Source organism: Kogia breviceps, chromosome 18 (assembly GCF_026419965.1).
Source record: "Kogia breviceps isolate mKogBre1 chromosome 18, mKogBre1 haplotype 1, whole genome shotgun sequence".
Classification (NCBI taxonomy): domain Eukaryota; kingdom Metazoa; phylum Chordata; class Mammalia; order Artiodactyla; family Physeteridae; genus Kogia; species Kogia breviceps.
The window spans coordinates 1130656-1416402 of record NC_081327.1 but is presented as its reverse complement, the minus strand read 5'-3'; the positions used below and the strand labels follow the sequence as shown (position 1 = coordinate 1416402).

Sequence of the window (285747 nt, the reverse complement as noted above, 5' to 3'; positions counted from 1 at the left end):
CTATGGGCAAGGGTATGATCACTGGTCAGGGAACTAAGATCCCTGCAAGCCACATGGTACAGCCAAAAAAAAAAAAGGAAAAAAAAGAGGGAGAGAGAGGGAGCAACAAGAAGGAAATGGCACCAGAAAATTAATTTGTGATAAAGAGGTTGTGGCTAGAATAAAAGTAGTTTGAGATAACTGGACATCATTGATAACTCTTTAAACTTAAGACAAAGGAAACAATCTATAGGACCTGACCTCTACTGCGCCCTCATTATATAAACATGGAAATATCTTCTTGGGTTCTAAACATCTTAATCGGAATTCCCAGCATTATAACTTTTTATCCTTACAATGATTCATTTTATCCCCCTTTAAAAAAGGATTTTAACAAGATGTCTTATTCATTTTCTCTTCCAATACCACCAGAGAACAATGATGTAACAGTAAAATAAATACTATTAGAAGAGTAAAATCACTGAAAAAAGCAAAAACCCTCTAAGTGCCTGTATACTGTAAAACTGTTAAGTTTACCTAATGCATAATGAGTGTGTATGAAAATACAACTATGGGATGGATTAAGACTAAGTATAATCATCTCACTCAAAGAACTAATTTAAAATTAGTAACTTGGAGCTAAACAAGATCAAAAAGTGGGAATGTTCATTTAAATATAATAGTGACTTTAATATACACACTAGACAAGTGCATTCTTTATATACCCCAGAACACATGGCAGATATGACTGCAGTACGAAGTTTATAAATACGAAAGTAGACCAAACAAAAAAGCAAACAAAACACAATAAAGAAAAGCCTTTAAGAGGATCTATAAAAACATTTTCATCACATAGTAATATCTATAGAATACTTCACAGAAAAGAAAATGGATACTCACGAAAAACATGGGTAAGATAACACCATATTGTGCAAATGAATAAAAACACAGAATTCTTACATGATTCAATTCATAAAAAATTTTAAAACAAGTGAGCAAAACTAGAATCATCAAATATTTCCCACATGGTTGGCAAAACTATCAAGAAAAGAAAGAAAATGCTTACTTGAAACATCAGCCAGTACATTCATTTTGGGGGGATGAGGATAATTGTTTTGGAAGAACCCCACAGGCGGCTTCTGGGGGTCCTATTTATGTCGCATTTTTTGACCTAAGCGGTGAACGGATATTAGTTTTAGAGCTTACTGAACTGCACATTGAAGTTCTCTGCAATTTTCTTTTTCCACGCAGGTCATATTTGAAAATTAGGAAAACCAAGGTTTTGGGGAATAACTATAGAACACTGGTAAGAGAACACAGATAAAATAAAACACTGCTGAATGAGAAGAGGTGGGTGAGGGCCCGGATGACGCAGCATTTACCTGAATCCGACACATCTGGGTTGTCGCCGTCGCTAGAGGATTTTGTGGGCGAAAGTGGGGCCCGAGCACGGGCGCCCCTCCCGGCCCCGAGAGAGAGTCAGGCCAGAGAGCAACCACGTCGAGCCTCAGACCAAGCTCAGAGCAGCGGGCACAGCGCCTTCCTGACTCCCTGACCTCGGGCTGGCCCTCCGTTGCGAAGCTCCCCACCTTTGAACACATCCGAGTTTACAAAATGACGACCACGGCAGACGCCAGAAAAGTCACCCAGATGCAGTCCTCTAGCGCAGAAGTGCCTCTTTACTGAGCCTTTATTGGTCCAGGGGCGCCGAGGAACGGGCGCAGTGCCTTCAGGGTAATGTAGTTCACAGGCCTCCAGGACCTGGCAAGGAGGGGTGCTCCCCTCCTCCAGGAAAGGTGTCGCCTCTCCGCCAGGGTTGCTGGGAGTGGGGCTCTGAGGAACGGGGTGAGGTTTCACGCTTCTTAAAAGGGACGCACCAGATTTTCATGTAGTCTTTGCTGATCAGAGAGAGGTACACGGATATAACATATGAGATGTTCCCCAAACCTACAAAACCAAATGGGCACATGATACCAGGTTGTCACTCAGACACAAAGTGCATCCATCCATAGCTGGGGTCTAATTAACACTGTATTATTGCTCTTCCAATGGATGTAGGCTAAAGCTTTAGACTCAATTTATGAGTTTCACTGTGATAGGTCAGGGTCAAGAGAGCAGAAACTCCAGACAGGGCCATGGTGGACAACACAAAGGAGGAATGTGGGGCGGCCAGAAGAAGGGGGACAATTTGTTGTTTCTCTGGTTCTCTCAGAAGAGTAGAGCCAGTGACGTTGTGCACTTATGGACACCACTTTTGAACATGCATCCGTGAAGAAGCATGTAATGAAACACACCTGTACACACCAATTACCTCGCCTTTTCTGTAACTGATTGGCCTTTCCCCACACTTAAGACCACCCTGCCTCTTTATCCTCTAAATATCACAGGCACCTTGCCACCAGGAGGGTGGATCTGAGAATTGTTCTTCTGTGTCCTCACTTGGCTGCCTTGTGAATGAAAATACTCCCCAGCAAACCTTGGCATCTCAGCGTTTGGCTTGCTGTGCCTCTGGTTCAGTAATAACCTCATACACACAGCTTGAAATTGCCCACAAGTGGAGTATTCATACCAGGGAAATAGGCAAACACAACAATGAAGGGTCAGTTGGCTTTTTTATTAAGTGTCTAGGCTTAAAGTAATAGAAGTATCTTAATAATGAGTATACGTGGTAAAAATGTTGTGAGTACAAATACCTATTCCACCCAGCAAAGTCACCGAAAAAAGATCAAATTCCAACACATTTATTAACTTCTCAGTTACTAATAAGAAAACACTTTTTGTCAAAGAAGACATACACTTGGCAAATGAACACAAAAATGTTCAACATCATGAATCATTAGGGAAATGCAATCACACCACGGTGAGATACGTCTCCACGCTTTTAAAACAGGAAATATTCAAACTACTGACCATACCAAGCAAGTACTGGTGAGGAACACGGGAACTGGAGTGTTCCCATACTGTCGATGGGAATGCATTTGGGTACAGTCATTCATTTTAGAATGAAACCATGTGTTCATATAAAGGATTTTACGTACGTTAATAGTAAGCTTATCTGTGAGAGACAAACTGGAAACCACAAAACTCCATCCTTTAACAAATGAATACCAGTGAAATAATGGTATATCCAAACAGTATATTATCATGAAAAAAACGGATTATTCACATTGGCAACTTAGATGATTCTCAAAGTAACTATGCATGCAGATAAAAAAAGACACACAAAAGTAAACATTAAGGCTCCAATGATATTAAAAGTCTAGAAAACACTAACTAATTGAATGGGAGAAAAGTCAGTCAATAGTAGTTGCCTGAAAGTCCTGGGAGAGATGTCAGAAAGTAGATATGGCAGTGACAGATGTTTGTTATGATGATGGTTCCATGGCTTTACAAGTACTAAAACTTACCAAGCTGTGCATTTTAGGTATGTTCTGTTCAGTGCATACCAACTATACAGCTTATTAAATTTCAATAGAAATTGGCTTCACATAAAATCTTAATCTCTTTGCTAAATCTCCTTTTCAGTAGAACTCTGGCAACCTCACATTAACCCCATCACCTCCCCTTGCCCATGGGAAGGAATCTGTAGCAGTAGCAAAGAAGACCGGTGAGCAGTGAAAGTTGTTTCCACTTAAGTTATCCAGGAACTCTGTCTGTCTGGGTACTAAAATTCACATGCCTGGACTACACAATTTCCACTCTCATTCCTCATTGTTTTCACCGTGCAGCAATGGCCTTGAGATAAATTATTTGCAGATGCTGATTCCTAAAACGTTTACATTATTCAGTCTGACACTGACTGGGGGCTCAGGAGAGGAACAGCTCTGGAACTCCTCAGAATTTCTTCAAAAACTTTATCCTAAACAGACACAGTCACTGGAACATTTGTGGATGAATCTTTAGAAAAGGCTCATCCCTTCTTGTTTGCTTGTCTCTCACTCCCTATTAATTCCATGAGTGTTTCTGTACAAAATATGGTTCCCACCTGATGCCTATAATCTAACACTCAGGAACACCAGCCTACCACTTTGGGCACATTATGGCACATGGATCTTTTCCAGCTGGATGTAGAGAATTTCTTCTCCTGAACAGTACTGGGGGCATGATGTGACATCCCATGTGAAAAAGAGAACCATTCATGCTGGTGGTTCTCACAACTGTCCTCATCTCAGGTGACCTCAGGACCCACCAAAAATTCTGACATCCAGAACTCAACATTAGTCCCACAAAGCTGTGCAGTCTACCCTAGGAGGCCTTGGAAAACAGATTGGACTGAAACTGGAGTGAAAACTATTCTCTGCCATGATACTATCCTCATTGAGGTATACGAAGTTTGGAACACTAACAAAACCAGTTCCTCATCATCCTGACAGTCCAATTTGGTTCTCAACACCAGTCTGACAGTGAACAAACCCCAAGATGAAAGGTGGCTTAAATAATAGTCTTCATTGTGGTATAGGACAGAGCAAAGTGAGGCAAATAGTTCCCAAACAGAGTGACTTACACCTTGAAAAACCTATCCTGAGCATGATATGAGACAATGCCACCAAAGAAGTTGAATCTCTGTGAGCCACCAGCAGAACCCAGACTGGATTCCATTAGTCAAAGCTGCTTTGGTCCTGACAGGGCCAAAGAGAATGACAATACCCAAGTGCTTAGGCTATTCATGCATTTCTAAGGGGATAAGAGAGCACAAAGATCTACCTTCCCTGATCACACTGAGGTGACTGGTGCCAAGAATGGGGATCTACCACTTGGGTGAGGTAAGAAACTCACAGTGACATTAAGTAAGAAAGTACAGCATAGTTCCTTAAAAACTTCCTATGAACCTGGTACTCAGAGGCAATCTGCACACTAGGGCTGTGTAGATGTATGGCATTCAACTTCCAGTTGATGACTCCCTCACAGAGCCTATTCAGTACGATGTATTAACTAAGGAGACAGCTCATTCGCTGCTCTCCTCATCTCATTTGAAGGCCTTTCTCCAGTAGGAATTTTCTGGTGACGAATGAAGTTAGACCTTCAGCTGAAAGCTTTCTTACATTCACTGCACTCAGGGTCCATCTGGGCTGTTAAGTTTCTGGTGCTCAGTCAGAGCAGACTTTGACAGAAAAATTTTCCACATTTCCTTTACTGGCGATGCCTTTCTGTAGCATGAACTTTTCGGTGTTGAGTAAGCTGGGAGTTTTGGCTGAAGAAATCTCCACATTTAGTGCACTCGTGGTTTTTCTCCAATGTGAACTCTGGTGCTTAATAAGAGTAGAGCTTTGGCTAAAACGTTTCCCACATTCACTGCACTTATAAGCCTTTGCTCCAGTGTGAATTCTCTGGTGCAAAATGAGAGTAGAGTTTTGGCTAAAATGTTTCCCACATTCACTGCATTCATAAGTGTTTGCTATAGTGTGAATCCTCTGGTGGACTTTAAGGTGGGAGCTTTGCCTAAAGAACTTTCCACATTCACTACACTCATAAGGCCTTTCCCCAGTGTGAATTCTTCTATGTTTAATGAGGCTGGAGATGTACCTAAAGACTTTCCCACATTCACTGCACTCATAAGGCCTCTCTCCAGTGTGGATTCTCTGGTGCTGAACAAGCATGCGTTTACAGCTGAAGGCTCTCCTGCATTCTCCACATTCATAAGGCCTTTCTCCTGTGTGGACTCTCTGGTGCTGAACAAGTTTGCTTTTAGTGGTGAAGGTTTTCCCACATTCACTGCACTCATAAGGCTTGGCTCCGGTGTGAATTCTCTGGTGCACAATAAGTTGAGAGCTTTGGCTAAAGAACTTCCCACATTCTCTACACTCATAAGGCTTTTCCCCAGTGTGAATTCTTCTATGAGTAATGAGGCTGGAGTTGCATCTAAAGACTTTACCACATTCACTGCAATTATAAGGCCTTTCTCCAGTGTGAATTCTCTGGTGCTTAAATAGTATGGGTTTACGGGTGAAGGTTTTTCCACATTCGCAGCACTCATAAGGCCTCTCTCCAGTGTGGACTCTCCGGTGCTGAGCAAGTCTGTATTTGCGGCAGAAGGCTTTCCCACATTCACTGCATTTGTAAGGCCTTTCTCCAGTGTGAATTCGCTGGTGCCGAACAAGTGTGTGTTTGTCGCTAAAAGCTTTCCCACATTCGCTGCACCCATAAGGCTTTTCTCTAGTGTGGACACTCCAGTGCTGAACAAGTATGTATTTACAGCCAAAGGCTTTCCCACATTCATGACATTCATAAGGTCTCTCTCCAGTGTGTACTCTCTGGTGCTGAGCAAGCCTGGACTTCTGGCAGAAGCCTTTCCCACATTCGTGGCATTTATACTGCCTTTGTCCATTGTGAGAGGCCTCCACACACTTGGTGTCCCTTTGTGGAGTGACCTGGTGCTGGAGAAGGCCAGAGGTAACAGGGAAATCCTTCCCAGGCTCCTGGCATGTGAAAGACTTCTTGTATGCACGGACTGTGTGGCTCTTCATAAAGGTCTTACCCACATCTCTTCTAAAGAGTTCCTCTCCACTGTGCTGGTGAAAGTTCACACCTGACCCACACAGTTTCTGACCAGGGTTTGTGCCAAGGTCCTCAGCTAGATGTAAACCACCTTCTAAGTGCAGACAGAACCTCTGCCAGGGATAGGACTTCAGGGTGGACAGGTCTGTCTTTGAAGTATTTATTTGTGGTACTTCTACAGAAACTTTCTGCTCAGAAGGTGTCTCCTCATCCTCTGCTCTATGCCAACACCCTGAAAGCAGAGAAATGTGGGTGAACTTCATGTAGATTTTGGTAGAAGGATGCAGCCCCATTACAAATATGCGTCTGACATAGAAACGAATAAATCCATGGGACTATTTTCATAACAAGAGAGCTGGGGCAGGTTATGAAAGGACTGCTGTGCAGTATTGGGCCTCTACGGGTCACAGAACATGGACGACTCACCAGGTGAAAGACACAGGATGGGGTGGAACATACAGAGGAGCTGTGGTCCACAACTCACTCCTCTGGGAACGGTTTTCACCAGGGCCTTGGCTGCTAGTGCCACATGTGCTGTGTGGAAAGGTGTGTTCAGGCTCAGGAAAATCTGACTGTCACTGAGTAGGTAGTGTTCAAGGACTATTTTAAGGATACGTGGGGAACTCATAACACGTTAATGTAGGCCAATATTGGAGAGCACATCAGAGTGAGGATGGAGAAAACCAATGAAGAGTGGAAGACAGAGAGGTGAGGGATAATCCTGGGTTCGAATTCAGAGTTGAAATGAGAGAAGGAGCAAAGTATCAAGAATGGGTAAGAAAGATAGTAATGAGGTACACAGTCACTGGCCTTGGCCCTAAAACATTGTAGGGCACAGGACATGTTCCTGTTACGATCTGAACCCAGCCATGATATCACTTCCTCCTCCTGATGCCAATCACCAAGGTGGGTCCCACTTTGGGTCTCTCCAGCTGTGCCTGGAGTCATGTCCACTCTGTCATGTACCCAGGGTTCACCTCCCAGCTCCAGCTAGACATAACATGGGACCTAGAAAATGCAAGTTCTAAGGGAAAGACACAACAGGAGAGTGGTCAGTACTGGCCCAGGGGGGGGCAACAAATCCCGAAACAACCTCAGGAAAGAAAAATAATATCACAAAAAAAAATCTTTGAGGAGGGTCTCACAGCAACAGCCAAGTGGACCGCACAAACAGTGACCACATTGAGTCCCAACAATTCCTGAAATAGTGAGGCCCCAGGAAATGTTAGCTAGAGGGCAGAGCCTGGAGCACAGTGGTGTATGGGTCTACAGAGTCAACTTAGCAGGGAGTGGCTGAGACTAATGGAACCCACTGAACTAATTCCAAGTCATTTGACCCAGAAAACCTTCACTGAGAAAACTTCAGAGCATCTGGTATTGGGGATACTTCTGAAAGGAGACTGTATACACACTCACTCAGCCTTGGCACCCACAGCATAGCTGACAAGGAAGCAGTAATAGAGATGTGGTCACCGTCTAGCTGTGCAAAGAACAGAGTTGTCCTTGGAAAAAAGGGGAAAGGCAGAGACCTCTCCAGGATGCTGGGATAGCTGTGAGGGCCTTACCCAATGACGCAACAAGTGCAAAGGTCTCCAGGATCACATCACGGTACAGGATTCTCTGGGCCTCATCAAGAAGCCTCCATTCCTCCTGGGAAAAGTACACAGCCACATCCTCAAAGGTCACAGAGCCCTGTGATGACGGGGACAGATGTGTACATAAGCAGCCTCTCTCCCCAGGACCCCAGAAGTACCCCTAACCCATACTCACTATGGGTTCATCATCCTCCACAGGTCCCTAACTTAAAGGGCAGTGGTACCCAAAAACTCTTCGTACTTCCTTGAGCACCAGATACAACTCTCAACAACAACAGGCAGGTGGACAGATAGATGCCATCTAAGCTGTGGGCCTGGTATTCAGGGCCCCCTCCCTCTCCAGCGAGACAACAGCCTGAGAGTCCCCAGGATCACGTCTCCTGGACACAAACAAACTTGGGCTCATCGTCCTCTCTTAAACTCTTAAAATTAGGGATCTGGGGCAATTTGGTCACTCACCTTCCCCACACGTGTATTACTCACTGGCTAACTCCTCATACATCTGATCCCCATCACCACCACCCGGCCCACAAAATTGGCATGTCTCCTGCTTCCTCACATACCCTTCTGCACACAGCATCATAAAGTTCCTGCCAATGCAACAGGATCCCACCATACCCCAACTCTCCACTGGCAGCTCCCCAGCCCTGTTCTGAAGGCTTCCCCACCAGGCCTTGTTCCTAACTTTAACCTCAGTCAAAACATGCAGATCTATATATGCCTGGTCAGGTTGCACTTTTATATTGCAAGTTATGTCTCTTCAACAGTTACAATCTTTGTCCATATAACACCCATTCAAAATCCACACCCACTTGACACACCTTAGGTAAACTCATCTGACATTGTGACAGAAACTCCCTAAGTTACACTACAAAAGGCTGGTGAGTGCATAGGAGGAGAAATAAGCACCGGCCTGACTTTGCTATCACTTCACCTCCATTACTGCTTTCTCTCTGCATTAATTTCATGGCCACTCCCCCATAAAAACCTGGGCCACCCATTGGACTTTCCCTACCCCCTACCTTCCCGCCGATGTTCACTGCTCTTGTAGTTCTTTGTGACAGCCCAAGTCTCTTCCTTTGTCCCATAAGGGCATCCTGAAGCCTCCCCCAGCACTCTAGTGCTGCATGTTCAGCCGGTTGTCGCCTATACCTGGGAGTCAATGGAACATTTGAGACTCAGCACAGCCAAAACCCAATTCCTAATATTTTCATTAAAAATGACTCGTACCACTGACTTCCCCATCCCAGTTCATGGCACATACCCCCTTCCAGATGCAAAGGGAAAAAAACTTTTGGAGTCATCTGTGAGCCCTCCACATTAGAAAATCTGGTCCACCTCTACTTAAGAAACAAATCCAGAAAACAAGTATTTCCTACCTCCACATCTGTCACTCTCGTCCAGGCACAACAAATGTGCTTCTAGATGATTACAAGAGCGTCCTTGATTATCTCCTTGTCTTCCTCTCCCTGAGTCTGCTGTGCACACCGCAGCCAGAGGTAGCCTCTTAAAATCTAAGTCCCATCACTTCTCCCCTCTGTTCCAAAAATTCCATATCTGCCATCATTCTCAGAACAAAAACCCAACTTCTCAGGCTACCATTCTAGGCCTGACTCTGGCCCCCTTGTTCTCTGTTCTCACCAGACATTAACAGAGACCTACAAGTCCTAAAACACTCCCATCTCAAACTCATCCTCAAACATTTATAAGTACCACCCCCGTACCTAAGACAACCTTTCACATCTCAGTCCATTGGCTGCCAAAAATGGGAATCTGTCCATATAACCTCTAGCCTGGACTTGGAAACCTGGGCTGAGGTTTTCTCTAAGGTATACAGACACCAAGTCTGGGAAGAGTGACAGCAAAATACTTCCAGGACACCTACACTCACCGGTGCAGGGTTCATAAGTGGTTCTGTTGAACGTAGAACCTGTGGGAAGACCAGGGCCATGTAATATTAATTCCCATCAGCAACAGAGACAAAAAAAGAAGATTAATGAGTGAACATTTAATATTTCAGGCAAAGACAAATACTTAAGGGAAAAACAAAGCATGTAAAAGAGGGCAGAAAGTATTTTGGAATTGTGCCATAAAGTCATGAGGATATCTTGAGAAAAGGCTTTCCAGAAGTGGAAAACACAACTGCAAAGATGTCAGAGTCACGTCTGGCGTGTTTAACTACCATCTATGAGGACAGTGTGACTGGAGCCCAATGAGAAAAAAAGAATACAGGATCATGTTTGCAAAAAAAAAATGGTTGTGTCAGGATATAACACTATTATAGCCCTAAGCCACAAATATCAAATTAAGTCTCATTTCATGTACAGCTGTTTCTGACACTTGCATTTGATTCCCTTATTCTGTCTCTCCCTTGCCAATAACACATTTTTCTCTTCTTGTGGCTTGTAGTTGGCCATAACAGCTAACCAGGGGTTTTTATACTTCCTTTTCAAATTTTACTTTGGTTATGTAAAAAATTGTTTTATATAAAGTTCCAACTTACATAATCCATAGATTAAGTTCTGATTTGAAATTATTATAACATTATATAATAGGATTCAAGAACATGTACTTTTTTCATTTATTCCTATTCTTTGATATATCCATTTTTTTCCCACAAATGTTCAGAGATTATTTGTAATTTCCTAAATGCTTTTTTTGCATGTGATAGAGAATGGAACTACCGCTTACTGGCTTCACATCCAAAGTGAATCTGTGATAAAGAGGTTTGTGCCAGAATCAGAGTAAAAGTGCTTGCCCTTCAGCAGTTTGGGATAACTGGTTGTCATTTCTGATACTTTAAACTTAAGAGAGGGGAATTCCCTGGCAAACTAGTGATTAGGACTCCGTGCTTTCACTGCTGAGGACGGGGGTTTGATCCCTGGTCTGGCAAGTAAGATCCCGCAAGCAGCATGGTGGGGAAAAAAGTAAAGTAAAATAAAATAATCTTAAGAGAAAGGAAACAAGCTATAGGACCTGATCTCTATTCCATCCTCTATGGAAATATCTTCTTGCTTTCTAAACGTCTTGAAAGGGATTCGAAGCCTTATTACCCTTACAATGATTCACTTTGTCCCCCTTCAAACAAGTATTTTAACAAGATATTTCTTAATCATTTTCTCTTCCAATACCACCAGAGTAAGAAAACTTAACAGTAAAATAAATATTATTATAAGAGTACAATCACTGAAAAAACACAAACTCTCTAAGTGGACGTACACTGTAAAACTGTAAGTTTACTTAATACATAATAAGTGTGTATCAAAATGTAACGATGGGGGACTTCCCTGCTGGTCCAGTGGGTAAAGCGCTCCCAATGCAGGCGGCCCAGGTTTGATCCCCGGTCGAGGAACTAGATCCCACATGTGTGCTGCAACTAAGAGTTCACATGCCACAACTTAGAATTCTGCATGTCGCAACTAAGGAGTTTACAGGCCACAACTAACAGTCCACATGCCACAAGGAAGAGTCCACATGCCCCAACGAAGATCCCACGTGCCACAACTAAGACCCAGTGCAGCCAAAATAAATAAATAAAATATTCCTTTTTAAAATGTAATTATGGAATAGATTAAGTAGAATCATCTCATTCAAAGACCTAAGTTAAGATTAGTAACATGGAGCAAAACAAGATCAAAAAGTGGAAATGTTCATTTAAATACAATAATAATTTTAACATATACCCTAGACAAATATATGCTTGATATACCCCAGAAGACATGGCAGGTATGACTATAGTAGCAATGTTTATCAATACAGAAAGCACACACCATTGTAAAGCAATTATACTCCAATAAAGATGTTTAAAAAAATACAGGAAGCAGACCAAAAAACAAAGCAAAGCAAAGCAAAAACGAAAAAGCCTTCAACAGCAGAATTTAAAAGGACATTTTACTCATATATTCATACTAAAGAATACTGCACACACACACACACACACACACACACAAATTAACGGACAGCTATGAAAAACATGAGTAAAGTCACACCATGTTTTGCAAATGAAGGAAAGCACATCATAATATTTACTTGATTCCATTCATAAAAAGTTTTAAAACAATTGAGCGAAGGTAAACTACAGTTGTGGAATAATTTCCACGTAGTTGGCGAAAGTATCAAGAATAGCAAGGGCTTCCCTGGTCCGGGAAGATCTCACATGCTGCAGAGCAACTAAGCCCGTATGCATACCACAACTACTGAAGCCTGCGCACCTAGAGCCCGTGCTCCGCAACAAGAGAAGCCACCCAATGAGAAGCCCGCGCACAGCAACAAAAAGTAGGCCCCGCTCACCGCAACTAGAGAAAGTCCGCGTGTAACAACGAAGACCCAACACAGTCAAAAATAAATAAATAAATTAATTTTTTTAAAAAAAGAATAGCAAGAAGGCGTCTTCCCTGGCATTGCAGTGGTTAAGAATCCGCCTGCCAACGCAGGGGACACGGGTTCAAGCCTTGGTCCGAGAAGATCCCACATGCCACAGAGCAACTAAGCCTGTGCGCCACAACTACCGAGACCGCATGCCACAACTACTGAAGCCCACGTGCCTAGAGCCCGTGCTCCACAACGAGAAGCCACCGCAATGAGAAGCCCGCGCACTGCAACGAAGAGCAAGCAGCCCCATCTCTGCAACTAGAGAAAGCCCGCGCGCAGCAACAAAGACCCAATGCAGCCAAAAATAAATAAATAAATAAATATTTAAAAAAGAAAAGCTTACTTAAAACATCAGACAATACCTTAACTTTTGGGGGATGGGGATAATCGTTTTGCAGGACCCCCATGGCGGCTTCTGAAGTCCTATTTATATCGCATTTCTTGACTTGAGCAATGACCGAATATCAATTTTAGAGCTGCTTATTCAACTACACTGGGAAGTTCTCTGCAATTTTTTTCTACACGAGTAATATTTCAATATTCAGAAAGCCAAGGTTTGGCGGGACAAAGAAATATAAATATAGGACACTTGTAAGAGAATATTGCTAAGAACAAAAATACTGCAGAATAAGAAAAGTTGGCTGAGGGCCTGGAAGGCGCAGCATTTACCTGAATCGGATCCATCAGCGCGGCTCCTCCAGCACAGTTTGCGGGCGAAGCAGGGGCCCAGGCCCGGCGGCCCCTATCCCGTCCCCGAGACAGAGTCAAGGCGGATGGCGCCCACACCGAGCCTCAGACCCGCCTCAGAGCAGCCAGCACAGCGCACTCCAAGCTCCCTAACCTCGCGTCGGCCCAGTGTTGCGAAGCTCACCACCGGTGAACAGACCCGAGTTTACAAAATGTCGCCCGCCGTCCACACCGGAAAACCCGCCCAGACGCGGTCCTCTAGGTCGACGCTCAGGAGCAGTGCCTTTCGGGTAATGTAGTTCACAGCGCTCCAGGCCCTAACAAGGGGCGGTGCTCCCCGCCTCCGGAAAACTTCCGTCTCACCCAGAGGGTTGCTGGGAAGGAGTGTCCAGAATCTCTGAGGACCAGGGCGGGGTTTCACGCTTCTTAAAGGGGACGCACCCAGATTTGAGTGGAATATAGTTTGTGCTGATCACAGAGAGGTACAGAGACATAATATTTCAGATGTTCCCCGAACCTACAAAACCAAGTGGGCACATGATACCAGGGTGTTGCTCAGACACAAAGTGCATCCAGCCATAGTTGAGGTCTAATAAACAGTGTCTTATTGCTCTTCCAATACATAAAGGCTGAAGCTTTAGACTCAACTTAAGAGTTTCACTGTGTTCGGTCAGGGTCAAGCGAGCAAAGACTCCAGACACGGCCATGACTGGCAAGACAGAGAAGGGATGTGGGGCGGCCAAAAGCGGGTGGACCATGTGCTGTGTCTCTGGTTCACTCACAAAAAATGTAGAACCAGTGACGGTGTCCCATCCAGTGACCGACACATATTTCTTACTCAACATTTTGATATGTATTCAGTTCTTTTTTATGTATTTATTTATGGCTGTGTTCGGTCTTCGTTGTTGTGCGCGGGCTTTCTCTTGTTGCGGTGAGTGGGGGCTACTCTTCGTTGCGGTGCGCAGGCTTCTCATTGTCGTGGCTTCTCTTGTTGCAGAGCACCGGCTCTAGGCGAGCAGGCTTCAGTAGTTGTGGTGCACGGCCTTGGTTGCTCTAAAGCATGTGGGATCTTCCCAGACCAGGGCTTAAACCCGTGTCCCTTGCATTGGCAGGCAGATTCTTAACACTGCGCCACCAGGGAAGCCCCAGTTCTTTTTTAGAAGCCAAGCCCTACCTGACTGAAAAGAAGAGTGACTTACCACTTGCTGCTTTCTGCCTGGAGTGTGACTCTATGGTCACAGTCATACTTTATTTGAAAAGGGGACATCTGAACCCAGAGATAAAGGACTGGATTACATGATCTACTTTCCTTGCTGGGGAGTCAATATAAATTCACCTGCAATTGCAGTGACAATGCATGGAGACTTGAGATTATCTCAGAAAAATATTTGTGAAATGCTGAAAGTGCTGATATCAACTATAATTTTAGTTATTCAAAAGTGGTTGCTGAAATAGCTCTTGGCCATGTGAACAAGGTTAGGGTCTCAAGTGAACACTGAAGTGAACACTGAAGTCTGAGAAGTGAGGGAATGAAGCAGAGCACGTAATTACACAGGAAACTTGGCTAACCTGTGGAAATGGCTTTCTAAACTGCGATTCATTACATATTTAAATCTTTTTTTTTTTTTTAGTACAGTCTGAGGGGACATGCAAAGACAGCAGATAGCTTTGCCTAAAAACAAACAGGTATCTGTCCCATCATATTTATTCCCTCCTTAACCAACACTCACTAAGTTCCTATCCCATTCCAGGTACTATTTTGGCTGCATGGGACACATCAATATCCGAAATGTCAAAGATGCCTGCCCTAGTGAGTCTGACCTTCCAATCAAAGGAGACGGACAGTAAAAACTAATGAAAACATAGTGAATTACATACGTTTATGTGTTATAAGTGTTAACCAAAATTTCAGAAACAAAGGCCTGAATGAAAGAAAGAAGCATGTATTTGGGGCTTGTTACGACTGCAGCCGGGAGACAGATTTGAGAAGCACTTGAATTGAGTTCCCCTGGACTACAAAATGGAGGAAGGTTATAAAGGCAAAAAACGGAAGGCCACAGTTAGTTCCATAAGTTGTTTGTAAAGAATTACAATTGGAGCAGTCAAGATGTAAGGGTGTTTGTAAAGCAAGCATTGGTTGGAATTGGAAATGGCTTTAGAATTACAGGAGGGAATATTGAAACCACAAAGTTTTGGCTAGCAGATGTTTTAAAAACGTCTAGTATCTGTTATCAAACTGAACTTGGGTCTAATCATCTACTTTCTTCTTTTTAATTTTTATTTTATACTGAAGTATAGTTATTTACAAAGTTATGTTAGTTTCAGGTGTACAGCAAAGTGATTCAGTTATACGTATACATATATATCAATTCTTTTTCAGACTTTTTTCAAATACAGGTTATTGCAAAATATTGAGTACAGTTCCCTGTTATATACAGTAGATCCTTGTTGGTTGTCTGTTTTATATATAGTAGTGTGTATGTGTCAATCTCAAACTCCTAATTTATCCCTCCCCACCATATTTCTCCTTTGGTAACCATAAGTTTGTTTTCTATGTCTGTGAGTCTGTTTCTGTTTTGTAAATAAGTTGATTTGAATCATTTTTTAGATTCCACAAATGTCATATTATATTTGTCTTTTTCTGACTTACTTCATTTAGGATGATAATCTCTAGGTCCATCCATGTTGCTGTAAATAGCATTACTTCATTCTTTTTTTCTATCTGAATAATATTTCATTGTGTATATATACCACACTTCCTTTACCCATTAATCTGTTGATAGACATTTAGATTGCTTCCATGTCTTGACTATTGTAAATAGTGCTGCAATGAACATTGTGGTGCATGTATCATTTCCAATGATTATTTTCTCCGGATTTATGCCCAGGAATGGGATTGCTGGATCATATGGTAGCTCTAGTTTTAGTTTTTTGTGGAACCTCCGCACTCTTCTCCATAGTGGCTGTGAGCCATGTTATATTCCTACCAACAGTGTAGGAGGGTTCCTTTTCCTCCAGGACCCTCCAAACCATATGGAGGCCTCTTGAATAAATCAAGGTTTCTCCTGTTGGAGTTTTCATGGGAAATTGAATCTACCCGGACTATCTAAAATGGTTCCTTCCATGACCTTTATCAAGTCACAGGGATGATGAGGTTATGGGAATGCACACCTGGAATTCCCCCCAGCTCTATATAGAGGCATTTCAGCTCCAGACACACTTTGAGAGCCAGTCTCTGACTTGAGGAGACTGAAGGCAAGAGGGCTCGAAGGGGTAAGTGACAAGCGGGAATGTCTAAAGAGAGTGCTTAGAAATCAGGACAGATGGGCTTCAGAAAGCTTTGGCTTCCTATTCACCTTGCATTAGCTCAGAGACCTTGTGAAAGCAATGGATCTCCCTCAAACCCCACATTAACTGTGGTTGATTGTTGAACTTTTCTGTGACATGAGAAGAATGTTTTCACACACGTTGGTGTGGTGTGGTGTGGTTCATTTTTTCAGCAAGGGTTCTGAACTGCGACCCTATAGACATTTTTGACCAGACAGTTTTTTGTTTTCCTACAAAAGTGGATGTCAGAAGAATAACAGAATGGATTATAGTTCCCGGTATAAATTATTGAAACAGTTGGGGAGTGGTGTCCAGTACTGGGTTGAGGGATATAGGAGAGATGGAAGGGTGGAATAAAGTGAAAGACATCAGGTTCATTCTTTTTGTTTGTTTGTTTTTGTCCCCAGCCTTCTGAACAGTGACTCTATTGCAGAGTAAAAGCAGAGGAAATCCCTTTCCATAGGGGACAACTGGGCACCAGCTTCTAGAAGCGTTTGCTCAGAGTCCTATTAGAAAATTCCTCCATCAATATGGCTGAGGACCAGACATTTTCCCAGGGTCGTGGAAAACTCCCCAAAGGCCCTAGATCAGAGTCACCAGTGTCTGTGCCATGCCAACACACACTTATGGAAAAGCCAGACTGTGACTGGGAAATGTGGCACGTTCGCTCCAGAACATTTAGCAGCTCGGAGGAATCCAACCCCATCCAGGATCTGAGGAGACTCTGTGAGCTCTGTCATCAGTGGCTGAGGCCAGATCTTCACACAAAGAAGCAGATGATGGACAAGCTAGTGCTGGAGCAGTTTATGATCTGCATGCTGCTGGAGTGCCAGGTCTTAGTCAAGGAAAGTGGAGTGCAGAGTTGCAAAGACATGGAAGACATGCTAAGAAATAACCAGAAACTCAAGAAATGGGTGAGTGGGACCCTTATGATTGGTATGGGAAAGGGAGAGGTGGGATGGGATCTGCAAGCTGGGGATTGAACAAGATAGGACCTGAGTGATTGACTGTAAATCAGTGATTCCCAAATGGGTGAGAGTTTGCATTGGGCATCGTTGAGAAATATTGATCTTTTAAACCAAGAAAAAGTACACTTTTGTGGTATGATGTCATCGGATGCCTTGAGAGCTACTTTCCAGGTCTTATAGGAGACTGATCTCAATTTAGTTTTTCCCTCACAGACTACAGTTCGCATACAAGGGGATGAATATCTTGTGCAAAGCTTGGATATTAAGGCGTTTGATGTTAAGTGACACCAACGATGAGAAAGACCTACCCAGGGATGCCCAATCCCTTGTTAGTGAGATACCTCCAAAGAATGGCCAGCAGGTAAGCCAAGAGCTGCAGAATCCGGCAAGAGCCAAGGAACTGTCAAGAGGACGGATGAGTGTGTGATGCGCTGATCCCTAGAGAGAGCCTGGGAGAAGGTAAAAGAGGTTCAGGTGGGCGTGGCTGCTAGAGTAATTGGTAGATTTAGCAAAGGACACAAATGGACCCATTGACTCCATGAATTCCCATGGATGCATTCTGTTCCTAGACATTTTCAAGACAGTGTGAGAATGAAGACTCATCCATCTTTGTCCCTCCGCCATAAAAGCTTGTGGCCGTAAGTGTGAGGAGAAGGAAATCCTGTCTCAATGGGATGGTGCTGGGTCAATTTGCCACGGGTGAATGCTTTGACAGCTGTTTCACCATGGTCCTTTTCCTCAGAGGCACTTCATATTTTGGAATATTGTCAATCCCTTGAGTTGAATGAGGAGTTCCAAATTGGAGTGGTTTTGCGTCTCAGAAGATATTGGAGAATGTCTAGAGACAGTTGATTTGTCCAAATGGGGATGGGGGTGGGGGATGTTATTGTTTTCTAGTGAGTAGAGACCAGGGATTTGCTGCTCATCATCATACCATTCACAGGACAACTCTCATCATAAAGATAAATCTAGGCAATGTATCAAAATGTGCTGAAGTCGGGAGACCTGGACCTAGAGCCCTTTGCTCCAGAGTCAGGGGCAGAGAGAATTTGCGATGACTTGGAGAGACCTATGTGTAGCAAATTCACAGTGCCAACTGTGATGTCTGGACTTGATTGCAAGATGTGGTCAGTATAGATTAAGGACAGACTTGGGAATTAGGAGACAATTATCAATCAGGGTGTTAGGGTGGCCCAGAAGAAGTCAGGGTATATCCCCCAAACAGATATTTAGAAAGTTGGAGTCTTAGACTAGGATATGAGGGGGATGAGGGAAGAGAAGACAGAGCTTTCTATGGGCTAAGATGGATGGGTTATTGACTCTGCTTGGTTGCCCACTGACAGGACCAAAAAGGTCTCCTGTCAGAGATCATTCCTGAAACAGGTGAACTAGAGGGTCTGACACCCAAGGAAAACTTGGAGAAGGACCTGATGGAAGACACGGAAGAGACAAGAACCCGGCATTCTCAAGAGCTTGAACTTCCAAAGCGTCGTGGTGAATATAAAACCTTGGAATCGAGAGGAGTTAGTGACTTGCTTCCAGTGGTGGCACGGAGCTGGGTAACCAGAATTAAAATTCCTTCTGGGGAGCAGGGGGGAGCTGGTTCTCTAATGCCAAACTTCTCCATCATCACCTTTCCAGAGTGTTTCATAATCTAGACTCTTAGGAATTTTGGTTGATGGGAAGTCCTCAGCCAACATCAGTGCTGGGTTCCAGTGAGGTTGGCACCACGGAAAATGCTCCTTGTTAAATGTGTGCTGAATCTCTTCTTTCAGCACATTCTGGGAGGGTAGACGGCGGCAAGAATCCCCAAGAAGGAACTGATATTTCAAATGTGGATGCTGAATGTTTTCCTCTTGTGTTTCAGAGGGAGAACTTTCGACTAAGAGTGGATACAGAAGAGGCTCTCCAAGGGGTCTCAGACATTTCAAAAGGAAACTGGCCAACATTCCCAGTTCCCAAAAAGTGCATCAAGAAGGAGCCACAGGGACTTCCCTGGTGGTGCAGTGGTTAAGAATCTGCCTGCCTGTGCAGTGGACACGGGTTCGAGCCCCGGTCCAGGAAGAACCCACATGCTGCGGAGCAACTAAGCCCATGCACCACAACTACCGAGCCTGCGCTCTAGAGCCTGTGAGCCACAACTACAGAGCTGGTGTGCCGCAACTACTGAAGCCCATGTGCCTAGAGCCCGTGCTACTCAACAAGAGAAGCCACCGCAATGAGAAGCCCACACACCGCAACAAAGAGCAGCCCCCGCTTGCCACAACTAGAGAACACAACTAGAGAAAGCCCGCGCACAGAAACGAAGACCCAACGCAGCCAAAAATAAATAAATTAATTTATAGAAGAAAAAAAAAGGAGCCACATCTTTGTACAAAGGACAGTTCTCAGGACAATTTGAGTCCCATTCTGTTGTTTCACCTAGCACAGTGGGACCAACCAGTCTTCCTGAGGGAAAAGAAGCCCAGGGACAGGCACCCTATTAATGTAGGGTATGCAAGAAGAGATTTCCTTATCAATCTTAGGTTACCCTTCACCAGAGGACACACACAGGAGAGAGACCCTTTCGATGCAATATCTGTGCCGAAGGGTCCATGCAGTCTTCCGACCTGTGAACTCACGAGCAGATCCACATAGGCGAGAAGCAATACTGCTATGACCTCAGCCCCAAGAAGTTAACCCACAACTTCACGCTGCGTGCTCACAAGAGGACCCACACCAAGGAGAAGTCTATGAGCATTGCGACAAAGCCTTCAGCCACAGAGGGAGCCTCAGTGTTCACCGATGCATCCACTCTGGGCTCAAACCGTACGTGTGCCCCGAGTGTCACAGCGCCCTCAGTCGGCTGGGAAGTTTCAAACGCCACCAGAAAACACATTCAAAATGACTCACCCAGGGGCTTCCCTGGTGGCTCAGTGGTTACGAATCCACCTGCCAATGCAGAGGACACAGGTTCGAGCCCTGGTCCGGGAAGATCCCACATGCCGCGGAGCAACTAAGCCTGTGTGCCACAACTATTGTGCCTGCGCTCTAGAGCCCGTGAGCCACAACTACTGAGCCCACGTGCCACAACTACTGAAGCCCGCACGCCTAGAGCCCATGCTCCACAACAAGAGAAGCCATTGCAATGAGAAGCCCACACACTGCAATGAAGAGTAGCCCCCGCTCGCCACAACTAGAGAAAGCCCAGGTGCAGCAACGAAGACCCAACACAGCCAAAAATAAATAAATTAATTAAATTAAAAAAAAAAAAAAAAAGACTCACCCAGGACTCTGCCCTCAGGTCCAAGTCCCTTCTGCTCCAAGAAGGAAATTTAGGATGATTTGTCACCTCTGAGATACAAAGGATGGATGACATGTGAAGAACTTAGGAGGATACTGGAAACCAATTCGGTTCCATCCACATGAATTAAGAGGATCTTTGAGTGATCACTTATTTTCCCTTTGGCTTTTGTTTTCTTCTTTATACAGCCTATTTTCTTATACGTTTTTGCTTTGTGTTGTTCTTTTTCTTCCAATGAATGCATGTCTCATTGGCTTTTAGTACTTCAGCATGAAACTGAGGCTACTGCTGATTGTCTTCATGTTAGGCATGATTTGTAAAACAGGATGTTCCAGGTAGAGCGGCCAGATTAAACATAGGATAACCAGTGAAATTTAAATTTCAAATAAACAAATACATTTCTGTCAAAGAGTGTTCTGCGTATTTCCTTCTCCAAGATCTTCTACATGGAGTAGAAAATAGCTGTGTTTTTGTCTATGTGGCCTTTCTTTCGTTGAGATTTGTACCCTCTATACTTGTTTGTGTACTGCTTCCTTAGGTATTTAGAAAAAGGAAGGTTTCATAAATTGATAGGCATCATTCTTTTTCCCTACTGGTGTACAACCTCTGGTTTTCTAAATGCCTACTTGAAAATAGGTTCTTCTCACACTTTAGTTCATCAGCTGATTTTAGACAAAAAGTCTTTTAAGACTTATTTCATGAAAAAAAGAAAAAAGATTAGGTAACCCAATTCGGTTACAACTATCAACTATTTTTGTGTATGGTCTTAAAGAATGTTCTACTTTAATTTTTTTACATGTAGCTGTCCAGCTTTCCCAGCACTATTTTTTAAAATTTTATTTATTTTTGGCTGCGTTGGGTCTTCATTGCTGCATGGGCCTTCTCTAGTTGCAGCGAGTGGGGGCTACTGTTCGTTGTGGTGCATGGGCTTCTCATTGCAGTGGCTTCTCTTGTTGTGGAGCACGGGTTCTAGAGAAAGTGGGCTTTAGTAGTTGTGGCACATGGGGTCAGTAGTCGTGGCTCACGGTCTCTAGAGCACAGGCTCAGTAGTTGTGGCGCACAGGCTTAGTTGCTCCACAGCATGAGGGATCTTCCTGGACCAGGGATTGAACCTGTGTCCCCTGCATTGGTAAGTGGATTCTTAACCACTGCACCACCAGGGAAGTGCCCTAACACTATTTATTGAAGAGACTGTCTTTCCTCCATTGTATAGTCTTGCCTCGTTTGCCACAAATTAATTGACCATAGGAGCGTGGGTTTGTTTCTGGGCTTTCTATCCTGTTCTATTGGTCTATATTACTGGTTTTGGTGCCATTTCCATACTGTTTTGATGACTATAGCTTTGTAGTATAGTCTGAAGTCAGGGAGCATGATTCCTCCAACTCCGTTTTTCTTTCTCAAGGTTGCTTTGGCTATTCAGGGTCTTTTGTGTCTCCACACAAATTTTAAGATTTTTTTGTTCTAGTTCTGTAAAAAATGCCATTTTAAAATTTAATAGGTATTGCATGGAATCTGTAGATTGCCTTGGGTAGTATAGTCATTTTGACAATGTTGATTCTTTCAATCCAAGAACATGATATATCTTTCAATCTGTGTCATCGTTGATTTCTTTCATCAGCATCTTATAGTTTTCAGAGTACAGGTCTTTTATCTCCTTAGGTAGGTTTATTCCTAGTTATTTTATTCTTTTTGATGCAGTGGTAAATGGAATTATGTCTCGAATTCCTCTTTCTGATCTTTCATTGTTAGTGTATAAAAATGCAACAGATTTCTGTGTATTAATTTTGTAACCTGCAACTTTACCAAATTCATTAATGAGCTCGAGTACTTTTCTGGTAGTGTCTTTAGGATTTTTTGTGTATAGTATCATGTCATCTGCAAACAGTGAGAGTTTAACTTATTTTCCCATTTGGATTCCTTTTATTTCTTTTTCTTCTCTGATTGCCATAGCTAGGACTTCCAAAACTATGTTGAATAAAACTGGCAAGTCACTTGTCTTATTTTGTTCCCAATCTTAGAGGAAATGCTTTTAGCTTTTCACCATTGAGTAGGATGTTAGCTGTAGGTTTTTATGGCCTTTATTAAGTTGAGGTATGTTCCCTCTATGCTATCAGCTATCTTTTTGCTTGTCAAAGACATGTTGACTGAAGTTTTGGAAGATGTTTCATGACCTTCAATATGCAAGAAAAGACAGGGCATATGGGAGAGTTGGAGAGGGATATCATTCTGGCCTTGATAATCATTGATTGCTCTCCGACCTAGCAAGTAAAATTTATTGAGATATTTATTATTCTCTGAGATATTTTCCATTTCTTTAAAAATCTGAAACCTGTCTGTAAAGGAGAGCAAATAATCACATGTCATTTTCTGCCAAGATAGCGGGTGACCTTCAAACCATCGAAGCCCGTGTGCAAAGGGGGCATCTTACCTGGGAAACGAAAGTTTGGCATTCCATGGTCTCATCTCCTTTATGGAAACTGATTTAGCAATTCACCTGAAATTGCAGCAACAGTGAATGCACAGGGAGTTGAAATTACCTCTGAAAATTACTTAAGAAACAGATATTACAAAAAGTTAATAATAATGATTATGTAGTTATGCAACGAAATTGACAAAAATTGTCGAGAAACGTATGTTACAGACGAAAGAAAGTTAAGATCTCAGTGAAGCTGAGTGAGAGATAGAGACGTCTGAAAAAGTCATAGAATGAAATTGAACCTGTGGCTGTGCGAGAACCTTGGCCACACTCAGGGTTTTATCTCCAAACAGTGCTTCCTTTTCACATTTGAAAACGCTGGACTCTAACAACTTGGAGAGATAGGGTCGAGATGACATTTTGAAGAACTTACTGGAAATGTAAAAAAATAGGAGAACCATAATGTCATATGTATTTACTGCTCTAACACATGTTCAATAAAACCCTAGTCAGTTTCAGGAACAGTGGTAGGTTCATGAGACACATCTGCAACAGGGTGGCCAGTTCTGTCTATACAGGGTATTTCCTGTATTTAATGATTTTCGTCCCGGTTCCTATACTGATTTGTCAGGATGCCTTAAGTCTCTTGTAGTCCCCTTTTTGAAATGCTTTGCAAAAGGCTGACACAGTGCAATTGTTCGATCAATATTGGAAATGATGGGCAGTCAACTATAAAACAGCATGTAATAACAGTTAAGCATGAGAGATATGTTTTCCACTACTAACAAAGAAGACGATAAAATAAGATTGTTATTAAGAAGAATGTGGATGAAAAAGATTTTTAAAAATCAAAGGAGAAGTTGTAGTGGTCTTCCACACTGTACAGCATCATCTGTCCTCCAGCTCACAATGCTACTTATAGCCTGTGTCTCCATGAGGAATGTTCACTGGGCAAAGGAATCAAATAAATTGGATGAGACTACCCTGGAAACTATGAAACAAACTAAATGGAATATAGAGGGTAACTACAAGGAACTATATAAACAAATACTACAAAACAAGGAAAAGTTAAGGAGAAGCAAATTACCAGGTAAGTATAAAGAGGTATGAAACTTAGTTATAATTTCCTTCAAAAACACAACAAATGATTTTTATATAAGTAAGTCCCATGCAACATTTTCCTCTTATTTCAATGTATATGTGCATAGGGAGTTAGAAAAATTCAAAATTTACTGGGCCAGATATTGTTTACTAAATCTAGCAAGCCTACTTTTCCACATTATATTACCTAATAACCCTCTCAAGTAATTTCTGCTACTCATCCCCTCAATGGTAAATTCTGCATGTTGGGAGGGCTTTTTCTTTAAGGGAGAAAAATTCCACCAGAAGAATAATATTATAAACCTGAATTAGGATATGAGACAGCCAATTGGTCATTTTGGGCTCCTCATGCCACTTAGGAAAAAAGGGAAATGCTCTACTGCCCAGGTGATGATGATTACTTTTTTACCAAGAGGAAACCGAGTTGCTGCTCTCAATGGAATCCTGGAGCACTATGTCCGGAATCTGGGGGATTCTTCAGGGAATGTGACAGTAAATCCATGTCCAAAAATAAACCTGCAACAACACGATGAAGGCAGGATCCCTTGGAGAGTCGGACCATTCTGGTTTTGAATTAAAAAGCAAAACAAAACAAAGAAACCTCTGCCTAGCTGAAGGTCTGGCAAAGACAAAGGTGTAGGATGGGTGATGGACAATTAGTGAAAATTAAAATAAAGTTCAACATGAGACCAGTTAAGAAAACAAGAAATCTTACTATTGTGGATATCTTCTTTTTTTAGGTAGGAGAGACTGACTATACAAATTGGCAACGGGCACAGCAAATATAAAATAGAACTCAAGACTGCTCTCAGGGACCTAATAAGAGTTGTTGATTTTCAGTATTTTCAGCTTTTTACTTGCTGTTAGGATGGAGTGGTAACTTCCAGCTTCTTACACGCCAGGACAAAAAACAGAAGTCTCTCTATCTGCTCTTATTTTCTTCATTTCTAGGGTAGAAATAGTCAAAGGACTATTTCTTAATAAGAATCTAAAACTCGCATGTCTAAAATTACACAAAAATAGGCACATTTAGATATTTTAAGTATCTTCTCTTAATGCCTCAAATCTCTAAATTTTGACTGTCATGAACTTTATGAAACAGAAAGACTTAAATTCAGATACCATTATCTTAAATTTTTCATTAAGTACATTGTGCACACATTGGGACTTTAAAAATACAACCAGACAGTGGCCTCTGTGATTGTTTCCTAGCTCTCACTCTAAAACTATTCTCTTTTGATTTCCTGATCTGTAATGCCTGCTGACCTTTGTAAATTTTCATTTTCTCAAGAGCCACCTGGTTTGAGGATCACATGATAAAAAGATGACAAGGAACTGTACCAGCAGACTGCCTTTGGTCTTGATGGCAACTCTTCACTGGGTCTCCAGCCTGCTGGCATACCCTGCAGATTTTAGACTTTGCTGGCCATCACAATCACATCAGCTAATTCCTTAAAAAATCTCTCTCCTTTCTCTGTCTCTACACAGAATGCACGCACTCACACACATACACAGATGGTTCTATTTCACTGGAGATCCCAATATATCACAGAACTGAACACTTAAAATTATGAGATGATAAAGTTTATGTTAAGTGAATTTTACCACAAAAAATGATTTTTAAAATTCCCTAAGAACTTTTATGCCACGATATAGCTTAAAGACATGACTAGAAAAAAGAAGCCAAATAAGAGAAAAATCTAGAACAATGTGTCAGTGGAAGCTTGTGTATGATGCAGATGGTTCAAAATTCATTTATAATGAATTCATATGAAACTGAATTTCAGTTTAAATTACTTAGTTTCAACTTCACTTCACACTTTAAACAATTTTTCTCATTGATTGTGGGAAAAAAACACGTTTCTTACAAACAATGCAGCTCTAATACATAACAAAGCCTTCCTTATTTAGTGTCATTCCTTTGCACACACATGAATAACACTAAAAATATATTCATGCACTCATTGAAAACAGTCGTAACAAGGAAACCTGTAGGATTCCCTTTATATGAAATTCTAGAACACAGAAAGTACAATGTCTACCTGGAGATGGCAACTTGGGTAGGCTTGGGAGAGAGAATACAAAGTAGCTAATGGAAACTCCGTTAAGTAATGGACACGTTCATTATTGTGACTTTGGTGATAGTCCCATTGTGCACACAGATGTGAAAATACATTTTACAATTTTAATATAAATGAAATTAAGTATGTCAGTATCTCAATAAAGCTGTTAATAAATATTCCATATAAAATCTGGATCTCCTCTTTCTCTAAATAGCATCATATTAGGAAAACTTGTATTGACCATCAGAACCCTTCCCCAGAATTAGGTCAATTCTGATTCCTTCTCAAAACAGAAGAAAATGCTGACAAATGCTTCAACATGGGGAAATTATATGCTAAGCTAAATAAGCCAGTTGCAAAGAGGTGAAAAATGTATGATTATACTTGTATAAAGCATCCAGAGTAATCAAATTCATCAACTGAGTGTAAAAAAGAGGTTGCCAGGTGAGGTAGGGAGGGAGTAGAAAGATGTTTTTTAAGGGGTATAGACTTTCATTTTTGCAAGATGAAAAAAATTCTGGAGATTAGATGTGAATTTTTAAACACACTACACCCAACAATTTAAAAGGTAGAGGGTAAACTTTGTTACATATATTTTACCACAAAGAAAAAAAATGTTCTCAGGGACAGATTAGAACAGACAATTTGCTGAAGTCTTTCCACATTTGCAATACTCTCTCTGGTGTGAACTTTTTGGTGCTGAATGAGGTGGGAGTTTTGGCTGAACATATGCCCATATTTGCTGCACTTAGACCTTTCTCCATTGTGAAATAGATGTTTAATGGGGTTGGAGTTTCACCAGAAGACTTCCATTCACTGTACTTAGAAGGCCTTTGTCTGGTGTGAACTCGATGTCTAACGAGTGGGACCCCAACTTTCCATGCTCGCTGTACTCAGAAGGCTCACTCCAACATAACTCATGAGGTACTTCTCCAGTGTTAGGAGTTTGTAGTAGTACCTAATTTACCATAACCTCTGCACTCGTAAGGTGTTTTGTTTTTTAATTGAAGTATAGTTGATTTACAATGTTTCAGGTGTACAGCAAAGTGATTTAGTTTATATATATATTATATATATATAATTCTTTTCCAGATTCTTTTCCATTTTAAATTATTACAAGATATTGAATATAGTTCCCTGTGCTATACAGTAGGCCCTTTCATAAGGCCTTTACCACTGTGAATTCTCTGCTTCATGAGGTTGGAGTTGTATCTAAAGAATTCCCCACATTCACAGCACTCATATTGTCTTCAGTGTGGATTTTCTGGTGATGAACAAGGTGGGACTTCCTAATGAAGGCTTTCTGACATCTACTGCACTCATAAGGCCTTTCTCCAGTATGGATTTTCTGATGCTCAACAAGTATATGCTTGTGGCTAAACGCTTTCCCACACTCCCTGCACTCATAAGGCCTCTCTCCTGTGTGATTTCTCCAATGTTTAATGAGGTTGGAGTTGTACCGAAAGAATTTCCCACATTCGCTGCACTTGAAAGGCCTCTCTCCACTGTGAACTCTCTTATGTCTAATGAGTCTGCAGTGGTACCTAAACGCCTTCCCACATTCACTGCACTCGTAAGGCCTTTCTCCAGTGTGATTTTGCCAATGTTTAATGAGTTTGGACTTGTACTTAAAGTATTCCCCACACAAGCTGCACTCATAAGGCCTTTCTACAGTATGAACTCTTTGATGTCTAATGAGGGTGGATGTGTACCTAAAGAATTTCCCACATTCAGTGCACTCATAAGGCCTTTCTCCAGTGTGAACTCTCTGGTGTTTAATGAGTGTGGAATTATACCTAAAGAATTTCCCACATTCATTACACTTGTAAGGCCTTTCTGAAGTATGAACTCTCTGATGTCTAATGAATGTGGAGCTGTACCTGAAAAATTTCCCACATTCGCTGCACTTATAAGGTCGTTCTCCACTGTGAACTCTCCCATGTCTTATCAGTCTATAGTTGTATCTAAAGAATTTTCCACATTCTCTGCACTCATAAGGCCTTTCTCCATTGTGTTTTCTCTGATGTTTCATGAAGTTGGCATTGTACTTGAAGAATTCCCCACATTTGCTGCACTCATAAGGGCTCAATCCAGTGTGAACTCTCTGATGACTAATGAGTGTGGAGTTGTACCTAAAGCATTTCCCACATTCACTGCACTGAAAAGGCCTTTCTCCAGTATGGATTCTCTGGTGCTGAACAAGGTGAAACTTTCTAATGAAGGCCATCCCACATTTGCTGCACTCATAAGGCCTTACACCAGTGTGGATTTTCTGGTGCTCAACAAGGATCTGTTTTTGACGGAAGGCTTTCCCACACTGAGTGCACCTGTAATCACTCTGCCCACTATCAAAAGCTTCCCCACACTCACTGTCCCTCTGTGGCTTCCCCACATTGTGAGGGGTCGGCTGCTGCAGAAGGCCTATGCTGCCTGGGAAGTCCTTTCCGTCTCTGCTGCATGTCAAGGTCCTCTCTGCCAAGTGAATGCTGCTGTTGGTAAGAAATGAAGGCTGCCCCTCATCCCTTCTGGAAAGTTTGTCTCTAATCTGCTCCTTCTGGTGCTGGAAAAGGTTTGTCCCATAAATATATAGCCCTTCATTGGGGTACATTCCGTCATGCTCAGGTAGGTGCAAAAGGTCTTTGGACAGTGGGTCACACATCTCATAGGGCTGGGCCTTCTTGGTGGATGGATCTGGCTTTGGAGTCCCAACCTCTGACATCCCTACAGAAACACTTTGATCAGAAGGTGTCTCCTCATCCTGGGCTCCATGCCAACAACCTGTAAGCAGAGAAATGCTGGTGAAGTGAATGATGATTTTGGTAGGAGGGGCAGCCCCATCAGAAATGACACACCGAAGACTAAAGCCAGAGAGAGGAAGGTCTGCTGTGCAGAGATGGACCTGCATAGCTCCCATGATGAGAGAGCCCTGACAATAGGCAAGGACTGAAGGAAGAGTTACTGTCTCAGTCCATTTGGGATGCTACGACAAAATACCACAGACTGGCTGGCTTATAAAACCAGAAAGATTTATCACACTTCTGGAGACTGGAACCCATAGATCAACCTGCACTCTCCTGGGTTGCAGACTTCTCATAGTGTCCTCACATGGTGGAAGAAGCTAGGAAGCTCTGTGGGGTCCCTTTTATAAGGGCACAAATCTCATTCATGAGGGCTCTGCCCTCATGACCTAATCACGCCAAAGGCCCCATCTCCTAATACTGTCACCTTAGGCATGGGGTTTTCAACATATAGAACATGGGGGAATACATTCACACCAGAGCAGGGAGGAGAGGCACACCTCCAAGTCAACATGGCCATGGCTACTGGTGACAGGTGAGCACCGTGTCGAAGGTTGTGCCCAGACCTAGAAATACCTGATACAAAAGAAATGCTCAAGTTCAAGGACTATTTAAGGATACATGCAGACCTCACAACATCTTACATATAGGTCAAATGTTGAACACAGCAAAGGGAGCAATGAAACAGAACATGTGACAAGTGAGAGTCACAGAAGTATGGTTGGAGTGTGACAGAAGAAATAAGAATGGGGAAGAAATGAGGTGTGGCACTGGTCCGAGCATCAATCAACGGTGAACACAGAACAGGTTCCCAGCTCTGACATCACACCCTTTCCCAGGACCTCACACCAAGCCCGGGTACTTCTAAGTGTCACCTGCCGTTGATGTAGTAATGGCCACACTAGACTAGCAGGTACCCAGAGTCCTCCCCATTGCTGCAGGTGAGCATTGATGTGGCACCTGAAAGAGGTTAGTCTTATGTGAAAGACAGAAAAAGAAGGGGCCAGCACACGTAGACAGAGATCCAACACAGGGCTTTCAGCATTCTAAAATTACAAGAACTTCACAGGGGAGACCGTAGTAATAATCAATGGTTCCCCAAATTAGTAACTAGGTTGGTGCTAAAATTCCTGGCACAGGAGGCACTAAGAAATGTCAGTAAGAGGAAGGGGTAAGGCCTGGCGCAACAAGAGTCCAAGCATCTAGTCTGAGGACCCAACCAAGGACAGGCCAGGTCTGAAGGGGTCTCAGACAAAATCTAGGTTTCTGACTCCTGAGCCCTATCTTGGAAGGACTTGGAGTAGAAGGGATGGGGCTCCCTGGGGAGAAAAATGACACTGTACACACAGTCCAGCCCCAGCACCAACACACATATTCCAGGAAACTAGGAAAGGAAGCAGTACCCGTGGTCTCAGTGTGGGGAGTACAGAGCTACCCCCTGGGAAAAGGGAAAGAACAGAGCACAGCCCAGGGCACTGGGTGAGCGTGTGGATCTTACCTAGGGAGGTCACAAGTGCAAAGTTCTCCGTCATCACAGCATGGTACAAGTGTCTCTGAGCTTCATCAAGGAGGCCCCATTCCTCCTGGGAGAAATACACGGCCACGTCCTCAAAGACCACACGGTCCTGCCAAAATTGGAAAAGCTTGGTTCATGAACAGCTTCTTGTTTTAACTATATTTTTGTGGATTCTGTATTTATCTATTTGCCATCCATTAATTACAGGGCTAAACTAATGGCCAAATTTGTTTACATCTCCCTTGCAATCCAGAGCCCATACTCTCAACCAACTCCTTAACTAACTCTCACGCACCAGGTCAGTATATCCCCTGCCCTAAAGCAGCCCAGGGCCAGGTAACAGACAGCCAGGGACAGTTCCCATACCCCCGGTACACAGAATTATACAAACTGGTCACCCACAAACTTTTCATCCAATCCTCCCTGCATTTCCCTCAAAAGTCTAATAAAGGCTCTGACCTTTGGTGTCCCTTAGCTTGTGCTCATGCCTCCTGACCGAATCTGGTGCTTCTCCAGGTGGCCCTGTTACATAGTGTACCTCCTCCTCTTGGGAAATATAAGTAATAAAACTGTCTTTCAATGTCGTTGGCCTCTCTGTATTACGACTCACTCGCCTCCACAAGTTAAAATCCTGTGGGTGCAATCACTGATGCACTTCCCTTTCCAGGACCCTTCAGCCCTCCCCCTACACATCCGTCCCTGCTCATCCTCCTCCCACACGTCCCACCATGGAAGTTATACCAGGTCCCAGTGGCACCAGTGCCTGCTCTCTCCTCATTACCATTGATCACTGTGTCCAGCACACAGCATAAAACACATGGGGGAGGGAGCAGAAAACCACCAGCTAAGGTGTGGACCTGCATGCAGGGCCCTACCCTTCACCTGCCACACAGTTTCCCTGGGGTCCCCCAGGTGTTGACCCTCAGACAAATTCAGACTCGTCCCTGTCCTCAAGCGCCCAGGGCCAACCATTCACACTCCTCCTTACCTGCATCTCACTCGGTGGACTGCACCTTCCTCATGACTCTGACCCTTCCACAGTGACAGTTCCACAGACAGCCCCAGCCCACACCATAGGCACTTCCCTCACCTCCTTATAGGGCACTCTGCACATGGAATCCAGGCAGTGAATGGAAATGCATCCAGCATTCATCTCAGCCCAGTCCTGCCCCTGAACACCAAAGTCCCCTGGGGCCAGGGCCTGCCCCAAGCCCTGCTTAGAAGGTCTCACCACTTGGCCCTGTTTTTTCCTTCCTCCCCAGCCACCCTTCCTATGTGAGACCTCATGTCCCCTTAGCCCTCTCCCTCTTCCGTGTTGCACGAACTGTCCCATAAGCAGTCAGCACCTTCTCTCCTCACGTGAAGCCCAGGTACACCGACCTCCCCACCCACACTGTCACTGCATCCTAAGTCTAGCGACTCTCCTAGCTGATCCCATTTCCTCCCTCAACATCCATCTCATGTCCACTCTGCCCTCAGAAGACTCTCATGCCTACATCCCGCTGTCATGCACAGACAAGGACACTCTGCTCCCTCATCTGTCTTCGTGATGTGCATCACCACCAGCCAGGTACCCAACCCACAAACTTGGTCCTGAGGCCCTTCATTCTCACTCCTTGTCCTTTAATGGCATCACCACCATAAACTAGAAATGATCCCACCTAAATCTTACCTTCGGCTTTATCGTAGTCCACACACTGGCCCTTATGTTGGGGCCGTCTCCATCCTGAATCCATCCCCTGGACTCCAGCCCTCTGTGTAAAAGTGCTCACTCAACACCTCCCCTTGGGAGTCTCTGGAACATTTGTTACATGGACAAAAACGGACTCTCCTTATTCCACCTGGAAATTCCTCCTAAAGCTGACTTCACCCATTTTAGTTGATGAGGCATCCATCCTTCCTAACAAGTCCAGAAACCTGAAGTCATCCCCAATTCTTCCTATCAGCCCACTTCTTAGTCCCTCACTCCCCATTACATAAAATATGGGCAGTACAACACTGTAAATCATCTATACTTCAATTAAAAATATACTGATACATTTTTAAAAATAAATAAAACACAGGCAGCTCTAGTTCAAAACACATCCAGAAAACAACCACTCCCTACTTCCATAGCCACCACTCGGGTGTAGCCACCACCAACATTTACCTAGATGACTGCAGAATTTCCCCTCAGGTCTCCCTGCCTTCACTCACACCCTTGTCTGTCTTTTATTCTGCAGCCAGAGGGAATCTGTTAAAACATGAGTCATAGCACCTTCCTCCTCTGCTTCAAACCTTCCCTACCTCCCATCAACCTGAGATGAGAGAACCAGGACCTCAGGCTATCATTCAAGGCCTGATACCTGTGAACCCCTATCCCAGCTCCCCATTCCCACCAGATATAACAGAGACCTGCAGTTCCCTGAACATTCCACCTCAGTATCACCTGCAACTGTCTGAACATTCAGAATCCTGAATGTAGTCAGGACTCTCTGCCACATCTTACCACATCAGTTGTCAGAAATGGAACTGTTCTATATAACCTGGGACTAAATATAGGATCCTGGGCCTGGTGAAAGCACAGGGTCTACAGAGGCAAGAGAGAAAAAAGGGATAGAAGTCCTGGGACACTACCATTCCCTGAGGGCATACAGATCAGGGTGATAAAACTATCAGGGTGATAATTGGGATGGGTGAAAGGTGGGACCCCTCCACTCACCTGTACAGGGTCCATAAGCATTTCTGCCACTGCCATGGGACCCTGGGGGAAGAAGGAAGCCATGTGAAATGGGTAACAGTGGCAGGGTCCTACAGCAGAGCTGGACCACCACTTCTGCTCTACCCTGGCATAATAGGATCTCAGCCTGAGAGTCTAAGCTCAGTTCCTCACAAAACAGTATTGTCTCTTACTAGCTGAGTGACATTGGAGAAGGGTTAAACCTCCCTGAGCCTCAGGGAAAAGAAACAGTTTATGAAGATTAAGAATGCTTCCAACACAAAAGACCCCGAATAGCCAAAGCAATCTTGAGAACGAAAAATGGAGCTGGAGGAATCAGGCTCCCTGACTTCAGACTATACTACAAGGCCACAGTAATCAAGACAGTATGGTACTGGCACAAAAACAGAAATATAGATCAATGGAACAGGATAGAAAGCCCAGAGATAAACCCACACACATATGGTCACCTTATCTTTGATAAAGGAGGGAAGGATATACAGTGGAGAAAAGACAGCCTCTTCAATAAGTGGTGCTGGGAAAACTGGACAGCTACCTGTAAAAGTATAAAATTAGAACACTCCCTAACACCACACACAAAAATAAACTCAAAATGGGTTAAAGACCTAAATGTAAGGCCAGACACTATAAAACTCTTAGAGGAAAACATAGGCAGAACACTCTATGACATAAATCACAGCAAGATCCTTTTTGACCCATTTCCTGGAGAAATGGAAATAAAAACAAAAATAAACAAATGGGATCTAATGAAACTTAAAAGCTTTTGCACAGCAAAGGATACCGTAAACAAGACCAAAAGACAACCCTCAGAATGGGAGAAAATATTTGCAAATGAAGCAACTGACACAGGAGTAATATCCAAAATTTATAAGCAACTCATGCAGCTCAATAACAAAAAAACAAACAACCCAATCCAAAAATGGGCAGAAGAACTAAATAGACATTTCTCCAAAGAAGATATACAGATTGCCAACAAACACATGAAAGAATGCTCAACATCATTAATCATTAGAGAAATGCAAATCAAAACTACAATGAGATATCATCTCACACCGGTCAGATTGGCCGTCATCAAAAACTCTAGAAACAATAAATGCTGGAGAGGGTGTGGAGAAAAGGGAACCCTCTTGTACTGCTGGTGGGAATGTAAATTGATACAGCCACTATGGAGAACAGTATGGAGGTTTCTTAAAAAACTACAAATAGAACTACCATACGACCCCGCAATCCCACTACTAGGCTTCTATCCTGATACCAAAATGTTTATTGCAGCTGTATTTACAATAGCCAGGACATGGAAGCAACCTAAGTGTCCATCAACAGATGAATGGATAAAGAAGATGTGGCACATACATACAATGGAATATTACTCAGCTATAAAAAGAAATGAAACTGAGTTATTTGTAATGAGGTGGACAGACCTGGAGTCTGTCATACAGAATGAAGTAAGTCAGAAGGAGAAAAACAAATACTGTATGCTAACACATATATATGGAATCTAAGAAAAAAAATGTCATGAAGAGATTAGTGGTAGGATGGGAATAAAACACAGACCTACTAGAGCATGGACTTGAGGATATGGGGAGGGGAAAGGGTAAGCTGTGACGAAGTGAGAGAGTGTCAGGGACATATACACACTACCAAATGTAAATTAGATGGCTAGTGGGAAGCTGCTGCATAGCACAGGGAGTTCACCTCTGTGCTTTGTGACCACCTAGAGGGGTGGGATAGGGAGGGTGGAAGGGAGAGTGACACAAGAGAGAAGAGATATGGGAACATATGTATATGTATAACTGATTCACTTTGTTGTAAAGGAGAAACTAACACACTATTGTAAAACAGTTATACTCAAATAAAGATGTTAAAAAAAAAAAGAATGCTTCCAACCTCACAGGGGTCATATTGTTATCTAACGTAAGGAGTACATACCATGTGTCAGCTATGACTGACCATAGAAACAACGGTTTTGTATATATTTCCAGTGCAACTGAAGTGATATAGTTTTGAAATCTGGGGTCTTTATTTTTACTGCTTTTTAAGATCTCAGAGGATGTCATATATAAAACTTTGCATTGTAAGAAAATACTTAGAGGTAAATCAATGCCAAGCCAATTACAAAGTGTTTGCATAAATTTAACTGAGTGAACAGGCTCATTTCTAATTGCCTGTGTGTATGTATTTAGAGGAATATTGATTAATTAGTGTTTAAATTAATTTTCATACATTCTTAAGTTAATGAGTTGTAGTGAGGGGCTGAGCAGGCAGGTCAGCTATTAGTTAATTCAGCAACCAAGCCTACCCACTAAATAATCCTCAAAAGGGAGGAGTGGATCATCCCTCTTGCCCTGAGGGGTGGAGGTGAGGTGGCAGTGCCCTCGTCTAGGACCCACTGGCTGCACCACTCTGGCTCACCTTCCCCTTGCTCCATCAGGAGTGGCCCTGAGGGTCAGTAGAGTCTGCAAGTGGAGAATCCACACCAGCACACACTGTAGGCTCCACAGAAGGGAAGCGCCTTACCCCATCCAGGCCTCCCTTCCTACAGACACAGGCCAGAAGCCCTCCTATGTCAAGTCTGCTCTTTTCTGGAGAGAGAATCAGGGATGCCAGCACCCAGCCCTCACGTCCTCCCCTCCAACTCTCAGCCCTCCCTCACCACAGGGCCCATCTCATGTAACAATCTTAAGCCTCTCTCGTGGCGCAGTGGTTGAGAATCCGCCTGCCAATGCAGGAGACACAGCTTTGAGCCCTGGTCCAGGAAGATCCCACATGCCGCGGAGCAACTAAGCCCGTACGCCACTACTGAGCCCATGCTCTAGAGCCCGCGAGCCACAACTACTGAGCCCGCGTGCTGCAACTACTGAAGCCCGCGCACCTAGAGCTCATGCTCCGCAAGAACAGAAGCCACTGCAATTAGAAGCCCACTCACTGCAACAAAGAGTAGCCCCTGCTCGCCGCAACTAGAGAAAACCCACGTGAAGCAACAGGGACTCAATGCAGCCAAAAATAAAATAAAAATAAACAACAACAACAAAAACAATCTTAAGCCTCCCTCCTCAATCTGATCCCCAGGCCATGCCCTGGTCCACTCCACACCCTCCAGTCCTTTGATATCTCCAACCCTGCCTTCTTCCTCTACTTCCAGACTTTATGTTCACCACCACCCCATATGGTATCTCCATTTGGTGACATCTCCATCTTGATACATGTCAGAATCAGCATGTCCAAATATAACTCATGATCTTCCCCCGGAACCTCCTCCTCGCACTGACTTCCCCATCTCCCCACTTTGAGATGTTCAGGCAAAAAAAACTTGGATGGTACTTCATTTCCTACTTTTGCTTACAACCGTATTTTATGCAGCAGGAAATCCCATTTACTCCAAGTTTGAGATTTCTCCAGAATCGCATCCCATCTCCCAATGTCACGCTACCTTCCTGGACCAGCCCCTGCCATAATTTTCCTGGGGTCTATCGCGGTGGTCTCCTCAGCAGTCTCCCTGCCTCCATTCGCATCCCATTCTCCTAATTTTTAACTTCTAACTCTGAACACGGTTCTCCCATCCCCAATCCCTTCACAACCTTCCATGGATTCCACCTGCTCAGGTTGCCGTTTCAGGTGAGACACCTCGTCCCCCTCTGTCCACGACAAAAGCGACCCCAGGTTTCCCTAATGCTGCCGACTCCGTAGCACCTGCAATTCGTACACCGGCGGCCCCCGAGGGTACTCTCTCCCTCACCCCAGTCCACTGGCTGAAAGGGAACCCCTCCCAAGGCCGCGCTCTGTTCTGGACTCTGGGGCTGACCGGCAGGAAACTGAGCGGACCCACCTCCTTCCGGATTTGGGACTCGGAGACGGGAGTCGGGCCGAGTGGGGACCCGGGAGACGCAGCACCCACCTGAGCCGGCCTCATCAGGGCCGCCTCTGTCACCGGCTGGTGGGAAGAACCGAGCCGGGAGAGGCGGAGAGCGGGTCGGGAACTAGGGCACCGCCGTCAGCTGCGGGCGCAGGGGGCCTCACAGCCGTCTCTGAGCAGTGGGGCCAACTTCTCTCCTCCCGCTTTTCGCTCCGTCACCTCGGTGCCCAACAAGCGACGCCGACACCCTGAACCGGTGAACAGCCCGACAACCACCCAAACACTACCAGAGACAGTGCCGGAAGTCCCGCCCCCACGAGATGAGCACGCACGTATGCGCCCCTCCCCTAAGCTTTCATTGGCTCAATCACCGCCGCTTCGCACCGTAGCAACTTCTGGGTAATGTAGTTTCCGCTGCCACCACTTCTGTCTATGATCTGAGCAGAACTCACTCCTTAAGTGGCTGGTAGTGGCTTTGAGACTCTTTCAGGGGCACTGAGAAGCGGAGTTCCCTGGCTCCAATGATGTGCGAGGCGTCCCCTGCTCTTAAAGGGGACGCACCCAGATTTCTGGAGAGCAGTCCAGGAAAACTTACAGAAAGTTTAGTGACCTTTTATTTCAGACTGTGAAACAGAGCAAGTTCCAAAATCTACACATCCAAAGGGACACACCATATTATAATGACACTCTATGTGCACTCATAGCTGTCAGCTATGCTGTGGCTTTTCAACAACTTGAAACCTAACAGGACCCTATGGGACTTTCCTGGAACAGATCCCTCCCCCCCATCCCATGTCCTCTGACTGCCTGTTGTCTGTAGAATAAGTAGCTTCCTAGGCCTCCCGGAGGCAGGAAAGACCTGGACAGGCCCAAGGACAGCCTCCTCATGCATAAGGATTAGGCAGAAGCAAAGCCACCTACTTGTTTTGCACTTAATGCGGCCATGGTGCATGGAGGAATGGCTGGGGGTTTTTTTTGGCGGTGCTGCGCTCTTGTAGGATCTTAGTTCTCCGACCAGAGACTGAACCCCAGCGCACGGCAGTGGAAGCGCCGTGTCCTGACCACTGGACCGCCAGGGAATTCCCTGGAATGGCATCTAAAACAGAAACTTTGCAACATCTCAGCAAGAAACTTGACGGTGAAAACCATGGAGCGAGCGTGTGCTTTGAGGTAGGAGATAGATAGGCTTCGGGGTAACCTGCTGCAACTGGTTTCATGCTGACCCTTTTGATAAACTACTATTGAAACTAGGAGCCCTAATTGGATGAAAGATGAGAGGGTCCACCCCAGCCTCCACATTCTTGTGGTCAAGGAGATTTCCCAGCCCCACACATGTGCAGAGGGTGTTCTCAAGTCGTCCTCTAGTAACTTTGGCTACATTGTAATATCATTATAATATCATTAGAATTGCAATTTTGACACCCACCCCCCATAAGTTTTGCTTAGGTGTTCTTGGGAAAGATTCAAAATGGAGCCTGGTGGAAGCCCAAATAAGGAATTGCAGATGACACTATCGTAGGGAAGGGAAAAGGGGAGTCACCCTGGCCCAAACCCTGGAAGATTAACTCCATACTAACAACCTAAGCTGCCCCTATTGCACGCAGCTCACTCCGTGAGCTAGCCTTGTGCTGTCCCACGTGTACTGTGCTTCTAATGAACTCTGTGCCTGCCTTGCAATCTTAGTCTCTTTGTTGAGTTCTTTCTCCAAAGAAAGCAAAGACCGAGATCCTCTCGTTAGCTAAAATCATTCCCTGAGTTCCAAAGAGTAAATTTAATCAGAGAAGTGAGAAAATCCAGAAGGAAAGTAAAACAGTCAAGCAAGACAAAATAATAATTGTTTACTTGTTAAACAAAGTCAAGGACTTTTAGTTCCTCTTCAAGGGTCATAGATAATAGTCTGAGTCATGACCTTTGAGCTCTTTAACAGATACTGAAACCTGCACCAGGTGGGAGAAATTAACTACATGCTGCCTGCAAGCATATAAACCCCAGAATGGTTGGAACCAGAAGGTTGATGATGTTGACTCCAGATTACCTCACCACCAACCAATCAGAAGAATGTCCATGACCTGATCACACACCCTACAACTCCCCTCCCTCATCCCATCTTTGAAAACCTTTCCCTGGAAGCCTTTGGGGAGTTCGGGTCTTTTAAGCACTAGCTGCCCTGAATTCCTTGCTTGGCACCCTGCAATGAACACTGCACTTTCCTTTACCACAACCCGATGTCAGTAAGATTGACTTTACTTCCTATGGGCAAGCGGACCCAATTTTGCTTCGGTAACAGACTGAAGCTCTGTATTCGGTTTAATGACCTTCAGCATATTTGGTCCAGGACAAGACAGAAAAGACTTCAGATAGACCCATGGTAGGGATAATGGAGGAAGAATGACAGGAAATGCAGAATTGCTTGAAAGGGTGAAACTGTGACTCTGATTCCCAGAAAAACAGCTTTTCTGGCTGTACAGTCAGTGATTCTGTTTGAACCTAGTGAACAACACGTTTCTTCAAACAATATTTATTACTCCATATCTGAGATATTTTCCAATTCTTTTAAGAATCTGAAACCTACCTGAAAAAGAATGGTGATTTATCACATTCCATCTTCTGCTGGGACACTGTGTGATCTTTTAATAGTCAGAGCACATGTACAAGGGGAGCATCTTGCCCCCAAGACAAATGTGTGGGATTCTAGTCTCTCCTCTTCTTGCTAGGAAGTTATTTATCACTTCGCCTCAAATTGCAGCATCAGTGTCTTCAAAGGGAGTTTAAATTATCTGAGAAAAACACTTGTGAAATGAAAATTACAGAAAGGTATTACTGATTATGTGGTTATTAAAATAAAGCAGCAGAATAGTTCTAGAAAAGCATTATTTGTGACATGTAAAAAAAAAAAAAAAAAGTTAAGATCTTAGCCAAGTTTAAGTAAGAGATAGTGAAGTCTGAAAAGCCAGAAAATGAAGCTGAGCCTGTGGCTTTTCTCTCCAAAATGTGCTTCTTTTTCATACTTGAAAACATGGCTCATTAACTGCTTGGTGGGATAGATTGAGACAATCTTTTGAAAGTCTTTCCAGAAACGTGAGAATGAATATGGAAGCTATGTTGTAGTGTATTTACTGTTCTAAGAAATGTTCAATGAGCACCTACTGGGTTTTAGGCACAATTGTAGGTGAATGTGACACATGTGGAATAGGTTTGCCAGCTGCCCTGTGTATGCAGGAATGTTGCATGTTTCCTAAAATTCTGTATTTGTCTATTTAGCATTCATTTATGGCAAGGCCAAACTAATCATTTCTCTCTCTCGCAATTCAGCTTTCACAGGCTCTCAAACATCTTGTATATTTAATATTAATATTATAAACACCCCTAGAACAAACTCTAACATGTGTTTTTTCTTCTTGCTAAATAAGGGATGTGTCCACCTAGGTATTTTGTGCTGCTTTAGCCATAAAGTCATTGTAGAAATTAAGTAACCTCCACTAAGGAAAAGTAAAAATAAGATAAATTCCCTGAGAAAAGGACATAGAAAATGGACCCAGTGTGTCTAACAGGGACCCCAAATAAAATGGAGTCAGGAGGGAGGGGCTTTCCTCCCCACCCCCGCTGGGCAGCTCCACTGTCCGCTTCTTGATTCTAAAATATTTCAAGCGCAATGATGACCCCCTTCTCTCCTTGGCCTAGGGCAGCCCGCCCCCTCCAGAGCAGGGCTGTTGAGCCAAGCAGACAGGGCCAAGGGGCCAATCTGGAAAGGCCAGCAGGGGCCTCTCCCAATACTCTTGGGGACAAAATATATTTAATGGTTAAGGGACTCGTCCCAAGTCTGACAGCTAGAGCAGTAAAAAGGGCCAGAGGCCCTCCCACACAATCTTGAACCTACTCCAGGACTGGGGCCCGAGGGTAGTTGATCTGCACCGTTGACTCAGTATAGTTCAGAACTCTGCCATCGCATAGATATTTTTATTTATTTATTTATTGGCTGCACTGTGTGGCACTCGAGATCTTAATTCCCCGACCAGGGATTGAACCCGTGACCCCTGTAGTGGAAGCACAGAGTCCTAACCACTGGACTGCCAAGGAATTCCCCGGATATATATGTTTTTTAATACATTTATTTATTTTTGGCTGCATTGGGTCTTTACTGCTGCGCACAGGCTTTCTCTAGTTGTGGCGAGCGGGGGAGACTCTGTTGCAGTGCACGGGCTTCTCATTGCAGTGGCTTCTCTTCTTGTGGAGCATGGGCTCTAGGCACATGGGCTTCAGTAGTTGTAGTACACGGGCTCAGTAGTTGTGGCTCACGGGCTCTAGAGTGCAGGCTCAGCAGTTGTGGTGCATGGGCTTAGCTGCTCTGTGGCATGTGGGATCTTCCCAGACCAGGGCTAGAACCCGTGTCCCCTGAAATGACAAGCGGATTCTTAACCACTGCGCCACCAGGGAAGCCCCCCCCTGGATATTTTTAAAGGAAAAAAAAAGTTTTCTTTTCTCCCTCTTCCTGAATATATGGTAAAATTCCAAGTCTTCATCACTGCCTTTCCTTTGGAACCACATCTAAAAGAGAGTAGCTTGTCCTACACTGGTCTGCACTTATGGCTAAATTTCCCTGTATTCCTAATTGTTCTGTATATGCTGCATTTAGACTTACTTATGGCAAAGAAGGCAGTCTTTTAAATGAAAAACTCAAGAAATCATGAAGATATGTAAAAGCTACATATGCCTAAAAATCTCTGAATTCAGGTCCCATTTGCTGTTACATAGGAGTGAACAGAACTCCCACACCCACCCTTTTTTTAATATAATAAAAGGGCCTTAGCATGGTTGCAGCTGTCATCACTATAGTAAGCTGGTTTACAGATGTTTTCCATTGCATATCACAATAAAGAGTACCTTGTGCTATGAAAAAATAAAATAAAATGGAGTCAGGCAGTCATGACAGACCTGGTGTTCAGTCATGTACTCTTCATTCTTAGAAAAACCATGACCAAAAACTGTAAGGACTTCAGATTCTGCTAAGGGTCCTACCTAGAAAAGTCCCTAAGGAGAGGCTCTGATGACACCCAATCATCGAAAACTTGAAGTCAAGCTGCGCATGTTACTGAACCAAACTTGGGTCCACTTGCCCCATGCACAATAATGCCAATCTACTGACAATGGGTTGTGGTGAAGGAAAGTATCAGGTTTATTGCAGGGCGACACGCAAGGAGTACGGGCACCTTATGCTCAAAAGATCTGAACTCCTTGATGGGCTTTCAGGGAAGGGTTTTTAATGACAGGAGAGGGTCACAGGGTGTGTGATCAGCTCATGAACAGTTCCTGATTGGTTGATGGTTAGGTAACAGGGTGGTATTTCAGGAATGTCAATTATCAATTACCTGGCTCCAACCTGTCTGGTGGTAGCAAGCAGTGAACTTCCTCCACCCGGTGGGGGTTTTAGTATCTGCAAAACAACTCAAGGATATGGCTCAAGATATTATCTACAGCCTTTGAGAAGGAACTAGAGTTCCTTGACTTTGTTTCATGGCTAAACTACCATTATTTTGTCTCACTTGAATGCTTTCCTTTGTTTCTGCATTTTTACTTCTCTGATTAAATTTGTTCTTTGGAACTGAAAGAAGGCCTAAAAGGCTAAAGCTTTCCGACAAGTAAGAGGCAGGGGACACAGGGGTGGGGAGTTCTCTTCATGGGAATGCCATGCAGGGTCCTGCTCCATTTCACAAGGGCTTGTGGTCAAGCTGCAAGGACCATCTATTCCCTTTACAAGTCTCCCAATTGTGGCTTTTGTAGGTTTTGCTTTTAAAAATTCCTCACCCCCTTCACCACCCCTCCCAAATGTAGTTTCATTTACAGCTGAAGGCTGTGCATCTCTGGTTTGCAAACCTTGTGAATGATAAGTTGTCCTTTTGTTTTAAGATAAACCTTGGGGCTTCCCTGGTGGTGCAGTGGTTGAGAATCCTCCTGCCAATGCAGAGTACATGGGTTCAAGCCCTGGTCTAGGAAGATCCCACATGCCGTGGAGCAACTAAGCCCGTGCACCACAGCTGCTGAGCCTGTGCTCTAGAATCCACGAGCTACAACTACTGAGCCCGTGTGCCACAACTACTGAGCTCGTGTGCCACAACTACTGAGCTCGTGTGCCACAACTACTGAGCTCGTGTGCCACAACTACTGAAGCCAGTGCGCCTAGAGCCATGCTCCGCAACAGGAGAAGCCACCACAATGAGAAGCCCGCGCACTGCAACTAAAGTAGCCCCCACTTGCCGCAACTGGAGAAAGCCCACGTGCAGCAACGAAGACCCAGCGCAGCCATAAATAAACAAACAAATAAATAAAAGAATGATCTCTGAGAGCTGAGAGAGCCTGTGTACCCCCAAGAGTTACAGTGTTACAAAAAAAAAAAAAAAGATAACCCTTGATTCTTTTCTGGGATTTTTTCTAATTTAGGAGGGTAGTATGAGCCCCACCCTTTAACTCCTGCATGTGACTAGGTTTCATGTGGACATCCGTGGATTGCTGAGACTCTCATTTTTAGGGTGTTGAGAGTTTAGCTAAGCTACTCCATAGTGTTGCTACATTGGCATCCATTTTGTTTGGCCAAGCAGCTTGCAGGGGCCTTAACCTGACACTTCCCCCTCATGGAATCACACGCCCCGTTAGCTATCCCCCAACAATGCTGAGGAATATGGGACATCTTCTTTGGACAAGGGACCCAACTCAGGCTACTGCCAAATGCCCCTCCTCAAGCTGATTCTGGGAGACAAATAATCTTCATATCCAGGGCAAGGAAATTGGCGAAGTCCTTCAGACTTTCCCAGGAGGCCTTGTGCAGAAATGCAAACTGAACCAAATATGGACTGACAGCTATTCTTTATCCTCTTGCTATTCCATCCTGAGTAGCAAATACAAACTAGAGGTCCCCACAAAATCCATTCACTGTTTCATTCTGACAGAGCAGGAATTATCTGTTGTCAATCCACAGCATACAGTAAATAGAACCCCACAGGTAAATGTCCCTTAATCAATAAGAACTTTACCATCACAAACACCAGTGTGAGCTGGATAGTCCTAGGTCAGGTGACTTTGAGGGTGGAAAAATCAACCCAACCATTACAAGTCAATCAACTATACTCACTAAGAAGGGAAATCTCCACAAGCTGCCTGCAGAAGCCAGCTGGAGTCCTCTTGTCCAGAACTGGGTAATATCCCACCCAAAACAATCAGTGGGAAGGGAATGAGATACCCCAAAAGTCAAGAGACTGGTGAGTCCTCCAGATGAAGGGAGGAAGCATAGCTTCCTGCCTGCTGAGCACTGTAAAGATGATTCATACACACTGTGGCACCCTGCCGTGTGGCAGAGGAGGGAAAGCTAACGTAACAGATACTGACAACAACTTATTTCTGGCAAGGACTCCAGGAAGGTCTGGAAGTGCAAGGTGTATCATGAAAGCTTCCAGTATACATGCTACTTAAGAGAATCTCCCTAGGGGACTTCCCTGGTGGTGCATTGCTTAAGAGTCCGCCTGCCAATGCAGGGGATACGGGTTCGAGCACTGGTCCAGGAAGATCCCACATGCCGCAGAGCAACTGGACCCGTGCGCCACAGCTGCTGAGCCCGCGTGCCACAGTTGCTGAGGCCCACGTGCCTAGAGCCCGGGCTCCACAATGAGAGGCCACCACAATGAGAAGCCTGCGAACCACAGCGAGGAGTGGCCCCTGCTTGCCGCAACTAGAGAAAGACTGTGCACAGCAACGAAGACCCAACGCAGCCAAAAAAAAAAAAAGAAGAAAAGGTGCTGGACTTCTTAACCTTGAAAAAGAAAATGTTCTTGGTGACACTTAGGTAGACAAAAGGCAGAATTCTGTGTTACCTAGGGCTTAGAATGAGACATGGGCATCAGGCAGGGCGCACAACGGGCTGTACAGGGACACTGTAAGCAATCTGGAGCTGTAAAAAGCATCCTATGTATAGCAAGAGGTCTGGGGCTAGCTAGGTTTCTGAGGGTCCCCATGGATGACCTGGCTGGAATAATTTCATGGTGTCAGGGGCATAGAGGCTGTCTCCAGTTGCCTGGTATCCTGGCTCTAGGACCTAAGGGATGGTGTATAGCAGTCCAGAGTGTGAGTGCCTGATATAGACAGTGATTGGGTGTGGACTTAATCAGCTGCTCCAAAAGGGAAAATGACTAGCATCAAGCCAGGGACTCAAAACTGGACCAAGACAGTATTTCCATAAAACTATACATCAAAACACTGTGGTAGGGCTTCCCTGACGGCGCAGTGGTTGGGAATCTGCCTGCCAATGCAGGGAACACGGGTTCGAGCCCTGGTCCGGGAAGATCCCACATGCCGCGGAGCAACTAAGCCCGTGAACAACGGCTACTGAGCCTGCGCGTCCGGAGCCCGTGCTCCTCAACAAGAGAGGCCGTGATAGTGACAGGCCCGCGCACCGCGATGAACAGTGGCCCCCGCTCACCGCAACTGGAAAAAGCCCTCGCGCAGCAACGAAGACCCAACACAGCCAAAAATAAATAAATAAATTTAAAAAAAAAACCCACTGTGGTACTGTCATAAAGACAAACATTTAGACCAATGAAACAACAGAGTGCCCAGAACTAGAAGCCAATATATTTGATCAAATAATCGACAAGTGTGCTAAGACAATTCCATGGGAGGAGGAAAGTCTTTTTTTAATATTTTTTTTTAAATTTATTTGCCTGCGCCAGGTCTCAGTTGCATCACGTGGGATCTTCGTTGAGGCATGTGGGATCTTTTAGTAGCAGCGTTTGAACTCTTGGTTGCAGCATGTGGGATCTATTTCCCTGACCAGGAATTGAACCTGGGCCCCCTGCATTGGGAGCGTGGAACCTTAGCCACTGGACCACCAGGGAAGTCCTGGGAGGAGAAAAGTCTTATCAACAAATTGTAGGAAAGTGGATACCTGCATTCAAATGAATGAAATTGGACCCTTACCTTATACCACACCCCAAAATGAGCTCAAAATGGATCAAAGACCTAACAGTAAGATATAAACCCATAAACTCTTAGATGAAGACAAAGGGAAAAGCTTCGTGATCCTGGATTTGGAAATAACTTCTTGGCATTGACACGAAAAGCATAGGAAACAAAAGCAAAACTCGATAAAATTACAAACTTCTGTGCAAAGGACACAATCAACAGAGTGAAAAGACAACCTATTGAATGGAAAAAAAAACATTTGCAAATCATATATTTGATAAGTATCTAGATATACATAAAGAACTGCTACAACTCAACAATCAGAAAATAATCTGATTTTAAAATATAGACATTTTTAAAAAGAATATACAGGACTTCCCTGGTGGCTCAGTGGTTAAGAACACGCCTGCCAATGCAGGGACACGGGTTTGAGCCCTGGTCTGGGCAGATCCCACATGCTGTGGAGCAACTAAGCCCGTGCGCCACAACTACTGAGGCTGCACTCTAGAGCCTGTGAGCCACAACTACTAAGCTTGCATGCCACAACTACTGAAGCCTGTGCCTACATCCTGTGCTCTGCAACAAGAGAAGCCACCGCAATAAGAAGCCCATGCACCGCAACGAAGAGTAGCCCCCACTCGCTGCAACTAGAGAAAGCCCACAAAACAACGAAGACCAAACACAGCCAAAAATAAATAAATAAATAATTTAAACAAAAAAAGAATATACACAAATGGCCGAGAAGTACGTGATCATTAATCATTAGGGAAATGCTAAATAAAATCACAATGAGACACTACACATTCATTAGGATAGCTACTACTAAACATGAAATGGAAAGTAAAATTATATTGAAGAGGATGTGGAGATACTGTAACTCTGTGGACCTTTGATGGGAACATAAAATGGTACAGCCAAGAAAGGAAACAGTTCAAAATATTAAAAATAGAATGACCGGGACTTCCCTGGTGGCACAGTGGTTAACAATCTGCCTGCCAATGCGGGGGACATGGGTTCAAGCCCTGGTCCGGGAAGATCCCACATGCCGTGGAGCAACTAAGCCTGTGTGCCACAACTACTGAGCCTGCGCTCTAGAGCCCGCAAGCCACAACTACTGAGCCCACGTGCTGCAACTACTGAAGCCCACGCGCCTAGAGCCCGTGCTCTGAAACAAGAGAAGCCACCGCAATGAGAAACCCGCGCATCACAACAAAGAGTAGCCCCGCTCGCCGCAACTAGAAAAAGCCCGTGTGCAGCACCGGAGACCCAATTCAACCAAAAATAATAAATAAAATAATTAATTTTTAAAAAATAGAATGATCATATGATCCAGCAATTCCACTTCTGGCTATACACACAAAAGAATTGAAAGCAGAATCTCAAGGAGATATTTGTGCAGTCATTCTCACAGCTGCACTCTTTACAACAGCTGAAATATGGAAACTAGGAAGTGTCCATCAATGGATGAATGCATAAGGATGTGGTATATGCATACAATGGAGTATTATTCAGCCTTAAAAAGGAAGGGAATTCTGAAACATGACACATGATAGATGAATCTTGAGATTATTATAACTGAAGTAAGGTATTGACAAAAAGACACAAACTGGGGACTTCCCGGGTGGCGCAGTGGTTAAGAATCCTCCTGCACCACCAGGGAAGTCCCCCATATTCGCTGTTCTTATAAGGCCTTGTATCAACAGGAACTTGCTGGTGTGTAACAAATCTGGCATTTTACTACAAAAATTTCTCACATTAGCTGCACTAATAAGGCCTTTCTCTAGAGGGATTTGTCCAATGTCTAATGAGTGTGGAGCTGCAACAAAATAATTTCCTACATCAAAACACTCATAAGGCCTTTCTCCAGTATGAATTCTCTGATGTCTAATGAGTGACATGGTACCTTCACACACACATAACCTGACACATATACTTGAGTTGTTTTGCAGAAACTTAGACCCCCACCCAGGTGGAGGATGCTGATCACAACCATTATATTCCAGAAACATCACCCTCTTACCTCAACACCAACCAATCAGAAGAAAGTCCACGAGCTGCACCCCTCAACCCTCTAAATGCCCGTCCCTAAAATCTATCAGGAAGTTTGGGTTTTTTGAGCTACAGCTGCTTGTTCTCCTTGCTTGATACCCTGCAATTAACACTGTACTTTCCTTCACCACAACCCAGTGTTAGTAGATTAGCTTTGCTGCACAGCGGGCGAGTAGACCCAAGTTCAGTTTGACAGCAGACATTAGATATTTTAAAAATATCTGCTACCTACAGCCTTGCGGTCTCAAGAGTCTTCCTTGAGGGCTTCCCTGGTGGCGCAGTGGTTGAGAGTCCGCCTGCCGATGCAGGGGACACGGGTTTGTGCCCCGGTCCGGGAAGATCCCACATGCCGCGGAGCGGCTGGGCCCGTGAGCCATGGCCGCTGAGCCTGTGCGTCCGGAGATATTTGTGCAGTCATTCTCACAGCTGCACTCTTAACAATCTGCCTGCCAATGCGGGGCACATGGGTTCAAGCCCTGGTCCGGGAAGATCCCACATGCTGTGGAGCAACTAAGCCCGTGTGCCACAACTACTGAGCCTGTGCTCTAGAACCCGCGAGCCACAACTACTGAGCCCACGTGCTGCAACTACTGAAGCCCACATGACTAGAGCCTAGAATACAGAGCACAGGCTGTCCTCTCCCTGTGCCTCTGCAACGGGAGAGGCCACAACAGTGAGAGGCCCGCGTACCACAAACAAAACAAAACAAAGAGTCCCCCTTGTAACTACACAGACATTTCCAACTCCAATCAATCCTTGCTTTACAAGCACCCTTACTTCATAGCAGATCCAATTATAATTCTTCACAATTTATGGAACTAACTGTGGCCTTCTGTTTTTTGCCTTTATAACCTTCCTCCATTTTGTAGTCCAGGGGACCACAATTTTAGTGCTTCTCAAAACTGTGTCTCCCAGGCTGCAGTCCTAACAAGCCCCAAATAAATGCATCTTAACTTCAGTCAGGTATTCGTTTCTGAAATTTTGGTTAACACTCATAACACATAAAAGTATTATGTAATAGACTTTGTTGTCATTAATTTTTACTGTCCATCTCCTTTGAACAGAACGTCAGACTCATGAGGGCAGGGATCTTTGTCTCTTTGGATCTTGATGGGTCCCAGGCAGCCAAAATAGTGCTTGGAATGGAGTATGCACTTAATGAGTGCTTGTTAAGGAGGGTATAAATATGATGGCACAGATGCCCTATTTGTTTTTAGCATTCTGGCAAAGATATCTGCTCTCTCTATGTCACCCTTCAAGCTGGCATTGTTTGGTATACTAAAAAATGATTTAAATAAATAATAAATCACAACTTGGAGAGCTATATCCACAGATTAGCCAAGTTTCCTGTGTAACTACGCGCTCAGCTTCATTCCCTCATTCTCAGACTTCAGTGTTCCTTCAGTCTTCACTGAGATCCTAACCTCGTTCACATGGCCAAGAGCTATTGTGGCCACCACTTTTGAATAACTAAATATTGATTGATTTCAGCAATTTCAACATTTCACAAATATTTTCCTGAGATAAGCTCAACTCTCCATGCATTTTCACTGCACTTGCAGGTGAAATTATATTGACTCCCCAGCAAGGAAAGGAGATCATGTAATCCAATCCTTTATCTCTAGGTTCAGATGCCCCCTTTCCAAATAAGCTATGAGTCACTCTCCAGACAGAAAGTTGCATACGGTAAGTCCCTCTTCTTTTCAGATAGGTAGATCTTAGCTTCTAGAGAAGAACTGAATACATATTAAAATGTGGAGTAAGAAATATGTGTCGGTCCCTGAATGGGACAGTGTCACAGGCTTTATGTTTTTTTGTGAGGGAATCAGAGACACAGCGCCTGGTCTACCTGCTTCTGGCCGCCCCACATCCCTCCTCTGTCTTGCCCAGCATGGCCCTGTCTGAAGTCTTCACTTTCTTGACCCTAGCCTAACACAGTGAGGCTCGTAAATTGAGTCTAAAGCTTCAGCCTACATATACTGGAAGATAAACAAGACAATGTTTATTGGACTCCAGCTCAGCATGGATGCACTTTGTGTCTAAGCGACAACCCGGTATCATGTGCCCATTTGGTTTCGCCGGTTTAGGGAACATCTGAAATATTAATGTCACTGTTTCTCTCTGTGATCAGCACATACTACATTTCAAGGAAATCTGGGTGCGTCCCCTTTAAGAAACGTGAAACCCCGCCCCGTGCCCACAGCCTCTGTACTTCCCAGCAACCCTCCGGGTGAGGCGGAACATCGCCCTGGAGGTTGGGGGGGGCACCGCCTCTCGCCGGGGACCGGAGCGTTGTGAATTACATTACCCTGAAAGCACTGCGCCTCGCGTCAGGGGCACTGGACCAATGAAGACTTGGGTAGAGGCACTTCCGTTCTGGAGGACGGCGTTTGGGCGGGCCTTCCGGCGTGGATCGCCAGCGACATTTTGTAAACTCGGATCTGTTCACTGGTGCTAAGGTTGAGGACGCTGGTCCAGCCCGAGATCAGGGAACCAAGAAGCTGCTGTGCCCACTGCTCTGAGGCAGCTCTGAGGCGGGTCTGAGGCTCGGCGTGGGCACCATCCAGCCTGACTCTGTCGCGGGGCCGGGACGGGAGCCGCCGTGCCCGGGCCCCACCTTCGCACACAGACTCCTTTGGCGGCGGCCGCGCTGATGGGTCCGATTCAGGTAAATGCTGCGCCCTCAGGGCCCTCCCCCAACTCTTCTCATTCTGCACACTTTCTGATCTTACCAATTTTTTCTTACGCGTGTCCTATATTTATATTTATTCGTGGCCCCAAACCTTGGTTTTCCGAATTTTAAAATATGACCTGCGTGGAGAAAAATTGCACAGAACTTACACGTGCAGTTGAATAAGCAGCTCTAAAATTAGTATCTGTTAAGCGCTGAGGTCAAAAAATGCGACCCCAGAAGCCGCCAGTGGGGTTCTTCAAAACAATTATACCCATCCCCCCAAAGTTAAGGTATTTGTCTGTTGTTTAAAGTAAGCCTTTCCTTGCTTTTATTGATAGTTTTGCCAACTATATGGAAAATATTCGACGGCTGTAGTTTAGTTTCGGTCGCTTGTTTTAAAACGTAATGAATGGAATCATATAAGTATTATGATGTGTTTTTCTTCATTTGCACAATATGCTGTGACTTTACCCATGTTTTTCATGCAGGGTATCCATTGTCCTTTTTGTGCAGTATTCTGTAGATATGAATACATGAGTAAAATGTCTGTACGTTTTCCTGTTGAAGGCCTTTTTTTGCCTATGGTTTTTTGTTTGGGTTTTTTTGGGGTTTTTTTTTTCGGATTGCTTTCTGTATCTATAAGCACTAGTACTGTAGCCATACTTGCAATGTGTTCTGGAGTATATAAAGCACACATCTGTCTAGTTTATATTTTTAATTTTTTACTGTATTTAAATTAACGTTTCCACTTACTCATCTTGTTTTGCTCCGTTACTAATTTTAACTTAGTTTTTTGAATGAAAATTATACTTAAACTATTTCATAGTTATATTTTGACACACACTTACGCCTTACATAAACTTACTTTTTAACAGTCTGCACACACACAGAGGGTTTTCGTGTTTTAAGAGATTGTGCTCTTCCACTAATATTTATTTTACTGTTAAATCATTTTCCTTTGGTGATCTTGTAAGAGAAAATGATTTAAATATTTTGTTAAAATACTTGTTTTGGGGGGCTGAAAAGAATCATTGTAAGGATAAGTCATAATGCTTCGAAACCCTAGAAGGATATTAAGAGCTCAAGAAGATATTTCCATGTCTCTATAATGAGGATGGAACAGAGGTCAGGTCCTATAGCTTGTTTCCTTTCTCTTAAGTTTAAAGAGTCCAAAATGAGGTCCAGTTATCCCCAACTGCTGGAGGACAAGCACTTTTACTGATTCTAGGAACAACCCCTTTATCAGAGATTCATTTTGAATGCATAGTCAGAAAATGGTGGTTCTGTTCTCTTCCACAGGAGAGAAGAGCATGTAGGAAATTACAGATAATCTGTCTGAATATTTATGGAAAATTTAACACCAAAGAATATGGATAAGTATTAAAAGTACATATTTTAAAATTATACTATAATTTATATTTAAATTTATATTTATATGTTATAGTAATTTCAAATCAGAATTTAATCTATGGATTATGTAAGCTGGAATTTTATATAAAACAATAATTTTGGGCTTCCCTGGTGGCGCAGTGGTTGAGAGTCCACCTGCCGATGCAGGGGACGCGGGTTCGTGCCCCGGTCCGGGAAGATCCCACATGCCACGGAGCGGCTGGGCCCATGAGCCATGGCCGCTGAGCCTGCGCGTCCGGAGTCTGTGCTCCGCGCTCCACAATGGGAGAAGCCACAACAGTGAGAGGCCCGCGTACCGCAAAAAACAAACAAACAAAAAGAAACAATTTTTAATATAACCAGAGTAAAATTTGAAAAGGAAGTAAAAGAACTCCTGGCCACCTGTTAGGGCCAGCTACAAGCTATGGGAAGAGAAAAATCTGTTATTGGCAAGGGAGAAACAGATAGAAAAAGGGAAACAAATGGAAGTATCAGAAACAGACCTGTATATAAAATGAGACTAAAATTTGATATTTGTGGCTCAGGGCTTTAACAGTGCTATATGACCTGCCAACACCACTTTCTCACCAACATGATCCCTTATTCTTCTGGCTCACTGGGCTCCAGTCACACCATCCTCGTGGATGCTGCTCAAACACACCAGGCATGACTGATAGAGAGGATTTTCACCTTTTTGTCCCACTTCTGGAAAGCCTTTTCTCAAGTTATCCATGTGACTTTATGGCACACCTCTATAACATTTTCTGCCCTCTTTTACATGCTTTATTTTTCCTTTGGACATTTATCTTTGACTTCAGTATTAAACGGTTCACTCATTAATCATCTTTTTCGTCTATGTTGCTGATGGGAATTAAAGTTACATGGCCCTGCTCTTCCCACAGGTTCCACACTCAGCAGAACCACTTATGGACACTGCACTGGTGAGTGTCAGGTGTCCTGGAACTCTTTTGTTGCCACCCTTCCTGGCCTTGGTATCTCAAGACCCTAGAGAAACCCTAAGCCCAGGTTTCTAAGTCCAGGCCAGAGGTTATATGGACAGATAACCATTTTTGGCAGCCAGTGGACTGAGATGTGAAAGGTTGTCTTAGGTACAGGGGTTAGTATGTACAAATGCTTGGGGATGAGAGTGAGATGGGAGTGTTCTAGGACTTCTAGGTCTCTGTTAATGTCTGGTGAGGATGGAGAGCAAGGGGGCCGGAGTCAGGCCTAGAGGGTACTTTGAGAAGTTGCACTTAGAATGGTACTCTCAGAAGTCTGTTCTGAGAGTGATAGCAGCCATGGTATATTTGAAACAGAGGAGAAAAGTGATCTTACTTAGGATTTAAAAGGCTACCTCTGGGTGCAGAGTGCAGAACAGACTGGGGGAGAGGAAGACAAGGAGATAATCAAGGAGGCCGTTGGAGTCATCCAGATAAGCATTGGTTGTGGCTGGACACAGGGTGGGTGGATGTGGAGGTAGGAGAAACACTTGGCTTCTGGATTTGCTTTTAAAGTAGGGGCTGACCAGATTTTCTAAGGTGGAGGAATCACAGATGACTCCAGAGTTTTTTACCTTTGCATCTGGAAGTGTGGAAGTACCATCAAACTGAGATGCAGAAGTTCGTGGTAGGGTCCTTTTTAAAAAGTGAGAGTATTAGGATTGGGGTTTTGGCCATGTTGAGTCTCAGCTGTTTCAGTGACTCCCAAGTATAGGAGACAAGTGGACAGCTGAATATGTGGATCTAGAGTGCTGGGGGAGGCTTCAGGATGCATTAGGGGACAAGGGAGGAGAGGTGGGCTGTGGGTGTCACAAAGACATTCAAAGAACAGGACTGATCATCATCAGTGGCACAGAAGGGGGTGGTGAAAGTCCAGCAGGTGGCCCAGGTTTTCATGGGAGAGTGGCTGTGAAATTGATGCAAAGGGAAAGCAGAAATGGAGGTGAAGTGATAGCGAAGTCAGGCTGCTGTTATTTCTCCTCCTATGCACTCACCAGGCTTTTGTGGTGGAACTTGGGGAGTTTCTGTCACAGTGTCAGATGAGTTTACCTTAGGTGTGTCAAGTGGGTGTGGATTTTAAATGGGTGTTATATGGACAAGCTTCTAATTGGTGAAGAGACATAGTGAGAAATATAGAAGTGGAACCATACCAGGGGTATTTAGATCTGCATGTTTTGACTGAGGTTAAAGTCAGGAACAAGGCCTGGTGGGGAAGCCTTCAGAACAGGGCTTGGAAACTGCCAGTGGAGAGTTGGGGTACTGTGGGATCCTGTTGCATTGGTAGGCACTTTCTGATGCTGTGTGCAGAGGGTATGTGAGGAGGCAGGAGACATGCCAATTTTGTGGGCCGGGTGATGGTGATGGGGATCAGATGTATGAGGAATTAGGCAGTGAGTAATATGCATGTGGGGAAGGTGTGTGACCACGTTGCCCCAGGGCCCTCATACCAGGAGTCTGAGAGGACGATGAGCCCAAGTTTGTTTGTGTCTAGGTAATGTGATCCTGGGTACTCTCAGGCTGTTGTCTCGAAGGACAGGGAGGGGGCCCCACATACCAGGCCCACAGCTTAGATGGCATCTATCTGTCCACCTGCCTGTTGCTGCTGAGAGCTGTACCTAGTGCCCAAGCAAGCACGAGAGTTATTCGGTACCAGTGCCCTCTGAGTTAGGGAGCTGGGGAGGATGATGAACCCAGAGTGAGTATGGGTTAGGGGTACTTATGGGGTCCTGGGGAGAGAGGCTGCTTATGGAGATATCTGTCCCTGTCATCACAGGGCTCTGTGACCTTTGAGGACGTGGCTGTGTACTTTTCCCAGGAGGAATGGAGGCTTCTTGATGAGGCCCAGAGATTCCTGTACCGCGATGTCATGCTGGAGACCTTTGCACTTGTTGCATCATTGGGTAAGGCCCTCACAGCTATCCCAGCATCCTGGGCAGGTCTCTGCCTTTCCCCTTTTTTCCAAAGGCAAGTCTGTTTTTTCACAGCTAGACAGTGGGCACATCTCTAGTACTGCTTCCCTGTCATCTGTGCTGTCGGTGCTAAGGCTGAGTGTGTATATGACCTCCTTTCACAAGTAGCCCTAATGCCAAGTGCTCTGAAGTTTTCTCAGTGAAGGTTTTCTGTGTCAAATGACTTGGAATTAGTCCAGCGGGTTTCATTAGTCTCAGCCACTCCCTGCTAAGTTGACTGTAGACCCATGCCACCTCTGTACTCCAGGTTCTGCCCATTTCTGGCTGTCATTTCCTGGGGCCTGACTGTACCAGGAATTGCTCGGACCCGACATGGTCACTGTTTGTGGGGTCCACCTGGCTGTTGCATGATATTCTCCTCAAAGATTAAATATGTGATACTGTTTTTCTTTCCTGAGATTGTTTTGGAATTGATTGCCCTTGTGGGCGAGTACTGACCGCCTACCTGTCCTGTCTTTCCCTTAGGACTTGCATTTTCTAGGTCCCATGTTGTCCAAGTGGAGCTGGGAGGAGAACCCTGGGTACATGACAGAGTGGACATGACTCCAGGCACAACATGAGGGGCTCAAAGTGAGCCTGGGTCTGGTGATTGGCATCAGGGGAAGGATGTGATATTATGGTTGGAGTCCAGTCATATCAGGAACATGTCCTGTGCCCAGCACTGTTTTGGTGCCAAGGACAGTAACTGTGTACCACATTTCTATCTTTCCTACCCATTCTTGACACTTTACTCTTTTGGCCTACACTTAACGTGTCATGAGTTCTGCACCTATCCTCAAAATAGTCCTTGAACACCAGCTACTCAGTGACAATCGGATTTTCCTGGGCCTGGACACAGCTTTCCATACAGCACACATGTGTCACTAGCAACCAAGGCCCTGGTGAAAACCGTTCCTGGAGGAGTGAGTTGTGGACCCCAGCTCCTCCATGTGCTCCACCCCATCCTTGTGTCTTTTGCCTGGTGAGTTCTTCCTGTTCTGTGACGTGGAGAGGCCCAGTCCTGCACAGCTGCCCTTTCCTTACCTGCCCCCAGCTCCCTTGTCCTGAAAACAGTCCCATGGAATATTTCCTTGGTATGTCAGACACATATTTGTTATTTGTGATGGGGCTGCCTCCTTCTACCAAAATCTACATGAAGTTCATCCATATGTCTGTGCTTTCAGGTTGTTGGCATGGAGCAGAGGTCAAGGAGACACCTTCTGAGCAGAATGTTTTTGTAGAAGTACCACGAATAAATACTTTAAAGACAAACCTGTCCACCCTGGAGGCCTATCCCTGGGAGAGGTGTAGCCCGGACTTAGAAGGTGGTTTGCATCTAGCTGAGGACCTCGGAACAAACCCTGGCCAGAAACTGTGTGGGTCAGGTGTGAAATTTCACCAGCACAGTGGAAAGAAACTCTTTAGAAGAGACGTGGGTAAAGCCTTTATGAACAGCCACACAGTCCATACATCCGAGAAGTCTTCCACATGCCAGGAGGCTGGGAAGAATTTCCCTGGTAGCTCTAGCCTTCTCCAGCACCAGGTCACTCCACAAAAGGACGCCGAATGTGTGGAAACCTTTCACAATGAACAAAGGCATTATAAGTGCAGTGAATGTGGTAAAGCCTTCTGCCGCAAGTACAGGCTTGCTCAGCACCAGAGAGTCCACACTGGAGAGAGGCCTTATGAATGCAGTGAATGTGGGAAAACCTTCAGCTATAAACACATACTTATTCAGCACCAGAGAGTCCACACTGGAGAAAGGCCTTATGAGTGCAGGGAATGTGGGAAAGCTTTTAGCAACAAACCCACACTTGTTCGGCACCAGCGAATTCACACTGGAGAAAGGCCTTATGAGTGTAGTGAATGTGGAAAGTTCTTTAGCCAAAGCTCCAGCCTCAGTGAACATCAGAGAATTCACACTGGATCACGGCCTTATAAATGCAACGAATGTGGAAAATTCTTTACATCCAACTCCAACCTAATTAAACACCGGCGAGTTCACACAGGCACAAGGCCTTATGAGTGCAGTGAATGTGGGAAATTCTTTAACCAAAGTCCCAGCCTCATTAAACATCAGAGAATCCACACTGGTGAAAGGCCATATGAATGCAGTGAATGTGGGAAACTTTTTAGCCAAAGCTCTACCCTCATTAAGCACCAGAGAGTTCACACTGGAGCAAGGCCTTATAAATGCATTGAATGTGGGAAACTTTTTAGCCAAAGCTTTGGCCTCACTCAACACCAGAGAACTCACACTGGAGAAAGACCATATGAGTGCACTGAATGTGGAGAATTCTTTAGCCAAAGCATCCAACTTACTCAACACCGAAAAGTTCACAGTACAGAGAGGCCTCTTGAGTGTAGCAAATGTGGAAAAGTCTTTAGTCAAAAGTCTGCTCTGACTGAGCACCAGAAACATCACAGCCCAGACAGACCCTTTGAATGCAGAGAATGTAGGAAAGCTTTCAGCCGAAGGTCTAACCTCATTCGTCACCAGAAAGTTCATACTGGAGAAAGGCCTTCAAATGAGATGAGAGCAGCAAATGAGCTGTCTCCTTAGTTAATACATCATAATAGGCTCTGTGAGGAAGTCATCAACTGGAAGTTGAATGCCATACATCTCAACAGCCCTAGTGTGTAGATTGCCTGTGAGTACCAGGTTCATAGGAAGCTTTTAAGGAGCTACACTCTACTTTCTATCCTGTGCAGGGCCCTTGCCAGACTAACGTCAGTGTGAGTTTCTGTGGTAAAAATCATCTTACCAATACCAAGTGGCGGTCGCCTCAGTGTGATCAGAGTAGGTAGACCTCTGTGCTCTCGCATCCTGTGGAGGGAAGCATGAGTAGCCTGAGCACTTGGGTGGTGTTATCATTCTTTTGTGTCTAACTGACTAGGCCATGGACTTAACCAGCTTTGAACAAGGTGACCCAGTCTGGGTTCTGCTGGTGGCTTACAGAGGATTACCTTTTTCAGTGGCATTATTTTATGTCATACTCCGGATGGATTTTTCTAGCTCTATGTCACCTGTTTGGGAACTTTGTATACCTCAGTGGGGATAGTATCATGGCAGAGAATAGTTTTCATTGCAGTTTGTGTCTAATTTGCATTGTTGTCCAAGGCCTCCTGCAGGGCTTTGTGGGAATAATGTTGTGACCTGGATATCAGAATTTTTGGTGGGTCCTGACATCACCCTGAGATGAGGACAGTTGTGAGAACCACCAGTGTTTTTTGGAGCAGCATGAGTTGTTCTCTTTTTCACATAGGATGTCACATCATACCCCCAATACTGTTCAAGAGAAGTTCTCTAAGTCCAGCTGGAAAAGAGCCATGAGCCATAATGTCCACAACATGGTAGGCTGGTGTTGCTGAGTGTTAGATTACAGGCATTAGGTGGCAACCATGTTTGGTACAGAAACATTCAGGGAAGTAGTAGGGAGTGAGAGACAAGCAAACAAGTAGGGATGAGCCTTTTCTAAAGCTGCATCCAGTAAAGCAAGTGTACTCCGATAAAAAGAAAAATTGCTGTAATTTGGGATCTTTAGGAAAATAAAAAAGTTGCATTCACAAACGTACAGGGATTATGGCCATTTGGGATAAAGTTTTTGCAGAAATCCTTAGGAGGTACAGAGCTGTTTCTCTTCTCCTGAGGTCCAAGTCCGTGTCAGACTGAATACTGTAAAGGTTTTAGGATCCCATAGCATCTCCAAATTGTTTATCTCAAGGCCATTGCTGCACAATGGAAAAAAAAAAAAAATGAGGAAAGGGGGGAAATCGTGTAGTCCTGGCATGTTATTTTTATGATTCAGTAAGAGGTCCTGGATAACTCAAGTAGAAACACCTTCCTTGCTATAAAGACGGGTGTCTTTATTGCTACTGTGAGAGTCCCTCCCATGAGACAAGAAGAGGTGATGGAGTTAACATGTTGGTTTCCAGAGTTCTACTTTTCCAAAAAGGAGATTCAGATTTTTATGTGAAGCCAATTTTTATTAAAACTTAATCGAGCTATATAGTTGGTATGCACTGAACTGAATATACTTAAAATGTACAGCTTGGTAAGTTTTAGTATGTGTAAAATCACAGCCATCATTATAGTAACAACCATCAGTTCCATATCTACCTTCTGACATCTCTCCATGGGCTCCCAGGCAACTACTGTTGACTTTCTTTCACATTCGATTAATGTTTTCTAGAGTTTTAATATCATTGGAATCTTAATGTGTTTACTTTTTTATTTGCCTTTTTCCTTCATGGTGCGTAATTATCTTGAGAATCATCCAAGTTGCTGATGTGAATAGTTGTTTTTTTTTCTTTTTGCCATGCTGCAAGGCTTGTGGGATCTTAGTTTCCTGACTGGGGACTGAACCCAGGCCCTGAGCGATGAAAGCACGGAGTCCTAACCACTGGACCCCTAGGGAATTCCCTAATAGTTTATTGTTTTAATTCCTGAAAAATACAGTTTGGATATACCACCCTTTGATTGTTTATCTATTCATCTGTTAAAGGATGGGGTTTTGTGGTTTGTTTCTGGTTTGGCTATCACAGATAAGCTTATTATGAACATGTACATAAAATCCTTTATATGAATATATGGTTTCATATTCTAAAGTGAATGACTGTACCCTTTTGCTTTGCCATCAATGGTATGGGAGCATTCAAGTTCCCCTATATTCTTCACCTGTACTTGGTTGTTATATTAAATGTATTAAATATTAACCTGTTTTTAAAGTGTGTAGAGTTATCTTACTGTGGTCTGATGGCATTTCCCTAATGGTTCATCATGTTGAACATTTTAAATGTGTTCATTTGTCAGCTGTGTATCTCAAATGTTCACAGTAGTTATTTTCCAACTGGTAGTGAATGTTGGCTGATATTTCCCTTTTTATAATAACTAAGAAGACAATAAAAAATGTGTTAGAACATGACTTTTCTGAAGTTACTTTGCTGGGTGGAATGTTTGTGCTATTCCCAACGTACAGTCCTCATTAACTTATTCTCCATTACTTTTTTTTAAAATTGATTTTTGGCTGGGTTGAGTCTTCGTTGGTGGGCGCGGGCTTTCTCGTTGTGGTGAGTGGGGGCTGCTCTTCGTTGCGGTGCGCAGACTTCTCATTGCGGTGGCTTCTCTCGCTGCGGAGCACAGGTTCTAGGCATGCAGGCTTCAGTAGTTGTGGCTCATGGGCTCTAGAGCACAGGCTCAGTAGTTGTGGCACATGGGCTTAGTTGCTCCGTGGCATGTGGCATCTTCCAGGACCAGAGCTTGAACCCGTGTCCCATGCATTGGCAGGCGGATTCTCAACCACTGCACCACCAGGGAAGCCCCGTTACTTTCTTAAGTCTAGACAAGTAATAAAACAATGAATCGACCCTTGGTTATAGTGTTTGCCAATTTCCCTGGTACAAATACTCCAACTGGCAATTTCAACCTGTGAACATGAGGTTGTTACCAAACCAGGTAGCATTTCCAGAGATGCACAAGCCAAACACTGACACCAAGGTTTGCGGGAGAGAAAAAATTCATTCACAGGGCAGACAAGGGAGGAGACAGGAGAGCAAGCCTGAGATCCACCTCCCTAGAGTTGGGGTCCTTGAGTTACTTATGGGATAAAGACACAGGGTGGTCTTAGGTGTGGGGAAAGGTGGTAGGGTGTGAGAAAAGGTGAGGTGATCGGTGTGTGTGGATGTATCTGCATTACATGCTTCTTCATGGGACGCATGTTCAGAAATAGTCACTTTGCATGATCTGAGGGTGGAGTTTTTGGCCATCTGATGTCCAAAGGGCATTCACTGAACACTTGTGCAGGCCAAATTTTATGGGTTGGTAATTACAATCAGTCTTAGCTAGCTCAAAGTGTGTAAGAGCTGACTCTTAAGTTCCTAAAAAACAACTGGGGGGACTTCCCTGGTGGCACAGTGGTTAAGAATCCGCCTGCCAATGCAGGGAACACGGGTTCAAGCCCTGGTCCAGGAGGATCCCACACGACGTAGAGCAACTAAGCCCGCGCGCCTAGAGTCCGTGCTCTGCAATGAGAAGCCACTGCAATGAGAAGCCGGCACACCACAACGATGAGTAGCCCCCGCTCGCCACAAGTAGAGAAAGCCCGCATGCAGCAACAAAGACCCAACGCAGCCAAAAAATAAAAATAAAAACAACTGGGGCTCCCTTTACTGTAGTGACCCATACATCAGAGGTGTTATTTACAGGGGTCGTTAGGGAGTTGTGTGGTATTACTTAGGCCATGTGAAGCTTGGAGCGTACGCAACTAAAGAGAAAAAAACTAAAACGAGCTTAATCAGTGAAGGCAGTTTATAAGCAGAGGGGTTTTGACAAGCTGTTTCCCTTATCTGTGGTTCTGTAAGACAAACTCAAGGATTTCTGTTACCAGCTTCTGTTAACCCTATGGGGCATGGTTTCAAGGTCACTCACTGTGGTCTTGGGAAGATGTGAAGTAGCACACCATTATAGTCTGTTTCTATTATACAGATACCCATAAATAACATTGAGAACATAGATTAGGGTAAAATGTAAAAGAATTCCGAAGGGACAAGTTTTGAGTATTATCACTTGACCTGTGTAAAGGATGACATCACAGGCCTGAGTTTTCCAGTCTATACATTCCAAAGAAGTGTGGCACTTACTTGCCCAACTCCTGTGAGACAATCTCCAAGCTCTTGATACATTCACTAATAAAAGTGTCCTTATTTACCTGGTCCTTGGGTTGTGCTAGGCAGTTTATGCTAATACTGTGATTTATGGTGGGGGGGCCTTAGGTCTCTGTATCAGTTTGACATTTGGAGAAGCTAGAGAGTAAGGGCAGCCACACAGTTGTCCCTGTGTGTGACAGATACTCCAAAAAAACCTGGACAACACCAAGGCTTGTGTAAGGTTCCCTAGTTAGCAATACTTCATGTGTGCTGTCACACATTGATGCTGTGAGACTTAAGTGAGGGGGCAACTGGAACCTGGCAATGTGGTCCCACTTGGACTCTGTCCTATTGCGCCATCTTCATTTGCTGCTTTTCATCTGTATCCTTTCACTGTAATAAACTGTAGCTACTGAGCTTAACTTTCTTTAACTTCCTTTCACCTGTAACAGATACGTTTCTCTAGAACTTTTTTTTTTTTTTTTTGGCTGAGTTGGGTCTTTGTTGCTACTCGCAGGCTTTCTCTAGTTGCAGCAAGCTACTCTTCGTTGTGGTGCGTGGGCTTCTCATTGCGGTGGCTTCTCTTGGAGCACGGGCTGTAGGCGCGGGCTTCAGTCGTAGAGCCAGTGATGGTGTCTCATCCAGTGACCGACACATATTTCTTACTCCACATTTTGATATGTATTCAGTTCTTCTTATTTATTATATAAATTTATTTATGGCTGTGTTGGGTCTGTTGCTGTGCGCGGGCTTTCTCTAGTTGCGGTGACTGGGGGCTACTCTTCATTGCGGTGCACGGGCTTCTCATTGTCGTGGCTTCTCTTGTTGCAGAGCACCAGCTCTGGGCGCATAGGCTTCAGTAGTTGTGGCACGTGGGCTCAGTAGTTGTGGCTTGCAGGCTCTAGAGCACAGGCTCAGTAGTTATGGCGCACGGGCTTAGTTGCTCTGCAGCATGTGGGATCTTCCCAGACCAGGGCTCAAACGCGTGTTGCCTGCATTGGCAGGCGGATTCTTAACCACTACGCCACCAGGGAAGCCCTCTAGAACTGTTTTTCCCAATTTCATTGAGTAACTACATAATCACTGTTAATAACTTTTTGTAATATTCATTTCAAGTATTTTTCAGAGATAATTTCAACTCCCTGTGCATTCACTGTTGCTGCAATTTCAGGTGACTTGATAAATCAGTTCCCATCAAGGAGATGGGATCATGGACTCCCAAACCTTTGTCTCCTGAGTAGGATGCTCCCTTCGCACCCAGGCTTCGAAAGTTAGAAAGTCACAAGCTATCTTGGCAGGAATTGACATGATAATTTGCTCTCCTTTATGGATAGGTTTCAGTCCTTAAATGTGCCTGTTTCTGAAAGTCTGCCGATTCCTGAATGCCAGACTTCCCAAAAGCTCATATGAGACCTGCTCTGGCTTTTTTTGAGGTGACTGCCTGACAATTTGAACTCTCCCTTACAGGCAGGCAAACAGGAAGTTCCCTTTTTTTGTTGTTGAATCAGATACCAAGTTCAATTCACTGTTAGTTCACAAGTTTGCAAACCTTTCAATGGTTCAACCTGTTAAAACTTAGTTGAGTTTGGACTTGTGACAAACTGATACACATGTGAGATTGAAAAGGCAATATTTTCTATTCTTGCTGAACTTGCTGTTATCTATGTTTTGTATATACTGAATACAAAAATGAAAAATGCAAATGTAAATTTTGTGATGAATTTCCTGAAGAGTGGATATTCACTAAATGTGGTAAAAGTCCTCTCCGTGGTCTTTGTATGATATGCAGTTGTTCATTCAAAATTGAAAATGATGGACAGTTTACTAACAGTTAAGCACAAGAGATGTATGATTTCCTCAACTAGTGTCAAAGCAAGTGAAAAAATATTTTTTAAGACAAATTCAGATTAAGAAGGTAAAATAGTAATAGGAGAAGTTGTAAGGAGCTTCCACACTGAGTATCATCAGTGCTCCAGCTCACACTACTGTTGAGCCTGTGTCTCACTAATCAATGTTCAGTGGACAAAAGGAACAAGATAAACTGGATGTATCCACTGTAGAAGCTATGTTACAACCTATTATGTTTATTGTGGAAGTCCCACTGAGATACTGTCTGCACTGTCTGTCACCGCAGACCCCAGCCTTCCACCAGGTGCAGTACCCACAGATGTCTCTTGTGCCTTGCTGCTCAAGGGCAACTTGAGTCCGTGAAGACATGTTAAGTCAGCAGTAGGTCTAAACTCTGCTCTGTGTTGAGTTTCGTGGCTTTTCGTTCTCAGTTTGACACCTGGATTTTGTTGTTAGTTCCCTGTTGTTTGAGGTACTTGGTGGATCAGGCCATTCCTTTTCATACCTTTTTTGATGTCCTTTGAGTTATGTTTTTTGGTTGTTGTTTTTTTTCCTGGGCTGTCTGGACCACACAGGGAAGTCCCGTGTGCCTGTGTTTCTGAATAGCATAACTATCCTAAGGATGATTTGGGCCTTCAGTGGCCACTCTGGGGGACACTTGATTTGAACAAAAGGGTTAATTTGAAAGACACCTTTGAAAATAAAGGAAATAAGTGTTCTCAGGCCCAATGGATAGTATTTTTTCTTAGTATGCAGAGGACTCCAAATTAAACTCTGAAATAAAAGTTACATCACTAAAAGATTCTTTGGCCAAAACTAATGAGCAAGTTGACAAACTCAGCAGGAACAAAGGAGACTCATTCACCTGTAAATCCACCCTCTCCTTGTCCTGCAGTAGCCTGCCACATCCAGCACTCCCATCTCCTTATCCTTCTGATCTCTCTCCTTAGCATCTCTCCCCCTACTCTTTCCCTTGCTCAGACCCCCTACTGTAACCGAGCAAAAGCCAAACTGACATTGTTTGCAGCAAAGTAAGAGTTTGTTGCAGGGCACCAATCAAGGGAGTGGGAGACAAGTCTGACACTGCAATTGGGTCTTTCAGTTGTGGGGTTTTAGAGGGGAGGAACAAAGAAGCTGGGGTTAATCGTCTTGTGACGTTTCTTAACCATAGTTTCAGGAATAAGGATGCCTATGGTTTACGAGTCTCTGGTCTGGTGGTCCATGACCAGGAAAAATCGATTGTATAGTAATTTAATCATTAAAATGAAAATATTTTTAAACTATACGAGATTTTCAGACAGACTAGAAAAAATTCCTAATTTCAACAGTTGGGAGTCACAGAGGTGCTGATGTTAAGAGCAGCTGTTTCATGTCATTTTACCAATGGTGTTAAACGTGAAGGTTGAGACCTAATTCAAAAATAGAACTTGGAATAATTAGCCCCGGGACATCCCTGGTGGTCCAGTGGTAAAGAATCCTGCCTTACAATGCAGGGGATGTGGGTTCAATCCATGGTCAGGGAACTAAGATCCCACGTGCCACGGGGCAACTGAGCCCACGCGCCAGAACTACTGAGCCCACACGCCTCAATGAAGATCCCGCGCGTGCCACAACTGAAAACCTGACGCAGCCAAAAATAAATAAAATAAATAAATAATAAAAATTTTTAGAAAGAATAATTAGCCCCTTCTGAACTACAAAACCTGGCAGCTCATATTTACAAGACAGGATCTGAAGAAAACGTGTCCCTGCAGATCAGCAGGAGCTACAGGGCCCACGTCCCAACCAACCACCTATTGAAAAGGACACGTGTAAATACTGTAAATAGAAGAGAAACTGGAAAAAAGGGTCTCCAATCTTATGAAGAAAAACCAAGTTATTTCAAATAACTCACAGATTTTCCCCATTTCAACAGTAACACTTGGACCATTGACTGAAAAATCACAAGAATTCCTCCTGCTCTGTGATACCATCCCTGTAAATTTAATAGAAAGAGACTTACTAAACTACACACTGCTAATTATCCTATGGGTAAAAGGAGAAATTACAAGGGAAATTTTAAAAACAAATATTTTGAACTAGATGAAGATAAAAATGCTACATATAAAAATTGATGTGGGAACTTCCCTGGTGGTGCAGTGGTTAAGACTCCACACCCCAAATGCAGGGAGCCCAGGTTCGATCCCTGGTTAGGGAACTAGATCCCACATGCATGCCGCAACAAAGAGTTCACATGCCACAACTAAGGAGCCCGCGAGGTGCAACTAAGGAGCCTGCCTGTCGCAACTAAGACCTGGTGCAACCAAATAAATAAATAAATAAATTTTTAAAAAACCAAAATCTACAAACCCATTATCATTCATCTATATAGATGTAAAATACATTAACAAAATATCAGAAAACCGTCTTGCCAACATACACAAAGGATTATACAACATGATCTGGGGGATTTGTCCCAGGAAATACAAGGTTGGCTTAACATCTGAATATCAATTAATGGAATAAACCATATAATAAAATAAAAGACAATAAGACCTCCCCACAACCACACGATTATTATCTCAATAAATGGAAAAAACTGGAACGGAGAGTATAGAAATAGATCCACACAAATACATTCAAGTGGTCTTTGATAAGGGAACAAAGGAAAAGGAATGGAGAAAGAAGTCTTTTCAACAATGGGCTTTAAAAAGTGATCCAGGGACTTCCCTGGTGGTCCAGTGGTTAAGACTCCACGTTCCCAGGGACTTCCCTGGTGGCACAGTGGCTAAGAATCCGCCTGCCAATGAAGGGGACACGGGGTCGAGCCCTGGTCCGAGAAGATCCCACATGCCACAGTGCAACTAAGCCCATGCGCCATAACTGAGCCTGCACTCTAGAGCCCGTGAGCCATAACTACTGAGCCCATGTGCCACAGCTACGAAGCCGGTGCGCCTAGAGCCTGTGCTCCACAACAAGAATAACCACCACAATGAGAAGCCCTCGCACCACAATGAAGAGTAGCCCGCGCTCGCTGCAACTAGAGAAAGCCTGCATGCAGCAATGAAGACCCAACGCAGACAAAAATATAAGTAAATAAATAAATAAATTTATTTAAAAAAAAAAAAGACTCCATGCTCCCAATGCAGGGGCCCCGGTAGGGGAACTAAGATCCCACATACCACAATTGAGCCTGTGCACTGCAACTAGAGAAGCCTGCACGCCACAGTGAAGACCCAGAGAGCCAAAATAAAATTAAATTTTAAAAAAAAGCATGCTAAGAGATAGTAAAATAGGTAATAAATTATGTATTGTTTATAAAATAAATAAAGAATAAAAAAGTGATCCAGGGAATTCCCTGGTGGTCCAGTGGTTAGGGCTCCGTTTCCACTGCAGGGGGCATGGGTTTGAGACCTGGTAGGGGAACTAAGATCCTGCAAACTGTGCAGCACAGCCAAAAAAAAAGTGATCCAGACACACATCTTATACCTTTTACAAATATTTTCTAAAAACTATAAAACATCTCAAAGATAACACAGGAGACAATGTAAGTTATGTTGGGTTTAGCAATCACTTTTTAGATACAACACCAAAAACACAATCCATGAAAGAAAAACTTAGTAATCTGGACTTGACTAAAATTAAAAATTTCTGCTCTGCAAAAGACACTGTTAAAAGAATATGAGGGGCTTCCCTGGTGGCGCAGTGGTTGAGAGTTCGCCTGCCGATGCAGGACACAGGTTCATGCCCCGGTCTGGGAAGATCCCACATGCTGCGGAGCGGCTGGGCCCATGAGCCATGGTCACTGAGCCTGCGCTCCGCAACGGGAGAGGCCACAACAGTGAGAGGCCCGCGTACCGCAAAAAAAAAAAAAAAAAAAAAAAAAAAAATAGAATATGAAGAGGGACTTCCCTGGTGGTCCAATGATAAAGAATCTGCCTTCCGATGCAGGGGACATGGGTTCGATCCTGGTCAGGGAACTAAGATCCCACATACGCGGGGCAACTAAGCCCACACGCCACAACAACTCAGCTCACACACCTCAACGAGAGAGCCCGTGTGCTGTAAACTACAGAGCCCACACACCCTGGGGCCTGCATGCCACAACTAGAGAGAAGTTCACGCACCACAATGAAGAACCTGCACACCACCACAAAAGATCCCATGTGCTGCAACTAAGACCTGATGCAGCCAAAAAAAAAAAAAAAAAAAAAGCTAGCCATCAAAGGCTTATTTAAAAAACAAAAATACGAAGATATTCATCATATATCATTAGGGAACTGCAAATGAAAGCAACAACAATATAGTATTACTACACACATATGTGAATGGTAAAAATCCAAAACAATGACAACATCAAATGCTGACGAGGATATGGAGCAACAGAACACTCACCCACTGCTGGTGGGAGTGCAGAATGACAGCCACTTTGGAAGAGTTTCTTACAAAACTAAACATACTCTTACTATATGACCCAGTAAATCATGCTCCTTGGCTTGAACCCAAACGAATTGAAAACTTAAACACACACAAAACCTACACACAATGCATAATGCAAGTTTATTGATAAGTGCCAAAACTTGGAAGCAATCAAGATGTCCTTCAGTCAGTGAATGGATAAACAAACTGTGGTATAGCCATACAACAGAATGTTATTTAGTAATACCTTATACACAAATCTTCGTAGGAGCTTTATTTGTAACAGCCAAAAATTGTAAACAACCCAAAATTCCACTAACAGTTGAATAGATAAAAAACAAATGTGATATATCTATACAATGGAATAATTCTCAACAATACAAACGAACAACTGATACATGCAACAAGATGAATTAATCTCAAAACAGTTATAGTTAGTGAAAAATGCCAGAGTCTCACTCCCCAGAAAGTATATACCATATGATTCTGTTTATATGAAATTCTAGAAAGTGCTTGCTATTAGTTGTGAATTGTGAGAAAGGGGGTTAGAAAGGACTGGAAGGAAAGGATTATAAAGGGACACAAGGAATATTTAGGTTGTGTGGGATATCTCCATTATCTTGATTTTGTGGTCTCATCAGATACACACGATGAAACATAACTCGTTTTACACTTTACATATATTCATTTTATTTCATGTCACAATACCTCAATAAAGATGTTAAGAACTAAATGTTCCCCATAAAAATCCATATTTACCATTCCTCTTGGAAAGTCACATCTGGCAACTGTTCTGGTTCTACCATATCTCTCTCCCCACAATTTAGGGGGATAAGCCCTGCCTCAATATCAGCAAAAACTGGAGAGCAATGAAGTCCACATCCACTACTGTCACTAGGAATGTTGGCTGGGTCAGAGAAGCCCGATCCCTGGATCTCCATTTTGTCAGTTCTGGGGTTCCTACCTGTGCCTGTGATGGCCATAACATCAACAGCCGAGGGAGGTACAGAAATCTGCAAACCTTTAGATTATTTACTGTGACAGTGCGTTGGCCACAGGAGACTCAGATGTCTGAAGGTCCTGAGAATTTCTGTACCATTCATGCCATACAGCCAGAATCACATGGACATTTACAGATGCCTCCGTTAGAATAGGCACACATCCTCTCACTAGCCATATTCATCCCTACTCCATTATCTCAGTGTTTCTATACCAACTATGATTCCCATGTTGCCCTGAAAGGCTAAAGCCTTCCAGTCAATGATACTTGCCTATGGGATTCTGGACATCAGGGACTGGCTCCTATACAGGTCCAGGAGACAGAAATCCCTCAAAAGTGCTGGGGAATATGGGACATTCCCTAGGAACAAAGGACCCAATTCATGTTGCTTCCACAAGCACTGGAGATTTCCACACCAACTGTGCCCTCCTCAGAATGAACTCTGGGCTCACAGGAAATCCTGACTTCTAGGCCACAGGATTAGGTGCACAAAGCTCTTCAGTCTTTTCTAGCAAGCCTTGGGCAACAATGAAAACTAGGCCAAACTAGACTGAGAGCTGTTCTCTGCCCTCCTACTGTTCCTTCTGAGGCATATAAAGTTGGTGCCAACAAAAGGTGTTCCTTCCTTCAGGCTGGCGAAACCCAATTTATTCTCAATCCATTAGACACAGTGAACTGACCTCCCAAGAGTAAAAACTGCCACAGCAGGCCTTTATCACTGCACAAACCAGAGTAGCATGGGGCAGGGAGTTGCAAAGTTGGGTGAGTTGAAAGCAGGATAAATAAGTCACAGCTATCATGTTACAGTCAACATTGTCAAGGAAGAAGGGAAATCTTGTTTGGTAATCACCAGCAGATTCCATTTCAGATCCTTTCGGCCAGAGATAGATCATGGTCACTCAGAACCCCGTCATGGGGAAGGAAATGAGGATCGTCATTACACTCAGAACATTCACGATCCCCTCGAGGGATCAGGAGAGACAGCACAGGGATCCACCTTTCCTGAGCATATTGGAGTAAATGACAGACACTGTGGGAACTTAACAGCAATGAGATGGCTTCCACCACAGGCACTGGAAGTGATATAACTGTCAAGAGCCCTGGACAATTGAGGAAGTACAATGCACCTCATGAGAGCTTCTCACCTATGTGGTACTTGTCGGGGATCTCCCCGGGGTGGATGTACGATTGTACAAGGTTGATGTGCTGGCTCCCGCACAAAGGGCACTCACAGAGCTCTTCTCTGGTGTGAGTCCTAATGCCTTGAACAAGGATACAGCACATTTTCTGCATTCATAAGGCCTTTTTCTAGTGTGAACTTTCTGGATGCTAAACAAGTGTAACAGATGCAGCCAAAGAGCCCCCAAATATGTTGCATTCATAAGGCCCTTCACCAGTGTGAACTTTCTGGTGCCGAACAAGATGGGAACTTCTGCTATAGGCTTTCCCACATTCACTGCACGTGTAAGGCTTCTCTCCAGTGTGAACCCTCTGGTGAAGGATGAGGCTAGAGTTGCGGCTAAAGAATTTCCCACATTCACTGCACTCATAAGGCCTCGCTCCAGTGTGGACTTTCTTGTGCTGAACAAGGTGGGAGCTACTAATGTAGGCTTTACCACATTCACTACACACATAAGGCCTTGCTCCACTGTGAACCCTCTGGTGTAGAATGAGGCTGGAGTTGTGGCTAAAGCATTTCCCACATTCACTGCACTCATAAGGCTTCGCTCCAGTGTGCATTCTCTGATGCACAATGAGGTTGTAGCTATGGCTAAAGAATTTTCCACATTCGCCACACTCATAAGGCCTTTCTCCGGTGTGGATTTTCTGGTGCTGTATAAGCGTGTCTTTACGGCTAAAGGCCTTTCCACACTCGCTGCACTCATAAGGCCTTGCTCCAGTGTGAATTATCTGGTGCTGAACAAGTGTGTCTTTGCAGCCAAAAGCCTTCCCACATTTGCCGCACACATAAGACCTTGCTCCTGTGTGGACTCTCCTATGTTTAATGAGGCTGGAGTTATGGCTAAAGAATTTTCCACATTCTATGCACTCGTAAGGCCTTGCCCCAGTGTGAATTCTCCAGTGCTCAATAAGGTGAGAGCTTTGGCTAAAAAACCTCCCACATTCACTGCACTCATAAGGCCTTTCTCCAGTGTGAATTCTCTGGTGCTGCACAAGGTGGGAGCTTCTGCTGTAGGCTTTTCCACATTCACTGCAGTCATAAGACCTTTCTCCAGTGTGAACTCTCTGGTGCTGAACAAGCGTGTTTTTGCGGCTAAAAGCTTTTCCACATTCGCCGCACTCATAAGGCCTTTCTCCAGTGTGAATTCTCTGGTGCTGAACAAGGTGGGAGCTTCTGCTATAAGCTTTTCCACATTCACTGCATGTATACTGTCGTTTTCCAGTGTGAAATTTCTGGTGGGTTTTTAGGTGAGACAGGTGAATGAAGGCCTTTCCACACTCCTTACACACGTGTGAAATTTCTCCACTATGAATTTTATTGTGATGAATAAAAGCCGATTTCTCCTTGGACAAATTTCCACATGGTAGGCACCTAAAAGCTTGCACTTCAGCCTGAGTTATCTGGTTGTCAAGGAGAGTGAAGGTGTTCAGGAAGGCTTTCCCATTGTCACTGCAATTGAGAAGCATCAGTTCATCATGGTCTCCCTGGTGTCGCCCGAGTCTGGAGCTTTGTGGAAAAGGCTCCATGAACTCAGCCCTTCTGCATGGACTCATTCTATTGTGAGTACTTTGGTGCTGGAAGAGGCCAGAGCTATCTGGCAAGTCCATCCCTTCCTCCCTGCAAGTAAAAGGTCTCCCTAACATGTGGACAGCACAGCTCTTCACAAGTGAGGCCCCATCATCATCCCTTCTGATAGGATTCTTCCCACTATATTGCTTCTGATGCTGATAAGAGTTTTCACTGAACAGGAATCCTCGCCCACAGGAGTCACATGTGTACTGTTTCTGTGCAGGGTATGATCCCTGGTGTTCAGCCAGGTGCAAAATGTCTTTCAAGAGTGGGTCACATATCTCACATGGGTGGGCTTTCGGGATAAATGGACATGACTCAGGAGTCCTGACCTCTGACACTCCTATAAAAACGCTCTGCTCAGAAGGGGCCTCCTCATTGTCTGATTCACACCAACAACCTGAAAGCAAAGAAATGCTAGTGAAGGACATGTTGACTTTGTTGGGAAGCAGCAACTCCATCACATATGTATGTGTGACACACCAATGAATGACTCCACTGGCTTTTGGCAGGATGAGAGAGCCAGGATTAGGGTGAGGAAGGGCCCATTGTCAGTCCTGGGCCTCTAAACGTCACAGTAGGGAGGAACTCTAACGCTGGGTTAAGACACAATGATGGTAGACAGCACCAGAAGTAGAGGTGAGGTCTCCAACTCACTCCTCTACAAAAGCGTTTCAGCAGGGCCTCAGCTGCTGGTTTCAGATGAGCTCCATGCAGAAGGCTGTGTCCAAGCTCAGGAAAATCTGACTGCAAGTAAGTAGCTGGTTCTTAAGGACTACATACGGATATGTGCACAACTCATGACACATTACAGTAGCCAATGTTGCAGAGCAATGCGGACGGAGAAGAGGGGAATGAGTGAGAGACACGGAGGCCAGAGAGGTGGGGAAACAGCCAAGGAATGGAAGACAGGAGAGAAACGTCAAGTGCCAAGAATGGGGAAGGAAAGGGAGAAGTGAGGTATTGCTATGTGCCTTGGCAAGAAAACACTGGTGAACACAAAGCAGGCTGACAGTACGATATGAACTCAGCCCTAAGATGGCTCCCTTTCAGCTCCCATGCGACAGGGCCAGGCCCTCTCCGGCCTCTCTCACTGTGGCTGGAGTCAGGGCTCCCTGTCAGGCATCCGGGGCTTCCCGCCCCTCTCCACCTGGGCAACTACATGGGATCCAGATGACGGAAATTGTAAAAAAAAAAAAAAGGGGGGGGGGCGGGAACTAACACAACTTTATGAATCAACTATACTCCAAGAAAAAATAAAACAAAACATAGAGCAGATGAGTGGCCTAGACAGACCCATCCCACACAAAAAAGAAAATGTTAAAAAAAAAAAAAAAAAAAGACAAAAAAAGCCGAAGGAGGATTTGGCGGAACATCCCTGTGCCTTCCACAAGCAGTGACCATGTCAGTACGTACAATTCCTGGCATAGTCATCATGCTCCACGAAATCTCACCCAGAAGATGGGGGCAGAACATGGACGCAGAGGCATTATGGATCTGGAAGTACCCAAGCCAGGCAGAATCTGTGAAGTAGACTGAAAGAGCCCTGAACTCCTAACCCAATCCCGAAAGGCTTTGGGCATAGATGTCGGGACTGCTCAGCAAGGGAGGGGACACCACACACAGCCCAGCCTTGGCACCCACAGCACCTACTCTGGGAACCAAAGAAGGGAAGGAGAAGAGTCACTGATCTGGCTGGACTGAAAGAGCTGCCCCAAGGGAAGCAGGGAAAAAGCAAACCCCAAGGACACTGGAGCGGGCATGAGGGCATGTGGAAGGCAGCCTCTCCGATGTCCCCCAAGAATGCCTACCTCCCAGTATTCCCGCCCCTGTTTAGGCCGCTTCCCTTGATCGTAGGCTGGACTGATTGGCCCATTTCTAAGGAACAGAATAGGGCAAAAATGATGAGATCATTTTCTCCAGGTCAGGTTAGAAAAAGACCAGCCATCATCCTGGACATTCTCTCTTGCGCACTTGTTCAGAGAAGGCATCTTCCACGTTATGAGGTGCACTACAGAAAGGCCACCATGACAAGGAACCGAGGGAGGCCTCTGACCAACAGCCAGTGAGGAACTAACACTCACAGTTCAACAAGCCTCAAGAAACTACATCTTGGAAACACAAAACATGAGTGAGTTTGTAAGTGGATTCTTCCCGAGAATGGCCTTCAGATGAGAACACAGGTTTGGCTGACAGCTTGACTGAAACCTCATGAGAGACCCTTAGCCAAAAGCACCCAGTAAGCTTTGACGAGCGAGGTTCCTGATACACTGAAAGTTACAAAACGCATTTTAATTGTCTTAAGTCACTACCTTTTGGAGTAATTTGCCATGTACCAATAGATAACTGAAACAGGGACTTACCCAGCGAGGCCACAAGTGCAAAGTTCTCCAGCATCACATCACGGTACAGGAGTCTCTGAGATTCCTCAAGGAGCTCCCACTCCTCCTGGGAGAAGTACACAAATACATCCTCGAAGGTCACACAGCCCTGCCACGAAGGGGACAGTTGAGCTCACAGACAACAGGACTCCCCAGTCTACCCATTAACCTACGCACCCCCTGGTCCCTATCCTCCCTAGCTGCCCAATTCAGAGGCGATACTAGGCCTTAACACCACTATTGCCTGCTCTCTCTTGTCCCTCTGATCGCTGTGTGCAGCCCAGAACAGAACCAGGCATCTGAGCAGATATATTAACATATCATGTGAGCTATGGGTCTTGCATGAAGGGCACCAAACACTCTCCTGCTGGCATCCTCCACAACACGCCTCCCAGACACAACTTTGAGGCCATCAGTCCACACTCCTCCCAACATGTACATCCCTCTGAACCAAACCTTCGTCATATTGGAACCACACCCCATTAACACTGACAACCTTCTGATCCACACCATATGTACCTCCAAGGCAACCCCCACTCCTGAAGCCACTCTGCATACAGTATCCAGGAAGTACTCATATGTCTTTGTGATAGGCACCACTGCCACCCAGGTGCCTAAGGACTCCCAACTCAACCTTACCTCCAAGCATTTACACATGCTGTTCCTGGGTCTAATACACCCTTCCAGTCCTCATCCTATTGGCTGCCAGAAGCAGGAACCTCTTCATGTAACTCTCGATCTAGATTTAGGATGCTGGGCTAGAAAGGACCCCTCCTTTAAAGCCCCCAGACTCAAGTGCAGGGGGAGAGACAGGTGAAGAGTCCCAGAATCTCACTATGTCTCATCATAAAATCTCGACCGACTCTAGTTTAAAAACATATACAAAATCCATACACCTCTCTAACCTCCACTGCCACCACTCTGGTCCACCCACCAACAACACTCACCTGGACTATTGCTGTAGACTCCATCCTGGTCTCCCTGCCCACCCTCAGGCTTCCCCAATCTTTCCACTCTGCTACAAGAGGAAGCCTGTTAACACCTATGTCAGATCACCTCCCTTCTCTGTTACAAACCTTCCATGGCTCCCGCCACCATCAGAAAAGAGGCCCAGCTCCTCAGGCTGCCATTCCAGGCCTGATCCCTGACTGCCTGCTCTCTAGTCTCACCAAATGTAACAGAGACCTGCGGTTTCCTAAACACTCCTAATTCATTCTCACCTCCAAGTGTTTGTACCAGTTGGCTCCTGGGCCTTGGAAACCATTTCACGCCTCACCCCATCAACACTGCGAATGGGAACCTCGCCACATATCCACCGTCAAGGACCGCCTTTCACCGCCTTTATATTCAAGAGAAGGGAGCGATGAAGGCGAAGTGCTGAAAGCCCTAGAACACACCATCCCCTACACCTGAAGCGGTGAGGGCTCCAGGGACCCTCCACTCACCTGAGCCCGGTCCATAAGCGCCGCGGCCGCCATGAAATCCTCTGAGCAGAACCGGGTCGAGAAGCTGGCGACTGGAGCGGGCTCTGCGGGAGCAGCCGAACCCCCGCCCCACACTGGGCGGAGTGGCCTCGGGACGACTGTCGCACTCCGAGCCCCAGGCTCCCCCTTGTAAAAAGGCGCTCAGGTTCAGGGTGCCGCCTCCGGAAGCGGACGAGGACGGAGGGCGGGTGCGAAGGCCTCGGAAAGAGCGCAACCCCGGCCGACACTTCCTCGCAACGCGGCCCGTAACACGACGGGGACCATGGATGCTAACAAAGACGCGGAGGGAGATCCTAGCCTTTCTACTGTCCTTCCCTGTTCGCTTCCGAAGAGCCGGGAAGGCGGCCCCTAGCCAAGCCTCCCAGCCAACGTCCACAGCCACTCTAGACAGCCCTGGCGCAAATAGAAGACGTCACGACGACGCCGGAAGTCCCGCCTCTGCCGGCAAGGGCGGCAGGAAACGCCCATCTTCCGGGCTATCATTGGCGCAGCCCGGATGTGCCGGGCACCGACTTCTGGGTAAAGGAGTTTGTGTCCTCATACCAACCAGGAAAGGGGCCCCTTTCCGGCTCTCCCCGATAGCGGTGCGGAGGCAGGTGGAGGGAGAAAGGTCGGGGAGGAATTTGGTCGCGGAGGGCCAGAGCTCCTCCTCTTAAAGGAGACGCGTCCAGATTTCCGTGGTCACTTGTGACAACGCCGCGTCCTCCGCGGTCTCCAGCAGGTGGAGCATTCTTTCACTGTGGGAGAACTGCTTCACCTCTTGAGTTTTGGGGACTGAGATTTAAATTGAACAATGAATATCCCTCTCTCGTGCAGTCTTCGTTTAAAAACATGAAATGTTCCTCTAATTCGTTCATACCCAAATTGGGTCAGAATCACTGTGAACTTACTAAAAATGCAAGTTCTCGGATCCAACCTATACCTTCTGACAGAGAAACCCCCGCGGGTGGGAGCTCTCATTAAAAGTCATGACCACCTCCCTCCCCCAAAGTTCAACTAAAATGGGAAAATACTACAGCCTACCTCATGGGAAGTGAAATGAAAAGTGCTTACCACAAGGCCTGGTGCCAAATACACACAAGCTATTATTGTTATTCATCATCTCCACAAAGTTCTCACACATACAGCTAGCTATAGGAGGATATCAGAGGCTCCTCTTTGCAGAATCACTGATCATGTTTTTTAAAATATAAAATACAATCACTCCCTGAATCAGCAAGTAGCATTACAGGCAATGGTTAATATTTTTGCATAAAGCACACCTGTATACTTTAGTTTCATTTTTTTTTTAACTTTCGCTGCAGGAAGTTTTCATACTACAGGCAACTCTATTGTCAAAGTGATACATTTTTACAGGACATATTATTCAAAACTTAGAACTATCAAGACTAATTGTCCGGGGCTTCCCTGGTGACGCAGTGGTAGGGAATCTGCCTGCCAATGCAGGGGACACGGGTTCGAGTCCTGGTCTGGGACGATCCCACATGCCGCGGAGCAACTAAGCCCGTGAGCCACAACTACTGAGCCTGCACATCTGGAGGCTGCGCTCCGCAACAAGAGAGGCCACGATAGTGAGAGGCCCGCGCACCGCGACGAAGAGTGGCCCCCGCTCGCCACAACTGGAGAAAGCCCTCGCACAGCAACGAAGACCCAACACAGCCAAAAATAAATAAATAAATAAATAAAATACTAATTGTCCTTAGGCTTAAGTGGACAGTGGAATTAATATAGTTTCATATCATGGTTTATTTCATAAGATGACGTCATAATTCATGTCTAATTCACAAGAACAAAGACTCAAACTCCTCCTGCTTTCCTGTTGAACTCTGAGAGCAGGGAAATACAGGTATAAATGCATGATCATGAGATGGCCCAACCTGACATCTAGTGCCTCAGTGTCACCTGGTATGGTCCTCCTCCTCATGAAGACATTATATTCCCATCACCTGGACCTGCAGCTCCCAAAGGAGCAATCAGTAACTCCTGGGGAGGTGTGAAAACTGGAACCAGTGAGGCCCAAAGAGGCAACCCCAAAAAGGAGCATAAATGAGAAGATAAATCAAAGAAATATTTTACACGATCACTCCTGCCCATTTCAATTGGCCAAAATTCATTTGCATGGTCCCAAGTTAAGTAAGGGAAGCTGGGACATGCCTGTCCTCTTCGGTGTCCAGAAGGAGAAAACAGTATTGGTGAACACCTAGTGACTTTCTAGCACAATCCATTGATTTCATCACCAGATGCCCACTTTATTATTCATTCTCTACATTCTACACTCTTTATTTATTTATTTATTTATTTTTGTGTGTGTGTTTGTTGTTTTTACATTCTACACTTTTATACCCTCACTGACATGATATCCAAAACTCTATCCATTCACTGACTGCATTGCAAAGTTAGTATCTCTACGTGATGTCTTCTGCAACATACATATACCTCCACTCACACTCAATATAAAGTTATGTGTCAGGGACACAGTGGAAGGACATAATGAAACCGTTGGAAGAAATAACCGCCATCAGGTTTCTATATGCAACAAATGCATCTTTGAAGAAAGCAAGTAAAATATGACTATTTGAGACCAAAGGTGAGAAATTTAATGAAAAAAAATAACCAACACGAATACTTTAAAAACTATGTTTAAGGTTGGAAGAAAGTGATCCCAGGTGAGTGGTCTGCGATGATAAAAGGAATGAGAATCTGGGAGAGGGGTGCATTTGTGTATTAATACAACCACTCATTATCTGCATAAAACATTAATATTTCCTTTTTGGAGACAGAATGATGGAATTACCTTGCATATCCTCAATAGCACATAAGCTGAGATGAGCAAATTAATGTTTAAATCTCTTATATTTTCCAGAAAAAGATCAAAGATGTGAATAATGCTACACTCCGTGTTAAATAAGTACATTGTCATTTTTCAGCTTAAACAGTAATAAACAGAATCAGAATATATACCCTGCAAATCTGAAGAAGGAAAAATTGAAATGTAAAAAAATATTCAATAGAAACTTTTTAAAAAGAAGTGTATAGATCAACTGAGGCAAAGAAAAGCACACCCAAAGAAGATGTATTTAAACACAACTATATCAGCTATCACATGAAATGAGTATGAAGTAAATGCTTACATTAGCAGTCAGTAATTTTTGATATTAAAAATATCCAACAATAGAATGGATACAAGAGACTCTATAACGTTACAGAACATATATAAAACATGTTTTGGAAAATATACTTGTTATAATTACTTAAAAATTAACATATGAAAACACGTGAAATGTGTGTTTATATCAGAAAAATATTAGTTTTAAGGGAAAAAGCATTACCAAGAAGATACTTTAAACTGTATATTTAATTTAAAAGACTGACACGAATTAACATGAAGCAACAATTTCAGAATAATAAGGATAAAGATATAAATCCATGAATATATGAGGCATTTTTATAGCAGCCATTCAGTAATTAGTAGAAACAGCCAATATAAAATTGTTAAAGTTCTAGTGGATTCACACACCAAGGTTGATAAATCTGGCCTGACAGAGACATCTGCATACAGATACAGCATGTTTATATTTAGTACAAGCTGAACATTTACAGAATTGTCAATAAACTGACCATAAAAAAGAAATTCACTTTGTATAGAATAAGACAAGAATGTAACCAAGATGTCCACCAACAACAGAGGTACATGGGAAATACAAAAATGCGTTCGGAAATTAAGTTATAAAATACTGAAAAAAAATACTGAATAACCCATGCATCACAAATATGAACAAATCAAAAATGTAAACTTCTTTTTGAATAGTGACATCCCCATATATTCTTTAGAGATGTGTTTAATAAAATTCTATAGGGACATTAATAACTTTAAAGATATGTATCACAAATAAATAAAGGATGATAATTAACAAGAGAGAGGGAATTCCCTGGCGTCCAGTGGTTAGGGCTCCCCGCTTCCACTGCAGGGGACACTGGTTCAAGCCATGGTCAGGGAACTAAGACCCCCGCAAGCTGCACGGTGCGGCCAAAAAAACAAAAAACAAACAAAAAAACTGCAGTAGAGAAAACCACAGTAATGGCTCCATTCATATAAATTTCAAAATCAGGCCAAAAAACTATTATTAGCAATACACAAATACATACATAAGGTTTCAAACTTTGAATTAAAAAAGAGAGTGAGTAATCCAAAATTTTAGATAAAGGATTCTTCTGAAGTAGAAGTGATCTGCAATCTGTGAGGTTCATAAAGGAATTCTAATCTTGCTATGCTCTTTTTATCCTGCAGGTGTGCATTGGTATTTATTTATTTTATTTATCTGTATTTTTCCTATATGTGTAATTTCAATAAGATAAAGAGGACAAATCTTAAGTTCAGGGCTTAAATATTTGCATGTCAACACGCATAAAAACCCCACCATACAAAGACACAGAACATTCCAAGAGCCCTGCACAAAGTGACCATTACTCTGCCTTTGTTACCATGTATTAGGTTCATCTGTTTTTTAAATTTTCTACAGAACACTACAGTCTGTGTACTGCTTTGTCTCTGACTTACATCATTGTCACTCTATATGCCTTTTTCTGAGATTCACATGCATTGTTGCATGAAGCAGTTTTAATTACTGTGTTTCCTTCCATTTTGTGACCATATCACATTTTATTTAAGCATGTTCACGTTGGTATTGGGGCGGGTTGTTTCAAGCTCTTGGGTGTTATCAATAAAGTTGTTATAAACCTTCACGTGTATATATTTTGGAGAAAAACAAATGCCCTCATTTCTAATGAGTATATGCTTGGAATTGGATTTGCATGGTTCTAATATATACATATGTTGAAATTTAATACAAATCTTGACACGACTGAGTTAAAGCTGAAATTAATGAAAGCACTGTATTAGAATCAATTGGCTGTGTAGAATTTAGAGTCGAGCCCATTGGATATATTATTATCATTTGTAAAGTGTGCGCTACACATCCATTATATCAGTAAAATTTGTAATCAACTTACATAATCTACATGCAACTTTTTTCTCAAGACCAGATGTTAAACATTTATCATAACATTCCTATGTGTACAGATCTGATTATCTGCATTTAGGAACGCCCGTGTAAATGTGTGTGTATGTGACCGAGTGAACTCTTGTGTGTCTCTCTCTGGATGGCTACACCTATACGTGTATGAGCATTTGTACATCTGCATCTGTCAAAGTGGCTGTACAAAGGTGTCTACCTTTGCATCTGTACATGTGCCCCTCTCTCCATGTACCCATCTCTACTGTCCTTGTGTTCTCCTGTGTAGCCTCTTTGACACAGGAGTTTCATTGTGTGGAAGTCTCCATACTCTTTCTGCATCTGTGCCCCTGTGTCTGCATGTACATGTTTGTGCCAGTGCATGCATCTGTCTGTTGCCCATGCATGTCCCTGTGAGCACTGTTCTTGGAATGTGCAGGACTTCTGTGAATATGTGTCTGGGTGTCTTTCTGTGTCTGTGTCTATTTGTTTTCCTAGGTGTAAGTGTGTGTCTTTAGTCAATATAAATATATCCTCTCTATTCTGTCTGTGTCCCGGTGAGTATCTGTGTGTGCATCTGCATAGGATTTTGTGTCCTATGGATGTGTCCGAGTTGCACACTGCCGATTCATTTTTGTGGAGTCCTATGTGTGATAATGTTGTAGAGTCTACTGCTAGTCTACATATGCCCCGTGGTATGTCTGGGTGTGCCCTGCGTGTACCTGCCTTTGGGTGCCCATGACAAATTTGCCCATGCTGCACCCACATCCCTTGCTCTGCACTAGCCCAGTCACCCTAAGGGAATCTCTGAGTGCCACCCAGGATCCACAAGCAGTTGTGCACTCCTGGAACAGGGTCCCTGCTGGGATATCTGTGCCCTCAGGTTGTCCCAAGTCAGAACTTACCTTCTCTGGGAGGCCTCTATGACCAGCCCCTCAGGTGGGCCACAGTCTCCAGGCCCTGGCCTCAGAGGTCCCTACACTGAACTTTCAATTTCTCAAGTGCTCCAGGATAGATAACTAATAAGAACCTGCTGTATAGCACAGGGAACTCTACTCAGTACTCTGCAATAGCCTATATGGGAAAAGAATATAGAAAAGAGTGGATATATGTATATGTATAACTGATTCACTTTGCTGTACACCTGAAACTAACATAACATTTTCAATCAACTATACTCCAATTTAAAAAAAGGTAGCTCAAGTACCCCAGGATCACTCCCACACCCCCATCTTTGCACAGGATGTTCCCTTTGCCTAGAGGGAGCTATCTGTATTATAGGTTTAAATTGTATACAGTTTTAAATTATGTGGGAGGGCTTGTGATTGGAAGGGGGAAAGCAGAGCTCTGAGGGATCCCAGGGGCCAGGCAGTTGGTCTGGCACTCACCTCTGAACTCCGGGATTATCCTGATGAATACAGTTGAACTAAAACAAATAGACTGCCAGCTATTTCTCCAGGGCTTTTCATTGGCTGAGTCCTTACCAGGAAAGAAGAGGAATCTTTCTTCTTCCTTTTGGGCTCTGCTGTCAGTTGCAGGCATGAGAGCTCTCTCTGCTAGTCTCCCGACTCTATTTCATGGAGGTTTCTGTGTATTCATTTTTCACAGAACACCATCCTCAGTCAAGGCCACCCAGTGACCATGATGAAATGAGACAATGACAAAACCACCCTATCATCATAGCTGAGCACAGACAACCAGAGTCTGTGCAAACAAGCAGATAGCCCCCTCTCCTGGGTAACATGAGTGACAGCTCCATCTTCCACTAGCTGCTGCTTTAATGCCGCTGCCTTCTCCTGCCTTGTAAATAACAAATTTCAGGATATCTGATCATAAAACTAACCTTGTTTCCTGACAGCATCCAGTTCAGACCAAAGCTCCATTTCCTTAAACTCTTCTCCAAATCACTGAACACAACCCCAGAGCCTAGAAAAAGTCCTAACATCTTCATACTGAAGGCCCCACATTTCCCACGGTGTGGTAACCCACACTGCAGCACACCAATAAGCCTCACTGCTCCACCACAGGTGTCAGACACGTTCCTGGTACTGGACTCACTAGCACCACATATCTGCAGACCCGAATGACCCCCGAACTCCAGACTGCACATCCAACTAGATCAACCTTTCCTCTCAGATGTCTGACACGCATCTCAAACTGCACGAGTACAAAACCCAACTCGTCATCTCACCCTGACCTGCTTTCACGGCCCACCCCTCTCCCCTCTACAGCCGCGGTGACTGTCAACTTGTTCCTGCACCAGACAATGCTCTTGTCAGTCTGTCTTGACACCTGCTATTACCTTTGCTGGAGATGTTCTTCTCCGACTCCGACCCTGCCTGGGGGTCCTGCATCATTCAGGGGTCTCCACATCAACCTCTTGCTTCTTTCTAATTTGCTTCCTAAGCTTTAGTTCAATGTCCATCTTCCCATTTTACACACAAGAACACTGAATCCCAAGGATAAGTGTCATGCCCAAGGTCATGTGGTTGGGGATAGGCGTGGTGGAGACAGGCTGCAACCCCAATCAATCCCAACTCCAAACTCTTAGACCCTGAGTCACTCTGCTGCCCCCACATCTACCCTCACACCCCCACATTTCTATTCTTCTTTATCTTGTAGTTCTGGGGTCCCCAGGCACATTTCTGTCAAAGCAACAGTTCCTTTATTGCACCTACTTCAGTTAATGTGTTCTCCATGTGAGAAGAGCTTCCAGGGAAGCTGAGCACGATGGGAAACACCCTGAACAAGAGTTGTACGCGTGTGTGTCAAGTCTTTCCCAACACCAAAAGGAGCTGAGTTGAAAGAAACTCCCCCAATGGGATGAGGGGAGGACTTCATTTGTGAAGAACTGCAGCATTCACGTGGCAGAGAGGACCTTGACATGCAGGGCGGGAGGGAAGGACTTTCTGGAGAGTTCAGGCCTTCTCCAGCACCAAGCCCTTCACACAGGAGTGAAGCCACACAGCGACACGGAGGGCAGGGCGACCTCTGACAGTGGACAGAATGATTACAAGTGCAGTGAATGTGGGAAAACGTTTAGCCACAAACACATACTTGTTAAGTACCAGAAAAACCATTGCAGTGAAAGTGGAAAGACCTTCATCAGAAGGTTCCACCTGGTTCAGCACCAGACAATACATACTGAAATGAAGCTATATGAGCACATTGGATGCGGAAGATTCTTTACACAAAGGTCTGGCCTCATTGAACAGCAGAGAGTTCACACTAGGCCAATACCTTATGAGTGCAGCCAGTGTGGGAAGTGCGTCAAAGACAACTTCACACTCATTGTTCATCAGAGAGTTCACAAGGGAGAAAAGCCTTATAAATGCAGTGAACGTGGGAAATTCTTTAGGTACAGCTTCACACTCAAAAGACATCAGAGGGTTCACATTGGAGAAAGGCCATATGAGTTCAGTGTGGGGGGGAGATTTTTGGTAGACAGCTCCATGCTCATTATTCATCAGAGAGTTCACACTAGGGGAAGGCGTTTTCAATGCACCAAATGTAGAAAATTTTTTAGGTACCACTTCACACTTGAGAAGCATCAGAAAGCTCACACTGGAGAAAGGCCTTATGAGTGTAGTGTATGTGGGAAACTCTTTAGGCACAACTCAAATCACATTAGGCATTAGAGAAGTCACACAGGAGAAAGGCCTATGAGTGCAGTGTATGTGGTAGACTCTTCAGCCAAAACTCCCACCTCATTCGGCACCAAGAAGTTCATGCTAAAAAGTATTGCAAACAGGGAAAGACTTCAAAGAAAAATCTGGTCTGATTTAACACTGGGAAGTACTGCTATGCAGGTGTTTAAAATTTTTTTATAGTGTGGTAAAATACATGTAACAGAATTTACAGTCTTAACCATATTTAAGTGTAAGTTCATCAGTAATAATACATTCACCTTTTGTGCAAGCAAATATTCAGAAGTCTTTTCATCTTGTAAAACTGGAACTAAATACATTAGACAGCAACTCCTCATCCCCCTTCTCTTATCCCCTGACAACAATTATTCTAATTTAAGTCTATAAATTTGTCCACTCTGGGTACCTTATATAAGAGTCATAAAGTTGTTCTCCTTTTGTGGCTGGCCTACTTCACTGAAGACAATGTCCTCAAGGTTCAACCACTTCCTAGCATGTGTCAGAATTTCCTTCCTTTTTGAGTGAATAATACTCCATTTTATGTATATGTTACTTTTTCTGTATCCCATCATCAGTTGGCTCTTGGATTGCTTTCCCTATTTGCCTATTGCACATAATGCTGTTATAAGCATGATTGCACAAGTATTTCTTTGAGGCCCTGCTTTCAGTCCTTTTTACATATATTCCCAGATGAGAATTGTTGCATCATGTGGTAATTCAATATTTAAATTTTTTGAGGAACTGAGGGACTGTTTTCCATAGTAGCTGTACCATTTTACACCAGTGCAGCTTGAAGGTTCCAATTTCTCTGCGCCCTCAGCAACACTTTTTATTTTCTTCTCGTTGTTTTATTTTTTGTAACACTATCCTAAGGGACACGAGGTGATTATTTCACTGTGGTTTTGATTTACATTTAATGATGTTGCACATTTTTTCATCTGCTTGTTGGCTGTTTGTATTTGGCCTTTGGGAAAATGTCTCTTCCGATCCTTTCCCCATTTTTTAATGGGGTTATTATTATTGTTGTTGTTATTTAGATGTTGCAGTTCTTTATATATTCTGTGTAGTAACTCCTTAACAGAGAAATAGTTTGCAAATATTTTCTTCCACTCTGAGGGTTGTCTTTTCACTCTCTCCATTCAGTCCTTTTTTGCACAGAAATTTTAAATTTCAGTGTAGTCAAATTTATTTCCGTTATTGTTGCCTGTGTCTTTGGTATCATGTCCAAGAAATTATTGTCAGTGTCGTGAAGATTTTTCCTGTTTTCTCCTAAGAGTATTACACTTTTAAGTCCTAATATTTGGGTCTTTCATTCATTGTGAGTTCATTTTTATATATCATGTTAGGTAAAGGTGCAACTTCATTCTTTTGCGTGTGGCTATCTAGTTTTTTCAACACCATCTGCTGAAAAAACTCATTTCTCTTTGAATGGTCTCTGTACCCTTTTAAAACATCTGAGCATGTGTGTGAAGGTTTGTTTCTGTGCTCTTTATTTTATTCCTTTTTCCTCTATGTGTGTCTATGTCAATACCACAGTATTTTGATATGTTTAAAGTTTTTAAATACTGGTTTGACTAGTTTTGAAGCCCTAGCAAGTGGACTGTCCGTTCCCCTTCTAGAACAGCTGATGAAACCCACAACCCCAACCACTTTCCTTATCAGGCTCTCATACTCTGGACTACCAGACACCAAGGTGTCAGACAATTATTCAAAATAGCCAGTCCACAGAGAGCTCACGAAACCTAGCTAATCCCATCACTCTTGCCATACATAAACTGCCCACCACAGCTCCAGCTTGCTGTCATCCTGTCCCTGGACACAGCCCTCTGTGTTGCCCTGTCTAACGTCTTTCTCTCATTCTGAGCTGTAAGTAACAAACAGTTCTGTCTTTCATGTATCCCAGTGTCATTCTGCTGTCTGTTTCACCATCAAGAACCTTTTGATCTTACAGAACAACTCCACACCCAGCAGGATATTATATGAGTACGGCAGATGTTGGACAGTCTTCAGCCACTAGTCTGTCTCCATTCAGCACCAGGAAGCTCACACTGGAGAAAGATGTTACACGTGCAGCCACTGTGCTCTTGGCTTTTTAACATAATAACAGATGAAAGCTCTGGAGATTAGCCCCTGTGAGGGAGATATCCCCCAGAAACTGCATCTCGTACATCCAGACGTCCTCACTAGGGAGATTCACAGTAAGGGCCAGGTTTGTGGGAAACTTTGGTGCACTCTGTTGCACTTTCAGACCTGCCTGGGGCCATCACTGGAGTTCTGTCACTGCCCATGTGTATTATAGAAGCTACCCTCCCGCTATTAGCTGGCAGGGAGTATGGTCACTATAGTTAATAATACTGTATTTCCAGTTTGAAACTTGCTAAGACAGTAAATCATAAAAGTTCTCAACATAAAAAACTTTTGTAACTATGAGGACAATGTGAAGTAGACTTATTGTGGTGATCATTTTGCAATATAAACAAATACCGAATCATTATGTTGTACAGCTGAAACTAATAAATATTATATGTTAATTATATGAATTTTGGGAACTCCCTGGCTGTCCAATGGCTGTCCAATGGTTAGGACTCCCCACTTCCACTGCAAGGGGCATGGGTTCGAGGTGGCCAAAAAAAAGAAAAGAAAAATCTCAATTTTGTTAAAAAGCAGGGAGAACAGATTGCTGTGCTCTCTTGCTTTATCTAGAGTATTTGCCAGCCATTTGAGCACTTTGGTGAGAACTCATACCCCACTTGATTTGTTTGGGTGTGGACATCACCCAGCTTGGACAGAGGACTGGATCTGGCCTCGGTTGGCAGTTTTCAGAGCTTTCCCTTGTTCAGGATCATTATTGATTGTCTCCTGATATTCTTGACAGATGTTTTCCAGCCTCCATCTTACTTACCCTAGGAACTCCGGGCTCACCTTGCTGGGTTTTTTGTGTTTTTTTGAATTTTATTTTATTTTTTTATACAGCAGGTTCTTTTTTTCTTTCTTTCTTTTTTTTTTTTTTGCGGTCCGCGGGCCTCTCAATGTTGTGGCCTCCCCCGTTGCGGAGCGCAGGCTCAGTGGCCATGGATCACGGGCCCAGCTGCTCCGCGGCATGTGGGATCTTCCCGGACCGGGGCACGAACCGGCGTCCCCTGCATCGGCAGGCGGACTCTCAACCACTGAGCCACCAGGAAAGCCCCAGCAGGTTCTTATTAGTTATCCATTTTATACCTTGCTGGTTTTTGCAACAAAAGTCTTATTGAGTTTGTTTTTTAAATGAAGTATAGTTGATTTACAATGTTGTGTTAATTACTGCTGTACAGCAAAGTGATTCAGTTATACGTATATATACATTCTTTTTTAAAATATTCTTTTCCATTATGGTTTATCATAAGATACTGAATATAGTTCTCTGTGCTATACAGAGGGTCTTGTTGTTTATCCATTCTGTATATAAAAGCTTTTACATCTGCTAATCCCAACCTCCCATTCCATCCCTCCCCTAAGGCTTATTGTTTAAGCTACTTTTATTCTTGGGATTCTATTTACTGTAGGCTGTGAGGGAGAATAGAATTGGGCTTTGCCAGAATAAAAAGTACAGAGTTCTGGGGCTCTCAACTTTGTGTGCTCCAAAGGAAATAGAAGGAGGACAAACAACAGCTCTCAGGGTAGATTTGGCCTAATTGCATTGCTGCCTGAGGCCTCCTAGGAAAGTCTGAAGGACCCCTGCACCACGATCTCATGCCCTGGATGTGAGGATTATTTGTGGTTCCACAGTCACTTGGGGCAGGTGGTTTGGAAACAACAGTATTTGGCAGTACCATGAATTGAGGCCCTTGAATTTAGTGGATGTCCCATGGCATAATTGACAGATATTTGTCTCCTGAAACCCGCCTAGGAGCTGTGTGTCCTGAGGAAAAAAAATCATGCAGGTATATGCATGTAAGACTCAACAAGGCCCAGGGTGGGTAAAATATTCTGTACAAAACAGTGGTTGGATTAACTGGAACTGGGGGGAGACTGCAGCAAAGTAGAGTGGATAAGCCCCTTTCAAAGGGGTATCTGTAAATGTTCCAGTAACTGGCTAAGTGGTAAGAAAGTGTACATAACTTGGGACCTACAGTACAGTCCACGGAAATCTGGGTACATCCCCTTTAGGAACCTGAAAACCTGACCCCGCCTCGGAGCCTCGGGCTACTCCGCAACTCTCGCGTTGGGCGGGACCTTTCCAGGAGGTGGGGAGCACCGCCCCTTGCCTGGGCCTGCGGCGCTATGAACTACGTTACCCGGAAGGCACTGAGATGCAGGAGAGGCACTTCCGTTCTAGAAGACGGCGTCTGGGCGGGCCTTCCGGCGTGGACCGCGGGAAACGTTTTGTAAACTTGGGGAGTTAACTTGTTAACTTGCGGGGAGTTACGGAACCCTGGGCCGGCCTGAGGTTAGGGAGCCGGGAAGCTGCTGTGTCCGCTGATCTGAGGAGGGTCTCAGGCTCGGCGTGGGCGCCATCTGGCCTGACTCTGTCTCGGGGCCGGGACACGGGCCACCGTGCCCGGGACCCTCATTCGCCCACGCACTCCGCTGGCGGCGGCGGAGCTGATGGGTCCAATCCAGGTAAATCCTGCGCCCTCCAGGCCCTTCCCCAACTCTTATTCTGCAGTATTCTGGTTCTAAAACGAGGTTCTCTCACGAGTGTCCAATGCTTATTTGTCCCCCCAAACCTTGGTTTTCCCAATTTTGAAATATGAACTGCGTGGGGAAAAAAAATTGCAGAGAACTTACACGTGCAGATGAATAAGCCAATTTAAAATTAGTATGTGTTCACCGCTCAGGTCAAAAAATGCGGTATCAACAGGACCCCATAAGGCTCCTGTGTGGTCCTTCCAAAACAATTATCTCCATTTCTCCAAAGTTAAGGTGTTATCTGATGTTTCAAATAAGCATCTTTCTTGATAATTTTGCCAACTATGTGGAAAATATTCGACGACTGTAGTTTAATTTCTCTCGCTTGTTGTAAGACTTTTTATGAATGGAATCATATAAATATTATGATGTGTTTTCCCTCATATGCACAGTATGGTGTGACTTTACCCATGTTTTTCATGACCATTCATTTTCCTTTTTGTGCAGTATTCTATAGATATGAGTATGAGTAAAGTGGTGTATTTATAAATTCTCTATGCGTTCTGGGGTATATAAAGCATGCATTTGTCTAGTGTGTATGTTAAAATTATTATTGTATTTAATTGAACATTTCCACTTTTTTACTTAATGATTGCTTTTATTATTTATTTTTGGCTGCATTGGGTCTTCGTTGATGCGCGTGGGCTTTCTCTAGTTGCGGAGTGCAGGGGCTACTCTTAGTTGTGGTGTGCGGGCTTCTCATTGCGGTGGCTTCTCTTGTTGCGGAGCACGGGCACTAGGCGCGCAGGCTTCAGTAGTTGCAGAACGCGGAGTCAGTAGTTGTGGCGCACGGGCTTAGCTGCTCCGCGGCATATGGGATCTTCCTGGACCAGGATTCAAACCTGTGTCCTCTGCGTTGGCAGGCAGGTTCTTAACCACTACATTACCAGGGAAGTCCCGAACATTTCCACTTTTTGGTCTTGTTTTACTCCGTCTTACTAATTTTAACGTAGTTCTTAAATGTACAGTTTTACAGTATTCACACACTTAGATGTTTTTTTTAAGTGATTTTATTCTTCGAGTAATATTTATTTTACCGGAAAATCATCTTTCTCTGGTGGTGTTGCAAGAGAAAATGCAACTTATCTTTAACAAGTTAAGATAACTTGTTAAAATTTTTGTTTTAAGGGGGACGAAATGAATCATTGTAAGGATAAAAAGTTACAATGCTTCGAATCCCTAGCAAGATGTTAAGAACTCAAGAAGATATTTCCATTTTTTGTATAATGAGGGTGGAATAGAGGTCAAGTCCTAGCTTATCTCCTTTCTCCTAAGTTTGAAGAGTCAGAAGTGAGGTCCAGTTGTCCAGAACTGCTGGAGGCCAAGCACTATTACTCCAACACCCGCTTTGTCAGAGATTCATTTTCAGTGTGAAGCAAGTAAATGGTAGTTCCGTTCTCTATCACAAGAGGAAAACAAACTAGTAGGAAATTACAGAAATCTCTCTGACCGTTTATGGAAAAAAACATGGATATATCAAAGAATATGGATAAATATAAAAAGTACATATCCTGGAATTCTATTGTATATTGTTATGATAATTTCAAATCAGAATTTAATCTATGGATTATGTAAGCTGGAATTTTGTATAAAACAATAATCTTGGGCTTCCCTGGTGGCGCAGTGGTTGAGAGTCCGCCTGCCGATGCAAGGGACACGGGTTCGTGCCCCGGTCCGGGAGGATCCCACATGCCGCAGAGCGGCTGAGCCCGTGAGCCATGGCCGCTGGGCCTGTGCGTCCGGAGCCTGTGCTCCGCAACGGGAGAGGCCCCAACAGTGGGAGGCCCACGTACCATTTAAAAAAAAAAAAAAAAAAACAATAATCTTTAATATAATCAAATTAAAATTTGTAAAGGAAGTATAAGACCTCCTGTTGGCCACTTGTTAGGGCCGCCTACAAGCTATGGGAAGAGAAGACTCTATTATTGCCAGGGGAGAAACAGATAGAAGAAGGGAATCAAATGGAAGTTTCAGAAACAGACCTGTACATAAAATGAGACTTAATTTTTGATATTTGTGACTTAGGACTATAACAGTGCTTTATGACCTGCCACAACCATTTCCTCGCCAACACAATCCCTTATTCTTCTGGCTCAATGGGCTCCAGTCACACTGACCTCGTGGATGCTGCTCAAACACACCAGACATGACTCTCATAGAGAGTCTTTGTACTCATTTTTCCCATTTCAGGAAAGCTTTTTCTTAAGATATCCACATGATTTTATGGCACAACTCTATAACATTTTCTGCCCTGTTTTACATGCTTTACTTTTTCCTTGGGCATTTGTCTTGCCTGAAATAGTAAATGGTTCACTCATTAATATTCTTTTTTGTCTGTATCACAGATGGGAATTAACGTTACATGGCCCTGCTCATCCCACAGACTCCACATTCAGCAGAACCACATATGGACACACTGCACTGGTGAGTGTCAGGTTTCCTGCAACTCTTTTGCTGCCACTCTTCCTGGCCTTGGTGTCTCAAGACCCTAGAGAACCCTACGCTCAGGTTTCTAAGTCCAGGCCAGAGCTTATATGGAGAGATTCCCATTTTTGGCAGCCAGTAGACTGAGATGTGAAAGTTTGTCCTAGGTACAGGGATTAGTATGTACAAATGCTTGGGGATGAAATTGAGTTGGGAATGCTCTGTGACTTATATGTGTTAGTTAATGTCTGGCGAGAACAGAGAGCAGGGGAGCAAGAGTCAGGCCTAGAATGGTACTCTGAGAAGGTAGGTTTCTGTTCTGAGAGTGATGGCAGACATAGAATTTTTGGAACAGGAGGGGAAGTGATCTTACTTAGGTCTTAAGAGGCTATCCTGGGCTGCAGTGTGCAAAAGTTTCTAAAGTAGGGTCTGACCAGATTTTCTAATGTGGAGCGGTCACAGATGCCTCCTAAGTTTTTTCCCTGTGCATCTGGAAGTGTGGAGGTACCATCAACTGAGATGGGGAAGTCAGTGGTAGGAGTCCTTTTCAGTGAGACTATTAGGAATTGGATTGCAGCCAAGTTGAGTCCCAGATGTTCCAGAGGCTCCCAAGTATAGAAGACAAGTGGACAGCTGAACATGCAGATCTAGAGTGCTGGGGGAGGCTTCAGGATGCTATTAGGGGACAAGGGAGGAGAGGGGGGCTGTCACAAAGACAGACAAGGAAAAGTAGTGGTCATCAGCAGGAAGGTAGGGGGAAGGGAAAGTCCAGCATGTGGCCAAGGTTTTCATGGGAGAGTGGCCATGAAATTGATGCAGAGGGAAAGCAGAAATGGAGGTAAAGTGATACCAAAGTCAGGCTGGTGCTTATTTCTCTTCCTTTGCACTCACCAGGCTTTTGTGGTGGAACTTAGGGCTTTTCTGTCAAGGGCTGGGGAGTTACCAGTAGAGAGTTGGGGTATGCTGAGATCCTGTTGCATTGGCAAGCACTTTCTGAGTGCCATGTGAAGAAGGGTATATGAGGAGACAGGAGACATGCCAATTTTATGGACCAGATTGTGGTGATGGGGATCTGATGTATGAGGAGTTATCCACTGAGTTATATGCATGCGGGGAAGGTGTGTGAAGTAATTGCCTGAGGTACTATGAGCTTAAGAGAGAAGGATAGGTCTAAGTGTGTTTGTGTCTGGGAGACATGATCCTGGGGACTCTCAGGCCATTATCTTGCAGGAGAGGGAGGGGGCCCTACCCACCAGGAGCACAGATTTAGATGGCATCTATCTGTCCACCTGCCTCTTGTTGCTGAGGCTGGATCTAGTGATCAAGGAAGCATGAAGAGTTATTGGGTACCACTGCCCTCTAAGTCAGGGAACTGGGGAGGAAGATGAGCCTAGAGTGAATATGAGCTGTGATTAGGTATACTTATGGGGTCCTGGGGAAAGAGGCTGCTTATGGACACATCTGTCCCCATCATCACAGGGCCCTGTGACCTTTGAGGACGTGGCTGTGTACTTTTCCCATGAGGAATGGAGGCTTCTTGGTGAGGCCCAGAGACTTCTGTACCATGATGTGACACTGGAGACCTCTGCACTTGTTGCATCATTGGGTAAGGCCCTCCCACCTATCCCAGCATCCTGGGCAGGTCTCTGCCTTTCCCTTTTTTTCCAAAGGCAAGTCTGTTTTTTCACAGCTAGACAGTGAGCACATCTCTATTACTGCTTCCCTGTCATACATACTGTAGGTGCCAAGGCTGGGTGAGTGTATACTACCTCCTTTCCGAAGTTTCCCCAGTACCAGTGGCTCTGAAGTTTTCTGGGTCATAAGACTTGGAAATAGTTTGGTGGGTTCCATTAGCCTCAGCCACTCCCTGCTAAGTTGACTGTAGACCCACGCACCTCTGTGCTCCAGGTTCTGCCTCCTTCCAGCTGACATTTCCTGGGCCCTGACTGTACCAGGAATTGTTGGGATTCAACGTGGTCACTATTTGTGGAATCCACTTGGCTGTTGCTGTGAGACCCTCCTCAAAGATTCTTTTTGTGATATTATTTTTCTTTCCTGAGGTTGTTTCGGGATTGGTTGTACCCCTGGGCCAGTACTGACCACTAACCTATCCTGTCTTTCCCTTAGGACTTGCATTTTCTAGGTCCCATGTTATGTCCAGCTGGAGCTGGGAGGTGAACCCTGGGTACATGACAGAGTGGACATGACTCCAGCCACAGCATGAGGGGCTCAAAGTGGGCTTGGCTCCAGTGATTGGCATCAGGGGGAGGAAGTGATGATATGGTTGGGTTCAAGTTATATCAGGAACATGTCTGGTGCCCCACAATGTTTTGGTGCCAAAGCCATTGACTGTGTACCTCATTTCTGTGTGCACTGCCCCCATCATTGGGTCTTTTGCTTGGTGAGTCTTCCCTGTTCTGTGACGTGGAGAGGCCCAGTCCTGCACAGAGGCCCTTTCGTAATCAGACCCCAGCTCCCTTGTCCTGAAAACCATCCCAAGGATTTTTTCCTTGGCATGTCAGACACATATTTGTGATGGGGCTGCCCCCTTCTACCAAAATCTGTATGAAGTTCACCCGTATTTCTCTGCTTTCAGGTTGTTGGTATGGAGTAGAGGTCAAGGAGACACCTTCTGAGCAAAATGATCTGTAGAAATGCCACAAATAAATATTTCAAAGACAAACCTGTCCACCCAGAAGGGCTGTCCCTGGGAGATAGGTAGTCTGGAATTAGAAGGTGGTGTGCATTTAGCTGAGGACCTGGGAACAAACTCTAGCCAGAACTTTTGTGGGGCAAGTATGAAATTTCACCAGCACAGTAGAGAGAAACTCTTTAGAAGAGACATGGATGAGGAGTTTATGAAGAGCTGCACAGTCCATGCAACCAAGAAGTCTTTCTCATTCCAGGAGCCTGGGAAGGACTTCCCTGGTAGCTCGGGCTTTCTCCAGCAGCAGGTCACTGCACAAAAGGACACCAAGTGTGTGGAGGTCTTTCACAATGGACAAAGGCACTATAAGTTCAGTGAATGTGGGAAAGCCTTCAGCCACAAAAACTCACTTGTTCAGCACCAGAGAGTCCACACTGGAGAATGGCCTTATGAATGCAGTGAATGTGGGAAAATCTTCAGTTATAAACACAAACTTGTTCAGCACCAGAGACTCCACACTGGAGAAAGGCCATGAGTGCATTGAATGTGGGAAAGCTTTTAGCTACAAACTCACAGTTGTTCAGCACCAGCGAATTCACACTGGAGAAAGGCCTTATGAGTACAGTGTATGTGGGAAATTCTTTACTCAAAACTCCAGCCTTATTGCACACCAAAGAATTCACACTGCCTCACAGCCTTATAAATGCAGTATCGTGGAAAATTCTTTACCTCCAACTACAACCTTATTGCACACCGGCGAGTTCACAGGGGCACAAGGCCTTATGAGTGCAGTGAATGTGGGAAACCTTTCAGCAACAAACCCATACTTGTTCAGCATCAGCGAATTCACACTGGAGAAAGGCCTTATAAGTGCAATGAACATGGCATCAGCGAATTCACACTGGAGAAAGGCCTTATAAGTGCAATGAACATGGCAAGTTGTTTAGCCAGAGCTCCAACCTTATTGTGCACCAGTGAATTCATACTGTAGTGAAGTCTTTTGAGTGCGGTGAATGTGGGTAACGTTTTAGCCAAAGCTCTGCTCTCATTAAGCACCGGAGTTCACACTAGAGAAAAACCACAAGTGCACTAAATGTGGAGAATTCTTTAGCCAAAGCACCCAGCTTAACACCAAAATGTTCACACCACAGAAAGGCCTCACAGGTGCAGCAAATGTGGAAAAGTTTTCTGGCAAAGGTCTGTTCTGACTGAGAACCAGAAACTTCATAGCCAAGATAGGCCATATGAGTACAGCAAATGTAGGAAAGTTTTCAGTCAAAAGTCTAACCTAATTTGTCACCAGAAAGTTCATGCTGGAGAAAAGGCCTTCAAATGAGTTGAGGAGAGTAGTGAATGAGCTGTCTCCTTAGTTATACATCATACTGAATAGGCTCTGTGAGGGAGTCATCAACTGGAAGTTGAATGCCATACATCTGAACAGCCCTTGTGTGCAGATTGCCTATGAGTACCAGGTTCATAGGAAGCTTTTCAGGAGCTATGCTGTACTTCCTAACCTGCCCACGGCCCTTTCCAGACTTAATGTCACTGTGAGTTTCTTACCTCTTCCAAGTGGCAGATCCCCATACTGGGCATCAGTCACCTTACTGTGGTCAGGGTAGGTAGACTTTTGTGCCGTCCTGTCCCCTGGAGTGAAGCATGAATAGCCTGAGCACTTGGGTTTTGTCATTCTCTTCCATCAGCTGGCTAAGACAGGACCTAACCAGCTCTGACCATGGGGATCTAGGCTGGGTTCTGCTGGTGACTCACAGAGGTTTACCTTCTTTGGTGGCATTGTCTCATGGCATGCTCACAATGGATTTTTCTAGCTCCAGGTCACCCTTTTTGGAAACTCAGTTTGCTCTGCTCTGTGCCATAAATAAAGAATATTATTTAAGCTCCCTTTCATCTTGGGGTTTGTTCACTGTTAGACTGATGTTGAGAACCATATTGGACTGTCAGGATGAAAATGAACAAACTTTGTATACCTCAGTGGGGATAGTATCATGGCAGAGAATAGTGTTCACTCCAGTTGTGGTCTAATTTGCATTGTTTTCCAAGGCCTCCTAGGGTAGACTGCAGGGCTCTGTGGGATTGATGTTGAGTCTTGGATGTCAGAATTTTTGACGGGTTCAGAGGTCACCCTGAGATGAGAACAGTCGTGAGAACCACCAGTGATTTTGGAGCTGCATGAGAGTGGAAGTCGTGTAGTACAGGCATGTGATTTTTAGGAACCAGGCAGAGGTCCTGGGTAACTCAAGAGGAAACACCTTTCATTGCTCACCAGTCTTCATTGCTACTGCAATAGAATCCCTCCCAAGGACAAGGAGAGGGGGTGGAGTTAACGTGTGGTTGGCAGAGTTCCACAGAAAAGAGATTCAGATTTTTATGTGAAGCCAATTTCTATTAAAGCTTAATTGAGCTATATAGTTGGTATGTATTAAAATGAACATACCTAAAATGTACAGTTTGGTAAGTTTTCATACTTGTAAAGCCATCATAATAACAAACATCCAACACCAATATCTACCTTCTGACATGTCTCCCAGGACTCCCTGGCAACTACAATTGATTTACTTTTTTCCCCACTCAATTAGTGTTTTCTAGACTGTTAATATCATTGGCATCTTAATATTTACTTTAGTATTTATTTTTTTCTTTCATGATGCATAATTATTTTGAGAATCATCTAACTTGCTGGTGTGAATAGTTCATATTCTTAAAAAGGGGTCTTGTGGTTTGTTTCCAGTTTTGGCCACCACAAATAAGCTTACTATGAACATGTGCATAAAATTCTTCATATGAATGTATGGTTTCATATTCTAAAACGAATGACTGTACCCTTATGCATTCCCATCAACAGTATGGAACCATTCCAGTTCCCCTATAGTCCTCACAAGTACTTGATGGGTATGGTCAGTAGCTAAAATATTGCCTGTTTTAAAGTGTGTAGTATAGTCTGATTGCATTTCCCTAATTCATAATGTTGAACATTTTTATTGTGTTTATTTGCCAGGTGTATGTCTTCTTTGATAAATGTCTGCCTGTTTTATTTATTAACTGAGAAGACAAATGTGTTGTAACTTCACTTTTCTTCAGTGACTTTGCTGGGTGGAATAAGTGTTTCTGCTATTCACAACATTTAGTCCTCATTATTAACTTTCTCAATTACTTTTAAGTTCTAGACAGTTAATTAAACAACCAATTGAGCCTTATTATGTTTGCCAATTTCCTGGTATAAATACTCCAATTTTGAGCAGAGGCAAGGTGCTTCAGATATTTAGGGAATAAAGAGGCATGGTGGTCTTAGGTGTGGGGACAGGCAATCAGAGGAAGAGAAATGGTGAGTTAATGTGTGCAGGTGTATCTGCATTACAGGCTTCATCATGGGATGCATTTTCAGAAGTGGAGGCACTTTACATGATCTGAGGGTGGAGTTTTTGGCCATCTGATGTCAAAAGGTCATTCACTGGACACCTGTGCAGGCCAAGTATTAGGTGTTTGTGGTTCCAATCAGTTTTAACCAGCTCAAACTGTACAAGAGCTGACTCCAAGGTTCCTAAGAAACAACTTGTGCCCCCTTTACTACAGTGACCACTAGGTCAGAGGTGTTACCTACACGGGTGATTAAGGAGTCTTGTGATTATTATCTAGGCCATGTGAAGCTTGGAGCATACACAACTAAAGGGTGTGGGGGGGAACCACCAAAGAGAGCTTAATCACTGAAGGCAGTTTACAAGCAGACGAGTTTTAATAATGCTGTTCCTTTATATATGGTTCTGTAAGACGAGCTCAAGAATTTTAGTTATTGGCTTCTGTTAACCCTGTGGGGCACATTTCAAGGTCATCCAGTGTGGACCTGGGAAGACGTGCAGTAAGCACACCTTTCTACTCTATTTCCATTATACAGATGCCCATAAATAACCTTGAGAACACAGAGAAGAGTAAAATGCAATAAAATAGGAAGAATGTAAGTTTTGACTATTTTCACTTGACCAGTGTAAACAACTACATCACAGGCCTGAGTTATCCAATCTCTACTCATTCTGAAGAAATGTTTGGCACTTACTCGCCCAACTCCTGGGTGATAACCTCTAAACCCATGAAACATTCGGCCTAATAGGAGTGTCTATTTACCTGGGGCTTTGGGCCATGTCAGGCAGTTTATGCTAATACTGTGATTTATGGCTGGGGGGGCAGGGGGTACTTAGGTCTCTCTGTATCAGTTTGACATCTGGAGAAGCTAGACAGTAACTAAGGTCAGCCACACAGGTGCCCCTTGGTCTATGAGACATACTCAAAAAAAACCGGACAATATCAAGGCTTATGTGGGGTTCCTGTTTAGTGTGTTGTCACATATGGATGCTGTGAGACTTTTAAGCGAGGGGGCAACTAACTGGAAATGGCAATGTGGTCTCTCCTTGACTGTCCTATTGCACCATCTTCCTTTGCTGATTTTCACTTGTATCCTTCCACTGTAATAATCTGTAGCGCTTTAATTCAACAGCTTCTGTGAGTTCTTCTATAGAATCTGAGGGTGGTCTTGGGCATGCCTGAACATAATTGTGTTTTTAAAAGGCTTTGTTAAGTATAATTGGCTTGGGCTTCCCTGGTGGCACAGTGGTTAAGAATCTGCCTGCCAATGCAGGGGACATGGGTTCGACCCCTGGCCTGGGAAGATCCCACATGCTGCAGAGCAACTAAGTCCATGCACCACAACTACTGAGCCTGTGTGCCACAACTACTGAATCCCGTGCGCCTAGAGCCTGTGCTCTGTAACAAGCCACAATAAGAAGCCCACGCATCGTAACGAAGAGTAGCCCCCGCTTGCCACAACTAGAGAACACCCACACACAGCAACAAAAACCCAACACAGCCAAAATAAATTTTTTTAAAGTATAATTGGCTTAAAACATTTAAAAAGCACATGGTTTGATAAAGTTTTTGCACATACTTACACTTCTGAAGCCAAAAGTTTTCTCCTGCCATTTAACTCATCCCCACTTTAACCTATAGAATCGATACTAAAAAACACTCTTCCTTCTTGCAATAGGTGTTTTAGGATTTGCCCCATTTCTCAATTTCACCTATACTGGATCTCATACTATTTGACATGGTGACCAATGTTGGGGAGAAAATAAAATCTTCCCAGCCAGAAAATCTCCACAAAGTAGAGAAAGAATATACTTTTACTGTTCCACGAGCACGAAACTAAACTGTGGTGCATGTCACACACAACCCACTAAAGAGATTGTAAAGACAGAAACCTCACCCATTTTTGATACACCAAGCAGACAGAGCCCATTCCATGCAAGCGCTCAAGATGAACGCTCACTTGCCTTCAAGTCTTTATCCAAAGGAATCCTAGAACTTCTCATCCATGTCTGTATGACTGGAAAGGTGGGGAGCCCGACGCCTCCGTTGCACGCGCGAAGACTGAGAGACGGAGGCACCATATGCCATGATGTTTTCTTTCCAAAGAGGTGGCGCCAGACATTAAAAGAAACACTCCTTGGTTGTGGTGGAAAAAATGTCCACCTGTTGAGAAGTGCGAAGCCCTAAAGGGCTGGAAGTGAGGGCTGAACCAATAAATCGACAGCGCCTGCGTTGGGGCCGACCAACGGCTCATCGGGTCCTCCTGCCCCCGTAGCCCCGAGCTCCCCAGCCGTCCTTCTCCCCACGGAGACGCCTCCGCAGACCCGGCCCCGGGACAGCCCGCGGCTGAACCTCTAGCGCCCTCCTCGGGCCTCCCCACCCAGCCCGGTTCCCACCTCCGGACGCGAAGACCCCCTCCAGCTGCCCTCGGCGGCCATAGGGGCCCTGGCGGAGGCTGGTCCAACTGACCGAGCGGCCCCACACCTGGGCCAAGAGCGCGGCTCCAGACTCTTCCCCATGGGTCTGCAGCTACAACCTCTGGAGAAAGCACGAGGCGCGCCCGCCCGGCACAACCGGGACGATCCCGCCAGTCCCACGGGCCCCGCGGACCTCTGCCTTGGGCACCGCGGCTGAATCCCTTCCCCCGCAGAGGTCTCCCGAGCTCGGCAAGGAAGGAATCACACAAGGGGGCGGCTATCTGCAAACCAAGGCCTCCGGGGAACCAGACCTGACAGCATCTTGATCTTGGACTTCTGGTCTCCAGCACTGTGAGAGGATATGTATCTGCTGTTCAGGCCACCAAGTCTGTGGTATTTTATGATGACAATCCTAGCAAACTAATACAATTAACAATTCACTTATGCATGAGCATTTGCAGAATTTTTTTCCCCCTAGCCTATTGGCTTTTATCAGTAAAGCTGGTGTTGCTGTGAACATTAGAGTACAAGCATTTCTGTGGACACAATTTTATTCCTCTTGGAGATAAACCTACAAGTTAGATGGGTGTGTCACATAAGTGCATCTGTAGTTTTACAGATGTCACCAGTTTTCTAAAGTGGGTTTTAACATTTTGCATTCCAACAGTAATGTATGGGAGTTCTGTTTCATAACTTCACTGACTTGGCATTGTTGGTTTGACCATTCAGGTGAGTATGTACTTGTGTCTCATTGTGGTCTTGATTTGTATTTCCCTAGTGATTATGTTGACCATATTTTCACATGCTTATTATTCAAGTGTCTCCTCTGATGAAATAGGTATTCAAAACTTCTACTTTAAAAAAAAAATTTTTCTTATTGTTGTAAAGGTTATTTTAAAATTCTGGACACCAGTTATTAATCAGATGTACTTTGGCTTGTACTTTTTTAAAAATTAATTTATTTTTGGCTGCGTTGGGTCTTTGTTGAGGCAAGCAGGGGGGCTACTCTTCATTCAGGTGCACGGGCTCCTCATTGTGGTGGCTTCTCTTGTTGCAGAGCATGGGCTCCCGGCACGCGGGGTTCAGCAGTTGTGGCTCACAGGCTCTAGAGCGCAGGCTCAGTAGTTGTGATGCATGGGCTTAGTTGCTCCGTGGCATGTGGGATCTTCCCGGACCAGGGTTCGAACCCATGTCCCCAGCATTGGCAGGCAGATTCTTAACCACTGTGTCACCAGGGAAGTCCCCTATAGTAATTCTTAAAATTACATTAAAACCTTTCAAATGTGTTGTCCTTTCCAAAATTTGTTTGGGGTATTTTAGGTCTTTTGAATTTCCGTATGAATTTTAGAATCATTTTGTCAATTTCTACCAAAATCACTGGGAATTTGATAACTGTGTGAACCTACAGAACAATTATGGGAAAATAAATTAAAATATTAAGTCCTTAGATTCAGAAACGTGTGTCTCAGTAATGTTTTGTAAATTTGCTTAATAGTTTTTGAATATATTTTGTTAAATATATTCCTAAATATTTCATATTTTGATGCTAGAGTAAGGGGTATAGTTTTCCAATTTCCAAACATTTACTGTATACTGACCTTGTAGCCTGGCACCTTGACTAATCTATTAGATCTCTTAACTTTTTAAATATATAATTAAGGATGTTCCAAATAGATAAGCATATCATCTGTGAATAATGACCATTTTGGTTCTTCCTTATGTCACTGGCACAGAGTTTCAGTGCAACATTACATAGAAGTTGTGAGAGTGGACATTCCTGCTTATTCCTAATATTAGGGGGAAAGCATTCAGTCTTTCCCCATTAAGTGTAATGTTAGCTTTAGGTTTCTAATGCTGCCGTATATCAGTTTAAGGAAATTGATTCTGACGCCTGTTCTCTGACACCAGCTATCCAGAGTTTGTGTCACTCTAGATATCTGTAAGGGTTCAGTCGTCCACCAGAAAGCCCTCACTTCAGACATGCGCTTCAAGTCGTTGGGTCCAACTGCACTTCTAAACAGTTTGCTATAATTTCAGGGGTTCCCATGATCCCCTCAGGTTCGGTAATTTGCTAGAATGACTCATAGAACTCACTAAAAGTGCTATGCCTACGATTCCAGTTTTGTTATAAAGAATACAGCTCAGGAATAGCCAATGGAAAGAATGCAGAGGGCAAGGTATGGGAGGGTCCCAGGTGTGAAGCTTCCATAACCTCTCTCTCTGGGGAGTCAAGCCATATCACTCTCCTGCCCATCAATGTGTTCACCAACCAGGAAGCCCCACCAAGCCTTGGTGTCCAGTGTTTCAATTGGAATCTCATTACATAGACACAACTGATGAGATCATGGCCACATGCCTGAACATCTAGCCCCTCTGCTCTCCTCACAGGTCTGTCTGGCTCAGTTTCAAAAGTCTAATCATATGATTGGTTTTTCTGGTAACCAGTCCCCATCCGGAAACGTTCTAAGGGCTTACCAAGAGTCACTTCATTAGCACAAGAAAGACTCCTATCACTCCAGGAATTTCAAGATATTTCAAGCTCTGTGCCAGGAACCTGGGACACCTTCTAGTTAATATAGATTAAATTAATATATTTTCAATTGTTAAACCAACCTTATATACATGATAAATCTCACTAGATTATAATTATCAGGAATGTAAAGTTGGCTTTAACAAATGAAAATATACTACACACACAAATTCCCTAAAATTTTGTGAAGGATTTTTTGCATCTATGCTCACACATTGGTCTATAATTTTAATTTCATTACCTAGTTTTGCTCTTAGGGTTAATATTGGCTTCTAAAAATTAGTTGGGAAGTGCCCCATATTTTATTACTTATTTTTTTGGAAGAGTCTGATGGAATCTTAATTATTCATTAAATATTTGGTAGAATTTGTTAGTGAAACCATCTTGTCCTTAAATTTTAAGTGAGAGGGCTTCTTACGTTTAAACGTAGATTACCATTAGTAGTAATTTGGAAATACTAATTAAATGTCTTTAATAAACAAAGGATTTTTAAGATTATCTATTTCTTCTTGAGGGAACCTGGTCAGTTGGTATCTTTCAATGAATTTGTGTCCTCCACATTTCCATTTATTGGGAAAGAGTCATTTAAAATAATCACACAGGGACTTTCCTGGTGGTCCAGGGGTTAAGACTCCATAGTTCCAATGCAGGGGGCACAGGTTCGATCCCCAGTCAGGGAACTAAGATTCTTTATGCTGCGTGGCGCAGCCAAAAAATAAAATAAAATAATCACACATTACCCATTATGTTTCAAAGATATTTAGTGCTATACCTTCTTTCCTTGCTCATATTTGTAAATGTGTGATTTCTCTTTTCCGATGTGGTTTGGGGGTGTTATCAATTCTACTAATTTATTCAAAGTGTCTGCTTTAGGGGGAATTCATGGATTTTCTTGAAAAAAATTTACAACATATATGAAACTGATTCTTAATACACTGGACATGAAGCAAATAACAATGACCTATGAAAGACGGCAAACGATGTGAGCCACGTGGCCATCCCAGCTTACTATGAAAAGAAATTCCCAGGCCCTAATACAAAAATGCTGAGTCCAGTCAGACCGTAAAAGTCACCCTGAGTTGAGACAAAACTTAGAATCTGGGCCTGCTAAGGTGTCTGGAATGCAACAGAGCACAGTACAGGCAAGAGAAAACTTCAGAAACATACAGAGGGTCATCCTCAAGTATGACCTCATGTACATTAGTACATCCTCATGTACTAATCTGTACATGCAGGCAGGAAATAACCAGAGCTGGGTAAAGAAACACCCAAAAGGATTCAATGAAACAATTAATTTCCAAGGCTAATGTAGAGAATGGAATAGCACCTGTTCTAACCAGTTTAAATGGGAATCCTTATGAAGCATGAGGTAGAGAATACAGAATGATTGTGTCTCAGTAGGGGGAGAGAAATTAGCCTTAAAGTGAATGCTGCAGTAATTCAACCTAAAAATGTTTGGAATCAAGATCCCAAAAGATCATATTGCTTCCAAGGAACTTAAACAATACCAAGAATATCTACTGAAATGCAAGTATTTGCAGTACCCCAAAAGGCAAAATTGAGTGTTCAATCAAAACTACACAATGTTAACAGTATCTGACAAAATAGATTTTAGAGCAAAGAATATTACTATAGATAAAGAGCACCCTTTCTCAATGATAAAAGAAGTCTACTCATTAAGTGGACATAACAGTAGGAAATATTTATTCACCTAATAAAAAGAGTTCAAAATACACAAAGCAAAACCTGATAGAATTAAACCTGATAGAGAAATAGGCAAATCCATTTTTATATTCAGAGATGTCAACAACCTTATTCAAATAATTGACAGAACACTACTCCCCACCCACCACCAGTAAGGATACAGAAAACTTAGACACTGTCAACCGTCTTAACCAAGTTGACATTTGTAGAACTCTCCATCAAACAAGAACACAATATACATTCATTTTAAGCTAACATGAAATACAAGATAACCCATATTCTGGGCCATAAAGAAAATATCAATAAATGTAAATAATTCAAGTCATAAAGTATATACTCTGACTGCAATGAATTAAATTAGAAATCAGTTACCAAAAAGATAAGGAAAATCACAAATAACACACTTCTAAAAAGAACCATGTGTCAAAGAAGACATTTAAAAGGAAACCAGAAAATATTTTAAATGTAATTAAAATGAAAATACAACATATCAAGTTTTGTGGGAGGCAACTAAAGCAGTTGTTACAGAGTGACTTTTAGAATTTAGCACCTATGTTACGAAAAAACCCATAAGTTTCAAATGAAGGATCTCAGGTTCTATGTTAAAAAGTAGCAGAAGAACATAAATGAAATACAATAAAAGCAAAAAGCAATGGTAAAAGTCAAAATGGGGGAAAAAAAAGGAACAGGAAAAAACAGAAAAATCAGTGAAATCAAGTGCTGCCAGAAGATCAATAAAGCTGATAAACTACTGATGAAGAAAAAAAGAGAAATATAGACATTACCAGTGTTGGGAATAAGAGAGGTGGCATCACGACAGATTCTACAGGTACTAAAATATAAAAGGATAGCTTGAAAAATTTGACTACTTAAATTAACAAACTCTTTAAGAAAGATACAAACCACCAAAGCTCACTGTAGGGGGAAAAAAAAAAGATAAATTCTATAAACCTATGTTCACCATGGAAATTAAATTTATAGTTAGAAACCTTCCCACAAAATAGACTCTAGGCCCAAATACTTCACCGGTGAATTCCACCAAACAATTAAGAAAGAAATAATGTCAATTCTTCACAAACTCTTCCAGAAAATTGAAGAGCAGGGGACACTTAACCAACTTATTCTGTAAAACCAGCATTACTGATAGCAACCAAACCCATGCTTTTAAAAAATTAGAGACTAACATTCCTCATGAGCATAGATGCAAAAATCTTAAAAAAAAAAAAAAAAAGAAAAGAAAAGAAAAAGAAAACGAGCACATAAAATTCAACAGTGCATAAAAGAGTAGTACATCATGACCAAATGGGGTTTACCTCAGAAATGCAAGGTTGGTTTAACTTTTGAAATCAGTCAATATGATTCCTCATTAAAAGACTAAAAAGGTAAAAAAAAGAAAAACAACTATGATTGTGGTCACCAGTATTCAAGAAACGCTCCCACAAGTCCCTACCGCTTTTTATTCTCACTGTTGTGAAGTAAGTCCCCTTCCACCCTGAACCAGGATTAGTCTATGTTACCCACAGAGTAAGTCAGAAACGATGGCACATCATTTCCAGGTGAAGGTTATGAGCCACAGATACTGTGGCTTCGTTCCTGTGAGTTCTCTCCTGGGTCACTTGCTTTGGAACTGTTTCTCTAAAGTGGAATACTTTAAGCAAAGGTATGGATGAAAAAGAATGAATTACTGATACACAGAACACTGATAAATCACAACATAATTATACAGAGTTTGAAAAGCCATATACATACTAGTACCTTTTAAATTACTCTCCACACACACACACACACACACACACACACACTTAAAATTCTAAGAAATCCAAACAGATTTACAATGACAGAAAACAAGATGAGTGGTTGCCTGGGAATGGGTGAGGGTGAGAGGTATTATAAAAGGAATCAGGAAACTTGGTTACAAAGGTGCAAACATGTATCAAAACTTACCAAATTATACACACTATAAATATGAGCAACTATAGAAAATGTTTAGATTGCTCAGACTATAACTGTAGCCATAAGATTATGAGACACAAATATGAGTCCTAAGAATTTCCATAAACTCTCATACCAAAGTCACAGTGATGGAAACATTTGTGGATATGCCTTTAGAAGAGTTATATAACCTATAGTTGGCTAGTCTCCCAACTTCCTATTTATCAGATGCCCTTTTAGGGGACAGTGACATCTGCCTACCAAATAACAGATTTCAGGGATGCTGGTAGGTCCCAGGGAATCAAACTCTACTAAAAAGGGCTGGGGAATATGAAGCATTCCCTAGGAACAAGGGACCCAATTCATGCTGCTCCCAGGCACATCAGAAGTTGTCATGACAAATGCCCACTGCTCAAGAAGACCTTGGTCACACAAATCATCTTGGCATACAGGACACATGATTAGGCCTGCAAAGATTGGTATTCTTTCCTAGGAGGCCTTGAGTAGCAATGCAAATTAGACTGAAACTAGAATAAGAGCTGTTCTTTCTTCACCATTCTGCAAATACCACTGAGACACAACAGTTGGACCTCTCACACAAGCTGTACATTCTTTCAGGCTGGCAGAGCCCAATTCTGTTCTCAACTCAACCCACAAAGTGAACAGAATTCCCAGGATTAAAGGTAGTTTAAAACTAAGGCATTTGTTGCAAACCCAGAAGAATATGAGGCAGACAATTCCCAAGTTAGGTGACTTGGGGGCTGGACAAATCCATCACGAGTGCCACATGAGACCAATAAAGTCTGAAAAATGGAAATCTCTGCAAGCAGCCAGCAGAACAAAGCTTATGTTCTTCTGGACAAAATTGGGTCACATCCATGCTTAACCAGTAGGGGGGCAGGAAGGAGTGAGGATCTTCAATGGGCTCAGGCTACCGATGATTCCCACCAGGGAAGGGAGGAAGAGCAGAGATCTTGCCCATCAAAGCACGCTGGGGTGACTTATGCACAACGTGGCACCCTGCTGTTGCACAGACATATAGATTCTTTCAGAGACACTGGCAGTGATATGCTTCTGGCAAGTGTGCAGAGGCCTCTCACAGTGAACAAAGGCATGTTACAAAGTGCAATATTGCTCCAGAAACCTTCCCATATAGCTGGCACACAGAAGAATCTCCTCAGGGTTGGAGTTCAAATGTATGAGACTCATCTTCCAGCTGATGGCTACTCACATAGGCTACTCTTAGAGCTTCTCTCTGGTGTCACCCACTATGGCATATTCCCTGCTATCCTAAGGCCTTTCTCCAGCATGAACTTTCCAGTGTCTGATGAGGGAAGCCCTTTGCCTGAAGGCCTTCCCACACTCACTGCACTTATACGGTCTTTCTCCAGTGTGGATTCTATGGTGCTGAACAAGCACATGTTTGTGGCTAAAGGCTTTTCCACACTCACTGCACACATACGGCTTTTCGCCATTGTGAACTCTCTGGTGTGCAATAAGGTCGGAACTTTGGCTGAAGAACTTCCCACATGCAATGCACTCATAAGGCCTTGCCCCAGTATGAACGCTCCAGTGCTTAATGAGTCTGTATTTGTGACCAAAGTATTTCCCACATTCGCTGCACTCATAAGGCCTTTCTCCAGTATGGATACTCTCATGCTGAACAAGTGTGGATTTGTGACTGTAGGCTTTCCCACATTCACTGCATTTGTAAGGCCTTGCTCCAGTATGGACTCTCTGGTGTACAATAAGGTTAGAGCTATGATTAAAAACTTTTCCACATATGCCACACTCGTAAGGCATTTCTCCAGTGTGGATCCTCTGGTGCTGCGCAAGTATGGGTTTGCGGCTGAAAGTTTTCCCACACTCACTGCACTCATAAGGCCTTTCTCCAGTGTGAACTCTCTGGTGCTGAACAAGTGAGTCTTTGCGGCTGAAGGCTTTCCCACATTCATTGCACTTGTAATGCCTTTGTCCACTGTGAAAGGCCTCTGCATACTTGGTATTACTTTGTGGCTTCCACTTACTAAGAAGGGCATGGTGCTGGAACATGCTTGAGCTAGCTGGGAAGTCCTTACAACCCTCCCCTGTGGTAAAGTGCATGTCCAATGACTGGACAGAGCAGCCATTCACAAGAAAGGCCCTACCCTCATCCCTTCTGCAGGGTTTCTCTCCACTGTGCTGCTTCTGGTGGTGAAGGTTTGCACTGAACCAGAGTTGTTTCCCACATGCCACACATATGTATGGTTTTTGCCCAGGGTGTGTTTCCTGGTGCTCAGCCAAGTACAAAACATCTTTCAAGATCGGGCCACATGTCTCACAGGGGTGGGCCTTCTGGGAAGACGGAATCGTCTTAGGAATCATGACCTGTGACACTCCTTTTACAGAAACGCTCTGCTCAAAATGTATCTCCTCCTCCTCCATTCCATGCGAACAACCTGAAAGCAGACAAATGCTGGTGAAGGACACATTGACACTGGTGGCAAGGGGCAGACTCATTACAAATGTGTGTCTATCAGAACTAAGATGAAGGTCTGCTATCAGACAAGAGACCAGAGCTCAAGTTGAGTAAAGGGCTGCTATGCAGTAGTTGGCATCTAAAGGTCACAGGATGGAAGTGGCCTTGATGGGGAGAGGACACAAATGTGGGGAACAGCCTAGGAAGCACAGGGTGTCTAATGAAGTCATCCACAAATGGATTTTAGCAAGGCCTTGGCTGCTAGGGAGATGTGCAGAAGGGTGTGTTCCCTGAATAGCTACAATCAAATAGACTAGGTGGTATTTAAGAATTATTTGAGGTATGTGCACATTTCATGACACATTAAGCATATAAGCCAGTTTTGGAAAGCAGTGGAGAGGAACAGCTGAGATGTGGGCAGAGGTGGGGAACAGTCAAAGGCTAAAAGTCAGAACATAAAAGATAAGTGTGTAAATGGGAAAGTAAAGATAGGAATGAAGTGTGGCCATTGGCCTTGGCACTCAAACAACTGTGGGCACAGAGATGTTGGGGAATTATTAGAACCCAGCCCGACATCACATCTTTCCCCAGCTCCCACTCACCAGGGCCACCCCCACCCTGAGCCTCTCTGGTCATGGCTGGAGTCATGTCGGCCCACTCAGATAGCCAGGGCTCACTGTCCAGCTCCAGTGGGGCAACCCCATGGAACATGGAAGATGCATATCCTAAGGAAAAGACAGGTAAGTGGCCAGCACTGGTCTGGGTGACCCACCCCTCAGAGAAGACAACTAAATACTAAAAAAATAACTCTGAAGTAGTGTCTTGCAGGAATAGCCTAGCGGTCCCAACAAGCAGTGACCATACTGGTCCTTGCAATTCTTGACACAGGCAGGCTACTAGAAATGTCAGCCAGAGGAAGGGGGTAGAACCTGGGGCACAGGGATGGCATGGATCTGGACAGAGGCACCCAGTCAGGGAGAGAACAAACTGGAGATGATCCACTGGGTGACAGCAGGATGCTTCATGCCTGCATCCATCCATGTAAGCCTTCAGGGCAGCAGGTACTAGGACTGCTCAGAAGTCAGAGGTGCTAGTGCACAAAGCTCACACCTGGCAACCACAGCACCCTAGGGAACAGGGGAGGGAGGTAATGCCTACGGCTCTGATAGAAGAAACAGGGAAGGGAGAGAGCCCAGTCCAGGACACTGCAGGGGATGTGAGGGCCTTACCCAATGAGGCCATAAGGGCAAAGTTCTCCAGCATCACTTCGCGGTACAGGAGCCTCTGAGCCTCATCAAGGAGCCCCCACTCCTCCTGGGAGAAGTACACGAACACGTCCTCAAAGTTCACTTTCCCCTGCCACAATGGGGAGAGCCGAGTCTGTGAGTAGTCTCTCTCCTAAGGACCCCCATCTTGCCCCCACAGAGCTCCCTTCAGCATTCCTTCCAACCTAGGTCCTCAACTCATTGGAAATACCAGGGCCAGGTGCCACGTATGTCTGCTCTCTTCTTAAGGTCCGTTTGATCACGGTGTCCACCCACACCAACAACAGGCAGGTGGGCAGAAAGGCACCATCTAAGCTCAGGGGCTGGCATGTGGGGCCGCACCGCATCCCCACCCACATCCTTCCAGCCAGTTCTCCCGGAGTTGCTAAGACCATGCTTACCAGACAAACAAAGTTGGGCTCATCTTTCTCCTGTAAGTCCCCAACACCAGGGACCAAGGGCCATCAGTTCATACTCCTTTTCCACATGCACACCAGTCTTCTGAATCACTCTCAATCTCACAACTCTGGCCCCCCACCCAGTTGGGGCCAGATGGTGATGGCCTCCACCATCACCTTCCTGGCTCATTAACTGCAATGCCGTTGTGACGTGTAGATTCTCCCTTGTAAACCTATATACACACCATCTTCTGCTTTTTGGATGTCTCCATCCTGAGTCCCTCCACAGGACTTCAGCCCTGTGTCCAGCAGCTCACTTGACACCTCCACTCAGTGTTCTCTGGAACATCTCAGACTCTTCACATGGCCACAAATAAACTCCTGATACCCATGCAGAGTTACTTCTGCGACTAACTTGCCCATCTCAGCCCATGGAGCTTCTACCCTTCTGATTGATAAGGCCTAACACCTTGGGGCTCCTCCACACATGAGAAAATATGACCTAGTCACTTTTCCCATCTACACAGCCAGCCCTCTGGACCATCCATTACCGCTCACCTGGAATACTGAAGCAGCCTCCTCCCCAGTCTCCTTGTCTCTATCCTAATTCCCTCTTCCGTCACCAAACACACTCTGTTCTCCACTTGGCATCCAGGGGGAGTCTGTTAAAACCTGGATCAGATTACCTCCCTCCTCTGCTCCACACCCACCATTGCTACACCACCCTCAGAACAGAGGCCTCGCTTGTCAGCTGGTCATTTCAGGCCTGACACCTGCCCATCTGCTCTTGATTGCTACCAGATGTGGTGGAGACCTGTAGTTTCTTGGAAACTCCCATCTCAATCTCTCCTTCAAGTATTTGCACATGCTGGCTCCTATTCCTGGAACAAACTTCCACACCTTATTCCAGTGGTCACCAGAAAACGGGAACCCTTGCATGTAACCCCTGGTCTAGACTCAGAACCCTGGGCTTGGGGTTTCTCCAGGGTCCTCAGACTCAAGAGCTGGGAGAGTACAAGTAAAGTGTTCAGGACTTCCCTGGTGGTGCAGTGGTTAAGCATCCACCTGCCAATGCAGGGGACATGGGTCTGAGCTCTGGTCTGGGAAGATCCCACATGCCGCAGAGCAACTAAGCCCACGCGCCACAACTACTGAGCCTGCGCTCTAGAGCCCGCGCGCCACAACTACTGAGCCCGCGCGCCACAACTACTGAAGCCCGCATGCCTAGAGCCTGTGTTCTGCAACGAGAAGCCACTGCAATGAGAAGCCTGCGCACCGCAACCAAGAGTAACCTCCGCTCGCCGCAACTAGAGAAAGCCCGCGCACAGTAACGAAGACCCAATGCAGCCAAAAATAAATAAATAAATTCGTTTTTTTAAAAAGTAAAGTGTTCTATGACACCACAATCCTGAAGCCCTCATGGGTGGGGGTGGAATCAATGAGAGTCTGGACATCCTCCCCTCACCTGTATAAAGCCCAGAATTACTACTGAGATCAGGGGAACCTGTGGTAAGAGGGAGACTATGAGAGACAAGCAACGACGAAAGAGGCCCAAGGGCTCACGCCTATCTTCTACTCCTGCCCTGCCACAGACCTGGGGCTGTCTGTCCTCTGAGCCTCAGTCCTCACGGCCACGTACCAGCTGTGTTGCCTTAGACTATGTCTCAACCTTTCTGGGGCCCACTGTCCGCACCCTCACCTCATGTCTGTACACACCTGGGCAGTCTACGGAATACTTTTTAAACCATCAGATATTGTCTCTCTGTTCAGAACCTTCCGTAGCTCCCATCACCCTGAGAACTGAGGCACAGCTCAGACTCTTTATCTTTTCAGACACCAAAGGCCCCAGATTTCCCAAATGCTCTGGCTGTGTCGCACCTCCAAGCCTCTGCACATGCTGGCCCCTCGCCTGTAACATCTTTCCACATCCCATCATGCTGGCTGTCAGAAATGGGACCCGACCAAGACAGCCCCCACTGTCTGGACACATGGTCCTGAGCTGCAGGGACCTGAGGCGTCTCTCATTCGAGGCTTCAGGATTCAGAGATGGAGGTCGGGGGAAGGACCCAGGGGTGCAGCACCCACCTGCTCCGGGTCCGTCAGCACGGCGGCCGCCATCGACACCTGCGGACTGGGGAGGGGAGTAGCTGGAGAGCGACAGGTGCGAGGTCCCGGACTCCGGCGGCCGGGTCACCTGAGCGGTGCCACTGCCGATCCTCAGGTCCGTCTCTGTTTAGGGCAGACAACGCCTCTCGCGTTTTCCCTGTCCTGTCACCTCCGGTGTGACGCCGCGTTCCGGAGACTGACTCGGTGAACGAATTCGAAAGCAAACAAAATGTCCGCCCAACAAGGGAAAAGGAAGTCCCGCCCCGGCGTCCTCCGTACGAACGGAAACGCCCCTTTATTGGGCCTTCATTGGCCCAGAGCCGCCAAGGCTCCTAGGTAATGTAGTTCCCACAGCACCAACGATGGAGTGGGACTTCCGCGCCACCTCCAGGTCAAAGGCGGAGCCACAGAGCTAGCGGCGCCTAGAAATTGCATCTTTTCGTTTGAGGATTAGGCGGAGCGTTGCTTCCTCTTAAAGGAGACGCACCCATATTTCCGGTGAGTGTAGTCTGTAACACATCACAAAAATGTTCAGAAACATATTATTTGGGGCTTCTTTACATAGACAATGCTCACCAGAAAAATCAAATGCACACACCATATACTAATGTCGCTCAGACCTCCATAGCTGGAAGCTAATAAATCGTATTTGTTATCAAATATACACAACGTAGTGCGAAACGCTTGGGTTAGTTGTGTGGGCCTCAGCATTTAGAATCAGGAACAAGAGCAGAGACTGCAGACACGGGCACCACATTAAGTGAAATAGGGATGTGGGACACTGATGAACAGGTGGACAATGCTGGTGTCTCTGGTCACCTCAGAAAATATTTCTCCTGCCTTTATTATCAGTGATTGTGTCTAACCCAGTGAGTAATACTTTTTACAAGAAATGTCACCGAGCCCACGCTCGTTCTGCTCGCCTCACGACAGGCCAATAAATTGGGAGACGCGCTGTTGGAGCAAGAAATAAGTTTAATCGGAAAGCGAGCAGACCCAGAATAAGGCAGACTGGTGTCTCAAAAAATCCATCTTTCCTCAGTCCGGATTCCGGCTCCTTTTATAAAAGAGGGGGAGGGGCCCACTGCGGTGCTGACCAATGGCTGAGGGGGGCTGCTATAGCTAGCGCCTGCCCTGCCCCTATTACAGAAATATTTCACTCTGTATACACAGATGTATTCAATTCCTTTTAGGTATCTTACAAAGATCTGAAAAGAAAAGTGACGGAAGAAATGTTCACTTCATAAGATATGGGGAAGTCATTCTGGCTTATATATAATTTAACTTGAACTTCAGGCTAACCAAAACAGCCTGTTTGTGGCCAAATATGCACTGTACATCTGCTTTAATTATTAAAGAAGAAGGCACATTGACCAGAAGTAAGGAATGTCCATTTTAAAGATAAAGATTGGGCTTCCCTGGTGGCGCAGTGGTTGAGAATCCGCCTGCCGATGCAGGGGACACGGGTTCGTGCCCCGGTCCGGGAAGATCCCGCATGCCGTGGAGCGGCTGGGCCCGTGGGCCATGGCCGCTGGGCCTGCTCGTCCGGAGCCTGTGCTCCGCAATGGGAGGGGCCACAACGGTGAGAGGCCCGCCTAGCACCAAAAATAAAATAAAATTAAAAAAAAAAAAAAAGATAAAGATTAAAGGCCTCCCTTCCAGGGATGCCAAAGCTAGTACTCCTTGGATCATAAGACTTTCTTCCCAGGTGGCAAGGCCATACTGAGTTGTGTATGTGCTGATCTGTTTTTGTTTTTTTGAAACGTTGAAGGAGTGTATCCCTGACTTGTTTGATGTTCCTTGTTATAACAAGATATAAAACTGTGCTCAAAACCATGCTTCTCTAGAGCAGTTCCTCAGAGTAATCTGAGAAGCTGTCTCCTGGGCTACAGTCCTCAGTTTGGATCAAAATAACCTCTTTTCTATTCCCATTGTAGATTGTTTATTGATTATTTTCCATCGACAAAGGTAATTTACCAAATGTCATTTGTCAATTAGAAGGACAATAAGAATTGTTTCTGTGCAGAAGAAATAACCACCATACTAAATTTCTATACACAGTAAAAATGCCTTTTAAGAAAGTGTGATGTAAGACTATTTGAGGATAAAAATGACGACTGTAATGGAAAACAAACCCACAGAAAATAAAATTCTAAACAGAATTTTCTAAACTGAAAATAATATTCAAGTACAAAGAAGGCTGATCCAGACGGAAAGTCTGCAATGAGGATTGAGATAAGTGTGCATCTTTTGATTAAAATAACTGCTCGTTATCTGTGTAAAACATGAATATGTCTCCTTATAGAGTTAAAGTGATGGAATTCCATGTATAACCTCAGAACATATACATTGAGAGGAGGCTAGTTGCTTAATGTTCTGAATCCCTTATATTTCTAATCAGGAATAAATGTATTTCTAACCCTATACTCTAATGTATTAAATAAGCTTTTGCAATTTTTAGCTTAAATATAATAAATGCAACCAGAATATACTTTTCAAACTAGAAGAGGAAAAATTTGGATTATAAATGATCAATAGAATGGTAAAAACAATAGTAAAAGAAATGGAACTAGTCCTATGAGGTGGATTTGTCACCTAGGTTAATATGAGGAAACTGAGGCAGAAAAGGGTCTATGACTTACTCTCAGTTATGGCTGTTAAGTAGCACATCTGGGAATGGAGTCCACAGAGCCACAGCTTTAACCACTACCCAACACAGCCTCCAATCCAATGTCATCTATCTGGCCCCTTCTATGTTGGAGAAATGAGGTCATGGAAAATTCAACTGCCCAGGTAACTGACATGAGGACAGGGATAAGTCTTGCCTTTTCTTTGTCCCAGAAATACTAGCCTTCTGCTTTATTTATTCCCTAAACATGTTTTTCCTGGTCATTGACCAAGAAACCAGAACAGGAAAAGCCCTGCCAGCCCACAGATACAGAGTGTTTGAGGGGGGTAACTCTCATTGCCTGAGCCTTGCTCTGTCATCACAACCATCCACATGTCCTGTCACATCTGCTTCCCAACACCTCCAACTCCACCCCCTTGGGCCGGTCTACAAACAGTACATTTCTGGACTACAAAACAGCCTCCACCCCGTATCAGCATTAGTTCTTGCTCTACCTCAGCTCATGCTCCACACATCAGACAGAAGGTGATTTCAAAACAAATCAGGTTATACTTGGCAAATTTGAGTGGACCAAAAGTACACCAGTGTGGGACTTCCCTGGTAGTCTAGTTGTTAAGACTCTGCACTTGCAGTGCAGGGGGCGTGGGTTCCACCCCAGGTTGGGGACCTAAGATCCCACGTGCTGCGCAGTGCGTCCAAAAAAAATTATTATTATTATTTTTTGCGGTACGCGGGCCTCTCACTGTTGTGGCCTCTCCCGTTGCGGAGCACAGGCTCCGGACGCACAGGCTCAGCGGCCATGGCTCACGGGCCCAGCCACTCCGCAGCATGTGGGATCTTCCCGGACTGGGGCACGAACCCGTGTCCCCTGCATCAGCAGGCGGACTCTCAACCACTGCGCCACCAGGGAAGCCCCCCAAAATTATTTTTAAAAAGCACATCGGTGGCCAAAGGGGCAAAGGTCTCAGTCTTCCCTGTTACCTACCCTCCAACATGTAGCTTTGGGGTTAGTAAAACACTTTCCCATCATCAGTTAGCATTGATCATGCACAACCTTGCCCTGTCTGTGGTCGGCCTCATTGTAAATATACGTGGTGACAAAATACAGGAGAGGCATAGCAGCTTCCTGAAGTCCCACACAGCCAACCTGAAGTAGACTCAGACACATAGCCCATGCTCTCTGCTCTAGTGCTCTCCTGCAGGTGAGTGGAGGCCCCTTTCTTCTTTATGGAGTAAACAAAATATCGACATCTTTCAGCAATGGAGTTGTGGATTCCATCCAGAAGGAGTAACAGCTGTGGAGTCCTTCTGATTACTCCTATAGCCCAGAGTCTGGGGAAAGTATTCAAAGTATCCAATCCTAGCCTTACTCGGTGTACCTACTCAGCCTCACCCACTCCTTTCCATGACAACTCCAATAAAGGCTCTGGGACATGCTTTCTCCCTCCCCCTTCTGCCACATGATCCACCTTGGTGCTTCCCCATGTGGCCCTGCATGGCATGTCCTGCCTCCTGTTTCTAGGGGTCTGTGTGTAATATTCTTCCTTCATGAAAATTATTTGTGTCTGTCTCTGTTACCATACCTGATTAAGACAAATCCGAGGTACATTTTCAGACAGTAGATAATCATTTAACCTAAACTAAATGATCAAATAGTCTGTTCTTTCTTCATTAATCAAGTTATTTCAAATTCCATACCCATTTGAAGCTGTTTTAGTCTGTTGAGATCATCCATTTATCAATTCCTGTGACAAAATCAAACTGTTGCAACCTCACACGACACTTTGTGGAGAGAGTCCTCCTCACCTCTGACTAACCATGAGCACCCAGATCTAGCAGAATTCTTCTGCCGAGGTGGAGGCCGCTGTCAGCAGCCTGATCAACCCGCACCTGCAGGCCTTGTCCACCTACCTCTCCCTGAGATTTTACTCTGAAGCTGACGAGGTGGCTCTGGAGGGTGTGGGCTGCTTCTTCCGGGAGTTGGCTGAGGGGAAGCACGAAGGCACCCAGCTTCTCTTGAAGATGTGTAAGCAGTGGGGCAGCCGCACCCTGGTCTAGGACGGGCAGAAGCTGTCCCGGAACGAGCGGAGCGCCAATGTGGACCCATGGAGGCCGCCATAGCCCTGGAGAAGAGCCTGAACCAGGCCCTCTTGGATCTGCATGCCCTGGGTTCTGCGAGCCGCAGACGCCCAGCTCTGTAAGCTCCTGGAGAGCCGCTTACTGGAGGAGGAGCTCCTCAAGAAGATGGGCGACCATCTGACCAACCTGCGCAGGCTGGCTGGCCCCCAGGCCGGGCTGGGCGAGTGTCTCTTCCAAAGGCTCTCCTGCGAGCGCGACTAGGAGCCTCCGGAGCCCAGCGGCCTCTGCGGGACCCCTCTGTCTCCAACCTCCTCGAGATCTCTGCCCGAGCCTCTTCCTTCAGCCAGGAGGCAACTTTTTAACGACCCTGAAACCTTCATCTGAGCCGTGGTGCCAAGTAGAAACAAAGAATGTTCTTTTACAGAGGGGAAAAAAGGCTAGGCTGTGATTTTTTTAAAAGTATCTGAATAGTATGAATGATTTGTAATCTCTTTAATTCTCAAGATTGTCTAAAGAAATGGGTCCTAACTTTTGGGTACCAACTGGGTACATTGAGTATCTGATAAACTATGTTTTCTGTCAAGAAGAATAAATACACCTATTCTGAACATGTTGTATAGGGGATTCTCTGGTGGTCCAGTGGTTAGGAGTCTGCGCTTTCACTGCCCTGGGCCCAGGTTCAATCCCTGGTCGGAGAGCTAAGATCCCACAAGCCGCAGTGCAGACAAAAAGAAAAAAAAAAAAAATTTGCACGGAATTTTAGGGTTTTCATGACTTCTCTGGAGTCATTCTGGGTACTGGATTCAACTCTGGTTTTCTAAAATGTAACTGTGGTTTTGCTGAGCAGAGAGCTGAGTACCTTGACTGGATCATATTGTGTTCGTCCCCCAACCCTCAAACTCATGATAAAATTGCTTTTCCTGATTTTCAAGTTGGTGTGATGCCATCGGCATATATTGAAGAAAGAGCCCTGAGAAGTTCATCTCTGAGTCTCCCATTAGGTTGCTACTGAGAACACTGATTATTACATCATACACTGACCTCTTTATGAAGCCCCTTGAGAAATTTCTTTCTGGTCTTAATATTAGGAATAACAGTGCATCGCTTGGGTAATTGGGGATTTTGTTTTATGGACACTGTAAATGATGTAACTAATTAAGTTTCCTCTTCTGACTGGCTGCTAAAAAGCTTAGAGCCAAATTTGTGGTCCACCCAGAGTAAACGAGTAGAATCTTATAAGCATTTTGTACATGTTTTATTCCTGGTTCTTCTGTTACTAATTCCTTGGTGTATTTTGTGGATTCTTTTAAGCCACCTTAAACAATTTCTGGAACAAGGTTGTGTATAAACAGATAAAGTAAACTTTTTAAATGCAAAAAAATAGGGACTTCCCTGGTGGTGCAGTGGTTAAGAATACACCTGCCAATGCAGGGGACACAGTTCGAGCCCTGAAGATCCCACATGCTGCGGAGCAAATAAGCCCATGTGCCACAACTACTGAGCCTGCGCTCTGGAGCCTGCGAACCACAACTACTGAGCCCACGCGCCACAACTACTGAAGCCCTCGTGCCTAGAGCCCGTGCTCCACAACAAGAGAAGCCACCACAATGAGAAGCCCGCGCACCACGAAGAAGAGTAACCCCCACTCGCCACAACTAGAGAAAGTCCACACACAGCAACGAAGACCCAAACGCAGCCAAAAATAAATTTTTAAAAATAAATTTTAAAAAATAAATTTTAAAAAATAAATTTTTTAAAATGCAAAAAAACCCCTGTCTACCTAGCTTTTTTTATTTTAAAAACTGTCATACATTCAGTGGGATGTTCATATGAGATGTACAAATTGTTTTTTTCTTTTACAAAGACCACACCTATAAAACTCACCTCGTGTATATAATTTTTTTAGGCAATCCCTGTCCCTTGTTACCTTTACATGTTCCTCTGGACCCCTAGAGCTCACCTGACATTTTCTTTTTTAAAAAATTTTGGCCACATCTCATGGCATGTGGGATCTTAGTTCCCCAACCAGGGATCTAACCTGCGACCCCTGCAGTGGAAGCATGGAGTCTTTACCACTGGACCACCAAGGAAGTCTCCACACCTGACATTTTGATAATCATTCTTTTCATGTCTTTATAGTTTTACTGCTTCTCTACATTTCCCTAAATGATAGACTGTCTTTTATTGCCAAATTCTGAATTTTCCGAAGATTGTATATGGAATATACAATCATATACAATGCATAGTGTATGCATTTTTCTGACTAGATCCTGTAACATGATTGTTAGATTTATTCACAGAGGTTCATGGTATGGTGGTCAGCTCATTTCCACAGCTCATCAGTAATTGATGGGGTGAATAATCCAGAATCTACTCTTCCAAGATGTGATTTCAAGAAAATGATACATATCTTCTGTGCTTGGCTTAATAGGGGAGTTTCTCTGCACCTCATCTCACACTTGTCGGTGGGACTATCTCTCCTGACTCTCCTCCCTCCCATTTACATGCCACATTGTGGCCTGATCTAAATAACGAATGTAACTTGGGTTTCTATCATCCTATGTTCTTAACTCCAATATTGACTCCTTTTGTGATGTGTGTGATTTCTGATGTGATGTGTGTATAAAGTATACAATTGGAAGGAGCCTTTTGAGGTATGGGTGTCAGTTCCATCAAGCATGAAATAAAGCCTTGTCTGGAGGCTGACTCCATGTCTTAGGAGCCTTCACTTTTTTTTTTTTTTTGAGGCTTCACTTTCAGTCATTGCTGTAACTGAGCCACGATTGATCCATGCATGCTGATAAGAAGAGGCAGACATTTTGGGGATCTCCTGCCAAGCTGACCTGAGGTGACACAGTTGGCATTAGAAACTCTCCCCCTCCCAAAATGAGTATCTGGTCTTGGAGATAATGTGCTATAAATATGAGTGAGCTGGGACTGTCAGTTTGACACACCATCTCTTTGTGAGGATCCACTCGCCAAGGCATTGGCCACAGGAGGCTTTGCCTGAGTGGACAATTTTCACCTCATCATTGGCGACCCCGGGGTAATCTGAATGCCTCCTTGAGGAGACTGGTCTTGAAACTGAACAGACCTATATGGAGCCCTTCCCAGTGACAGAAGCCCTGAGTCCCTGCTTACTGGTGATTAAGAAAAAGATGGTGGCCCATGCACTTATGGGCAATTAATCTATGACGAAGGAGGCAAGAATATATACAATGGAATCAGCTAGTACTGAACACCCCCTTCCAGAAAGTTCCAGGAAGGAGTGAAGTCTTCATCATCTTTTGCCCTCATGAGTCATTCCAAAGCTGTGATGAAGTTGGCCACTGCTGAGTCCACAGACAAAACTTACAGGAGAAAAATCAGGGAAATGAAGATTGACACGAAAGAAGGAGTCAGTGGTAAAATGGGTGGTAGGAGAACACATAATAAAGTGTTGTCATCTCTTTTATCAACAGCAGCCGGGTGTCAACAATGGTCCCGCATCCTTCCCACCTGCAGGGAGTTAGCTTTGTATCTCGAAATGGAAGGGTAGTGGAACAAAAAGAGTAATAAGGGATGAAGGGGAGAAATCTGGTGGGAGAGGAGTGTTGGCTTATGGGTTTGAGGCTTATTGTCCTGCTTGGACACCAATGCTGAGCCCTTAAGAAGGGAAAGGGCACAGATGAGTTTGGGGTGAAGAAGGAAGGTGAACACTTGGGATCCTCGACTATCTCATTACCTACATCCAAAACTCAGAGTCTTCGCTTTACCGCCATTGTTTTTTATATTGGGTGTCCCATTGTCAAAGGAAATTGGTAATGGATAACTGGTTCATTCCAGGAAACTGCTTTATTGTGGCCCTCAAGATTCTCTTTAAATCCTTAAGGGAAGTAAAGACTGGAGCACCAGCTGCACAGGAACATTAAAATACAGACCAATCTACAATAAGTATAGTCTCTAGATGAGAGTCTGGCAGAGTTCTTGACCCTGATTTCCCCTCCACCTCCATCTCTGCAGCTCTGTCTGTTACTGAACTCAAGTCCTTGTACCTGACACAGAGTGAGGCCAAACAATACCAAAACATCGGAGATTGGAGCAGAAAAAGGCTTATTGCAGGGCGAGGCAAGGAGATGGGTGGCTCATGCCTTAAAAACCCCGAACTCTCTGAAAGCTGTCAGCAAAGACCTTTCATAGGAAAGGTGAGGGAGGGGCGTGGTTAGTTGTTGCAAACTTCTTGGTATCAGATCCTTTGTTCTTGAGGCCAGATAACGGTGTTCCTGTAAAGCTCCACCAAACAAGACTGGCCTGTATTTCTTATCCTCTGTTCTAACAAGAAAGGGCAAGGTCCCAAGGCACAACTTCACCCTCTGAGGTCCAGGTCCTGGCTAAGAGAAGGGGGTCCCTGCTCCAGCCAGTTACCCTGTCAGGTGAAGAGGCAGATCTTAGCTGGCGGTGCCCTCAGGGCCAGGTCCACAGACCCTGCCCAGTCGTCATCACTGAGGGAGCAAGGCACCAAGGACCCAACTAGCCCTCGGGCTCCTCAGGCTGCCCAAACGGGGTGGTGGACGTGTGTGGGCATGTTTGCAGGGTTCTGCAAACCGCGATCCATGCAGACTGCCGCCACCACTAGGTCACGGAGGTGGGGATGAGGGGAGACGTTTGCCGTTGCCTCAAGGCCTGGGCCCCGACAGTGCGCGGCGGTGGCAAGGGCTCTGGAGCTCTGCAGGACAGAGCCCCCAGCCTTCCCCGCCAGGGTCCCCCAGCTCACCCGCCCGCCTAAGGCCAGAGGGCCTGGGGGCGGGGGAGTCCGGGATCCGCCTCTTACCACACTCTCCGCTGGAGGACCACCACCAGTCATACCGTTAGCCCAGCGGGACCTCTGACCGCCTCGCTCAGGTCTGGTGCTAACCCCTAGCGTTCTGGCGGTAACGGTTGCCCGGTAACGGTCGCGCTGTAACGGCGCGTGCAAACAGCTGCGTGCCCGCCCGGCCCCTATTACGTGTCCACTTCCTCAAGGTTTGGCGGTGTGTGAACTACATTACCCAGAAGGCGCTGCTCTCCCCGGTGGCTGTGCTCGGCCAAGAAAACAGACATTTCCGCGCGCGTGCGGAATCCGCTGGGCGGGACTTTTGGCGTCCGCTTAGGGGATGTCGTTTTGGGGTCTGTTGGGTCTCTTCGCCTGGTCTGAGGCTCCGGAAAGCTGGTTTGAACTGGGGTGACGAGAGTGGGAAGGCGCGAGAGGAGGCAGGCGCTGCACTGCACTGAGGCGGGTCTGACGTTCGGGCAGCAGCGCCCGGGGGTGACCCGATTCTGGGTCGGGGTCAGGGATGCCTGGGGCCCGACCTGCTCCGCCGCTCCCGGCCCGGCTGCGCCCACAGACTCCGATGGCTGCGACAGCGCCTAGAGTCCCGGCTCAGGTAAACACTCGTCCTCCGGTCTCTCACCGCCCTCACCCCACCGGACACCAAAGGCCCTACTGCTCGTCCCCTGCTCGAGCCCCTGGGTCCAGGTCTGTAGGGAGCTCGTGGCGGGGGAGTCCCCATTTCTGTCAGCCAGTATGATGGGGTGTGGGAGAGGGTTACAGGCAGAGGGACCGGCACAATCAAAGACTTGGAACAGTAACCGAACTGAGAGTCTTAAACTTGAAGTTTCCCTCGAGTCTGCACGGAACAGCTTAAGGGGATGAGTCCCACGTGAAAAGGCAGCCGGAGCATCTGGGCCTTCATTCTGTGGCCGCTGGTGGCCACGAAGGGTTGTGAAGTGGAGAGACTCAATCTATGTGTCAAAGTTTTCCAAAGACTTCTCAGGGAAAAACAGACGGGGGTGGGGGTGATAAGAGTGGAGACTAGGAGACCTGTGAGTAAGGAAGTACAATAGACTAATAGAGAGTGCTGGTGCGGACTGGACCATTGCTGGTGGCAACAGCGGGGAGGATTGATCAGATTTCTTATAGGCTTTAAACATTGAACAGACAGGATTTCCTGCTGCACCAGATGTGGCTGTGTAGGGAAGGAAGGACGATCCTGTTTTTTGGTTTGCAGGGAGCAGGCTTCAGGGATAAGGTTGGGAGTTGGATTTTGGACATGGTAACCCTGAGATGTCCCAGAGTGGAGGTGTCATGTGGGTAACTTGCTCACTCACTCATGGGGTTCTGCGGAGAGATCTGGGCTGGAGATATCCAAGGGATGATGGGTGGTGGCCTGGACCACGGCAAACACTGTGGGTCCTATTTAGGAGGGAGAATCGAAGGTTTTATTTCAGATGAGCCTGGAGGGTGGGGCTGCCTCCAGAGGGGTGGAGTCCTGTGCTCCAAAGTGGTTCTGGCTGGTGTGTGCAGGAATGGAGGGTTATAGGGTGTAAGGACCCAGGTCTGGGGTGGAGACTGAGATGTTCAGTGGTGTAGATTTGCCACTCCAGGCTCAGTAGGCCCTCATTTCCACTCCTTGTGGAGAAAAAGAATACTCAGCGAGGTTAGTAGAGCATCTCCTTTGGTGCCTAAGTTCCCCCAGCTTTTACGGCAGGAGGGATGAGCAGCTGCTCCAGTGCAAAGGCGCCTAGCAGGACTCCCTTCAGGAGAGTATATAGCAAGCAGTTCGGTTGCCAGTTGGACTAGTATCTACTCAATTTTCTCAGGCCCAAGTCCCCAGTTGATTAAATCGTGAGTTTGTGAAATAAATACTCATTTAACACTAACTGGTAAAATTACATATATACGTGTGTACATAAATATGTATGTATATACATACACACTTACATAGGCAATTAAAATAACATCGCTTTAACAAGTTAATCGATATAAACACTTAATAATTGGTTGAAATTTCAATATACTGCTAAGCATTCAATTAAATTAAACATCTTCAATATTGTATTTTCTTAGTTAAAAGGCATGTTAAAAAACTGCATTTTTAATACCTACCAGGAAACCTTTTTTTTTTTTTTTTTTTGGTGGTACGCGGGCCTCTCACTGTTGTGGCCTCTCCCGTTGTGGAGCACAGGCTCCGGATGCGCAGGCTCAGCGGCCATGGCTCACGGGCCCAGCCGCTCCGCGGCACGTGGGATCTTCCCGGACCGTATCCCCTGCATCGGCAGGCAGATTCTCAACCACTGCGCCACCAGGGAAGCCCAGTCTTTCTTTCTTTTTTTTTTTTTTTCCTACCAGGAAATCTTGACAGAAGCATCACTTATGAGGACAGTAAGAGTTGATATTGAGAACTTGTTGCATAGGAATGAGTTTGATGCAGACAACAGCCCCACTGAGTGGACACCATTGTTATCACCATTTGACAGATCACAACACTGAGGCACAGGGAGGTCGAGTATTTGTCCAAGGTCACACAGCTGGTAAGAGGCATCACTGAGGACTGAGGCCCAGATGGTGTAAGGCACCTTGATTGAGGCTTTGGGGCCCAACATTATTGCCTGCTTCTCACAGCCTTGCTTTTCCATAGGTTACTGTGGCTGCAGAATCACCTGCAGACCATGAAGAGGTAAGTGAAAGGTGTCCTCGGTCTTCACCCTTTTCACCTCCCACCTGCATGGGGTCCAGGATTGTAGTGTCTTGGGACTCTACCTGCTACTCTCCCTACCCTGCCATCTGAGATCCCTGGAAGGTGGTCATCCAAGGTCAGGTCCCTGAGTCCAGACCAGGAATTATACGGATTGGTTTCCATTTCTGGCAACCAGTGGCATGACACTTAGAAGAAATTCCATTCACAGTGGTCAACATTAGAAGATGCTAGAGGTGAGGTTGAGCTGGGAATGCCCAGGCAACCTTAGGTCTCCATTATGTCTGGTGGAAACAGCAGGAAGCAGGCGTTAGATCTGGAATGGTGGGCTGAAGAGGTGGGTCTCTATTCGGAGGGTGGTGGGAGCCATAGAAGGTTTGGAGCAGAGGAGGGAACTGACCTGACCCAGGCTTAACAAGCATTTTCTGCTGAAGAGTAGAGAGCAGACTGTTGGGTTACAGGGAGACCAGGGAGGAGGCTACTGCAATAGTCCAGGTGAGTGTGGGTAGCTGGACCAGAGTAGTGACAGTGGAGGTGGGAGACATGTTGGAGTCTGTGTCTGTTTTTTTAAGTAGGTCTGAGCAGACTTTCTGATGTGGAGGGTGGGAGAGAGAAGAGGAAGATTCTGGTGACTCGGAGATGTTTGGCCTTAGTAGCTAGAAGCAGGGTTAGTACTACTATGTCAAAGTCAGCGGCAAGAGTAATTTTCAGTGGGAATATTAGGAGCTAGGTTCTGATTGTTGAACTGAGATGCTCCAGAAACCCTTGAGTGGATTCATCCAGTGGATACCTGGGCGCACACATTTTGAGTTCAGGTGAAGCATTCACATTGGATTCACCCACAATTTGGATGGTGTGTGGACCAGGATAGAACTGAGATCAGATTTGGCAGGGGGCACCTTCAGGTCCTGCGGCAGTGTGTTAGGTGACAAGGGAGGAGAGTGTGGGGCCGAGGACTGGGTCTCTTGCTAGATGGGGTGGTGGGCTTCACAGAAACACATGAGGGAATGTAGTGGCCATTGGGAGGCATTGTAGGAGTGAGGAGGATCTGGCTGGTGGCCAGGGTTTCCATGGGGAGTGGATATGAGACAAGGCAGTGAGATGACAGCAACCCTGGTGCTATTGCTTATTCATCCAGCTATGGGCTCCCCAGGCTCTTGTTCTTATCCCCACTGTGACCTGGAGGTTAGCACAAGATCACACAGGGTCCTCTGGGACAGCTGTTAGGCCTGATGTGAGAAACAGGTGAACCTGGGCTTTTGTTCTTTTTTTTTTTTTTTTTTAATTTTTTTGCCCACGCTGCGTGCATGTGGGATCTTAGTTCCCCGACCAGGGATGGAACCCAAGCCCCCAGCATTGGAAGCACAGAGTCTTAACCCCTGGACCACCAGGGAAGTCCCTGGACCTGGGCTTTGAATAAGTGTCAGAGGAAGCTGAGACTGGTGAGGGGACAGCTTTGCAACACAGAAGTGGAAGAGGGCTGAGTGTACCTGAGATCTGCGCGTCATTTCGGGTGGCTGACGATGAAGCATGGATAAGGGCCAAGTAAGGAGGCCTTCAAAGCAGGCCTGGAGGTTGCCCCTGGCAGTTAGTGCCTTTGGAACACTGGAACGGTAGGATTCTGATTGCACTTGCCAAGCCCCCTCAGGATGCCATGTGCACACTGGCACATGGTGAGGCCAGGGAGATGCAGGATGTGGTGTAGGGGATGGTGGTGGCAGTGAGGGGTTGGGGTTGTGAAGGGAGGTGTGGTGTAAAGAACAATGTACAGGGCTTCCCGGGTGGCGCAGTGGTTAAGAATCCGCCTGCCAATGCAGGGGACATGGGTTTGAGCCCTGGTCCGGGAAGATCCCACATGCCATGGAGCAACTAAGCCCGTGCGCCACAACTACTGAGCCTGCGCTCTAGAGCCCGCGAGCCACAAATACTGAGCCTGTGTTCCACAACTACTGAAGCCCTCTTGCCTAGAGCCTGTGCTCCACAACAAGAGAAGCCAGTGCAATAAGAAGCCCGTGCACCGCAACGAAGAGTAGCCCCTGCTCACCACAACTAGAGAAAGCCTGCGTGCAGCAACGAAGACCCAACACAGCCAAAAATAAAATAAATAAATAAATTTATATTAAAAAAAAAAAAGAACGATGTACATGTTGGGAGGGAGTGTCAACTGATGGCCCCAGGCCCTTGGACTGGGGCCTGAGGGGAGAACGGTGACTCAGTTTTGGTTGTGTTTGGGAAGCACATCTAGAGGATCCCAGGTAAGCTGTCTGGCAGAAGGGTGAGGCTCTGCAGGCTAGCACCAGAGCTCAGATGACATGTGCCCCCTACCTGTTGTTGATGAAGGCTGAACACAGTGATCGATGGGACGGCCATCAGAGGGTGGGCATCAATGGCACCAGGGCCTGGGATCGTCTCTGAGGTGGGGAGCTTGGGAGGAGGGTGGATATTTGGGGAGATGCTTAGAGTCCTGGGAACGGAGGCTGCACATAAACTGAACCATCCCCATCTTGGCAGGGCCGAGTGACGTTTGAGGATGTGGCTGTCTACTTCTCACAGGAGGAGTGGGGGCTCCTTGATGAAGCCCAGAGACTCCTGTACCGCAGTGTGATGCTGGAGAACTTCTCACTGATGGCCTCTCTGGGTAAGTTCCTTTCACCCCACAGCTTAGGCGGGGCTCTGCTCTTCCCCTTCTCCAAGGGCAGGTCTGTCCTTCCCAAAGCTGGTCCATGGGTACTGCGTCCTTCCCTGTTTCCTGTAGTAGGCGTTGTGAGTGAAAGGGGTACACTACCCCTTCTGTCCCCAAGCTGCTGCTGCCCCAAAGTTGTGCAGGCAAGGATTTGGGGATCAGGACTGTTGTAGTCCGACTGATGGATCACACGCTACTGGCCTCTCCCTGGCCTGGTGATGCTGTGGAGATGCATGGCAGTCCTGTGCCCCCAGTTCTGCCCTCTTCCTTTGGCTGACATGGGATCTGCCTGTGCCAGGAATTCAGGTACCAACACAGCCACTGCTTGACTGGGTTGTTCCTGCAAGATCCTTCTCCAAGCTTTTTGTTTGTAATATTCAGTCTTCGTCCCTGTGGGCTGCCGTGGAGCGGGTTGCTTTGACCTGCCTGCCTTGTTCCTCCCTTAGGACTCACTTCTTCCAAGACCCATGAAGTTACCCAGTTGGAGCAGTGGGGAGAGCCCTTTGTGTCTGCCTGTGGAGTCGTGATCACAGCCACGCCAAGAGGTGCTTGGAGGGAGGAAGTGGGGAGAGGGAACTCGGGGATGGGTTCAAATCATACCAGGAGTCTCTCCATGGTGCCCTGATGTTTTGGTGTCAAACAAGGGGCCAAGGCTGATTTTCTTCTTTTCTTCCTCAGCTCTGCCCGCTTCTCAGGGTTGCTGTGGTTTCTGACCCAGGGCTGTCCCCCACCCGTCCTCCACTGCTCCCTCTGCAGTGCTCACCAACAGTAGACTCGTTTTGTGCTCTTTTATGACATGGCCAGGCAGGTGCAGCCACGAGAGGAAACACAGGAGAGCTTAAGGAAAAAAACCAAAGTTTATTATGCTCACAGGTCCAGAGAGACAGTCACTGCACGCCGAGGGGGGGGTCACGTGGGAGGAGCGCGAGGGAGCGGGCTCATCAGAGCAGGGGGGAAGCAGAGGGTGAGGACCTGTTGGCAAGTGTTTCTGTTGGTGGTTGGGGGGAGAATGCAAGAAAAGGCACGAGGGGATTTATTTATTTATTTATTTATTTATTTATTTATTTTGGGCTGCGTTGGGTCTAAGTTGCTGCTCGCGGGCTTTCTCTAGTTGCAGAGAGCAGGGGCTGCTCTTTGTTGCGGTGCATGGGTTTCTCATTGCAGTGACTTCTCTTGTTGCAGAGCGCAGGCTCTAGGCACACAGGCTTCGGTAGTTGTGGCTCGCAAGCTCTAGAGCGCAGGCCCAGTAGCTGTGGCACATGGGCTTAGCTGCTCCGTGGCATGTGGGATCTTCCCAGAACAGGGCTCGAACCTGTGTCCCCTGCATTGGCAGGCAGATTCTTAACCACTGCACCACCAGAGAAGTCCCAAAACGAGGGGATTTTATTGGTGCATTTAAACGTACTAGGTCACACTCAGGGGAGGACCAGAAGGGCAACTTGTTGCAGGGACCAGCCTCCTCGCACTGGTGCACTGGCGGGGTGCTCGCAGCCTCTTTGTGGGGATGCCGAGGGAGCAGGAAAACAGGGAGCTTCAAAGGTTGCAATATAGTTGACCCTGTGGTGTCTCAACATCATTATCAACTCTCATTGTGATGGGTGACGCTTGCCACCTGGGTTGTGGCGATGTTAGAGGTGACAGGAATAGTATGTTCTTGCCGCCAAAGGCAATCTTTGACAAAGGTGACAACTAAGAAGGGTCCTACCAGGTATATAATGAGGGTTTGAAACCCAGGCCGCAGCCAGCACGGCAGGTAGTAGGGGAAAGGCAAGAGAACAGATCAGGCACCTCCGGGTTTAAGGGAGTCTTTTGGAAGCTTTTGGTTATGTTATGAAAGATTTTTACCACTTGTCCTAATCTTCGTAGCTTGGCCTGTAGCTGTCCTGAGCCACCTTTCCTGGCTAGTAAACAATCATGAGCCAGTCTGTTATCCATGACCATTTGGGCTCAGAGACCTGTAGGTCTGTTGAATAAGAGCCAAGGTTTCCTGCAGCCTTTGTACGTGATCTGAGAGGGCCAGATCAGCCTTTGTTTGACAAAGGCTGCTGTACTAGTGCCAAAGCCGATGTCTCCTGTGGCTATCACAAGTCTGATTAAGATGGGAATAAATAGGGACTTCCCTGGTGGTCCAGTGGTTAAGACTCCACACTTCTGCTGCTGGGGGCATGGGCCCGATCCCTGGTTGGGGAATTAAGATCCCGCATGCCACACGACATAGCCAAAAAAATAAAAATAAAATAAAATAATAAGATGAGAATAGATAATTGCCTGTTTTGCCCAGCGTCCTTGGGTTGATGGAAAAAGGGAGGTACCTGGTGGATAAAGAACTGGAGTGGGGAGGGGACCCAGTCCGGGTCCTGGCAGTAATTGTGGGCTGGGCTGTTTAAATAACTCATGGACAACTTGGTAAATGTATGTTGGGTTCCTTCAAAGGTAAGGGCGAATTGGGGCTGTGACTAAGGGGTCATAGGCCTAGAATAAAATGTACTGGGCCAGATCCACTGTGGCCAAGTAGTCACTGATGCCCTCTTGATGTCTTCAGTTAACTGGATTATGTTAGGTGTTGGACCCCTGATGGGGAGAACTTGAGCTTTAAGGTTTCGATAATCAACAGTTAAGTGCCACTCCTGTTAGGGAGAAATAGCAGGAATAATCTCCCCTTCTTTTAGTAGATCTTGAACCACCAGCCAAAGGCCAGTACCTTGTTTCAGGTGATACTATGGCATGTTTACTACCTTCACCAGCAGGGGCAACTCCAGAGGTTCTCACTTTGTGAGAGGGACTTGAGCTTGTTCAGGTGTCATACACATCTGTCTCTCATAGGAAAACCCAAGCATCAGGGGTCACCGTCATGGGCCGCTGTTTGATAAAGATTGTTGACACCTGGTGCAGTTTGTTTGCCATGACTAGTTCTACCAGTATCACCCTGGAGGCAGGAGGGGGCATCAGCAACTCGGGAAAGAATGCTAGGCATTGGGGGTGGTTACCCGCACACCAGGCAGCGGATGTGATACGTCAGAATTTGTGAGTCAGGGTGTGTGGAGCTCTCATGGCACGTCTGGAGATAGTTCCATCCGTGGCCTCCCATTTAGTGTGAGATATACCAATAAGGTTAAGCAACAAAGCTCTGTATTGGGATGGGCGCCTGCAAGAACAACTCCTGGACTCTGTGACAAAGAGGGCCTCCTGATTTAGAAACGTGCTCAGGATTCTTCTTGTCTGAATGCCCAAAGAACTGACAGATCCATTGAACCATTCCAGTTTTTGCAGAGGAGCACATGGGCTTCCTTGATCGTTTCCCACTGGGCATCTCCAGGCCATGAAAATCCAATTCAGTTAACGGCAGGGCTTCAGATTCCTCATCTGAGGCCTTTATAATCCCATCAAAAGTTTTGGTCTCTGTCACACCTACCCTGGCGTTTGAGATGCCCTCTATCCTCCCTGGGGTCCTTCAGGCCCAAAATATTAGGTGAGAATTGAACTTGGAGGGCCAAAGTATCTTTAATTATGCATCTTAGAATCTTTCCAAATGCTGGCAGCTGCCTCATCTCTGGGCTGAATGTGCACCCATGTTAAATGCTCTCAGTTACCAATCAGCTCCCTTTCCCCACCTCTTTGAATGAAATCTTTAAGAATCATTGGTATTTCTAGTCTTGTGAAATTGCAAGTTTCACCTTATAATTCCTTGTGATCTCCTATGTTCTTGAGCTGCTGGGTCTGAGAAGACCTTGGATGCTTCCTGTGGCCCCTCTCATAGGCAGCAGCTTCCCTTTCTAAGGTGACTTCAGCTGGGTCGGGATCCATTCAGGAAAGCTCTGGTGGCCAGATCTCCTTTTCCGATCATCCCTAGACCTCGGGAGCTAAGCAGTAGTTGGCATGTTGATAGGCAGTGGCACTAAGTAGAGCCCAGCAATGTTGCAAAGGTATTTTCTTTTTCTTTTTCTTTTTTGCTGTACACGGGCCTCTCACTGTTGTGGCCTCTCCCCTTGCGGAGCACAGGCTCCGGACGCGCAGACTCAGCGGCCATGACTCACGGGCCCAGCCACTCTGGCATGTGGGACCCTCCTGGACCGGGGCACGAACCCGTAATCCCCTGCATCAGCAGGCGGATTCTCAACCACTGCACCACCAGGGAAGCCCTACTTTTCTTGAATAATTGGCTCACCTCCTCTGGTTACTGGGAGTTGCTGGAATTAAATGTTCCTGCTAAGATCCTGGCCCGTAAGATCTTGAGCCACTGATCTCCAGGAATGGGGCCCCCAGTACCCATGGGATCAGGAGACAAAAGCAATAGCAGTGAAGAAGCGGTTGCCAGCACCATCGACCTTCACAGAGTGCCATGGTGGACTTCTCTGAAGGGGATGCAGCATCACTGGTTAGGACTGAGGAGAGGAACATGAGGAAGGTGTGAGGGGATTTCACTGGTGAGTTTAAATGGCCCTCGGTCTCAGTCAGGAAGGTAGGTAAGAGAACTTGTGGCAGGGGCGCACCTTCTCACACTGGTGCACATGGTGGCATAGTTTACAGCTGGTTTATGGGGCTGTTGAGGCAACAGGAGAATGGGAAGTTTTCCAGGTCACAATACAAGCTTTCACTCCATGTTTCATGAGGTGTACACATATCCTTAATAGTCCTTGAACACCAGCTACTTAATTGCCTTCAATTTTTCTGGGCCTGGACACACCCTTCTGCACTGTGTTCCTGTGTCTCCAGCAGGTGAGCCCTGGTGAAAGCCATTTGCAGAGGAGTGTGTTGGAGACCCTGCCTTTCCTCCCTGGGCTGCACCCCATCCTGTATCCTTGCTACTCATGAGTCCCCCTGATCTGTGAGGTTGTCAGGTCCTGCACTGCACAGCGAGCTCTCCCTCACCCTGCCAGTAATCCTAGGGACTCCATACTGGCTGTGTCAGACACGTTTGTGAGGGTGCTGCCCCATCCCGCCAAAGTCTACGTACTCTTCATCAGCATTTCTCTGCTTTCAGGTTGTTGGTGTGGAGCGGAGGCTGAGGATGTGGCACCTGAGCAGGGTGTTTATATAGAGGGAGTGCTCAGAGCAAACCTTCACCAACACCAGAAGCTGAGCTCTGGAGAGAAACCCTCAAGAAGAGAAGAGGGTGAGGAGGGTGGGAAGCTCTCCCCAACTAGCTCTGGTCTTCCCAAGCATCAGGTGGCTCACAGCAGAGGGGAGCCACATAGGAGCACCGAAAGTGGGGAGGGCTTTCACCCTGCCAAAAGGCATTACAGATGCAGCGAGTGTGGGAAAGCCTTTGGTCAGAAATACTTACTTGTTCAGCACCAGAGACTACACACTGGAGAAAAGCCTTATGAATGCAGCGAATGTGGCAAATTATTTAGCCATAAATCCAACCTTTTTATACACCAAATAGTTCACACCGGTGAAAGGCCTTACGGGTGTAGTGAATGCGGAAAATCTTTTAGTCGCAATGCTGACCTCATTCAACACCGGAGAGTTCACACTGGAGAAAAGCCTTTTAAATGCAGTGAATGTGGAAAGGCCTTCAGGCATAATTCCACACTTGTTCAGCATCACAGAATCCACACTGGAGTGAGGCCTTATGAGTGCAGCGAATGTGGGAAATTCTTTAGCTTTAACTCAAGCCTCATGAAACATCAGAGAGTTCACACTGGAGAAAGGCCTTATAAGTGCAGCGAGTGTGGGAAATTCTATAGCCACAAGTCAAGCCTAATTAATCACTGGCGAGTTCACACTGGAGAAAGGCCTTATGAGTGCAGCGAATGTGGGAAATTCTTTAGCCAAAGCTCTAGCCTCATGCAACACCGAAAAGTTCACACTGGAGAAAAGCCTTTTAAGTGCAATGAATGTGGAAGATTCTTTAGTGAGAATTCTAGCCTTGTTAAACACCAGAGGGTTCACACTGGAGCAAGGCCTTACGAGTGCAGGGAATGTGGGAAATTGTTCCGCCACAGCTCCAGCCTTGTTAAACATCGGAGGATTCACACTGGAGAAATGCCCTATGAGTGCAGCAGTTGTGGGAAATCATTTAGCCAGCGTTTCAACCTCATTCAACACCATAAAGTTCACAGTGGAGAAAAGTCTTGAATGCAGCTAATGTGGAAAAGTCTTTAACCAAAGGTCCACTCTGATTCAGCAACAGAAACTTCACAGCTCAAACAGGCCTTATGAATATGGGGACATGAAGAAAGGTTGCAGCCAAAGTCTTAACCCTGTTTGGCACCAGGAAGTTCAGATTGGAGAAAGGACTTAAGAGTGCAGGGCATGTGCTGTCTCCTGGTTAACCTAACTTAAACATAGAAGCTTTGAGAGCAGCCTTTATGAGTGAGCCAACAATTGAATATCATTCATCCAAACATGCACACTGGAGCAGGATGAGAATTGCTGACATCCTGCCCCTCTTGAGAGGATAGTCCTCTGCCTGGCAGCTCTAGTGAGAGGGAGCCCTGTGTTCTTGGCTGCCTCAGTCTGGAGTTTTCATCTCTGAGTTTGAAGCAGGGAGAGAGGGTGTGGCCTTGGTTCAGATGTGACTGGCTCTTGCTGTTCGTCCTATTAGATTTCCTTAAATGTTTCTTCATTTGCTGTGTAGCCTTAGGATCATTTCTAGAGGCTTTAGATGGTGTTTTTATAATTTTTCACCAGTTTCATTGGCAAGCAGGGCTTGCAGAGCTCCTCACACTGATGCTGGAAGTTGATCCAAATATTTAACTTTTAAAGAACTTGCCACCTTGTGTTCTAAATGGTTATGTCATCTCACATTTCCTGGAGTGTATTCGTTTTTCAGTTTCTTCACATCCTTCCTGACCTTTGTATGTAAGACACTGGCCATTCATTTTAGCCATCCTAGTAGGTATGTAGTAGTATTTCACTGTGGTTTTAATTTGCATTTCCCTAATGACTTCCTGTGTATTTGCCGTCCATATATCTTTAGTGAATTATCTGTTCAAAGTTTTTTGCCTACTATTAAGGAATTGTCTTGCAATTTCTTAATATATTCTGGGTGCAAGTTACTCATTTGATATATGCTTTACCAATATTTCCTCACAGTCTGTGGCTTTGGTTTTCATTTCTTAACATTATCTTTCCTAGAGTAGAATTTCTTAATTTTCATGATATCCAATTTACCCATTTGTTTTTTATTGATTGTACTTTTGGTATTGTACTCTTTCTCTTATTTTTGCCTGTAAAAGAAAGCCTTATCTGAGTATGCTATTGGAGTCTTAAGACCCTTTTAAATATCCAGTCTTGGGACTTCCCTGGCGGCGCAGTGGTTAAGAATCCACCTGCCGATGCAGGGGACACATGTTTGAGCCCTGGTCCGGGTAGATCTCACATGCCGCGGAGCAACTAAGCCTGTGCGCCACAACTATTGAGCCTGCAATCTAGAGCCCATGCTCTAGAGCCCACAAGCCACAATTACTGAAGCCTGCATGCCTAGAGCCTGTGCTCTGCAACAAGAGAAGCCACCGCAATACACAATGAAGAGTAGCCCCTGCTTGCCACAACTAGAGAAAGCCGATGAGCAGCAACAAAGACCCAACACAGCCAAAAATAAATTTAAAAATAAATAAATTTAAAAAATAAATATCCAATCTTGTGAAATCTCTGTAAATTTAAATACACATAAAAAACTCTATGTAGAAATGTTTACATATGAACACATTCCCTATCTCTTCTGAGACAGCCTAGAAAGAAGTGGCATTCCAGCAGCTGTGAGCATATTTATTGCCCAGTTATTGGCTTATGAATACAATATTTCAATAAAAAGAACCAGAACTCCTTAAATAAGAGGCTATTTCCAGGTTGGAGCTGGAAAAATATAACACGAGCATAGGAAATATTCTTGCATTAGAAAGTAAAGGAGTACTTGAAGGCAATTTCCTGGCGATCCAATGGTGAGGACTCAGTGCTCTCACTGCTGTGGCCCGGGTTCAGTCTCTGGTCGGGGAACTAAGATCCCACAAGCTGCGTAGCATGGCCAAAATAAAGAAGTACTTGAAGAATAATGTTGATATATTAGCTTTCTATTGCTGTCCTAACAAATTACCACAAACTTATGGCTTAAACAACATAAATTTATATTATAGTTCTATATGTCATATGCCCACTGAGACCTGGGATGGGCTCACTGTGCTAAACTCAAGTTGTTGGCAGGGTTGTGGTTTTTTTCATGGAGTGAAGGAAATTGTTTCCTGCTCATTTGAGTCGTTGGGCCATTTCAGTTCCTTGTGGTTGTAGGGCTGATATTCCTGTTTTTCTTGGTGGCTGTCAGCTGCCAGGTCATCCCTGGAACATGTAAAAACTCTTCAAGAATATTTAAAGGTGAAACAGTACCAATTACACAGAAATTCTTCTAAAACAAGATTCAAACACTTCCCAACTAGTTAAGTGAATGATGCTATTAAAACACTATGGGGCTTCCCTGGTGGCGCAGTGGTTGACAGTCAGCCTGCCGATGCAGGGAGCACGGGTTCGTGCCCCGGTCCAGGAAGATCCCACATGCCGTGGAGCAGCTGGGCCCGTGAGCCATGGCCGCTGAGCCTGCGTGTCCGGAGCCTGTGCTCCGCAATGGGAGACGCCACAACAGTGAGAGGCCTGCGTACCGCAAAAAAAAAAAAAAAAAAAAAAAAAAAAAAAAGAACCAAAAACACTATGGACCAATACCCACATGATCATAGATACAACAAAAACCTTAACAAAATTTTAGCACACTGAATCCAGCCATATACATATGTAAACACATAAATCATAACCTAATGCTGTTTATCAGGAATGCAAAGATGATTTAACTGAATCTATAATGTAATCTATATTAATAGACTAAAATAAAAACAATCATCTCAAAGATGTAGTGGAAGAATTTCACAGAATTCAAAACCAGTGAATGATACAAATTCTCAGCAAATTAGGATTAGATGGGAACTTCCTCAACCTGATACAGGGTATCTATGAAAAAAACAACAGCTAATATATTTGATGGTGAAAGCCTAATGCTTTTGCCCTGATATTGGGAATAATGCAAGTATGTCTATGCTCATCACTTAACATTGTACTAGTGGTCTGTGTTAGTAACATTAAAAAAAAATTCTAAAGATTGTAAAGGTAGAACCAAAACGGTCTATTCATGTAAGACATGATTATGTTGAAAATTACAACTCATTCACCAAAAAGCCACTAGGTCTAATGACTGAGAATGACTGAGTTTAGCAAGGTCCCAGGATAAAAAGGCCAATATACAAAAATTACTTGTGTTTCCATATACTAGCAATGAATGTTTGGAAACTGAAAAGAAGAAATCTGTTACAATACCATCAAAATATGAAGTATTTAGAAATAAACTGAATAAAATATGTTCAAAAACAATAAATTATCAAACATTGCTGGCAAATTCTATAAAACATTTACAGGGTAAATAATACTACAATAACATGTCCTTTCAGAAAATAAGAAAAGGATCAAATGCTTTCCAACTCATTTTAAGAGACCAACCTAACATATAAAAACGTAATGAATACAAAAAAATAGTAATTATTACAGAACTATAGTCCTAATTAATACAGGTGAAAAAAATCCTGAACAAAATATAGAGCAAATTAAATCTAGAAAAAAGTAAAAATAATAAAATATCTATCATTAGATCTTGTCAGAGGAAACTACAGCTGACTGAAAACTAGGGAAACAATCACCCCCACACTGTGTTCTGTAGCCAGAGAGATCTTGTTACGGCCTGAATCAGGGGCACCTCCATCAGCTCTAAACCGTCTATGGCCCCCACCACTCAGAAGGCCCAGCTCCTCATTTGCCATTTCACGGCTGATTCCTGCCCACCTGCTCTCTGGTCCCAAAAGACATAGCGTAGACTTGTGGTTTCTAGTACATTCCAGGTCAGTGCCACAATGAAGCATATACACATGCTAGTTCTTGTGCCTGGCAACCCTTACCTCATCCTATTGGGTTCCAGAAATTGGAAGTGCACCACACAATCCCCGTTTTCGATTAAGGACCATAGGCCAAGAATAACTCACGTCTGAGTACCCCAAACTCCAGGGCAGAGAGTGGAGGGCGAAAAAGTCCTAGGACAACAGCATCCTCTATATGGGGGCTCTGGGGCTAATAGGACGAGGGTCCCAATGGCTGGCGGCCCGAAGCCCACCCACTCACCTGCGTCTGACCCAGCTACCCGCTGCCAGTCCAACCCTGTGAACCGGGCGGGGACCCAGGCGGGTCCTTCAAGCTTACTGGACTCCCCAGTCGTCCGGCCCTGGTCGGGGCGTGACCTTGGCTGACCCCGCACTCCAATCCTCACTTTCCCACATGTAAAAGGCACACAAGGCCAAGGACACCGACTCCAGGGACCTGGAGGAAAGAGGATTGGTGCGGAGCGGAAGATGGAAATGTGCCCCTGATACCTGACACCAGCTGGGTTGTCACATTTCTGAAACTCAGGGTTTTGCGTTGTTTTGTTTTTGCTAGTCCTTGGATTCGTGACACCTTTAAAGGGACAGTCTCAAGGAGAATTTGGGGCAGGGGCCAGAGAAGGTAGAGTGGAGTCCCCTCCTCACTGTCCAAGGAGAAGGTAATGATGATACTGTGTGTGCTGTATTTGTTCTAAGAAAGGACGTCACGTGGTGCTAAAAGAACACTGGGAAGGGGGCATCTAATCCAGCCCAGATGAGAAAAAGATGTCAGGGGAGGCTTCCCAGAAGAGGTGTCTTGAGGTCTGAGTCCTAAATAACTAGGAGTAGTTACCAGATACAGATACAGAAAGTGAGAAGGCATCACAGCCAAAGGAGACAGAGTGTACAAAGGTGCAGAGTCTACAGAGAATCCTGGATGTCCAGGAAACTGCAGGGCATGCGAGGATGGTGGAGATATAGACAGAGATACAGCAGAGGTAGCATAGCAGATTAGTGGGAAAAGAAGGGACTATACAACAAATGCAGCTAAAAAACTGATTTCCCAGATGAGGAAAAAAGTGATTGCATTTCCACCTCACACCACACAGAAAGTTAATTCCAGATTTGTTACAACTTAAATGGCAGAAGCCAAATTTCAAAATATTTTCGTAAGCAATAGAAAAATAGAATATCTTTTTTACTTTGGTGTAGAAAAAGATTTCCTAGCAAGACATGAAAAGCAGAAATCATAAAACAAAAGATAAATTGACATGACTAAAAAAAATATGAATTTCTTTTCACCAAAAGATACTTTAATTTTTTATTTTTTTATTTTTTGTGGTACGCAGGCCTCTCACTGTTGTGGCCTCTCCTGTTGCAGAGCACAGGCTCCGGACTCGCAGGCTCAGTGGCCATGGCTCATGGGCCTAGCCGCTCCGCAGCATGTGGGACCTTCCTGGGCCGGGGCATGAACCCATGTCCCCTGCATCGGCAGGCGGACTCTCAACCACTGCGCCACCAGGGAAGCTCCCAAAAGATACTTTAAAGAAAATAAAAATGCAAGCTTAACGATAGTAGAAAACAACTGCAGCACATATGATGGGTAAAAGATTAGTGTCAGGAATATGCAAAACATCTGATAAATCAAAAAAAGGAGAGGAACCATCTTCATAGAAAATTGTGGCAAAAAAATTCATAAACTGATATTAATAAAAGACGACACACGTGTGGCCACTAAACAAATAAAGAGTTGCTCAATTTTCTTAGTAATGAAGGGCTGCAAAACAAACTACACTAAGATACTCTTACATCCACTTGACTGGCAACAATTAAGGAGCCTGGCAATATCAGATATTGGAGAGGATATGGGCCAATGGAATTGCTCAGACATTGGAAGTGAAAATTATTATATACACTTTCAGAAAACAACTGGGTAGGACTTCCCTGGTGGTCCAGTGGTTAAGACTCCACACTTCCAATGCAAGGGGCATGGGTTCAATCCCTGGTCTGGGAACTAAGATCCCACATGCTGTGCAGTGCAACCAAAAAACAAAAAAAGAAAAAGAAAACAACTGGGTATCATCTTAATGTTCCAGGCACCAAGTTATCCAAAATTCCACTCCTAGGAACAATATCAAGAGAAACTCCTGGGCTTCCCTGGTGGAGCAGTGGTTAAGAATCCACCTGCCGGGCTTCCCTGGTGGCGCAGTGGTTGAGAATCCGCCTGCCGATGCAGGGGATACGGGTTCGTGCCCCGGTCCGGGAAGATCCCACATGCCGCGGAGAGGCTGGGCCCGTGAGCCATGGCCGCTGAGCCTGTGCGTCCGGAGCCTGTGCCCCGCAACGGGAGAGGCCACAACAGTGAGAGGCCCGCATACCACAAAAAAAAAAAAAAAGAATCCACCTGCCAATGCAGGGGACATGGGTTTGAGCCCTGGTCCGGGAAGATCCCACATGCTGCGGAGCAACTAAGCCTGTGTGCCACAACTACTGAGCCTGCACTCTAGAGGCCGCCAGCCACAACTACTGAGCCCACGTGCCACAACTACTGAAGCCCACGTGCCTAGAGCCTGTGCTCCACAACAAGAGAAGCCACTGCAATGAGAAGCCTGTGCACCACAACAAAGAGAAGCCTCCACTCGCCGCAACTAGAGAAAGCCCGCACGCAGCAACGAAGATCCAATGCAGCAAAAAATAAAATAAATAAATTTATTTTAAAAAAAGAGAGAAACTCCTGCACATGTGCACAAGAATGCATGTGGAAGAATTTTCACAGCAGTATTGTTTGTAAGAGTGAAAAACTGGGAAAAAGTAAATGTCCAAGAGAATGAATATTCTGTGGTATATACATGCAACAGCATATTTTACAGCTGAAGAACATGAGTGAACAACAGCTATATGTATTATAAATATTAGTAACATAACACTGAATAAAAAAGCCCGCTCAGATGACTACAGGATACTCCTTTTATAAAGTTTGAGAAAAAAAAAAAAACAACTACACAATATATTGTCTAGGTATATGCACATATATACACACAGGTATGATAAAACAATTGTAAAAATTAATGGATTGGTGGGCTTCCCTGGTGGCACAGTGGTTGAGAGTCCACCTGCCGATGCGGGGGACACGGGTTCGTGCCCCGGTCCAGGAGGATCCCACATGCTGCGGAGCGGCTGGGCCCATGAGCCATGGCTGCTGGGCCTGTGCATCCGGAGCCTGTGCTCCGCAACGGGAGAGGCCACAACAGTGAGAGGCCCGTGTACTACAAAAAAAGAAAAAAAAACGTAATGGATTGGGACTTCCCTGGTAGCACAGTGGTTAAGAATCTGCCTTCCAATGCAGGGTACATGGGTTCGAGTCCTGGTCTGGGAAGACCCCATATGCCACGGAGCAACTAAGCCTGCGCACCACAACTACTGAGCCTGCACTCTAGAGCCCATGAGCCACAACTACTGAGCCTACGTGCCACAACTACTGAAGCCCACACACCTAGAGCCCGTGCTCCGCAATAAAAGAAGCCATCGCAATGAGAAGCCCATGCACGGCAACAAAGAGTAGCCCCCACTCACTGCAACTAGAGAAAAGCCCGCGAGCAGCAACAAAGACCCAATGCAGCCAAAAATAAATAAATAACTTTTTTTTTTTTTAAGTAATGGATTGGATTGAACATTTAGATGAAGTGGACCGATTGAAAGACACAACATACCAAAACTAACATAAGAAACAGTATCTGAATAGCTCTACATCTACATGGAAATAGATTTTGTAATAACATAAGTTACCACAAAACAAGGAATGAATAATAAATCCAAATTATGCAAAATTGTTATCTCTGTGCTGGAGGTATGGGGATAAGAAAGAAACATTTCAGCTTCTGTGTTGTGGTCCTGAGAATCTCCTCTAGAGTGCTACAAAGAGTAAGGAGGTGACACCAAGCACTGATGAGAATGTGGAGCAATGGGAACTCTCATACATGGCCGGAGGGAGTGCGGGATGGTCAACCACACTGGAAATTGTCTGGCGGTTTCTCTTAAAGTTGAATATACACCTATCCCATGTCTGAGCCAGTCCAATCCTGGGTATATGCCCAACAGACCTGCTCATAGCAGCTTTGTTCGTAACATCCAAAAAAGGTAACAACTCTGATGTCCATCAACAGGAGAATGGATAAACTGCAATATATTACTATAATGAGATATTACACAGTATGAAAATATCACACTCCAACCATTTGCAATCACATGAATGAATCTCATAGACATCCTGATGATCAACAGAAGATGGGCAGAAAACATACTATGAAGTTCTATTTTATCGACTTGAGAACAGTGAAAACTCATTGATGGTGTCTGAGTATCGGAGGTTACCTTCATAGGTGGTAGTATGGACTAGGAGGGCTCACAAGGAGCCTCCTAAGGTCTGTATCTTGACCTGAATGGTGGTTACTTCGATTCATTCATGTGTAAAAATTCATCAGGTTGGGATTTCCCTGGTGGCACAGTGGTTAAGAATCCACCTGCCAATGCAGGGGACATGGGTTCGAGCCCTGGTCCAGGAAGATCCCACATGCCGTGGAGCAACTAAGCCTGTGTGTCACAACTACTGAGCCTGCGTGCCACAACAACTGAAGCCCGTGCACCTAGAGCCTGTGTTCCACAACAAGAGAAGCCACTGCAATGAGAAGCCTGCACACCTCAATGAAGAATAGCCCCTGCTCGCCGCAACTAAAGAAACCCCGTGCACAGCAACGAAGACCCAACGCAGCCAATAATAAAATTAATTAATCTTAAAATTTTTTTTTAAATCACCAGGTTAAGCCCTTTAAGAATCATGAATACTGATATGTGTCAGCTGCACTTCAGTTTTGAAAAAGCAGAAAAAAATAAAGAGTGAAGCGGATGCATGGAAGTCTAGTGTAGACCTTTCTTCTAAGAATGAAACACCTCCTCTAAGAAGCTGGTTGTACAAATAGTCACACCAATTAGAGGCCATTCTAGAGCTCAGGAAGGAACTAGGAGATGAAAAGAGTTCCCAAGAAGGCGGGAAATGTTCCTGGTGCAGGAACTGGTCACAGCTTCAGAAGGAGGTGAGAATAGAAGCTGTAGGCAGCAAACAGATACAGATGAGTCTGAAAGGACTGAGGAAAGAGAAAGAGACGTAAGCAATCTTTATTTCCAACATGAATTTTCTCATAGGATGAGGCCCCAGCAGCTGGGGAGTGGTGAAGGTTTGGAATAAGGTGAGTGGCTGGGAGAGCTGGTGCAGGAGACAGAGCTGGGCAGATGCACAGAGCAGATGAACAGAGACAACAGAGTGTGCAGCATTATGCAGACAAGAGATGACGAGAGAGTTGATAGTAGTGGTAATGGTGATGCTCAGGAAGGGGATGGACTCAGGAAATGGATGTGGGGTATAAAATGGACAGGACTTGGAGATGGCTGGATGAGGGATCTAATGATTGTTCAAGGTTGGTTCTGGCCTTCTCAACATCTTGGATGTGACTGGTGTCCCCAGGGAGGTCCCAACAAGAAGCGTCCACGGAATTTCTGAGGCAGCAGTCCCTCCCGGTCTGCATGCTGTAGTGACCCCCACTGCCTGGCTCTTGGCAACCCACCTAAGGAAGAGCTTTGGGAAAAGCCTCTCTTCACCATACATAGCTTTTGCCCAGGATTCAACAGGTAGGTCAGTTCTGATTTGGGAATGGGATGCCCTGTTTGTGGAGATACAGGACAAAGGTGTTTTGTAAAGACCACAAGGATCCTCTCTATAGAGTGTGGTATTCAGGACAGGGAAGATTTCAGAATAATGGTGCTCCGATGCAAGCAAAAAAAAAAAAAAAAAAATTGCTGACCTGGATCCTGAAACCACGGCACAAACACCAGCCTTGGGCAATGTCTACCCAATAGTCTCCATCCTATAGAACCCAACACTGGACAAGTGTACACCCCACTCACATGCAGCCACGGGACACTGGAAAAGTCACCCACTCCTTCCGTAGCTGTTTTCTAAATAATCTAAGTCAGCGTGTCTCACCAGGTGACGCCTGATTCTCACCACAGACCAGTTCAAACTAGATCTCTGGGGTAAGGCCTGGGCATTAGTAGTTTCCAAGGCTCCCTGGGTAATTCTGGCACCTGGGAGTAATGAAAGCCCTGGTCTCCATCAACTTTCAAAAGGTACCCCCAACCATCAGCAGTCTCAAGCAGACCAGTGACTTAAGCCTGTGGCTCAGTCAGAAGGGAGAGCCTTGATTGTGGGAGAAGGAAGGGTTGAACTGGGTGTTCGACTGCTCCAGTCACTGCTGCAGCATCTTGTGGCTGGTGAGGGACCCGGATGAGGCCCAAGCAGACCCGTGCACTGGGAGAAGGAGCAGGAAAACAGAGAATAGGGCTGGCCTCAGTACCTGCCACAGTCCAAAGGCAACTGAGCTGGGATTCAACACCAGGCAGTCCGGTTCCAAAGCCCGGCCTGCTGAGCATCGCATTGGGGAGAAAACGGCTTAGAAGCCCCGTGTGGGGTCAGCAGCTGGGAAAAAGTGGGCTGCTGATTTGGGGGGAATGTGAGTGTGAGGACTTAACTGTCAGGGACCAGGGGATGGTGTGAGGGGCCTTCTTGGTGATTCCCCAACTTGTGCATTGTAGGAACCACAAAAGAGGCAGACACGGGGAAACCCGCAGACATTCCCACAGAAATCACCTTTCATCTCCTTTCAGCGTCATTTCACAAAGGAAAGGGCTTTGACCACCAAGGAGGCAGAGGATTGCATCTCACCATGAAGGGGCATCTTCTGAGGTTGAGCTCAAATGTTAGCATTTTATCTTCCCGAGAAACTAAACACTGCTGCGGCTGTGTTTTCCTTATACTGTGGGGCAGGGGAGCCTGCTGGGTGCTGGAGATGCTCCAAAGATGGATCCGGTGGAAGCCACAATAGTAGGTACATGAGTAAAACATGCACTGGGCTGGATACATAAGACTGTGCATTTTACTGAAGTAATAACATTAAGAATGTAATAATATCACTGAATAATATATGAGACTTTAAATTATCACAATAAAGTATTTTGCTCCAAAATCTGACTGATTCCTTTGGGCAGGAGGTCCCCAGAGGGGAGAGAACTGGGTTCAGAGTCAGGCAGCTTCAGGAAAACCCTGCACCTCACAGGATTCAGTGAGCAGAGCAGGGCAAGTGCCTGGAACAGGCCTGACGCAGCATCAGTGCTCAGGGGACATTAGCTGTGACTAATTGTTACTAAAGGCTTTTCTTCCAACCAACCCTCTTAAATCAATTTCTTCAAAAAGGGAATCTCTTATCACTCTAGAAAAATGGGAAAACATTTCCCTTGCTACAAAGGAAAGGTTACCGTCAAAACACAACAATGAAATCAAAATAAGGTGATTGAGTCCCAGAGAGCTCATCAGCCTGCTCCGGGGTGTGAGAGTTGGAGGCCGCTCCCTCTGCTGAAAAGGGAAGCCAGCAACGGTCATGGGTGGAAGGCGTGAAGGATTCAGCATGAGCCGAGACATTTTCCTGCCACGAGTCAGGAGGGAAACAGCGTTCTCAGGGTGTCCACCAAAGCCATCTGGTGATACATCTGTGTGTCCTCTAAAATCATCTGTGGTCCCAGCAGAGAGTGTGGGGAGGCCGGAGGAAGGGGATGGTCATACAGACACCGGGGGCCAAAGAAGACTTCCAAATGATATTGTGTTGTTTACAAAGATGATGGGCGGCATTCTTGGAGAATCAGCCCATCATCCATGACCCTGCTACCTGGGCAGTGTGGTCACCTGACCCAACCAGGTCGGGCCAGTCAGATCCCCCTCATGGGAATCTTTCATAAGGGTCCCAGCCTGAGCCTGGGCTGAGTGCTGGGGCAAGAGGTTGAGGAAGTGTAGGCTCAAGTGGTCACTTCCTGTCACAAAAACACCTACACAGGGGAATTCCCTGGTGGTCCAGTGGTTAGGATGCTGCACTTTGAATGCCGAGGGCCCAGGTTCAATCCCTGGTTGGGGAACTAAGATCCCGCAAGCCACACAGTACAAAAACAAACAAACAAAACACCTACACAGAAAATGCATGACAGAAACACGCAGAGAAAAGTAGAGATATGAAATTTGAGGGTCTCAGAGAGCAAGGACTGAGATGCCCACTTCTACCCAAAGCTGTCGTGAAAAGAGAATGACACGAGCAGAGCCACAGAGAGAAACCAGGAGGAAACCCAGAGCCAGGGCACAGGCACGCGTCCTCCCAGTTCCTGAGGACAGCTCCTCAGGACATCCTGCTCCTGGGATCCCCGCTTCCTTCCATGAGGGGGACCATGCTTCTTGCTCAATGATCCGTGGTGGAGACAAAGGGAGAGCAGGCAGGAGAAGGCAAGCCCAGAACATGGCAGGGACGATGGGGAGGAGGGTGGGTAGCTCCAAAGACCTTCTCCACCATCCGGGCCTTGAGAGAGAGGATGGAACAGAGAAGGAGGCTGCAGCTCTCCCCCCCACGACCCCCCATGGAGGTGAGGAGAAGCCTTACCCCGTGAAACCAGGAACCTGGAGGTCTCCAGCTTCACCTTCCAGTACAGGGTCCTCTGACCTGGATCCAGTAATACCCACTCCTCCGGGGTAAAGGTCACAACCACATCCTTGAAGGTCACTGGTGCCTCAAAAGTCATATAGAGTAGCATCATGCACTTTGGGCCTGTTGGATGGGATCAGAGCCTGTTTAATTTAGGTGTTGTCCTTCCCAGCCTACTATAGTTGGGAACACAGGCTCTGGTGGCCGATGGACAAGGTGTGAGTTTCAACTACTTGAGAGCTGTGTGACCTTGGGCAGGTAACAACGTCTCTGAGCCTCAAGCTCCTCTTCTGTAAAGCATTTTGTGTAATAACAGAAACTAACTCTGAGGAGGTGGGGGGATTGAATGAAATGAAACATAACCACAGTCCCTCAGAGCAAATCAAGGGCCCAATGGAAGCCCACTGTTACCATTTTTTTGTTGTTTTTATATAGCAAGTTCTTATTAGTTACCTATTTTATACATATTAGTGTGTATATGTCAGTCCCAATCTCCCAATTCATCCCACCTACAACCATTGTTTTGCTATGATTATTTTTCCTTTTTGCTCCTCAAACACCCTGGAAAATCTCAACCCAGCACTCAGCTCTGCACAAAAATGCCAGATCCCAAGCATGTGGGTGCAGCGGGTACTTTAGCTAGGATTAAAAAGACCAGGAGGGACTTCCGTAGTGGCGCAGTGGCTAAGAATCCGCCTGCCAATGCAGGGGACACGGGTTCGTGCCCTGGTCCAGGAAGATTCCACATGCCGCAGAGCAACTAAGCCTGTGCTCCACGACTACTGAGCCTGTGCTCCAGAGCCTGCCAGCCACAACAACTAAGCCCGTGTGCCACAACTACTGAAGCCCGAGCACATAGAGCCTGTGCTCCTCAACAAAGAGAAGCCACATCAATGAGAAGCACACTCACAGCAATGAAGAGCAGCCCCACTTGCCGCAATTAGAGAAAGCCCGTGCGCAGCAATGAAGACTCAACGCAGCCAAAAATAAATAAATAAAAACTAAATAAATTAATTTTAAAAAAAAAGACCAGGACCTACCTCAATGAAGAGGTGGCATTTGAGCAGAGGCCTGAACAATGCACAGGGAGAAAGTGTTCCAGGCGGAGGGGACTACAAGGGCAAAGTCTGGGAAGTGGGTAAGAGCTTGGCAAGTGGAGGATGGTGTAGCAGTGAGCCGGGGAAGGATGGGAGGGGAGGAGGACACACAGGCAGAACAGAGATAGTCAGAGGGACAGCTGCAGCGGGACACGGTGGGGGTTTGAACTGATTCTAAGTGTGATGAGCGCCCACCAGCTCTCCAACCAGCTACTGAGCCCCTGTTACATACAGGGCCGGCCCTGTTCTAGGTCTAGATATAGAGCAGCAAACAGCGATGCACAGATCCTCAACAAGTAACTGAGCAAGACAATGTCAGATGGCCCTAAGGGTTCTGGTGAAAAGAAAACAGAGTGGGGAGATTAGAGAGGCTGGGGGCAAATCCGGAAAGGCCTCTCTGAGGAGGGGTCACATGACTGGAATGAAGGAACAAAAAGCAAATACACAAGACAACTCCTGATGGTGACTGGGGTATGACAAGAGTAAACAGGGTCACATGCTGGAAAGAAGCCTGGGGCCTGCTGTGTGTTGACATTCAAACGCACACCACGGGCTTCCCTGGTGGCGCAGTGGTTGAGAGTCCGCCTGCCGATGCAGGGGACACGGGTTCGTGCCCCAGTCCGGGAAGATCCCACATGCCGCGGAGCGGCTGGGCCCTTGAGCCATGGCCGCTGAGCCTGCGCGTCCGGAGCCTGTGCTCCGCAATGGGAGAGGCCACAACAGTGAGAGCCCCGCGTACCGCAAAAAACAAACAAACAAACAAACAAACAAAAAAACCGCACACCACGTTCCCACACAGCACCATCACCCAAACTTTAATGGACTCACTTTTCACATAAAAGGAAATGTCTTAAACAGGAAACTGAATTTATTGCTGTAAATGGCAAGCCAGCTTTGCATACTGTAAACAGATGGCAACTGCCAAGATGAATCCAGTGACTTTCCTGGCTCCTAGCCTGCCCAAGGGTACTCCTAGCAGAGGAGCAGTGATTCTAAAAATATTGCATCCACTGTGCCTTGGTCTGCAGCCTCTCCCTCTCCCTCCAGGCCTCAGGTGAACACAGGACGAGATTCCCCTGGGTGAGTCCCTAAGATCATCATAGGACAGGGGCTCTGCTCCCTGAAAAGTGTCTGGAGTTATGCTACCTGGCTGGATACTGGGGAGCACATATCACACATATGCCCTCTCTGATCACCTCAAGCCAGGGGAGGAAATGTTAACATTCTCATTAACCCCAAGAGATGGGAGACAAGGGCAGCGATGACACTTGCTCAAGGTCACAGCCCTGGGAAGGGCATGGACAAAATGTACACTGAAGTCTCCATACTGTTGCTTGAGCTCCTTCCTAAGGCTCAGTCCATTCAGATGGTGCAGGTACAGAGGGGATTCTGAGACGTCCCATTTCTCTCTCACTTGCACTGCCTTCAGGACAAAACCAGGGAAATGGCCTCCTTGGACCCTAGAAATGAGTAACGAATAGCCCAACTAGCATTTCCTGAGCATTCCTGGGTACACTGTGCTGCATTTTCACTCCCCGCCCCACTCATCTCTCACAAGGACCCCAAAGAGAAGACGCTGGGATTAGCCCCATTTCACAGCAGAGGAAACTGAAGGGTCAGGACTTAGCAGACTTTCTTGCTACTGGGCAGTGGCGGAGCCTGAAGCTGAACCCAGGCTGTGGGCTCCAAAACCTGCTTTGCACACCTGCAATACGCATTTGGGCTGGGAGGATTGGCTGAAGACACTATGTGGAACGGGGAGCTCCATGTATGTGTGGGGGTTGCAGGGAGTTCCCTCGCTGCTGCTGATTCCACTCTCAAGCCTGCTCTCCACTTGACAGCTAGAGGAAACCTATTAAAACCTGGATCAGATCCCTTCCCTCCTTGGCTCCAAATCCTCTATCGTTTCTATCAACCCAAAAAGAGACCCCGGGACTTCCCTGGTGGCGCAGTGGTTAAGAATCCGCCTGCCAATGCAGGGGACATGGGTTTGAGCCCTGGTCCGGGAAGATCCCACATGCCACGGAGCAACTAAGCCCGTGCGCCACGACTACAGAGCTTGCGCTCTAGAGCCTGAGCACCACAACTACTGCAGCCCGCACACCTAGAGCCCGTGCTCCACAACACGAGAAGCCACCGCAATGAGAAGCCCACGCACCGCAACGAAGAGTAGCCCCCTGCTCGCCGCAACTAGAGAAAGCCCGCGCGCAGCAACAAATACCCAGCACAGCCAAAAATAAATAATAGCTAAATAAATAAATAACAACAACAACAACAAAACCATTCCTCAGCCTGCCATTCCAGACCTGACTTCCGTCTCGCCACTCTGTACCCAACAGGCAAAATGGAGATTTGCAATTCCACCCAGCTCAGCCACACCTCCCAGGATTTTCACCTAGCAGTTCAAGTGCCTGCGACACTCCTGCACAGATCATCGATTAACTGAGTTGGGAACTCTTCCATATAAACCCTGGCCTAGACTCAGGGCACTAGGCTGGGACTGACTGACCGGCCTTCACGGCCCCCAGACTCAAAGGCAGAGTAAGGGGAAGTGAAGAGACCCAAGACAATTTCGCTCTATATGGGGGCGCCGGGATGATGTGGCTGGAGGTCCAAAGGGCCTGAGGGGCCATCCACTCACCAGTGCCGGGTCCATCTGTGCCTCTGCCGCGGCCATGAGACCCTTTCCAGGGACCTGGGCCTTGCAACGCAGGAGACCAGGGAGGGTCCCAACGGTTCAGCTGACGCCTCTCCCCTGCCCCGCCCACCCTCAGCCGTGCCTCCGTGCAGGGAGGGAAGGAAGCCTTTTCCCGAGACTTTCTGCTCCCGGCCCTCGAGCCCGCTTATGGCTCGGGAGCTGCGTGCGATCCCGAGCACAGACGCAGGCGCAGCCAATACGACCGCCACGAGAATGCCGCCGGAAGTCTCGCCCAACGTGGGATCCCGGTCCTGCACAGTCATTGGCCCGGAGCTACCGCCTCTTGCCGCAGAGCCTCCTGGGTAATATTGCTTCCGCAGCACCACCTGGCACCTCGAAGGGCGCCCTTCCAGAAATCTCTGCGAAGGATCAGAGGTGCCCGCGTGAGGGCCTCTGGGAAACGAAGTCATTGGGCTCTAGAGGCGGAGCGAGGCCTCTGCTTCTTAAATGGCCATCACCCCATTTACGGGTCGTGTCTTCTGCAGCTAAGGAAAATGCTTAGACGTGTTATTTCATACATGCCCAAAGGCTAAAATCCCCAAGGGACACACCAGACCATGATATCATGCAGATAGAAAGTGACTCCATTCAAAGATTAGACCTAATATTATCTTGCTGCTGTTCAATTTCAGGGAGACTGAAGCTTGAGAGTCATTCTGTGAGCTCCAATACTGGTGAGGGACAAGAGGGAAAAGACTCCATAGAGGAGAAAAAGGCAGCGATATTAGGCAGCCTTGAATCACGTGGGCAAGGTGCTGTCTGCTTTTCCGTCAGAAAACACCTCTGCCTCTATACTCACTGATTGTATTTGTATCCAACCCAGCTGTTATATCAAGATAGTATTTCTTACACCATTTTCCAAGGCATGTTCATTTCTTTTAGTAGTGTGACACCCGAGATCTATTTGAATAGGAGAGATATCACCAAATTTCATTTCCTGCTACATTTCCTGCAGTGGTGGAATTGTGTAGAAAATGGCCATCTAAACTCTGAGATAAACGTTCTGGTTTTCTTGATTTCGATCTGTTTGCTCTAATGGCAATAACATCTGCCAAAGGATTTGAAAGTATCTCTGAAAAACATTTGTGAAAGGCAAGTGACTCCCCACCAGTTTCAGTCTCCTAGCAAGATTATGCACAATTACTTCATTGTATACATTAACCTTTATGTAATAAAAATTCACTAAGAAGATGCCACGTGTTTTCATTATACAGTATCTTTATTACTGAGGATATGCACGTGATTGTGGTTACACAGCTCCAAGTCCTCAGATCAGAACATGGCTTCACCTCCTAATCAGCCTCACACTACAGTAATCAAGATGACTCAAGGTTTTTGTCCAAGCCGGAAGGATGGATTTGTCATTAACTGAGATAGAAAGGGTAGTGGTGGTGTACATGGAGGAGGTTAGGAGGAAATATTAGAGTCTCACTTTTGAACATATTTTGTTTTAGAGTCAAACAGCCAAGTGAAACAGACTTTAGGCATTTCAATGTAGGACTCTGATTTATTTATTTATTGTAAAACAAGTGAGAAGTTTTATTCTTTGATGGACTTTTATTATTTTATTTTAAAAATAAATTTATTTATTTATTTTTGGCTGCATTGGGTCTTTGTTGCTGCGCATGGGGCTTCTCTAGTTGTGGCGAGCAGGGGCTACTTTTCATTGCAGTTCACGGGCTTCTCATTGCGGTGGTTTCTCTTGTTGTGGAGCACAGGCTCTAAGTGAACGGGCTTCAGTAGTTCTGGCACGTGGGCTCAGTAGTTGTGGCTTGCAGGCTCTAGAGCACAGGCTCAGTAGTTGTGGCGCATGGGCTTAGTTGCTCCGTGACATGTGGGATCTTCCCAGACCAGGGATCAAACCTTTGTCCCCTGCATTGGCAGGTGGATTCTTAACCACTGTGCTACCAGGGAAGCCCTTTGATGGACTTTTTAGAATGATTATAGCTATGCAATCTAGACTCTGCAACAGAAGAAGAAATTCATGTTCAGAAATAACACCAAGTTGGACTTCCCTGGTGGCATAATGATTAAGCATCTGCCTGCCAAAGCAGGGGACATGGGTTCGAGCCCTGGTCCGGGAAGATCCCACATGCCACGGAGCAACTAAGCCCTTGTGCCACAACTACTGAGCGTGTGCCCTAGAGCCTGTGAGCCACAACTACTGAAACCCACGTGCCTAGAGCCTGTGCTCCACAACAAGAGACCCACTGCAATGAGAAGCCTGCGCACCGCAATGAAGAGGAGCCCCGTCTCACCGCAACCAGAGAAAGCCCATGCGCAGCAACGAAGACCCAACGAAGCCCAAAAAAATAATAAGAAAAAAAGAAAGGAAGGAAGAAAGGAAGAACGAACGAACACCAAGTAAAATGCCTCATATATGGATTCCTGCAGTTACAGGTAAGTCCAATGTTTTAGAAAAAGTAAACAAAGAAAGCAGTATACCTGGGAAATATTTAAGGACTGTCTGACCTGGAGTTACAAAAAGATACTCCCTTGTCTCAAGGTGGGACAAATGTGTGGTACCATTTACATTCCAGATCTCCAAAAGGGATAGGCTGAGAGAGATTCCAGTTGAGCCCACACCCTTACTTAGCTCTTTTCCTTGCCTTGTACTCTATCATTAAACTTCTGATAATTTCCCCTAAATAAATCATATGTCATTGAACCCTATGTCAGGTTCTGCTTTTGTAAAACCCAACCTTAGGCAGAACACATTTGGTCAAAACCTAAAATATTAATCATGTTAAGTAAGTCAGTGGTATTAAGTTTCTTTTCCATGAGAATGAGCAAAGGCCAGGTAACCTGCCTTAAATGTGTAACTGCAGAATCAGACTAAAACTGGCCCTATCCTATTTGTAACAAGATACTCAGTTGTTTCACAAAGACAACAGAATAAAACCACAAGTTATGTGGCCAAACCATGCACTAAGATTTCAACCACAAACAACACTCGGAACCATAGTTTCTCCCCCTGTCCCTGCATGTAATTCTCTTCTTTTAGAGTGACTTTGTCTGGTTTTGGTATCAGGGCAATGGTGTCCTTGTAGAATAAATTTGGGAGTGTTTCTTCCTCTTCCATTTTTTAGAATATTTTGAAAAGGACTTGTATTAGCTCTTCTTTATATGTTTGGTAGAATTCCCCTGTGAAGCCGTCCAGTCCTGAAGTTTTGTTTCCTGGGATTTTTTTATATTCCAAAAAACCAGAATATATATACTTTTCAAGTGCACATGGAACATTCTCTAGGATAGACCACATACTAGGACACAAAACAAGCTTCAACAAATTTAAGAAGATAGAAATTACTTAAAGTGTCTTTTTTTTAACCACAATGGTATAAAGTGAGAAATCAACCACACAAAGAAAAATGAGAAAAAAAATGATTACACAGAGGCTAAACAACAATGCTGCTAAAAAAGCAATGGGTCAATGATGAAATCAAACAGGAAATCAGAAAATACCTTGAGACAAATGACAATGAAAACACAGCCTTACAAAACCTGAGATGTAGCAAAAGCAGTCCTAAGAGGGAAGTTCATAGCGATACAGGCCTTCCTCAACAAGCAAACAAACAAAATCTCAAAAAAAAAAGCAACCAAACCTAACCTACCACCTAAAAAAATTAGAAAAAGTAGAACAAGCAAAACCCAAAGTCAGCAGAAAGAATGAAATTATAAATGTAAGAGAGGAAATAAATAGAGATTAAACAAACTAAAAACAAGAGAAAAGATCCCTAAGACCATGAGATGGTTTTTTTGAAAGGAAAAACAAAATTAAAACCTCCAGTCAGACTCACCAAGAAGAAAAGAGAGATGACCCAAATAAACAAAAGAAGAAATCAAAGAGGAGAAATACCCACTAATACCACAGAAAAACAAACAAACAAAAAGAAAATACTATGATATGCCAACAAATTGGAAAACTTAGAACAGACAAGTTTCTAGAAACACAGAGCCTGCCAAAATTGACAAGAAGAAAGATAATTTGAACAGACCAATCACTAGAAGTGAAATACAATCTGTAGTTAAAAAAAAAAAAAAATTCCCTGCCAACAGAAGTACTGGACCAGATGGCTTCACTGGGGAATTCTACCAAATATACACAGAAGAACCTATACTGATCGTTCTCAAACTCTTCTGAAAGAGTGAAGAGGGAACCCTCCCAAAGTTATCAACACCCTGATACCAAAATCAGACAGACAATACCAAAAAATAAAATCCCCCAGGGTAAAACCCATAATAGTCTGGAGTGAAAGAGACTTGCAATCTATGGCTCTACCATGGTCCCACCACTTACAAGCAATATGAGCTGTGTGTCACCCCATCTACCTGGGCCCCATGTTCTCATCTAAAAAATGCTCATTCATTTGCCCTGCCTACCTGGGAAGTTTTTTTTTTTAAATTAATTAATTAATTTTGGCTGTGTTTGGTCTTTGTTGCTGCACGTGGACTTTCTCTAGTTGGGGCAAGCAGAAGCAACTCTTCGTTGTGGTGCGCAGGCTTCTCATTGCGGAGCATGGGCTCTAGGCATGTGGACTTCAGTAGTTGTGGTGCACGGGCTTCAGTAGTTGTGGCTCACAGACTCTACAGCACAAGCTCAGTAGTTGTGGCACACAGGCTTAGTTGCTCCGTGGCATGTGGGATCTTCACGGACCAGACATCAAACCCCCTGAGAAGGTTTTTAAGTGTGATGATGTAAAAGCATTTTGCAAACTTCTAAGCATTCTACCAATTTAAATGACTTTGAAAAAGAAGAAAAAAGAAAGAAAAGAAAATCACAGGCCAATATATTTGATGAATATAGATACAAAAATTGTAGCAACCAAATCCAACAACACATAAAAAAGATCATACACCATGATCTAGTTGGATTCATCCCAGAGTCACAAGGATGGTTCAACATATACAAATCAACCAATGTGATACACCACATCAAAAAAAGAAAAGGCAAAAACCACAGATCATCTCAATAGATGCAAAAAAAGCATTTGATAAAATTCAATGTCCATTCATGATAAAAAAAAACTCTCACCAAACTTCATATAGAGGGAACATATCTCAACATAATAAAAACCATTTATGACAAACCCACAGCCAATATAATACTCAATGGTGAAAAGCTGAAAGCCTTCCCACTAAATTCTGGAACAAGACAGAGATGCCCACACTCACCACTTCTATCAGCATAGTATTGGAAGTCCTAGCTACAGCAATCAGAGAAGAAAAAGGTAAAGAGGTAAAACGGTCATTATATGCAGATGACATGATACTCTATATAGAAAACCCTAAAGATTCCACACAAAAACTATTAGGACTAATTAATTAATTCAGCAAGGTAGCAGGATACAAGAGTAATATACAGAAACCTGTTGCATTTCTTTAAAATAACAATGAAGTATCAGAAAGTAAAAAACCAAAATCCTATTTAAAATCACATCAAAAATAAAATAAAATAAAATACCTAGGAATAAACCTTAAAAGACCATGAAAACATGCTCAACAGTGCTAATTATTAGAGAAATGCAAATCAAAACTATAATAAGGTATCACCTCACACCAGTCAAAATGGCTATCATTAAAAAGTCTACAAATAATAAACGGTAGAGAGGGTGTAGAGAAAAGGGAACCCTCCTTCACTGTTGGTGGGAATGTCAACTGGTGCAGCTACTATGGAAAACAGTATGGAGGTTCCTTAAAAAAACTAAAAACAGAGTTACCATATGATCCAACAATCCCGCTCCTGGGCATATATCAAGAAAAGATGAAAACTCTAATTCAAAAGGATACAAGCACCTGAATGTTCATAGCAGCACTATTCATAATAGCCAAGACATGGAAGCAACCCAAGTGTCCATCAACAGATGAATGGATAAACAAGTTGTGGTATATATACACAATGGAATATTACTCAGCCATAAAAGAATGAAATATTGCCATTTGCAGCAACATGGATGGACCTAGAGATTATCATACTGAGTGAAGTAAGTCAGACAGAGAAAGAACAATATTATAGGATATCACTTATATGTGGAATCTAAAGAAAACTATAAATGAATTTATTTACAAAACAGAAAGACTCACAGACATAGAAAACAAACTTATGGTTGCCAAAGGGGATGGGGGGAGAGGGAGAAATTAGGAGTATGGGATTAAGAGATACACACTAATATAGATAAACAACAAAGATTTATTGTATAGTACAGGGAACTATACTCAGTATCTTGTAATAAGCTATAATAGAAAAGAATCGGAAAAAAATTATATATATGTAACTGAATCACTTTGCTGTATACCGGAAACTAACACAATATTGTAAATCAACTATATTTCAATTTAAAAAAAAAAAAAGAGCTTCCCTGGTGGTGCAGTGGTTAAGAATCCGCCTGCCAAGGCAGGGGACACGGGTTTGAGCCCTGGTCGGGGAAGATCCCACATGCCGCAGAGCAACTAAGCCTGTGAGCCACAACTGCTGAAGCCCGCGCACCTAGAGCCCAAGCTCCACAACAAGAGAAGCCACTGTAATGAGAAGCCTGCACACCGCAGCAAATAGCAGCCCCACTTGCTGCAACTAGAGAAAGTCTGTGCGCAGCAACAAAGACCCAACGCAGCCAAAACTAAATAAATAAAATAAATCAATTTAAAAAAAGAAAAAAGTCTCTCCAGATTTTGGTAACTTGAAACTTTTGAGTTTTGCTAAGTTAAGTTAAATGATGGAAGTTTATTGAATATCTAGATCATTCCCAGATAAGACACTGGGAAATTAATTACTGAACATAGGCTTCCTTCTACAGGGAAATTAAAGATATTTAGGACTATTAATAAATATGTTTGGCCAGGGACTTTCCTGGTGGTGCAATGGTTAAGAATCCACCTGCCAATGCATGGGATACAGGTCCGATCCCTGGTCTGGGAACATCCCACATGCCGTGGAGCAACTAAGCCTGTGCGCCACAACTACTGAGGCTGTGTGCTGCAACTACTGAAGCTCACACACCTAGAGCCTGTGCTCTGCAATGAGAAGCCACCACAATGAGAATCCCATGTACCCCAGCAAAAAGTAGCCCCTACTTGCCACAAGTAGAAAAAGCCCATGTGCAGCAATGAAGACCCAAAGCAGCCAAAAATAAATTTTAAAAAAATGTATGTTTGGTGCCACAGGAGACATTTTCTATAAGAAAGCACTTTTTTAAAGAAATTATAAATAGTATTTATAAGTTTGCCAACTTACAGAATGCTAATGTAAAAGATAGTTCAAAATTGCTTGCTTCTTAGTTTTCACTAGAAATTAAGGTTTCAAAGGTGAATAATTCTAATTAACATATGTAATGAAAAACACAACATTGTAAATTAATTATACTCCAATAAAAAAAATTTTTTTAATGGTTGGAAATTAACACATGGAAAACCACTCACATTGTGTCAATAGGGAAATGTTAGTTAAAATCACTGGATACACCTATGACATCACTGAAATTAGAAAGCCTGAACATACCAAGTGTTGGTAAAAATGTAAAAAACAGGAACTCATGTTCTGCTGCTTCTCGTGAGACTATAAAAAGATACTACCATTTTAGAAAAGTTTTACTGGCCACATATAAGGTATACATTCACCTACTTTACTACATAGGAATTGTGCTTCTAGATATTAACTCAAATGAAGGAAAACATAAGTCCAGAAGGCATTGCCCCAGTGTGAACTTTCTTGTTTTTTATGAGCTTGGAGCTGCCTACAAAGAACTACATTCATAAGGCTTTTCTCTAGTGTGGATTCTCTGATGGACAACAAGACTTGTTCTGTAGACAAAGGCTTCCCCACATTCACTGCACATATAAGGCCTTTCTCCAGTATGGATTCTCTGGTGGACAACAAGACTTGTTTTGTAAGTGAAGGGCTTCCCACATTCGCTGCATTTAAAAGGCTTTACTCCAGTGTGGACTTTTTGGTGCTGAACAAGTGTATACTTGTGCATGAAGGCTTTCTCACATTCATTACACTTATAGGGTCTTTCTCCAGTATGGATTCTCTGGTGCTCAGCAAGTTTAACTTTGCCATTGAGAGCTTTCCCACATTCGCTGCACTCATAACGCCTTCGCACAGTGTGAACATTCTCATGTCTATTGAGGGCAAAACTGCTTGTAAAGAATTTCCCACATTTGTTACACCCATAAGCCTTTTCTAAAGTGTGAATTCTCTTATGTACAATAAGACTTCCTTTGTAGACATAGGCTTTCCCACATTCACTGCACATGTAAGGCCTTTCTCCAGTGTGGATTCGCTGGTGATAAAGAAGCCTTTTTTTGAAGACAAAAGACTTTCCACATTTGCTACACCCATAAGGCCTTTCTCCACTGTGGATCCTCTGGTGCACAAGAAGGTTATTTTTGTAAAGGAAGCACTTTCCACATTCACCGCACTTATGAGGATTTTCGCCAGTGTGGATTTTTTGGTGCTGAACAAGTGAATCCTTGCGAAGGAAGGTTTTCCCACATTCATTACACTCATATGGTCTTTTTCCAGTGTGGATTCTCTGGTGCTCAAAAAGTTTATATTTGTGGGCAAAGACTTTCCCACAATTACAGCACTCATAAGGCCTTTCTCCTGTGTGAACTTTCCGATGATGAATAAGACTGGAGCTGTGTCTAAAGAACTTCCTGCAGTCACTGCACTCATAAGGTTTTTCTCCAGTGTGAACTCTCAGGTGCTCTGTGAATTTAAACTTTTTACTGAAGGCTTTGCCACATTCACTGCACTTGTGATGCCCTTGCCCAGGGTGAGAGACCTCCCTGCTCTGCCTGGTTCTACGTGGATGTTGTCCATCGTGGGAGGACTGGTGCTGGGAAAAGCCCAAGCTGCCTAGGAAAGCCTTCTCAACCTCTCCACACGTGAACATATTGTCAGACAAGTACAAAACATCCTTCTCTGCCAGGGCACTCGTATCGGAAGTCAGAGGCTTCAGGATAGATGGCTCCAGGTTTGGATTCCTGTCTTCTGTCACGTGTTCTACAGAAACACATTGTTCAGAAACGGCCTCCTCAGCTTCTACTCCATGCCAACAACCTGAAAGGAAAACAAAAAAATACTGATAAAGTGCACGGAGACTTGTGTGGGACAGGAGCCCATTACAGCTTTTTGTATGACACATCAGAGAAGAAGTCCATGGTGTAGGATTCAAACAAGGGAGGCAGACAGGTGGCAGAAGGGGCTACTGTGAGTACTAGGCCTCTGATGGTCACAGAATAGGGAGAGATCTTATAAACAGCAAGAACACAGGTCACCAGGATATGGCACTGTACTAGGAGTAGAGGCCTGGAACAACCCACTCCTCGGCCAACAGTGTTCAGCAGGATTTTTTGGTGGTGACAAGTGTACTGTGTAGAATGTGTGTCCCACTCCAGGAAAAAGCATTCACACCATTCACACCTGACTACCAAGAGTTCAAGGACTATATAAGTACTTTCACCTCCCAAGATACATTATGAAGAGACTATTAGACAACATTGCAGAGTGAGACGAAAAGGAGAAATGTGCATGACACTGAGATAGAAAGAGCCAGGAGAAAGAACTCACAGTAGATACGTAAAAGGGGCAAAGTGTCAAAATGGGGAAGAACGATAGAATGAGGTACAGCCATGATGAGTTTAAGACTATAACAGTCATGGAGAAAGGACACTTCCCTGTAGGATTAGAACTCATCAATGTATCACGCCTTCCTACAGCTCCTACTCACCAGGCTCAGGATGCAATTAACCCTCCTCCTATGACTAGAAAGGGGCCTACCTTGCCAGGCACCCAGGGTTGCCTCCACCCCTCAGCTCAGGCTGGGTGACTATGAACCCTACCAGATCAAAGTCCTCAGAGGAAAATAGGGCCATTAGGAGAAAGACACTGGCCCAGAGTGAACCAACAAATGACAGACTTCAGGAAAAAATCTATCACTAGAAGAACCTTAAGGAGTCTTGCAAACATAATCTAGGTTTGACCAGAAGTGCTGACCATCCAAGTGTCTGTAATTTCTGACACAGGCAGTGCACAAAAAAGGCTTAGAACGTGTGACATGGATATTGCACACATATGAACAGTCAACACAAGTGGTGGCAAAGCTAAGTGGTATCAGTCGAGCAGGCTTCAAGCCTCTGAGACCAAAGCCTTCTGTGAAAGGCTCCAGCATCTATGGTATAGGGCTGAAAACACACAGGATGGGGGAACACAGCTCAAGTGCCAGGAAATCAGGGAAGTAAGCAGTGTCCAAGGTCCAGGCTGCGAAGGACGGAGTGAGCCATGCAAAAAGAAGGGCAGAGTCTTGTATGGGGCAATAGTGCGGGAACATGGGTCCTTACCCAGGGACGCTATAAGTGACAGGTTCTCCAGCATCACGTCACAGTACAGGAGTCTCTGAGCATCGTTAAGGAGACCCCACTCCTCCTGGGAGAAGGACACAGCTACATCCTCAAAGATCACGTGGTCCTGTCATGAGGGGGACAAGTGAGTTCACAGCAGCCTCTGCAACCAGGACCCCCAGGTCATGGTCGTCCACCCCAGTGACCCAGCTCAGAGGACATACCAGGTCCTGATGCCACAGGAACCTGCTAGTGTTACATCATGCAGTTAAAAGAGAGGGAGACAAGCAGTCTCACAGATGCTCTGTGGTTGCCATACAGACCCCCAGCCACTCTCCTCAGAGTCGACTCTCCTGAGATCACACAGATCACACCATATACAATGACACTTGTGCTCAGCCCCCTGGAGTAAAGCCTGGGGACAAGAACTCTGAGTCCATGCTCACACTCCCTCCCTCTCCATTGCCCAGAGCTGCAGGGTCACAGCTCCCTCACGTGCCTGACCGTGACCCCTACCCCACCCCACGCCACCACCTCGGCCCCAGCACTTCACCGTGTTCCCCACGTGCCACCCAGCATGCGGTGCTTCTCCGGCCTCTGTGGGACCCTCTGCTACAGGCGGTCCCAGCACTGCTTTCCGTCCCCCCACCTGGCCCTGCTCCCTGTTCCTACGTCAGCACCCAGACCTTGTGCGGGATCAGATGCCTGGAGCCCTCGTCCTCCACAGTGTCCCACCTGCTGACCCCGTACCACTCACCCCTTCCTCTCTCTGCTCCTCTCATTCCAAGCCCAGCCACCCAACCCCCCAGCCCAAGACCCTGTCCCAGCTGCGCTCATCTGCCCTCAGCTTGTCTGTCGTCCAGTCTCACACTCTTCAGGCTCCAACCGCAATCATCACAAGACTCTGAGCCTGTGAAGGGGAAACAATACCCCAGGCCTTACCTCCCTGTCATCTGACCTCCATTCCTGCTTTGCCTCTCAATCCATACCTTATCCACCCCTTCGAATCCTGTGCCACGACCAGGACCTCCCCCGAGGCCACTGCCACCCCCAACACACTCATGGTCACTGCACTGCCTCATCCACCTTAGTGATGACAGCCACCCCTGTCCCCGTGCCCAGGGAGGTGAGCCAGTCCACGGAGAACACCCTCTCCACACTACAACTTTCATGGCACCCACACATGACCTGAGGGCCTGGAATCTGACCTGGTCCACATGCCATCCACCTGTCAGGGGTATCTTCAATCCTGAACCCCACCTTTCCTGAACTCCAGGTGTGTTTCCAGTGGCCCAGTTGACACCTCCCGCAAGACACCCCAGCAGTATCTCAGACTCAGCATGGGGACATGGAACTCTGGACAGTCCTTCTGTCCATTACTCCTACTTCTGACTTCCCGTCTCAGACACGGTGTCCCCACCGTCACCTAGAGGCAAACATCCTGGGGTCATGTCAGACTACTCTCTCTCATCCTGTACAACAGAAAATTAGCTCTACTACAAAGAAGATTGAGAGACTCACCTCCTCTCCTGCTACAGAGCCATTGCCAGGATCCAGTCACAATCAACATTCAACAGGACTGTGCCCTCCACTGGGCCCCTGGCTCCACCCTCACCCCCAGTCTTCTTCCTCTCGGCAGGCAGAGCAGCCTTTTCAGACCCAGCATCAGATCACTTCCCTCCTCTGTGGCCAGCGTGGCATGGACCCGCCCCCTCAGGAGAGGCCCAGCTCCTCAGGCTGCCATCCCAGGGATGACTCATGCCCTCAGTCTTTATCAGCCCACGTCATGGGTCCTGCCGTGCCCTGAAAACTGCCCTCTCGGTCTCATCTCCAGGCTGTGCCCAAGGACTTGTCACCACTTGACCTTCTCCACTGGACACATGGGAACCCCTCCATACAACTGCTGGCTTTGATTAATGATCCTGTGCCTGAGATGATGCCAGGGCCCAGACCTAAGGGCCCACAATCCCAGGATAACACTGTTTCCTATATCTGTGTGTCAGGACCAGGGGTAGAGATGACGTCTGGGTAGGTACTGAGGTTTCTTCCACTTACCTGTCCAGGGACCACAAATGCTGCTGCTACCACGGGAACCTGTGAAAAGAGGGAGGATCTGAGATAAAGGTGATCATGGTGTGGATGTAAAGGCTGAACTGTTTCCTCCCTTCCTTCTCCTGGAGATGAGTGATCTCAGGCTGACCTCTGACCTCAGATCCTCAGTCTTCAGAGCTATAACTTGACAACTCTATGGCCCTGAACAAAAAGACTCAACCTCCCTGAGACTCAGTGTCTCTATGTGTAAAATGGCAATATTTATGGTGCCTATCTCATGATGTTAGTGTAGACATCAAATGCATTAGTGCATATCTGATGCTACGACTGAGCTATTACAGAACACAGGATTAACATTTCTGTAAATGTTTTTGAAAACTGGGTATTTCCTAAATGTTTTTCAAGTCATTATATAGATGTGACTTTTAATCAATACCTTGAGGTTTCTGTGATTCCCTGACACCAAACATATGCTGTCTCTTCCACCACCAATGATCTGATTCTATGATACCAACTGGGTGACCGACATTTAATCATATTCTGACACTACCTGAGGTTAAGGACAGAATTTAAAGGTTTAAGGACTCAGTCCCACAAGACTGCCCTCTTTAGAGAGGCCAGTTCCAATGTCTGGTTCCCAGGCTAACGGTACCTCTGTTCTACTTGGCTACAAATTCAGGATTTCCCATGAACCTTTCCTAAGTTATGATAATTTGCTACAAGGACCCACAAAAGTTAGGAAAACAGTTTTCTTATTTTTCTGGTTTATTATAATGGATACAACTTAGGAACAGCACAATGGAAGAGATATCTAGGTCTGGGGGGCGTGGGGCACTAGAGGGCACCAGGGTGTTTCCAGGCCCTTTCAGTACATGCCACCCTCCTAGCACGTCCACAATTTCAATGTGTTCACCAATCTGAAGGAAACTTGAATTTCATTCGTCAGCAGTTTTTATACCTAATCTCTAGTTTCCTTCTGATCCTTGGGAGGCCCCAGGGTTGGAGGCATGGGGGAGAGTATAAACTTCTAATTGCTTGGTTTTTCTGGTGACCAGTCCCATCCTGAGTCTACTTAGGGACCCTGCCCTAAGTCACCTCATCGTAATAAACTCCTGTGTGACAAACGGGGCTAGTTGTGAAAAAAGGTCCTAACCCCCAGGAAATTCCAAGGGGTTCAGAGGTCTATGTGAAGAGCCCAAGGCAAAAACTAAATTTTATATATATATGTATTTATTAATTATTATTATCATACACAGACATATTAAGCAGCTATTATTTGCTTATACAAGATTAGCTTGTTAAATCTATACCTTTTTAACTTTGTAGTTTCCTGGGAGAGCTGAGGCACCTCTGCCCTTGACTGAACCTGGGCTTCAATGACTGGTCAACATTGCCCACTTTTTGCTGGCTCGAAAACGAATGCACAGTCGGCTAAGTGTTCAGAGGAGTGAATCTACACAAACTCACACCTCCTTCTCCAAATCCATCCCAGGCAAGACTCCTTACTCCTTATACCCTTGCTTCCCCAGAAAGCTCTAGAACCACAGGACCCTCCCATCTTCAGGTAGCCTCAGAAAGTCTCACCTACTCTGCACTGCCCGCCAGCCCCAGGTCTCTCTTCTTTAATCTCAGGTCCCCTTTTCCAGAAAAGTGACCAAACTTTTCCTCTTAAATTTGAGATTCAGACTTGGCCGGAGTCCAGGCGAGCCACAGACCTCCTCCTTCAATTCCAGACTACAGATTCCACCAGTCCCTATGTTACCTCAACTTTGGAATCTCAGAAGCAGCATGTCCCGAATCCAACTTTTAATCTCTCCCTAAAACTGACTTCTCACATCAGTTGCTGGTCTCAAGTCTTCCAGATGCTCAGCCAAAAGAAAATGTTTATTGTCCTTTACTCTGTCCTTAGGTCAGAACCACATTCACTGCACCAGGAAATCCTGCCAATTATCTTTAAGAATTATTGAGAATCTTATTACTTATATTCCTTCATAAAAAAATTAGTAAACAAAACCTCAATTAGAGTTGGCACAACAGAAGGGGTCAGCCCTCACTAACCTGAAACAATAACGGAATCCAAAAGGATGAAGACTCCTTCTTTCCTGGAAAGGGCTCAGCCAATGAAAAGCCATGGACTCTTTAAAACAAACAAACAAACAAACAAACCATGGACTCTTTGGTGGCTACAGCCCTTCTAACTTCCTTCTTTAATCTCCATAAAAGTGATAGCTCACCATAGCTGCACACCCCAATTGCAATTCCCTAATGATGGTGGGTGGGGAGGATGGCGGGGAGGACAGGGGCGGAGGGGAGGAACGATCTTTTCAAGAGAAATAGCGGGCAGTCTATTTGTTTCAGGTCAACAACTTCCATAGGCACCACTCTGGTCCAGAAGCCACCTTACTCTTCTGGAATGGAATGCACTGGGCTCTCCCAGGTCTCCCTGCCTCCACCCTCAGAACCCAGTCTGTTCCAGTCTGTTCTCCCCTGAGCGGCCTTTGGAATACTTTAAAATTCTAACTCAGACCATGTTCCTGATTTATTCACAACCCTCCACAGCTCCCAGAATGCTGACAGTTGGCCCAGACTGTTGACTCCTCCCAAAATTCTCTGTTCCCCGCAGAAATGACTGGAACCCCAGGTTCCCCGAATGCTCCCGGCTCTTGAGCACCTCCAAGGCTTTGCACGGGCCAAGCCCACAGCCTTTAACACTCTCCACACTTCGTCACACAGCCTATCAGAAATGGGACCACCACACACGCACACCTAAAGTTCTGGAAGCGGGGGACTGAACCCCAGTGCCCTGAGCAGGAGACCCTCCCTGGGGGCTTGAGGATTTGGGTCAGAGGGGGCGGAACAGTCACCTGGGCCGGGTCCTGCACCGCGCTGGTTGACATAGGACCCTGTGGGCGCGGTGGTGCCATGAGACGCGCAGGATAATGGCGGAAACCTAGGCCGAAAATCCCGGAAGCGGGTTCCGCAACCCGCTCACTCCTGGGCAGTGCGGACGCGCCCCTGGGGCTCTTTCCAGTTTCTCTAAGCTCGGCTCCACCGAGTGATCCTCACCCTCGGGTCCTGCAGACGGCAGCAAAAGCAGCCAAACGACCTCCTTCAGAAAGGAGCCGGAAGTCCCGCCCACTCCTACTTCACAATCCCGGAAGAGCCACTGTTCGGGGCCTTCACTGGTGTGGAGAACAAGGCCGGTCCGCACACAGTCTCCTGGGTAATGTAGTTCCCCTCGGTCCACCGAGTCGGGTGCGGAGGAGACCCTCCCCCAAACTCCGGGGCACTATTGGGCCAAGTCCGTGCGGGAAGAAAAACACATCAAAGCAGACCCATTAAACCCTGTATGTATAATCTTTTTAAAATTCTGATTTAACTCTCATTTCTCAACATAAAAGTTGATACAAGATTAGAAAAAAAGCATTCCAGTTGTGTAAAGACTGAGAGTAGCCAGAGTCCTTATTTGTTGTTTTTGTTTTTTATGAAAACCTTGGAAGTATTTTCACATAAGAAAAACAAAGTTAAAAAAAAAAAAGAAAAACAAAGTTAATAAGATTTTGGAATAAAAAAGGGAATTATGTGCCATAAAGTATGTTGATCATTGGCTAAAAAAAATACATGAAATTAGAAAACATAACTGTATAGTGGATACTGTCAACCTAAATTAACCTGAGAGGCAATAATGAAGCACAACGCGTTACCTTGGGATCAAAGAATTGCAATTCGGGGCACACATTTAAGTAGCAACAAAAAAGATGTCGGGCTAGGCCATCGGTCCCCAACACTTTTGGCACCGGGGACCGCTTTCGTGGAAGACAATTTTTCACGGGGGTGGGGGGTTGAGGGGTGGGTGGGGGTGGGGCGGGGGGATGGGCTAGGGAATAAAAGTAAGGAGCTTTTAAAGACAAAGAGAGGTTTGCATTACAAAGGATTTTAATTGGAGTTGGAGGCTGGAACAGGACTGAGTCTCCGCTGGAACAGGACTGAGTGCTAAGGCTATCACTACAGGGAAGTAATAGTCCATTAGTGTGACAAGTTGCAGGTGTTCTTGCAGAATCCTTGGAATATTTGCAGGTTGGCCCAGATCAAAAGTGCATGGTTTCATAAGATGGGGAAGTGCAGGAGGTCCACTACTTAATAGCCTCCCAGCTCCATGTTAAAATCCTTTGACAGGGGACTTCCCTGGTGGCGCAGTGGTTAAGAATCCGCCTGCCAATGCAGGGGACGTGGGTTCGAGCCCTGGTCCGAGAAGATCCCACATGCCGCTGAGCAACCAAGCCCATGCGCCACAACTACTGAGCCTGCGCTCTAGAGCCCGCGAGCCACAACTACTGAAGCCCACGTACCACAACTACTGAAGCCCGCGCACCTAGAACCCGTGCTCCACAACAAGAGAAGCCACCGCAATGAGAAGCCCGCGCACCACAGTGAAGAGTAGCCCCCGCTCGCCGCAACTAGAGAAAGCCCGCGCGCAGCAACGAAGACCCAATGCAGCCATAAATAAATAAATATATATATATAATTTGTTTAAAAATCCCTTGACAGAAGTGACTCCTTTTTATTTCACATTTCCCAACACTATTAATTTGGCATGCCTTGCAGAACTTCTCAAAGCAAATATGAAAATTATCACAGCATATACACAAACTATATGATAGCAGACTTCTTTAAAAAAACGTAGAAATTGAAATGACAAGAAAACACTTAGGAAGATATTGAGACATCTATAAATTATTAAAGATTTAATATATAAATAATAAATAAATTCGATAAGTACTACAAATGAAAGATTTAAAACCTGAGAAGGCAAAATTCTTCTATGCCACTTCAGATTAGAATTATGAAAGCAAACAACATTTTTTAAAAAATAGTCTTATTTTCCATTTAGGAAAATGAAAATGAAACCAATCAGACTGATGAGCCTAAGGAAGTCTGACATTACCAAATGTTGGTAAAACTAAAGAAATTAGTAAATATCACAAACTGCCATTGGGTATCTATTAAAATTACTTTGCAGAAGTGTTTAGCGTTATGCAGTTACTTTAAACCTCTGCCCCTTTGTGAAAAAAATACTTTCTATTGATACATGCACTACGTAAACCAGTGTATCAATAAGAAAACATGTCAGATATCTCTAAGTAGCACTGCTATACCTGCCAAAAGCATGAATAAAAAGAAGCAAAGAAAGACTTCAAGATTTGAACGTAAAATTGAATTTTAAAAATTCAATGCCATGGAGCAACTAAGCCCATGCACCACAACTACTGAGCCTGCACTCTAGAGCCCAGGAGCCACAACTACTGAGCCCGTGTGCCACAACTACTGAAGCCCCTGCACCTAGAGCCCATGCTCCACAACAAGAGAAGCCACCGCAATGAGAAGCCTGAGCAGCATAACTAAGAGTAGCTCCTGCTCACCGCAACTAGAGAAAAGCCCACGTGCAGCAATGAAGACCCAAAGCAGCCAAAAATAAATAAGTTTTAAAAATTCAGACCATGCAAACCTATACAATTATGAAAAAAAACCCTTGATACATGTGTTAAAAGAAAATTTCACAGACTTTAATTTTGGGATATAGTTTGCTTTTACGTAGTGACTCATGAACTGGAAAAGCATCCAGTCTAGAAAATAGAGAGGAGCTCTGAAGAGGTATTCAGAATGCACAGATTACATAGACAAAAATACTTGAGAACAAGGAATTCATACTAGGCAATAGCTGATTGGTCATAGCAAGGTTAATTTTCTTTATGTGGGGCACAGGGAAGTTTTGGAACAAGGGTGCGAAAAACTAAAGCTGATCAGGCATATTCTGATTGGCTGGCCTTAGGTTTCCGCTCCTGAAAGAGCCAGATATCTGCAAGAAATAGAAATTGAAGTTAAGTTTCAGCATTCAGATTTGGGTCTTAGCATGAGCCACTCTCTCTTGGGACTAGTTTAGATATTTTAACACATGACGGGGGAAAAAAAAGTAAAATCACAAACGTTATATTGTTATTTGGCTTTTATGAATAAAGCTGCTGTTACTGTGAATATTTCCACCGAAGTATTCCTGAGTCATAAGATTTAATTTTTCTTAAGGATATACCTACAATTGAGATTACCGTGTCGTATGATATGTGTATGTATAGCATTACAAGAGAGTACAACAGTATTTTCTAAAGTTATTTATTAATTTGTATTCCCTCAAGAAATATATGAGTTGTAGCTGTTTCATCTCTTCATTAACTTGAATGTCAATGCTTGAATTTTAGTCATTCCAATGAGTGTGTACTAGTCCCTCACTGTGGCTTTAAAATGTGTTTACAATGCTGAGTAATAAGGAGAAGCATATTTTCATTTTCTTATTTACCATTTATACTTCTTTGGTGACACATGCCTTCAGAAGTTTTGCGAATATTTTGAATTGTGTTATTTTTCATTATTGTTATAAATTTACATATTAAGAATCACATTTTTCAGAGATAGTTCTTACAAATATCTTTCTCTAGGATGTGACTTGAGTTTTCACTTTCTTAACTATTTCTTGAAAAGCGAAGTTTTAATTTTTATTAAGCTTCAATTTATTTTCTTTGGTTGATGATCTTTGTGTTTTTATTTCTTTAATTGATTTTTATAAATTAATTTATTTTGGGCTGCATTGGGTCTTCGTTGCTGTGCGTGGGCTATTTCTAGCTGTGGAGAGCGGGGGCTACTCTTCCTTGCGGCGCGCGCAGGCTTCTCATTGCGGTGGCTTCTCTTGTTGCGGAGCATGGGCTGGAGGCATGAGGGCTGATTTAGTTGTGGCTCCCAGGCTCTAGAGTGCAGGCTCAGTAGTTGTGGCACACAGGCTTAGTTGCTCCGCGGCATGTAGGATCTTCCCGGGGATCGAAACTGTGTCCCTGCCTTGGCAGGTGGATTCTTAACCACTGTGCCACCAGGGAAGTCCCACCTTTTTGTTTTTAAATAATCCTTACCCTTAACCAAAAACAAAGAGCATTTTTCCTAAGTCATGTTTTCTACTGCATTTTTTTCTCTGACATAAAGAACTGTGTGGGGGGACTTAAATAAATATATAAATATTAAAATAAATAAATATGAAAAAAATAAAATGCTGATTACTCAGACTGACGTACATGGATTACCTTTATCAAGATCTTTCTTTTTTAGACTTCCAAGAACAAATGTAGGATATTTGTAAAAGCTATTTTAACATCGTCTACTTATCCTTGTACGTTACTATTCAATTGGATTTTGTTTGTTTGTATGTTTGTTGTGGCCGCACTGCGTGGCTTGGGGATCTTAGCTCCCTGACCAGGGATCGAACCTGGGTCCCCGGTAGTGGACCACAATCAATTGGATGTTTTTTTTCTTTCTGCTAACATGTATATTTCTGATTGTTTGCCTGGATTATAATTACCCTCTTCACATGTCATGATGGACACACTGAGAAGACTAACGTTTTCCCTTTTTTCTGCCTTAAAGTTTTCAAAAGGAAGTCTCCATTCGTGCTTGGTTGTTGATACTCCTCTGACTGTGAATAATTTCCCTTTTTCATGAGAGAACAATTTTATACTCACAGGCTTCAGAAGGCAGCATGAGCTCCCTGGGACTTGATTTCATTATTTCAATTTCATTGTTGTGTTTTGAGGGCAAGTATCCATTTGTAGCCAATCAAACTGGTTTTCCAATTTACCAGAGTAATGCATGATTCCCTCCTGGAATAAACCTACTTAAGTTAAATAAAAAGTACATCCAGGGCTTCCCTGGTGGCGCAGTGGTTGAGAGTCCGCCTGCCGATGCAGGGGACACGAGTTCGTGCCCCGGTCCGGGAGGAGCCCACATGCCCCAGAGCGGCTGAGCCCGTGACCCATGGTCGCTGAGCCTGCGCGTCCGGAGCCTGTGCTCCGCAGTGGGAGAGGCCACAACAATGAGAGACCCGCGTACCGCCAAAAAAAAAAAAAAAGTACATCCATTTAAATTGAAAGCACTGGTGTCAATGGCCATCACTAATGTCCACTGACACTGAGCACATGTCAGGCCTGTTCCAGGCACTGTCGATTACCACACGTTTAATTCTGACACCCCCATGCTCTCAAAGTCTGGAAAATACAGCTAATGCAGTAAGTCTCTCATTAAGCTCAACTTACATTAGAAGATGCCCCTCCATTGTGAGATGGTATCCTCTGCCTTCTTTCCCGGTAAAAGGCCTTTATTTTTTGAAATGTTGGTGTGAAATGTCCTTTTTTTACCAAATCTGTATGAGCTTTCTAGTTAAAAAAAATTTTTAGTGGTTCATAAACTGCTAACATCTGGGAATCACCAAATCATCCCCCCCCCCCCGCATAGGCTCCCTCTGTTGTCCCATTAAATTCTCCCTATCCCACTGCCCCCTCACCTCCACTTTCCCCTTCCTGCTGCATGTCCTTTCTTCCTTTGTGTAGCACCCAAGAGTCCAGTTCTGGAGGCCGACTGATGCGTCAAATTCCAGCTTCACTGCTTATGCACTGTGTGACCCTGTGCTAGTCAATGAGCTGTTTGTGTGTCAGTTTCCTCCTTGGTAAAATAGAATAATGTTGTAGCTACTGCTCAGGGCTGTAGGAGGGTCTATTGGTTACTGTATGAAAAGTGCATAGGGCAGCACCTGGTGCTCCCTAATGAATGGGTCTGTTGATGGTTACAATCCCAGCTGCCATCATCCACATCATTGTCATCACCATCCCCATCATCATCAAGGTCACCATCATGCCAGACGGTGGCCCATTCTGGAGCCATGTGGCATAGCTTTGTGGTTATACAGCACAAACACCATGTACAGCCAAACTGGGTCTCCAGCTTGGTTCAGCTGCTCATCAGTTCCCTGCCTTTCAGCAAGTACATTCATCTCCCTGAGCCTCGAATTCCTCTTATGGAAAATGATGTCTCTCAGGCACTTGCTTCATGGGGAGGCTGTGAGGAAAACCCAAAATAGAATCCTTTAGTGCAAGGCGCACAGGAAGAGATGCCTAACGCTGTAAGATGAAGGTGCAAACCATGTTCCTGAATAAGGAGACCAAAGTATGTGTACACAAGGACAGCCATAAACCGACTAGATGGTATGCATAATTTTGTTATGCCTGGGTAATTAATTAAAAAACCCAGGAAAAGTATCAATAAAAACCTTAATTAAAACTGATAAATATATTTAACATTTCCAATAAAATACTTCTATTTCATAAAACTAGTACAGGCTAAAGTTGGTTTTTTTTTTTTTTGCCACTCTGCAGAACTTGTGGGATCTTAGTTCCCCGACCAGGGATTGAACCCAGGCCCTTGGCAGTGGGAGCACCCAGTCCTAACCACTGGACTGCCTGGGAATTCCCCAGTACGGGCTAAATTTAGATACCAATGAAAGAATAGGCAAAACAACTATGCTGAAAAGAATCAGGAAGTGAATGACTCTCAGACACTCACGGAATCAGGCAAGTGGGCATTTTTCGGCATCATAGAACTGTTCTATACCTAGATTGGGAAGTTTTTTCATGGGTAAATGCATTTATCAGTCATCAAATTGTACAGCTGATGTTCGTGTATTCCCCTGAAATAAACTTTACATTGAAAAAGTTTAAAACACTTCCTGAACTTTAGTTAATGGCTTGGATCTTGCCATGGCCTGGGTAGTGTTTGTGAACCTAAATTCAGTGTAGTCAAAGAAGGCCCGGAAGCAATGGTTCACCTATGTCCTTGAGCACATGCAAGACCCAGTTCTTGATTTCTCAATACCTTTCCCTACCAAAAAGAAAATCTCCTTAGAGAAAAGACTGATTCCTGGCAGAGAAAGGAAATTTGCAGGATGAAACTAATACCTTTTGTAACAGAGCTAAGTGCACAAAATGTGATGGTGACGTGAAAATGGGACAAACCAGCATAAAGGAACTCCCATGGTCTCAAATCTGGGAAATTTTGAGATTTGAAACAAATGACGGGCTTCCCTGGTGGCACAGTGGTTAAGAAACCGCCTGCCAGGGCTTCCCTGTTGGCACAGTGGTTGAGAGTCTGCCTGCCAATGCAGGGAACACGGGTTCGAGCCCTGGTCTGGGAAGATCCCACATGCCGCAGAGCAACTGGGCCCGTGAGCCACAATTACTGAGCCTGCACGTTTGGAGCCTGTGCTCCACAACAAGAGAGGCCACGATAGTGAGAGGCCCGCGCACCACGATGCAGAGTGGCCCCCTCTTGCCACAACTAGAGAAAGCCCTCACACAGAAACAAAGACCCAACACAGCCATAAATTAATTAATTATTTTTTTTTTTTTGAAAGGAAAATGTCTATTAAAAAAAAAAAAAAAAAGAATCCACCTGCCAATGCAGGGGACACAGGTTTGAGCCCTGGTCTGGGAAGATCCCACATGCCACAGAGCAGCTAAGCCTGTGTGCCACAACTACTGAGCCTGAGCTCTAGAGCCCACGAGCCACAATTACTGAGCCCATGTGCCACAATTAGAGAAAACCCACGCGCAGCAACAATGACCCAATGCAGCCAAAAAAAAAAAAAAAAAAAAAAAGTCTCTGAAGGGACTTTTCTGGTGGTCCAGTGGCTAAGAATCTGCCTTCCAATACAGGGGATGCAGGTTTAATCCCTCGTGGGGGAACTAAGAGCCCACATGCAGCAGGACAACTAAGTCCACACGCCACAACTAGAGAAGCCTGCACGCCACAATGAACACCCAGCATAGCCAAAAAAAAAGAAAAAGGGTTCTGAAGAAGGCCCGGAGTGAGGAAAATGATCATTTTCTATTTTTCTGTACAGCACATTTTTTTAAAAATTTCTTTTTGGCTGCATTGGGTCTTTGTTGCTGAGTGTGGGCTTTCTCTAGTTGTGGAGAGCAGGGGCTACTCTTTGTTGTGGTGTGCAGGCTTCTCATTGCAGTGGTTTCTCTTGTTGCGGAGCACAGGCTCTAGGCACATGGGCTCAGTAGTTGTGGCCCGCGGGCTCAGTAGTTGTGACTCAAGGGCTCTACAGCGCAGGCTCAGTAGTTGTGGCGCATAGGCTTAGTCACTCTGCAGCATGTGGGATCCTCCTGGACCAGGGCTTGAACCCGTGTCCCCTGCATTGGCAGGCAGATTCTTAACCACTGCACCGCCAGGGAAGCCCCTGTACAGCACATTTTTTTCACATTATTTCAGTGAATACTGATTATCTTGTGTAGCTTGAAAACTAGCCTCAAAGGAAAAAAAAAAAAATCTCAGGACAAATTTCAAGTACTCATATCCAATGACAGCACAAGGGAGTAATTCCATGGTGGCAACTGTGAAACCCACACAAACACGAGACCTGCATGTATACATCTGGACTCACCTGTTAAAATCCATGGCACTTTACTCTAAAAACACAAAAATAACTTCACACTAACATTTATAAAATCGGACAAGGAGGATCCTTCTCCTTTATCATGAATTTAACTTGGATGTTTGTTTTATTTTATTGGTTTTACCTATAATTCAACCACTAGAAAGCTGCAGAGGGGGACTTGGAAATGTCCAGTCCTTTCCACAGGGTTAGAGAGGCTGGAACAGCGGAAAGAGGAAAGAACTAGGACTCGCCTCAGAAGGCCAGAGCCATACAGGATGGGCACCTTGCTGTCAAGAGACAATAAAGAAAACAAACCCTCCGACAAACCACTTTCAATACAACAGCCGGTGTGACCCTTCAAAGACATGGCAGATCAAGCCATTCCTCTGCTTCAAATCTTCCAATGTCTCGCCATTTCATTCAGAGTCAAAGCCAAGACCCTAACAGTGTTATGCAGTGTTTGACTGCAATTGGACTCCCAATTTCCTTTCTGAATTAATCTCCTACTATTCCCTCTCTTCATCACTGATTCAGCTCCATCACCTCCTTGATGTGCCTCGAATATTCCAGGTTATGTCACAGACGTAAAGCCCCTGAACTGGACGTTCCCTCCACATGGAGAGAACTTTCTCCAAATACCCACATAGCTAGCACCTTCTTCTCTTCTCAAGTGTTTGCATAAACATCAGCTTTGAGAAGCGGCCCCACTTTAACCATTCTATTTAAAATTATGATGTGTTCTTATCCCCTCACAGATTGGTGTGTATTATTCAACTTACACTGCTCCATTTTTTTCCTTTCAGTAACACTTATGACCTTCTAGTATTTGATACAATTTACTGTTTATTACGCTGCTTATGTAAATTCTGCAGGGCAAGATTGTTTCTTTTTTCAACCTGTTTTGTTCAGTGATGCCTTTCAAGTGCCCAGAACAGTGATTCTGGCATCCAATAAATATCGAAGTGAATGAATGAATGATTAAAAAAAAGAAAAAGAAAAAAACCCACGTAGAATGGAATCAAGAGTGACAATTGTGGGGGAGGGATAAATTGGGAGATTGGGATTGACATATACACACTACTATATATAAAACAGATAACCAACAATAGCCTACGGTATAGAACAGGGAACTATACTCAATATTTTGTAATAACATATAAGGGAAAATAATCTGAAAAAGAATGAGTATATGTATAACTGAATCACTTTGCTGTACACCTGAAACACAACATTATAAATCAACTATACGCCAATAAAATTTTTAAAAACAGATAAATAAAGCCTCTAAGTGACATGGATCAAGTTATCTTCCACCTTGCTAAACATGTTTTCAAAGAACCTATTGAGGGCTTCCCTGGTGGCACAGTGGTTAAGAATCCACCTGCCAACGCAGGGGACCCGGGTTTGAGCCCTGGTCCAAGAAGATCCCACATGCCGTGGAGCAACTAAGCCCGTGTGCCACAACTACTGAGCCCGCGTGGCTAGAGTCCGTGCTCCACAACAAGAGAAGCCACCGCAATGAGGAGCCTGCGCACCACAACGAAGAGTAGCCCCTGCTCACCGCAACCAGAGAAAAGCCCGCACACAGCAATGAAGACCCAACATGGCCAAAGATAAAATAAATTTAAAAATTAAAAAAAAAAAAAAGAACCTACTGAAGACTGAAAATGCAACCAGTTAATAGACTCAAGTAATTACCTGTCTGCCATTAAACAAATACAACGTATTTTCACTGAGGTTTGTTGAATTTTAGAGTGAATTTCCCTAAATACCCTAAATGTTTCTATTCTGCAAACTGTGCATATACTAATAAACGTACTTCTTTTTAAACTAAAAAAAGAAGAAGAAGAAGAAAGAGTGAGAGATAGTATCAGGCATTTAAAACCAGATGAACAGGAGTTTACCTATAAAAAAAAAAATTTTACGTCTTTAGGGGTGCACATTTTAATGTGGCGATCCCTATGTGGACCATTCTCTCCTTAGATATAAAATACAAGTATTGTGTGATGTTATTTTCGGTATTCTAATTTCTTACAAGTTCAAGTAGCTCATGACTCAAGCCCTCATATTTCTCACAAAGAATTATGCCAATGGCTAGAGATGTTCGGGACAAAGCCTTCCAACAAATGCTGGTGGAGCTGCCCTCAACATCCAACCTTCCTGACACAAGACAGCAGTGAACACATAAAAACAAAGGGCTGGGTTCCTTTGCTCCCTCAAACATTGCCCCACCAAAAAACAGAACCGATGGAAAACTGCAACAGGCTTGGCAGGAAAGTCTGAAAGCATTTGTCTTTTCTGTTTATAGTCTTTGTCTCTATCCCCTTCACCTCTTTGTTATTTTTCTTTTTTCTTTATTGGCCGCACCAGTGGGGCTTGCGGGATCTTAGTTCCCCGACCAGGGATCAAAGCCAGGTCCTCCGGCAGTGAAAGCGCCGATTCCTAACCACTGGGACTCCACAGGGAATTCCCTTGTCAGCTTTCTTTTTAACATAATGCTGAGATGGCTTAAGTGCAAACCAAGGGGGAGTCCTGTGGCTGAAGGTTGTTATAAGCGCACAACGACCCCTGAGTCTGTCTCCTCTGTGCTTCCTCACAGGGAAAGCCCAAGCTCCGTCAAGTTCCAATATGACTCTACGTGACTAGTGGTGACCTGTCACAGGAGGTTTTCTCACGGCAATAATTACGTGGTTCCTCTTCATTACACATTCTCAGGTGGCGAGGACGAGTCTTTTCTTTTGGCTGAGGAGCGTCCTTCTGGTTACATTCAGAATGTCTTTTCCTGGTATGTTCTCTGATGTTGACAGAGGTGGATGGACCCACGGGTGGCATGGCTTCTTGTGCTGAGTTTCTCCACAGAATGAATCCTCTGAACGATGAGCAGGGGCCGAAGGCTTCTGACATTTCCACTGCATTCGAAAGGCATCTTCTCCCATGTGACCACTTGTGCATTTGAAAAGCAGACAAAAAACCTTCCCAGAATTCTTTGCACTCAAAGGGTTCTTCCCTCCAGCGTGGATCCCCTCATGAAAGACAAAAGAGGAGCAGCAGTGAAGGCCTTTTTCTCAAGTATGAACCCGCTGGTGCTGCAGGAGGTGTGACCTGCGTTTGAAGGCCTTTCCGCACTTGGTGCACTTGTACGGCGTCTCCCCAGTGTGGATGACAGAGTGCTGGATGAGGTACGTGCTCCGGTGGAAGGCCTTCCCACACTGGGCACACTCGTAGGGCTTCTCCCCCGTGTGAATCCGCTGGTGCTGCAGGAGTTCTGAGCTGCACCTGAAGGCCTTCCCACACTCTGTGCAATCGTAGGGCTTCTCTCCAGTGTGGATGATGTAGTGCTGGATGAGGTGTGCTCTGTTGCTAAATGATTTCTCACATTCTTTGCATTCGAAGGGTTTTTCTCCAGTGTGGGTCCTATTGTGGCGAATAAAAGTAGAGCGGTGGGTGAAGGCCTTTCGACACTGGCCGCACTCATAGGGCTTCTCCCCAGTGTGGATCGGCTGGTGCTGCAGGAGGTATGACCTGCGTTTGAAGGCCTTCCCGCACTCGGCACACTTGTACGGCGTCTCCCCGGTGTGGATGACGTAGTGCCGGGTCAGGGTTGAGCTCTGGCTGAAGGCTTTCCCACACGCATTGCATTCATAGGGCTTCATTCCAGTGTGAATACGCTGATGTCGAACAAGGTACCACTTCCTGTTAAAACTCTTCCCACACTGCTTGCACTTGTAGAGGTTATGAATCAGGGGGCCTTTTCCTAGTCCCTGTGGGTCATGCTCACAGAGAACATCTCCCTGAGAGACTCTCTCCTGGAACGCCCTGGAGTACACACCAACATCCGCCTCCAAACCATCATCTTCAAGGCTTGTTTTCCCAGGATGAGTCTCCTTGTGGGCATCTGTCTCTGGCCTCAGCTGACCTTTCTGCACTTCCAAAAGCCCTTCCGGATCCTTGGCTTGCTTCGACCTGCAGTCCCTTGAAGATCCCAGAGTCAGGCTTCCCTGAAGCAAGGCTCCTTCAGACAAAACCAGCTCTCTTGTCTGACGTTTTGCTCTGTCACCTGAAAAGAATCCAATACACAAAGGGGGACTTCTGGTGATGCAACACAGAAGAAACAGAAGCAACACTTCAGTGAACAAATGAGGATGAAAGCAGCACCTCTGATATCTGCTATGTTTTAACGTCAATGTATCCTAGATTTCCAGTTACTTTTTATGACCCTTGTACCCTGACACCATTAAAGGGAAAATCTGGACAGCAGGCCGAACTGGGAGACAGAGGATCTGGAGTAGGGGAGGGCGGACAGTTTCAATAATACTGTCTGGAGAGCATCTGACTCAAGGATTGATGTCTTGGTTCTGTGACTGTAGGGAAGTGGCAGCTAGCAAGACTGGGAAGAAAAAGGTCATCTTCCCTGGGAGGTGTCCCATGAGCTGGGTCCTAATGCAGATGTCAGAGTTGTCAGAAAGAAAGAAGGATGGGGTACTGGGTTGAAACGGAAGGAATAAGCGTGGGTAGATTCACCTTTGGAGAGTGCTTAAGAGTTATAAGAAGAAAAGGTACTATTACTCAGCCATAAAAAAGAAGGAAATCATGCCATTTGCAGCAACCTGGATGGACCTGGAGATTATCATACTAAGTGAAGTGAGTCAGAGAAAGACAAATATCATAGGATATCACTTATATGTGGAATCTACAACAAATGATACAAATGAACTTATTTATAAAACAGAAACAGACATAGACAGACATAGAAAACTTACGGTTGGTTACTAAAGGGGAAAGGCTGGGGGGAGGGAAAGATAAATTAGGAGTTTGGGATTAGCAGATACACACTACTATATATAAAGTAAACAACAAGGACCTACTGTATAGCACAGGGAACTATACTCAATACCTTGTAATAACCTATAAGGGAAAAGGATCTGAAAATGAATGGATATATGTATATGTATAACTGAATCTCTTTACTATACACCTGAAACACAACATTGTAAATCAACTATATTTCAATTAAAAAAGAAAAAGGTGCCTAGAAAATGGCCTGGGATGTAATAAGTGCTATATAAGTGGTTGATAAATAAAACACTGAAAATACTGTTTAAGTTAAAGAAAAAAAAAGAGGTACTTCCCTGGTGGTCCAGTGGTTAGGACTCCGTGCTTCCACTGCAGGGGGCCTGGGTTTGATCCCTGGTCAGGGGAATAAGATCCCACAAGCCACACAGCGCCGCAAAAAAAGAGAGTTACAAGAAGGAAATGGCACCAGAAGCCTGGTGAAGGCAAGCCTGAAGGGGCGGTTACAGTAAGAAGAGAATAAAAATCTCAGAAGAAAAGGGGTAGTGGGACACACAAAGCCAAGCGGTATGAAAGATGAGTTTCTGCTCTGTTGAGAGGCATTAGAGTGGTGTTAGCAGGGAGAACTCTGGAGCCACAATGCCTCAGTTTGAGGAGCGGCTTGTGGGATCTTAGTTCCCTGACGAGGGGTCAAACCTGTGCCCCCTGCAGTGGAGGGGCACAGCCCTAACCATTAGACCATCAGGGAAGTCCCTCCTTTCCTTTTTTCTTTAAATTTATGTGTTTTATTTATTTATTTATTTTTGCTTGCGTTAAGTCTTCATTGCTGCACATGGGCTTTCTCTACTTGCGGCGAGTGGGGGCTACTCTTCATTGTGGTGCGCGAGCTTCTCATTGTGGTGGCTTCTCTTGTTGTGGAGCACAGGCTCTAGGCGTGTGGGCTTCAGTAGTTGTGGCACACAGGCTCTAGAGCGCAGGCTCAGTAGTTGCTCCGCAGCATGTGGGATCTTCCCAGACCAGGGCTCGAACCTGTGTCCCCTGCATCAGATTCTTAACCACTGAGCCACCAGGGAAACCCCCTCCTTTCTTCTTTAAGTCATAATTTCCTCACCTAAGAGACTAGAGGACTCTCAGGTTCTCCGAGTGTCTGAGGGTTAAATGAGAAAATGCCTGTAAAGCTCTCAGCACAGTTCTTGACGCAGTGTGAGTATGTATAGTGGTTAATCTTATATGTCAACTTGGCTTGGCTACTGTGCTGAGCTGTTTGGTCAAACACCATTCTGGATATTGCTATGAGGTACTTTTTAGATATGACTGACACTGGAATCATCAAACTTTGAGAAAGGCAGGTTACCCTTCTTAATGTGGGTGGGCCTCATCTGATCAATCAATGGCCTTGGGACTTCCCTGGTGGTGTAGGGGTTAAGAATCCACCTGCCAATGCAGGGAATACAGGTTCGAGCCCTGGTCTGGGAGGATCCCACATGCTGCGGTGTAGCTAAGCCCGTGCGCCACAACTACTGAGCCTGCATTCTAGAGCCCACGAGCCACAACTACTGAAGTCTGTGTGCTGCAACTACTGAGCTCATGTGCTGCAACTACTGAAGTCCACGCACCTAGAGCCCATGCTACGCAACAAGAGAAGCCACCATAATGAGAAGCCCACTCACCGCAATGAAAGAGTAGCCCCTGCTCACCACAACTAGAGAAAGCCCGCACGGAGCAACGAAAACCCAATGCAGCCAGAAAAATAAATAAACTTAAAAAAAAAAAATCAATGTCCTTAAGAGAAAAGACTGAGATGTCCTGGGAGGGAAGGGATTCTGCCTCCAGACTCAGGACTGCAAGCATCTACTCTTCCAGCTTACTGGCCTGCCCTGAAGATTTTGAAATCTCTTAGCCCTCACAATCACACGAAGCCTAATCAATAGAATAAAACTCTGATTTATCTCCTTTTGGCTCTGATTCTCTGAATAAGTCTAATGTTATTATTCTCACTGTTGTACTGGGCAATTAGGATGACAGCAATGCCATCAGCAAGAACAAGCCATCTTATTCTACAGGCCAAAGAGAGTGGCCTCAGTAGAAACCAACCCTGCAGATACCCAGCATCTAGAACTGAGACCATAAGTTTCTGTTGTTTGAGGCACGCCCCCTCACCCAAAAGGAAAAGAACAATAAAACCTATCCACAGTGATAGAGTGTAAACAGTGGGTACCACTGTAGGACAAGCTATTGACAAGGATGGGGTACCAGGAACCTGCCACAGAACTGGAAATAGTCTAAATTTGGGGTGAGGTGGAGGATACCTCACTTTATACATATGTAAAAAGTAAAGCTGATTTCCCACTCCTGGGCATATATCCAGACAAAACTCTAATTTGAAAAGCTACATGCACCTCTATGTTCACAGCAACACTATTTATAATAGCCAAGACATGGAAACAACCTAAATGTCCATTGACAGAGGAATGGATAAAGACGTGGTACATACATATAATGGAATATTACTCAGCCATGAAAAAGAAGGAAATAATGCCATTTGCAGCAACATGGATGGATCTAGAGATTGTCATACTAAGCGAAGTAACTCAGAGAAACACAAATACCATATGATATCACTTATATGTGGAATCTAAAAAAAATGACACAATGACACAAACGAACTTACCTACAAAACAGAAACACACTCACAGGTATAGAGACCAGACTTGTGGTTGCCAAGGGGGTTGGTGGGGAGGGATGGATTGGGAGTTTGGGATTAGCAGATGCAAACAATTACATATAGGATGGATAAACAAAAAGGTCCCACTGTATAAAACAGGGAACTATATGCAATATCCTGTGATAAAGCATAATGGAAAAGAATATGAAAAGAATGTATACATATGTATAACTGAATTACTTTGCTGTACAGCAAAAATTAACACAACATTCTAAATTAACTATACTGCAATAAAATTTTTCTTTAAATTGAAAAAAGAAAAAGTGAAGCTGAACCTGAAGGATTTATATGTATCACTGTATACTTCCGATATAAAAAAATTAAGTAGATTTTAAAAACAAAAGGTATGGAAGTCAAATATATAGAGTCAATCCTTGAATAACACGGGTCTAAAACCCATAGGTCCACTTATACATGATTTCAGCCCTTTGTATCTGTGGGTTCTGCATCCGTGAAATCAACCAACCATGGATCAAAATACTACATAATCTGCAGTTGACTGAATCTGCAGATGTGGAACCGTGCATATGGAGGGGGACGGCCCACCATAAGGGACCTCAGCATCCACGGATGTTGGTATCTGCGGGAGCACTGGAACCCATCCTCCACATACACCACAGGACAACTGTCAATCATTTCCAAAATGAGACAACTCTTTCAAGAGTTGTGGGCTTTCCTGGTGGTGCAGTGGTTAAGAATCTGCCTGCCAATGCAGGGGACACGGGTTCAATCCCTGGTCTGGGAAGATCCCACATGCCACGGAGCAACTAAGCCCGTGCACCACAACTACTGAGCCTGTGCTCTAGAGCCCATGAGCCGCAACTACTGAGCCCACGTGCCCCAACTACTGAATCCCATGAGCCTAGAACCCGTGTTCCACGAGAGAAGCCACCGCAATGAGAAGCCCGCACACTGCAATGAAGAGTAGCCCCTGCTCGCCACAACTAGAGAGCTCATGTGCAGCAACGAAGACCCAACAGATCCAAAAATAAATAAATAAAATAAATAAATTTATGTTTTTAAAAAAAAGATGACAAGAGGGACTTCCCTGGTGGTGCAGTGGTTAAGAATCCGCCTGCCAATGCAGGGGACAGGGGTTCGATCCCTGGTCACGGAAGATCCCACATGCCGCAGAGCAAGTAAGCCCGTGTGTCACAACTACTGAGCCTGCGCTCTAGAGCTCACGAGCCCATGTGCTGCAACTACTGAAGTCCGTGCACCTAGACCCCGTGTTCCGCCACCGCAAATGAGATGCCCACACACCGCAACGAAGAGTAGCCCCCGCTCGCTGCAACTAGAGAAAGCCTGCACGCAGCAACAAAGACCCAATGCAGCCAAAAATAAATAAAATAAAATAAATAAATTTACTTTAAAAAAAAAAAAGATGACGAGAGCTTGAACTAGGGTGCTGCTGATGGACTCAGGACACACGGATAATCTCAAACGGGCAGGACTGGGGATGGACGGATGTTGGTTTGATGGAGAGAGATGCTGGTTAAGGTGTTGCTAATCTTCCAATCTGCTTAGATGGCAGGACGTTCTCAGAATGGGGCATGGGGCAGGAGTGGGCAGGATCCCGGGGATCTTCTAAGGCATGACAAGCTTGAGGGGTCTCTGAGACACAAAAGTGGAGATCTGGGAATAAGGAAATGGGGGGCGGGGTGGTGTGTGGAACAGAGCATCGGTGGTGGGGCTGGCCAAAGACACTTACAGGTGGGCTGAGAAGCCTGAAGGACCGACAGAGAGGAGAGACCAACTCACTGTGGATTATTCAAGCTACAGTCAGCAGCACAGATGTGGGGCTGAAAACCCCAGACATCCGCTTGGTGTTCTTAAGGGCAAGAGGGGCAGGAAGGTGCAGCACAAGGGGCGGCTTCTGAGTGTCTTGTGGATAAACAGGAGGACGGATAAATGGATGGAGAAGGTGGGAAAGAGTTCCATAGAGAGTATAGCGTAGATCATAACTTCAAGGGGAAGAAAGGCCCCTTTTCCTCTGAGTCTAGAAGTCCAGGAAAAATGTGTGATACCACCACTCACTTTGATTAATACAATTACATGGATACGGTAAGAACTGACCTTAGTCAACACTCTCTATAGACCAGGCACTGTACTAAGCAGTTTGCTGCATTATCTCATTAGACCTTCAAACAACCCACTCACATACAAACTAGCCTCGCTGACTTCCTGAGAGCAGGGGGAGTAGAGTAGACAGAGGTCATACAAACCAAGCCCACTGGCTCTTCTCCTTGGGCCCAGAGCAAAATCACACTTTCCAGTCCTGAGCACCCAGCTGCGGCCAAATGCCTAGTCCTTGCCTGTAGGATACAGGGGAGTAAAGTATGTGTGCATCTGGGTGTGACCTGTCCCCTATCGCTTGCTGTTTCCCCTCCATCAGCTGGATTATGCTGGACCAACCTTAGAGCTATACATTGATGTCAGAAGGTGCCTGGGTCTCTAGATACAACTAGAGATTATCATAAGTGAAGTAAGTCGGAAAGAGAAAGACAAATACCATATGATGTCACTTATATGTGGAATCTAAAATATGACACAAATGAACCTACCTATGAAACAGAAACAGACTCACAGACATAGAGAACAGACTTGTGCTTGTCAAGGAGGAGGGTGAGTGGGGAGGGAAGGAGTGGGAGTTTTGGATTAGCAGATGCAAACTATTATACATAGGATGAATAAAGAAGGTCCTACTGTATAGCACAGGAACTATATTCAATATCCTGTGATAAACCATAATGGAAAAGGATATAAAAAGAGAATTACATATGTGTATAACTGAGTCATTTTGCTGTACAGCAGAAATTAGCACAACAGTGTAAGTCAACTGTACTTCAATTTTTTAAAAAAAGGGAAAATAAAAATTAAAAAAAGAAGAAGAAGAAGGTGCCTGGGTCTCTAAATAATGGTGTGGTCCCAAGCTGGCCAGCTGATGCACACTATAATTTGATGTGAGAGAAACCACCAGACCCCACAAAGGGGGTTTCACACAGCAGCTCAGAGGCACTGGTCCCCATGCATTCTCAAGGTTGCTGTGAACCCACCAGCCCAGCAGCTGTTGGCTCCTACCTGGGCATGTGCTACGTGGGAGGCCTCTTGTTCCCGTCCACAGCTGTCCATGCTCCAGCAAGCGGATCAACTCCGGTTTGGGAACTGGATGCCCTGTGGATGGAGAAGAAAACAGGACACAGGTGTTTTGATGAGAAGAATAAAACCCTTCCATCCTATCTGGGACTTCATGACAGGAACAAGACCATGAATGTAGCAGCTCCCAAAGTAAAGAAAATGTTGATTTGTGACTGGGAATCCAACGGCACAAACACCACTCCTGGGCTGCAACTGCTGTAGACGGTGGTGCTGTCTGTCTACACAACACCGCTTCCCTTGAACTTCATCAGTGGAAGCCAGCCCCGTGCAGGGGCGTGCCACTTTCACACACAGCCACGGGATGCTGGGAGTACTCCAATAAAACACAAAAGAAACCCACAACGCTGAAGTCAAAATAATGGCATTAAGGTCCTAGCAAGTTCACGTAGAAGTCTCAGGGCTGTGAGCTAGAGGCTGGTCCCTCTGCTGAACAGAAAAATTAGCCACAGAGGGGGCCATGGAATACTCACTCACACTGACCTGAGACTTTCTCTTGACAACAATCAGCGTGCCAGACAGAGAAGGTAAAAGGACTGGCTTTTGCAGGGTGTCCACCTGTGGCATGCCATGACATTCCTGTGCACCTTCTAAATGATCTCCTGCCCAGGGGAGGATCACGGCCCAGGCCTCAGAAAGTATGTGATGATAACTAGACACCAGTGGCCTTTGAACCGAGACTGTGCTGTTTAGGAAGATCCCTGGGTGGCACTGATGACAAATGCCATGTAAGGGTCTCCCTGACTCACCCACTCGTCTGAGAACAGCCCTGCTAACTGGGCTGTGGGGACACCTGACCTCACCAGGCTGGGCCAGTCAGCTTCCCTCCTGTGGAATCTGCAACAAAGACCTTAAACGGAGGCCCGAGGGTACTGGGCACTGGGATGAGGGCTGGTGTTCAGAAGGACATTGTTTCTATCCCACCGATCACTGCTACAGACACAGGGAGACGAGGCAGGAGGAGAAGCGACCAGAAAAATGCAGGGTCTGTGGGGAGGAGGAAAGGTGACTCCTGTGACCTTGATCAGCCTGGAAACAAGGCGGGTGGGGTCCCCCACAGGTGTGAGAGCTGAGCACTTACCCAGTGAGACAAGGAGCCCACAGATCTCCAGCATCACCTCTTGGTACAGGGTCCTCTGATCCAGGTCAAGCTGTCCCCACTCCTCCCGGGTAAAGGTCACGGCCACATCCTTGAAGGTCACCAACACCTGGAGAGTCAAACACAGGTAGTGGTGTTGGGCTTTTGCACTTGGATAGGATCAACCCTGTCACTCTGTTGCTGGTGAAGATGCAGAGAGACCCAGGCCTGAACCACTGAGGCCTGCTGATCGCCGAGTTCTGTGTTGGGCTCAAGGGGGAGGTGGAAGCAGCCTCTGGATATAACGCAACTGTGGCTGAGAGAAAAGCCTCCCGTGAAGGAAGCCACTGGAGATGACACAGACAACGGTGTTCCATTTGGACTGGGGGCAGATGGTGCGTGCTCTGGGAAAAATGTTCATGATGATAATTCCAACAATGGTAACAGCAAAGTGACAGGTGCTGAGCCTCCCTGGTACTCACGGTGCACCTGCCCCAGGCTGAGGTCTTCACATGCTGCAGTAAAGTGGCTAAAGATCCCTCGCTCTGGAGCCAGATTTCTGGGGTTTGAATGAAGACTCTTACATCTGACACTCGGGACTTCCCTGGTGGTGCAGTGGTTAAGAATCTGCCTGCCAATACAGGAGACCCGGGTTCGAGCCCTGGTCAGGGAAGATCCCACATGCCGCGGAGCAACTACGCCTGAGCCTGTGCTCTAGAGCCCGTGAGTCACAATTTCTGAGCCCGCATCCCACAACTACTGAAGCCCATGTGCTCTAGGGCCCGTGCTCCGCAACAAAGAGAAGCCACAGCAATGAGAAGCCCGTGCACCGCAATGAAGAGTAGCTCCTGCTCGCCACAACTAGAGAAAGCCCGCGCACAGCAATGAAGACCCAACACAGCCAAAAGTAAATAAATAAATTTTTATATATTAAACAAATCTGACACTTGCTGGCAGTGTGATCACGGGGAGGACGACCTCCCATCATTTCTCCAAGCATCAATTTCCACAGCAGTACAACAATCATTCCCGCTATGCCGATTCTTAGATCTAAAGAGACAATGTTCCCACACCACATGCTGTGGAGTGCCTGGCCCAGTTAAGTGTCCAGTGTATTTCGTGACTTTCACTACTCCACAGCCCACAAGGTAAATGCCATCGTCACCTCCATGTCACAGCCCGAGGCCTGAGGCCCAGGCAGCTCTAGAAAATCAACCACAACCTCAAATTTAAGGAAAAGAAGTGAGGGAATTCCCTGGTGGTTCAGTGGTTAGGACTCCATGCTTTCACTGCTGAGGCCCCAGGCTTAACAGCTGGTCAGGGAACTAAGATCCTACAAGCCACGCTGCGTGGCAAAAAAAAAAAAAAGGAGGGGGGATGGCGAGGCAGTGCGGAGGCAGCAGCTGCACGAGGGGCTGCGGCAATGGAGGCGAACCAGCAACCGAAACACCCGGATTAACGACGTCTCGTCCACGACCCTCCTGGGTGAGAATTATGAAGATGATGACCTAGTAAACTCTGATGAGGTTATGAAGAAACCATGTCCAGTACAGATTGTTCTTGCACATGAAGAAGACCGTAATTTTGAGGTTAATGAAGAAGCTTTGGAGCAGATATTGCTACAGGAGCACATAAGAGGTCTTCACATAGTAGTGGTATCCGTGGCAGGAGCTTTTTGTAAAGGGAAATCATTTCTACTGGACTTCATCCTTAGATATATGTATAACAAGGATTCTCAAAGTTGGATTGGTGGAAACAATGAACCACTGACTGGCTTTACATGGCGAGTTGGTTGCAAAACAGAAACAACAGGCATATGTCTGGAATGAACAAAAGTGGTTGTGCTGCTAATGGATACCCAGGGTGCCTTTGATAGCCAGTCAACTATCAGAGATTGTGCAACAGTGTTTGCTCTGAGCACTATGACTAGCTCTCTCCAGGTATATAATTTGTCTCAAAATATTCAAGAAGATGATCTTCAACACTTGTAATTATTTACAGAGTATGGCAGACTTGCAATGAAAGAAATCTACCAGAAACCATTTCAGACATTAACGTTTTTGATTCGCAACTGGAGTTATCCTTATGAACATTCATATGGTTTGGAAGGTGGAAAACAATTCCTTGAAAAGAGATTGCGGGTAAAACAAAATTAACCTGAAGAGCTACAGAATGTAAGGAAACACATTCGCAATCATTTCTCAAATCTTGGTTGCTTCCTTTTGCCACATCCTAGTCTTAAAGTTGCAACTAATCCTAGTTTTGATGGGAGATTGAAAGATATTGATGAACAGTTTAAATGAGAGCTTCAAAATCTGGTTCCAGTGCTACTTGCCCCAGAAAATTTGGTAGCAAAAGAGATAAGTGGATCTAAAGTCACTTGTAGAGATCTTGTAGAATACTTTAAGGCTTACATTAAAATTTATGCAAAAAGTCCATGCTTCAGGCAACAGCTGAATTTTGCTGCAGTAGCAGGAGCAAGAGAGAAAGTATCGAGCAGGTAGGCACTGGGGACAATCCTTACATTGAACCTTCAGATCTGGAAGCGAAAACACCTGGATCTCAAGGAAGTGGCGATTAAACAGTTTCGTTCAGTAAAAAAAAAATGGGTGGAGATGAATTCTACCGTCATTATCAGGACCAGCTTGAGGTGAAATAGAAGAAACCTATGCAAATTTTATAAAGCATAATGATGGCAAAAATATCTTCTATGCTGCTCATACGCCTGCCACACTGTTTGCAGTCATGTTTGCTACGTATATAATCTCAGGACTGACTGGCTTCGTTGGCCTAAACTCTATAGTCGTCTGTGTAACCTTGTCATGGGGTTAGCACTGAGGTCTCTTTGTACTTGGGCATATGTTACATACTCTGGGGAGTTCAGAGAAATTGGAACAATGATTGATCAGATTGCTGAAACACTATGGGAACAGGTATTGAAGCCCCTGGGTGATAATTTGACAGAGGAAAACATAAGGCAGTCTGTAACAAACTCTATCAAAGCAGGCCTGACTGACCAGGTGTCTCATCATGCCAGATTAAAGACAGACTGACTGACAGTTCATCTCCTCATGGACTCCACTCTTTCTTTTTTTCATACTTTTTGTACAATGAGAACTCAAATAAAAATAAACCAAAGTATACAATCAACTATAAAAGTAGTTTAGTATACCTGGCTTCACAGATGGCTACCACAGAGTGTGAAATTGTTTGTTGGTTTTAAGCATTCTATTTATGGCTCCTAAGACATGAAGACTGGCTGAGGAGCATTAGTTTTCATGCACACTTGTGCCATGTTTAATTCTTTTTTTCCCCTTTTTACTTAATCTAATGTTAGTGAAATCTGTCTTATGTAAAGGATATTTTACGGAAATATTTTAAGAAATCTATTTAGGGGGCTTCCCTGGTGGCGCAGTGGTTGAGAATCCGCCTGCCGATGCAGGAGACACGGGTTCGTGCCCTGGTCCGGGAGGATCCCACATGCCGCGGAGCAATTAAGCCCGTGAGCCATGGCCGCTGGGCCTGCGCGTCCGGAGCCTGTGCTCCGCAACGGGAGAGGCCACAGCAGTGAGAGGCCCGCATACCGCAAAAAAAAAAAAAAAAAAAAAAAAAAAAAAAAAAAAAGAAATCTATTTAGGGTCTCTTTAATACAGTGTCCCACTGAAATTTTAATTTTTAGAGAAGTTATGAATCACTGTATCAAGAATCAGATTGGAATTACAATGAAGCCTTTATTGAGCCATGACATTAAAAGTACATATTGCAGGCTTCCCTGGTGGCGCAGTGGTTGAGAGTCCGCCTGCCGATGCAGGGGACACGGGTTCGTGCCCCGGTCCGGGAGGATCCCACATGCCGCGGAGCAGCTGGGCCCGTGAGCCACGTCCGCTGAGCCTGCGCGTCCGGAGCCTGTGCTCCGCAACGGGAGAGGCCACAACAGTGAGAGGCCCGCGTACCGTAAAAAAAAAAAAAAAAAAAAAAAAAAAAAAAAACGACATATTGCTTTATTGCCTTCAATACCAGTATTACATAAATGCATGTATCAGAAACTCAACAGAAATTACACGATAACTCTTGTAGCTAAGAAAATGACTCTGAGGTGTACATTTGTCTTGCCTTTTAAAATCTATAAACCTGTCCTAAAAGGAGATGCATATCTGGTAAACTGAATGGTCTTTATGCAGTTTAGCCTTCATGTACATAAAATATGCCATTAATTTTATTGGGGGAGAAATTCCAACCAAAAATGTTGCCTACAGCTATGAGTTAAGAGTGTCTATACAGTGTGCAGCTTTTATTTTCTAAAAGCGCAGATAGGGCATGTATATGAATTATAAATATATAAACATGATTTTTTATTAAAAGTTTTATAGTTTATGACAAAATCTGGCTCTGTGGTAGGCAAATGAGTACAGTCTCTGTGAAGGAATGTTTGTGGCTCATGTCAGTGTGTGAATGCAGAGACAATTTGAAGTTTTTGATATATTTGTGATATTTATCTTCTTGAGGACTGCAATCTCACCCCCCAACCCCCCCAAGGGAATTCAACGGGAATGTTTATCGTGACTTTGTCCTCTGTAGCATTTTAAAGTTCTTTCCTGTAATTTATTTTTAGTACATACTTAAAATTTTGTTGTATATATACATTAAAAAAAAAAGGAACAGAAGTGGGAATTGAACATCCAGCCAGCAAAAGATGGCACAGAGTTGCCAGAAGATGAGCAGGTGGGAGCCAGGGGTACCTTAGATAGAATTAAAGCAGCCAGGAAAAGACTGTCCTAAGAGGCAGGAATTTTGCAAGTTCAGGGCCTCCTGGCTGAGTGCAGTGAGTAAGGGAAGAAGGGAAGAGGAAGAAGCATGGAGGAAGTCACGGGGCAGATCCAGTACAGGCCTGTGGGCCACAGTGCAGGAAGCTGTACTTATTATAAGTGTGATGGGAGCACCTGAGTGGGAGACCCATTCATTCATTTAACCATTTATTGAGTACCCTTTACAAGCCCAGGCTGTTCTAGGTCTTGGCAGAGAGCAGCAACAGGCGCTCACGGTCTAGGGCTGGAAAGAGATGCTAAACAAGCAACGATATAAATGAGCAAGACAATGTCAGAGGGACCCAAAGATTCCAAAGTCAAGAAAACAGAGTTTCCCTGGTGGGACAGTGGTTAAGAATCCGCCTGCCAATGCACGGGACAGGGGTTTGATCTCTGGTCCCGGAAGATCCCACGTGCCGTGGAGCAACTAAGCCCGTGAGCCACAACTACTGAGCCTGCGCTCTAGAACCCGTGTGCCACAACCACTGAGCCTGTGAGCCACAACTATTGAAGCCCGCGCACCTACAGCCCGTGCTCCACAACAAGAGAAGCCACCGCAATGAGAAGCCAGCACAACCCCAGGAAGAGTAGCCTCCACTGGCCGCAACTAGAGAGAGCCTGCATGCAGCAACGAAGACCCAACACAGTCAAAAATGAAATAAATAAAATTTTAAAATAAAAAATAAAGAAAAAAAGAAAGAAAATAGAGCGAGAAGACAAGAGGTCACAGCCTGCTTTCGACAGGGCACCAGGGAAAGCCTGTTTCAGGACAGCACACTGGAGTGAGTCTGAAATAAAGTGAGGAAGGAGCCAAGTGAATGGGAAGTTAACAAATAAGACAAGTCCTGACAGCGATCAGGACTATGATGAGGGTACTCAGGGCCATGGCTACGGAATTACCCAGGACCTCTTGTGTTTTCATGTCCAAAGGGACACCATACTCCTGCACACTATCACCACTTACCATATGTAACTGAACCTCAAACAGGAAAACAGATTCAATGGTAAGTCAGTTCCACTGGCTGTAAACTGAAAGACAAATTCCTTGGCCTTCTGGACACCCTGCCTGTCCTGACACCTTTTCTGTCCTAGCAGGGCTGCAATCCCCAAGCTGCTGCAGGCTACTCCGGCCTCTTCCCCACCCCAGCCCTTTTCTTTGTAAAGGTTACACAGCTGGGAATCCCAAGGGTCAGATTCCCCCAGGGAATCCCCTCTAAGATTAACAAAGGCTCAGGAGGCACCTCCGTGGAAAGAGAGCCAGAGTGATGATCCCTGCACCGTGCTAGACTCAGGGGGATACACGTCACCTATGTAATTTTTCTAGTTCCCTTAACCCAGTTGGAGGAACTTTAGCATAAAAGCCAGGGACTTCCCTGGCGGTCCAGTGGTTCAGACTCCGCGCTCCCAATGCAGGGGTCACGGGTTCCATCCCTGGTCGGGGAACTAGGATCCCGCATGCCTCACCACGCAGCCAAGAAAAACAAAACAAAACATAACCAAGTACAGCAGGGAAAGCTGCTCAAGGTCCTCGATTCGGGAAGGGGCGGGGCCGCAACACACAGAAAGGTCTCCGGACTGTGCGGCCTGCGCCCCTCCCTGCGGGTCCCTCCACGCCAGCGGTATGGGGTCAGGGGGATTCGAGAAGCCACATCTCTCCCTACCACACAGAGTCCCACTGACTGACTGACAGAAATGGGACCCTCCGTGTGAAGCCCCTAACCTGGATTCCCACCCGGAGCACAAGCGACCCCATCCCGAGGCTCCGACAAACAATGCCCTGGGGAGGACAAGGTGACGACTCACAGGACACCACCATCCAGCACAGCAGCGCGCCTCGGCCACGTGGGTGGGGTTCGAGCGGGCGTGGCCTGGCGCACCTTCCACTCACCTGCGCCGGGGTCACCAGCGCCGCCATCGCACCGCGGGGAGCGTAGGGCCACGTGAGGGCGCCGGAGACCGGCGGGTGCAGCGGGCTTAGCTGACCCTCCCCCAGGTCGTACAAAGGCACAGGTGGGCCCTACTGGCTGTCCTCCCCGCTCCGTCCTGACGTCCCGAGTAGAAGTCACGTAAGATAGAGACACAACCACGCCATCACGAACAAACGGCCTCCCTGACGACACAGGAAGTCCCGCCCCTGACAACGCGAGCCACGAACGCCCGTTTTCTGTGACGTCATCAGATCGCCGCTCACAGCCATCCCGCGGAGCATAGCCTTCAGGGTAATGTAGTTCTTGTCCTGCATCCGCCCGGTAGAGGGAGTCGGCTCCTTGGAGCCAATGTCCCAGAGGCGGGAGACTGGAGCTGGCAAAGGGCCGACGGAGGCTCCAACGAAGGAGGCGAGGCATTGGATGTTTCTAAAGGGGACACACCCAGTTTCCCTGTTGTGTTTCCTGTATCTTGTCATTTAAGATGCTCCTAACTGAGCAAGTGGACATACTATACGGTAAATTTTTTAAACTTTGTATTCTGCTGCCTCACCATCCCCACAGTCTGTGAGCACCCCGCCCAGGTGACTGAGTACACCAGAGTGATGAGGCTGTGGCCCCTGACACAAGCTGCCCTTGTCCTCCCTTGTGACCTAGTGACATTACAAGGCACCAATGAAATTCCCTCATGACGTCTCCCCACCCCCCGCCGCCTGACCTTGTCTTGGGGGCCTCTCTCTCTCTCTCTGGGCTCTCCTCCTGCTTGGTTGAGCCTGCTCCGAGGATATCATGATATCACTCAGATACAAAGTACCTACAGTCATAGATGTGAACTAATAAATTTTATCTTGCCACTGTTCAAATACATGCAGACTGAAGTTTCACAGTTCTGTGCGTTTCAGAGTGTTTGCTCAGGGTCTAGAGAGAACAGACTTCACACATGGCCATTACTAGGATGTTGCGGAAGAAGAGGTTGAGTGTCCCTTAGTTCTTCAAAAGTATGTTTGGAACATATACAGAAGATTTATTTTACAAAAAGTGAAAGTGCTTTAACATAAATTATAAATATAAGTTTATGTTATTATCCAAATATCTTCATATTTATTCTGTCCCTTCTATTTTTTGAAAACATAATCCCTTTAAGGGGAGACATTATATTGTAGACTCCATTCAGCAAGCAGGAACCCAACGAAAAACGTTGATGCGCACACTGCAGTGTCACTAAGTCACAAAATGCCTGCTTTCAATAGCTGCAACCAAAAAATATTATCTTATTACTCTCCAACTTCCTATAGATCAGAACTTTAGAGATAATTTTGTAGGCTTCAGTATATGCATTCAAGGTGAGACAGGCTGTGACCTGGGACCTGGGACCCTTTGCTGCAGTGCTTGCACCTGGAGGAACATCTCAAGCAACAGATACAAAGAAACTATAAGGGACTAAAAATAACAGTGTACATGTGCTTTCGGGCAAATTATGAACAGCAAGATACAAAAGACCAAAAACCCAACTGCCACTTCTGAGGTGTCAGAAGCAAAAGCAGGGTACTGTGCATGAGCCCTGCACAAAGCACCACCAAGGGCGTGGGCAGACCACCTAAGCCATACCTCCGTTCCAACCTATGATTCTGCCCCTACCCTCATCCCATTTAAGGGACCAGCTCACCCCCACATCAGGGACCAAGCAAGGGAAACTGTTACTTGCTTTTTTGCTCCCTTGTGCTGCAGCATGAGACCCAGTAAAGGCTTGTCTGAATTTCTTGGCTGGCCTCTGATTAATTTTGATTAAGGAGGCCAAGAACCCTGGTCAGTAACAAAGGGATAAGAAAGAAAAGATTTCATCCAGGATCATGACAGGGGAAATGGATGACAGCTGTAAGGAGGCCCATAAGGAAGTAGATGATGTGGCATTCTGCCTGTTTCCCACACAAAATAATTCATTCCTGCATGGGTACATCTCAGTGTTTGTGTTGAAACCCCAGCATGCCCAGCTAATACATACATACATACATACATATATATATAATACATTTATTTATTTTATTTATTTATTTTTGGCTGTGTTGGGTCTTCGTTGCTGCACACAGGCTTTCTCTAGTTGCGGCAAGCAGGGGCTACTCAGTTGCGGTGCGTGGCCTTCTCGTTGCAGTGGCTTCTCTTGTTGCGGAGCATGGGCTCTAGGTACACGGGCTTCAGTAGTTGCAGCACGTGGGCTCAGTAGTTGTGGCTCACGGGATCTAGAGCACAGGCTCAGTATTTGTGGCGCACAGGCTTAGCTGCTCTGCGGCATGTGGGATCTTCCCGGACCAGGGCTCAAACCCGTGTCCCCTGCATTGGCAGGTGGATTCTTAACCACTGCACCACCAGGGAAGCACCCAGCTATATAAAAAAAAATTTTTTTTGATGTGGACCATTTTTTAAAGTCTTTTATTGAATTCGTTACAATGTTTCTTTGTTTCTGTTTTTGTTTTTTTGGCCACACCACAGGACATGCGGGATCTTAGTTCCCTGAGCAGAGATCACACCCATCCCCCCTGTAGTGGAAGCTCCGATGCTTAACCACTGGACCGCCAGGGAAGTCCCTCAATTTGTTACAATGCTACTTCTGTTTTATGTTTTGCATTTTTTGGCCCAGAGGCATGTGGGATCTTAGTTCCCTGTCGAAGGATCGAACCCGCACCCCCTTCATTGGAAGGCAAAGTCTTAACCCCTGGACAGCCATGGAAGTCCCTAGCCCAGCTATTTTTCCATTTATTTATTTATTATTTAAAAAATTTATTTATTTATTTTTGGTGACGTTGGGGCTTTGTTGCTGATCGCGGGCTTTCTCTAGTTGTGGCGAGCGGGGGCTCCTCTTCATTGTGGTGAGCGGGCTTCTCATTGCGATGGTTTCTCTTGTTGCGGAGCACGGGGCTCTAGGCGCACAGGCTTCAGTAGTTGTGGCTCACGGGCTCTGGAGCACGGGCTCAGTAGTCGTGGCGCACTGGCTTAGTTGCTCCGAGGCATGTGGGATCTTCTCGGACCAGGGATCGAACCCGAGTCCCCTGCATTGGCTGGTGGATTCTTAACCGCTGCGTCATCAGGGAAGTCCCTATTTTTTCCATAAAATATTTCTAATTCAATTTCCTGAAATAGATACTGCTATGGTCTCAGCGTTTGTGTCTCCCTCAATTCATATGTTCAAAAGCTAATGCCTGTGGGAGGGAGGGAGACGCAAGAGGGAAGAGATATGGGAACATATGTATATGTATAACTGATTCACTTTGTTGTAAAGCAGAAACTAACACACCATTGTAAAGCAATTATACTCCAATAAAGATGTTTAAAAAAACCCTAATGCCTAACGTGATGGTATTAGGAAATGAGGCACTTTGGTAAGTAGCTAGCTCATGAGGGCTCTACTCTCATGAATGGAATTAGCGTCCTTATAAAAGAGGTCCCAGAAATTTCCCATCGCCTCCTCTCATGGGAGGATATAGCAAGAAGGAAGGCTGTCTGTGGACTAGGAAATGGGCTTTCACCAGACACTGTATCTGCCAGCACCTTGAGTTTGGACTTCCAACTTCCAGAACTGTGAGAAATAAATGTCTGTTGTTTATAAGCCACCCAGTCTATGGTGGTTTCTTATAGCAGTTTCAAATGGACTGAGACAAATACAATTAATTTTAAAATATGAGACTTATCGGAAAAGAAGTGCAACTTAACTAAATGCTATTTCCTACTAGGACACTGGCTGCCACAATCACAGTCTGAGAATGTGTGCAAAAGGGACATCTTACCCCCGAGAGATAAACATTTGTTATTGTTTGAGGAGGATGATAGTGTTCCAAATAATTATCCTAAAAATTGCTGGAGTGAACAGATCTAGCTCTTTCCTCCCTTTTCTGTACAAAATGTATTTTGAGGTAGCCAAATAGAAAATTATGGAAAAGTTTTCTTTATACAGGATTTCTAGCTAAGAAATGCAGAAATAGCAATAGAAGTAGGTACAAATGTTTCAACAGCTTATAAAATAATCAACTACCCAGCAATCATCAGTGCATGAAGACAATGGATAAAAGATGCATGGCAAAATGGTGCCTGCATAGAAACACTCATAACATTGGAACCCAGTTGCAAAAGAGAGACACCCAGAAATCAGAACAGGCTTATGTGATGCAGTCACAATTTCTCAGCACTGTGTGTGGAGTATTATGACCAAAGGCTGAAGCTGGATTTCAAACTTGTTTGGATGACAGGACTGCTCACTGAAATTGGGGGTAAAATTCTGTTATTCATGATGAGCTCAAGGTGGTTTGAGATATTCAAGAGAACGTGGAAAAGGATATGGGAGAGCATTTACAACAGACTCATCTGGGATTTCCCTGGTGGTCCAGTGGTTAAGAATCCGCCTTCCAATGCAGGGGACATGGGTTTGATCCCTGGTTGGGGAACTAAAATCCCACACGCCACGGGGCAACTAAGCCCGTGTGCCACAACTGGAGAGACGCGTGCTGCAACGAAAGATCCCGTGTGCCAAAACTAAGACCCGACGCAGCCAAAAAATTTTTTTTAGAAAAAAGAAAGAACAGACTCAGGATATGAGTTAGGGCTGGACAGGGACACTTATTGGCTGGCTGAGCAGTGTGAAGAAGGACTAAGAGGGGAGAGACCACAACATGGCAGGGAAGCCAATCCACTCATTTTATGGCTCCAGCTTCCTTCCTTTATAGTCAGATGTGAGAGAGACAAGGCCAAATATCATATTGGTATTTCTAGGGCACAAAGGCAAGGGAGACACAGTGCAAGGAGAAGCCTCTGATAGTCTGATGGACAAAGGGGGTGGGGATGAATAAAATGAATGAAGAATGTGGGAAAGGGTGGGATGTGGAGTATAGTAGAGAGAGTAATTTCAAGGGGAAGAAATATTCCTTTTCTCCTGAGTTGGGAAGACAATCTACAAGAAAACGTACATCACTATTATTCATTATGATTCATATTATCACACAGATAATACAAATAACTTATTTTTGTTGATCCACTTCCTATGAGGAAGGTACTGTTCTATGCACTTCTGTGCATTATCTCATTACATCCTAAAGCAACCCAAAGCCACAGAAATGATTATCGTTCTATTTGTCAAGAGCAAAATGAGAATTTTTAAAGAGTAGCTATAGCACAGGGAAAGAATAATGGGAAAGAATCCAAAGATATATGTATATATGAATCAGTTTGCTGTACATCTGAAACTAATACAACATTATAAATTAACTATACTTCAATTTATAAAAAGAGTAGTAGACTGATGCATAGAATATTTCAGATCCAATTAATTAGGTTAATTAGAAAACAACTCCAGCAAGGTGAGCTTCACATTCTCAGCATCCAGTGGGATTGTAAACCAAGCTCATTTTCTTATCTCCTCAGGAACACAGCAAACCACACGTCCCAGTCCTGGCACCCAGGTGTGGCCTCCTGTCAATGGAATGTGAGTGGAAGGGATGTTTGTGTGCAAGTGGTTATGACTTCTGCCCTCCTCTTTTATTTCTCCTATGCAAACAGGATGATGCCAGAGCAAACTTAAAGCCAGATGGTGATAGAAGGCATCTGGGTCCCTGAACAACTGTTCTCCCCAGAGCTCCATTCTGACCCACACTGGACCTTGATGTGAGCAAGAAACAAGCAGGCCCCCAACGAGGTCACACTGAGGAGCTTCCCACAGACATCCAGAGGCAGGAGTTCCCTTGCAGTCTGAAGCCAGCTGTGGCACACATCCAGTCAGCTCATGGTTGTCCTTGTGTACACATACTTTGGTCTCCTTTTCAGGAACATGGTTTGCATCTTCATCTGCAAGTTTTAGGCATCTCTTCCTGTGGGCCTTGCCCTAAATGGTTCTATTTTGGCTTTTCCTCACAGCCTCCCCATGAAGCAGATGCCTCACAGGCATCATTTTCCATAGGATGAAATCAACTCTCAGGGAGATAAATGTACTTGCTGAAAGGCAGGGATCTGATGAGCAGCTGAACAAAGTTGTACACCAGGCTGGCTGCATCTGGTGTCTGTAATGTATAACCACAAAGCTATGCAGCACTGCTCCAGAATGGGCCAAGTCCTGGCACGATGGTGATCTCTATTTAAAAAGACAGAAATATCATCAACCAAAGAAAATAAATTGATTATTTGAAGCTTAATCAAAAATAAAACTGCTGTTCAAAGACAGTTAAGAAAGTGAAAACTCAAGTCACAACCTGGGGAAATATATTTGCAAGAAATATACGTGATAAATGACTGATTCTCAATTTGTAAATAGTCCTTATACCCAAAATTAAAACAATAACACAATTTAAAGTATTTGCAAAAGTTTTGAAGGTATACATCACCAAAGAAGTATAAATGGTAAAGAAGAAAATGAAAATATGCTCCTGTCATTAATCACCATTGTAAACACAATTTAAAGCCATAGTGAGGTACTACTACACACTCATTTGAATGACTAGAATTCAAGAACAGATAATACCAAATTGATAAAGATGTGAAACAGTTACCACTCTCATATATTTCTTGAGGGAATAGAAATTGGGTGACTTCCCTGGCGGTCCAGTGGTAAAGACTCCACACTTCCAGTGCAGGGGGCAAGGGTTCAATCCCCGGTCCGGGAACCTAGATCCCAAATGCCGTGCGGCCAATAATAATAATAATAATAGGGCTTCCCTGGTGGCGCAGTGGTTAAGAATCTGCCGGCCAATGCAGGGGACACAGGCTCGAGCCCTGGTCCGGGAAGATCCCACATGCCGTGGAGCAAATAAGCCCATGTGCCACAACTACTGAGCCTGCACTCTAGAGCCTGTAAGCCACAACTGCTGAGCCCGTGTGCCACAACTACTGAAGCCCGCGTGCCTAGAGCCTGGGCTCCGCAACAAGAGAAGCCACCGCAATGAGAAGCCCAGGCACCGCAACAAAGAGTAGCCCCCTCTCGCCGCAACTAGAGAAAGCCCGTGCGCAGCAACGAAGACCCAATGCAGCCCCTCCCCCCCAAAATAAATAAATAAAATAATAATAATAATAAATAGAAATCGGTAATTAACTTTAGAAAATACAGTTGTACTCTTTTGAGATGGTATACATATACATATCATATGATATACACAGTAATTTCACTTGCAGGCATATCCTTAAGAAAAATTAAATCATATAACTCAGAAACACTTCTGTGGAAATAGTCACAAACATAGCAGCTTTATTCATAAAAGCCAAAAAACAATATAATATTTATGATTTTACTTTTATTTTTCTCCCATCATGTATTAAAATATCTAAACTAATCCCAAGATAGAGTGGCTCATGCTACATCTCAAGTCCCCATGCTGGAACCTACCTCAATTTCTATTTTTTGTATCTGGCTCTGTCAGAAGTGGAAACCTAAGGCCACCCAATCAGAATACACCTGCTCAGCTTTAGTTTTTCACACCCTAGCTCCAAAACTTCCCTATCCCCATATAAGAAAAGTTAACCCAGCTATGACCAATCAGCAATTGCCTAGTATGAATTCCTTGTCCTCAAGGACAGGAATTTTATGTAAGTAATCTGAAGTAATCTGTGTATTCTGAATAGCTCTTTGGAGCTCCTTCCTGTTTGCTACACTGGATGATTCCCAGTTTGTGAATCTGTACATAAAAGCCAACTGGACTCCAAAATTAACGTCTCTGAAATTTTCCCTTAACACATATGTCAAGACTTTTTTCCTTTTTAAAAAAAGATAGATTTCTATGGTACAAATATTTTAAATTCAATTTTATATTCTACTCTTGAATTTTTAATTTCTTTGCTTCCTTTCTTCTTGTTTTTGGCAGGTATAGCAATGCTACTTAGAGCTATCTGACATGTTCCCTGATTGATATACTGGTTTATGTAGTGCATATATCAATAGAAAGTACTTTTTGCACGAAAGGACACAGGTTTAAAGTAAATGTATAATACTAAACACTACTGCAAAATAATTTTAATAGATACCCAATGCTAGTTTAAGATATTTACTAATATCTTCAGTGTTACCAACATTTAGTTACTAACGTCAGACTTACTGAGTCTCATCAATCTGATTGGGCTCATTTGCATTTGCATTTTCCTGTTGGAAAATACAGTTCTTTTATTTTTAGAAAATTTAGTTTCTTTCTGGTAATTCTAATCTCAAGTGACATACAAGAATTTTGCCTTCATGGGTTTTAAATATTTCTCTCATTAATTTGTAGTAGTTATTGAATTTACTTATTATTTATATATTAACGCTTAAAAAGTATAGGTGGCTCAATATCTTATGTGTTTTCTTCTTATTTCAATTTTTATGATTTTTTTAAATAAAAGAAACCTGCTATTATGATACAGTTTGTGTATATGCTGTGATCATTTTTACATATGGGTTGAGAAGTTCTGCAAGGCATGCCAAATTAATAGTGTTGTGAAATGTGAAATAAAAAGGAATCACTTATGTCAAGGGATTTTAACATGGAGCTGGGAGGCTATTAATTAGCGGACCTCCTGGACTTTCCCATCATGTGAAACCATGAACTTTTTTTTTTCTAACATCTTTATTGAAGTATAATTGCTTTACATTGTTGTGTTAGTTGCTGCTGTGTAACAAAGTGAATCAGTTATACATATACATATATCCCCATATCCCCTCCCTCTTGCGTCTCCCTCCCACCCTCCCTATTCCACGACTCTAGGTGGTCACTAAGCACCAAGCTGATCTCCCTGTGCTATGCGGCTGCTTCCCACTAGCTATCTATTTTACCTTTGGTAGTGTATATATGTCCATGCCACTCTCTCATTACATCCCAGCTTACCCTATCCCCTCCCCGTGTCCTCAAGTCCATTCTCTACGTCTGCGTCTTTATTCCTGTCCTGCCCCTAGGTTCTTCAGAACCATTTTTTTTTTCTTAGATTCCATATATATGTGTTAGCATACAGTATTTGTTTTTCTCTTTCTGACTTACTTCACCCTGTATGACAGACTCTAGGTCCATCCACCTCATTACAAATAACTCAATTTCGTTTCTTTTTAGAAACCATGAACTTTTGATCTGGGCCAACCTGCAAATATTCCAAGGACACTGCAAAAACGCCTGCAACTTGCCACAATAATGGGCTTATACCTCCCTCTAGTGATACGCTTAGCACTCAACCCTGTTCAGCAAAGACTAGCTTCTGCAGTCAACTCCAATCAAAATTCCTTGTAACGCAAACCCCCCTTTGCCTTTAAAATCTCCTGACTTTTATTCCCCAGCTGGACACCTTTTGGGTTGTCACTTGAATGTGTGTCCGCAATTGCAAATCTTTGATCCCAAGCAAATGTGTCATGCTTGACTAGTGCCGCTCAGGTTTACTTAGGTCCACAGTATGAACGACAGACTTCATTATCTAATTTTATGTACTTATTCTCTTAGCCAATAATGAAGAACACAGGGATATTTAGTTGCATATAAATCCCTTTTAAATTTTTTATTCCAAAATCTTATTGACTTGATTTTTCTTACTTGAAAATTCTTCCAAGATTTTTATAAAAAAAACAACAAGAAGAAGAAGTAGGACTGTGGCTACTTTCAGCATTTTCACAACTGGAGTCCTTTTTTGCTAATCCTGTATCAACATTTATGTTAAGAAATGAGAGTTAAATCAGAATTTTGTAAAGGTTATACATAAAGGCTTTGCTGGGTCTACTTTGATGTGTTTTTAATTTGTACTTCCCTCAAGGACAAGGTGCATTAATGCCCTGGGGATTTTCACATCACAAACCGGCAGCGAGGGGAACTACATTACCCAGAACGCTGTGCGGACTGGTCTTGTTCTCCCCTCCAATGAAGGCAACAAATTAGGGCCCTTCCGGATTGTGAAATAACCAGGGGCGGGACTTCCGGCGTCTTTCTGATGGCGGTCGTTTGGCTGCTTTTGCTACCGTCTGCAGGACCTGAGGCTCTAGGTCACTCGGTGGAGCGGAGCTTAGAGAAACTGGAAGGAGCCCGAGGGGGCGCCGTCCACACTGCCCAGGAGTGAGTGGGTTGCGGAACCCGCTTCCGGGATTTTCGGCCTAGGTCTCCGCCATTATCCCGCGCGACTCCTGGCACCACCGCGCCCAGAGGGTCCTATGTCAACCAACGCGGTGCAGGACCCGGCCCAGGTGACTGTTCCGACCCCCGACCCAAATCCTCAAGCCCCCAGGGAGAATCTCCTGCTCAGGGCACTGGGGTTCAGTCCCCCGCTTCCAGAACTTTAGGTGTGCGTGTGTGGTGGTCCCATTTCTGACAGGCTGTGTGACGAAGTGTGGAGCGTGTTAAAGGCTGTGGCCTTGGCCCGTGCAAAGCCTTGGAGGTGCTCAAGGGCCGGGAGCATTCGGGAGTCCAGGACTTAGGTTGTCACCACATGGACATCAGTCCTCCAGTGACCTCCCACAGGGCAGGAGGTTCTTTCTGCAGGGACAGGGCATTTAAGGAGGAGTCAACAGTCTGCGTCAACTAACCCAACAGTCAGCATTCTGGGAACCATGGAGGGTTGTGAATAAATCAGGACGACCCTCTTGAGTTTTAAAGTATTTCAAAGGCTGCTCAGGGGAGAACAGACTGGGGAGGGGGAGCTGAGGGTGAAGGCAGGGAGACCTGGGAGAGCCTAGCGCATTCCACTCCAAAGAGTAAGGTGGCTTCTGGACCTGAGTGGTGCCTATGGAAGTTGCTGACCTGAAACAAACAGCCTGCACGCTATTTCACTTGCAAAGATGGGAGGTTTTGTTTATTTTTTTTGTTTTTTGTTTCCAGAATCATCAGGGAATTGCAATTGGGGTGTGCAACCAAGGTGAGCTAAGACTTTTATAGAGATTAAAGAAGGAAGTTAGAAGGGCTATAGTCACCAAAGAGTCCATGGCTTTTCATTGGCCAAGTCCTTCCCAGGAAAGAAGAGAGTCTTTCTTCTTCCTTTTGGATACTGTTATTGTCTCAGGTCAGTGAGGGCTCCCCCTTCTGGTGTGCCAACTTTAATTGAGGTTTCTGATTATTAATTTTTTTACAAAGGAATTTAAGTAATAAGATTCTCAGTAAACCTTAAAGATAATTGGTAGGATTTCCTGGTGCTGTGAATGTGGCTCCGAGCTAAAGGACAGACTACAGTACAATAAAGGTTTTCTTTTGGCAGAGCATCTGGGAAGACTTGAGACCAGACTGATGTGAGAAGTCAGTTTTAGGGAGAGATTAAAAGCTGGATTCGGGACATGCTGTTTCTGAGATCCCAAAGTTGAGGTAACAATAGGAGCTGCTGGAATCTGTCATCTGGAATTGGGGGAGGAGGTCACTGGTGGACTGATGTGCATGTGGTGACAGCCTAAGTCCTGGACTCTGGCCATGTCTGGACTAAAATTTAGGAGGGAAAGTCTTGTCACTTTTCTGTGCAAGGGGACCTCAGATGAAAGTAGAGAGACCTGGGGCTGGAGGGCAGGGCAGAGTAGGTGGGACTTTCTGAGGCTGCCTGAAGATGGGAGGGTCCTGTGATTCCAGGGCTTTCTGGGGAAGCAAGGGTATAAGGAGTAAGGAGCCTTGCCTGGGATGGAGATGGAGAAGGAGGTGTGACGTGTAGCTTCACTGCTCAGAACACTCAGCCGACTGTCTATTCCTTGTGGAGCCAGAAAAAGGTCAGCCAGGGTGGTGGAGCAGCTCAGGCCCACTCAAGGGCACACGTACCTCAGCTCTCCCAGGAAACTACAAGGTTAAAAATGTATAGATTTAACAAGTTAATCTTGTGTAAACAAGTAATAACTGCTTAAAATGAGAATATATGTTTGTGCTATAATAATATACATATGTTTAGGTTTTGTTTTGGGCTCTTCACCTAGAGCTCTGAACCCCTTGGAATTTCCTGGATTTAGGATTGGTTTTTGTTACTCACAACTAGCCTCTTTAATCACACAGGAGTTTGACTTAGCGTGAGTCCCCTAGATAACCTCAGGATTGGACTGGTGACCAGGAAAATAAGGTGAATAGAAGGTTAAATTTTCATCCCCACATGGGACCTCCCAAGGATCTGGGAGGAGCTGGAGATTAGGTATAAAAACTGCTGAACAATGAAATTCAAGGTTCCTTCAGATTGGTGAACACATTGAAATGGTGGAAGTGCTGGGAGTGTGACATGTACTGAAAGGGCCTGGAAACCCCCTGCTGCCCTCCATCCCCCCCCCCCCCCCGAACTAGATGTCGCTTCCATTTGACTGTTCCTAAGTTGTATACGTTACAGTAATCCAGAAAAAGTAAGAAAAGTGTTTTCCTAACTTCATGGGTCATTTCAGCAAATTATCAAAACCGAGAAAGGATTCATGGGAAACCCTGAATTTGTAGCCAAGTGGGACAGAAGTCCTGGTAGGCTGGGGACCAGGGGTCGGAACTGGCTTCTCAAAAGAGGGCAGTTTATGGGCCTGATGCCTTAAACATGTGGATTCTGTCACTAATTTCAGGTAGTGTAATAATAGGAATGAATTATAGGGCACCAGGGTGGTGTCATAAAATTAGATAATTGGTGGTTAAAAAAGATACTTTGTTTCAGTAAGCCTTGAAAGACATGTAAGAAAAACCTAATTTTCAAAAACGTTTATAGAAATCTTAATCCTGTGTTCTGTAATAGCTGAATCTTAGCATGGGAGAGGTAATAATGCATTTGGTATGTACACTTTATGAGATAGACTTCCTAAGTGTTGCCGTTTACATGAAGACACTAAGACTCAAAGAAGGTGAGTCTTTTTTTTTTTTTTTTTTGCCATGCCCCGCGGCATGTGGGATCTTAGTTCCCCAACCAGGGATGGCACCTGGGCCCCCTGCAGTGGAAGCTTGAAGTCTTAACCACTGGACCGCCAGGGAACTCCCAAGAACGTTGAGTCTTTGTCTAAGCCTTTCGAGTTGTCAAGCTATAGCTTTGAGGACTGAGGATCTGAGGTCAGCCTCAGATGACTCATGACCAGGAAAAGGGAAGAAACAGCTCAGCCTTTACATCCTCACCATAATCACCTTTACCTCAGATCCTCCCTCTTTTCACAGGTTCCCATGGTAGCAGCAGCATTTATGGTCCCTGGACAGGTAAGTGGAAGAAGCCCCAGTACCTACCGAGACATCTTCGCTACCCCTGGTCCTGACACACAGATATAGGAGACAGTGTTCTCCCGGGATTGTGGATCCTTAGGTCTATGCCCGGGTGTCATCTCAGGCACAGGACCATTAATCAAAGCCAGAAGTTGTACAAAGGTGTTCCAGTGGAGGTCAAGTGGTGACATGTCCTTGGGCACAGCTTGGAGATGAGATTGAGAGGGGAGTGTTCAGGGAACTGCAGGACCCATGACATGGGCTGATAAAGACTGAGGGCATGAGTCATTCCTGGGATGGCAGCCTGAGGAGCTGGGCCTCTCCTGAGGGGGCAGGTCCATGCCACGTTGGCTGCAGAGGAGGGAAGTGATCTGATGCTGGGTCTGAACAGGCTGCTCTGCCTGCCGAGAGGAAGAAGACGGGGTGAGGGTGGAGCCGGGAGCCCAGTGGAGGGCACAGTCCTGTTGAATGTTGATTGTGACTGGATCCTGGCAATGGCTCTGTAGCAGGAGAAGAGGTGAGTCTCCGAATCTCATTTGTGGTAGAGCTGATTTTCTGCTGTACAGGATGAGAGAGAGTAGGCTGACATGACCCCAGGATGTTTGCCTCTAGGTGACGGTGGGGACACCATGTCTGAGATAGGAAGTCAGAAGTAGGAGTAATGGACAGAAGGACTGTCCAGAGTTCTGTGTCCCCATGCTGAGTCTCAGATATGGCCGGGGTGTCTCGTGGGGGGTGTCAAGCGGGCCACTGGAGACACACACCTGGAGTGCAGGGAAGGTGGGGTTCAGGATTGAAGATACCCCTGACAGGTGGATAGCATGTGGACCAGGTCAGATTCCAGGCCCTCAGGTCATGTGTGGGTGACATGAAAGTTGTAGGGTGGGGAAGGTGTTCTCCGTGGACTGGCTCAGCTCCCTGGGCACGGGGACAGGGGTGGCTGTCATCACTAAGATGGATGAGGCAGTGCAGTGACCATGAGTGTGGGGGGGGTGGGAGTGGCCTCCGGGGAGGTCCTGGTTGTGGCACGGGATTCGAAGGGGTGGATAAGGTATGGATTGAGAGGCAAAGCAGGAATGGAGGTCAGATGACAGGGAGGTAAGGCCTGGGGCATTGTTTCCCCTCCACAGGCTCAAAGTCTTGTGATGACTGCTGTTGGAGCCTGAAGAGAGAGAGACTGGACGACAGATCAGCTGAGGGCAGATGAGTGCAGCTGGGACAGGGTCTTGGGCTGGGCCGCTGGGTGGGGGGCTGGGCTTGGAATGAGAGGAGCAGAGAGAGGAAGGAGTAAGAGGTGCGGGGTCAGCACGTGGGACAATGGAGGACGAGGGCTCCGGGCATCTGACCCCGCACGATGTCTGGGTGCTGACGTGGGAACACGGAGCAGGGCCAGGTAGGGGGACCGAAAGCAGTGCTGGGACCGCCTGTAGCAGCAGGTCCCGCAGAGGCCTGGGGAAGCACCGCATGCTGGGTGGCACGTGGGGAACACGGTGAGGTGCCGAAAGCCTGGGGCCGAGGTGGTGGCGTGGGGTGGGTTGAGGGTCATGGTCGGGCACGTGAGGGAGTTGTGACCCTGCAGGGCTGGGCAATGGAGAGGGAGGGAGTGTGAGCATGGACTCAGGGCCCTTGTCCCCAGGCTTTACTCCAGGGGGCTGAGCACAAGTGTCATTGTATATGGTGTGATCTGTGTGATCTCAGGAGAGTCGACTCTGAGGAGAGTGGCTGGGGGTCTGTGTGGCAGCCCCAGAGCGTCTTGTGAGACTGCTTGTCTCCCTCTCTAACTGAATGACGTAACCCTAGCAGGTCCTTGTGGCATCAGGACCTAGTGTGTCCTCTGAGCTGGGTCACTGGGGTGGACGACCATGACCTGGGGGTCCTGGTTGCAGAGGCTGCTGTGAATTCACTTGTCCCCCTCATGACAGGGCCATGTGATCTTTGAGGATGTGGCTGTGTCCTTCTCCCAGGAGGAATGGGGTCTCCTTAACGATGCTCAGAGACTCCTGTACTGTGACGTGATGCTGGAGAACCTGTCACTTATAGCCTCCCTGGGTAAGGACCCCTGTTCCCACACCATCGCCCCGTATGGGACTCCGCCCTTCTTTTTGCATGGCTCACTCCGTCCTTCGCAGCCTGGACCTTGGACACTGCTTACTTCCCTGATTCCCTGGCACTTGAGCTGCGTTCCCCCACTCTGCGTGTGTTCAGCCCTGTACCATAGGCCCTGAAGCCTTTCACAGAAGAGGCTTTGGTCTCAGAGGCTTGAAGCCTGCCCAACTGATGCCACTTAGCTTTGCCAGCGCTTGGTGTGTTGACTGTTCAGATGTGTGCAAGATCCGTGTCACACGTTCTAACCCCTTTTTTGCACTGCCTGTGTCAGGAATTACAGACACTTACATGGTCAGCATTTGTGGTCAACCCTAGATTATTTTTGCAAGACTCCTTAAGGTTCTTCTAGTGATACATTTTATTCCTGAAGCCTGTCATTGGTTGGTTCGCTCTGGGCCAGTGTCTTTCTCCTAATGGCCCTATTTTTCTCTGAGGATTTGATCTGGTAGGGTTCACAGTCACCCAGCCTGAGCTGAGGGATGGAGGCAACCCTGGGTGCCTGACGAGGTAGGCCCCTCTCTAGTCATAGGAGGAGGGTTAATTGCATCCTGAGCCTGGTGAGTAGGAGCTGTAGGAAGGCATGATATCATTGATGAGTTCTAATCCTACAGGGAAATGTCCTTTGCTCTCTCCTCTTTCAACGTCAAGACTCATCATGCTCATACTTCATTTCTTTCTTCCACTTCTCCCCATTTCGACACTTTGCCCACTTTTCATTTCTAATGTGATTTCTGACTCCTGTTTCCACCTTAGTGTCCTCCACACCTCTCCTTTCCCCCTCTCTGCACTGTTCTCCAATTTTATGTATTTTGCATATTGTATATGCATATCCTTAATGTATCATGAGAGGTACATGTTTACTTATATTGTCTTTGAACACTGATAGTCAGGTGTAATTGCATTTTCCTGGATTGAGACATGCATTCTCCAAAGCTGACACTTGTCACCACCAGAAAGTCCTGCTGAAAGCCATTGGCCGAGGAGTGGGTTGTTCTAGCCTCTCCTCCCGCCACAGTGCCACATCCTGGTATCCTGTGTTCTTGCTGGTTTGAGACATTTCCTGTTCTGCGATCATCAGAGGCCTAGTATTGCACAGTATCCCCTTCTATCACTGGACCCTTCCTCCCTTGTTTTATTAACAAACCCATGGGCTTATTCCTACATGTTTCATGCACAGATTTGTAGTGGGCTCCTGACCTACCAGCGTCTCCATACAGTTTATCAGCATTTTTGTGCTTTCAGGGTGTTGGCGTGCAGTAGGTACTGAGGAGGCCACTTCTGAACAATGTGTTTCTGTAGAACAAGTGACACAAGACAGGAATCCAAATCCAGACCTATCTATCCTGAAGACTCTTACTTCAGATACGGGTACCCTGGTAGAGAAAGACGTTTTGTACCTGGCTGAGCACCAAGGAGTGCATCCTGGGCTGAAACCATCCTCTTCTGGGGCTTGTGGGAAAATGTTCACTTCTCATCTACAACAGCACCAGAAGCAGCCCAGTGGAGAGAAACACCTCAGAAGGGAAGAGAATGGGGCCTTGCTTGTGACAAGCTGCAAAGTCTTTTTACCCGACAATATGTTCACATGCGGAGAGGTTGAGAAGGCTTTCCTAGGCAGCTTGGGCTTTCCCCAGCACCAGCCCTCCCACGATGGACAGCATCCACGTAGAAGCAGGCAGAGCAGGGAGGTCTCTCACCCTGGGCAAGGGCATTATGAGTGCAGCGAATGTGGCAAAGCCTTCAGTAAGAAGTATAAATTCACGGAGCACCTGAGAGTTCACACTGGAGAAAAACCTTATGGGTGCAGCGACTGCGGGAAGTTCTTCAGACTCAGGGGGGGTCTTTCTCATCATCGGAGAGTTCACACAGGAGAAAAGCCTTTTGACTGCAGTAAATGTGGCAAAGTCTTCATCTACAAATGTAAACTTGTTCAGCACCAAAGAGTCCACACTGGAGAAAGACCCTATGAGTGTAACGAATGTGGGAAAGCCTATGCCCGCAAGGATTCACTTGTCCAGCACCAAAAGGTCCACACTGGAGAGAAACCTCATAAATGCAGTGAATGTGGGAAGCTCTTCCTTTACAGAAATAAACTTCTTGTGCACCAGAGGATCCATACTGGAGAAAAGCCTTTCAAGTGCACCAAATGTGGGAAGTCCTTCAGTTATAAAACCAGTCTTATTATCCACCAGAGAACCCACACTGGAGAAAGACCTCATATGTGCAGTGAGTGTGGGAAAGCCTATGTCAACAAAAAAAGTCTTATTGTACACCAGAGAATTCACAATGGAGAAAAAGTTTATGGGTGTAAGAAATGTGGGAACTTCTTTATAAGCAGCTTTGCCCTCAATAAACACCAGAGTGTTCACACTGCACAAAGGCGTTATGAGTGCAGCGAATGTGGGAAAGCTTTCAAGAGGAAAATCAGACTTGCTGAGCACCAGAGAATCCACACTGGAGAAAGACCCTATGAGTGTAATGAATGTGGGAAAGCCTTCAAGCTAAAGAATACACTTGTTAGCCACCGAAATGTCCACAGTAGAACAAAGCCTTTTCAGTGCAGTGAATGTGGGAAGCCCTACAGTAACAAAACAAGTCTTGCTGTCCACCAGAGAATCCACACTGGAGTAAAGCCTTTTCAGTGCAATGAATGTGGGAAGCCTTACAGTTACAGAACAAGTCTTATTGTCCACCAGAGAATCCACACCGGAGAAAGGCCTTATGAGTGTAGTTCTTTGTATGTAGCTCCAAGCTCATAAAAAAGAGGAAAGTTCACACTGGAGAAATGCCTTCTGGACTTAAGTGTTCCTTCACTTGAGTTAATATCTAGCACCACAACTCCTGTGTTGTAGAGTAGGTGAATGTTTAACTTATGTGGGGTCAGTCAAACTTTTTAAAGTGGTAGTATCCTTTTACAGTCTCGCCAGAAACACCAGAACACAAGTTCCCATTCTTTCCATTCTTACCAACACTTGGTATGTGCAGGCTTTCTGATTTTTGTGACATCATAGGTGTATAGTGGTATCGAGTGATTTTAATTTGCATTTCCCTAATGACATGATGCTGAGTGGTCTTCCATGTGTTAATTTCCAGCCATATATTGTTATTGAAATTTCTATTCATCTGATTTGTTAATTACTGACTTTTGACATTTCTTCATGAATTATTAAGGTCCTCTAATGGAAATACTTAGCAATACATTCTTCCAGAATTGGTCTTTTCAATCACTTTTCCAGAGAAAAAGTTCTTAATTTTAGTGTAGTCTAATTTGTCCATTCTTATACTTTTTCCCTTGTTTCTTCCTGTAACTTTTATGGTTTAGAGTTTTTATTGATGTAAATGAATCATTTTCAATTACTTGTGGGAGTTATTTTTTAAAATATAGATACCCAATTGCTGCAGTGATACTGATTTTAAAAATTATACCTTTTCCCCTGAATTGCTTTCGTATCTTCATCGAAGGTCAGTCATTTATGTACATGTTTATTTCTGGAATTTCTATTCTGTTGCATTTATCTACTTTATTTGTGCCAGTATTTTCATCTATTAACTAATTTGTTTTTATAGTATGTCTTGAAAACAAGGTTGTATACTCCTTTGACTTTCTTTTTTTTTTCATTCATTATAACCTTTCTTGGTTCTTTGCCTTTCCATATGAAATTTAGAATCCACTTTTCAGTTTATACAGCACAAAAATCCTACTAGGAATTTCACTGGGATTGTATTTAGTCTTCAATTTATTTTTATTTTTTGGCTGTTCCACACAGCTTATGGGATCTTAGTTCCCTGATCAACAATTGAACCTGGGCCAGGGCAGTGAAAGCGCTGAGTCCTAACTACTGGACCTCCAGAGAATTCTCCTAATCTTCAATTTAGAAAGAAATACAGAGTGTCCCAATCCATAAACATGATACATCTCCTTTTATGTAGATCTTATTTAGTTTTGATGGAAATGTTTTTAGACTTTTTTATAGGTCTTGCATATGTATTTTCTACATCTGATAATATTATGAATGGGAATTAAAATGTTTTTTTCCTTTGTGAAATGTTCAATGCTAGTACACCAACAGATATCAAATTACGGATAGAAGTGAGCCTTCTTAATCCTACAACATCTACAAAGAGCTAATAGAAATACTATACCTTTGAACCATTATTAAACTATTGCCATTAGAATAAAAGGAGGACAGCTGCTGATTGTTCTCTTATTCAGTATCATCCTGGAGTTCCAATTTCATTCAATACAAAAAAAAAAAAACCGGCAAAATAATGAATATGTAGCAATTGGAAAGGAAGAAAGAAGCCACCTAAAATATGTCTTCAGTTTTAATCTTCACTATGAATGCAAATGTGGACACTCAGTGCCTTAACCCATAGTAAACTCACAATTTTTTCATCACCCATTCGCTGACCTTCTTACTTCCTTAGGACCCCATCACCTTCTATTACACTATGCAACTTAATATCATAGAAGAACTGCTTATTTTATTTTTCTATCAAATACAGAGTAAGTTCCAGTAGGAAAATATGTATTTACATGTTGTGCACTGATACATTCTGTATTCCTAGAAACAAGTCTGAAACACATATGGTACTTTATTATTTTTGGCCTCACTGCACAGCATGTGGGGTCTTAGTTCCTGCAACAGGGATCAAATCCTTGCCCCCTGAAATGGAAGCGCAGAGTCTTAACCACTAAAACGCCAGGCAAGTCCCCCATGTGGTACCTACTGACATCTTAAAATACAGAACAAAATGATAATGCACATTTAACATTCATTTGCACAACTGTGGGTATACTTTCTAACTTTCCTCACCCTTCCTTTTCCTTCAGTTTTACTACCATGAATGCTCTGAGTTATAGGAAGAAATTATGTTTTGTGAAAAGCCTTTAAATCTACTAAAAAATCCCCAGTAGGCATTTTAGTGGTTTCGTTCTTTCACTTATTAAATGTGAGCTGTTTTTTTTTCCCCCTCACATTCCACTGGGATTTTGATTATTTCAAAAACCAGTTTTCCACCATCAATTTCTGCCACTCCTCATGGATATCTCATTAAGCACTCTTATTATTATTATCTTTTAGTTTATTTCTTTTTGGCTGCGTTGGGTCTTCGTTGCTGTGCACAGGCTTTCTCTAGTTGCAGCCAGTGGGAGCTACTCTTCGTTGCAACGTGCGGGCTTCTCTTTGGGATGGCTTCTCTTGTTGTGGAGCAAGGGCTCTAGGTGCGTGGGCTTCAGTAGTTGTGGTGCATGGGCTTAGTTGCTCTGTGGCATGTGGGATCTTTCCGGACCAGGGCTCGAACCCATGTCCCCTGCGTTGGCAGGCGGATTCTTAATCACTGCGCCACCAGGGAAACTCTAAGTACTTCTGAAAGCTCTGGGTATTTACACAGTCTCAAGTGTTTTTCAGTTTGTCTCCTCTCCATATGCAGACACTGTCAGTGCACTTACAGGTGACGTAATCACTTCCAAGGAGCAGATGACATAGTGGGGTTCTAAACCTTTATCTCAGGCTTACGTGTCCCCATTGCACACTCAGATGCTGCCATGGCATCCTTGTTATGGGAGCAAATATACATTTGGTAAGTATCTCTTCAGGTATCTGACTCTTAGAAAACATTTATGTCAGGAAACTGAAAATTAACAATTCTTAAAATAGATTTCACTTCCTGAGGTCAAGACAATAAAAAAGGAACCACCTTAAATAGGTTATATAGGACTTCCCTGGTGGCGCAGTGGTTGAGCGTCCGCCTGCTGATGCAGGGGACACGGGTTCGTGCCCTGGTCTGGGAAGATCCCACATGCCGTGAAGCGGCTGGGTCTGTGAGCCATGGCCGCTGACCCTGTGCGTCCGGAGCCTGTGCTCCGCAACGGGAGAGGCCACACAGTGAGAGGCCTGCGTACCAGGAAAAAAAAAAAAAAAAAAAGTGATATAGACAGACATAAGAACAAAGCCATAAAAACAGTAAAGGCATTTGCTGAGGAAACCAGAGGCATGTTGCCCCTCATCAACGTCCATCAGGAGTGCCTGACACTTCCCCTCTCTCCTCAGTTGCATTGTTTTGAAACTTGTTTCACTGGCTTCTCACTAAACACACTGATCATAAACAGGGTTCACTGTAGAGGCTTCAAGATAAGGTAGTGAGTAATAAGGTGAAGAAGATGAGCTCCTACTCTGAGTAGATGCCTAGTGTCTGTGGTATCTGCTGATGAGGGGCATGTTGTGTCATGGAGACTTTAATGATGTGTCTCTAAATTTTTATCCTTGGCAGAAGGCTGTTCATTGCATCTCAAGTACCTGGATGTTCTCTTTATCATAGTAATAAACACTCTCTACCCTCCTAGGGCCTTGGCTTCCATTCCTCACCTATAAAAATGGATCCATTCTTCTGTCATCTGTATGTCTATCATCCACCTATACGTCTATCATCTATATATTTATCTCTATCATCTTTGCCTTATTGTGATTTCATCTCAATGACATGTCCCATTTGTAAGATAATTTTCTTAAACAGAAAATAAAAGTTTGGACCAGACATCCTCTTAGAAGAATGGAGTCACCCTGCACTCAGTGAGAACAGGGCATTTAATTTAGACGCTTGCTGTGTCTCTGCAGGACCTCTATGATCAGGGGAAGTTGTCAATCATTACTACCTGTGACTCACTGGAGGTCATTAAGAGTGGATTGATCCACAACCTCAGCAATGTCATGGTTGTTAGACTCTCAGATTTACCCACACTCCCAAATTTCCACGGGAAATTCTACTGGCGTATGTTTTTGTTATTTAACTTCATCTTGTGATTCTTATCAAGATTTCTGGTTCTTTCCTTTGTCCCTTATTTTGCTTCATTTTCTAGTTTTGTAACCTGTTTTCATCACACTGGTGATATTTTTTACTTCAACCTTAAATAGTATTATAAAAATAATGTTTACTATGAATATTTTGAATGAACCCACTGGTGTATAAAGTTAAACTGAATAATGACATTGATACACTACACTCCTCCTCCCTTACAAAGTCCGCATCCCAGAGAAGGAACACTTCACAATTGGTGAGGATCTCTCCAGACAGAAATGACAACTTCATACAAATATTCGATAAGATCTCGGAGAACACCCCCTAACCAATGGACCACCAGGGAATTCCCTCCCTTGGATTTTTTAAATTGAAATATTTATTGTGAAAATCAGTGATTCACATGCAAGGGTAAGAATGCAGAGAGGGAGTTCCCTGGTGGTCTAGTGGTTAAGATTTGGCGCTTTCACTGCCGTGACCCAGGTTCAATCCCGGGTTGGGGAACTGTGATCCTGCACACATTGTGGCACAGAAAGGAGAGGACAAAGGAAAGGAAAGGGAAACAAAGGGAAAGGGAAGGGAAGGAATCAGAGAGATCCTGTGTGTACTTCACCCAGTTTCCCCAATAGTAAGACGATATTATATCACAACAACGATGTTGATATTGATACTATCACCTGATCTTATTCAGATTCCTCTAGTTATACTTGTACTCAGGTGTGTGGTTTTATCCCTCTTTTTTAAAAAATTTTTATTTTATATTGGGGTATAGTTGATATCCCTCTGGGTTAAGCCACTTTCTTTATCCTGGATATACCATCAAGGCAACACACAATCTCTCTCAGTTTTTCTTCCATTTTACTTTTGATGTTAATGGATTTAAAAATTCCATTTTGATTAAGTATTGTTTGTTTAAACTTTATGGAAAATACTTAAATTTGTACAAATTCAAAACTACAACACAAGAAAATTTCATCACTTTCATTCCTGTCCTTCCAATCTGTTAAATCTCTGTCCCTATATTTATACTCTTCTACTTGACTCAAAAAACATGGTATATTTTATACACTGTTCTGGACCATAGTTTTTCACTTAAGAATACATCCTGGTAAGGGAACTCTTGACACTGTTGGTGAAAATGTAAATTGTTGCAGCCACTGTGGGAAACAGTATGATGGTTTCTCAAAAAAACTAAACAGAACTACCATATGATCCACCAATTCCACTCCTGGGTATATATCTGAAAAAAACCAAAAACACTAATTCAGAAAGATACATGCACCCCAATATTCATAGCAGCATTATTTACAATTACCAAGATATGGAAGCCACCTAAGTGTCCATGAAGAGATGAATGGGTAAAGATGTGTGTGTGTGTGTGTGTGTGTGTGTGTGTGTGTGTGTGTGTGTCACACAGCCATAAAAAAGAATGAAAATTTGCCATTTGCAGCTACATGGATGGACTTGGAGGGCATTATGCTAAGTGAAATAAGTCAGACAGAGAAAGACAAATACTGTATGATATCACTCATATATAGAATCTAAAAAATAAACTAATGAATAAGACAAAAACAGCCTCACAGATAAAGAGAACAAACTAGTGGTTACTGGAAGGAAGAGGGAGGGGCAAAATAGGGATAGTGGATTAAGAGGTACAAACTACTATGTATAAAATAAATAAGCTACAAGGATATATTGTACAAGAGAGAATACAGCCAACATTTTATAATAACTAAATGGAGTATAACCTTTAAAATTGTGAATCACTATGTTGTACACCTGAAACATATAATTTTGTACATTATCTCTCTCTCTCTCTCTCTCTCTCTCTCTCTCTCTCTCTCTCTCGAGAGAGAGAGAGAGAGAGAGAGAGAGAGAGAGAGAGAGAGAGAGAGAGAGAGAGAGAGAGATCCTGGAGAAAACTTCACAGAGTCAGTTCTACAGCAATGCATTGTATGTGTTCCTGAAAACCACCAAGTTATGCAGAAACCAATAGAAAATCACAAGGCCTATTGAGACCCTTGAAATACCTTCAGTAAAACATAAAAAATAAAATGGAAGCCTAATATATGTGGTAGCACAGTTTGACACGTTAAAAGTTTGAGAAACAAAAAAAAATACCGTAACGAATATGGTCCTTGACCTTCATTCTATTGTTGGCACACGTGTAATTACAAACACTGGGCCCTGTAATAATTTATTTAGATAGTCCCCATCATTTCTGTTTAGTCAGTCTCTGTCTTCCCTGTAACATTTTATGGGGCATATTCTATCCTAACCATAAATATGTCACTTCAGACTTTGAAATTAACTACCCTCAGGTATCTCCATATTCTGGTGTACATGGCCACAGCAAGAATTTCTGTGCTGTCTGTGCTGTCAAGGTATGATTTTAAGGTCTGAGAAAACTAAATAGGACTCTCCGTATATCGCTGTCCAAGTATATACTGTCCAAGTGTACTGTTGATTGTTCCAAGTAAAGACAAACAAGGATTGGCTTTCTGGATCCACTGGCATAACAAAGAAAGCACCACATAAATCAGCCATGTGAAAACCTTGCTGTCTGTGGGAACTGCAAATAAAGGAGTATGGGAATTAACGACTACTGGATGGTGGGATATGACTATATTATTGATGGCTCTTTAATACTGGACAAAATGCCTCTTCCATTAGGTTTTCTAACTGGGACAAAGGGGGTATTGCAAGGACTGGTGGAAGGAATCACTAGACCTTGTTTAATATAGTCTTTTACGGTATGTTGAATTCCTTTTATAGGTTCCTGTTTGAGGAGATATTACTTGATGTTGGGGAGGGGTTAAGATGAGTCTACACCCATTTTGATTGGGGTTGCTGAATGAATTTTCCCTCTATCCACAGAGATTTGGGACCGTAGTGTTTGTACAAGTTCATCCGTTCTTGGGGTTATGATTGATGTGAGAAAAATGATGGCAGCTTCACATGCAGGGCCTAAATTTGTGTCATCAGGGCCTTGTTGATTGGAATGTTCTTCCAGATTTAAAACATTTCCCCCTTTTGTGAGGAGGAAACGTGCATTATGGGCCTCTAAGAGGTCTCTTCTGAGGATGTGTACAGGAGTGGAAGAAGGAGAAAGGAATGTGTCTCTGTGACAGGGCCAAGTTGGAATGGAGTGGGTTGAGATTTAAAAACAGTCACAGGGTGCTTAGAAACTCCCACCATTGAAATTGTTTTAGTACTCCACAGAAGAGAATGTTTCATAGTGGTGGGATTGAGAACAGAAAGAGTGGTACCCCGTATGAATTAAAGCTCTGTCTGTTCTCAAACAATGGTGAATTCAATTTCTCAAGAGTGTTAGTGAGAAGAAAGGGAGAAACCCCAGGTATTTTCTTGGAGCAGCCCTAGGCGAGACATAAAGGAAGTTGCATAGGACCTTTGTGTGGAGAAGGGCTAGCAGGATTTTGTTTTCTCTCTGAGTGACTTTCTGAATTTATAGCAAGCTCTTTTAAAATTCCCAGGCTTTTTTTGCAATAATAGCAAAGGTACCTTTGAAGGTCTTCTGCGTTGGAGGGTCTTTCATTGTAAGGTTGGAGGCGTGTTGGCCTTTTTTGGCCAGTCAGTTGCTGAAGCTGTAAACTCATTATTTGAGTAGGCTTCTTCTTGGCTATTTTTGTGTGGTCTTGGACAGCTGCTGTGCCAAACTGCATAAATCATGCGCATCCATGACTGCCCAGTTTCACTGATGCCTTTTAACTAAAGTGGCAAGTTCTTAATCTAAACCATTCATGAGTTGGTATTAACATCTTCCATCCCTGAATACTGTTTGAAAGTTTTTTGAAATCTTTCAAAGAATTCAAGTACAGGTTCCTTAGGTTTTGAGTACACAGTTGGGTATGTTTCAATCAATAATATTTGGGGAAACTTCTGGAATAACCAGTAAAGGGCTTTGGCTAAGTCTTTGGCCCTATCTTGATCTTCAGCTGTTTTCTTTTGGAAGTCTTCTATAGGTTTTTCCAATCCATCTTATTAAGCCATTCTTTTGCTCTGCCTTCCCCTACCAGCATGTGTGTAAGTTGATAAGGATCAGAATAGCTTGGTTCATAGATTTGTATAACAAGATTAAATTGTTTGGCAAAGGAAATGAGGTCCAAAAAGGATCACAGAATTCTTTAGCTATAGCCCTAAGTTAACGTTTACTCCATGGGACAAAGACAATAAAGAGTTCAGGTGGACTTCATTTTAATAGGGGCTGCCAGGACATGGGGGTTGAGTGGGGTTTAGGCTCAGGAGTGTTAACTGATGGAGGAGGAGGAGGAGGGTATCTGGTGGAGAAAGAGAAAAGAGGGGGTAAGTTAAATTAAAAGGGAGTTTGGAAAGAGGTAGGTGAAGGAATGGAGGAGAAGTTGCAGAACTGAGAGGGGAATAGAAGTGGGGTAAAGAATTTCATGATTTCTTAAGTTTAGAAACAGTCTGAGTCAATTTTTAATTACAGCTTGGAGGGAAGCAATTTCCTCAGTATTATGTTTAGAGGCCTCTAAATATCAATTAAAACATGCTTTCCGGGACCTCCCTCGTGGCACACTGGTTAAGAATCTGCCTGCCAATGCAGGGGACATGGGTTTGATCCCTGGTCCGGGAAGACCCCACATGCCACGAATCAAGTAAGCCCATGCGCCACAATTACTGATCCAGCATTCTGCAACTACTGAAGCCCACGCTCTGAAACAAGAGAAGGCACCAAATGAGAAGCCCGTGCACCACAATGAAGAGTAGCCCCCACTCATCGCAACTAGAGAAAGCCTGTGCACAGCAATGAAGACCCAATGCAGCTATAAATAATAAATTTTTAAAAATATGCTTTCCATTAGTTTTTGTGTTTCCGGTAATTTTTTCTAGGCATGCATGAAGATTGACAAATTTGGGAATTTCAAAAGCTCCCCATTTTGGCCAGGGCAATTTTAAATCGTACCAGGTTAAATGGACCCATCTAGATAGGTCATTACAGGATGAGGGCCCATAGGTGTTAAACACAAAGCTGACAGGGTTTTGTTTTGTTTTGAATGAGAACTTCGCATTATTCTGAGAACTCATCAAAATCAAAAGAAACCTCAAACCCGAATCTCCTACCAAGTGGCACAGATTAAAGCAAAATAAAACAAACAAACAAAAAAACTCCACTCCCAAAAGGGAGGACTAAAGTCAACACTAAGAGACACCCAATTTTATTTATGATCTAAACCTTGACCAAATGAGAGTTTTGGGTTCAGGAGGACTCTCTGCAGTCTTTATGTGAGTGAAAAGATGGCTAAACGCGGGGCTTCCCTGGTGGCGCAGTGGTTGAGAGTCTGCCTGCCGATGCAGGGGACACGGGTTTGTGCCCCAGTCCGGGAAGATTCTACATGCCGTGGAGCGGCTAGGCCCATGAGCCATGGCCGCTGAGCCTGTGCGTCCGGAGCCTGTGCTCCGCAATGGGAGAGGCCATAACAGTGAGAGGCCCGCGTACCGGGGGGAAAAAAAAAAAAAAAAAAAAAGATGGCTAAACGCAATGGGTCCATGTAGGTACTGAATGCCAACACCAAGTCTGAAGAAGTGCTGGAGGTCACACTGGGTAATGCCAACTACACCAAGCAATGTTAACTTAAATTTCAGAAATGGAGACCTTATTGAAATAAAGAGGCATTTATTTGTGGTTTATTAGACTACAGCCTGGGAGACACAGGTTCAAGAAGCACCTGAACTATGTTCCTCTGGATTACAAAATGGAGGAAGCTTATACAGGCAAAAAACTGCAAGGGCACAGTTAGTTACATATGTTGTTTGTAAGGAATTATTTAGAGATGGCAAGAAGAGTGCTTGCTAAACAAGCATTGGTTGGGGTCTGAAGTTCTTGCGCTGACAAAGGGGAACCTTGAGACCATAAGGTTACACCTGGCAGATGTTCTAAATATAGCTGTAGGTGTCCTAGGGTTTGGTACTTCACAGAAAGTTCAAGTTCTCAGTGGTACAGGGATGTGTCTGACACCAGAACCTCAACAGTCTTCCCAATCCGTTTTGTACACCTGAACTATAATTACTCCTTTATGATTCCAATGTTTCCTCACTTTGCAATTGGGATGCCTTTTATTTTTCTTGCCTAGCTGCTGTCGCTAGGACTTCTATGAATGGTGGTGGAGGCACATCCTTCAAGGACTGAGGTTTAAGCCACTGGGGCCACGTACCTATCTCTCCTATCCATGAGCCTTGGAACTGTTCCCTAGTTTCCGCACACTGGTAGAAAGGTGCCCCACCCTGTCCCATACTCTCACATCTCAACGTGCTCATGGTATCCATTACAGGAGTGCAAAATCACATTGTTTTAAATGGAGTTCACATGATGTAGCCTTGAAATAAGGGGAAATCAGAACATGTGAAGTTATCTTTGCCATTTGCAAAGGGCAGGGTGACTTTGAGATAGATGTGTGCCTCTGTGAGCCTGGCGCTGCCTTCCAGCAGGGCAGGGATTTCAACACTCACACAGTTTGTGATTATCTGTGCTGAGATTCTCCTATTTGGGGATCCAAAAGGAGGGTAGAATCCCACACCTGATTTAAACCAAATTGAAAACAAATTCATTTTTCCTTAACAGTGTTCCTTCTCAGGTACAGACTTTTCCCATTCTGCACTCTCTCTGTGGCTTTTGGATTAAGAGACCTGACCCACATCAAGCATTTGTTCAATCGCTATGGAAGGCAGTGCCCATTGATTAATATTGTGTTATTGCTACATTAAGTGAAAAGCTACTGTCTGTGCTGCCTACATAAATACTGCCCATTGTCATGCACAACCCATTGACAACATGCAGAAGTAGTCATTTTTTTGTGGAAGTGGGTCTAGTGGTGAAGGGTTGTGCTCAGAGCAGAGGACAGAAGTCAGGAAGACATGTATACCAAAGTCAAATCCTTCAAGGACTTTGGGGAAACCCCTTCTTATACTTGTTTAAGATCTATACACTTTTGGTCTCTTTTTCATGTATCTATATTCACTGAGCACCTAGCACAATGCCTGGCCCATACTAGGTGTTCAATAAATATCTACTGAATGAATGAATGCCCTCATTCAAGCAAGGTGAATATATATTATTTTATGGGTACTTAGAAATTATATAATGTTCTTTAAATCTTTATAAAGGCTAATAGGCTCAGTCTTTTATTTGTGGGTATGAAGTGGCAAATTTGGGAAAGAGAAAATAGCAACATGTTTAGGCTGTTTTCAGTGGGTGCAGCCTCTGTGTATAATGAACCGCCCCCCACCAGTGATTCATAATGAATGATCAAACTTACCCTAGTAATTTAGCCCTGTGAGAAAGACAGCCATTGCCCAGACATCAATGCACATGACTGTACCACCACTGCCCTCTATCTTATTCATTCTAAATGTCTGGACACAACAAGGGGAGAAGCATTAGAAACAGTGATCAGCACAATGAGAAATTTCGTCTCGGGTAGGTTACACCCCAGATCTTCTCTTTCCCACAAACCTAATACTACAAGCAACTTCTTAGAAAATATTTGGACATAAAGGTAAAAGTCCAACAAATTATTTGTTCAAAAGCATTGGGAATGAAGCTATAATAAAAATTTTGTGGCCACAATACTAAAATGGACAGGAACACATGTTGTGCTCTATTTGTAACCATGGAGATCAGCTCCAGCCCAGATGGGGCTGATGTAGGCACTGCATCCCCACCTCAGGTGATCTTGTGGTATGGGGTACTCCCTCTCTTCAGCTCTGTGCAATCCAATTAACAAATACTGACCTGGCTCCAGCCAATCATGGCTGGATTGCCCACAAAGCCAGGTAAGCATTTGCTGGGGTGGAAGCAGGGACAGGGGAATGGGGCATTCAAGAAAGAATCAGGAAGGGAATTCCCTGGTGGTCCAGTGGTTAAGACTCCCCACTTCCACTGCAGGGGGCACAGGCTCGATCCCTGGTGGGAGAACTAAGATTCCACAAGCCATGTGGCATGGCTAAAAAAAAAAAAAAAAATCAGAAAATCTGTACCCATCATTTTATTTATGGAGTGCTTGCTATTGCCAGGCACTGCCCCTATCACTGGATAAACAGCAATCTTTCTCTCCCTCATGGAAATTACATTTTTGCATTAATTAAAAATTTATTTTCCAACAGAATATTGTTTTTGAATTATTTGGGAGGGTACCATAATCATTTTAGTATTGTAGCCATAAAATTTTTATTATAGCTTCATTCCCAGCATGAGGTAATGACTTTTACCTTTTTGTTTGTTAAATATGTATTTATTTATTTATGTTTTACTTGGCCGTGTCAGGTCTTAGTTGCGGCATGCAGGATCTTCGTTACAGCATGCAGGATCTTTAGCTGCTGCGTGTGGGATCTTTAGCTGCGGCATGCTAACTCTTAGTTGCTGCATGTGGGATCTAGTTCCCTGACCAGGGATCGAACCCAGGCCTCCTGCATTGGAAGCATGGAGTCTTAGCCACTGGACCACCAGGGAAGTCCCTAAAGACTTTTACCTTTATGTCCAAATATTTTCTAAGAAGTTGCTTGTAGCATTAGGTTGAGTTTTTAAGTAGGAATGATCACTACTGTAAGGGTGAGAGAAGTTTCACATAAATCCTAGAAGTTTGGCTTTAGGTGAAAGATGCGAAGTCAATAGCAGGAGTAATTAACAGCAGTACTATCAGGAGTTAGATGTCACCATGCTGAGTCTGAGGTATTGCAGGCACCTCTAAGTGGACGTGTTAAGTGGGCATGTGAAAATATACACCTGGAGTTCAGGGAAGGAGGGGGTTCATGTAAAGTTACCCATAAGCAGGAGATTGGCACATGGACTATGTCAGACTTAAGAGGAACACCCCACAGGTTATGTGGCAATGCCATTAAGGCTGAAGGGAGGGTATTCTGCATGTACTGGCTCACTTGCCTGGACCCCTGGACAGGGGTGGTGGCTGTCATCATCACTAAGACAGGTGAGGAAGTACAGCGACCATGAGACAGAGTGTGTGTGTGTGCATGAGTGTGGGGGGGGGGGTAGGGGGGGAGGCTGTCATCATCACTAAGACAGGTTAGGAAGTACAGTGACCATGAGAGAGAGACACACACACACACACACAGAGAGAGAGAGAGAGAGAGAGAGAGAGAGAGAGAGAGAGAGAGAGAGAGGAGGGGTGTGTGTGTGCGTGTGGTGTGGGAGCTGGCCTCAGATGAAGACCCAGAAGTGACACGAAATTCCAAGGAAGTGAATAAGAGATTTATTGAGAGGCAAAGCAGTGAATGGAATCAGATGACACTGAGATAAGACCTGGTGCTGTTTTCCTCTCTACAGGCTCAGAGTTTTGTGATAACTCCTGGTGAAGCCTAAAGAGTGTCAGACTGGATGAGAGATTAGCTAAAGAGTAAATAAGGTCAATTTCTACCAAACATAAGAGAAGAACTTATACCAATCCATCTCAAAGTCTTCCAAAAGGCTGAAGAGGATGGAACACTCCCAAAGTCATTCTATGAAGCCACCACCACCCTGATACAAAAACCAGACAAAAACGCCACCAAAAAAGAAAATTACAGGCCAATATCTTTGATGAATATGGATGCAAAAATTCTCCACAAAATATTAGCAAACCGAATCCAACAACACATAAAAAAGATCATACAGCAGGATCAAGTTGGATTCATCCCACGGTCACAAGGATGGTTCAACATATGTAAATCAATCAATGTAATACACCACATCAACAAAAGAAAAGACAAAAACCACATGACCATCTCAATAGATGCAGAAAAAGCATTTGATAAAATTCAACATATATTCATGATAAAAACTCTCACCAAAGTGGGTATAAAGGGAACATATCTCAACATAATAAAAGCTATTTATGGGACTTCCCTGGTGGCGCAGTGTTTAAGAATCTGCCTGCCAATGCAGGGGACATGGGTTCGAGCCCTGGTCCAGGAAGATCCCTCATGCCACAAAGCAAGTAAGCCTGTACGCCACAACTACTGAGCCTGTGCTCTAGAGCCCGCGAGCCACAACTACTGAGCTTGTGTGCCAAAACTACTGAAGCCCATATGCCTAGAGCCCGTGCTCTGCAACAAGAGAAGCCACCACAATGAGAAGCCCATGCACTGCAACAAAAAGTAACCCCCACTCACTGCAACTAGAGAAAGCCTGCACACAGCAACAAAGACCCAATGCAGCCAAAAAAAAGCTACTTATGACAAACTCACAGCCAACATAATACTCAATGGTGAAAAGCTGAAAGCCTTCCTGTTAAAATCTGGAACAAGACAAGGATGCCCACCCTCACCACTTCTATTCAACATAGTATTGGAAGTCCTAGCCAGAGCAATCAAACAAGAAAAAGTATCCAAATTGAAAGGAAAGATGTAAAATTCTCATTATATGCAGATGACATGATACTACATATTGAAAACCCTAAAGACTCCACACAAAAACTACTAGAACTGATAAATGAATTCAGCAAGGTAGCAGGATACAAGATTAACACACAGAAATCATTTGCACTTCTTTACACTAACAATGAAATATCAGAAAGGGAAAGCAAGAAAACAATCCCTTTTACAACTGCATTAAAAAAATTAAAATACTTAGAAATAAACCTGATCAAGGATGTGCAAGACTTATATGCTGAGAGCTATAAAACACTGATAAAAGAAACTGAAGATGATTCAAAGAAATGGAAAGCTATCCCATGCTCTTGGGTTAGAAGAATTAATAGTGTAAAAATGGCCATACTACCCAAAGCAATCTACAGATTCAATGAAATCTCCATCAAATTACCCATGACATTTTTCACAGAACTAGAACAAAAAAATTCTAAAATTTATATGGACCCATAAAAGACCCATATTGCCAAAGCAATCCTGAGGAAAAAGAACAAAGCTGGAAGCATAACCCTCCCACACCACAAACAATACTACAAAGTTATAGTCATCAAAACAGCATGGTACTGGCATAAAAACAGACACATGGATCAATGGAACAGAAGAGAGAGCCCAGAAATAAACCCACACACCTATGGTCAATTAATTTTCAACAAAGGAGGCAAGAATATAAAATGGAAAAAAGACAGTCTCTTCAGGAAGTGGTGGTGGGAAAGCTGGACAGCCACATGTAAATCAATGAAGTTAGAACACTCCCTCATACCATACACAAAAATAAACTCAAAATGGCTTAAAGACTTAAACATGAGACATGATACCATAAAACTCTTAGAAGAGAACATATGCAAAACATTCTCTGACATAAAACATAGTAATGTTTTCTTAGGTCAGTCTTCCAAGGCAAAAGAAATAAAAGCAAAAATAAACAAATGGGACCTAATCAAACTTATAAGCTCTTGCACAGCAAAGGAAACCATGAACAAAACGAAAAGACAACCTAGGGACTGGGAGAAAATATTTGCAAACAATGTGATTGACAAGGGCTTAATTTCCAAAATATACAAACAGCTCATACAACTCAGTAACAACAAAAAACAAATAACCCAACAAAAAAAATGGACAGAGACCTAAATAGACTTTTCTCCAAAGGACATACAGATGGTCAATAGGCACATAAAAAGATGCTCAATGTCGCTAATTGGTAGAGAAATGAAAATCAGAACTATAATGTGGTATCACCTCACACTGGTCAGAATGGCCATCATGAAAAAGTCAACAAATAAATGCTGGAGAAAGTGTAGTGAAAAGAAAACCCTCCTATGCTGTTGGTGGGTATGTAAGCTGGTAAAGCCACTATGGAGAACAGTATGGAGCTTCCTTAAAAAACTAAAAATAGAGTTACCATATGATCCAGCAATCCCACTCCTGGGCATACATCTGGAGAAAACGCTAATTCAAAAAGATACATGCACCCCTATGTTCACAGCAGCACTATTTACAATAAATAGCCAAGACATGGAAACTACATAAATGTCCAACAGATGGAAGGATAAAGATGTGGTGTGTGTACATACACACACACACACACACACACACACACACACACACACACACACACACACACACACACACTGGAATACTACTCAGCCATAAAAAAGGATGAAATAATGCTATTTGCAGCTACATGGATGGACCTAGAGGTTATCATACTAAGCAAAGTAAACCAGAAAGAGAAAGACAAATACCATATGATATCCCTTATACGTGGAATCTAAAATATGATACAAATGAACTTATTACAAAACAGAAACAGGGGCTTCCCTGGTGGCACCGTGGTTAAGAAGCCGCCTGCCAATGCAGGGTACACGGGTTCGAGCCCTGGTCCGGGAAGATCCCATATGCCATGGAGCAACTAACCCCGTGCACCACAACTACTGAGCCTGTGCTCTAGAGCCCTCGAACCACAGCTACTGAGCACACGCGCCACAGCTACTGAAGCCTGTGCACCTAGAGCCCGTGCTCCACAACAAGGGAAGCCACCGCAATGAGAAGCCAACGCACCCCAACAAAGAGTAGCCCCCACTCACCACAACTAGAGAAAGCCCGTGCACAGCAACAAAAACCCAATGCAGCCAAAAATAAATGGTAATAAATAAAATATTAAAAAATATTAAAAAACAAAACAAAACAGAAGCAGACGTGAAGGTTGGTGAGTTGGTGAGGAGTTCATCTTGGCACGCGTGGCCGCACTGGGATAGATTCCTCCTCATCTTCCTCCGCAGCGGGTTTGGGCTCGGTTGACTGGCAGCTGCAGCATTTCATGGAGGTAGAGACTCAGAAGCAGCGCTTCCAGCAACTGGTGCAACAGATGACAAAACTTTGTTGGGAAAAGTTCATGGACAAGCCTGGGCCAAAGTTGGACAGTCCGGCTGAGGCCTATTTTGTGAACTGCATCGGGCGCTTCATTGATACAAGCCAATTCAACTTGAATCAACTGGAACAGACCCAGAAATCCAAGCCAGTCTTCTCAGAAAGCCGTTCTGACTGACCTCAGCATTACCTCTTTGGAAAAGGAAGGTAGTTCAAGAAATGAAGAGCAGTTGATGGGATGGTTGAAGAAAAGGCTATGGGGGGATCGGCTCCCACCTTTGTCACTCTTGGGACATCCTGTCATTTGAGAATGAACAAAGACCAATTTGTGTGTGTGTGTGGGGGGTTTAAGGGTCAAATGTGTTTGGGGTTGTGTTTTTTAATGCTAATATTGGGAAAACAAATGCCAGATGAATGTAAAATTCTACTAGATGTATATTACTGTATGAGGGACGAAGCTTTTCTCATAGTCCCATTAACTGCTCCCTACAATTTTAATAGTGGAACTGCTCTATAATTTGATAGTGGGACCACATAGGTAATAATCTGTTAGTTGTGTGGATTCGTTTCAGATTTCTAGAGAGATTGACATACATCTTTGTGTCTCTCAGAAAGGGCAGCAGCAGGGGAAAGAGTAATTTGGTACTTGACTGTAGGCCTCCTCATCTAGTGTTTGACTATCAGTGCTGGAAAAGAAGATGTATGGAATATTCAAACAGTAAATTTCACCTTTCTAGATGATTTCTCTCCCTTATACTGTGATTCAGTTAAATATCTATATAAAGTACAGTCTTGAGCTAGTACAGGTAGCCTGAGAGTCTAGAGGCCTTTGGTTAAAGGAATCTAGCCAGTGAACATAGTTCTCATAACAAACTGCCACAAGGAAGAAGTTAACTTACCCTGTATATTGGGGTCCAAAAAAATTTAAAGATGTGCCTAAATGAAAAAATAAGTTATAAAGATTTAGGCCACTCAAAACCTAACAGCAGTTTCAGGTAGAGGTGCATGCCTAATGTAAATCAGCATAGTTTCCGTTTAGCACGTTCTTTTAATCACTGAAATAAAAGATTCTACCAGGAAAAAAAAAAAAAACAGAAACAGAAAGAGACTCACAGATATAGAAAACAAACTTACGGTTACCAAAAGGGAAAGGGAGTGGAAGGAGGGATAAATTAGGAGCTTAGGATAAACAGATACAAACTACTATATACAGATAAACAACAAGGTCCTACTGTAGAGCACAGGGAACTATATTCAATATCTTGTAATAAACCATAATGGAAAAGACAAGAGTAAATGAGGTCAGCTGGGAGTCTCTTGGGCTGTGGTGGGAGAGGTGGGGTTGGGCTTTGAATGAGAGGAGCTAGATAGAAAAAAGGTGTGACTGGCGTAGGGTCAGCACATGCAATACTGGAGAAGACGTAGGGCTTGTGACTTCCACACAAGGTCAAAACCTGTGTTCCTGTTTTATTGGGTTGGCCAAAAAGTTCGTTCGGGTTTTCCGGTAAGATGCTACCGAAAAACCCGAACCAACTTTTCTGGCCAATCCAGTATTTTGTAACTCTTGCAGTTTTAGGTTTTTCTGTATATGTCTATGATCCATAGTTATTTAATTTTTATAAGTTCTCTTTGCATACCCAATTGCACACCCAACTGCTACCACACACTGATCTAACAAATCATTCTTTCTATACCAAATTGCTTTTGTTCCTTCACTGAAAAACAACTGATCAGTTGTGTGTATGTTTATTTCTAGACCTCCTATTCCCTTACATTTATCTATTTGTATTTACACTAGCACTTTCTTGTTTCCAGGTTGTTTTGGCTATTCTTGGTCCTTTGCACTTGCATTGTCATTGTAGAATCCACTTCGCAATTTCTATTAAAAAAAAAAAAAAAAAAAGAGAGCTTACCGAGATTTTGACTTGGATTTCACTTAACACATAGATCAATTTAGAAGGTTGAGTGTTACAATCCATAAATGTGAGATATTTCTCCTTTTACTTGGGTCTTAATTTTTTTTTTCTAATTTTTAAAATTCTGTTTACCCATCTTGCATGTATTTTCTACATCTGATGGTATGCTAAATTTTTAATTGTATTGACTGTATTTTCTTATTTTTTCGTATTTTTCCTACTCTGGCCTTTGGGGCCTTATTCCTAGCGAGGCTATCCCTCTCAGAGCTAGCTAATTTCTGCAGGTAACAAATTCCTCCCCTATAAGCATGCTTGTTATATACAAACCGACCAATCTGGAGCCTGTACCCCCAACCATAACCTTATCAAACTCACACACCAAACCAATAATCCTCCCTGCCCTACACCATACCTAGCTCTGGTATAGGTACCTAGCTCTGGTACCTATACCAGAGCTAGGTACGGGACAACTAGGGTCCACCCTGCCAAAATGGAGCCCGCTGAAAAATTTCAAACTGTCTGTCTTAGTCTTATAGGTCTGCTATAACAGAACACCATAGACTGGGTGATTTATGAAGAACAGACATTCATTTATCCCAATTCTGGTGACTGGAAGTCCTCCAATGCCATAAAGTTGCCTCACAATTGGGTGAAGGTCCTCTTCTGGGTGGCAACTAGGGATGACCCCTGTAGCCCAGAGTCTGCCAGAATTTTTCAAGGCTGTGAGCCATGCTCTTCTTGACCTGCCTCCTGAGCAGAAGGTGGAGGCCCAGCATATGTGGCCCAATATGACATGCTGTGCTTCCTGTTTCTAGGGAACCGTGTAAATGTCCTTCTTCATAATAACTTCCATGTCTGCATGTCTCACAGTGCATGATTAAAACAAGTCCCTGGTACATTTCAACACAGACATTTGGGGCAGGGAGGGGGGATCTGAAGTTCTCAACTGTTTATTGCTATTGCAAATAGAATGGTTTCTTCAAGCTTCAGATACTCAGTCGTTCTAGCAGGTTTTTTTGGTTAATGTTATGTTTTGTTTTTTATTGAAGTATAGCTGATGTACAATGTTATATAAATTACAGGAGTACAATATAGTGATTCCCAATTTTTAAAGGTTGTACTCCATTTATAGTTATAGAATATCGGCTATATTCCCTGTGTTATACAATATATCTTTGTGGCTTATTTTGTGCATCACAGTTTGTACCTCTGATTCCCCTACCCTTATATGGCCCCTCCCCCCTTCCTTTTCCTCACAGGTAACCACTAGTTTGTTCTCTGTATCTGTGAGTCAGCTTCTTTCTTGTTATATTCACTAGTTTGTTGTATTTTTAAGATTCCACATATAAGTGATATGATACAGTATTTGTCTTTCTTTATCTGACTTATTTCACTTAGCATAATACCCTCCAAGTCCATCCATGTTGTTGCAAATGGCAAAATTTCATTCTTTTTTATGGCTGAGTAGTATTCCATTGTATATGTTTATTCTGGGTTATGCTTTGTTTGGAAATCCCATAGAGTTTTCTCCATAGATCAGTTTTATTTTTTCCTTAACAATGTGAGTAATTTTACTTTTTATTGCCTCATTATTGTGACTATAACCTCCATCTCAATACTGAACAGAAGTCTAGTTTTATTAAATCTTCCAGTATAATATTGAACGAAAGTCTTACTTAATTTGGCTTTGTCTTATTTTTCTACTTTCTTAAGGGACAACATGCCATTAAGTTGAGGCCATTCTTTTTGCGTATGCGTTTGGTCTATAAATTTTAAAATTACAAATAAAAATATAGGTATTTACTCCATTAAAAAAAAGCTTCACAGTGAAACCTAGACTGGTATTTGAACAATATTCAGGTATCACAGCCGACTCAAGTTGATATATAAAATTAATCATCACAAGCCCACCTCTTGTCAACTTGGCACCATACAAACTTAAACCACTCCTTATCTCCAAATAAAGACAACAACAAGGTCATGATACAACTATCCTGTGTACAACCAAAAATACAATAACTCTTTCTTCAGAAAGGAGACAGATTCCCTGGGTAACATTCACTCTCCTCCTTGATATCCTATAACCAAATACTATTATATAAATTTAACAATACTTAAATACTGTGATGTGAAGTCAACACATCTTCTGATAAATGATAAGGGGGTGAAAGAAGGAAGAAAATGATATTGGCTGTACACACACATTCATGACAAAAATTAGGAAGAAATACTCACGACATTACTGATTACTATCCTCACTTCTGTTAATGGTCACATGAGCTAACTAATATGTAGCTCTTCCACAATCCATTCTATGTTCCTTTTGTCCTCAGCAGCACCTCGAATGGTCATTTTTTATTCCCTGGTGGGGTGACCAAAGCATTCTTTCCTGAAGGGTCTGGGCCATGAGTTGTCCTGCCTGAAGTAGGCTGTGGATAGTTTTCCATTGACTTTACTTTAGATCATGACAAGACATCTTAAGGGATCTCTGCATTCCAGACACACACTTCCTTTGTGCAAGTAGCAGTGACAAGTATAGTACAATTTGCACCTGATAATCAGATTCAGTCACCAGAGCCAGCACACTAACTCTTACTTTGCCTGTTGATTCAGGAGCATAAGTAGTGCAAAGTGGCAGACTGGCAGTGTTACTCTCCAGGACAACAGAATCATTCTACTGTGGTAGTGAAAGCACTCTTCCCTTTGCAACTAAGATCTCTACACAATCAGTGCTTCATGAAGGCAGGAAGCAAAAATTTTCCCTAGTGCCTCTCTATGGATAACTGTCAGTGGTGCCACTCACATATCTACCCCTTGATTCCTGGACACATCAATCCAGACTATGGGAGAAATAGTCCTATTTGTTGTTTGATGATTCAGAGCCTACACAGTTTCCTGGGGAATCTTTCCCTGGCCCTCCAAGTATTGCCACATAGCAATCTGCCCAGGACACAGGAAACATGTGAATATCATGTAGACACCAAGGACCTTTGAACCGAGATTGTGCTATTCAGGAAGATCCCTGCGTGGCACTGATGACAAATGCCATGTAGAGGTCTGCCTGACTCACCCTCTCTTCTGAGAACAGCCCTGCTAACTGGGCTGCGGGGACACCTGACCTCACCAGGCTGGGCCGGTCAGCTTCCCTCCTGTGGAATCTGGAAAAGGGACCTCAGACTGAGGCCCGAGGGTGCTGGGCACTGGGATGGGGGCTGCTGTGTTCAGAAGGACATCACTTCTATCCCACCAATCACTGCTACAGACACAGGGAGACCAGGCAGGAGAAGGGACCAGAAAACTGCAGGACCTGTGGGGAGGAGGAAAGGTGACTCCTGTAACCTTTCTGATCAGCCCAGAAACACGGTGGGTGGGGTCCCCCACAGGTGTGAGAGCTGAGCACTTACCCAGTGAGACCAGAAGCTCAAAGTCTCCAGCATCACCTCCTGGTAAAGAGTCCTCTGGTCCAGGTCAAGTTGTCTCCACTCCTCTTGGTCACAGCCACATTCTTAAAGGTCACCACCACCTGGAGAGTCAAACACAGGTAGTGGTGTTGGCCTTGTGCACTTGGATGGGATCAACCCTGTCACTCTGTTGCTGGTGAAGATGCAGAGACCCAGGCTTGAATCACCGAGGCCTCCGGATCGCCAAGTACTGTGTTGGGCTCAAGGGGGAAGCAGATGCAACCTTGGGACATAATGCAATTATGGCTCAGAGAAAAGCCTCCCATGAAGGAAGTCACTGGAGATGACACAGACAGTGTCACAGTGACACAGATAGTGGTGTTCCAAGAGGACTGGGGAGAGATGGTAAGTGCTCTGGGAAAAATGATCATGATGATAATTCCAACAATGGTAACAGTAAAGTGACAGCAACTAAGCCTCCCTTGTCCTCACAGTGCACCTGCCCCAAGTTGAGGCCTTTACACAATAAGATCCCTTGCTCAGGAGCCAGACTCCCAGGGTTTGAATCAAGACTCTGGAATTTGACACTTCCTGCCAGTGCGACCACAGGGAGGACATCCCATCATTTCTTTAAGCCTCAATTTCTTCATCAATACAACAATCAGTCCCACTTCATCAGGCAGTTTGGAGAACTAAAGAGAAAATGTTTACGTGGCAGATGCTGGACTGCCTGGCACAGTTACGTGTTCAATGTATTTTGTGACTCTTAGTAATCCTCCCACAGCCCATGAGGTAAATGCCATCATCACCTCCGTGTCACAGCCAGAGGTCTGAGACCCAGGCAGCTCTAGAAAATCAGTCACAACCTCAAATTTAAGGAGCAGAAGTGGGAATTGAACATCCAGTAAAAGCAGGAACAGAGTTGCCAGAAGATTGGCAGGTGGGGCAGGGGTACCTTAGCCAGAATTATTATAAAACAGCCAGGAAAAGAGTATCTTAAGAGGTGACACTGATGCACAGGAAGGGTGAGGAGAGACAGCCCTGCAGAGAACTGGGAACAGGGCCTCAGACAAAGAGAAGTGCAAGTTGAAGCTGCAAACTGGGCAGGAGTTTTACAAGTTCAGGACTGCCTGGCCGTGTGTGGTGAGTGAGGGAAAAATGGAGGGAAAAAAGCTTGGAGGTAAGCAAGGGGCAGATCAAGTAGAGAGAGCCCTGTGGGCCATAGTTGGGAGAAAGACTGTATTTATTGTAAGTGTGAGGCAAGCACCTGAGGGCGAGACCCATTCGTTCACTGAACCATTGTTGAGTACAAAGCCCAGGCTGTTGTTCTAGGTCCTGAGCAGCAACAGGTGCTCATGCTCAGGGGCTGGGAAGAGATCCTAAACAAGCAACTAAATAAATGAGCAAGACAATGTCACGGGGACCCAAAGATTCCAAAATCAAGAAAACAGCGCGAGAAGAGAAGAGGTTACAGTCTGCTTTTGACAGGGCACCAGGGAAAGCCTCTTTCAAGACAGCACACTGGAGTGAGTCGGATATAAAGTGAGGAAGGAGCCAAGTGAATGGGAAGTTAACAAATAAGACACGTCCTGACAGCAGTCAGGACTATATTGAGGGTACTCGGGGCCACGGCTATGGAGTTACCCTGGACCTCTTGTGTTTTTGTGTCCAAAGGGACAGCAAGCTCCTGCACATTATCGTCACTTACCATATGTAACTGAACCTCAAACAGGAAAACAGATTCAGTGGGAAGCCAGTTCCACTGGCTGTAAACTGGAAGACAAATTCCTTGGCCTTGGGGGGCACCCTGCCTGTCCTGACACCTTTTCTGTCCTAGCAGACTGCAATCCCCAAGCTGCTGCAGGCTACTCCGGCCTCTTCCCCACCCCAGTCCTTATCTTTGTAGAGGTTACACAGCTGGGAAACCCAAGGGTCAGATTCCCCCAGGGAATCCCCTCTAAGATCAACAAAGGCTCAGGAGGCACCTCCGTGGAAAGAGAGCCAGAGCGATGCTCCCTGCACCGTGCTAGACGTGGGGGGATACACGTCACCCATGTGCTTTTTCTAGTTCCCTCAAACCCAGTTGGAGGAACTTTAATATTCCTGTTTTGTGCCCGAGAAAACACAAACCAAGGGCAACAGGGAAAGCTGCTCAAGGTCCTCGATTCGGGAAGGGGCGGGGCCGCAACACACAGAAAGGTCTCTGGACTATGCGGCCTGCGCTCCTCCCTGCGGGTCCTTCCACGCCAGCGGTATGGGGTCAGGGGGATTCGGGAAGCCACATCTCTCTCTACCACACAGAGTCCCACTGACTGACAGAAATGGGACCCTCCGTGTGAAGACCCTAACCTGGATTCCCACCCGGAGCACAAGCGACCCCATCCCGAGGCTCCGACAAACAATGCCCTGGGGAGGACAAGGTGACGACTCACAGGACACCACAATCCTGCACAGCAGCGCGCCTCGGCCACGTGGGTGGGGTCCGAGCGGGCGTGGTCTGGCGCACAGTCCACTCACCTGCGCCGGGGTCACCAGCGCCGCCATCGCACCGCGGGGAGCGTAGGGCCACGTGAGGGCGCCGGAGACCGGCGGGTCCAGCGGGCTTAGCTGACCCTCCCCCAGGTCGTACAAAGGCACAGGTGGGCCCTACTGGCTGTCCTCCCCGCTCCGTCCCTAAGTCCCGTGAAGAGCTCGTAGTGGATGGGGACACACCAGCCGCACCACAAAGAATAGCGCTCTCCTCAGGCGCAGGAAGTCCCACCTCTGACAACGCGAGCCGGTAACGCCCCTTTTCTGTGACGCCATCAGTCCGGCCCTCACAGCCATCCCGCAAAGCACAGCCTGCTGGGTAGTGTAGTTCTTTTTTAAAAAAAATTTTATTTATTAACTCATTCATTCATTCATTCGTTCATTCATTATGCGCTACGTCTTCGTTGGGGCCCACGGGCTTCTCTGGTTGTGGCGCGCGTGGTAGCGTAGTTCTTGTTCTGTAGCAGGCCGGGAGAGGGTCTCTGTTCCTTCTGGGAACCTGGGGCCCAGAGACCTGGAGAGGAGCTGGCAAAGGAAATGCAGAGGCTCTAATGAAGGAGGCGAGCCATGGGATGTTCCTAAAGGGGACAATCCAGATTTCCCTGTTGTGTTTTTTGCGTCTTGTCATTTAAGATGCTCGGAACATAACAAGTGGACATACTATATTGTAAATTTTTTAATGTTCGTATTTTGCTGCCTCAGCATCCCCAAAGACTGGCTGTGAGCACATCCCCACCCCACCCCGGGTGACTGGGTACACCAGAGTGATGAGGCTGTGGCCCCAACTCAAGTTCCCCTTCTTGTCCTCCCATGACTTAGTGACATTCCAACCCACCAATGAAATCCCCTCATGAATCTTGCCTGGGTACTCCACCCTGATCCCCAGTAATGGCACTTACCTAGGGGCCCCACTCTTCTCCTGCTTCGTTGAGAATGCTCCCCCGGTGCTCCTCCTATATGGCTCCTGTGTGGGGTGGCATGCCAGTCTCTTCTAGGACCTGTGAATATAATAAATCCTTTATATGCCTCTAAGGGTACAATTTCCACAACTGTGTTGTAATGCTCCATAAAGACCCCACAAGTGGGACTTACTTTTCTCTTCACCATATTGGGGAGTAACACATGATATGATATCACTCAGATACAAAGTACCTTCAATCATAGCCACAAACTAATAAACATTATCTTGTTCCTTTTCAAATACATGTGGATGGAAGCTTTACAATCAGTTTTGTGAGTTTCAGTATATTTGCTCAGAGTCAAGAGAGAAAGGGCTTCACACATGGCCATTACTGGGATGTTGGGGAGAAAGAGGTTGGGTATCCCCAAAAAAGATGGACAGTAGTGAAATCTTGTCTATAAACTTTTAAATAAATTGATGAGGTTCATCAAAAGTAAGTTGGGAGGGCTTCCCTGGTGGCGCAGTGGTTGAGAATCCGCCTGCCGATTCAGGAGACACGGGTTCGTGCCCTGGTCCGGGAAGATCCCACATGCCGCGGAGCAACTAAGCCCGTGAGCCATGGCCGCTAGGCCTGTGCGTCCGGAGCCTGTGCTCCGCAACGAGAGAGGCCACAACAGTGAGAGGCCCGCATACCGCAAAAAAAAAAAAAAAAAAAAAAAAAAAAAGTAAGTTGGGAAAATATAGGGTAGATTTTTTTAATGAGGGTGCTTTGACATAAATTATAATTTTAAGCATATGTTATTATCCAAGTATCTTTATTTTGTCCCTTCTGTTTTTTGAAGATGTATTACCTTTAAAGGGAGATATTGTTTTGTAGACTGCATTCAGCAAACAGGAACACAAAGGAAAACCTGAATGCACACACTGCAATGCCACTCAGTCACAAACTGCATGCTTTTTGTTTTTTTTTCCCCTGGCCAGGCTGCACGGATTTCGGGGATCTTAGCTCCCCGACTAGGGATAGAACCTGGGGTCATGGCAGTGAAAGTGCCAAGTCCTAACTACTGGACCGCCAGGGAATTCCCCCAAAATGGCACTGCTCTTCAACTTTATGTAGCTCAAAGCTTCAGAGATAATTTTGTAGGCTTCAGTATGTGCAATCAAGGAACAATTAAAAAAGAGTTAAGCCAAGATCATGACAGGGGAAATGGATGATATCTGTCAGGATGCCAAGTAGGCAGTAGATGATGTGGCATTCTGCCTGTTTCCCACACAAAATAATTCAAAATAATTCTTTCCTGCATGAGTACATCTCAGTGTTTCTGTTGAAACCCCAGCAAGTCAAACTATTTTTTCCATATATTTCTAACTCAGTTTCCTGAAATAAATACTGCTATGGTCTCAGTGTTTGTTTCCCCCTCAATTCTTATGTTCAAAACCTAATGCCTAGTGTCATGATATTAGGACATAGGATCCTTGGTAGGTGGTTAGGTCAGAAGGGCTCTACCTTCATGAAAGTAACTAGTGCCCTTATAAAAGAGGGCCGGGAAAGTTCACTGCATTTACAATATGAGCACATGGCAAGAAGAAGGAGGCTATCTATGAAACAGGAAGTGGGCTCTCACCAGACACTGAATCCATGGGAAACTTGAGTTTGGACTTCCAGCCTCCAGAGCTGTGAGAAATAAATGCCTGTTGATTATAAGCCACCCAGTATATGATGTTTTCTTACAGCAGTTCAAATGGACTAAAACAGATAAAATTAATTTTTAAATATGAGACTTATCTGGGACTTCCTTGGCAATAGAGTGCTTAAGATTCAGCACTCCCAATGAGGGGGGCATGGGTTCGATCCCTGGTCGTGAAGCTAAGATCCTGCTTGCTGCATGGCGCAGCCAAATAAATAAATAAATAATAAAATAAAATAAAATAAGATGGACTTCCCTGGTGGTCCAGTGGGTACTCCATGCTCCCAATGCAGGGGGCCTGGGTTCGAACCCTGGTCGGGGAACTAGATCCCCCATGCATGCCACAACTAAGAGTTCCCATGCCACAACTAAGAGTCCACAAGCCGCAACTAAGAGCCCACATGCCACAACTGAAAAAGATCCTGCATGCCACAACTAAACATGCCACAACGAGGATCACACACACTGCAACTAAGACAGGGTGCAGCCTAAATAAATAAATATTTTTTTTAAATAAGAGACTTATCTGAAAAGAAGAGCCACTTACTAAATGTTTTTTCCTACTAGGAGAGTGGCTACCACGATCACAGTCTTAGCATGTGTGCAACAGGTGCACCTTATCCCTGAGATAAACATTTCACTATTGTTTGAGCATGATGTTAGTGGTCCAAATAATTATCCTGAAAAATTGCTAAATAGAGTTGAGGATCAAGCTCTTGCCTCCCTGATCTTTACAAACTGTATTTTGAGGTAATTGAACGGAAGATTATGGAAAAAGTCTTCTTTACAGAGGATTTCTAGCTAATAAATGCAGAAATAGCAGTAGAAGTAGGTGAAATGTTTCAACAGCTTATAAAATAATCAACGAACCAATTATCATCAGTGCATGCTGATACAATAGATAAAAGATGCATGGAAACTTGGTTCCTGGAGAGAAACGCTAATAACATTGGAACCCAAACACAAAAGAGAGACACCCAGACATCAGAACAGGCTTATGTGATAGAGTCACAATTTCTTAGCATTGTGTGTGGAGTATTATGGCCAAAGGATGAATCTGAATTTCCAACTTGTTTGGATGGCAAGATTATTCACTGAAATTGTGAATGAATTTCTGTTATTCATGATGAGTTCATGGTGTGTTTGAGACATTCAGGTGGACGCATTGGATCAAGGAGGTGGATGGGCATTCGGAAAAGAATTAGGATCTGAGTTAGGGCTGGACACAGACACTTACCAGCTGGCTGAGCAGCATGAAGGGTGTTTTGAAAACAAGAAATATGAAAATATTTTTCTTCTTATTTAAGAATTTACTGTATATCTGCACTAACTTTAGAGCAATGGGAAAATGTAGAGAATCTAGATATATACAAACCCTAATAATGTCAATTTATTTCCAGTAAAGTTGCCAAAGCCATGTAAGGGGGAAAGGATAATATTTTGAACAAATTTGCCAGAAAAATCATATGGTGGGGCTTATGTTAAAAATGAATTTAGGGGGCTTCCCTGGTGGCCCAGTGGTTGAGAGTCCTCCTGCCAATGCAGGGGACACGAGTTTGTGCCCCGGTCTGGGAGGATCCCACATGCCGCGGAGCGGCTGGGCCGGTGAGCCATGGCCGCTGAGCCTGTGCGTCCGGAGCCTGTGCTCCGCAACGGGAGAGGCCACAACAGCGAGAGGCCCGCGTACCGCAAAAAAAATAAAAATAAAAATAAATAAATAAATTTAGGGACTTCCCTGGTGGCACAGTGGTTAAGAATCTGCCTGCCAATACAGGGGACACGGGTTCGATCCCTGTTCCGGGAACATCCCACATGCTGCAGTGCAACTAAGCCCACGAGCCACAACTACTGACGCCGCATGCCTAGAGCCCACGAGCCACAACTACTGAAGCCCGTGAGCCACAATTACTGAGCCCACATGCTGCAACTACTAAAGCCCATGTGCCCAGAGCCCGTGCTCCACAACAAGAGAAGCCACCACAACGAGAAGCCCGTGCACTGCAACGAAGAGTAGCCCCCGCTCCCTGCAACTAGAGAAAGCTCACGTGCAACAACGAAGACCCAGCGCAGCCAAAAATAATAAATAAATTAAAAAAAAAAAAAAAAAGAATGTTGCCTTCAGTAGTTCCCTGGTGGTCCAGTGGTTAGGAGTCGGCCATGGGCCTGGGTTCAATCCCTATGCGGGGAACTAAGATCATGCAAGCCGGGCAGTGGGGCCAAAAAATATATATATATATATTGCCTTCTCAGGTTTTAAATCTTCCTCTTTTTAATTTGTAGTAATTAAAAATATAGTAGTACTTATTGAATTTATTATTTATACATTAACTCTTTAAAAATTATAGGTAGATCTTTTAAATTATAGGTAATTTAAAAATTATAGGTAGCTCAATATCTTCTTAAAGAATTTTTTTCTTGTTTCAATTTTAATTATTTTTAAATAAAAGAAGCCTGCTATTATTTGTGCATATGCTGTGAAAACTTTTATATTTGCCTTGAGGACTCCTGCAAGGCATGCCAAATTAATAGTGTTGTAGAATGTGAAATAAAATGGAGTCACTGATGTCAAGTGATTTTTTTTTTTTTTTTTTTTTTTTTTTTTTTGTCAAGTGATTTTAACGTGGAGCTGGGAAGCTATTAATTAGTGGACATCCTGCACCTCCCCACCTGGTGAAACCATGAACTTTTGATCTGAGCCGACCTGCAAATATTCCAAGGAGTTTGCAGTAACACTTGCAACTTGTCACACTAATGGACTATTACTTCCCTTTAGTGATAGCCTTAGTACACAATCCTGTTCAACCAAGACTAGCTTCTGCCTCCAATTCCAATTAAAATTCTGTAATACAAAACTCTCTTTGCATTTAAAATCCGCTGAATTTTACTCGCTAGCAGAATACCTTTAGGGCTGCTACTTGAATACGTGTCCCGAATTGCAATTCTGTGATCCCAAGTAAATGTGTTGTGCTTGGTTACTGCCTCTCAGGTTAACTGAGGTGGACAGTATCGACGATAGACTGTTATCTAACTTTATGTAGTTATTATTTTAGCCAGTAATGAAGCACACCGAGATATTTTGTTGCGTATATAATTCCCCTTTTCATTCTAAAATCTTATTGAATTGATTTTTCTTACTTGAAAACTCTTACAAGATTTTCATAAAGAAACAAAAACAACAAATAAGGACTGTGGCTTGTCTCAGTCTTTTCACAACTGTAATGCATTTTTTTCTAATCCTATATCAAGTTTTATGCTGAGAAATACGAGTTAAATCAGAATTTTATAAAGGTTATGGATACAGGCTTTGCTGAGTTTAATTTTATGTGTTTTTATTTAATTTTTTTAAACTTTGAAATATAGTTGATTTACAAGGTTCCCTTAGTTTCAGGGGATGTAAATACATTTTTTTTCCTGGCCGCGCCATGCACCTTAGGGGATCATAGTTGCCTGACTGGGGATCGAACCCGCACCCCCTGCAGTAGAAGCCCGGAGTCTTACCCACTGTACCACCAGGGAAATCCCTTGACGCGTTTTTAATTTGTCCTTCCCGAACCGACTTGGCCCATTAGTGCCCAAACAGGCTTGGGGTGGGTCTCGTCCGCACCGCACTCGGTGGCGTGAGGGGAACTACGTTACCTAGAAGACTGTGCGCGGCCCGGCTTGTTCTCCGCACCAATGAAGGCCCCAAACAGAGGTTCTTCCGGGATTGTGAAATACGACGGGGTGGAACTTCCGGTGTCTTTCTGTTGGCGGCGGTTTGGAGGCCTTTGCTGCGTCTGCAGGACCCAAAGCTCTAGATCAATGGGTGCAGTCCAGGTAACGAAAACTGGAAAAAGCTCGAGGGGACGCCGTCCGCACTCCGCGGGAGTGAGCGGAATGCGGAACCTGCTTCCGGAGTTTTCGGGCCACGTTACCACCATTATCCCGCGGCGCTCAACGGGTCCTATGGCAGCCAGCACGCTACAGGACCCGCCGCAGGTGACTTTTGGGCCCCCCAGATCCTGACCCGAATCCTCAAGCCTCCAATGAGGGTCTCCTGTTCAGGGCACTGCGGTTTAGGCCCCAGTCTTCAGAACTTTAGGTGTGCGTGTGTGGTGGACCTATTTCTGACAGGCCGTGTGGAGCGTGTTAAAGGCTGGGGGCTTGGCACGTGCAAATCCTTGGAGAGTCACAAGAACCGGGAACATTCTGATAACCTGGGGTTGGAGTCCCTTCTGCAGAGACGTGGCATTATGGAGGAGTCAACAGTCAGGGCCTTCTGTGCCAACAGTCGGCATTCTGGAAGTGATGGCGGGTTGTGAATAAATCAGGAAGACACTGAGTTAGAGGGGGTTTTTTGTGTTCGTTACGCGGGCCTCTCACTGCTGCGGCCTCTCCCGTTGTGGAGCACAGGCTCCGGACGCGCAGGCTCAGCGGCCATGGCTCACCGGCCCACCCGCTCCGCGGCACGTGGGATCTTCGCGGACCAGGGCACGAACCCGCGTCCCCTGCATCGGCAGGCGGACTCTCAACCACTGCGCCACCAGGAAAGCCCTGAAATACTTTAAAACTCTAACTCAGAGGGCTTTAAAACTCTAACTCAGAGGGCTTTAAAACTCTAACTCAGAGGGCTGAGCCTGCGCGTCCGGAGCCTGTGCTCCGCAACGGGAGAGGCCACAGCAGTGAGTGGCCCGCGTAACGAAAAAAATAAATAAATAAATAAAGTATTTCAAAGGCTGCTCAGGGGAGAACAGACTGGGGAGGGGGAGCTGAGGGTGGAGGCAGGGAGACCAGGGAGAGCCTAGTGCATTCCACTCCAGAGAGTAAGGTGGTTTCTGGACCAGAGTGGTGCCTATGGAAGTTGTTGACCTGAAACAAATAGCCTCCCGGCTATTTCTTCTGCAAAGATGAGTTTTTTTCGGGATCATCAGGGAATTGCAATTGAGATGTGCAGTCATGATCAACTAACACTTTTATAGAGATTAAAGAGGGAAGTTAGAAGGGCTATAGTCACCAAAGAGTCCATGGCTTTTCATTGACTGAGTCCTTTCCAGGAGAGAAGAGAGTCTTCTTCCTTTTGGATACTATTATTGTCTCAGGTCAGTGAGGGCTCCCCCTTCTGGCGTGCCAACTCTAACTGAGGTTTCTGTTTATTAATTTTTTACAAAGGAATACAAATAATAAGGTTCATAATAAACCTGCAAGATAATTGGCAATGAATGTTGTTCTAAGCAAAAGGACAGAGTAAAGGACAATAAAGTTTTTCTTTTGGCTGAGCATCTGGAAGACATGTCAGGGAGAGATTAAAATTGGATTTTGGAGGGAGTTCCCTGGTGGTCCAGTGGTTAGCACTTGGCGCTTTCACTGCTCTGGCCCTGGGTTCAACCCCTGGTGGGGAAACTAAGTAAGATCCTGCAAGTTGTGTGGGTCAGCCAAAAAAAAAAAAGGAAGGAGGAGTTAACAGTCAGGGCCAATTGGTGACATAGGGGCTGCTGGAGTCCCTAATCTGGAATTGGGGGAGGAGGTCACTGGTGGACTGATGTGCATGTGGTGACAGCCTAAGTCCTGGACTCTGACCATGTCTGGACTAAAATTTAGGAGGGAAAGTCTTGTCACTTTTCTGTGCAAGGGAACCTCAGATGAAAGTAGAGAGACCTGGGGCTGGAGGGCAGGGCAAAGTGGGTTGGGCTTTCTGCGGCTGCCTGAAGATGGGAGGGTCCTGTGATTCCAGGGCTTTCTGGGGAAGCAAGGGTATAAGGAGTAAGGAGCCTTGCCTGAGATGGAGATGGAGAAGGAGGTGTGAGGTTGTGTAGATTCACTGTTCTGAACACTCCGCCGACGGCCCACTCCTTGTGGAGTCAGAAAAAGGTCAGCCATGCTGGTGGAGCAGCCCTGGCCCAGTCAAGGGCACACGTGCCTCAGCTCTCCCAGGAAACTACAGGGTTAAAAATGTATAGATTTAGCAAGTTAATGTTTTGTAAACAAGTAATAACTGCTTAAAATGAAAATATATATCTGTGTTATAATAATACATATATTTTAGGTTTTGTCTTGAGCTCTTCACATAGAGTTCTGAACCCCTTAGAATTGCCTGGGAATTAGGACTGTTTTTTGTTATTCACAACTAACCCCTTTTATCACGTGGAAGTTTATTATAATGAAGTGACATAGGGTGGATTCTCCAGATACCCTCACGATGGGACTGCTCTCTAGAAAAAACAAGTGATTAGAACTTTCAACTCCCAAACCTACCTGGCACCTCCTGAGGGGAGCTAGAGATAAGGTATAAAAACTGCTGAACAATGAAATTCAAGGTTCCTTCAGATTGGTGAACACATTGAAATCGTGTAAGTGCTGGGAGGGTGGCATGTACTGAAAGGGCCTGGAAACCCCATGCTGCCCTCTACCCTCCCTACTCTGACCAAGACGTCACTTCCATTTGACTGTTCCTAAGTTGTATACATTACAGTAAACCAGAAAAAGTAAGAAAAGTGTTTTCCTAACTTCATGGGTCATTTCAGCAAATTATCAAAACTGAGGAGGGGTTTATGGAAAACCCTGAATTTGTAGCCAAGTGGGACAGAAGTCCTGGTAGGCTGGGGACCAGGGATCGGAACTGGCTTCTCAAAAGAGAGCAGTTTATGGGCCTGATGCCTTAAACCTGTGGATTCTATCACTAATTTCAGGCAGTGTAATAATAGGAATGAATTGTAGGGCACCAGGGTGGTGTCATAAAATTAGATAATTGATGATTGAAAAAAGATACTTTGTCTCAGAAAGCCTTGAAAGACATGTAAGAAAAACCTAATTTTCAAAAACATTTATAGAAATCTTAATCCTGTGTTCTGTAATAGCTGAATCTTAGCATGGGAGAGGTAATAATGCATTTGGTATGTACACTTTATGAGATAGACATCCTAAGTGTTGCCGGTTACATGAAGACACTAAGACTCAAAGAGGGTGAGTCTTTTTTTTTTTTTCCATGCCTCACAGCATGAGTCTTTGTCTAAGGCTATCAAGTTGTCAAGCTATAGCTCTGAAGACTGAGGATCTGAGGTCAGAGGTCAGCCTCAGATGACTCATGTCCAGGAAGAGTAAGGGAAGAAACAGCTCAGCCTTTACATCCTCACCATAATCACCTTTACATCAGATCCTCCCTCTTTTCACAGGTTCCCATGGTAGCAGCAGCATTTATGGTCCCTGGACAGGTAAGTGGAAGAAGCCTCAGTACCTACCGAGACATCATCGCTACCCCTGGTCCTGACACACAGATATAGGAGACAGTGTTGTCCTGGGATTGTGGGTCCTTAGGTCTGGGCCCTGGTGTCATCTCAGGCACAGGACCATTAATCAAAGCCAGAAGTTATACGGAGGTGTTCCCATGTGTCCAGTGAAGAAGGTCAAGTGGTGACATGTCCTTGGTCACAGCCTGGAGATGAGATTGGGAGGGGAGTGTTCAGGGAGTTGCAGGACCCATGACATGGGCTGATAAAGACTGAGGGCATGAGTCATCCCTGGGATGGCAGCTTGAGGAGCTGGGCCTCTCCTGAGAGGGGCAGGTCCATGCCATGTTGACCACAGAGGAGGGAAATAATCTGACACTGGGTCTGAAGAGGCTGTTCTGCCTGCTGAGAGGAGGAAGACTGGGGGTGAGGGTGGAGCCGGGAGCCCAGTGGAGGGCACAGTCCTGTTGAATGTCGATTGTGACTGGATCCTGGCAATGGCTCTGTAGCAGGAGAAGAGGTGAGTCTCCGAATCTCATTTGTGGTAGAGCTGATTTTCTGCTGTACAGGATGAGAGAGAGTAGGCTGACATGACCCCAGGATGTTTGCCTCTAGGTGACGGTGGGGACGCCATGTCTGAGACAGGAAGTCAGAAGTAGGAGTAATGGACAGAAGGACTGTCCAGAGTTCTGTGTCCTCATGCTGAGTCTGAGATATGGCCGGGGTGTCTCGTGGGGGGTGTCAAGCGGGCCACTGGAGACACACACCTGGAGTTCAGGGAAGGTGGGGTTCAGGATTGAAGATACCCCTGACAGGTGGATGGCATGTGGACCAGGTCAGATTCCAGGCCCTCAGGTCATGTGTGGGTGCCATGAAAGTTGTAGGGTGGGGAGGGTGTTCTCCGTGGACTGACTCACCTCCCTGGGCACGGGGACAGGGGTGGCTGTCATCACTAAGATGGATGAGGCAGTGCAGTGACCATGAGTGTGGGGGGGGTGGGAGTGGCCTCCAGGGAGGTCCTGGTCGTGGCACAGGATTCGAAGGGGTGGATAAGGTATGGATTGAGAGGCAAAGCAGGAATGGAGGTCAGATGACAGGGAGGTAAGGCCTGGGGCATTGTTTCCCCTCCACAGGCTCAAAGTCTTGTGATGACTGCTATTGGAGCCTGAAGAGAGAGAGACTGGATGACAGATCAGCTGAGGGCAGATGAGTGCAGCTGGGACAGGGTCTTGGGCTGGGCCGGTGGGTGGGAGGCTGGGCTTGGAATGAGAGGAGCAGAGAGAGGAAGGAGTAAGAGGTGCGGGGTCAGCACATGGGACACTGGAGGACGAGGGCTCCGGGCATCTGACCCCGCACGATGTCTGGGTGCTGACGTGGGAACAGGGAGCAGGGCCAGGTAGGGGGACCAAAAGCAGTGCTAGGACCACCTGTAGCAGCAGGTCCCGCAGAGGCCTGGGGAAGCACCACGTGCTGGGTGGCACGTGGGGAACACGGTGAGGTGCCGAAAGCCTGGGGCCGAGGTGGTGGTGTGGGGTGGGTTGAGGGTCACGGTCAGGCACGTGAGGGAGTTGTGACCCTGCAGGGCTGGGCAATGGAGAGGGAGGGAGTGTGAGCATGGACTCAGGGCCCTTGTCCCCAGGCTTTACTCCAGGGGGCTGAGCACAAGTGTCATTGTATATGGTGTGATCTGTGTGATCTCAGGAGAGTCGACTCTGAGGAGAGTGGCTGGGGGTCTGTGTGGCAGCCCCAGAGCGTCTTGTGAGACTGCTTGTCTCCCTCTCTAACTGAATGACGTAACCCTAGCAGGTTCTTGTGGCATCAGGACCTAGTGTGTCCTCTGAGCTGGGTCACTGGGGTGGACGACCATGACCTGGGGGTCCTGGTTGCAGAGGCTGCTGTGAATTCACTTGTCCCCCTCATGACAGGGCCATGTGATCTTTGAGGATGTGGCTGTGTCCTTCTCCCAGGAGGAGTGGGGTCTCCTTAACGATGCTCAGAGACTCCTGTACTGTGACGTGATGCTGGAGAACCTGTCACTTATAGCCTCCCTGGGTAAGGACCCCTGTTCCCACACCATCGCCCCGTATGGGACTCCGCCCTTCTTTTTGCATGGCTCACTCCATCCTTCGCAGCCTGGACCTTGGACACTGCTTACTTCCCCGATTCCCTGGCACTTGAGCTGCGTTCCCCCACTCTGCATGTGTTCAGCCCTGTACCATAGGCCCTGAAGCCTTTCACAGAAGGCTTTGGTCTCAGAGGCTTGAAGCCTGCCCAACTGATGCCACTTAGCTTTGCCAGCGCTTGGTGTGTTGACTGTTCAGATGTGTGCAAGATCCGTGTCACACGTTCTAACCCTTTTTTTGCACTGCCTGTGTCAGGAATTACAGACACTTACATGGTCAGCATTTGTGGTCAACCCTAGATTATTTTTGCAAGACTCCTTAAGGTTCTTCTAGTGATACATTTTATTCCTGAAGCCTGTCATTGGTTGGTTCGCTCTGGGCCAGTGTCTTTCTCCTAATGGCCCTATTTTTCTCTGAGGATTTGATCTGGTAGGGTTCACAGTCACCCAGCCTGAGCTGAGGGGTGGAGGCAACCCTGGGTGCCTGACGAGGTAGGCCCCTCTCTAGTCATAGGAGGAGGGTTAATTGCATCCTGAGCCTGGTGAGTAGGAGCTGTAGGAAGGCATGATATCATTGATGAGTTCTAATCCTACAGGGAAATGTCCTTTGCTCTCTCCTCTTTCAACGTCAAGACTCATCATGCTCATACTTCATTTCTTTCTTCCACTTCTCCCCATTTCGACACTTTGCCTACTTTTCATTTCTAATGTGATTTCTGACCCCTGTTTTCCACCTTAGTGTCCTCCACACCTCTCCTTTCCCCCTCTCTGCACTGTTCTCCAATTTTATGTATTTTGCATATTGTATATGCATATCCTTAATGTATCATGAGAGGTACATGTTTACTTATATTGTCTTTGAACACTGATAGTCAGGTGTAATTGCATTTTCCTGGATTGAGACATGCATTCTCCAAAGCTGACACTTGTCACCACCAGAAAGTCCTGCTGAAAGCCATTGGCCGAGGAGTGGGTTGTTCTAGCCTCTCCTCCCGCCACAGTGCCACATCCTGGTATCCTGTGTTCTTGCTGGTTTGAGACATTTCCTGTTCTGCGATCATCAGAGGCCTAGTATTGCACAGTATCCGCTTCTACCACTTGACCATTCCTCCCTTGTTTTATTAACAAACCCATGGGCTTATTCCTACATGTTTCATGCACAGATTTGTAGTGGACTCCTGTCCTACCAGCGTCTCCATACAGTTTATCAGCATTTTTGTGCTTTCAGGGTGTTGGCGTGCAGTAGGTACTGAGGAGGCTGCTTCTGATCAATGTGTTTCTATAGAACTAGTGACACAAGACAGGAATCCAAATCCAGACCTATCTATCCTGAAGACTCTTACTTCAGATACGGGTGCCCTGGTAGAGAAAGATGTTTTGTACATGACCGAGCACCAAGGAGTGCATCCTGGGCTGAAACCATCCTCTTCTGGGGCTTGTGGGACAATGTTCACTTCTCACCTACAACAGCACCAGAAGCAGCCCAGTGGAGAGAAACACCTCAGAAGCGAGGAGAATGGGGCCTTGCTTGTGACGAGCTGCAAAGTCTTTTTACCCGACAATAGGTTCACATGTGGAGAGGTGGAGAAGGCTTTCCTGGGCAGCTTGGGCTTTCCCCAGCACCAGCCCTCCCACGATGGAGAGCACCCAGGTAGAAGCAGGCAGAGCAGGGAGGTCTCTCACCCTGGGCAAGGGCATTATGAGTGCAGCGAATGTGGCAAAGCCTTCAGTAAGAAGTATAAATTCATGGAACACCTGAGAGTTCACACTGGTGAAAAACCTTATGAGTGCAGTGACTGTGGGAAGTTCTTTAGACTCACTTCCAGTCTTACTCACCATAGGAAGGTTCACACAGGAGAAAGGCTTTATGCATGCTGTAATTGTGGGAAAGTGTTTGCTCACAAATATAAACTTGTTGAGCATCAGAGAATCCACACTGGAGAAAGACCCTATGAGTGTAATAAATGTGGGAAAACCTTCCTTCAGAACGATACACTTGTTCAGCACCAAAAAGTCCACACTGGAGAATATCCTCATAAGAGCAGTGAATGTGGGAAGCCCTTCCTTTACAAAAAAAATCTCCTTGTGCATCAGAGGATCCATATTGGAGAAAAGCCTTATGGGTGTAGCAAATGTGGGAAGTCATTCATCTTCAGAAAAAGGCTTCTTGATCACCAGCGAATCCACACTGGAGAAAAACCTTATATGTGCAGTGAATGTGGGAAAGCCTATGTCTACAAAGGAAGTCTTGTTGTGCATAAGAGAATTCATACTGGAGAAAAGGCTTATGGGTGTAAATGTGGGAAGTTCTTTACAAGCAGCTCTGCCCTCAGTAAACACCAGAATGTTCACACTGCAGAAAGGCCTTATGAGTGCAGTGAATGTGGGAAAGCTTTCAAGGTCAAAATTAAACTTGTTGAGCACCAGAGAATCCACACTGGAGAAAGACCCTATGAGTGTAATCAATGTGGGAAAGCCTTCAAGCTCAAGTATTCACTTGTTCGGCACCAAACTGTCCACACTGGAGAAAAGCCTTTTAATTGCAACGAATGTGGCAAGCCTTTCAGTTACAAAACAAGTCTTCTTGAGCACCAGAGAATCCACACTGGAGAAAGGCCTCATACGTGCAGTAAATGTGGGGAAGCCTTTGTCTACAGAAGAAGTCTTGTTGTCCACCAGAGAATCCACACTGGAGAAAGGCCTTATATGTGCAGTGAATGTGGAGAAGCCTTTGTCTACAGAAGAAGTCTTATTGCCCACCAGGGAATCCATACTAGAGAAAAACCTTGAGTGTAGTTCTTTGCAGGCAGCTCCAGGCTCATAAAAAACAAGAAAGTTCACACTGGAGAAATGCCCTCCAGATTTATGTTTTCCTTCCCTTGAGTTAATATCTAGCAGCATATAGAGTAGGTGTCATAGACTAAGTGAAAATTTAACTTATGTGGAGCCAAACTTTCGTAGAGTGGTTGTATCCTGTTACAGTCTTACCAGAAGCACCAGAACGTGAGTTTTTGTTCTTTACATTCTTATCAACACTTGGTATGGTCAGGCTTTCTAACTTCAGTGATGTAAGAGGTGTATAGTGGTATCTAGTGATTTTAACTCGTATTTCCCTATTGACATGAGTTGAGTGGTTTTTCATGTGATAATTTCCATTCATAGTTCTTTGAAATTTCTGTTCATATGATTTGTCATCCTAATTACTGAGTTTTGACATTTCTTCATGGGTTATTGATTAAGGTCTCTATGGAAATATCTGACATTATTTTCATCCAGAATCGGTCTTCTTATTTCAGTAGCTTTTCCAGAGAAAAAGTTTTCAGCTTTAATGGAGTCTTATTTGTCCATTTATTCTTTCAATGTTTATGCTTTTGGTGTTCTATCAATAAATGAAAAATGTTTCCCAAATTTAAAGACAGAAGTTTTTCTATGTTTCCTTCTGAAACTTTAAAGTTTAGTGATTTTTATTGATATAAATGCTTCATATTTAGTTCATTTTTGGAAGTTCTTTTTAAAATATGGATACCCAGTTGCTGCAGTGATACTGACTTGAATACCTTCTCCAATGAATTGCTTTTGTATCCTCATTGAAGGTCAATCATATGTATATGTTTATTTCTGAACTTTATCTTCTGTTGCATTTATCTACTTTATGCCAATCCTTTCATGTGTTGAATAATTTGTTGTTATAATATGCCTTGAAATCAAGGTCATGTACTCCTTGGACTTCCTTTTTCAAAGTTGTTATGGCCATTCTTAGTCCTTTGCCTTTCCATGTGAATTTTAGAATCCACTTTTGAATTTGAACATCCCCAAAACCAACTAGGATTTTGACTGGAATTGCATTTAATCTTCAATTTAGAAAGGCATACTGAGTGTCCCAATTCATAAACATGATATATCTTCTTTTATTTAGATCTTATTTAATTTTTGTTAGCAATGTTTTTTAGTTTTCTGTTTATAAGTCTTGTTTAAGTTAAACATCCCCAGGTATTTTCTACATAGAATGATATTGTGAATGGAAACTTTAAAAAAAAATTTCAATTTCTGAATTTTTCATAGCTATTACAGTTAGAGAGATATTAAACTAAGGATAGAAGCAATCCTTCTTGATCTTATAAACATCTACAAAGAGATATTAGAAGGACTTTCCTGGTGGCACAGTGGTTAAGAATCTGCCTGCCAATGCAGGAGACATGGTTCCAGCCCTGGTCCGAGAAGATCCCACATGCTGCGGAGCAACTAAACCCGTGTACTACAACTACTGAGCCTGTGCTCTAGAGCCCATGAGCCACAACTACTGAGCCCGTGTGCCACAACTACTGAAGCCTGCACGCCTAGAGCACTTGCTCTGCAACAAGAGAAGCCACCACAATGAGCAGGCTGAGCACCACAACAAAGAGTAACTCTCGCTTGCCACAACTAGAGAAAGCCTGTGTGTAGCAATGAAGACCCAACACAGCCAAAGTTAAAAATAAATAAATTTATTTAAAAAAAGATACTAGAAATACTATACCTTTGATCCATTATTAAAATATTCATATTAGAATAAAAGGAGGAGAGCTGCTTATTGTTCTGGAGCAGGCCCAGACCAGGGACACTCCCTGGTGAGTGCCTTGGAAGGGCAGCTGGGTTGGAGCAGCCCTAGCAGGGAACAATTTATTAGGGTTTTTTGTTTTTTGTTTTTAATTTATTTGGTTGCGTTGGCTCTTCGCTGTGGCACACAGGATATTCATTGCAGCATGCGGGATCTTTTCATTGTGGTGCATGGGCTCTTAGTTGCTCAGGCTTCTCTAGTTGTGGGCCATGGGCTCCAGAGTGCATGGGCTCAGTAGTTGAGGTGCATGGGCTTAGTTGCCCTGCAGCATGTGGGATCTTAGTTCCTTGACCAGAAATTGAACCTGCGTCCTTTGCATTGGATGGCAGATTCTTAACCACTGGACCACCAGGGCATTCCCTTTATTGGCGATTTCTTTTCTCTTTCTTTTTAAAATTAATTTATTAAACTTATTTTTGGCTGCGCTGGGTCTCGTGGCTGTGCGCGGGCTTTTCTCTAGTTGTGGCGAGCGGGGGCTACTCTTCACTGCGGTGGCTTTTCTTGTTGTGGAGCACACAGAGGCTTTAGGCATGAGGGCTTCGGTAGTTGCAGCATATGGGCTCAGTAGTTGCGGCACGTGGGCCCTAGAGCACATGGGCTTCAGTAGTTGTAGGGTGTGGCCTCAGTAGTTGTGGCACATGGGCTTAGTTGCTTCACCACATGTGGGATCTTCCCAGACCAGGGATCGAACCCGTGTCCCCTGCATTGGCAGGCAGATTCTTAACCACTGGATCACCAGGGAAGTAATCTTGGCGTTTTCTTAAGCAGTACTTCAGGGAAAATTTATCCCACATTTAACACTTATAGAAAAAAAATGTGTCAAATCAAGGAACTCAGATTCCACCTTCAGAAACTAGGAAAAGAAAAAAAAATCCAGAGAAAGCAGAAGAAATTAATATCAAATCAAATATGAATGCCCTACAACTACTGAGCCTGCACTGTAGGACCTGCATGCTGCAACTACTGAAGCCCATGCACCTAGAGCCCACGGTCCAAAACAAAGAGAAGCCACCGCAATGAGAAGCCTGCGCACCGCAATAAAGAGTAGCCTCTGCTCACCACAACTAGTGAAAGCCTGCGCTCAGCAACAAAGACCCAACACAGCCAAAAATAAAAATAAAATTTATTTTAAAAAAATTAAAACAAAAAAATGAAATTAACAAAACAACAGCAACAACAAAAAACCCAATCGAGAAATGGACAAAGTGGGAATTCCCTGGCAGTACATAGATGGCCAACAGGCGCATGAAAATATGCTCAACATCACTAATTATTAGAGAAGTGCAAATGAAAACTACAATGAGGTACCACGTCACACTGGTCAGAACGGCCATCATCAAGAAGTCTACAAATAATACATACTGGAGAGGGTGTGGAGAAAAGGGAACCCTCCTACACTGTTGGTGGGAGTTAAATTGGTGCAGCCACTGTGGAGAACAGTATTGAGGTTCCTTAAAAACTAAAAATAGTGTTGCCATATGATCCAGCAATCCCACTCCTGGGCATACATCTGGAGAAAACTCTAATTGGAAAAGATAGTGCACCGCTATTTTCACAGCAGCACTATATACAATCACCAGGGCATGGAACCAACCCAAGTGTCCATCTACAGATGGATGGATAAAGATGTATATAAGTTAGGAGTATGGGATTAACAGATACACACCACTATATATAAATAGATAAACAATAGGATTTATTGTATAGCATAGGGAACCATATTCAGTATACTGTAATAACTCACAATGAAAAAGAATCTGAAAGAGAATATATGTTTTACGTATATAATTTTGTAAAATATATGTATATATTTTACATATTTTTTCATATTTTGATAGATGTACTGCAAAGCGATTCAACACACCAGAAACTAACACAACATTGTAAATCAACTATATGACCATAAAAAGACATTGTTTAAGAAAATACACATACCAAATAAAAGTATTAAAATAGATACAAAAATTTTTCTTTTTTACAAGATCCTCAGCAAGTGAAAGGAGAACCCAGTCTACAAGCATGAGATAGGAACCTACTAAAGAATAAACTATTAGGCTATTTCTTGGGGTGGAACTATCAGAGTCTGACTTGGGATGGAAAGGGCTTTGAGCCAGGGTTGCCAGTTCAGGATGTGTAGTGAATTCCATCAGTGGCCTCATTCTACCCACGTGCTCCCCATCTCCTCCAGTGCTGCCACCCCAGCCCTCCCTACAGAGAGAAGGTGCCCACCGACTCCTCATCTGTTCCACCTTGCCCTTCCTGCCAACGCCCTGAGCTCTGCCTCCTGCCATGGTCTTCACGGGATAACCCCCATCCAGGCCAGAAGAACTCCGTATGGTGGGGGAATCTTGTGTGATGGAGCCGCCAAGAACACCTCAGTGGGCCGTACCAGCCACTGCAGGTCTGGGCTGGTCCGGATGGCAGTCACCCTTGGAATGAGGTTGGCACTGGAGCCGGCCAGGTCTGTGCACAAGTCCTAGAAGGAAACAGAAGGGGAAAGCTGAGGGGACCAAGCAGATTCTGGATACAGGTGGGGTGAGAGGGAGAAGAAACTGTCCTGGACTGCTCGTTTCTTTTTATATGCCACTCATCCTGGATGGAAGGTCTCCCCCTTTCCTCCCAAGAATTCTGTCCCTTCATCCTGGATGGAAGGTCTCCCATTTCCTCCCAAGAATTCTGCCGCGCACTGCCTTTCTCCTCCACCCTGCGACTGCGTTCCCATTATTCCCTCGGCATCACCGGCTCGAAAGGGGGTTCTTATAAATGTACCCGACTTCTGTACTGACGCAGGAGCCCCTCCAGAGTCTCCCGAGTGAACTCGCTTTTTATCGGTGAACCGCCTTACACACCTGCCCGCTTCCCCTCCTCTCCGCCCCTCCTGCCTGCTCCAGGCTGCAAGCGGAGGGAGGGCCGCCCACTTTCTGCCGCCTCCCCGGGGAGCCGGGCTCCTGTGAGTGAGTCTCTGATGGCACGCGTTTGCTCGGCTCCCGCCGGACAGAAGGCACAGCGCGCGGGCCGGGGCGCTCCGAAAGAGCCGGCGCGGAAAAGGGACCATTCTTACCGGGACAAGCGTGCGCGCGCTTCCAGCAAGTCCAGGACTCCCGGGACCAGAATGCTCCGGCCGGGGCAGCCTCCCTCCCCGGCGAAGGAGAGACGCCGAACCGCGAGTCCCGCGAGCCCAGCCTTCCTGCGCATGGTCGGGAGAGCCAGTGTCGGAGGACTCGGCCAGGGAGTGACAGCAGGAGGAACTGTCCGCGGCCCGGAAAGCGATGCAGCAGCGGGAGGACACCACGCGGTAGCATGCCACGCGGTAGCGGGCGTTGAAGCGAGGCGAGCCGGAAGAATTCAGGGTGGTGGTAGGGTGGGGCCGGAGCGGGGCCGGGGCGGGGCGCGGTCCCCGCCTGAGGAGCTAGCAGCCCAGAGGCTGGGAGCACCCGGCACCGCCTCCACTCTTTATAGCAGTGTTTATGAATGAGCCCTTACGTCATGGGGGTAAACCATCGCGGCGCTGTATCTGCGGCCTCTGCCGCCCTCGCTTCTCTCGCAGCCCCTGCCGCCCATCTGCCTGTGTTCCTCTATCACAGGAGCGTTTAAGTAATGGGGTGTTAGGGTCCCGTGCAGCCCCCAAATTGAGCGACTTCGGGGATGACCTCCCCCAAGAAGGCAAGGAACGTCCGTGAAGCCTGCTGGCGTAGACCTCCTTTAGGCATTACCTAATTTGGGGGAGGAGCCGCTCCCGGGTACAGCCAGCCAGAAGATGTAGGGCGGGGCAGACCAGGCCGCGCAGAGCGCCCGGGACACTCGCACGTGTTCAAAGCAGACCCTTGTGCCCCGGGTGGGGTGGGGGCGCCTTTTTGCCAGTGTAGGAAGAGAGCCGGAACAATTCTGGGTCTCATGTATAGAAGAAACAGGTCCATGACTGCAAGGGGGTAAGCCGCGGTCCCGGAAGGAATGCGCCCGACCCCCATTAACGATGTTAGTCCTAATTCAGTGCGAACGGTGGAAGCAGACCCTCACCCCCTCGCCCCAAGCCCCCGGGCCCGAGCAATACTAGGATTGTCACTGCGTTTGGAAGCAGAAGGTCGGGGGGTAGGGGGTCCAAAATAAGAGAATAGGATAATCGACTTCCCTTGCTGGGTTTTGTTTTGTTAAACTTTTAAAATGGAAACGGCGCCTTTATTATTATTTTTCTCGGCCTATGTGAGGATATTAGTGTTACTGTCAAATTCCGCCAGAATTTTCGGAAGCTGCATGCAAGGATGTCTGACCAGATCGTTAGCCTTGTTCTGAGCTGGGGCTCCGGAGACGCGTGGAGGGGGCACGTTTTGTGGACAAGATCGTCAGTTCCGGGGAACCGGTTGGGGTGACCTTCTTGGGGGAGCGCAAGTACGAGCTGGGGAGGTGAGAGAGGTTTGTTCCTCCAGGGCGCTAGGCTGACTAACTGGGAGCCCCCAGCGGGTGATTTTCCAGCGCGGACTTGGGGCGCTGGAAGGACCGTGCACAGCACAGCCCAGGGCGGAGAACACACACACACACACACACCAAATCCAGAACATGGCAAATTCTGATGGGCAAACGACTGAGCCACTTCAACAAATGAATGGCCCAAGAATTTTAAAAAATGAAGTGATACCTATAAATGAATTGAGACTTCCCAGATACATCTACTAAAAGTCATACAGATCCATTTTGGATCTGACTGCCTTAAAGAACGAACATATTTTTGGGAAAATTGAAAAAGAAACTGAACACTGAAAATATATATAAATTTTAAAATTTATTTATTTATTTATTTATGGCTGCATTGGGTCTTCGTTGCTGTGCGCTGGCTTTCTCTAGTTGCAGAGAGCACGGGCTTCTCATTACGGTGGCATCTCTTGTTGCTGAGCATTGGCTCTAGGCACGTGAGCTTCAGTAGTTGTGGCACACGGGCTCAGTAGTTGTGGCTTGCAGGCTCTAGAGTGCAGGCTCAGTAGTTGTGGTGCATGGGCTTAGTTGCTCTGCCGCATGTGGGATCTTCCCAGACCAGGGATAGAACCCATGTCCCGTGCATTAGCAGGCGAATTCTTAACCACTGCGCCACCAGGAAAGTCCCCAAAATATATTTTTAACACCTCAAAATTTTGTCTAAAAGTTATTAGGATTATGAAAGAGTCCTTACGTTTTGGAAGTACATTCTGAGGAGATTAGGCATTGAATGACAAGATGTTGGGGTTATAAGTAACACAACCCAGTTATATGCGTGTGGACAGGTGAAACAAGAATAGCCATGAGTTGATCAATAATGATGGGGTTGGGGCTTCCCTGGTGGTGAAGTGGTTAAGAATCCGCCTGACAATGCAGGGGACACAGGTTCGAGCCCTGGTCTGGGAAGATCCCACATTCGGCGGAGCAACTAAGCCCATGTGCCACAACTACTGTGCCTGCGCTCTAGAGCATGTGAGCCACAACTACTGAAGCTCATGTGCCACAACTACTGAAGCCCAAGCACTTAGAGCCTGTGCTCCACAATAAGAGAAGCCACTGCAATGAGAAGCCTGTACACCACAACAAAGAGAAGCCCCCACTCGCCACAACTAGAGAAAGCCCACGTGCAGCAATGAAGACCCAATGCAGCCAAAAATAAATAAATAAAACTAATTAATTAATTAATTTTTTAAAAAAGAGTTGTCATTTCCAAATTATTTTACTATGTTTTACTCATATATATTTCTGAGGTTATTTGTGACCACTCCATCAGCATGGTGGAAATACATTATAATATTGTGCTACTGCACACTCTTCCCAAATCCATGTTTAGTGTCATCCTTTTGGCAACTTGAAATTGGCTAGGATGGGCATAGATACACCAGAGAAACTGACAAACTCTATAAAATGGGCCTTGTTTATTTGAATGGCTAGACTTACGAAAGTGGTGGAGAATATGTTAAGAAGGTAGACAACGCTTGAAAGTATATAGCCTCTGGGAGTGTTACACTCCTAGAACAGCAACAAACAATTGAGAAAATATTCTGATAGTATCCAAAAATAATACTTCCTTTTAATAAAGTGAGGAATGAGTGAAGTTCCAACACCTGTCTTTGTTAGACATATGTCTTTTATTTATTAATGGAAAAGGAAACATCAGCCAACATCCATTTCAAAATAAGCAACTGGTAGTAACAGTCATTAAAGAAGATATACAAGTGGCAAATAAACAAGAAAAAAATGCTGGACATCATGAAACATCAGAGAACTGCAATTAAAATCACAGTGAGATGCTATTACACACCTGTTAAAACAGCTAAAGTTAGACAGACTGACAATACCGAGTATTGGCAGGATGTGGAGGAATAGGAGCTCTCATATACTGTTGGTGGGAACACAGAAGTATCCAACCAGTTTAGATCACAATTTGGCTGTTTGTTAAATATTGAAACATTTACATACTCTGAAGTAGTGGCACAAGAGAACTAAAACATATTCATATAAAGAACTGTATGCCTATGTTCATTGCAGCTTTATTTCTAACAATACCAAACTGGAAACAACCCAACTGCCCATTAGCAGATGGATGGATAAACACATAGTAGCATATCCATAGACAAGAATACTACTCAACAGTAAAAAAAAAATGAACTATTCATACAAGCAACATTGATGAATTTCAAAATAATTAGGCAGTACAAAAAATATCAAAAAAAAGCAAATACTTTTATACTTCAATCCAAGTAAAACTCTAGACAATGCAAACTAACTTATTGTTGAAGGCAGTAAATCACTGGACTCCTGTAGGTTTGGAAAGGGCAATGAGAGATTGTAAAGGGGCATGAGGTAAATCATGGTTATGTTCATTATTGTGATTCTGATGGTTTTATGGGTTTATACATATGGCATAAATTTTCAAACTATACACCTTAAATATGTATAGGTTACTGCATGTCAATTATGCCTCAATAAAGTTTCTTAAAAAAATGGTTCAGGAGCCTGTGCTCCGCAACGGGAGAGGCCACAACAGTGAGAGGCCCGCATACCACAAAAAAAAAAAAAAAAAAAAAAGGTTCAAAATTTAAAAAAATCTGGACCTCCCACTCTTTCTGGAAACCAGAAGGTTTAACAACTCAATATTGACTCCACTCTATTTTTTCCCATTCCTGGGGAAGGGCAGCCCTGAATCAGTGCTGGAAATATGGGCAAGCAATGGAGGCCACTGCAGTCTGGGACAACAGGACCACTGGCTGGACCACAAAAGACACATCCCTGGACAACAGGATCTCCATTCTCTGTTCTCATTTCCCTGCCTTTACAGCAACGGACTTGAGTTGACCAGCCCAGAAAGACAACAAGAATTCACAAAACCATGAGATTATTTGCTGACAATGAATTCAGCTATAGGAGGTACACAGCCTTTGGAGGGTCTGTGATTCCTCACAGCCATAATCACTGGAAGATTTATGGATGCACATTAGAAGAGGCACACTCCATTTAATTTGCTGCATGCTATTCCACTGACTATTAATCCCACCCAGGCTTTCACTACCAAGTATGGTTGAAACCCAGCTCCTGTAGTGTGAGGAGAGATACCAGTCCACAGAATTATGAACATGAGGACACTTGGTTCCTTTGTAGAACCTGGTGAAAAGCTTCCCCTCAACAGTGCTGGGCATTATAGGACACCGTCTGGGAATATGAGACAAAGTCATGGCAGTCTCAAAGGCCCTGGAGCTTGCCAAAATAAGTGACCCTCCTCAGGGTAACCTGTGGTCATACAATATGTAGGCTTCCAGGTCCCAAATTAGGACCACAAAGCATTATTTTAGTTCCTAGGAGGTCTTGGAGAGCAATGCAAATTAGGCCAAAACTGGAATGAAAACTATTCTCCTGTCATTATACTGTCCCTGCTGAGGCACAAGAGGCTGAGGGCCCATCCCCTCATACAAACAGGCCAATTCTGTTTTCCACCCACCCCCCACAGTGAATACAACCCCCGAGATTAAAGGTAGATTAAACAATAAGATCTTTATTGCTGCACAAACCAGAGCAATGGCGGGGGGGAAGGCAATTACCAGTTGGTGACTTTGAGGCAGGAAAATCAACCACATATGTCATGTGAAACCAACAATTTTGATGAAGGGTCAGATTCATACTTAATCAGTTGGAAATAGGAAAATGTAATGGCACAGACTACTCAAGATTTCCTCCAGGGAATAGGAGAGACCACAGACATCTGCCTTCTGTTAGCACATCAGGGTGACCAATGAAATACTGTGCAAGGCAGGAGAGGTGAGATGGGTTCTACCAGAGAAAATGGCAGAGATGTAACTCTGGCAAGGGCCCTGGGGAGTTTAGAACACAGAATGTAGCTCCTGTAAGCTTCACAGGTCCCTGGAATTCATTGGGAATTTCGCCCCTCTGGATGTTTGCAAGTATGAGGTTCAAGTTCAGGCAGACAGCTCCCTCACAGAAGCTGTCTAGTGCTATTATAATGAACAAGGAGACAGCAATTCCTTGAGGTCTAAGGCCTTTCTCAAAGTGTGGACTTCCTTGTATTAAACAATGTTAGCTGTTTGGAGTAAAGGATTTCCCATACTTCCTGCATTCATGGGGCCTCTCCCTGGTGTGAAATTTTCGGTGGAGATTGAGGCTGGAGCACTGGCTAAAGGATTTCCCACATTCGCCACACTCATAAGGCCTTTCTCCAGTGTGAACTACCTGGTGTTGAATAAGGACAGACTTTTGCCTGAAGGACTTCCCACACTGCCCACACTTATAAGGCCTTGCCCCAGTGTGAATACTGCAGTGCTGAATAAGGCTGGTGCTTCTACTAAAGGATTTCCCACACTCGCCACATTTATAAGGCCTTTCTCCAGTGTGAATTCTCTGGTGTTTAGTGAAGATGGCTCTTCTGCTAAAGGACTTCCCACACTGGCCACACTCAAAGGGCCTTGTTCTACTATGAATTCGCTGGTGTTCAACGAGGCTGTAGCTTTGTCTGAAAGACTTCCCGCATTCAGCACACTCATAAGGCCTTTCTCCAGTGTGACTTCTGTTATGCCGATCGAGTTTGGATTTGGATCCAAAGGCTTTCCCACATGCCCCACACTCATAAGGCCTTTCACTAGTGTGAACTCTCTGGTGTCTAATGAGAGTGGCTCTTTGGCTAAAGGATTTCCCACAGTGGACACACACAAAAGGCCTTGCTGTGGTGTGAATTCTCCGGTGTTGAACAAGGGTGAAGCTTTGTCTAAAGAATTTCCCACATTCACTGCACTCATAAGGCTTTTCTCCAGTGTGGGTTCTCTGGTGCCGAACAAGATTGGATTTGCACCCAAAGGCTTTTCCGCATTCCTCACACTCATAAGGTCTTTCTCCACTGTGAATTCTGCAGTGTTCAATAAGATTGGAGCACTGACTAAAGGATTTTCCACACTCTCCACATTTATAAGGCCTTTCTCCAGTGTGAACTCTCTGGTGTATAATGAGGGTGGCTCTTTGCCTAAAAGATTTTCCACATTCACTGCACTCGTAAGGCCTTTCTCCAGTGTGTACTCTCTGGAGCTGAATAAGTGAGTACTTACAGCACAAGGCTTTACCATATTTGCTAGACTCATATACCCTTTTCCTAGTGGAGACTCTTGGGTGGTAAACAAGACTCTGTTTGTAGCTGGAAGCTTTCCCACATTCACGCAACTTGTAATGACTTTTCCTACCATGAAAGGCCTCACCACACTTGGTGATTTTGTTGGGTTTCTCACCAGTGGGAGTGATCTGGTGCTGGAGAAGACCCAAAGTGGCTAGGAAGTCCTTTCCAACCTTCCTACTGGTGAAGGGATGCCCTGACACATGGAATATGCAACTCTTTACAAATGATGCCCTATCCATGTCACTTTTCTTTGCACTGAAATGCTTCTGAAGCTGTCGTAGGTTTGCACATGCCCCAATCAAGTATGCTTTCTGCCCAGGTAGGTAAGCCAGGTGCAAAATGTCTTTCAGGATTGGGACACATTTCTCACAGGGGTGAGCCTTCTGGCTGATTGGACCTACCTTTGGAGTCCTGACCTGTGACAAAGCTTCTAGGGAAACATTTTGCTCAGAAGGTGTCTCTTTATTCTCTGTTCCATGCAAACAAACTGAAAGAAGAGAAATATTTGTGAATCATGCTGATTATGGTGGGAGAGTATTAATCATGTTCTTTTTTAAGCTTTCTGTGTAATATGATGTTTTGACATCTTAAAAAACCTTCACGGCCAGGGAAACAGTGGAGTTGAACACTATAAACCAAATGGATCTAACAGACATATATAGAACATTTCATCGAATACAGAATACACACTACTCAAGAGTGCAGGGAAAATTCTCCAGGATAGATCATATGGTAGGCTACAAAACAAGTCTTAACCAATTTAAGAAAACTGACATCATATCAAATATCTTTTCTGACCAAAATAAGATAAACGTAGAAAATAATGACAGGAGGAGAATTGGAAGATTCACAAATATGTGGAAATTAAATAACACACTCTTGAACAACCAACGAGTCAAAGATGAAATCAAAATGGAAATCAAAAAATATATTGAGACAAATGAAAATGGAAACACAAAATCCCAAAACTTATGGGACCCACCAAAAGCAGTTCTAAAAGAGGAAGGTTATAGCAGATACATATCTACATTAAGAAAAAAGAAAGACCGTAAACACCCTATCTTCATGCTTCAAAGACTAGAAAAAGAACAAACTAAGTACAATGTTAGCAGGAGGGAAACAATAAAGATAAAAGTGGATTAAACAAAATAGAGACCAGAAAAACAATAGAAAAGATCAAAACTAAGATTTTTTGAAAAAGATAAAATTGACAAACCTCTTAGATAGACTAAGAAAAAAAAGAGAGGACTCAAATAAATAAAATTATAAATGAAAGAGGAAACATTACAACTGATACCACAGAAATAAAAGGATAAGACACTACTATGAATAATATACACAAACAAATGGGATAACCTAGAAGAAATGGATATATTCCTAGAAATATACAACCTACCAAGATTTAATTTTGAAGAAATAGAAAATCAGAGAAAACCAATAATGAATAAGGATATTGGATCAGTAATAATAGACCTACCCCAAAAGAAAATCTCAGGGTTTGATGGTTTCACTGGTAAATTCTATGAAACATTTAATACCAATCCTCAAAAAAACTGAAGAGGAGGGAACACATCAAAACTCATTTTACAAAGCCAGTATCACCCTTACACCAAAGTCAGATAAGAACACTACAACACAAGAAAATCAAAGGCCAATATCCCTGATGAACATAGATGCAAAAATCCTCAACAAAATACAGTAAACCAAATTCAACAGCACATTAAAAGTATCATACAGGGCTTTCCTGGTGGCCCAGTGGTTAAGAATCTGCCTGCCAATGCAAGGGACACGGGTTCGAGCCCTGGCCCGGGAAGATCCCACATGCCACAGAGCAACTAAGCCCGTGTGCCACAACTACTGAGCCTGAGCTCTAGAGACTGCAACCCACAACTACTGAGCCCATGTGCCACAACTACTGAAGCCTGTGAGCCTAGAGCCTGTGCTCCGCAACAAGAGAAGCCACGACAATGAGAAGCCTGTGCACCGCAATGAAGAGTAGCCCCTGCTCACCACAACTACAGAAAGCCCACACACAGCAACAGACCCAACACAGCCAAAAATAAATAAATAAATAAATTTATTTTTTTAAAAAAGTATCATACAACATGTTCAACTGGGATTTACCTTTGGGATGCAAAGACATTTCAGCAAACACAATAAATGTGATATACCACATTAATAGAAAGAAGGATAAAAATCAGATAGTCACCTCAATAGATATAGAAAAAGCATATCTCAAAATTTAACACCCTTTCATAATAAAAACTCTCAACAAACTTGATACAGAAAATTTTTATTATATACAACATAATAAAGGCCATATATGACAAGCCCACAGCCAAGATCATACTCAATGGTGAAAAGCTGAAAGCTTTTTTGCAAAGATCAGGAACATAACAAAGATGACCACTCTCACCACTGTTATTCAACATAGTACTAGAAGTCCTAAGCAGAGTAACTGGGCAAGGAAAAGAAATAAGAGGCATCCAAACTGGAAAGGAAGAAATAAAATCATCTCTGTTTGTGGGTGACATAATCTTACATGCAGAAAACCCTGAAGACTACACCAAAAACCTGTTAGAATAAACAAATTCAGTGAAGTTGCAGGATACAAAATCAACATACAAAAATCAGTTGCATTTCTATACCCTAAAAACAAACTATGCAAAAAAGAAACTAAGAACCAATTCCTTTTACGATGATAAAAAAACAAAACAAAAACCACCCTTAGAAAGAGATTTAAACATGGAGGTGAAAAGATCTTTACACTGAAAACTGTAAAACATTGATGAAAAATATTAAAGACACAAATAAATGGCAAGAGGTCCTCTGTTTATGGATTGGAAAAATTAATATTCTTAAATATACTACCCAAAGCTATCTGCAGACTCAATGCAACCCTTTTCAAAATTCCAATGGCATTTTTCACCGAAGTAGAAAAAAAAATCCTAAAATTCATATGGAATCACAAAAGACCCTGAATAGCCAAGGCATTCTTAAGCAAGAAGAACAAAGCTAGAGGCATCACACTTCTTGATTTCAAATTATATATATTACAAAGCTACAGTAATCAAAATAGTATAGTACTGGTATAAAAACAGACACATAGACCAATGGAACAGAATAGAGAGCACAGAAATAACCCTCTGCATATATGATCAACTAATGTTTGCGAAGGGGGCCAAGAATACAAACTAGAAAAGAGTAGCCTGTTTGATAAATGGTGCTGGGAAAACTGGATATCTACATGCAAAAGAATGAAATTGGACCCTTACCTTACACCATACAGAAAAACAACTCAAAATGGATTAAAAACTTACATGTAAACTCAATATTAAAAAAAACAATTAAAAAATGAGCAGAGGATGTGAATGGACTTTTTTCCAAAGGAGACATACAGATGGCCAACAGACAGATTAGTGATGTTCAACATCACTAATCATCAAGGAAATGCAAATCAAATCACATGAGGTATCACCTCACACTTCTCAGAATGGCTGTTACCAAGACAACAAATAACAAGTGCTGGTGAGGATGTGGAGAAAAGGGAACCCTTGTGCACTATTGGTGGGAATGTAAATTGTTGCAGCCACTGTGGAAGACAATATGGAGACTCCTCAAAAAATTAAAAATAAAACTACCATACAATCCAGCAATTCCACTTCTGAGTACTTCTCTGAACAAAACAAAAACACTAATTTGAAAAGATATATGCACCCCTCTGTTCATTGCAGCATTATTTACAATAGCTAAGATATGGAAGCAACTTAAGTGTTCTTAACACACACATACACACACACACACACATATATTAATAATGATGATAATAATAATAAAGGGGTGGGAGGCAGTGAATATGTTTATGGTCTTGATGGTTTCAAGGATGTATACTTATTCCCAAACTTACTGAGTTGTATCCAGGAAATGTGTACACCTTTTTAAATGTCAATCATTCCTCAGTACAATGGTTTAGATATAATGGTTTAAATATAAATAAATAAATAACTTTTAACATTTACTAACAGGGACCAATGGTCAAACTTCGTAAACGTAATTATTAGTGGGGCTCAAATTATATGTGAGGATTCCACTACTTTTTTGGCCACACAGCATGCAGGATCTTAATTCCCCGACCAGGGATCAAACCCACACCTCCTGCAGTGGAAGGACAGAGTCTGAACCACAGGACTGTCAGGGAAGTCCCAGGATTACACTATTTTTACACTCCATAACTGTATACTCTTAGGAATGTAACTAAATACAAAACAGAGAAAAATAGGTATGTCTCACTTGAACTGTAGCTTTTCTTAAATTTTCCAACGTCATAGCACCCATTACCCAAAACTATCCCATATTGGGCACAGCTGCTCTAACATGCTGAATAATAAATTTAAATTAACATTAAGTCTTTGACACAAATTGGCTTAATAAAATGGTACCTCACAGGCCACCCAGTTGAAATAGTTAATATAGCCCAATGTATGTTAAAACAGGGCCTTCAAGGATTAAAATTTATTATAGAAAATCTAATAAATGAAGGGGTGATTATCCTCACTGTTTTTCCATTCTAAAGCCCAATTATGTCTGTAGTTAATCTGGAAATATTAAAGGTGCCTCATGGTGGATTACTATAATATTGTGGTCCCATCCATCAGGACCCCATATCTAACATCAGTAAAAATTATATATCATATATACATATTGTTAAATACTAATTATATATATTATTAAAATTACTGACTCAATCAGAACTTGGGATACCAGGTGTCATGGATCTGGACACATTCATTCTGCCAGGGTGAGGGCAAACAAGGTGAGATGCTTTGTTTTAGGCTGACTGCAAGAATCCTAAATCCCAGATCCTTCCCTGAAAGCTTGGTGCAACAGGGTTTAGAACTACTTGGGGCAGGCAGTGCACACAGCTCAGCACTGGTACCCACAACACATATGCCAAGAAAGTGGGGAAGTTAGCAGAGCCTATGGTCTGTCTGTGGAAAGGGCAGAGCTGCCTCTGGGGGACAGAAGATAAGATAGAGACCAGGACCCTTGGGTGAGGGCCTTACCCATTGAGGCTGTAAGTGCAAAGTTCTCCAGCATCACCTTGTGGTACAGGCATCTCTGAGCCTCATCAAGGAGCCCCCACTCCTCCTGCGAGAAGTAAATGGCCACATCCTCAAAGGTCACACAGCCCTGCCAGGATGAGGACAGATCATTCCATGATCAACTTCTCTCCTAGGACCCCAAGTTCCTTCACCCAGACATCCATCCCCTGCTCATCCTCCTTCCAGTGTCCCCACCTTAGAGGAAATATCAGGCCCTGGGGCCTCAGATACCTGTTCTCTTCTCATGGTATCAAGATCACTGTGTCTGCCCACACCAACAACAAGCACGTGGGCAGGGAGACGCCATCTAAACTCTGAGCCTGGCATTAGGGCACATGCCCTCTTGTCAGGTTATTCCCCTGGAGTCCCAAATTGTGCCTCCCAGAGACAACCAAATGTGAGTTTGGGGTTTCTTCAGGGTCTCCAGGTCCATGGACTGGAAAAATCCCAGGACACAATCCCAGAGACAAAGGATGGGTCAGGACCATTGAAGGCCTGGAATATCCTCCACTCACCTTTGTACAGTCCATAAGCACTTCTGTAGTCATGGGAGTCTGTAGGAAGAGGGAGGTCATTAGAGGGATGTAACCATGGCAGGCTCAGTAGGCTCAGGCCTTCCTGTACCCCTGTCCAGCCCTGGAGCAAGGTGACCTGGGATGACTGCATTATCTCTGAGCCTCAGTCCTTAGTGCTCTTACAACTGTATGATCTTGGATAAAAACTCAACCTCCCTGTGCCTCAGTATTTTCATCCCCTTTCCAGTCTGTTCTTACTCTGAGCAACTTCTGGAAAATCTGAAAAGCCTAACTCACACCATGTGCCTCTTCTGTTCACAACCCTCCATAGTGTCCTGAGATTAAAACTCCTCACCTTGCCATTCCAAGTGGGAATGATTCTTGCTCAATCGCCCCTCCACGACTTTACATAAACCGGTCCCTCTGCCTGTAACACTCTCCCAACATCTCATCACACTGTTTTTTAGATATGGGGACTCCATCCATGAGATCCTCACTCTTCTGGACACAGGGATCTATACTGAATAGACATGAGCAGGCGCCCCGCACTTGGGGTTTTAGTGTCTGGTGGGGTGAGGGCGGTCAGGGCCCTCAGGACGAGCTTTTACCTGAGGCGGGTCCCTCGGCGCGGCCGCTGCCATCGGAGTCTGGGAGGAGCGGGGTCTTGGGTGGTGGGTGACAGAGACGGAACTCGTATATAATCGTCATCTACCGCCGCGGCCCTAAAGACTCGCCGCTGTGCAGTGGGGACCACCTCTCCTCTAAAGCCTCCTCTCTCTGGTCACCCCGATCCTGACTCCGCTCTCCTGAAGGACTCGTATCGCAGCCGGACACGGGAGCAGTCATAGTGACTGCCACAACAGCGGCGCCGGAAGTCCCACCCACATCCTCTGGTCCGAACGAGAAAATGCCCTGCTTTCGGGCGTTCATTGGCTGCTAGTCTTGGCCCCCGGCCTCCCGCATTGTGGGTAGCGTAGTTCCCATGGCCCCACCAGCCACAGAGGAGGGCGCCCACACCGAGATCGCGGAGTCCCGGAGGCCGTGTTAGGGCTCTGTGGCCCGGGCGGCGATCTACCCTCTGGGCCTGTACGGAGGTTACCTGGAAAGTGTCCGGATGAGGGGTCGGCGACGCTTCGACCCCACATGGGAACCCCTACGCTGACCCGGGTGGTCGCGGGCTACATGGGCGGTCTCCCCAGGCGCGCGGGTTGGGGGAAGACACAGTCAGCACCCTTTGCGAAAAGTCCTGAGTTCCCTCCCTGGTGTGAGAGCCGCTCCCACCCCTCACCGACCCCTGACCGCAAAACGGGATCGTGATCTGACTGGATCAGGGTTGGCAGGTTTGGCTGCGCCTCCCGCGGGGCGCGGGGGTCGCCTGGAAAGGTCCGGAGTTGACTTAGTAGGCGAAAAGTTGCGACTCTGCCTCGAGGGCTTCAGGCGGGGACTCGGCCCCCCGGAGAGCAGCGCGGACTTGTCGCTGGAGACAGGAGTGTGCGCTTGACCTCTGTAGGGGGAGGGACCTTCCAGGTCCCTTCCCAGGACCTTCGTCCTGGGACAAGCAGTAGAGACCTCGCGCCTGAAGCCCAGAGGGGCCGGGGGAGACCTTCAGGGGGCTCCAGGGTGACCCTTTCCAGGAGGACTCTGGTGAACCCGGGAGCCTTCGCGGGGTCTGGAGGCCCTTTGACTGTTTCCGCAGCTCCCTGCTCTCCCCCGGGGAAAGCCCCCAGGGCAGCTCGCAGCCCGCCTCTCTCCCGGACCGGCGGGCGCCCCCTGGTGGCTGCGTGTGAAAGTTGGGATTCGGCCCTTGGGTGAAAAGGGGGGAGAGCTGACTGCGGCCAGGGATGGAGACTCACCCCAAGGGGAGTGCCATTAAAGACATCCACGGAGGTGCCCAGTCGCCCTGGATGTCTCCTCCGGCTCCCGCGCCCCCCTCCTCTCTGCCTGAGTCACTGTCAGCCCGCAGCCAGCGGGCACTGTAGGGTCCGGAGTTGCAGCCTGTCCCTCCTGCCACACCCACTGTGCCTAGGCCTCATTGTCCTCTCCAAGATGACCTCAGATCACACATGGCTTCGCTGCCTTGAAGTGCATCTGTTCCTGGAGGAAAAGAACTAACGGGGTTCCCTTGGAACACGGGAGCAGGGAGAGATTGTCGCAGAACCGCCCCCCCCAGGGTGGAGCGCAGGGAGGACCCTAGACCAGCCTGCGCTTGGGCCAGGGTCCTTCTGAGGGAGGCCCTGCTGCGGATGGGGTAGGCTAGCAGTGGTTCCCCCACCGCCCCCACCTGCACGTCTTCCCAGAGTCGGGGTGTCTGGAAAAGCAACACAATTCAACGCGCGATTCTGCTGAAGCATAATTCATCCTGTTATTAAAAGAGAGGGTTGTAAAGTACTTGAAGAGAATTCCTAGACTAGGAAACCCCTGTGGGGAGGTAGGACACCGTCAAAGCCTAAATGCAGGCAGCTAGGGGATCGTTGCTGCTCTCGTTCCCTTCTGGCCAGCTGCTGCAATGCTGCCTGACCAGGGTAGGAGCATATATATTAGGGCACCCTGTTACTTCTAAGTGAAGCCTTTCTGGGGTCTCCACTGACCACTTAGGGTGTTCAGGGAGGTATCCCCACTCTGGTCAGTCAGGATTCTAATATCACCGGCGCTGTGCAGCCTGTGCAATCTCTAGCCAGTTCTCAGCCCTAGCCGCAGTTCTCTGTGCATCCCTGTGAAGTCTCACGCTGAACAGGCATAGTTTAGCTTTCTTCCAGAAACCCTGGTGACCCCATGCAGATTTCTGAGGCATCTTCATTGCTCACATACCATTTTCGGTCAGGTCCACACAGGAATTCAAGCCTCATCCTCTGCCCTGAGCTTTGACTACATGGAAATCCACATAGTACAGCATGAAACTTCCAAGTAATTTAAAGGCTGGAAGAAATCTGATTTGAGTAGGAGCCCCTTCTAGAAAGAGACTTACTGGAGTTAGGGAAATTATTTTTTGAGCTGAATAATAGGGAAGGAAAATCCCAAAATGACAGGCTCAAGTCATATTATATACTACCTCTGTTCCTAATAGGATATGTCTACATCTTGTTGGAATCAGTTTTGCTATGTGCAGTTTACTCACAGAAAGAAAGATGGCTTTCCCTGACTTATTTGGGGAATGGAAGAGACACTATGAGGAAAGGAATTTAACATGTGGGCTGCAAGCCCGACTGGGATGGGCAGGGGGGAAGAGGAGCCAGGGAGCCTCAGAAAATGGAACAGATAAAGCTTTAAAGAGGTGGTGGGTGAAAGGGAGTTTTCCCGTTAAGAAAGTAGGTATCAGTCCATGTTTGTTCACTGACGGGGGGTCAGAAGAGAAGGGAAAATGTAGAAAAAGGATCATGAAAAACAGGAGTAAATTACTGTAAAATAAAGGATCCATAAAAAACAGGAGTAAAATACTCCTGTTTTTCAGTAAAATATCAACATCATTATACACCTGGGAAATCTAATCAAAACCGTGAGATACCAGTCTACATCTATCAGGATGACTATGGGGGAAAAAGGGAAAATAACAAGTATGGATGAGGCTGTGGAGAAATTGGAACACTCGCACATTGCTGATGGGAATGTAAAATGCTGCAATGTGAAAAACAGTTTAATAATATGAAAACCGGTTTAGCAGCTCCTCAAAAAGTTAATACAGAAATGCCACTGGACTCAGCAATTCCACTCCTTGGGAAACCTGAAAGAATTGAAAGCAGGGACTCAAACACATTCGTGTGCAACAATTTTCATAGCAACATTATTCACGATAGCCAAAAAGTGGAAACAACTGAAGTGCCCATTAACACATGAATAGATTTTTTAAATGTGGTACATTCATACATTGGAATATTATTCAGTCATGAAAAGGAATAAAGTTCTGATACATGCCACAATATGATGAACCTTCAAAACATGCCAAACGATTAAAGCCAGACAGGAAAGGAAAAATATTGTATGATTCCACTTGAAAGAAATATCTAGAATAGACAAGCTTGTACAGACAAAGTAGATTAGAGGTTTTCAGGGGCTGGATGGAGAGGGGAATGGGGGACTATTTCTCAATGGATACACATTTTCCATTTGGTTTGATTTTTTTTTTAAGCTAGCGGTTGCAGCAGCAAAATATTGCAAATAATGGGTGGGCTAAAAAGTTCGATTTTTTTTCTGTAAGATGGCTATACCAGCATTTAGCTGTCCTTAACTTCATTCGAAACAATGTTGTTAGATTGTATGTGACAGCTGTCATATCAGTGTGCATTTTATTTTATTTTTATTTTTTTGCGGTACGCGGGCCTCTCACTGCTGTGGCCTCTCCCTTTGCGGAGCACAGGCTCCAGACGTGCAGGCTCAGCAGCCATGGCTCATGGGCCCAGCCGCTCTGCATCATGTGGGATCTTCCTGGACCGGAGCACAAGCCCATGTCCCCTGCATCAGCAGGCTGACTCTCAACCACTGCACCACCAGGGAAGCCCTCACATAGTGTTTTAATTGAAACTTTTTTAACTTAAAAAAAGAATGAGTCTAGCAATCTGGATTGGATGACCTGGTTACACAGTAAAAACTTGGTCAGAACTAGGAAAAAAATAGGAAAAAGAGCACACTATGTTTTTGCCTTTTCCTGTTTGCACATCTACCCATATGCCATTTCTTTTAAGAAGTTTTTAGAAACAACATGTATGTAATTTCAAAATTTAAATAATTTTTTTACTCAATATTATCATGGAAATGTTTGATCTTTATTTCACTCTCTTATTTATTAATGTAGAACACTCATATTGACTTTAGTTTTCATTGGAAATAATTCCTCTTTTTTGGTTAAATCCAAAGTTTGGTACACAGGTTTATTTTAGTTTTGTTTTCACTTATGTAACTATATCTTAAACTATTTTGTTATATCTATTCAGGCATAATAATTACATAATTGTAAAACAAAAACAAAACAAGTACATTCTGAGCACTATAGTTTCATCCTTTCTCCTCTGTCTTCTTCCTTCTCATCTCACAGGTGCCCCTTGTATACATTTTTTTTCCACTGTTAAGATATAAATGCATAAATATATAGAAATGCATAAACTATATGAATTATATTCACTTTCTTGCCAAAATAAAGCTAATTGCACAAAATATTCTGATAGTTACTGACAGTTTAGGTCTGCATAGTTGAAATAACTTACTCCTCATGTCCACAGCTGCCCAGTGCTCTCTTAGGAGGATGCACCCTGATTTATTGAATCTTGGTTATTACCAAAAATGCTGTAAAAATAGTTTTGTGCTTGTGAAAAAATCTGCTTTTAACATTTATATAAAGTTGGAATAATTGTTAGGAGAGCAAAGAAATTTACTGGCTCTAATAACAGGAACTCAATATTTTATAGTCTCCAGAGTCCTCTGATTGCAATAATATCAAACTCCAATATTCCCTCTAAATTTAAAAATAATGGTTTTTACTAATCTAAATGTGAGTATTAATTTCCTCACTCAGACTAAGGCTGGGATGCTTGGAACTTTCTCACTCCTTTATCTGTATAACCTCACTTTGGTCTCTGTATACATTCTTCCATCCACTGACTGGATTCTTAATCAGCTGGTCATGGCCACCTCTTTGGTGCTTTCCCTCCAAAGAAATCCCTCAGATAATAGCAGCTTTTGGATTGCAATATTGCCTGTATGATTTTGGATGTAAAGTTCTATTTACACTGAATGGGCAGAGGGGTTTCCCTCAGCACCACCTGCCTCTTGAGTGACTTCTAGGCCATTAAGCTTTGTCCAATTCCTTTACCACCTGTCACACTTGGGGCATAGTCTCCACTTTTCCCAGTTGTCCAAGCTGGCAGAGGGGTCCTGTGTGGGCGTCAAGCCACCAGGGTGAGCCCTGGACTCTGGCTGAGAACAGTGCCAGTCCTTTATCACACAACTGCTGAGACAATCTCGGGACTGGCCTGAGGGAACAGGACCTGTCCAGGACAATGTAACCATCACTGAGGCTTCCTGGTATCCTCAAAGTACTGTGGCCAAATGCCGCCCCAACCTTGCAACCCAGACTTACCTGCATACCAAGACTCTAAGAGGCCATCTTCACCTCTTCTCTTTCATTCTAATGTCCTTTTAATTTAGTACTTCTTTCATGTTTCCTGTCTGTGTTCCTTAAATGGTCGAAAACTCACAAGGGCAGGTTTGTCTGTCTTGTTTTCTGACTTTTCTTGTGCACCTACAGTAGTGCCTGAAACTCAGTAGATGCTCACTGAACATTTACTAAAGAACGGAGGGACTTCCATGGTGGGGCACTGGTTAAGAATCCGCCTGTAGGGCTTCCCTGGTGGCGCAGTGGTTGAGAGTCCGCCTGCCGATGCAGGGGACACGGGTTCATGCCCCGGTCCGGGAGGATCCCATATGCCGCGGAGCGGCTGGGCCCGTGAGCCATGGCCGCTGAGCCGGCGCGTCCAGAGCCTGTGCTCCGCAACGGGAGAGGCCACAACAGTGAGAGGCCTGCGTACCGAAAAAAAAAAAAAAAAGAATCCGCCTGCCAATGCAGGGGACACAGGTTTGATCACTGGTCCGGGAAGATCCCACGTGCTATGGAGCAACTAAACCCATACTCCACAACTACTGATCCTGCGCTCTAGAGCCTGTGAGCCACACTACTGAAGCCTGCACACCTAGAGCTTGTGCTCCGCAACAAGAGAAGCCATCGCAATGAGAAGCCCGCGCACCGCAATGAAGAGTAGCCCTTGCTCTGGGAAACTAGAGAAAGCCCCGCGAGCAGTAACGAAGACCCAATAAATAAATAAATAAATAAAAATTAAAAAAATTATTAAACATGACACCCTAGATTCCACATCCATTTTTGTTTTTTACTGTCAAGGCTACTTTGAAAGTCCGTTTAAGCTATACTTCAAAGTATTAATGTTTTCACGAATGAAAAAATAATCACATTTCTAAAACAAAATCCTGAGTGGCCAAAGTTCAACATAGCCACTGCTCAGATAACTGTCTCTTCTCAGACTCCAGTGTGTCCTGTTCAGTTTTCTTTGAGATCTTAACTTTTGTTTTTTAATCCTCTACTGATATTTTCCTCTACTGGATAATGGCTATCCAGCCATTATCTTTAAATAAGTACATAATCATTAGTGGCTTTCAGTGATTTTCATTTCACAACTTTTTCTGGAATAATCTCAACTCCCCATGCCCACGCAATCCCTGCTATAACAGTAGGAATGATAATCACTTCTCATCAAAGAGATCAGATTTTGGTGTCCTCCCAATTTTTTTTCCCACACTTTAATTTATTCATTTTTCAATAAGTTTAAATCCTTGAGGGGTAAGGTATCACACAGATTCTGTGTCCACGGCCTTGGCAGCAAGGTTGCTTGGGAATTTGGCACGAACCATGCCACTGTCTCTGTGAACACAAGCTACCTTTCCCCAGGTTATTCTGGTTTTGTTCGGTTTTCCACCAGGAGTTACTTTGTTTTCTTTGCTTTGTACACGTAAGCACGTGTCTTGCCTAGATATTTAGAATTCTGTTTCATTTCAAGCATAGAGCCCTTCAATATTTTTTTTAAAATAAATTTATTTATTTTTGGCTGCTTTGGGCCTTCGTCGCTGCGTGCGGGCTTTCTCTAGTTGCAGCGAGCAGGGGCTACTCTTCATTGTGGTGCTCTGGCTTCTCATTGTGGTGGCCCCTCCTGTTGCGGAGCACAGGCTCCAGCAGCACGGGCTTCAGCAGTCGCGGCATGCACGCTCATCAGTAGTTGCGGCGCACGGGCCCAGGCGCTCCGCGGCACGTGGGATCCTCCCAGACCAGGGACCGAACCTTTGTCCCCCGCACCGGCAGGTGGACTCTCACCCACTGCGCCACCAGGGAAGTCCCAGACCCCTTCAATTCTAAGAGCTATGTGCTCCCTCTGGTTCCGGAGACTGGGCTTATAGACAGCAAAAATGGCCTTGGACCACAGCCTTCCAGGCATATTTGTCCTTTCAGAATTCCTGTTCCCAGCGGGCCTCCACAGGCTTCAAGATGGTTGAAACATAAAGGCTGATGTCCCAAACTTTTGTCTCAGGGTTCTGGTATCTTTGCACAGGTGCTCTAACCGGGCCACTTTACCTGGCGGTCCAGGTGAGCAGCTCTCCACGCTCGGTCCGAGCGCGTTTGGAACTACATTTCCCAGAGGACACTGCGCCGGGGGCCTTCGGCGTTAAGCCAATTAAAGCTCAGGAGGAGGGCACTTCCCTGCGAGAGCATCGCGTAGGGGCGGGACTTCCGGCATTCTCCTCGTGGCGGTCGTTTTGTAGGCGCTTGGTGTGTGTTCGCTCGGTCTCAGGTTCCGCAGTGGTGCGTCGAGAACGAGAAGGTCTGAGAGGAGAAGATGTCCGCGCCAGTCTTGGGATAGGGTCCACTGTGGCCGCGTCCCCCCTCCTCTCCCGCCGTTCCCCGCCCCGTCCACAGTCCGATGGCGGCGGCGGCGCTGAGGAACCTGCCGCAGGTAAACGCTCGTCCTCCGGCCCTCACCACCCTCACCCCACAAGACACTAAAGCCCCGAGTGCGGGGCGCCGGCTCACGTGCCCGCAGCCCAGACCCCGGTATTCAGGACGGTGAGGCGGCGGTGCGTGGGGCCCTGTTTTTGACCGAAGGTGTGATGGCGCAGAGGGTCACAGGCGGAGGGACCGGCAGGTGCAAAGGCTTGGAGGTCGGGTTGAGCCGGGAGGATTCGGGAACTCCGACATCTGCCTTGTGTGTTAAGGGAACAGAGAAGGTAAGGCAGAGTCGCACTTGGAATGCCAGGCCGCCTTTTTCAGGAGGCCGGGAGCATTGAGAGTTGTGAACAGAAAAAGACTCTCCTGATTTAGGCTTTCAGAAGTTTTTCAAAAGCTGTTCAGAGGGTTAGACTGGTTGTCTCGCGTATAGGTACCAGAATGTGCAAGTGCTTGCAAGGGAGACTGAGCTAGTTCAAGGGAATCTCAAGTCTCCTTTGTTTCTCATGGGAACAGAGATCAAGGGGGCAGGAGTCAGGCCTCGAATGGTGCTCTGAGAAGTTGAGTGTCTATTCTGCAGATGATGGGAACAATGTGAGGTTTGGAGCGGAGGAGGGAGGTGATCTGACCCAGCTCTTATCAGGCCCCCTGTGACTGCAGAATGGAGAACCGAATGGGGCGGGGGGTGAGGAAGGTGGTAGGAAAACCAGGGAAGACGCTACTGCAACAGTCCAGGAGAGTCTTGATGATGTAGACCAGTGTGGTGATCTTGGAGGTGGTAGACATGGTTAGATTCTGAATTCAGATTTTTCATTAGATCTACTCAGATTTTCTGATTTTGAAGGTGAGAGTAGAAGTCAGGGATGACCGCAAGGGTTTGGGGTGTAGCAGCCAGAGGGATGGAAGCTCCATCAGCTGGGATCTGGAATTTGGTAGTAGGATTAATTTTCTTTTTCTTTTTCTTTTTTCTTTTTTCTTTGACTGCGTTGGGTGTTCGTTGCTGTGCCTGGGCTTTCTCAAGTTGTGTCAAGCGGGGGCTACTCTTCGTCGCGGTGCGCGGGCTTCTCATCGTGGTGGCTTCTCTTGTTGCGGAGCATGGGTTCTAGGCACACGGGCTTCAGTAGTTGCAGCATGTGGGCTCAGTGGTTGCGGCGTGTGGGCCCTAGAGCGCGCGGGCTTCAGCATTTATGGTGCACGGGCTCAGTAGTTGTGGTGCACAGGCTTAGTTGCTCCGTGGCAAGTGGGATTTTCCTGGACCAGGGATCGAACCCGTATATTCTGCATTGACAGGCGGATTCTTAAGCACTGCGCCACCAGGGAAGCCCCAGGATTAATTCTCAATCGGTATTAGGGTTTTTGTTTTGGCCATGTTAAGTGTGTGAGATGTTTCAGAAAACAAATCAGTAGAGGTATTAAATAGGCAGCTGGACACACAGGTCTAGGTCTCTGGGGAGGGTTTCGAGACAGATACCTGAAGAAGGTGGTGGATAGTATGTGGACCAGGGTGGAGTTGTGTGTCTTGGCTTAGATGGCTAGAATAGAATACTTTTTATTTCTCACAGTTCTAGAAGCTGGGAAATCCAAAATCAAAGTATTGGCAGGTTGGATTCCTGGTGAGGGACTCTCTTCCCGTCTTGCAGATGGTTCCCTTCTCTCTGTATCCTCACGTAGACTTTTCTTGGTACAAGGAGGTGGAAAGAGCAAGAGATGCTTGTCTTCCTCTTATAAGGGTTCCTTCTTACAACCTAATGTAAACCTGATTACTTCCCAAAGGCCATGCCTCCAAACACTGTCACACTTGGGGTTAAGGCTTCAACATAACAAATTTTGGGAGGATGCATACATTCAGTCCATAACACTGTGGGTCACATTTAGTGGAGATAATCTTGGTCATGATAGTGTTAATAATAGCCCAGGAAGGGCAGAGTGGGGTCTGAGGGCTGGGCCTTGTCCTTGGGCACCAAGGTGGAGGATGATAGACATCACAAACATAGGTGAAGGAGATAAGTGGTCGTGGGAACAGTGTGGGAAAGAGGATGAGCTACCAGCTGATTTAGATTTCTGAGGGATGAGTGCACATGAGATGGAAATGGCGGCAAAGGAGCAGTTGATGCAAGATTGACAGTGAGGCCAGGACTACTGCTTATTCACTGCTCTATGGACTCACCAGGGTTTTGCTGTGACCTTCTGTTTCTGGGAGGTTTTAGTCAGGTTGGTGGATTAGTTTAAAGAGCACAAGTGGTCATCTGGGAGAGTCACTGGACCTGGGGTGGAAAGTGTCTGGGACTCTGTTTTGAATGATGGTTAGGAAGTGAGAGGAAGTCTGTGACGGGAGAGCACATCAAGTATAGCTCATGTGGAAGAGGGACATGACTCTGTGAGATCCACAAGTGGTTCTGGGTGGCTGAGGTTGAAGCAAGGAGCAGAGTCAGGCAGGACTGCCAATGGCAGTGGGGACCAGTGGAGGTCTGGGTAGTTGGATCCTGTTTGAATTTGCCGAGCACTCTGTATATGCCACGTGTTCTGTGACACGTAGGAAGGAGAGGCAGATGCCTCTCCTGAGAGAGTGACCTTGTACAAAGAGTGATGTAGAAAGGGAGTGTGAGCTGATGGCCTGAGGGCCCTGGCACTGACAACATAAGGGTGAAATGTGAGTCCACACCCTTGGTTATGTGTGGGAGGCATGATCTGGGACATCCTAGGAGAATTGCCTCGTAAGAGGGAGTCCTTCCTTGTGTGCCAGGCCCAGAGCATAGATATCATCTGTCTGCCCACCTGCCTGGTGCTGTGGGTGGACAGGGTAATCAAAGGGACCATGAGAAGAGTGTGCACATCAGTGACACCAGGGCCTGGTATCTCCTCTGAGATGAGGAAGTGGCGGGAGGCGGTGAGCAGGGTATGAGTGGGTGGGTGGATGAACTTGGGGTCCTGTGAGAGAAGCTGATCATGGAACAAACTGTCCCCATCATGGCAGGCCTGTGTGACCTTTGAAGACGTGGCCATTTACTTCTCCCAGGAGGAGTGGGGGTTCCTTAATGAGGCACAGAGGTTCCTGTACCATGATGTGATGCTGGAGAACTTTGCACTTACAACATCCCTGGGTAAGGCCTTCATATTCCTCCCAGTGTCCTCAACTGTCCTCTGTCTTTCCCCCTGTCCAAGAGGCAGCTCTGTCCATTTCATGGCTAGACCATGGTCTCTGCTAACTTCCCCACTTGCCTGGCATATGTGCTGTGGGTGCCAGTGCTGAGCTGTGTACACTGCCCCAAGCACTGTACTCCTCAAGCAGTCCCAACATCTGATACCCCGAGGAATGCAGGGAAGTGTCTGGAAGTCAGTCTGGCAGTCAGCCTAATAGAGCTCACATTTCTTGTCCTCTCCTTGGCAAGATGACGATGTCCAGATCTATGGTACCTTGTGCCCCAGATTCTTCCCCTTTCCTCTTTTTTTTTTAAGATATAATTGGCATAGGACATATTAGTTTCAGGTGTATTATATGATTTGGTATTTGTATATATTGCAAAATGCTCACAATAGTAAGTCTAGTTAACATCTATCACCATATAGAGTTACACATTTTTTTTTTCCTTGTGATGAGAACTTTTAATTTTAAGACTTCCTTGTGACTGCCTATATCAGGATTGCAGGCATTGTCATTGTCACTACTTATATATAGGCTTTTCATGAAAGACCCTGTTTGGGGATTTTGTTGTAATATTCTTTCCTTTCCTGTGGTCTGCTGTTTCCTGAGTTGCTCTGAGCTAGTGCTGACCACTCACATCTCCTGTCTTTCCCTAAGGACTTGTTTCATTCCGGTCTCATGTAGTTACAGAACTGGAGGTGTGTAGGGAGAGCCCTGATTGCTTTACAGGGTGAACATGGCAAGTTGGTCTCAGAGGAGACCTGGTCCTGGTGAGTGGCAACTGGAGGGGGGCGAGGCGAGGGCATGAAAATGAGGCTGTGTTTAATCATACTGGGAACTTACCCTGTGTCCACCAGTGTTTTGGAGCAAGTGCCACTGGATGCAAATCATTTCTATACTTTCTTCTGCATACTTGACACTTTTCTGATTTGTTATTTCCAGTTTCTGACTGTCCCCACCTTTCAGACCTGTATGCATCATGTCCCTCTCCACTGCACCATCTGTAGTTTCTCCCACAGTGACTTACACTTATCCAGATACCTCGGAGATGTGGGTTCAGTTCCAGACCACTGCAATACAGTGAGTCACGCGAATTTTTTGTTTCCCAGTGCATATAGAAGTTATATTTACATTATACTTTAGTGTATTAAGTGCAGTAGAATTATGCCTAAAAAACAATATACCTCTCTTAATTTGAAAGTACTTTTTTGCTAAAAGAATCCTAACCATTGTCTGAACCTTCAGTGAGTCATAGTAGTAACATCAAAGATCACTGATCACAGATCACCATAACAAATATAATAATAACGGGAAAGTTCGAAAGGTTGTGAGAATTACCAGAATGTGACACAGAGATACAAAGTGAGCAAATGCTGTTGGGAAAATGGCACCAATAGACTTGCTGGACGTAAGGTTGCCACAAACCTTCGATTTGTAAAGAAAAAAACCAGAACGCAGTATCTGCAAAAGGCAATACAGCAAAGTGCCATGGTTAACGACATATGCCTGTAAAGTGTTGTGAGGTGTACACACATTCTTAAACAGTCCTTGAACACCAGCTACTCAGTTCCAATTGTATTTCCCTGGGCCTGGACACAGCCATCCTTCTGCATAGTATGGACATGTTCCCAGCTGACAAGATCTTGCTGAAGGCTGTTGGCAGAGGAGGGAGTAAGTGATCCTGCCTCTCCTCCCTGTGTTACACCCTGTATTTATGCCCTTTGTCCTGGAAAGTTACCCCCCTTCTGTGATCTTTAGAGGCCCAGTACTGCAGAGCAGCCCTCCCTTCAAATTAGTGCCTCATCCTGAAAACATTCCCATGGATTCATTAGCACTTTATTAGCATTCCTCTGCTTTCAGATTGTCAGTGTGGAGCAGAGGATGAGGAGATCCCTTCTGAGCAGAGTGTTTCTGGAGGAGAGACACAGGTCAGGACTTCTCAGTCAGTTCCATCGACCCAGAAGACTCATCCCTGTGAGAAGTGTATCTCAGTCTTGAAAGACATTTTGCAGCTGACTGAGCTCCAGGCAGCATATCTTGGGCAAAAACCATACTTTGGTGGGGGGTCCAGCGGCTTCTGGTTGAATGCAAGCCTTCACCAGTATCAGGAGCATGTAAATGGAGAGAAAAACTTTAAAATGGACATAAACAGGGCCTCGATTGTGACGAGCTGCAGACTCCATGTGTCAGGTAAGCCCTTCCCCTGTGGGGAGGATGGAAAAGACTTCCTAGCTACCTTGGGCCTTCATCAGCAGCAGGCCACTCCCAACAGTGAGAAGCCACACAGCACCATTGAGTCTGGGGAAGCCTTAAACAATGGAAAAAGTCATAACAAGTGGAGTGAATGCAGGGAAGTTCTTGGCAACACTCATATACTTCACCACCAGAGAGTCTGCGCTGGAGAAGGTCTTGATGAGTGTAGCAAATGCAAATACAGATTTGTTCAGCACCAGCAAATTCACGTTGGAAAAAGGCCTTATGAGTGTAGTGAATGTGGGAAATTCTTTAGCCGTAAAACCCACCTCATTCGACACTGGAGGGTTCACACAGGAGCAAAGCCTTATGAGTGCAGTGAATGTGAGAGGTCTTTTAGCCAGAAATCTGACCTCATTCAACACCAAAGAGTTCACACTGGAGAAAGGCCTTATGAGTGCAGTGAATGTGGAAGATCTTTTATCCAGAAATCCATCCTCATTAAACACCAGAGAGTTCACACTAATGAAAGACCTTATAAATGCGATCAATGTGGAAAAGCGTTTAGCCAAAGTGCTGGCCTCCTTCGACACAAGAGATCTCACACTAGAGCAAGGCCTTATGAGTGCAGTGAATGTGGGAAAGCCTTTAACTGTAAAACCCACCTCATTCGACACTGGAGAGCTCACACTGGAGTTAGGCCTTATGAGTGCAATGAATGTGGAAAATCTTTTAGTGAGAAATCTGTCCTCATTCAACACCGAAGAGTTCACACTGGAGAAAAGCCTTATGAGTGCAGTGGATGTGGGAAAGCCTTTAGCCAGAAATCTGTCCTCATTCAACACCAAAGAGTTCACACTGGAGAAAGGCCTTTTGAGTGCAGTGAATGTAGGAAAGCCTTTAGCCAGAAATCTGTCCTCATTCAGCACCGGAGAGTTCACACAGGAGAAAGGCCTTATGAGTGCGGTAAATGTGGGAAATCCTTTAGCCGCAAAACCCACCTCATTCGACACCAGACGGTGCACACTGGAGCAAAACCTTTTGATTGCAGTGAATGTGGGAGATCCTTTACTCAGAGCTCTGGTCTCCTTCGACACAAGAGAGCTCACGTGCAGTGAGGATAGGAAATCCTTTACCTGCAAATCTGACGTCGGTCAACACCAAAGAGTTCACACTGGAAAAAGGTCTTAAAAAAAAAAAAAAAAAAAAAAAAAAAAAAAAAAGGGGGCTTCCCTGGTGGCTCAGTGGTTGGGAGTCCGCCTGCCAATGCAGGGGACACGGGTTCGTGCCCTGGTCCGGGAAGATCCCACATGCCGCGGAGCGGCTGGGCCCGTGAGCCATGGCCGCTGAGCCTGCGCATCTGGAGCCTGTGCTCCGCAACGGGAGAGGCCACAACAGTGAGATGCCCGCGTAAAAAAAAAAAAAAAAAAAAAAAAAAAAAAAAGGTCTTGCACATGCAGTGAATGTGCTTTTTTGTTACTTAGCATCATTGTGTTGGAGGAAAGCCTCTGTGAGGAACCATCTGCATGAGTCGAATCTCGCGTCAGGATATCCACAGACTAGGGATTGATTCACCATAAATTTCACGGTTGTGTGGGAAGCATGTGTAACCTGCCCAAGGTCACTGCCAGTTTCTGTGGCAGAAAGTATCTCACCTCTAGCATCTGGCAGGCCCTCACAGTTGGCATCAGTCACAAGCCTAGTATGCTCAGAGCAACTGGCATCTGTGCTGTCCCGTTTGTTGGAGGAAATCGTGAGTATCCTGAGCCCTTATGGAGTCTTCATTCCCTTTTCTCTGACAAGTTAGGGCATGGACCTGACCTGTATTGGCCCTGAGAACGCTGTCTGAGTTCTACTGGCAGCTTGCAGAGAAGGACTAGCTTTTTCAGGGACACAGTTGGTCTCAGGTAGTTGTGATGAATGTTTCCGGCTTCCAAGTCACCCAACCAGAAATTGCCTGTTGCATGTTGCTCTGGTTTGCGTAATAATAAAGGCCTTTTTGTTTAAGCACCTTAATTTTGGAAATGCTCTTCACTGTGTAGAATAGTTTGAAAGTACAATAGGACCGTCAACTTGAGGGGTAAATGACTTTTGTGGAGATCCAAACTTTGGGTGTCTCAGAGGACATGGTATCATGGCCAAATATAGGGCTCTCGTTTTGGCCTAGTTTGCATTGCTGCCAAGGCCTCCTAGGAAAGACTACTTTGTTGTTATAATTTTTTGCCTGGATACCAGAGGTCTGTGCATTCTAGTGCTTCTGGAGACAACATGGATTCTTTTTTTTCTTGCCCACAAGGGATAACACACAATGGCCAGCACTACTGAGGGAAATCTTAACCCCAGTTCTCCTCCAAAGCAACCATATACCCTGATACTGTGGGGGCAGAGAAGACCGCAATTGGTACAGAAACACTGGTTACTAGTGGGTGGAGGAGACTGTAGCAAGCTATGTGGAACGTACCGCTTCTAAAGGTACATCCACAAATGTTCTACTGACAATGATTGCAGGATGAGTGTGTCCAGAAATCTCAGGATCTCTATGTATGTTTATGTTGTGAAGTCATTGGCAGACAAAATAAGGGTTTTGGGGGATCCCTCTAGCCTTTCTGAGCTGTTGACCTCGAGGCCATTGCTATACAGGCAACAGAAGAAGGATGGTGAGATACTGTGGTCCAGGCATGTGGTTTTTGTGACCCAGCCAGCAGTCCTTTTGACTCAGCCGGAAATGGCCTTCACTGTTTGCCAGTATTTCCTGTCCCTGAGGAGAGGCTGCACCTCAAGGCATGAGGAATGAGATAGTGGAGTGATTTTCTGAAGAGTGGGATATTTAGATTTTTATTATGAACCACTTTTTAAACCTGCATGATGGTATAATGGGCATAGAAATGTTGTACATATTTAAAGTGTACAATTTGAAAGTTTTCACTTGTATACACTTGTGAAACCATTATTATTATCACGATAATGAACATATCTATCACCAGCATATTTTCCTCATGCCCTTTTCTAGTCTCCTTGCTCTCCCTGGCCATACAGACAACCATTTATTTACATTCCTTTGCAATAGATTGCATTTTCTAGAATGTTATGATTGATCATAAAGTGTTTACTTTTTTTTTCTGGCTTCATTGATGCTACCTAATTATTTTGAGAATCATTCATTGTACTGACATGAACATTCTCATTTCTAAGAATGCTTAGAAATGGAAGCTTTCTCTTGCACGTATAATTGACTATGTTCATCCATTCATCTGTTTATGGATATTTCAGTTATTTCCAGTGTTTAGCTTTTGTAAGTAAAAGCTGATATGAACATTAGTTTACAATTACTTATATGGATATGTTTCATTTTTCTTGTATTAATAACTTAGAGTGCAGTACCTCAGTCATGGGGTAGGTGAATAGTATAACTTTTTAAGAAATTGCCAAACTGTAATCTAAAGGGTTTGTATTTTTTTGCATTCCCACCAGCAGTGTGTGAGACTTCCAATTCCTTCACACCATTATCAATACCTGGTAAGGTTACTTTTTAATTTTACCCTTTTAAAATAAGTGTGTAGAGGTAATCCAGTGGTTTTAATTGCATTTCCCTAAGGATTTACAACGTTGAGCATTATTTCATGTGTTTGCTGTATATCTTCTTTAGTAAGATGTCTATTCTTTGTCATATTTTCTATTTTGTGAATTTGGCTATTTGCTTTTTAGTTAGAATAAGACAGACAACAAAGACATGTTGGTATTCTACTTATTCTTCAATGATGTGAGTGACTTCTTTGCTGCCTGGAATAATTGTTTTTGAATACTGGAGGAATATTTTGTTATTTTTTATTTTTATTTTTTTTTGATGGAATGCACAGTGTATGGACACCTATACCAAACATTTAAGTTTTATCAGCATTATTAACATATTCTCCATCACTTTTCTAAGTGTAGACATTCAATATACTGCATTCAGTAATACTATAAATCAAGCCTTGGTTTGTAGTGTTTGCCAGTTTCTTTGGTATAAATACCATGAACAATTTCAAACTACCAACCTGATGTCACTGAATAGAGTTGGGAAGAGTTGGCAGTATCACACCATTCTAAACAGAGAAATGATTAGAGAGTGATGATGTTTCAATATTTGTAACTTAAAAGAGTTTAATTGATATATAATTGACTTATGTATGTATTAAAAATGTCAATTTTGATGGTTTGATGCATAAAGTTTCCTTAAGCCCTTTTTAAATTTGTGCTTTTCAACTTATAAGGTTTCTGATACAGGATATAGTCTACCGTTTGTAATTGCTATTTTCAAATATATACAAAAGTAGAAAAGGCTGTCTTATGGATTCCCAATCTTCTGTCATTGTTTATAGTCATTCATGTTTCATCTCTCATGCACATTAGTGGGTTCTTTTACTTAAAACCCAGAGATTGTGTCGTTTAATGCATAGTTTCTTGAGAATGCTTTTCTAAAATGTAACGGTATTTCCATAATGACAATAACTTTCTCACACAAAATAAAAATATTTTAAAATGTGATAAATACGTTATCAGTGCTGAATTTTATCAATTTTCTCAAAAATATATTTGTTCTTTAAGGCAGACTACAGACGTACCTTATTTTATTGTGCTTCACAGATACTGTATTTTTTTTAAATAAATTGAAGGTTTGTGGCAACCCTGCACTGAGCAAATCTATTGGCACCATTTTCCAAACAGCATTTCCTCATTTTGTATCTCTGTGTCACATTTTGGTAATTCTCACAAGTTTTCAAACTTTATTATTATTATTATACTTCTTATGAGATCGGTGATTAGTTATCTTTGATGTTACTTTAAAAATTTTTTTTTGTCTGTGCCATGCAGCTTGTGATATCTTAGTTCTCTGGCCAGGCGTTGAACCCGGTCCCTTGGCAGTGAAAGCACGGAGTACTAACGACTGGACTGCCAGAGAATTCCCAGTTGGTTTTTTTTGTTACTTTGTTTTTTGTTTTTTGTGGTGTTACTGTTGTAATTGTTTTGGAGCACCATGAGCTGTACGCCTATAAGATGGTGAACTTAATTGATAAATGTGTGTTCTGACTGCTCCACTGATTGGCCATTCCCCTGTCTTTCTCTCTCTCCTTGGCCTCCCTATTCCCTGAGACAACAATATTGAAATTAGGCCAATTAATAACCCTACAATAACCTCCAGTGTTCCAGTGAAAGGTGAGAATCACTTCACATCTTTCACTTTAAATCAGAAGCTAGAAATGATTAAGTTTAATGAGGAAGGCATGTCAAAAGCTAAGAGCTTGTACGTCTGTTGGGAATGGACCCAGAACAGTATTTATATACTCTTTCCAAACTTATATTTTTGGCGTTGCTTGCACCATGCACCTTTATAGCAATATGTGTATTTACTAGGAGAGTCAGGATCCAGCAAAAGGAACAGCAGAAGCCAATGTAGTTTGAGATTCTAATTTTGAGCTCCATCCACTTAGAGCTATTGGGGCAAAGCTTTAAGGCTTGGAAGCCACCAAGGAGGCAGGTAGTGCTGAGGGAAACCCCTCTGGCTACTCTATGAAAATAGAACACAAGTTTATATCCAGCAACAACCAGGAAATATTTCAGTCCAAACACTGTCATTTCCTGAGGGATCCCTTTGGAGAAAAGAACTAAGCAGTTGGCTAGGACAAGTTGGTTGAGGATTTGGTCTGTGGGTGTGAGACTTCTTCCAGTGATCGAAGTGAAAGTATAAAAACAAAGAAGTGGGGCTTCCCTGGTGGCGCAGTGGTTGAGAATCCGCCTGCCGACGCAGGGGACACGGGTTCGTGCCCCGGTCTGGGAAGATCCCACATGCCGTGGAGCCGCTGGGCCCGTGAGCCATGGCCGCTGAGCCTGCTCGTCCGGAGCCTGTGCTCCGCAATGGGAGAGGCCACAACAGTGAGAGGCCCGCCTAGCACCAAAAAAAAAAAAAAAAAACAAAGAAGTGAGGAGTTTCCCAGGATCCCAACT

At 44.9% G+C, this 285747-nt stretch overlaps 13 protein-coding genes, 2 long non-coding RNA genes, 1 other non-coding gene and 5 pseudogenes across 39 annotated transcripts in view; 10 read left to right on the top strand and 11 right to left on the bottom strand.

Moving 5' to 3' along the window:
• The window catches only part of LOC131744821 (zinc finger protein 547-like), a 20150-nt gene extending 6966 nt beyond the window's left edge, over positions 1-13184 (bottom strand). Inside the window, exons 1-2 of the mRNA XM_067019966.1 lie at positions 13110-13184; positions 1362-1926 (exon numbers count right to left, since the gene is read on the bottom strand). Coding sequence (XP_066876067.1) covers positions 1362-1580 — 219 coding nt within the window. The 5' untranslated portion in view covers positions 1581-1926; positions 13110-13184. The remainder of the gene's footprint in view (positions 1-1361; positions 1927-13109) is intronic.
• On the bottom strand, positions 2573-12862 carry LOC131744817 (zinc finger protein 419-like). The gene is given in 6 exon segments (XM_067020005.1): positions 2573-6706; positions 7377-7464; positions 7467-7498; positions 8040-8166; positions 9961-9999; positions 12803-12862. Coding segments are annotated over 6 exon segments (1971 nt in total). The 5' UTR covers positions 12848-12862; the 3' UTR covers positions 2573-5066.
• Positions 13185-22486: 9302 nt separating the features above from the next.
• Positions 22487-24133, bottom strand: LOC136793093 (uncharacterized). Its single transcript, XR_010837884.1, has 3 exons — positions 23424-24133; positions 23134-23199; positions 22487-22876 (listed from the first exon to the last, which is right to left on the bottom strand). It is a non-coding gene; the product is annotated as an uncharacterized lncRNA (long non-coding RNA).
• A 2907-nt stretch (positions 24134-27040) lies between these two features.
• LOC131744796 (zinc finger protein 548-like) lies at positions 27041-37469 on the bottom strand. Its single transcript, XM_067019939.1, is given in 5 exon segments — positions 27041-27537; positions 27540-29063; positions 30582-30708; positions 33301-33342; positions 37145-37469. Coding segments are annotated over 5 exon segments (1887 nt in total). The 5' UTR covers positions 37229-37469; the 3' UTR covers positions 27041-27427.
• A 13078-nt stretch (positions 37470-50547) lies between these two features.
• Positions 50548-60095, top strand: LOC131744792 (zinc finger protein 548-like). 3 transcript variants are annotated; one of them, XM_059044661.2, is made up of 4 exons: positions 50548-50834; positions 53132-53170; positions 55002-55128; positions 56361-60095. In XM_059044661.2, exons 1-4 carry the CDS (start codon positions 50820-50822, stop codon positions 57737-57739), a joined length of 1560 nt encoding a protein of 519 aa, XP_058900644.1. In that variant the 5' UTR covers positions 50548-50819; the 3' UTR covers positions 57740-60095. The 3 variants fall into 3 exon arrangements, with proteins under 3 accessions (XP_058900644.1, XP_066876060.1, XP_066876059.1); XM_067019959.1 differs by lacking the exon at positions 56361-60095 and adding an exon at positions 55663-56345 and having other exon boundaries at positions 50568-50834; XM_067019958.1 differs by lacking the exon at positions 53132-53170 and having other exon boundaries at positions 50568-50834.
• An 8094-nt stretch (positions 60096-68189) lies between these two features.
• LOC131744790 (zinc finger protein 304-like) lies at positions 68190-76100 on the bottom strand. Its single transcript, XM_059044657.2, has 3 exons — positions 75646-76100; positions 74183-74309; positions 68190-72219 (listed from the first exon to the last, which is right to left on the bottom strand). Exons 1-3 carry the CDS (start codon positions 75676-75678, stop codon positions 70397-70399), a joined length of 1983 nt encoding a protein of 660 aa, XP_058900640.1. The 5' UTR covers positions 75679-76100; the 3' UTR covers positions 68190-70396.
• On the top strand, positions 75677-95073 carry LOC136793066 (zinc finger protein 17-like; annotated as a pseudogene).
• Positions 95074-104082: 9009 nt separating this feature from the next.
• LOC131744820 (zinc finger protein 772-like) lies at positions 104083-112502 on the bottom strand. Of its 3 annotated transcripts, XM_067019973.1 has the most exons (4): positions 112244-112494; positions 109725-109851; positions 109098-109220; positions 104083-108475 (listed from the first exon to the last, which is right to left on the bottom strand). In XM_067019973.1, exons 1-4 carry the CDS (start codon positions 112274-112276, stop codon positions 107328-107330), a joined length of 1431 nt encoding a protein of 476 aa, XP_066876074.1. In that variant the 5' UTR covers positions 112277-112494; the 3' UTR covers positions 104083-107327. The 3 variants fall into 3 exon arrangements, with proteins under 3 accessions (XP_066876074.1, XP_058900719.1, XP_066876075.1); XM_059044736.2 differs by lacking the exon at positions 109098-109220 and having other exon boundaries at positions 112244-112502; XM_067019974.1 differs by lacking the exons at positions 109098-109220; positions 109725-109851.
• A 4209-nt stretch (positions 112503-116711) lies between these two features.
• Positions 116712-117233, top strand: LOC131745269 (ferritin light chain pseudogene; annotated as a pseudogene).
• Positions 117234-122029: 4796 nt separating this feature from the next.
• LOC131744814 (zinc finger protein 773-like) lies at positions 122030-134727 on the top strand. Of its 2 annotated transcripts, XM_059044728.2 has the most exons (5): positions 122045-122374; positions 124409-124447; positions 126977-127103; positions 127595-127693; positions 132130-134727. In XM_059044728.2, the coding sequence occupies exons 1-5, from the start codon at positions 122285-122287 to the stop codon at positions 133227-133229; spliced, it is 1455 nt and encodes a 484-aa protein (XP_058900711.1). In that variant the 5' UTR covers positions 122045-122284; the 3' UTR covers positions 133230-134727. The 2 variants fall into 2 exon arrangements, with proteins under 2 accessions (XP_066876072.1, XP_058900711.1); XM_067019971.1 differs by lacking the exon at positions 124409-124447 and having other exon boundaries at positions 122030-122374.
• Positions 134728-144981: 10254 nt separating this feature from the next.
• On the top strand, positions 144982-145054 carry TRNAQ-UUG (transfer RNA glutamine (anticodon UUG)). The gene has a single exon. It is a non-coding gene; the product is annotated as a tRNA-Gln (tRNA).
• Positions 145055-154173: 9119 nt separating this feature from the next.
• On the bottom strand, positions 154174-164933 carry LOC131745268 (zinc finger protein 17-like). Of its 2 annotated transcripts, XM_067019965.1 has the most exons (5): positions 164658-164928; positions 163852-163930; positions 161797-161835; positions 159742-159868; positions 155572-158461 (listed from the first exon to the last, which is right to left on the bottom strand). In XM_067019965.1, exons 4-5 carry the CDS (start codon positions 159773-159775, stop codon positions 157131-157133), a joined length of 1365 nt encoding a protein of 454 aa, XP_066876066.1. In that variant the 5' UTR covers positions 159776-159868; positions 161797-161835; positions 163852-163930; positions 164658-164928; the 3' UTR covers positions 155572-157130. The 2 variants fall into 2 exon arrangements, with proteins under 2 accessions (XP_066876065.1, XP_066876066.1); XM_067019964.1 differs by lacking the exon at positions 163852-163930 and having other exon boundaries at positions 154174-158461; positions 164658-164933.
• Positions 164934-175032: 10099 nt separating this feature from the next.
• Positions 175033-234420, bottom strand: ZNF550 (zinc finger protein 550). Of its 6 annotated transcripts, XM_067019976.1 has the most exons (5): positions 234173-234420; positions 231659-231777; positions 184858-184984; positions 183702-183794; positions 175033-177161 (listed from the first exon to the last, which is right to left on the bottom strand). In XM_067019976.1, the coding sequence occupies exons 2-5, from the start codon at positions 231689-231691 to the stop codon at positions 176170-176172; spliced, it is 1245 nt and encodes a 414-aa protein (XP_066876077.1). In that variant the 5' UTR covers positions 231692-231777; positions 234173-234420; the 3' UTR covers positions 175033-176169. The 6 variants fall into 6 exon arrangements, 2 of the variants coding, with proteins under 2 accessions (XP_066876077.1, XP_058900686.1); XM_059044703.2 differs by lacking the exons at positions 231659-231777; positions 234173-234420 and adding an exon at positions 191548-191795; XR_010837868.1 differs by lacking the exons at positions 175033-177161; positions 183702-183794; positions 184858-184984 and adding exons at positions 211041-214813; positions 228112-228217 and having other exon boundaries at positions 234173-234411.
• LOC131744825 (atlastin-2 pseudogene) lies at positions 186688-187907 on the top strand (annotated as a pseudogene).
• Positions 201454-211722, top strand: LOC131744801 (zinc finger protein 549-like). Of its 8 annotated transcripts, none has more exons than XM_067019945.1 (7): positions 201473-201737; positions 202369-202405; positions 202742-202845; positions 204628-204666; positions 205800-205868; positions 206592-206718; positions 208018-211014. In XM_067019945.1, exons 6-7 carry the CDS (start codon positions 206685-206687, stop codon positions 209532-209534), a joined length of 1551 nt encoding a protein of 516 aa, XP_066876046.1. In that variant the 5' UTR covers positions 201473-201737; positions 202369-202405; positions 202742-202845; positions 204628-204666; positions 205800-205868; positions 206592-206684; the 3' UTR covers positions 209535-211014. The 8 variants fall into 8 exon arrangements, with proteins under 8 accessions (XP_058900666.1, XP_066876042.1, XP_066876044.1 ...); XM_067019946.1 differs by having other exon boundaries at positions 202369-202549; XM_067019941.1 differs by lacking the exon at positions 205800-205868 and having other exon boundaries at positions 201461-201737.
• LOC131745267 (mitochondrial import inner membrane translocase subunit Tim8 A pseudogene) lies at positions 222401-227410 on the top strand (annotated as a pseudogene).
• A 95-nt stretch (positions 234421-234515) lies between the features above and the next one.
• On the bottom strand, positions 234516-240463 carry LOC131744846 (uncharacterized). Of its 3 annotated transcripts, XR_009332211.2 has the most exons (4): positions 240272-240403; positions 236711-236760; positions 235084-235182; positions 234516-234709 (listed from the first exon to the last, which is right to left on the bottom strand). It is a non-coding gene; the product is annotated as an uncharacterized lncRNA (long non-coding RNA). The 3 variants fall into 3 exon arrangements; XR_010837714.1 differs by lacking the exons at positions 236711-236760; positions 240272-240403 and adding an exon at positions 240410-240463; XR_010837713.1 differs by lacking the exon at positions 236711-236760.
• A 36-nt stretch (positions 240464-240499) lies between these two features.
• Positions 240500-252452, top strand: LOC131744793 (zinc finger protein 549-like). Of its 2 annotated transcripts, none has more exons than XM_059044664.2 (4): positions 240500-240589; positions 243922-243960; positions 245901-246027; positions 247326-252452. In XM_059044664.2, exons 1-4 carry the CDS (start codon positions 240575-240577, stop codon positions 248885-248887), a joined length of 1743 nt encoding a protein of 580 aa, XP_058900647.1. In that variant the 5' UTR covers positions 240500-240574; the 3' UTR covers positions 248888-252452. The 2 variants fall into 2 exon arrangements, with proteins under 2 accessions (XP_058900647.1, XP_058900645.1); XM_059044662.2 differs by having other exon boundaries at positions 240500-240751; positions 247326-249586.
• Positions 252370-266813, bottom strand: LOC131744798 (zinc finger protein 416-like). Of its 3 annotated transcripts, XM_059044677.2 has the most exons (4): positions 266542-266813; positions 265934-265972; positions 265380-265506; positions 255669-260803 (listed from the first exon to the last, which is right to left on the bottom strand). In XM_059044677.2, the coding sequence occupies exons 1-4, from the start codon at positions 266572-266574 to the stop codon at positions 259233-259235; spliced, it is 1770 nt and encodes a 589-aa protein (XP_058900660.1). In that variant the 5' UTR covers positions 266575-266813; the 3' UTR covers positions 255669-259232. The 3 variants fall into 3 exon arrangements, with proteins under 3 accessions (XP_058900662.1, XP_058900660.1, XP_058900661.1); XM_059044679.2 differs by lacking the exons at positions 255669-260803; positions 265380-265506 and adding an exon at positions 252370-253170 and having other exon boundaries at positions 266542-266811; XM_059044678.2 differs by lacking the exon at positions 265380-265506 and having other exon boundaries at positions 266542-266788.
• Positions 266814-273257: 6444 nt separating this feature from the next.
• LOC131744836 (large ribosomal subunit protein eL33-like) lies at positions 273258-273921 on the bottom strand (annotated as a pseudogene).
• A 286-nt stretch (positions 273922-274207) lies between these two features.
• On the top strand, positions 274208-282927 carry LOC131744808 (zinc finger protein 530-like). Its single transcript, XM_067019957.1, has 3 exons — positions 274208-274437; positions 277402-277528; positions 279430-282927. The coding sequence occupies exons 1-3, from the start codon at positions 274405-274407 to the stop codon at positions 280878-280880; spliced, it is 1611 nt and encodes a 536-aa protein (XP_066876058.1). The 5' UTR covers positions 274208-274404; the 3' UTR covers positions 280881-282927.
• The last annotated feature ends 2820 nt before the right edge of the window (positions 282928-285747 follow it).

Coding starts and splice junctions, on each gene's coding strand:
- LOC131744792 (XM_059044661.2), top strand. Junction 53,171..55,001: donor CACTTATGGACACTGCACTG/GTGAGTGTCAGG, acceptor CTGTCATCACAG/GGCTCTGTGACCTTTGAGGA. Junction 55,129..56,360: donor TGCACTTGTTGCATCATTGG/GTAAGGCCCTCA, acceptor CTGTGCTTTCAG/GTTGTTGGCATGGAGCAGAG.
- LOC131744790 (XM_059044657.2), bottom strand. CDS start 75,678: ATGGCGGCCGCGGCGCTTATGGACCGGGCTCAG. Junction 74,310..75,645: donor CGCTTATGGACCGGGCTCAG/GTGAGTGGAGGG, acceptor CCTTCGTGGCAG/GGCTGTGTGACCTTCGAGGA. Junction 72,220..74,182: donor TGCACTTGTGGCCTCGCTGG/GTAAGTCCCTGT, acceptor CTTTGCTTTCAG/GTTGTTGGTGTGAATCAGAC.
- LOC131744820 (XM_067019973.1), bottom strand. CDS start 112,276: ATGGCGGCCGCCGTGCTGACGGACCCGGAGCAG. Junction 109,852..112,243: donor TGCTGACGGACCCGGAGCAG/GTGGGTGCTGCA, acceptor CCATTGTGGCAG/GGGAAAGTGAACTTTGAGGA. Junction 108,476..109,097: donor TCAGGGTGGGGGTGGCCCTG/GTGAGTGGGAGC, acceptor GTCTGCTTTCAG/GTTGTTCGCATGGAATGGAG.
- LOC131744814 (XM_059044728.2), top strand. CDS start 122,285: ATGCCTGGGGCCCGACCTGCTCCGCCGCTCCCGGCCCGGCTGCGCCCA. Junction 124,448..126,976: donor CACCTGCAGACCATGAAGAG/GTAAGTGAAAGG, acceptor CCATCTTGGCAG/GGCCGAGTGACGTTTGAGGA. Junction 127,694..132,129: donor GATCACAGCCACGCCAAGAG/GTGCTTGGAGGG, acceptor CTCTGCTTTCAG/GTTGTTGGTGTGGAGCGGAG.
- LOC131745268 (XM_067019964.1), bottom strand. CDS start 164,717: ATGGCACCACCGCGCCCACAGGGTCCTATGTCAACCAGCGCGGTGCAG. Junction 161,836..164,657: donor CGGTGCAGGACCCGGCCCAG/GTGACTGTTCCG, acceptor CTCTTTTCACAG/GTTCCCGTGGTAGCAGCAGC. Junction 158,462..159,741: donor GTCACTTATAGCGTCCCTGG/GTAAGGACCCAT, acceptor TTTTCCTTTCAG/GTTGTTGGCATGGAGTAGAA.
- LOC131744801 (XM_059044683.2), top strand. CDS start 201,705: ATGTCAACCAACGCGGTGCAGGACCCGGCCCAG. Junction 201,738..204,627: donor CGGTGCAGGACCCGGCCCAG/GTGACTGTTCCG, acceptor CTCTTTTCACAG/GTTCCCATGGTAGCAGCAGC. Junction 204,667..206,591: donor CATTTATGGTCCCTGGACAG/GTAAGTGGAAGA, acceptor CCCTCATGACAG/GGCCATGTGATCTTTGAGGA.
- ZNF550 (XM_067019976.1), bottom strand. CDS start 231,691: ATGCTGGAGACTTTGAGCTTCTGGTCTCACTGG. Junction 184,985..231,658: donor TGAGCTTCTGGTCTCACTGG/GTAAGTGCTCAG, acceptor TTGACTCTCCAG/GTGTTGGTGACCTTCAAGGA. Junction 177,162..183,701: donor CCCACGTAGCACATGCCCAG/GTAGGAGCCAAC, acceptor GATTCTTTTCAG/GTGACAGAGCAAAACGTCAG.
- LOC131744793 (XM_059044662.2), top strand. CDS start 240,575: ATGGGTGCAGTCCAGGTAACGAAAACTGGAAAAAGCTCGAGGGGACGC. Junction 240,752..243,921: donor CGCTACAGGACCCGCCGCAG/GTGACTTTTGGG, acceptor CTCTTTTCACAG/GTTCCCATGGTAGCAGCAGC. Junction 246,028..247,325: donor GTCACTTATAGCCTCCCTGG/GTAAGGACCCCT, acceptor TTGTGCTTTCAG/GGTGTTGGCGTGCAGTAGGT.
- LOC131744798 (XM_059044677.2), bottom strand. CDS start 266,574: ATGGCAGCGGCCGCGCCGAGGGACCCGCCTCAG. Junction 265,973..266,541: donor CGCCGAGGGACCCGCCTCAG/GTAAAAGCTCGT, acceptor CTCTTCCTACAG/ACTCCCATGACTACAGAAGT. Junction 260,804..265,379: donor TGCACTTACAGCCTCAATGG/GTAAGGCCCTCA, acceptor CTCTTCTTTCAG/TTTGTTTGCATGGAACAGAG.
- LOC131744808 (XM_067019957.1), top strand. CDS start 274,405: ATGGCGGCGGCGGCGCTGAGGAACCTGCCGCAG. Junction 274,438..277,401: donor CGCTGAGGAACCTGCCGCAG/GTAAACGCTCGT, acceptor CCATCATGGCAG/GCCTGTGTGACCTTTGAAGA. Junction 277,529..279,429: donor TGCACTTACAACATCCCTGG/GTAAGGCCTTCA, acceptor CTCTGCTTTCAG/ATTGTCAGTGTGGAGCAGAG.